The sequence below is a fragment of the Natator depressus genome, chromosome 12 (genome assembly GCF_965152275.1).
Source record: "Natator depressus isolate rNatDep1 chromosome 12, rNatDep2.hap1, whole genome shotgun sequence".
Lineage (NCBI taxonomy): Eukaryota > Metazoa > Chordata > Testudines > Cheloniidae > Natator > Natator depressus.
In genome coordinates, this window is record NC_134245.1 from 29,516,635 (window position 1) to 29,804,992 (window position 288,358).

A 288,358-nucleotide genomic window follows, 5' to 3' on the forward strand; every position below is an offset into this window, starting at 1 on the left:
TTTTTGCATCAGCACTCCAAGCCTCCCTCCATAATACTTGAAAGACTGATCACTTTTGTGACAGAATGAAAAGCTCAACTGTTTTGTTTCTGACTATATAGGTGTCTTCAGTTGTAATGTGTGCTGGATTTAAAATATTTATTGCACCGACAGGATAGTCCAAAAATACCCAGTTTCACAGATAATTATGCCCAGTAATTGCATGCCAAGGCATCTATTCCTTCTCTGATGATACATACACACGCAGTGCTCTCATTAGGGATAATCAAGCTTATACATTAAGGAGAGATGTAGCAAACAAAGGCAAAACAAATGGACAAATCCTTTTGTGGATCAAGCTGTTAAAATATGAATGTACCTTTTTCTGAAATCATAATACTTTCTATAACATATGTGAGAATGCAGAAAGCAGTTTGGAGAGAGATGGAAACCCAGAGGGGCTGGAAGAGAGCCCAAAACGATAAAGAACAATGAGTAGGCTTGCTGGTCTGTTGATCTTGGATTCTCCCCAAGTACCAGATTTCCTATGAGCTGCTGCTTTTTTTTTCCCCTTGCAAGACAAGGACAAGAGAAAGAGAGCAAGTCAGTGCAGTAAGCTGAACAGGAGGATAACTAGAAATACAGAAAAGGAGCAAGGTGTTTACTAGTGCCGGGGATCAGTGCTCAGCTTTGTAAATCCAAGGCAAGCATAGCACCTATTATTGAGCCAATTGAGCAATGTCAGAATTCAGCATACCAGGTGATCTCATTTGCCATGCAGACTGTGCCCAGCTTAGGGGGCACCCTGGCTATAATAGAGATAATACAAAGTACTTCCCTTTTATAATGCAGGACGGGGGTTTTTTGGGAACTAGCAAGATGAATGTGAAGTACAGCTTTAGGCCTGTCTCAGAGAGCTCTTTGTAATTCAGGCACAGATTAGTTTTGGAACAAATTTAGAGTTTTAAGTTTGGGTTTATTTATCGAGGGCCAAATTTTGCCCTCAGATGTACATGCTGAGCTCTCACTGAAACCAATGGCAGCCACATGTGTGTATTTCAGCACAGCAGATGACTCCCATTTCTTTCATTTTAAAACGGGGGAGTTTTTCCTAATGGGCAAAGAGTGGCAATGTGGTCTAGTAGACTGAGCATTAATCTTGAAACCAGGGACACTTGAATGTCACTCCTGCTGATCACACCGACTCACTTTCTGGCCTTGAACTGGTTACATCACTATCAGTTTCCCTACTCATAAAATGGGGAAAATAATTAATCTAGCTAATGTATATATTTGTCTAGAGATTTCTATTTCATTATATTACATTCTTCATTCTACTATTAGTGTCGGCATTATGCTTTAAAGATGTAATTTACTAAATATTATATCATTACATCTGACATTCCATGCTAAAATATTGTCTAACAATTGTTCTTGTGTATTATTAATATAAGGCCATGGATGCTCTCTGGCATTGTTCAGGCATGAAAAAACACGGCCCCTGAACTAAAGAGTTCATAATCTAGTTACTTTCTCTTGTTTGTTGAAGACATAAAATATACCTTCATTTTCACTCAGACTTTTCATGTATTTTCCACGCATCTTGAGTAGGGAATGTGTTTTGTTGGAACATTATTGTTTTCATCTTTCAAAATACAGTACTCTTGTTCCATAGACAGAACAATATCATTCTTGCTTCCATAAAGTCTTTAAATACCCATGGATGTTAACAAAATTTCTGGGGGCAATTTATGCCTTATATTTAAAAGTTATTGAAATAGACTAAACAGAGGATATTATTCATGTTGTTTATTCAGTTCTCCATGTATTTAATGCACATGATGTGTAAAACCATCCACCTTTTCTGTCAGAAACAAAACACAGTGAATGGGGCAAAAGAAAGAAAGGTATTGCAGAGACCTGTATGAGTGAAGCAAGTGCCACTTCGCCTGTTGGACTTCATTGCAGAAGTTTCATGCTTATTACTATTAGTTACATGAGCACCTCCAAATTTCCAAAGATGGGGATTTAACCAGGAAACTTAATGGTAAACTCCATGGCTAAAACAAATGGGTCAAATTAATAGTCTCAAAGGGGTCTCCAGCCAGACTTCTCTTAAGTCAAATATCTGAATAAATTACAAAAGGTAAACTATTCAGCTATGATGCTGCAGGAAGCTTAGAGTGATGAATCAGAGGTTTTTATAGGAATAGCCTTGACTATGTCTGGCTATCTAAGATACTATTGTAATGAGGATCATACAACTATCAGAGCACCTCACAAATAGAAATTAGGCTCATTACATCTCTGTGAGATAGGGATAGGATATAAGAACATAAGAATGGCCATACTGGGTCAGACCAAAGGTCCATCCAGCCCAGTATCCTGTCTACCGACAGTGGCCAATGCAAGGTGCCCCAGAGGGAGTGAACCTAACAGGTAATGATCTAGTGATCTCTCTCCAGCCAGCCATCTCTACCCTCTGACAAACAGACGCTAGGAAAACCATTCCTTACCCATCCTGGCTAATAACTATTAATGGACTTAACCTCCATCAATGTATCCAGTTCTCTTTTAAATGCTGTTATAGTCCTAGCCTTCACAACCTCCTCAGGCAAGGAGTTCCACAGGTTGACAGGTATTATCCCCATTTTACAGATTGGGGCTGAAGCACATGGAGTAAGTGACTTGCTCAAGCTTTCACAGGAAGTCTATTGCAGAGCAGGGACTTGAACTCAGATCTAGTTGTAGCTACTGCCCTAACCCCTGGACCATCCTTCCTCTTTAGTGACAGAGGTAGGATACTAGACTTAATGGACCACTGGTGTGATCCAGTTGGGCAAGTTCTATATTCCCTGTGCATGAAAAAATCAGAATTTTTTATACAATATTATATAAAAGCACTTGTGTGGATGTATCCTTAAACTTATTTCTTATTTCGGTCAAAAATATTATTTGTTAATACACCCCTCAAAACACTTAAGAACATCCTGTCATAGAAGCTTATCTTTGCAATAGGATTCCAACAAAACAATTAGCTCCTAATTAATTAATGGAAAACTATCAATGGCTTGTGAGAATTATAACCCAATTTACTGATCTGCAGCATGCCTAATACATTTGTAACTTTCAGCCAACTCAGCTGGAAGTACTTCATCAAGGAAAAAGGCAACAGTATCTTCCACTTTATGACTGCACTCAGAAGTATATATTAATACAACATCACTAGGTTTTACAATGCAAATTTGTGTCAGCTCCACATAGTGTGTTCAGTGTAAATTTCCTCAACTGCATAATGAAGCATGCTCAACAAAAATATGCACAATTTGTTACATAGAGCATGGAAGGAGTGTTTGCTCAGACAGATTCTGAGCACCATCTGGGAGACAAGTGTTTAGTTTTGCAACAGATTGCATAATTTTCATGTAGAATCTGGAGAAAAGCTCTAAATGCTTTAATAGATAGTTGATTTAGCATGCTTTTAATCTTTGTTTTGTGTTGTCTTAAAGGCTATGCATATGTTTTGAATGACAGAAGTAGTCAACTTATTAGAGTGCTCATTCCTTTGCACAATTTTCTTTTCCTTTTCTTGTGTGTGTGTGTGCGCCTGTGTGCATGCAATATTTCACTATATAGAGTTAGTTTTCACTGCACATGGTAATTAATCTTAGTAAAAGCAAGCATCTAGTGCAGATGTATGCCATTTGATTGATTCGATTAGAAATGTAATGTTACACTTCATACATTAGCAATATTTTAATATAACATGTACCAAGTATAACTGTGCTATCAGTAATAAGAATGCTTCAAGAACAACACAAATAAGCACCCGAAGCATAAAGAATGACCTTGGTAAGAATGAAATGCTTTATACACAAAACACTGCTTATTCATATATTTAATCTGAGCTACCACATTAATGTTCTAAAAGAAGCTGTAGAAAACACTACATTTTACAAATAGAATAGGAGGATTTCAGAACAGATAGAATATTTCTCACTCCCCAAATTATAAAAGCAGTACACTTCAAAAACTCAAACCTATATTCATCCTAGGGTTTTAGTGGCATGCCATTGAACATATCTGTACCCATCTACAAATCAACAAAATGCTAGAACTCTTCCAATATGCTCCGTGTAGCAGTTAGCAAAAACACAGCAAAGCATAGATTGCAGATTCACACCGTTAGTGCCCTTGGTGCACAGAAATATATATAATCAAATGTGACCCTTCATGACATAAAAAAAAAAAGTATGCCGTATTAAGTGAAATTATCATGAGAAAATATACAATGCTATACCATCCTTCAAGTTTAAAGAACTAGTAAATATCCGTGTGGCTTATTCACCCATTTGCCAGAATATTCAGACACTGTTTTGCTTGTGTTTATCCAAAAGCAAAGTGGCATCAAAATACTCCTGCACTGATTGACTTATAATGCAATATACTTCAGGATCTTTGAGCCTTAAGTAACGATAATGTTTTCAAACCTGCTATAAACTGGGTCAGCCATACAAAGAAATTGTAAAAAATGATGCAGTAATTCAATGTAGCACTGTGTGAAAACTGCACAGTAGTGGATTAAAGGTACTGAAAATGAAGACAAGTGGCTCATTATTAACCCCTTAGTCTTTTGCCTTCTGCTGTTTCTGGGACTGTGTCATTTATTTCTAGCGCAGCATCGTAATTTCCAGCAACATTACTACAGTGAATAAAATTTATAAATGCTAATAGTATTGTCTCTCTACACATATGCAAGAGGCTTCTCAAAGGATTAATAATGTGTATGGAATAAACCAGGGTTCATTATTAATACACACTACATTTGATCTACAGTGCTGCAGCTATAACAAAAAAACAGGTTAGGAAAAGCACAGTACAGCCAAATGAAAGAGGTGATGCAAATAAAAAAAAATAGCCATGTTAGAAAAGAATGACAATAGCTATTTAAATGGTCAAATAACATGCGATATAACTGGTATTAAGGATACATGAGACCTCTGACGGGTGTTTGTACCTGGTGGGGTAGGGCAGGGGGCAGACCTCCCTATTTGTGCCTTGTATAACATGACCATTTAAACAGCTGGCTTCTTTTGTAAGGTGGCAGTTTTATAGACATCCCAGCTTTATGTGTCTGAAGAGTTCTTTCTCTGTCTTGGCTTTCGTGTGTTGTGTGCTGATGGTATGTGCGACAATGTTTTGGATCAGCCTGTATCCTCTGTCCTGCCCCACATCACAATGTCACTCCAGGCCAATGCTTACCTGAGCCCAACTCGACTTTGAGAGGCAAAGTCAAAACAAGTAACAATCAAGAGAAACCAATCTAGAATCATGTAAAGAGGTAGATAGGGCTGGAGAAAAAGAAAACGTGTTCCTGGAAAGCAATTGTGCTTTTGTGTGTGTGTCTGAAAATAGCTTATCTGAATTCTTTAAGTGGAGATCCTAGGTACATTCAGTTACATTTAGTGAGGACATCTAAAACTAATGGCAATGGTAATAGATTGAAGTGTAGTTTTACTTCTGCTACAGACTTGGAAACCACTGTTTTTTTCTTACCCAGACCTACTTCAGTTTCTTACCAATTATTTTGTCTCATTAGTAATGGGACAATACACAACTTTATTTTGTATACAGTAGCACCTTCCACAACTAGGCCACAAAGTGCTTAGATCTGATGAAAACTAAAATGAAATACTGACATAGGAGACGAGTCAGTATTAACAAGGTAAAATAAAATGAAAATATTTGTCAATGATCAAATACTGAATTGGTCAATAACCCAGGAGTCCTTATGACTAGATATATTGGGCTGGTTGTGACTGTCCCTCATGGGGATATGCAAAACAGTATGGTTAGGAATGTAGCGAAGCATCTCTTTCCCCTTTCCTGTCCCATGGCAAGGCAAGTGACAATGACAATGCCTGCTCTGAGGGGTGCACAGGGGCTACTCTTCATCTGCCTCCCTCCTCCAACACACCTCAAAGAGGACAAGGAGCAGCACAGAAGATGAGGCAGGCCATGACTTCTTGCATCCTTCCATCCATTTGGTGCAGGCCCGGTGCTCCAGCAGGAGTGTCCTGCCTATGCTAAAGGCAGGTGCAGCCTGTGAGGTCACACAGGCTGTATGTGTATAAAGTATGAGTATAAAGCTCAGGGAGACTCACAGTTCACTGAGGCATAATCACAGTGCTCCAGATAGGGTGATAAGGCTCTTCACTGCACCCGATGCAGTGCTACACTTAGGGCATACACACTAACCTCTTGTAGTAAACAAGGTAGATCTTTATCAGAGGGGTAGCCATGTTAGTCTATATCCACAAAAACAACGAGGATCCAGTGGCACCTTAAAGACTAACAGATTTATTTGGGCATAAGCTTTTGTGGGTAAAAACCCACTTCTTCAGATGCTGCCACGAGACTCTTCTTTGTTAATGTAGATTTTTGATGACTTGTCGATAAACACTTCAGAAATGTTAATCTTTGGGGTAGACACTAATTCCATGTTAATGATAAAAATAGACTGACTTTATTTTATATCTTCAGATTGTGTTTCACATAGGCCAATCTACAAGAAGAGCAGGTTGGACAGGCTATTCAAAGAGACCCCACTCAAAATATGCACAAACAAGTCAATGGATGGAAAATATTTAAAGTTACAGAGGGTGCTGAAGTATTTGCAATAGTTTAGATAACAAAGAAAAAGTGGGTATATCACCTTATTAGGGTGAAGATTACTACTTAGCACACTACCATCTGTCTAAAACAGAAACTAAGGGAGGAGACGAAAAAGAGGCAGAAAGACAGAGACTTAAGGAAGAGATAGAGGATTATGAGGCAGAGAAAGCAGGACTGGATTTAAGGTCAGATCCTGCTCAGGCTCCTGATGCAGGAGCAAACATCAAATGAGGCCTGGTCTCGGAAAAATGAACAGCAACATGATGGTACAGATTCTTTTATGGTGTGGTAATGACTTGCAGCATCTCCTAAGCCTTGTAGAGCAGGTCTAGGATGCATCTCTCCATGAAGCTAAAATTTTCCATTGTGATGGCAGATGTTAAAGCTAATTTTTGTGCTAGGGGTGGATGTGAAGCTTTCCCATGGAAACAAAGTTGTTAGTGATTAAATATTTAATTATAATGCACAAAATAAGTTAAAGGCAGACAATAACATAAATAATACTGCAAACAAACACATTTCTTTACCTATCTGACTAATACTACCTTATATTATTAAAAGTCATATTTTTTTTAAACCCAGTCTATTTGTGTCTGGTTAGGTTTTTTTCCTTTTACATGTCTCCAAGCTGGGCTGATGACAATGAGTGTAGTCAGTTTCACATTTGTTTATAGTCAGTATCACTTTCAAGTTCCTTGGGCTTCAAAGTCTCAACTTTAGACTATGCAAATCAACTGTCATTTATTTATTTTTTTAAATCTGTTTTCATTGGTGTTTTTAAACAGTTCAATTGGTGTGAGGTTTTATAAAGTGGATTTTTATGCAAAATTAAAATTTGGGACAAAACTTAATTTGACAGTGTCTCTTTAACAGTCTCTAAAGCAAGAGTGGCAGTCAAAAGCTGGGGTATTTTGAAATAGAACATAACCAGGGCAAAAGTAAATTGATTTGTTTGTAGTAAAATCACCATATGTGACTAACTGCATGAAACTGAGAGTAGTTAAATCGTGAGTTGTGATTTCAATGGGGAACACAATTTTCATCATGACCACCGAGAGAGAAAATGTTCCAGATTTCAGGGTCACAGTGGAAAAAGGATTTATGAGTAAAGTTCAGTACTAGAACGCCTTTCAAAGAGCACCTCTGTATTAGTGATTGGAACGTGTAAACAGAGACATACCTCTGGATTAATTTGGAAAAATAATCCATGGCCTGATTAGCCAAAGATTTAAATATTTGGAGTAAAATTTAATTGGGTGTCAGCATAGCAAAGATGGAGTTATAGCAATATATTTCTTCTTAGTAGCTTTAGTTAACAATTAAGCTTTGAATGAGTTCATTTACTCTAACAGGACCAGCAGGCCTGTTAAAATAGCCCAGTAGAATCAAAGTATTGCATCCCTTTTATGTATAAGCTTTTTCAAGAGATGACTTTTTAGGGGCCTGATCCAAAGCCCATTGAAGTCAATGGAAAGACTCTCGCTCATTTCAATGGGCTTTGAATCAAGCCCTAGGTGAGGATACAAATTAACTGTTGCTTTAATATTTCACTGTCATGTGACATGTATCATTAACAATGACAGAGTGTTTGGGCCTGAGTCATCAGTGCCTTGAACCATCTGTGCATATCGAGTGCCAATGAATGAATGTAAATATGAGACATTCAAAGCAGTGGAGAGAAGCACGTTCTCCGTGTTCTTAAGGCTTTTTTAGTCTATCATCAACTGTTTTAAATGTAAGAACTTATTCTTCATCTAGCTCTTCATAGCAGTGAAAGAGGTCCATAGAATTGAAATGTTTGGGTTAGAGCTAAGGATAGATACCTAGGTATGGGTATCATCAGCATAACCAGTGAAACCAGACATTGTTTTCATGAATTACGTGGACCAGTGGATGGAAAGATCCAATAATGTGGTGTGCTATTTTGGAGTTGAACTGGGGTAGGGAGAAATCTAAATCCAGATGAGAAAACACATCATGACCCTCCTGATATAGAGGATTTAAATAAATGGGTCCAAGTGCAATGGGTCCAAGTGGCAGTGAACAGAAGTAGACACTTCTTAAATTGGTTCAGTAAGATTAGCTGAGCAATTATAGCAATCAGAGTACTAAGAACAAATAAAAGCAAAATGGAAGGCAGACCAGTCTGCTGTGATAGGGTGGTCATTTAGGAGCACAGCAGGTGCTGCTTTGGTAATTAGGATATGTAGGGAAGTTTGATTGGAATTTTTTCACAGTGAGAGCATTGCCAATTGCTTTTGATATTATGTGGACACCAACTGTTCCAGAATCTTTGCTAGAAAGCAACTAAAGTGCATTTCTAGGGCTCCTGCTCAGGACCCCCTGTGTTCTCAAGCCTCTACGATGCCTTTGAAAATACACAAACAAGTGACATGTATTTCAGAGTCTGGTTTGGACCAAATATCAATCACTCGCTCTCAGGAATCAGTTTCTTTTAAAAGTGAGAGTCAAAGGCTCTGTGCATGACCTCTCCTTCTCCCCTTGTTTCTTCCCTCACTCTCTACTGAAATCGCCAGTCAGATCGCATGCTCACCTCACAAATACCAAAAAATACACCTTTTATCCTGAGCTCTGAGAGATCTGTTTGCTGCACTGGCTCTCTCCAGTGGAATTTAAACTTGCTGCAAACAAAAATCAATTTGTAGTAGACCAGTACTCCCTCAGGCTGTAAACTCATCAGCTCTCATGAGCCAAACAAGGTTGGGGCTGGTCAGTACTTGGATTGGAGACCTCCAAGGAAATCCCAGGGGCTGTAGGCTATTATACTGATGATTCAATAGCTGGAAGAAATCTGTCTGGTTCAGCACTAAACAAGTCTCCCAGAAGCATGTTTGGTTCACTGTGAAGATGGAGGTGCTGTCTTATAAATAAGATGTAAAATGAAGGCCCTTGATCATTAAAGTCATATGGCACTTTTCACCTTCAGAAGGGGATATTAATTGACTGTTGTGGCCAAATTCTGGTGTATGTAATTATATTCTGCCTTCAGTTTCCATTGGATGCAACATTCTTCTTCACACGCTACCCTAAACTGCTATGTAAGGTTTCTATTTGCTGTTAAGCAGCTGCTGTGTGCCATCCCAAATATGGCTGTATTTTAATGTTGATTAACTTGAGCCATTTATATATACCCATGAATCACTTTAGGATGAAATGAGCAATAATGTGTCCTAGAAGTATATACAAGGCACTCTTGTCTCCAGCAAACTGCTCTGAGGAGCTTAATATTTGGGCTCAGTTGTGCCCATTCTCCTGCATAGATATAAAAAGAGACTGGGCATAATTAAGAAGATACACAAGAATTATGCAAGTCAAGCACTGCAGCCAGTCCTACATTTCACAGAGGCGGCAAAGAGAGGAAAACCCCACAAGAGATATGGGGAGTTTCTGCACATCAGTTGTGTGTCAGCTGTATTCCTTCATACTCCAGGAGGCATTTTGCCAGTCTGAAGCTGCCACTGGAGTGTCAGCTCTGATTAATACCACAGTAAATTAGTGTCACAATGAAGCCTGTATGCCCTTAAAGACTTTTATATGTGTTTTAATGATCTGAATGTTGCACAGGAGTCTGAAAAGGTCTTACTAATATTGATAGCCAGAGAGCCAACATCAAACATCAGGACAGAATACCCTCATTACAGTAAAAGTACCATTAGGCTTTGCTCAGTAGATGACCTCTTCATTTATGACCTCCATACATATTCTACTCTCCAAGCCAAGCCATTTTTTATGTATTAATTAAAGTCCAGATTTCTAAATGGGGGTGTGCAAAAGTGCACTCAAACTTCTATGCACTTCCATTTGAAAACGGGGGCCAAAGTAACAAGCAAAGACATGCTGGCATAGAAATGAGCTTTGTCACTACAACTCAATGCCTGAATACGAAATACATTTTTGGGAAGCAAAGTGACATTTAAATTATGTTGCTGTTCCTCCTCCAGACTTCTGACAGGATTTTCGGAAAAAAATTAAATGCCTTAGAAAACACTGAAAAATAACACTTTCAAATAGCATCTTAATGTGCTTGATTCTTAGATTAAGTGTTAGGCCCACTAGTGTGTGTGATTTCACCATGGCTCTGACATGCAAAGCTGGCACTCGATTTTCCAGGAACTGATTTGCTTCCTTTGAAGTCTTGATGGTGCCAATTCTGTTGCACCTACACAATGGGATTAGCAACATAAGAAAGGAGAGCAGATGGGAAAAAAGGGATGAGCAGCCAACTTCAGCATTGTCATAGGAAGAAGAGAATAATAAATCAAAGAAAAATAGAAAACTAACAAGGAAAACAAGCAAATAATAAAAGGTACCTCAGGTTCAATCTCAGCCCCTGGTAAGCATAAGACACACAGAAGAATGGTAGGGAGGGGGAAAATGGCTTTCGGCAGGTGAAGAGTAATTCTTCATGCTGTTCACAAGGCTTTACGCTCACTGACTAAGGCCCTAGTTTAGAAAAGGTGCTTAAACATGGGGTAAACTTTGGTTTGGTTGACTTTCATGAGAACTGAGCTGACGATTAAAGTTAACCCCATTGTTAAGCACCCTTCCTGAACAGAGATGCTCTCCTGAACCGGGGCCTAAAAAAACCCCATTAGTTCAAGTTTAGCTTTTTCCAGATATACACAATTGGTAGACATCTGGCAGAATCTAATGGAAAAGATACATAACTGCTTTATGACTATCTCAAAGGAAAAAGGAGATGAGAAATAAAAGATTATGAGAAAGAAATGTATCTGTGGAGTCCTTTCATCTTCATCTTGTAACAGAGTAACAGCAATCATGGTAAGCAATATAATGGAAATCTCATTATACTACACACAAAATACATTTTATATAATGTGTCTTTCTGTGTCACATATTATGGTTGTATTAGTGTGTGTGTACACTACACACACACATAATATTTGTAAGTATATCTATGAGCATGTGATTATAGGAAAGTCTGTTTCAATATGTAGCTTTCAATCTGGTTTTTTATGTCATTTTACTCATAATGCTTTGCTCTGATAGATATTTCAAGGAAGCACATTGTATTCCAATGCAAAAGCATACCAATAATATGAAAAAGAGGTATCCCAAGAGCACATTGTGCACCTAAAGTAGCATCATTGTTGAGTTAGAATTAGTCAGTGCCATAGTCCGGGCTAGAATCTCACTTTTGTTCTGGGCTTTGAGTATAATTTATTACTCTTTGCTTGCTAGCTATTGTATGTACTTTTTTGTGAGAGATATTTGGATGGATACAGGAGTTACTGGGTGAAATTCTATGGTTTGTGGTATGCCAGGGTCAGATTAGATGATCAGAGTGGTCCCTTCTGGCCTTAAAAATCGATGAGAGACTTCTTAGAATATTTGATGATGTTAAGCATAATAGCATTTACCATTTATACATCTTTTCATCTTCAAAACATCTTATCAGCCTCATTGAATTAATTCTTACAACATGCCGGTGAGGAAAGTAAACAGGAGTATTCTCATTTTACTGAAGTATCATCATCATGTTCCCATTACGCCTCTGGCAGTTAGGGCAGTACAAAGCTCCTCCATGCCTGTCTGTTTCTGGTAAGTCTTTTAGTGGTTCCCCAGCTGTGCCCCAGGTTTTTCAGCTCGGCTTCCACAGCTCTTTGCCATGTTGTTTTCGGGCAGCCTTGTTTTCACTTGCCTTCAGGTGTCCATCTTATTGGTCTACTCTGGTGATGGAATCAGTTTCCATCCAAAGCACGTGACTGATCCATCTCCAATGCCTCCTGGCAATGATGGTGCTCAGATCCTCTTGGCTACACTGTGCCAATAGATCTTGGTTTGAAATTGTTCTGGGCCAAAAGATATGGAGGATTTTTCTAAAGCAGGTTGTATGGAATGAAGACAGTTTGGACATGTCATACTTTTTCATTCCCCAGCATTCTGCACTATAAAGTAGTGTTGAAAGTACTCAGCTCTGATAAATCTTGAGTTTGGTTTTGGTGTTGTATTTTGATGATTTCCAGACTGTATGTAAACTCCTGAAGGTGTTTTATTGATCGTTTTATTGGCTTTATTGATTTTGTTCCTGATGTCCTGGCTTGTTCCACTATCCTGGCTGATGGTGCTGCCCAAGTATGTGAATGTTTCTACATTGATGAGAACATAATCCTCTATCCGTACTGGTGATGGTGAGGCAATATTAAAATTAAAGGTCATGAGATCTGTCTTGTTGCAGTTGATTTTCAGACCAATTTGCTGGCAGAATGCGTTGAATCAAGTCATTTTTTTCTTGTGTACGGTGTTGGGTATGTGATAGGAGAGCAACATCATCTGCAAAGTCCAGGTTTTCAAGGGATGAGAAGTGTGTCCTTTAACGCCTCTTGGCATGTCTTCTGTTGCATGCTGCATTGCCCAGTCAATGGCAATGTTGAAGAGGATTGCAGACATGACACACCCCTGAGGTACTCCTATTTTGACTTCAAAACTGAGCTCACTGTGATCAACACTGCATGTAAAGTTCAAATAAAAGCTTTTGATGATGTTTATTATATGGAAAGGAATTCCATATGCCCGCACAATGCGCCATAGGGTGGTCCTGTGAATGCTACCAAAAGCCTTCTCAAAGTCTATGAAATTTATGTTTTGTAGAGTGAAGATCTGGTCTGTGCAGCCACACCCTTTCCGAAAACCAGCTGGCTCTTTTCTGAGAACACTATCAACTGCCTCCTGAGAACACTATCAACTGATCTTCCACAATACTTTGCTTGGCACCGATAAAAGTGTGATACCATGCCAGTTATTACCATCACTGAGAGTTCCTTTCTTTGTTATCTTCACTATAACCCCACTGGTCCACTCATCTGGCACATTTTCCCTTTGCCAGACTGATGTAAATAGAGGGGCCAACACAGATGCTGCTAATTTAGGAGACACTTTGAACAATTCTGCATTCAAGTTATCCTTGCCAGGAGCTTTCCTTTTTTTTTTAAGGTTAAATCAGTGGTTCTCAACCAGGGGCACATCAATTTATCTAGATATTTGCCTAGTTTTACAACAGGCTACCTAAAAAGCAGTAGCAACGTCAGTACAAACTAAAATTTCGCACAATTACTTGTTTATACTGCTCTATATACACTATAAACTGAAATGTAAGTACAATATTTATATTCCAATTGATTTATTTTATAATTATATGGTATAAATGAGAAACTCAGCAATTTTTCAGTAATAGTGTGCTGTGATACTTTTTTTATTTTTATATCTGATTTTGCAAGAAGTAGTTTTTAAGTGAGGTGAAATTTGGGGATATGCAAGACAAATTAAACTCCTGAAAGTGGGATGGTAGTCTGGAAAGGTTGAGAACCATTGGCTTAAATGACTTGTTTAAAGGCAAAAAAGATAGTGAGAGCCAAGACTAAAATTTAAGAATTCCTGATTCAATCGTGTGCTCACATCTCTAAACCATGGCCCTCTCTGGGCCTGATCCAAAAGCCCCTTCAATAAATTAGAACGGCTCTCTTAAATGTCAATGGATCAGGCCCACTGAGAGTGAGATGACTGTCAGTTAGCTCTGCTGTTATGATGAGAATACAATATATTCCAACAATAATGTGTCTTAGAAATAAATAATTATTTGTTTTTATTTTTCACTTAGTGCAGTCACCTTGAGATCATTTGAAACAGATTAAGCCCAAATTTTAAAAGCACTTTAAAGAGTAAAATTACCCACTAATGGAGGTTACTTACCTGTAAGTGGAGTTCCTCAAAATAGACTCTTCATATTCATGCTCATGTAGGTGCTGGCCAGTGCAGTTCAGATGGTGGGACTGATCATAGCCGTGCCCTTTACAGTACTTATGGACCTCTCCTATCCTTCCTCAGTATTCCCACATGTTCTGAGGGCATGGCTATTAAAGGGGGTATGGCACACTCTGCTACCTCAATCCCTTACACCACTTTCTCAGAGTCAAAATTTTATTATGACGCTGAAGTTGAGGACAAAATTACCCATATATGAAGTAAAGAGTTTGGGAGACTTTTGAAATTCCCTGTTCCTATTAAGATAGTAAACTAAAGCTCTCTTAGCATCTAAATTGTATAGTTTTGACTCCCCTATGTGACTGTGAAGAAAGGGGAAGAAAACTGGCAGATTAATCATTTAATTAATGTGGCAGTCCCACCTCAGGAAAGAATTTAGAGTTAGGACAAAGCACAACCTTATGAAAGATGGTGAATGGTAGATCTAACTTGAGGGCATATAACTTGATCACAGGCCTGGCTGACATTATGGATATTATAAAAGCTCTTTTAACAGGCACGTGAAACATAGAACAAGTTGCCATGGATTCAAATGGAGCCTTCATGACATTAATGAGGACTAAATTAAGGTCCTACGTTGGAACTGTGTCTTTTATTGCTGGATACATATTGACAAGTTCTTTTATACATTTCTTAACTGCACTGTGAGCAAAGACAGACTTGTTATCTATGACTATGTGATATGCCATGATAGCTGTTAAGTATACTTTCAAAGAAGGAATGGAAAGACTTGAAAGCTTCACATGAAGTATCTTGACTTGGTGCCAGTAGTGGATCAATGTTTCTCACAAATCCACCTTATTAACCTAGTCCACTTGAGATCATAACACCTTCTAGTTGATTGCTTCCTTGAGTTAATCAATATATGTTGCACTTCTGAAAGGCAAGGCTTTTCAAGGTCATGAAAGCTTTATATCCCATGCAATCAAGTTCAGTGAGGGAGGGTCCAGGTGATGAATTTTGCCATCCTATTGCTATAAAGGGTCATAGAATCATAGAGCTACAGACCACAAGGATCATCTAGTCTAACTCCCCTGCCAAGATGCCGGACTTGTGGTGTCTAAACCATCCAAGCCTCTTCTTAAAAACCACCAGAAAAGGAGCTTCCACTACCTCCATAGGCAGTTTGTTCCATTGGCCTACTGTTCTCACAGTCAGGAAGCTTTTCCTGAGATTTAATCTAAATCTGCTATGCTGTAGTTTGAACCCATTGCCTCTCGGCCTGCCATCTGTGGCAAGAGAGAACAATCCTTCTCCATCTTTTTTTAAGGAAGCCTTTCAAGTGTTTGAAGACCTTTATTCTCAGCAGTTCCTCCCTGAAGCTCCCAGCTGTTTGCTGCTGCCTCTCCCTGCAGCCACTGCTTGCCTAGCAGCTGGTACAGGGAGGGGGCCCAGCTGCACCATGGGACCAAGCAGGGCCAGCAAACTCTGACAGAAATCTGGGAGGGGCACGCGACCCCACAAGTCCACACCACATGTTACCTCAGTCCACCACATTCCCCCTATCCACCAAATTAGTTAGCTTGGCCCAGAAGGAAATCCAGCTGGTTTAGCATGATTTGGTCTCAGTAAATCTATGCTGCCTGCTAGTGATCACCCCTTCATCCTCCAGGTATAGGCAAATTGAATGTTTTTACATTGGTGTGAAGTAGCTCCCGAGGTATCAAGTTCAGGCTGACTAGTCTATAGTTCCCTGGCTCCTCTCCCCCACAACCCCCGCTTTTACAGATGGGCACTCCATTAGCCCTTCTCCGGGTTTTAAAAATACTCTTGAAACTTTACTGTATGTAGTTAAAACTTGTACTTCTCAACTGTGGGCCAGGTTGAAAATCCACAGAAACCCATGGGAAGAGTATTCTCCATTATCTTCAGTGGACATTGGGTGAAGCTATTAATGGATAAAAGGAGGAGATTTTCAAAGAACACTACAAATTGAGAGGTGCTGGGCACCTGTCTTTCATTGGTGCCTTTGAAAATCTCCTGAAAATACGCAATGTTTAATCATTAAACCTGTTATTTGCAATAACTCTCCCTGTCATTAGTGCACGTTATTGAGATTTGACTGCAGGCACAGATTATTTTTTAGAAAGATACTGACTTTATGGTCCCAAGAAATAACCAGTATTGATTTACTCCTTGTACTATACGCTATGTAAAATCGTTCATGTTTAATCACACATCATGTATAACTGGTACATAAATAGTTTACCAGAGATGTTTTGGAAGATTCAATATAACGTGCAGTTGAAGTGATATAAAAAAGTCTAAATGCTAATTCTATCAAAATATACCATCTAATTACATCCATTAAATAGATAAAACTGAAAATTGCATACTCTGAAGACTAGGTAACTTGGATTTCTTATGGGCTAAAGGACCTCTCATGTCTAGATCATTGGCTCAAATCTAGCCAAAGTTAATTTTTACAAGAAGTCATTGTTGTTTGAGGATTGTTTAACTGACCTTGTTTAATAAAGTGTTGGTCTCATATCAGTTCCTCATGGACAAGTATTGACCCTAGCAACAAAACAAAACAAATCAGATTGGTTTTGCAGAGAAGCAAAGCATTCAGTGAGCAATGAAAGAATGTTCTTCTTTCTCACCCCTATAGGGTTTGCCTTTCAGGTCAGGGTTGAGGTTCATTGGCAGATCAACACAAGGAAGCTTCCATTTCTGTTGTCCTTCTAGGGTGTGTTCTGAAAACAGAGGTCTTCCATATCCAGCCTGGTACATTTGGCACCTTACTATGATCACTAAATATACTTTGAAGTACACTTACTCTTACATTGTCATAATAAACTATTGGGTTTTCCCCCAACACACACATAATATCCATGACTCTGAAGAAGGCAAATGGAGTCAAAATGAGTTATTTTCCTTCACTTATATGACCCGTTCAAGGAAAATCAAATACTTTACAATGTCAGCTTAACAATAAGCGCATTTTTTATGTTTAGTAAGATGTGCACCAGGGCCTTATAAACTTTTATCTCCCTGTTCTAACTAGAATGAATGAATAACTTCTGAGTAAGCAATAGCACAGAGCAGCACAGGACCACTCATCCTGAGAGTCCTGTGCTTGTTTAAAGGTTGCAAAAATTGCTTTAATTGATATTTTTGCCCTGTGACATTATCTCACATACTGTATTCTGATATGGGCTCTGTATGATTATCTCAAATACATTTTGGATGTTGTTATTTCAGGAAAACATGTATATTAAGGAAGCAAAACAAAAACCCTGTCCTATATTGAATGTCATACAGATGCACTGAAGAAGAAAGAAATGAATTGTGTCCATAATAAGGCACTGCACCTGCAATTACATCTCCCTGGGCAAAATCTGGCAAGGAGGTATGAGGGTTATGGGGGTCTGAGGGCTCACCTGAATGGATGCTGTGGTAGAATTGGGACTTAAAATAGAAAATGTAGGAACTTCCATGTTGTATCAGGTCAACAAGTCCATCAAGCCTGTGTCTTGTAATTTTCACTGGCCAGCACACGATGTTCAAAGGAATGTGCATCTTCTTCTTCTTCTTCCCACAATGTAATCCTTGCAACCTCAGAAAGATATTATTAGTTAGCTGCAAAATCACTTCATTATTTGCAAATGTCAAGAAAATGACTTCAATGTAAATTAATCAGGATGAGAAATTGCCTTTAAAGAATGAAATTTTGTCTCACTAATTATTTGTTTTCATTGCTTTGAGGGCTTATGCAGGGGGGTGCTGAAATGTAGCTACACAGCTAAGGTCAATGTCTCATCACTTAGTTTGTTCACTAATAATTCTCACAGGCTGTTCATAATGCCTAGTTCCACCAATAAGATGGAGTAGCACTACCCAAGTCAGTGAGACCACTAGCTGAGCAAGATATTACTCCATGGTGATAGAGGTCCTGGAATGAGGCCCACAATGACTTTACCTATTATATTTATATGTATATATAAATCTTACTTTCTTTCTTTAAAAATGCTGAATTTACAGAATTTATAACAAAAAGAAAAACATTACTTTACCAGTATCCTGGACAATCTGTTTATAAACATTATTTTTTAAAAACAGATCCCTTCCTTAACTGTCATTTTTAAAATTCTCAGTCTGATAGTTATAAAAACATCTGGTTTTTAAGTTTTCCTAAAATTAAAAGATGTGGCTTGTGACTTTAGAGCGTTCTTTTCTAAAATAGAAACAGAGAAAACAAAGTCTTGGTCCTATGTTCCATGTCTATTCCAGACCGGTATTTTAATGTTTTTTAGGGCAAGGATTAATACAGAGGAAAGCTGTTATTGTCTCCAGCAATGCATCTTAAACTGCACCTGGAAAGTCTAGTCTCATAGTTGAGTGAGGGGCAATTAAACCTCTATTTAGCAAAACCTTCCTATCACAGCAAAACATGTAACGTATATATAAGTACAAAACTCCATATTCATTATATTTTTTCTAAATGTGCCAAACTCCCTCAAATTAATTTGAATGAACAGAAAATAACTGCATTTAATGTTTGGTTGGGGGGGTTGTGTTTTTTGTTTTGTTTGTTTTTTTAATAAAGTTTCTTTATTCAGGAGCTTTTGCAGAATGCTTTTTCAAGCTTCGGAGGTGGAGTAGCAAGTCACAGTTAACATGTTGTTAGCCTTAATATCCCATTCCCTCCACAGTCTGCAGGAATGCGATGAAAAAGGTAACTGACCAAGACAGCAACATTTAGCAAATCACAGTCAGATGGTACACCATTATCTTATATAGAGCAGTGTTTCTCAACGACCAGTCCGTGGACCGACGCTGGTCCTTGAGATCTCCCTGACACAGTTTAGGAAGGCAGCAAGCCAGTCCCTGGTATCAAAAAGGTTGAGAAACACTGGTACAGAGTATAACTAAGTCTTACAGATCAGTGCGTGAGCGGCTCCTATGCATATGACCTCAAGCTCTTCCTGTACAGAGAGTGTGCACAAAGGTTATGTGTAACCCACATATATTCAGTGTGGTGCTCTCACCCCTGCTAGTGGTGGCTGAGGCACATAGAGAAGGTTGAACCTGCAACAGCCTTGGCTAACACAGCTGAGACTTTTTGCTCAAGCAGAGGTTCATGGTTTAAACTCCAGAGGCCCCAGGGTCAATCCCTGCTGCTGATAACCCAGCCAGGGGTGCAGTGTTCCATATGCACCACTTAAATCCATTCAATCCATTCACCTCAAAACAGACTTAAGTCAAGTCCATAGGCCTTGGGTGAGACTTCTGCACAAAGGTGAATTTCATGCATTGTGCATGTCACTGAAAGCTTCAAAGTACTGTACCAATCTAGGTCCAGGTTCACGTTAATGACTGTACTTATAGCACTCAAAAAACCAAGGGATGTATATAATAAAAAAGTCCTGATTGTGTCTCCCCATTGTGCTGCCCTTACTAATGTTGCAATAGACAGGAGGACAAATTGAAACAGATACAAAATGCATAGATCTTTCCAAATGAGTCAAGTCAATCTACCACATAGTGAACTTGCTCACACAGGCTTTTTCTACAAATCATGTTCATGAATTGGTTTTGCTGTTTTGGTGTGCGTATAGACACAAGGTGAAAAGTGAGGAACAGAACATGGAGCATGGAAGAACTAGATCCTTCATTAATGATCATGGCCATCAAGTTACTTATGCCCAAGAGCTCCTGTCTCCTTAAAATTGCAATTGAGTAAAACTTCAGCTAGTATGAATGTGATGCAGAGGGAGTACACTTTGCTTGCTGAGTGAAATGCAGAATGACACAAAACATCCAATTCAGCTTCCTTTAGGGTGTTTAAGACACAGAACTCATTTTTCTGGATGAAAGGCAGACAGTGACACTGCTAGCAGCAACTGTGTCAGCTCAGGTTCTCCCAGCAGGAGGGACAGACAGGGTGGCTACAGTGGGAAGCACAACATAGAAGTGCTCACTTAAAATGAAATGGGGAGGATGCAGAAGTTAACGGTGCTGCCTCGAAATGCTGCACCAATGCAAATGATCAAATGGCATAAACTGCAATGTGTATGACAATTCACATCAGTCTAAAATGGGGAGCCCAGTTTTCAAACTTGCAGTCTTTAGTAGGGCATCTGTAGCTGATATTTAGATGCTCAAAGTAGCTCTTAGTCGGGTAAATACCCATTTTAATCTCCTCTATGCCAATGTGAGCATTCAAGTGAGGATATGGGCAGCTCAGTTAAGTGCCAAGATCTGAAAATTAGAGCAAGGAAAATACTACACACATACACCAAAAAAAGCTGATACTAGTGACAGTGAAAAATTACTGTATTATGTCAGTGATTAGAAATGATACTTCAATCATAAAAGTCTCATGTGGAGGCCACTTTACACCTAGACACTGGCTTCAGCATGCACCTCAAATGAGATTTATTTGTTCAGTATATTTTTGCTAGCAACAATAAAAGCCCCCAACTCTGCCAAACTCTACATCCTGTAATGTACATGTGCAATGAAGTCCTGTCAATAGCCCTTTCCAGCAACCTTCCAGGTCTTATTTATGGCATTCAGGCAAAATCTCTGTGACTTATTTCTTCTCCCTTCCACCCTGTGACTCCCATAGGGTGACCAGACATCCCGATAAAATCGTGACAGTCCCGATTTTTAGTTCTTTGTCCCACGACCCGATATTCCAGCTTTGGCCACTCCGGAGGGTTTTTTGTTTTGGGTTTTTTTTTTTTTTGCTTCGGCAACTCCAGCCTCTTTTTTTTTTTTTTTTTACTTCCCCCATGTGTCCCGATATTTTGTCTGTTTCATCTGGTCACCCTAGACTCCCACTCCATTTCTTCTGGTCAGATTTCCTCGCTGGTTTATAGATTCCAAGGCCAGACCACTGTGATCATCTGTTCTGATCTCCTGCATGACATAGGCTATACAAATTTCCCAAAATAATTACAGAAGCATTATTTTAGGGGAGCAAATATCCAATCTTGATTTAAAAATCGCCAGTGATGGAGAATCCACCCTGATCCTTGGTAAATTGTTCCAATGGTTAATTACCTTAATTGTTAAACATTTATGCCAAATTTCCAATCTGAATATGTCTATCTTAAACTTCCAGGCATTGGCTCATGTTGTAGACTGAAGAGCACATTACAAAATATTTGTTCCCAATGTAGGTTCTATGTGTTACTCTCTTGATCTCACTCAGGGTATTGATGCTGGGCATATTGTACGATAAAACCCATTCCTGATCTCTTCTTCTTGCTACTTAGTTCATCTCTTTGCTTTGAGACACCACCTGAGTAGGTCAACACCCTCTTCTCTTCCACTACAGCCTTGCCTCCCCTTGCAGAAACTCCCTAACCTGAGTCATTTATTTATTCACTGTAGATGAAATGCATCCTTGTGCACAAGGTCTGAAGGCTTAAGCAGAACTTAAATGGTGAATTTTACTCCTCAATTCATATGGGGAGGGGAGCTACTTAATACATTGATACCTTTTATGGAAAGTACACACACATTGGTAAAATAAAAGTTAATCTCAATAATACTGGAAGGCAGGAAGTGATATTTAAATAGAAGATAAAGAAAATATTTAGGATGTGAGTCTCAATGACTTTGAGCTCAATGTTAAATAAGAACTGGTGATGTTTCTCAAAATAACCTAGAGATATTTCAAACACACTCAGGGCATTAAGAAAGGGATGGATATTACTATGTTCAGCATTTACCCAGCACTTACTTGTTGTTGGAGTGGTTCAGTTAACAAAGCAACTTTTGTTAACAGGGGAACAATTAATATAGCAAAGCATGCAATGATTTGCAGATCATCAAATCACTGATTAGGAGTGCTACAGAGGATTTGTTTTTCCTTCTAAACAGAAAGAGAACATTTCCCACTGTACAGCACAAACAAAAATATCCCCTCAAAACCTACCTACTGTTCATAAGGTGGAGTGCAGATTTGGGGAGGATTGTGGGTTTTTTTCATCAATTTAAGGTCAGGTAAATTATGTTCCATAGTCCAATCTGCCACAGTCATGTTCCATAACACAATTAGCTTTGTGCTGAACTCAACTATTAAACTCTAGGTTGGCACATAGTTCAAACAGAGGCACAGAAGGTTGTATGTATAAACACAAAGTATAAAGAGAAATGGAGGGGAGAAAATGCAAAGGAACCCAGTCCTGTGTTAATGACAGAGCTGCTGTGCACATCCCTAAGCCCTGGTCTACACTAGGACTTTAGGTCGAATTTAGCAGCATTAAATCGATGTAAACCTGCACCCGTCCACACGATGAAGCCCTTTATTTCGACTTAAAGGGCTCTTAAAATCGATTTCCTTACTCCACCCCTGACAAGCGGATTAGCGCTTAAATCGGCCTTGCCGGGTCGAATTTGGGGTACTGTGGACACAATTCGACGGTATTGGCCTCCGGGAGCTATCCCAGAGTGCTCCATTTTGACCGCTCTGGACAGCACTCTCAACTCAGATGCACTGGCCAGGTAGACAGGAAAAGAACCGCGAACTTTTGAATCTCATTTCCTGTTTGGCCAGCGTGGCAAGCTGCAGGTGACCATGCAGAGCTCATCAGCAGAGGTGACCATGATGGAGTCTCAGAATCGCAAAAGAGCTCCAGCATGGACCGAACGGGAGGTACGGGATCTGATCGCTGTATGGGGAGAGGAATCCGTGCTATCAGAACTCCGTTCCAGTTTTCGAAATGCCAAAACCTTTGTCAAGATCTCCCAGGGCATGAAGGACAGAGGCCATAACAGGGACCCGAAGCAGTGCCGCATGAAACTGAAGGAGCTGAGGCAAGCCTAACAGAAAACCAGAGAGGCGAACGGCCGCTCCGGGTCAGAGCCCCAAACATGCCGCTTCTATGATGAGCTGCATGCCATTTTAGGGGGTTCAGCCACCACTACCCCAGCTGTGTTGTTTGACTCCTTCAATGGAGATGGAGGCAATACAGAAGCAGGTTTTGGGGACGAAGAAGATGATGATGAGGAGGAGGTTGTAGATAGCTCACAGCAAGCAAGCGGAGAAACCGGTTTTCCCGACAGCCAGGAACTGTTTCTCACCCTGGACCTGGAGCCAGTACCCCCTGAACCCACCCAAGGCTGCCTCCTGGACCCAGCAGGCGGAGAAGGGACCTCCGGTGAGTGTACCTTTTAAAATACTATACATGGTTTAAAAGCAAGCATGTGAAAGGATTACTCTGCCCTGGCATTCGCGGCTCTCCTGGATATACTCCCAAAGCCTTTGCAAAAGGTTTCTGGGGAGGGCAGACTTATTGCATCCTTCATGGTAGGACACTATACCACTCCAGGCCAGTAACACGTACTTGGGAATCATTGTACAACAAAGCATTGCAGTGTATGTTTGCTGGCGTTCAAGCAACATCCGTTCATGTGTTATCCTCAGGAGAGTGAGATATAATCCATGGTCACCTGGTTGAAATAGGGTGCTTTTCTTCAGGGGACACTCAGAGGAGCCCGTTCCTGCTGGGCTGTTTGCCTGCGGCTGAACAGAAATGTTCCCCGCTGTTAGCCACGGGGAGGGGGGAGGGTTGAGGGGGTAGCCACGCGGTGGGGGGAGGCAAAATGCGACCTTGTAACGAAAGCACATGTGCTATGTATGTAATGTTAACAGCAAGGTTTACCCTGAAAGAGTGTAGCCAGTGTTTTATAAAATGTGTCTTTTTAAATACCGCTGTCCCTTTTCTTTTCTCCACCAGCTGCATGTGTTTCAATGATCACAGGATCTTCTCCTTCCCAGAGGCTAGTGAAGATTAGAAAGAAAAAAAAAACGCACTCGAGATGAAATGTTCTCCGAGCTCATGCTGTCCTCCCACACTGACAGAGCACAGACGAATGCGTGGAGGCAAATAATGTCAGACTGCAGGAAAGCACAAAATGACCAGGAGGAGAGGTGGCGGGCTGAAGAGAGTAAGTGGCGGGCTGAAGAGAGTAAGTGGCGGGCTGAAGAGAGGGCTGAAGCTCGAATGTGGCCACAGCGTGATGAGAGGAGGCAGGATTCAATGCTGAGGCTGCTGGAGGACCAAACCAGTATGCTCCAGTGTATGGTTGAGCTGCAGCAAAGGCAGCTGGAGCACAGACTGCCACTACAGCCCCTGTGTAACCAACCGCACTCCTCCCCAAGTTCCATAGCCTCCACACCCAGACGCCCAAGAACGCGGTGGGGGGGCCACCGGCCAACCAGCCACTCCACCACAGAGGATTGCCCCAAAAAAAGAAGGCTGTCATTCAATAAATTTTAAAGTTGTAAACTTTTAAAGTGCTGTGTGGCATTTTCCTTCCCTCCTCCACCACCCCTCCCGGGCTACCTTGGTAGTCATCCCCCTATTTGTGTGATGAATGAATAAAGAATGCATGAATGTGAAGCAACAATGACTTTATTGCCTCTGCAAGAGGTGATCAAAGGGAGGAGGGGAGGGTGGTTAGCTTACAAGGAAGTAGAGTGAACCAAGGGGCGGGGGGTTTCATCAAGGAGAAACAAACAGAACTTTCACACCGTAGCCTGGCCAGTCATGAAACTGGTTTTCAAAGACTCTTTGATGCGTACCGCACCCTCCTGTGCTCTTCTAACCGCCCTGGTGTCTGGCTGCGCATAACCAGCAGCCAGGAGATTTGCCTCAACCTCCCACCCCGCCATAAACGTCTCCCCCTTACTCTCACAGATATTGTGGAGCACACAGCAAGCAGTAATAACAGTGGGAATATTGGTTTCGCTGAGGTCTAACCGAGTCAGTAAACTGCGCCAGCGCGCCTTTAAACGTCCAAATGCACATTCTACCACCATTCTGCACTTGCTCAGCCTGTAGTTGAACAGCTCCTGACTGCTGTCCAGGCTGCCTGTGTACGGCTTCATGAACCATGGCATTAAGGGGTAGGCTGTGTCCCCAAGGATACATATAGGCATTTCAACATCACCAACAGTTATTTTCTGGTCTGGGAATAAAGTCCCTTCCTGCAGCTTTTGAAACAGACCAGAGTTCCTGAAGATGCGAGCGTCATGTACCTTTCCCGGCCATCCCACGTTGATGTTGGTGAAACGTCCCTTGTGATCCACCAGAGCTTGCAGCACTATTGAAAAGTACCCCTTGCGGTTTATGTACTCGCCGGCTTGGTACTCCGGTGCCAAGATAGGGATATGGGTTCCGTCTATGGCCCCACCACAGTTAGGGAATCCCATTGCAGCAAAGCCATCCACTATGACCTGCACATTTCCCAAGGTCACTACCCTTGATATCAGCAGATCTTTGATTGCGTGGGCTACTTGCATCACAGCAGCCCCCACAGTAGATTTGCCCACTCCAAATTGATTCCCAACTGACCGGTAGCTGTCTGGCGTTGCAAGCTTCCACAGGGCTATCGCCACTCGTTTCTCAACTGTGAGGGCTGCTCTCATCTTGGTATTCATGCGCTTCAGGGCAGGGGAAAGCAAGTCACAAAGTTCCATGAAAGTGCCCTTACGCATGCGAAAGTTTCGCAGCCACTGGGAATCGTCCCAGACCTGCAACACTATGCGGTCCCACCAGTCTGTGCTTGTTTCCCGAGCCCAGAATCGGCGTTCCACAGCATGAACCTGCCCCATTAGCACCATTATGCATGCATTGGCAGGGCCCCTGCTTTCAGAGAAATCTGTGTCCATGTCCTGATCACTCACGTGACCGCGCTGACGTCGCCTCCTCGCCCGGTAGCGCTTTGCCAGGTTCTGGTGCTGCATATACTGCTGGATAATGCGTGTGGTGTTTAATGTGCTCCTAATTGCCAAAGTGAGCTGAGCGGACTCCATGCTTGCCTTGGTATGGCGTCCGCACAGAAAAAAGGCGCGGAATGATTGTCTGCCGTTGCTCTGACGGAGGGAGGGGCGACTGACGACACGGCTTACAGGGTTGGCTTCAGGAGGCTAAAATCCACAAAGGGGGTGGCTTTACATCAAGGAGTAGTTCAGGCAGGACTTCACGGAGGGTTCCAATAAGAAATGGTGCACCTAAGTTATTGTTCTTATTGGAACAAGGAGGTTAGCCTGGCCTCTGATTGATACATGGCTAGATCTACCTCGCAGCACCTTCTCTGTGAGTGACTGCAGTGTGACCTAGAGGAATGAGTCCCCTAGACAGGGCAGGAGGCAAATGAGTACAAAACAAATCTGGTCTATTTCTTGTTTTGATCCACTCCATCTATCTTTTACATCTTTGGCTGGCAGCAGACGGTGCAGAAGGACATATTGCCTGCCTGCTCACCATAAGACGGTTCAATAGGACTGACTGCCGGACTAAAAAAAATGACCTGGTCAAGTCACTAAAAATTTAGTCCCTGTGCCCATGTCTGCCCAGGCGCTCCTGATCACACAGGTGACCAGGAGTACCTCGGACATGACGAGGACGGCTACCAGTCGTATTGTACCGTCTGCTGCCACAAGGCAATGGGTTGCTGCTACTGTGTAGCAATGCCGTGCCACGTCTGCCAGCACCCAGGAGACATACGGTGACGGTTACCTGAGCGGGCTCCATGCTTGCGGTGGTATGGCGTCCGCGCAGGTAACTCAGGAAAAAAGGCGCGAAACAATTGTCTGCCCTTGCTTTCACGGAGGGAGGGAGGGAAGGGGGGGACTGACGATATGTACCCAGAACCACCCGTGACAATGTTTCAGCCCCATCAGGCATTGGGATCTCAACCCAGAATTCCAATGGGCAGCGGAGACTGCGGGAACTGTGGATAGCTACCCACAGTGCAACGCTCCAGAAGTCGACTCTAGCCTCGGTACTGTGGAAGCACTCCGCCGAGTTAATGCACTTAATGTACTTCTGTGGGGACACACACACTCGAATATATAAAACCGATTTCTAAAAAACCGACTTCTATAAATTCGACCTTATTCCGTAGTGTAGACATACCCTAAGGGGATTAGCACTGAAATCAGCCTTGCAAGGTCGAATTTGGGCTACTGTGGATGCAATTAGACGGTATTGGCCTCCAGGAGCTATCCCAGAGTGCTCCATTGTGACCGCTCTGGACAGCGATCTCAACTCAGATGCACTGGCCAGGTAGACAGGAAAAGGCCCGTGAACTTTTGAATTTCTTTTCCTGTTTGGCCAGCGTGGCAAGCTGCAGGTGAATACAGAGCTCGTCAGCAGAGGTGACCATGATGGAGTCCCAGAATCGCAAAAGAGCTCCAGCATGGACCGAACGGGGGGTACAGGATCTGATCGCTGTATGGGGAGAGGAATCCGTGCTACCAGAACTCCGTTCCAGTTTTCAAAATGCCAAAACATTTGTCAAAATCTCCCAGGGCATGAAGGACAGAGGCCATAACAGGGACCCGAAGCCGTGCCACGTGAAACTTAAGGAGCTGAGGCAAGCCTACCAGAAAACCAGAGGGGTGAACGGCCACTCCGGGTCAGAGCCCCAAACATGCCGCTTCTATGATGAGCTGCATGCCATTTTAGGGGGTTCAGCCACCACTACCCCAGCTGTGTTGTTTGACTCCTTCAATGGAGATAGAGGCAACACGGAAGCAGGTTTTGGGGACGAGGAAGATGATGATGATGAGGTTGTAGATAGCTCACAGCAAGCAAGCAGAGAAACCGGTTTTCCCGACAGCCAGGAACTGTTTCTCACCCGGAACCTGGAGCCAGTACCCCCCAAACCCACCCAGGCTGCCTCCCGGACGTGCCAGGTGGAGAAGGGACCTCTGGTGAGTGTACCTTTTAAAATAGTATACATGGTTTAAAAGCAAACGTGTTTAATTTTTAATTTTCCCTGGCATTCGCAGCTCTCCTGGATGTACTCCCAAAGCTTTTGCAAAAGGTTTCTGGGGGGCAGCCTTATTCCGTCTACCATGGTAGGACACTTTACCACTCCAGGCCAGTAGCACATAGTCAGGAATCATTGTAGAACAAAGCATTGCAGTGTATGTTTGCTGGCGTTCAAACAAATCAGTTCTTTATCTCTCTGTGTTATCCTCAGGAGAGTGATATCATTCATGGTCACCTGGTTGAAATAGGGTGCTTTTCTTAAGGGGACATTCAAAGGTGCTGCTGGGCTGTTTGCCTGTGGCTGAACAGAAATGTTCCCCGCTGTTAGCCATGGGGGGGGAGGGGCTAGCCATGCGGTGGGGGGAGACAAAATGCAACCTTGTAATGAAAGCACATGTGCTATGTATGTAATGTTAACAGCAAGGTTTACAGTGAAAGAGTGTACCCATTGTTCTATACAATGTGTCTTTTTAAATACCACTGTCCCTTTTTTTTTCTCCACCAGTTGCATGTGTTTCAAGGATCACAGGATCTTCTCCTTCCCAGAGGCTACTGAAGATTAGAAGGCAAAAAAAACGCACTCGCAATGAAATGTTCTCTGAGCTCATGCTGTCCTCCCACACTGACAGAGCACAGATGAATGCGTGGAGGCGGACAATGTCAGAGTGCAGGAAAGCACAAAATGACCGGGAGGAGAGGTGGCGGACTGAAGAAAGTAAGTGGTGGGCTGAAGAGAGGGCTGAAGCTGAAAGGTGCCGGCAGCGTGATGAGAGGAGGCAGGATTCAATGCTGAGGCTGCTGGAGGATCAAACTAATAAGCTCCAGCGTATGGTTGAGCTGCAGGAAAGGCAGCAGGAGCACAGCCCCTGTGTAACCAACCACCCTCCTCCCCAAGTTCCATAGCCTCCTCACCCAGACTCCCAAGAACGCAGTGGTGGAGCCTCCAGCCACCCAGCCACTCCACCACATAGGATTGCCCAAGAAACAGAAGGCTGGCATTCAATAAGTTTTAAAGTTTTAAACTTTTAAAGTGCTGTGTGGCCTTGTCCTTCCACCCTCCACCACCCCTCCCAGTGCTTCCCTCCTCCACCACCCCTCCCGGGCTACCTTGGCAGTTATCCCCCTATTTGTGTGATGAATGAATAAAGAATGCATGAATGTGAAGCAACAATGACTTTATTGCCTCTGCAAGTGGTGATCGAAGGGAGGAGGGAAGGGTGGTTAGCTTACAGGGAAGTAGAGTGAACCGGGTGGGGGCGGGGGTGTTCATCAAGGAGAAACAAACAGAACTTTCACATCGTAGCTGGCCAGTCATGAAACTGGTTTTCAAAGCTTCTTTGATGCACACCACACCCTCCTGTGCTCTTCTAACCACCCTGGTGTCTGGCTGCGCGTAACCAGTGGCCAGGCGGTTTGCCTCAACCTCCCACCCCGCCATAAACGTCTCCCCCTTACTCTCACAGATATTGTGGAGCATGCACCAAACAGTAATAACAGTGGAAATATTGGTTTCGTTGAGGTCTAACCGAGTCAGTAAACTGCACCAACGTGCTTTTAAATGTCCAAATGCACATTCTACCACCATTCTGCACTTCCTCAACCTGTAGTTGAACAACTCCTGACTACTGTCCAGGCTGCCTGTGTATGGCTTCATGAGCCATGGCATTAAGGGGTAGGCTGTGTCCCCAAGGATAACTATAGGCATTTCAACATCACCAACAGTTATTTTCTGGTCTGGGAATAGAGTCCCTCCCTGCAGCTTTTGAAACAGACCAGAGTTCCTGAAGATGCGAGCGTCATGTACCTTTCCCGGCCATCCCACGTTGATGTTGGTGAAACGTCCCTTGTGATCCACCAGTGCTTGCAGCACTATTGAAAAGTACCCCTTGTGGTTTATGTACTCGCCGGCTTGGTACTCCAGCGCCAAGATAGGGATATGGGTTCTGTCTGTGGCCCCAACACAGTTAGGGAATCCCATTGCAGCAAAGCCATCCACTATGACCTGCACATTTCCCAGGGTCACTACCCTTGATATCAGCATATCTTTGATTGCGTTGGCTACTTGCATCACAGCAGCCCCCACAGTAGATTTGCCCACTCCAAATTGATTCCCGACTGATCGGTAGCTGTCTGGCATTGCAAGCTTCCACAGGGTTAGTGCCACTCGCTTCTCAACTGTGAGGGCTGCTCTCATCTTGGTATTCTTGTGCCTCAGGGCAGGGGAAAGCAAGACACAAAGTTCCATGAAAGTGCCCTTACACATGTGAAAGTTTTGCAGCCACTGGGAATCATCCCAGACCTGCAACACTATGCAGTCCCACCAGTCTGTGCTTGTTTCCTGATCCCAGAATCTGCGTTCCACCGCATGAACCTGACCCATTAGCACCCTGATGCCCACATTGCCAGGGCCCGTGCTTTTAGAGAAGTCTGTGTCCATGTCCTCATCACTTTCGTTACCGCACTGACGTTGCCTACTCGCTCGGTTTCGCTTTGCCAGGTTCTGGTGCTGCATATACTGCTGGATAATGTGCGTGGTGTTTAATGTGCTCCTAATTGCCAAAGTGATCTGAGTGGGCTCCATGCTTGCCGTGCTGTGGCGTCTGCACAGAAAAAAGGCGTGGAACGATTGTCTGCTGTTGCTCTGATGGAGGGAGGGGCAACTGATGACATGGCTTATAGAGAATTAAAATCAACAAAGGGAGTGGCTTTACATCAAGGAGAAACAAAAACAACTGTCACACAGAATGGCCCCCTCAAGGATTGAACTCAAAACCCTGGGCAGTGCTCAACCCAGTGCTCAACCCACAAAGCTATCCCTCCCCCTGGTATTGCAGACAAGACTGAATCTCCATTAAACTTTTCAAGGTGCCCCTGACAGACCTCACCAAAACGATTGTTGGCTGTTGATTTCACGGAGGCAGGGAGGGAGGGGGGAGCAAATGAATACAAAACAAATTTGGTCTATTTGTTGTTTTGATCAACTCCATCTATCTTTTATATATTTGGCTGGCAGCAGACAGTGCAATAGGACTACTAGCCATCCTCATCTCCTGCCTGCTCGCCATAAGATGGTATGATAGGACTGCCGGCAGGACTAAAGAGAATGACCTGGTCAAGTCACTCCTAATTTAGTCCCTGCGCCCATGGCTGCCCAGGTGCTCCTGACTGACCTTACCAAGGCAGCCAGGAGCACCTCGGACACGATGATGATGGTTATCAGGCCTATTGCACCATCTGCTGCCACAAGGTAATGGGTTGCTGCTGCTGTATAGCAATGCAGTATCATGTCTGCCAGCACCCCAGGAGACATACGGTGACAGTGAGCTGAGCGGGCTCCATGCTTGCCATGGTATGTCGTCTGCACAGGTAACTCAGGAAAAAAGGCACGAAACGATGGTCTGCCGTTGCTTTCACGAAGGGAGGGCGGGGGGGGGCCTGATGACATGTACCCAGAACCACCTGTGACAATGTTTTTTGCCCCATCAGGCACTGGGATCTCAACCCAGAATTCCAATGGGCGGCGGAGACTGCGGGAAGTGTGGGATAGCTACTCACAGTGCAATGCTCTGGAAGTTGACGCTAGCCTCGGTACTGTGGAAGTACTCTGCCAAGTTAATGCACTTAATGCACTTAGAGCAGTTTGTGTGGGGACACACACAGTCGACTATATAAAAACTATTTCTAAAAAAACGACTTCTATAAATTTGACCTAATTTCGTAGTGTAGACATACCCTAAGTTACTAACAAGAGTGAGGCCAAACAGGGGGACACACGGCTGAGCCCCTTATTTGCATCCTGAGAAATGCAATGAAGCCCATGTCAGCTCAGACACACTCATTCTCCACTGATACCTGTCTATTTATTTACTTATTACTCTTGGGTGAAATTCCTCCCAGTGCAGCGTGCCACTACCAGGACTATTCAACATGTAAGCCCCACTTATGCCCGCCACATAAAGCAGTTGCCTTTAGGCTCCCCTCAAATAGCACTTGAGAGGTACACAGCGCTGTGTTGGCCTGCTGCACAGGGGTGAGTTTCACGCTCTTGAGAGTAACAGAGCCAGCATGCAAGTGACTCAAAACTTAGTGATAAAGAGTTAGTTGTGCCTGCGAGTTGCTTCTCTTCACAGCTGCACTGGGGTGGAGCAATATTGTCTTGCTGCTGCACACTGTAAAAGGACTTTCATGATCAAGAGACAAATGTAATTTGTCAGAGAGAGCGAGAGTTATAGATCAGTTAGACATGCCAAGGCTGACTTCCAGCTGAGACAATTCTAGTGTGGCTTCTCCTGGCTTGGTGAGCGGGAAGCTCCATTTAGCTCACCTGGTAGAGCAATTGCCTTCAGACCACTAGTGTCCCAGAATGAGCCTCAGCTGCAGTAACATTCAGGATGCACACATAGCTATTCCAGGCACTGCATGGAAGACTCTGCTAATTGGGTAAACCCACTCTTGTGTACGGCCACCAGCTGGCAGACACAACACTCACAATGAGCAAGATCCATTATTTCCACATGTAACTAACAATTTGTGACAATAAAAAAACAACATAAGCCAAGATGTTGGCACTTCTTTCTGTCACTTGTTTCAAGCACAGTAACTGGAATTTACATTTGTTTCTTTTCCAAGGCAGTAACATATTTTATAAACTAGACATTTAAAAGCATGCAATTTCTTTGGCCTCTCTTTATTTTTAAACACAGCTTACCACTATCTCTCAAAGGGAAAATATGGTGCTGTTACCTACCCCAAAAGGAAGTTAATTAACACTATAGCTGACTGGAGATATGGAGAGATTTCCATATCAAGAGACTTTGAAGAGAATGGGTCTGGTTTAAGAAGAGATAAATAAGGGAGGACAGAACTGAAGCATAAAAACAATAAATGGTATAGAGAAGGTTAATCAAGAGCTCCAATTTACCCTTCCTCCCAACATAGGCACAAAGGAACATTCAAAGAATCTGAAAGGTAACAAAATTAAAACTGGCAAAGGGAAATATTTTAGCATACATAAATAGCATAACTCATTGCCATAACACATCAATGCACAGCTGCAGGGTTAGCTATCCTCTGTCCCCTTTCTGGTCTCTCTCAATGCACCTCCATATGTCAGGCATCATGATTTTATATATCTTGAGTGGAATTTTGCAATTCTCCCACTCCTAGACCAGGACCTGAGCTACAGTACCCTGTGTATCCACTGTTCTCACTCTGGATATCTGACCAAGTTCAAACACCAGCAGGTCTTCCCTTGGGAGGCTGTGATCAGAGGTATACAGTTACAAAACAGCCTTCTTAAAATAAAAGTATTGCTTACTCAGTAGTAGGAACAAACCTATAGAGTAAGGGGAGAAACAGATTTTAAAATAATAGTCTGTGTGTATGTCTATCTTACCTAAAGTCTTACCATCCCCTGACCTACTCAAGTCTAACTTTTTCAGACACCACCAGCAGGTGCCTGTGTTTCAGCCTGGTTCCCCTGAAAAAATATTGGCTTTCTCTTAAGAGAGCATTCCTTTAAACCCTGCAAGCTTTATTTTGTTCTTCTGTGTTTGGCGGGTCCTTGGTCATTCCTAATCAGAACCAAGTAGGTTGTCTAGAGACAGAGGCAAAATCATCAAAGCCAATAGTTCTGGCATTGTCTCCGAATGTCTTTGAAATGTCAGGGGATGAGTGTCTGCCTGGTGCCTCCTTCCTGCCTTTATTCCAGACTAACCTCAAGTGAGTTAAATCAACTACAGTGGTATAGAAAACACCACAATGACCAGGGCCAAATACAATATTAATGAATTCTTGCAGGGCAGCTCCAAATCCATTAAAGTCAGCAACACTAACCATTAGTAAGATACAAAAAGAATTAGACATGTAAATATGGATGTTTTCACTATCTACATACATTAGAGAGAGAGAGAATCAGATTTCAGAGCCCAAGACAACCACTCACTGACTGGAGAATCTTCCTGGTAGTGGCCAATGCCAAGGGCAGGAAAATGAACTATATGAACCCCTAAGCTAACCTCATAAGAAAATTCCTATGCACCTTATGTCAATTTATATATATATATATATATATATATATATATATATATAATATTGAAGACCAGGTGGGAAAGGATTAATTCATAAACCAAGAAAAGGCTTTATTTTAAACATGCAGCTTGAATTCTCCAGGGATAACTGTTACCTGATGCTTTAGTGGCAGAAGCTGCTTCGTTTCATTCAGCTGGTAGAAAAAATAATTATGCCTTTTACAAATTGAGATGCATTTGTATTCCTTCCAAACAGTCCTATTACAACAAATGAACTGCTTACTATACATCTTTTTTCCTGCTGCTTTTCAACTTAAATTTAATTTTCACATAGATTTATTTAAAACAAGTCTTGATGCGACTCACACAAATGATGAATTTATGGAGGGCTTAGTAAATGTGTAATCTAGTTGAAGTTAAAAATGGCTATTTTGTATTACTGTGCCTAAAATGAAATTATCCATTGTAGCCAGCTATTGTGCATCCATTTAAAGCCTATTTCTTGTGGCACATATTCAATTTTTAACTGAAAGAAAATGTAAAGCAAATATGTTGCTAACAGAAAAATGTATTTATGGCATTAATATTTAAGAGATTTTTAAATGTTTTTTCCATACTCTGTGTATATTCTGAATATATATATACGTGTGTGTGCATGTGTGTGCAGAGAATACACTATACATATTTATGATGTATCATTTTGTACTGCACATAATAAAAATACTGTCTCTGCTCAAATGTAAATTGAGTTTCAGTTTAAGAAGAAAAGTAAAATCAAATGAAGGTTGGGCAGCATAAGAATATTTGTAATGAAATCTCTCTGCAGAAAAGCATTGTGACTGGTATTGATAATAGAAGAGACTAAATAAGAACTTTGCTTCAGGCAAAATGTGCTTTTGCTTTCCCTTTGGCTGCTCAGCATGGGAACTAGGGTTCTGGCATGGTTATATATAAAATCATCCTGTCTCACTCCGGTTTTGATAACGGAACATCTGATATAACAGGGTTACGGTCAGCCATCCCACAGGAACAAAGGGAAGTGTTTCCAAAAGGAACTAGTAATTTTGGGTAGGTCAGATTTTGGGAGCCCAACCTGAATCACCTTGAATGGGCCTGTAAGAAGAGAGGTGTTCAGCACTTTCTGAGAACCCAGGCCCCTTTATGGCATCTTGAACTGGGCACCCAAACATGAAGGCACCCCCAAATCACTTGTCATTACTGGAAATCTTGACTAGGTATCTCCTAAGGTTTGAGGTGACTAAATCCCATTTTTAAAATTTACCTTGATCACAGGGACCAGAATGGAATATGTCTTCCCCTCCCAAAAAACAAGAACTGATATATTAAATCTCCTGGCTTGAACTAAGCTCCAGAGCATGATAAAATTTGGAATATAAAAGACCCATGTTCAGTAGGGAGAATTTAAATCATCCATGTCTGTGATCCGAAGGGAGTGAATCATACAGTTGGGAAAGAGGGAAGACAAATTTATTTGAATTGGTTTCATATTTTGGTTTGAGTCTGATTTTATTTTATAATTGCCCTTCAACTCATACATGGAAGGTTCCAATGAGCACATTTTGCATGAAGAACTCTCCAGCAGAAGGAAAGATTTATATCAGTGCAGCTAGCATTTTCCTAACCAAATCACATGGGCATGTCTTGCCTCTATTAATTCAGCTACTGACTGTGTCAGATTTGGTTTAGATTCTCCACGTCATCATAGTACTACTATCAATTTCATTGGCCTTTCTTACTTTGGAGTAAGAAAGTACTTTACTTTATATTTGTGATTTCCAGTCCTGAAATGATACTAAAACCTGCACTTCTTTTAAAACCTCCAGAATTACTGGATTGTCTATCAAAAGACTCAAAAAGTTGGGAGCTGAAAGAACCTTCTGTTTTGTCTCCTGTGCTCAGTGTCATGTCATGTAGATATGTCATTTTGCTGTCATTTTGCAAGAAGCCTATCAAAGGATTTTTCCATAAAAAAGCTTATAATAAATGACTGTATTTGACAACTGAGTTAATGATCACATGGACTGACCCAAATTTTTGATCAATGAATCTTGTAGGCAGCTTTGTTTAAGCTTTGGCAAAATCAATATACCATTTTGTTAAACAAGTGAAATGGATTGGTGGGGGCACACTGAATTCATTTTTAAAAAAAATAATACATCAAATGAAGAAAATCAGCAGGGATTTTAGGGATTTCTGCTTGGAGTTCTTCACAAACAAATTAATTATTTTGCTGCAATTTTTTTCTCATTATGCTGCCTTTGAAGCAACCATGCAGAAAAGATGACCAGGTAAGATGAATGTTACATCAAGGAAAGATCACGTCCTGGCTAGAAAGAGGTATAACAGATAAGATAACTTTGCTGAGTTAAACTAGACTTTCCTCAGACTGGGGGTCAAAACAGTAATTTTTTGTTCTGGTCACTGGATTATACATACTATTTTTAACTCTGTTCCTTGCTGTGAAGTTGACAAAGCTAAAATCCTATCTTATCCAAAACTGTCCAAATACTAAAAAGATCCAAGTTACAAACATAACCATTCATATGACATCTATACTGAATAGCCACAATAGAAGAGAGTTATCTTTCAAAGTGGTCTTAAACTGTGGGGCTATCTAGGTTCCTCCCTTTCCAGTTCACAATAACTATGGGACCAAACAACAAAAACTTTTTTTATTGCATTCTGCTGCAAAGAAGTTACATGGGATTCTACCATCACTTTTGGTTGGAGAAGCAAATTAGTCTATGTGATCAATGGTTTTTCCACTTTAGAAGGCAAAAAAGGCCAGGTTTATAAAAGGACCTTAAAAATTCAGATAAGCGCCTTGTTGGACTTACAAAAGTGCCTAAGCACGTTAAGACACCTAATTCCCATTGAAATTCCCAATAGGCACCCATCTGCATCTTCAAGTGCCTAAATCCCTTTATAAATCTGGCCAGAAATCTTGAGTTAGATTTTTAAATCCAACTACATAAGTAATTCCTCTGCACAGAGGAGTCACTGAGTGGCGTAGAACCACCAGAAAAACTCTGTTCCATTCACCATCCCAAGAAGCAGGTGATAGGAATTTCTAACATTTCAGTTGTTAATGTTTTTGTGAGACTAGTGTCCTATGTTCAGTAGTCAGGGCAATATCATTCCTGTATAGATAGCCATTTAGGTCCAGATTTTCATACCAGATTATTTAAAGTTAGGCACCCCGTGGCCTCTTTTCTGGATCTGAGTACTCGCAGCTCCCTCTGCAGTCAGCTGAGAGTTGTGTGTGCTCAGCACTTTTAACCGCCCACTGTCAACCCACTATGTTTTAGATACTTCAATAGGGATTTGAAGATTTTGGGCCTTTGTTTTGTAACTTCAGACAACCTTGCCATCACTCTTATTATTGCTAGAGCTATATAATACTTTCTGTAGAGCTCCTGTTGCAGAGGGCCTGCACAATGGGCTCCCAGCAGGTTTGAAGGGGAGCCAGTATCAAGACAAACATAATGTACTATACACTTGCTCTGTTGGATATGGGTTTTCTGGCAGGTACATATGAGAAATCAATGTCCTATCAGAATGTGATCCTGTATTTTTAACTCTAATAAGAAAGCTGAGCAAGAAATATTTGTCTGAACTCTGAATTAAGCATTCCACTCAGTCTCTATATTGAGACAACGAAAGAAAAGAAACCAACTGCTCTGCCAAAGATAAATTATTATCCCCTAAGATGGTTTATGTTCCCTGGTTATATGTAGCCAATGATTGAAAGTCAGGTAGAGGACACAAGCTATTGAACAGATCACTGGGGACTCTTCCAAGTTTGGGCTGTTAATAATCTTCAAAAGCAAAAGCTGAACATCCAAATCAAGGATTATACCCTGAAACAATCTGTAAGCTTGAAAACTGTCAGCGTATTTTTACCAGCTAGAATCTGTTTTGTTTTGTTTTATTAAAAAACATTCAGGTGGCTGGAATGCTAACAATTATTCATTCATAAAGGAGAAAGCAAAACATGAAAATGCCAGTAAGTCAGCAATACGCTTATTTACAAAAAAAAACACAAGATGTATTTCCAATGTTCTTGGCCTAATGTACAGAGGCTTAGACTACCCAGAGCCAGAAGCTCTCATTCATTTCATTAAAATTAGGCCTTAAGGGTCTTTTTTGTTTGTTTGTTTTCCCCCATGGCTAACATACCCCCAGATTTGCTGAATCATTGCTGTGGGTCTTCTATAAGAGCACAGCACTTTAGGTCAATAATGGCAGAATGAGCAATTTCCTTTTTTCTTTACCAATATGGAGGCCATAGGCTACTATGGAAATCAATGGATGTTTTCCCCATTGATTCACTGGGAGCAAGAGAAGTTCATGCCTCAGATAAAATGATTAAACTTTCATCAGTTATTGGCATGATTCAAATAATAATATTCTAAAAAGAACTTTACTGAAGGATCAGTATCTCCTTTAAAAATGGTTTTCATTCTCACATTTGCTTTTCTATAAATGCTTCAACGTTGTCATAGATGTTCTGGCACAATAACAAACCCTTGCCCTATTTCAGAATGATCCACTTCAACAAAACTATCCCTATAATGGGAAGATATCCTTATTCACTCACCACAATACCCCTTAGCAGATGGAAGTATAGTACATTGTCATAGTTAGATGTTCACATTGAAAGAGTTCCCAAGTCTAGTTCAATGATTATTTAGAATTTTTAAAATAATATTTTCCCAAGGCCTAGATAGAATATGATTTGAGATCTATAGCCCCACTCCTGCCAAAGGAAAGTGTTACTATACCATCCCTGAAAATAATAGACCTAAGGGTTAAAAAACAAAAAATAAAACTAAAAAAGCACCAAGTCCTGAATTTGGCAGCAAGCTGGGCAAAACCGTTAGAAAAACTGAAGCCATTTATTTGTGTTTTTTTCTTTTTTAAATGAAATCTGATGTTACTTTATTTCTTTTATCTGATGTATTAAGACTGCATTTGTAAAAATAAATACAAAAGATTCAGATTCTATTTAGGTTGTATGCTTTTTGGGGCAGGGTCAGTCTTCTTTGCTCTATGTGTTTGTACATCACCCACTAAAATGGGGTCCAGTTCCATGAATGATCCATGACTGGCACAATACAAATAAATAATAATAGTAATTATGCCTTCTGTGAGGATCAGCTATGTTAGCGCGTCAGGTGAGCATCACTGTCTGGTACCATAATGCCTTTGAAAAACATTATCTTCTGGGTGGTGAGGCATATGGTACAGAGTAGGTTCCTCCAACATCATTAAAAGTGTAGCAAACACTCCTTCCCATGCCATTATCCTGCTGTGCAGGAGGCTTGAGACAATTATTGTTGAAGTTGGTTCTAGCCAGACCTCCCCTCACTTGCACTCCTACTTATGCCTGATCTTGCTGATCAACCATATAAGCTAAGGTATAATTTAGCATACAAGGTCTGATCCAAAGATGTAAAGACTCCCACTGATTACAGCAGACTTTGGATCAGACCCATAATGAGCTGTCACAGTTTGTACATTGTCACTGAGGGATTTCTCTGTACATGGTACAATGGAGTCCTGGTCAAGGAGTATATCTGCACAGCAGCTGGGAGCTGTAATTCCCAACACAGATACACATACAAACATTAAAATAGAAGTGTGAACACGGTGGCATGGGTGATGGCTCAGGCCTAATCCTGAGATGCTGCCCATGCCGCCGCAGCTATACTGCTGTTAACTTTCGAGGTATACAAGAGGCTCTGTCCAATGCTGAGTCCTGCACTCTGGGAGGACGTAACAAGAGACACTCTGATGCAGATGAAGCTCAGTGTACAATAGAATGGAAGCTGGCTGCCTCTATTCCCAAGACAGAGATTTGACTCATCATCGTTACAGAATGAAAAATTTAAGAAATCCCCAAGAGAAGAATTTTCTTATTTTATTCAAATTAAGCTTCCATCTGAAGGCACATATGCCACCATATGGGATCCATTTCAAGCATTCATTAGGAGAAGAATAATTAGTCTAGCATCATACAAGGAAGAAAGAAACAAGCCCAAAGGATAATTACTTTAGAAACAGAAATAAAAGACCTTGAAACTAAATTTGCTAGGGACAAGTCTATGAAAAAAAGAGAAAAAAAACCCCTACTTGTGGGGAAGTTTGACTTCAACTATACAGTGATAAAGGAGAAGATGCACAGTTCTTCCTCTGTTAGGATTACTTTTAATCTGAGGAGAAACTGGTAAACTATTTTTCTAACAACTACAGAAAATATGGAGTCTCATATTTCAGCCATTCACCATAAACCAGGAGTTCTTTTCCCTAGTGTGGGAGAGATTAATCGCTTCCACATTACACTAGAAAGACCTGCAGTCTATATCTCCTTCCTCACAGCAAATTCAGAAGTAGGATTCAATTTCTTTCTCCACACCTATGCCATGACTGCTGCTACAGACCACAGGATCCAATGGTGGCTGTAGTTCCTTGATAGGCCATAGCACGGACTTATGAGTTTGTGGATCTGTGTAGTTTGTGGCACTGGTTAAAAGAGAGCGCCCTACCCAAACGGTCTGTACATATGTCAATTGTTAATAGATGATTTGCCAGTCGTCCATCCCACCTGGAAGCCCGCATAGAGATAGACACACAACACTGAGCAGTTCTGCATGATGTGTATTGCACTACAGCATCCTTTGGCAGAGCCTGCCCCACTCCCAGGTTCCCAGAGCCACAATAGTTATGCTTCATTTGGGGTTCTGAATGCTAGCAGACTTGAGAAGGGCAGGATTTACCCCTTAGAGAATGCCGTGGTGACTGAATTCCTTCTAATCATACTAGGAAAGGCCTAATATTCTGAATCACTTGAATCAAGAGAAGAAGTGAGATTCCTCTAGGCGAAACCTTTGATTGAGACAGTGGTCAAAGGGATATCTCTTTGATGTCTAGAGCTCTTTGCAACAAAAGATAAAATGAGATCCACATCGCTGCATGTAAAGCAGATAGTGAAAGTTATGACAGTAGTTCATTCATATTGGGAACATTTGTTACAATGCATTATCATTTAAAGACATACAGAGATCTAGCATTTGGTGACTCACCTACAGTATAAACAAGATAATTACCTGGTTCACCTGCTGGAGCAGGGAGATCGATGACAGAAACTAATTAGAGACCTGTTTTAAGCAGATATGAACTCATAGGTTTTCATTACGGGTGCTTCTTCTCTTAACTCACCATGGAGGAAATCATAGAACAACTGTGATTAGCCTTATTTCATTTTTATTGCTTCTCCGATTCAGAGTAAAACCACAGAAAGTCAAAAGTGTAGCTAATTTTACTTTACCAAGCCAGCATATGCAAACTAATTTCTTTACTTTACTAGATAGAAGTCTCTGCAAGAGAATTAATGTCAAAATAAAACAAAGAAAACTATGCATCCATATGGAATATGAATGCAGTGTTTGGGAATATGACAAACTCTGCCCAAGAATCATGCAGTGTTTGTTGTGGTGGAAATGGATGTTGGGAAGGAGCAACTTCAGCAGGTGTCACTAGTGTACCAAGTAAAAAGGAGGTGTGAATTGGGATTAATGTCACCTTTTTGGCTATGGTGACTTTTATTTTCTTTAAATAAGGAACAGCAATGCCTTCCTTATTGTTGTTACCAACCACTTCTGGAGAGTGTCTGAGGGTTTGGCCTGTAGCAGGAGGTTCTGTTTGGAGGTTAAGTGTAACTGGATAGGTGTCCATCATTCCTAATCTCCCTACTGTTAGCCCCTGGACTATCCACCTGCCCTGTCAATTACAACTCCTATTAATCTTCTAGGATCTCAGAACCTAACTCATTCTGTACTGGGCCTGACATGGCAACTCTAATTTAAAGCTGTCCATAATCCTAGTGTCACAGGATCAAGCATGCTTCAGCAGCATAACACTTTGGATGTTATTCCCACAAAAAATTACACATTTCACAATTTTTGTCGAGTTCTAGTGGTTAAAAAAAATGCAGGCCTAAATTCATGCTCACAAATGAAGGTTGATCATATGGGTAGAGATGATGAACAACGTGGAAGCGGCAGGTTCAGGGCTCTAAACTGTCTGAAGAATAATGGGAGCAACAACAGAATTGCATAGTTGGGCCGTGAGATGCGCTAAAAGGTACACCAGAACCAGAAGTGTCATTTGATACAGGGCAAGGGAAGACGTTGCCCTGTCCAGAACTTGGTTTGCCTCCCTGCCCCTGACTTTTCAGAGCCCCTTGCTAGCTGGCACGGGGGTGTTTCTCTGAGGCCTGCGGGGGCTGTTATGGAGCAGACCAGGCTAGAGAGGAAGCAGAGTAGTGGGCTGGAGCTGAGCACAGTGACCCAAGCCCCTATCCCTGGCCTGGGCCAGCCATCAGTGATGCACTTCTGGCTCACTGCTCCAGACTATTCCCTGGGATAGGGCTGGCACACCAGCTCCCTATTCACTTCCAGGATGGGATGGGCTGCTAACCTCTATGAGCGGCCGTGGCCTCAGTAGGGAGGTGGAAGCTTGGATGCTGCTGAAACAACTTTGCCCACCCCTCCAAAATATTTTTTTTAATGATACTCCTGGCCTGAGCACCACCAGGGATCTCTGAATCCCTTCTAAAGGAAGCTTTGCATTGATCTTTGCTTTTCCTTGCACACAGCTCCCCAGAGCACTAAGGCGCAGGTGTTTAGAGGTTGCAACACCTAACGTATGTTGGAGCCGAAGTTTCATTTTCAAAAGTGACACCTAAATAGCTTTAAAAATCTGGGCCTTATGCCTTAATTCAAATATTATATCTACAATGGAGCAAACAACAGCAAGCTGGTATTTATACCACAGTTCTAGTTCTTATGTAATTGAAAACAATTGAAAACAAAAGAAAATACAAGAAAAAAGTCAATAAAAATAATACAACCCTATCAGAGAGTGATGGCAATGAGAACAACCTGTGCTTGCATTTTTTGGCCATTCACCTTTATCCCAAAAGAGCAAACAGCAGTAACATTGTCTCTTTGCTCCTGGCCTTTGGGATCCAGCAGCAATGGCCAGACATGCCAGAAATAAAGAAAGAAATCTGGAAGTTATTGGATATATATTTTAGAATGCAGGTTTGTATTAGTGTGAAGGATTTATGTAGTTATTCTTAATCAATCAGATAAAGGACAGCGTTTCACCAATCATTAATTTCACTGATATAGGACATCTACATCACCTCTCAATAAAATGATTTGTATAGCTCTAAAGTGCTTTGGAGGAAAGACAGGGGTGACCATTATTTCAAAACTCTTTTTATTTTTCCCCTAGTCTTAAAACTTGTGAAATTATTTATTTGACAATCTGAAAATAAAACTTGAGCTGTATTAGTACGTAGCCTGCTCACTAAGAGGGGGAGAGGGGGAAGAAAGAAGATTAATAAATTAAATGCTAGAAATAGGAAACAAGATTAGAGGTGACACTCTGGCAACGTCTTCTTCACGGCAAAGGTAAATATAAAACAAGATTAGTCAGAGTGGGAGAGGGAAAGAGTCAATCCATAGGAAAGATGAAATTGAAGAGCATGTGAGAAAGGACTGTGAAAATGGAGGAGTTAATTAGGATAAAAGGTGCGATAAAAGTGACTAAATCGAGAAGAGGGACATTGCTACCAAAGGTAAAAAAAAAAAAAAACACTCCATGAATCAGAGAGTTGGAAGGCAGGCTGGAGAATAATGTGAGGAGAGCCGTGAGAATGTACAATGGGGAGGAAGAGAAAAGAGGATCAAGATGAGAAAAGTACATGTTATTAGTGCAGCAGACATAAGATGAGAATGTTATTTCCCCTATGTCCCTGCTAAGTTCTCATCTCTACTCTATAACTATCTCCTTGTAGGTAGTGTTTTCAAGTGAACTCTGTAATATTTACGAGTGCACAGGAAAGGGCATCTCCCTGCTAATTCAGACATTTGGCCAAGAGTGAGTTTCACCATCTGGGCCAGTTTGTTTATTTGTTTTCATGGTACAACATGACTAGATTGCATCCTTCAGCAAATCTCAAACATGAATACCAGGTTCACTCTTCTTCTGGCATTTTTCTGCAGCAAAATCATTTGACAAATCACTGAAATCTCTCTCTGTTGCATTGAGGAGCCAGAGCTTACATCATCAATGCTCCTTCTTTTCTTCCATTGACCCCTGGAAAGCAACAGAGGTGTTCTTCCTCCTCTATTGCCATCTCTACAAGCCCTGAGAGGCCTTCAACACAGCCCTGACGTGAGCCCAGAGGGCCCTTTCTCCTTTTCCTCCACTGCCCTATCTGTAAGCCTTTCCTCCAGCATCTTCCCCATCAGCCCTGAGGGCCCCATTGTTGCTCCTGTCCCCATTGAGACATAAGGTCTTTCCTCCTGCCCCCTCTTTTATAGTCTAATGCTATAGGCTCTTTGCATCATGTGGCTGGATGGCTGGGGCAAGGTTTTCAAAGGAATAGAGCAAAGAATCAAAGAGAAACACAGAGAAGCCACTGCACCTGGTGTGACTGATAGATTCAGAAAAGTCACATGCAGCGTGGTTTGGCTACTGCCTGATTTACCTACTCATTCATTGTGTCTTCACATCCTCCTTTTCAGGCATACTAGACAACAAAGGTGAGGGGGCTGTGCTAAGGGAATGAAATGCATAGAGATCGGGGGCTTGATCCTAATCCCGTTAAAATCAATGGGAGGCTTTCCATGGACTTCAGTGGACTTTGGAGCAGATCTTTTATGGTGACACAAGCACAATCTTCATCCAGGGCCGAGATCTATAGATACTGCTGCAATCTACACATGCGTTGCGTGTCATCTGGGAGACATCAATGGCTCTGCCATACTTGCAGTGCAAATCCCAGTGAGTTACCAAATTCTTTTTTCTTCTTCTATAAGGAAGAGGATAGTTACTTTTGGAGGAGGACATAATCTGCACATACCAATGGCTGCCCTGAAAAAAAAATTCACATTTGCTAACAGATCCCACACAATGGAATCTGAGATGCAAGAGATTTCCACCCTGACACGTAACTGTGGTAATTCAGTGGTGTCATTGTCAAATGATTCCTTTTTTAAGCAAAATTACTGTAACAATATTATATCCTTGTGTTGATTCAAAGTTACACTAATTTCCCAGTAAAACAAAGAGCAATTAATGTGTAAAAAAGAACACCTTTTAATGTACTAAAATCAATAGGACTGTTATACTGATAAAATACTATTTGATGTATAATCATACCCACAATAAATAGTTAGTGATATTCAGTCCCAACTGAACTCAATAAGATTTTTGCCATTGATGTTAATGGGCCAGAATTTCATCCAGTACATTTAACGTAGGATTATTTACTGTATAATACATACTATCATATTATTCTAATATATTAGCTATATATTAAATATAAATCTTATTAGCAGTATATTAAAATTATTCACATTATAGACCTCTCTTTTAAAATGCTATTCCTGTAAAGATTATTTATTTCTAACCTTTTTTAATCAACATGTTTGGGAAATATAATGAGATTATTTTCCTCTCCCAAGGTGGTTGACCATACAGATACAATTTTATTGTCTACGTCTCCCAAGGACAATTTTCAAAATGAATAAATTTCATATTTCAGAAATTGTAACCTTCTGAACAGATTTTAAATAATAAAATATAATAAAACAGTCTCTTTCATAGAAACTACTGGTGTGTTTCCCAGCCTTATTTGGACTCCTTTATGTAAAACCAAAGGTTAATTAAATATATTGTTCCCAAGTGGCAGATATGGGCAATATGCACACACATTCATATATCTTGCATAATCCCAAAAGGCCTTCTGCATATGTCACTTACCCTCTTGACCTGCGTATTTTTAAGTAGTAGAAAGGATCCAAAAGAATAGCTGAGGAAGATATATTTTAAACTTAAACTAGACACTCACCAAATGCCAATTACTGTGCATACTAATTGGTGTCTATTTTTTCCCTGATAGAAAATCTTAACTTCCAGAAAGCTGAGCTGCTATCAAAGGTGTGGGGAGGGGGGGAGGGAGGAACCTGATAGCTATTAACATGCATTAAAATTTATCATTTGTTAGTGATTATTTTGAATAGATGTTTAAGTATATTTGTTAGCCCATGTTGATCAAAGACCTTAAGGCAAGATTGGACAGTTGAATCCTGTAAAATGTTGCTTATGCAAGGCAATTTTCCATCTATTGGATCAACAGTTGAAAGAGCAACTAAAAAAAAATGTTATCTGGGCAAAATACACGGAGGGTTAAGAGATACTGATTTTATCATATTGTGTTTGAATGTTTGACCTTGTAGGTTGACAGGCACTGGATGTGCATTAATGTATTAATTTGATACTGGCTGTGAGATTATGTGGCTATATTTTTGCAGCTTGTTACATATTTTACTGATGTTTAGGTGTCTTAATAAATATTGCAATATACGATACAAATGTTCAGATGCACTGTTGCTTTTAGACTGTGAATCAAAAATCTGTGGTGCTACATTTTGAGGACAACAGCCTATTTAGAAAAGTTAATGAAGAATGGAAATGAGAATGTCATGAAATGCATACGAAAAATCTTTTTAAAAAAGTAAATAAAATATCCCTCAAAAGCATTTTCTGTGGTATGGGAACCAATTAGAGTTCAGAATGAAAGAGGAGAAAGTTGGCAGAAACATCTGTGGATTTGAAGAAGTGGATTTGATGGATTTGTGGATTTGATCAGATGATAGCCAAAAACAAAAACCAATATGAAAGTACAATTAACAATATGAGTTTTCAATATATTGGATATAAAGTCCTAAGAGGAAGGAATCAGGTGAGTTTGGCACAGAATTAGATACAGTATTTACACAGTATATAAGATAAAATAGGAAATATAAAGGCATCAATTGAATTCAACATGAGATCAAAAGATGATGGAGTAGCTAGTTCAACAATAGTCCCTCTAGTTTATTTATGTTTGTGGGTCTTCAAGGGGGAATAATAGGGGTATTGGACATAAGCTTTAAAAATCATGGAAGAATATGGAAAGACTTGGGTGAAATTAATTGAAATGAAGGAAGGGGATACAGAAAAAAATAAAAATTGTTCACAGATATTAATGTATCCCTAAAGGTTTATACAAAACATAACATCTAACAATATATAGAACAACAAGAAAAAAGTCTGAATATAAAAAGTAATCAAGGTTAAGCAATGGACCTTTCTGAAACATAAAACAACTGGCACACAAGTAGTGTAATAAAGTTGAGAGTATAACAATGATAAGAAGAGCAAGGGTGGTGGATGAAAGAAAAATTGCACCAGAGGTTATTATGTCAAGTATATAAAGGGAAAAAAATAAAATAAAATCCATAGAAGCTTTGCAAGAGATAACAGGAGTAATTTATTGACAAAGGTGGTAATCACTGATATAAAATTAAAAATGTTCTTCAGCTAATTCTTTGAAAAGGAACATGGGAGACACCAAAAGAAAACAAAACTATCAGAGTATGCCAGACATCTATCAAAGGGAATCAGTTTCACATCAGAGGAGATCAAGAGATAACTGCACCTGAAGATTGACACAGCTTTAAAGTGAGCTGGGATCCATCCTAGAATTCAAAACAAAATGAAAGCGGGTCAGGTAAGCCTGCAGAAGATATGCATGAGATGGAATTCCTTTAGAAAGGACTATAAGAAACTAACATCTATATTCCAGAAAAGACTCGGGGTGAAATTCAGAGAGGACTCCTGCAAGACCATTGCACTGTTAAAGCCCTGTTATAATGGCAAAAGTTTAACAATGAGAAGCTCCAATGTTCCATCCTAGGACCATGGTTTAAAATATTTATTAATGACTGAGAAAAGAGGATGAACAGTGAGGAATCAAAATAAGCAGATGAATTAGGTTACTCAAGACTAAGGAAGACTGAGGAACTTCAGAGGGATTTAGAAAAGTTAGGTGAAAGGATGTCACAAAGGCAGATAAAGTTCAGTGTTGAAAATGTGAGTTAATGAGCATTGGGAAGAGTAGTTTGAACTACTCATACACATCGGTGGGTTCTAAATTAGCTGTACGCAATTGGGGAAAGGCATGCATGTAATTTTAACCAGCTCAATGAAAACTTTTGCTTAATGCATAGAGATGCGGGGGGAGGGGAAGAAGAACACACAAAATCTTAGGCACTAAGGGCTAGATTCACAAAAGGACTCAGGCCAGCTCTACACTACGGACTTAAATCAGTATAACTACATCACGCAGGGGTGTGAAAAATCCACACTCCTGAATGATGCAGTTATACTGACCTATCCTCCTGCGTAGATAGCTCTATGTCAACAGGAGAGCTTCTCCCATTGACATAGCTACCGCCTGTCACAGAGGTGGATGGGAGAAGCTCTTCCATCAGCATAGAAGCAGCTTCACTAAAGTGCTACAATAGAGTAGCTGCACCAGTGCAGCATTTCAAATGTAGACATGCCCTTAGGCACCCAACTTCCACGTTAGGGTTCCTAAATCCTAGAATCAGGCTCCACGGAGATGCACAAAGCCCCTGCTCAGCTGCCGCTGACCACTGTCGATGTCTAAATTCACTCAGTGCCTAAATATTTGCACTAAATTTTCCCTAGATGTCTATGTTTCTGCCTCTGGACATGCACACTGCAGCCCCAGGCCATGTGTCCAGATGCCTACTCCCCAGTGTGATGCATGAACCAAGGAAAACAGGCGTTTGTCAGCCTAATTTCCTGTGTGGGGCCCAATCTAGTATGTGTGCTGAGAGCTTGCCTCTCAGATCGGGCCCCTGTAGGTGAACTTATTAAGATGGTGGGGGGTGCAGGGGGGGGGCTTCCTCATAACTTTTAGCCCAGTAGTTAGGGCACTCACCTGGGATGGGGGAGATCCTGGATGAAAGTCCTTCCTCCATCTGAGGGGGAGAATGGATTTGAACAGTGATCTGCTATCTCTCAGACAAGTACCCTAATCACTGGGCTATGAGATATTCTGATGTTCCACCCCTTCAGTCTCTCCTGTTGAAGCTGTTTCACTGTGGATAAAAAATTTAAAAAGTCATTGGGTAAAAGAGAGCAAATGCAAGTATAAGAATGACTCTGTACCCTCTGCCATCCAGTCCCCTGCTCCATTGGCTATCTCTGACAGAGGGGTGGAGTTATCACTTGCCCCTCAGTTTGCCACTTCCTATCGGCTGGCTTACGCAAGGAGCCACCTAGTATGCTGGCTTTTATGAATCCCATTCTGAAGTCCCTATCTCCATTCACTGTATTTGGAGCTGAGGCACCAAACTCAGGCTTTATGAATCCCAGTGATTTTCTAGATCCTAAAACTTAGGCACAGCAATGCTCAGCATCACCTATGTTTCTTTGCAAATCTAGCAATAAGGGTAGGATGAGAAACAGCAGAGACACATGAAAGAGGTGTGTGCACGTGTATATATATTAAACCATACTTTTGTCAAACCAAATAAAAATATAGTTTCAGTTTGGGGTGACTGAACGTTAGGGTCAAATTGTATTTTTTTTCCAGTCAGTTTACCTATTTTCACAGAAATTGGGAAGATTAAAATCTTATGTGAGGTTCTTAAAGCTTCCCACTGCCACATCAAACCTAGCCTTAGCATTTCCTGAACTATGCTGCCAAATTAAGAGATGCATAACTGGAGGTGATGATTTCACAGGAAGTCAAGATAATTACTCTAATACCGTATAGTGAGGCCATATTTGGAATAATAAGGCTCCTTGGAGAAAGAGGAAAAGGGGATTTTAGTAAGGGGCACATCTGCAGAAGATGAATGATATATGGCTTTTTTTTAGCTAGTGTCTAAAATATGAGAAGGAAGCACCGATTTAAGAAGCTCAGGTTACTAAAGGAATTAGGTTTTTAACGAGAAAGAGTTCATGTTGAAAAAGAACACTGCAGGCTTATTACAGTACATCTTCATTGTCTTGTATCCACGCTGTCTGAGCACTTGTCTACATGTTCTAAGATATCAGACTCAAAGTGCCAGTGGCAGAGCATTTAGCTGTGGATCATGCCAACCGTGTGAGTATCTTGCAGCTGATATTTTATCTATTGCTACATGGAGCCCTTTTTAAAACAAAATGAAGACTTTTCTTTTCCAAATAGCTTCCCCAATGCTGCCATAGACACGATCTTTGTAATACGTTATGGTTTGTCATATAACACTCGGGGCTATTACCCTACAGAGGTCATGATAGAACTGTATTGTGGAAATGAAATACCTGTTCAATGTGCCAGTGCCACTTTACAGGGCATGGAACTCTAGGCTGTTTGCATACTTTTATATTTTATTTTGAGTTTTTCAACTTTTCTAATAAAAACAAAGAAAAGCAGCAAACAAGGCTTGCATTGATTTATTGACTTAGGGCTTCAGGGAGAAGAATAAAACCATCCCTCTATTTTATAAATGTGAATATGCTTATAACATTGATCTAGACAGGGTAGAGCAATAATACCCGAATTTCCCTATCCTCCACAGACTGCACACAAATTATAAATCGTGGTTACAAAAGTATAATCAGGATGAACTATCATCAAGTCCCATATTCTACACATGCTGTAATTCAAAAAAGAAGCCAGATACCTTGGAACTTAGAGTTTTGATGTTTTAATGAGTGCACTATTTTTTCAAGTGCAGCACATCCAATTAAATTTAGCATCCAATCCTTTACTGAAAGGACAGTCTGTAGCTTCCAAGAGATTGCAATTCTCTCTTTTTTGTCATCATGAAAAGTATAGTTAGGAATCTATTTAGTCTGTCATCTCGGTCAGTTCACTCAGGCAATAAAAACCAGCAGACAGCTCAATATTAATACTATTCAGTATAGTCAAAATTGTGTGTCTATCTTGCAGGGCGAACCTTTGAACCATTACAACCCTAGATTATGTGTAACCCACACACCTCCTGGCTGTGGTGTTCTGTCCCATCTAGTGGCACCAAGACCACTTAGAGAGAGAGAGAGAGGCTGCTCTACACCCTTAGCTAACAGCCAGTTGGCTTTTAACTCGTGTGGTAGAAGCTCATGCACTAAGCTCCGGAGGCCCCACGTTCAATCCCGACGCCCAGAGTCTGTCAGCATTACATATGCACATAATGTTTAATTTTCACATACTACATTTTTCATAACTGGGTGAGATTTTCTGAGCTCTGCTGGCCTTATAACAGTCTAGCCATACCGTCATTCAATATCATGAATTTATGTTCTCAATAAAATAATGTTTAGCTTTAAAATGTTATTTTATCATATATTGTGTATTTCTCTGGCTCATTTGTTCACCTATTTTGAACATTCTGTAGCTCTAATGCACACCCCAGGGGTACTATAATCTTAAGTGAAGCATAGGCTCACATTCTGATCTCATATACACCTGTGAAAGCCACAGATAACTTTGAACCATTTACTTCAGTGGCGTTATTCTGCATTTACATCCATGTAAATGAGAACACAATTTCCCCCAATGTATAAATATTCTACACTCAGTGAACCTGACTTTCCTTCCACTTCCAAAAGTCTTACACTGGTGTAACTCTGTTGCCTTCTGTGGAGTTATTTTGGATTTACATTGGCATCAGTCAGGAAGCAGGCCTTAAAGGCATCAACCCATCAGTTCTAAATACACAGACATTTATGTTTCTTCTTCTCCTTTCCTTTTCTTCATATTGATTTCAAGAGGGGGAAAAAATAAAGCTCTTTGCTTTGTTTTGCTGAGATGGCAGGGAGATATCAAAGTAACAATTTGGCTCAATGAGGGCCTGAAGGAGTTTGGGTGCATCTTTCTTTTTCTAAGAAAGAATCTTCCACTATACAAAAGCTGTGGTAAAAAGGCAAGGAGTCATTGTGACAATTGTCCAATTTGGGGGGATAAAAAGGACACAGTCCCAAATTGCAGCTTTTTGTCCATGGAAAAAGCAAATCAAAGAAAATAAATTGTATCAGTTACTCTCACACAGGATGTTACATGTTCTGCGTCACTTGGAGTAGGAATCCCAAACATAGACTCCAACTCTGCAAGGTTCTCTGGGCAGCTGGACCTATGTATCTGTGCAGAGACTTTAATGCAGTTCCATGTGGCTGTAAGAGTCCACCCACAGCTGCCAGGACCAGGGCCTAAATTCTTCTGATGATAAGAAGACAAGTTGTCCAATAGAAAGTGTGGCTGAGCTTTCTATCTCTCCTAAGTATTTATAGTACCATTTAGTATCTATCCTATACCTTAGAATCTATCCTAAGTACTATATAGTACCTGAGCACCTCATGATCTTTACTACATTTATCTGAACAACGCCCCTGTGAGGTAGGGGCAGTACTATTATCCTCATTTTAGAGGTGGGGAATTGAGGAACAGAGAAGATATGAGACTTGCCCTTGGTCACACAGGAAGTATATGGAAGAGTAGGGACTGAACTAAGTTGTCCATAAGTCCTAGGCTTTGGCCATAAGCACTGGATTCTCCTTTGTTTCTGGCTGACTAGGGAATTTGGGTACCAAATTCCCATTAATTTAAATGGGAATTGGGCATCTAAATCCTTTAAGCAAAAATCGTAGCCTGTGTTTCTCAAAGAGAGATTTATTACAGTACCACATGCAGCTCTCTCCCATCCCTCAGAGTCTAGCTACATAGGAAGAGGAAGGTGTTCAATATTATTTTTTTTCCTGAAGTGAGTAGTGCCTGTGTGTGGGTCCAAGTCAAGAAGCTGGGTATCCATGGATTCACTCTTGGGTTTCTTCATTATCCGCTCTGGGCATTATGCTACTTGTCCTTTTTCCTTGTGTGGGCTCAGAATTCCCCCCCGCCCTCACTGCCGATTGGCCCCGGTGGAGTGTGGGGGGTGGAAGTGGGGGGTCACCTTCCCCACAGCAGGTTGGGGGCCCAGTAGGGTGGGCAGGAAGATTAGGTTAACATGTTGCAACTTAGTAACTAACAAAATGTGGCAGGTCATCTGTGCAGCTACATGTTATGGAAGGGATACAGTTATTGGATAAGATGAATTAGAAAAGAATTTAGAGGAAAACGTCCCCTAAGGAAGCTGGTGAAGGGATTTTGTAGCAATTAACATCCAGTGCACCAGGGATTCAACCCCACTCCTTTGTCAGCCTCCTTAATCCTTGTATATGGGGAGGACAGTGGGATTCCAGCAAAGGTCTGGCTGCGACCAGGTTTGGAGGGGGAAGGGCTGACAGCAGCCCTCCCAAATAGGAGGAAACAATTAAGGAATTAATAAAGATCTACACTATACCATTTATTGCCAGATATGTTACAGTGAATAAAGCTGCAGCCTAATTAAACCACAGCCATTGCATCCTGTCTTTCGTCTAGTGGGCCAGACAGTGACAGTAGCCCATGCATCTGTCCCACACCCCTATGATTCTTGCTAAATGGAAGAGAGAGTGGTGGTGGTGGTGTTATTTCTGTCTTCTTTTTACTGTGTGAGCAGTACCTAGGTCTGGTTTCTGGGGACATATTCATTAGCTGCCATGTAAAATAATTGTAATTTGAAATCTTTCTACTACTGTAGTACATTAGAAAAGTTACCACTAGCACTAACAAATACCATAAATAACAGCCTGATCAATGGCACCTGAGCATCACCTGAAATGCAGGTCCCTTGTTTTTTGCTTTATAATAGTGCTGCATATATAAGTGACTTTAAAGGGATACAGTTCCCGTACATTTTAATCTTTTTACTTTGGTTGTGATGTCTGACACCACACGGTGGAGGACAGGATGGAGGGTTATATTAGGAAGATGCAGCAGCTCAGACAAAATGACGATGATGGCCATATAAGTACTTAAAGAGCTAGATCTCACTGTGCCTTTAGACTTGCTCTTTGCTTTGAAAAATGTTAGAAAAATGATTTTTTTATTTTCAGTTAATTTCAGTGAATACCATTTTTGTTTTCATTTTAATCCATTTAAAAAAATGTTTCAGGTTTTCACTGAAAAATATATATATATATTTATATGGGTAAATAAGGACGTTGGTAAAGCTCAGTGCTGTTTTGCAACCATACAGTTTTGTCCTATCCTTATTTTTCTGCACCACTATCAACAGGCAGGCCCGTTAGCCTTCCTTTCAACAGCACTTTCTCACCTACATATCATTCCCATTATCATAATATCTGAGGATTTCATAATTTGAATGTATTTAATGTCACAGGATCCCTCGGAGGTAGGGCAGTGCTATTATCCTAATTTTACAGAGGGTGAACTGAAGCACAGAGACCAAGTGATTTGGCCATGTTCACACAGGAATTCTGTGGCACAGCAGGGACTTGAGCCAGGTCTCTCAAATCTCAGGCTTGTGTCCTAACTAGTGGGCAATTTTTCCTGTCTTCCATCCATCCTTTTATTCCTTCTGCTTATCCCACCCCCGCATCTACCTTCATAGACTGGTATTGTGTATCCCATCTGGTCTCCTCCTGGGCTTTAGGCCAATCGCATCATCCAAAATCACCTGCACATTCTGAGGCTTCACAGAAACTTAAATCCCCAAAGACATACTGTGCATTAGATCCACGCCTGACATATTTGCCTGTGAGAGGAACAGCTGGTCGGTTAAAGGTCCTAGAGGACTATGGAGAGAGAAATTAAAGTCCAGAGAGATGTTTTAATCTTAGTGTGGGGAGGTGGGTTTTTTTTTTGTCCTTTACGTTTAATTCCCAATAGAGTTGAAACTTACGCTATATTCCACTGAATGAGATGGGTGTTTCTAATAATGTCTTTAAATTCCAGCAATCACTAAGTTGGATTCACCTCTTACACAAGTATAATTCCTTCAATTTCGAATAAATTACTGCTGGTATACACTGGTGTAAGTGAGAAGAAAGAGAGTTGGTTTATGGAGGGATTGATGTGTGTCTGTCGGGGGCGTGTGTGTGTGTGATCCATAGGACACACCAACCTGTTATTTTAACATCCTCTGGTTTTTTACGTGTACAAAGTTAGGGCATACACTTCTAGTTCCCCTCAAAATTATACAGTTTGAGCTGGCTCTGTGTTAAGAAATATAAAATGTAAAGTTCAACATGACACACAGAGAGAATTCCTTATTTATTTTGTATGAGAGTTAACAATCAGCATTTGGTTTAGATGGAATAAATAATTCCATAACCACTTCTCATTTAATAAGGTTGGCTAGAAGTCTGTCTTTTGTCCTCCACTTGTATATTTTTGTGTTGAGTGAACATAAAAGCATATTTTCTAGCCTGCTGAGCGTTCATTAAATCCAATTCCAAATCTTTGCAACTGTTAGAGCACTAGCTAGGCTCTGATCTAACTGGCATATTGATTTAATTGTATAAACATTCTTTTCTTCAAATAATAATAGTAAATATAATAACTGATCATTAGACACAGTAGCCCTTCATCCAAATGCCTAATGCACTTGAAAAGATTTACAAGAAGGCAAAAAGAAAAACAACATGTAAGAGCTGGACTTGTTACTGAAATGTGGTTATCATTCCCCAGCAAGACTAAACAACTGTTGGACAGAAAGCAAAGGAACTACAGGAGAATTTTAGGTAGGTAAAATATATAGCCCAATTGGAATCCATCCAAGACCCCAGAGTTTGCACTAGGGCTATGAAAAAAACTACCTTTCCAATTTGTGGCATAAGTGTCATCAAGCAAAATCAGCAGAAGGAGGAACCACCAAAGTTTTCATCCCCTTCAAATCACCCAGTATAAAACCCGTTTCAGGTTATACTCTGGTAAGGAACCGTATAAACTATACCACTTCTAGGTCTTGGGGTAGACCGTTACCTAAAGCAGTCTTCTGAGAGAGGGGAGAACCTGTGGTTTGTCAACCTTTCTTACCATTCTGAGGACTTGAATCTGAACCCTCCACCCTTGCACACATATCACTATCCACAAATGGAGAGGTCTCTGCCTCTCTTTCAACACTTCAGCAGCAATGTAATTGAAAAGGCTCTAATGAGAACTACTACTGCAGCTCCCATGCTGATTACCTCATTCTGAGGCTTCATGAGCACCTAAATGTATTATGTATTGAAGGGGATTTCCTATTCTGAACTTCTGCAATAAAATAGGATATTTCTTGGTTGGGATGTCACCTTCTGCTGCTTATTCCTCATCTGAAATCACCCATTGCTCTCTTTGTGACATGACATCAGAACCACTGCCACAGCAACACTAGTGATGATGACACAATAGTCAGAGAGCCGATGATAACTTCAGGACCCAAATAAGAAGCAGGAAATGATGAGCAGCTAAACACCAAAGAGTCTATTTTCACCAAATCGTCATTATTAAACTAAACAATGAGGAAGAGGAATAAAAACTATATATGAGGAGAACTGCCTGTAAGAAGAGTGTTATTCTATGTTTTTTTTTCTGAGGCCTTTGGAGGTGTTTAAATTATAATTAGATAGTGTTCATTTGAATTAGAAGCCTAGCAGAGTTCTATTAAAAGTCCATTGAACTTCTTCACTGTGCCAGAATCATCTAAATAAGAATGATTTTTAAGTACCTAAGATTGTATATGTATAAAAGCATCTTAAATTTAGGGTAACCAGATATAAAGTGTGAAAAATCGGGACGGGGTAGGAGGTAATAGGTGCCTATATAAGAAAAATTCCCAAATATCGGGACTGTCCCTATAAAATTGGGACATCTGGTCACCCTACCTAAATTACATAATGGCAGTGGACTTTGTATAGACAGGGTGAATGTAGATATTCAATTATATTGTGTTATAAGGCCCAATTCCAGAACTACTTTTACAGTAACCAGTAACTCCCAAAAGCGTGAGCATAAAAACAAACAAAAAAGAACACATAGTTTCCAGCCTAATATAAAGAAAAATATAAATTTATAAATAATTTTTCTTCATACAATTGTCTAAAGCAATGAACACCACTGTAATTTTCATTCAATGTCATAGTACAGGATGGATTATATTTCAAAAGCACCAAAAAAATGATAGAATTTCAAAATTGCTGCATGTAACTTTTGTTCCCACACTTCCCATCAGGATACCTTCAGTTTGCCACTGCTGCAATATTGCCCCCAAATCACCATTCATCTTTTTTCCAGACTTGTGGTAACCACTGTTTATTAATTTCTTGCCTTAGTATTTGAAATGCTTTCTCTTATGGTCTTTCTGAATCCCTACACTGTCAACTTCAGGGAAGTCAGCACAGTGAAGCCAAATGTAAAAAAAACAAAAACTACTCTTTTTTCTATTGGAATTCCACTGTTTCTATTCCATTCTGTTTCCATTCCATTCCACTGTTTTCCATTCCAAACTACTTCTGTATCCATCAGTGAATCTAAACCAAAGCTGCTCCGTTAGTGTTTGGAGCTCTCTGTGGCCCTGCCATCTTCTCATCTTCTCTGAGCTCAATCCAGTCTTCTGAGGCTGTGGAGAAACATGGGAAACTGTAGTCCTTCAGCCTTTCTTGCCATTCTGAGGCCTTGAATCTGCCCTCTCCACTTCCTAGCTCTGGTCGGAGGGCAAGATCCTAATCCAATACAAGTCAATGACACTGGCTTTAATAGTGCATGATCAGGCTCTTATCTCTTGGCTACCTATCTAGCTTAGTTGTCATGGTAAAATTTAAGAAAAGTCATCACAAAAAATGCAAAAGTCATAATTTTAGTTGAAGATAATCAAAATATGATGGCACGTAACATTCTAATCAATATTAAATTGTTTGTGAGGAAAGTACTGAGCATAATCAAATATCTATTTTTTTCTACAATTAAAAAAAATGTTTTACAGCACTTAAAACCAATATTTTCAAGAAGATATAGGGCCCAACCCTGCATGCAGCACAGTGCTGTGAGATGCGGGTAGCCTCAATGCCTGTTAAAAGCAGTGGGAGTTGAGGGTGCTTAACACCTCTCAGGATCAATCCCATGTAGACACAAACATGCAAAAAGAGAATGAACTAGTGTTATGGCTAATGTGAAAAATTTGGTTATTTCTAAAGAAAAAAATGTACAGCACAGAAACGCAGGACATGAGAATCATACAGCATCACTATGTCTCTCCACAATTGGTGGTTACTCTCTCATCTTGGCAATATTGTTAGATCATTACACTCCACGTCCTTCTCTGAGAACTACTAGCCACTTAACGAGCTCTTTGCAAATCTTGGCCTTAAAAGATTCCTTTTATCTTCAGTTTACTATTGACTGTGTCTAAAGTGTTTTGTACTACTGTACATTAAAGACGGCTTATAAAAATACAATTTATTTTACTGCATCATAAAAGACCTCCTATTACCATAACACATATGCATCATTCTCACAGTCCCACAGGAAATATTGGTGTAATGGTATGAAATTTGTTACACTTTATCCGGGAACATTTTTACAATTGTCGGTTTAGCTAGTAACTGCTTGTTAACATGGCGAGCTTTTTGAAACAGGGTGAGTATCATACTGCAGTCAGCTATCCACCAATTCACAAAATTATTGCAAATGTAAGAAATCACTGCTAAGTAAGAAAGTACTTTGAGGTACCCTGAAATGTAAAACTCCTGAATACAATGTTAACAGGCGGGGTACACAGGTACATCTGTGCAGAATACCAGCAGCACTATTAAGACCTAACTAGAAATACCAGATAATACTAGCTGGAAGAAATGGAAGGGTAGGTGTTTATATTTGAAGAAGGCCAATGAACTTACCTTCCCTAGGAAATGAGATCATGTTAAAACATGACTTTAACAAGTTACGTAAAATAACATGAGGTTGCCCATGATTTTGCAGGCAAGATCAAGTTATGCTCAACATTGTAAAAATTGGATTATATTAGATACAATTTATCCCTGTTTACACTGACGGTAAAGTTGTGGTCACCATCACTTAACAAGGACTCTTCAAGATTAACAAGACTCCTTAAGGTCATATTCTAACTTGATATAATATTCTAGGGAAGATTAGCCCTTAGTGGGAGAAAAGGAGGTACACAGGATCTACCAGAGGAATTTTGCTCCTCTGGCAAAGGATAATATCTCCCAGAGTTTAGGGAAAAGGGATGGAGTACGGTTATAGGACCACCTAAGGACACTGTGCTTGTTGCTATGGGGCCACTCTCTGCCTCACCCTTTTGAAGAATTTAGTATTGCTGTGGCCTACAGAATCTGTGAGAGAAAACGGGGAATGGCCCTTGCTCCCTTTCTCCCCACTTACTTACACACCTGCTCACAGTCTGGCACAGTGTGTTAAGCTTTGCCCAAGAGGTTTTATTATTTTAATTTATATGAATGCAGAAATATAATGTTATTTGTAGAACTGGTTGAAATTTTCTCATTAAAATGCACTTTTAACCAAAAAAACCCTCAAACATTTCTGCACAAAAAAAGCCATTTTCCACAAAATTTTCCTTTTTAAAATAAAACAGTGGAATCTAAAAACCAAATTATTTAACAAAAATCCAATTCCCCATCCTGTTCCTTGTAAACTAGAACAGGTTGAAAAATGCTAATTATTTTTGTAAAAAAAATAATTGTATTTTCATTAAAATTCCTTACAAAAAATCAGTTTCCAGAAACCACTCTCATTTAAAACATTTGTTTTCTGGGGTGGGGGGGGGAGAGAGTTCTTGGTGGGGGGAAACCACATTTTTGGGGGTGGAAATTTCAGTGAAATGTTTTTCTTCTTTAACATCCAGATTTTTTATGTTTTTTTAATTTTGGGGGGCATTTTTAAGCAGTTATTCTGTGAACAGAAATCATGGCATCCTTCATATTTTGAAAGGGGGCATTAAAAGGATACATTTTGTATAGCTATATATTGCTTTTCATAAGCTAGTGATCACCCTGAGATTCCTAATACTAGAAATAAAAGTTGAGAAGCCAAGTACATCCCCGTTATTACAATGTTCTATACAAACAAAATGCATTCCGTAAATGGATTATTATCTTGTCCTTCAATGCTCAGTTGGTTTCCCCTAGTAAAAAAAAAAATTAATAGATAATTTTACAGATGAATAACATTTGACCTTGGAACTGCTCATTGAAATCAATGAGGCAAGTTTGCTTTTATCCAGCATCTATGGACTAAAAAGGCACTTTATGTAATTCAAAACAGGAGACAGTGAAGCAATAGGAAACATTGGTTCCATGAAACAGCAGAGAGCCAGACTGCCCCTGAATACAGCACTGTGGTTATTAGCAGTTTGTTAAGACCTGAATCCTGACTGCTAAATAAATGTCATAGATTTTATCGCATTGAAACTCAAATGAGAACCTTGAATGTCACAATGATATTTGGGAAATGGAGTTGCAGTGTTCTTGAGAGTATTTGTTTTATCACAGCAAAAAGACGGCTAGGTATTTTCTGCTGAAAAATGTTACTGAGGACCTGGCTCATGAAGCCAGGGGGTGTTAATTGGCATAGGTCTTTTGAAGCCAATGATGCTGTGTTGATTTATACTTGTTGAGAATCCGGCCTCATTTTTTAAAGGTACACCATGAGGTCTACAGGTGACACTTGCTGGGGCACTACACTTAAATGCAAACCTTAGGAGGGCTCAGAATCCTTAGAACCAAGCTCATCCCTACACTTTTGGTTCTGGGGCAGATCCCAAACTGGAAGTCATCTGTTTTCAAATAAAAACACCACTAGAAATTCATGGAAAGACTTGAACCTAGAAAGGGCAGGATCAGAACAGCTAGGCTACATGTCAGCTCAATAGATTCCATGGTACCTACCACTGGCAGATCTCCTATGGAGTCATATATGCAGTTGCTCCCCCATGGCAGAACCCTACAGTACCACTGCCTGCTGTTTCTCCACTTACAGAGCTGTCCCGGCAAGTGTAGTAGGGTGTAAACTGCTCAATATATAAATATACCACCATCTATATTCTGTTCTCAGATAGCTTTTTGTGTAAGACTGAGCAGAAAAGATCAGTTTTCAAATCACTCAGCAGAAGCAATGAGTCTGTTAGTGTGGTGAGCTAAGAGAACATGTCTTGTGAGCTTTGCGCTCTGAGATAGAATGGTGTTCATAGACTGATTCTGATCTGCTGTATGCAGCCGATTTTCACCAAAAAGTGAAACAGCCTGTGAATTTATTGGGCTAGTACTGGCACCCAGCAAATCTGCAGACCCACCGGCATGCCAGTATCCTCCAGAGAGTACATTAGGCCAGTGAGAACGTATAATTTGCCAGCAGAGAATATGGGGGGGGGACACATAATTTACACAAGTAATCTGGTACAATCTGGTCACTCCTGAAATTAAAAAAGAGGGCACACAAACACACTGCACATTGCTTGTGAAACAAGAAATTGGCCCTACATAAATATAAAGCTTCTCATTCAGTCTCCCTTACAAAACACACATTTAATGCAGCCAATTCAATTAATCTGTTCTTTTCGATTGTCTTTCTTTTCTCCAAGGAATTTATAGATTTTTTTTCTTCTCTGTCTTTTGTAGGCTACTCACATTTGCAGCTATAAAGTGTTGTCCATTCACAGCCATATAATTATCTTCAGTTCTGACATGAATGACACTCCTGATATTGGCTAGCTAAGGTCATTTATGGCAGTTCTCCACATGTCAGTGAGAAGCACAATTTATCCATCAGGGAACCTTCATAACAATGTGCCCAAAGACAGAAGAAAATATGAATGATCAGGGCTAAAATGTCAGCTGCCCCTTTATCATTACATAAAAAAGGTAATCTGTGAATTTTACTTGTGCTAACAAATAGGCTGGAAAGTGTAGACTTCAGCAGTTTTCAAAAATTATGACAAGAAACAGTAGATAATTGTTATGCTCCCCATGAGGAAACAAAATACATATATAAACAAACTTTTGATGAGTGCAACCTGGGATCTGTTTAAAATCAATACAGGTTGCTACTCTACTTTTAAAATCTATTGTTTTATAATGTAGAACAATTACCCAAAACATTACATAAATTACAAATTAATTTCTGATAGGTATTATGCACTGAATCCATTTTACAGAAAACAACTCACTTGAGCATAAAAGTCAATTTAATTGCTATTTTTCAAAATGAGGATTGAATTTTACCTTTTGTATCATATTCAAAAAAATAATCTCATATGTAACTCAGAGCGACATTCATATGTGCTCAGAAAATAATATGAGGTGTGGGAAATACTTTTTGTATCATAAAAAGAAAATTACTAAATGAGAAAAAAAGATTTTAAAAGGATCTCTTTGAGATAAAAGAACACTTTCCTCACAAAATTGAAGTGCTACTTTATTGTACCTCTGATTGGTGCTGTCCCAAGTGGCTTGTTCTTTCATGAAACCATGTAACATTCCCATGCTTTTGCTCATTGAAAGAATTGTGTGCAGTGCAATGTTTTAACGAGAGCGTGCTAAGGGGAAAATAGGAGTAAACAGTTTAAAAAGGAAGTTTTAAAAAGAATTCCCATCCCTGTTTTCATGTGATAATTTTGTTTTGCCTTTAGATTGGATAACTGATTGATGCACAATCAAAGCTACTAGAAATAGTTATATAGCTAAGTGACATTTATTCACTATTTTTCAGTAACCTTTATAATGCCATTCTCATTTTAGGGTCTGATCCAAAATCCATTGAATTCCCATCACATTTAGCAGGCTTTGGATTAGGACTGTAGTCAATTCTTTCACACAACAGTTTGTCTTATTCCAGCTTTTAATTAAAGTACTGAGTAGATGAGTTTCACCTGCTTTCAGATTTCAGTTTGGAAATTGCACATAGCTCAAATTATTTGCTCATGCAGTTTAAAAAACCCAGGTATTGAAGATTAACATCTGGCACCTTTATAATGAGCGTGTGTGATGCAAGACTGGACGCAGATGTAAGCTGTGACCTTCCAATAGACTATCAGTTGCCAGAAAAGCATTACTGTTGGAGGATGAATTAAAATTTCTCTTTAATTAAGAGCTACATGTTCAGAGAAAGTTAGTGAAAGATGTCTTGGAGCAGAGTAAGAAAAATACATATTCATATTTCTATACGGCAATCAAGATGTTGATGTTAATATTAGAGCAATAACTTTAATTGTATTTCAGCAAACGAATGGCAATTAGGAAACAAATTATCTCAGAGAAGCATGTCTTCCACACAGCTTTGCCCTGAAGCCAAGCCAAAAGCTAAACTAACTTCTTGAATTTTAATGCAGGAGATAAATAGACACACCTCTGGAATTATTCTAAATAGAAATACCTTAAACGGTTTAAAGTTACTCTGAGACATATATGTAAAAGCTGCCTTTCCTCACTAAGCGGATTCTTCTTTGCCACTAAGAGGATTCTTCTTTGCCATGATAAATATGCCAGGGGAAAGTTTTTTATTCCATGCTTGATAGAAGAGGAAAACATAACAGATGCTGGACACTAGGGGGACCAGATAGCAAGTGTGAAAAATCACAATACTTTTTTGGGGGGCAGAGGGGTGGTATAGCTGCCTATATCAGGAGTCTTCTGCTTCGCTTTTCTATATTGCATGGGGACCAACCACAGTTACAGCCACTGTATTGTCAAAGAGACTGCTTCCTGCTAACATCGTTCAAAAATATCTACTCAATCAGTGGCAGCAAGGCAGTGGGGTGATGCTGCCCACCCCACCTCTAAAACCAACAAAACTACTCAGATCTCTGTGATAATTCCTTGCACCCTCTATCTTGTACACATGCACAAATGCCAGACAGCATCTGGCCCAATGTACAATACTTACCCTTGCTCTTACTAGACTATACTTTTCATCTCCCTCTATTCAAGGTTGTACCTATGAAATCAAGTGTTAGTCTGGATATTTACCCCAGTGTAACTGAGAACAGAATGGTCCAGCACTTCCAGATGTGAAGTCCTACATCTTTATCTCTTCCAATTAAGACATATCCTACAATTACGAATAAATGTGTGTGTAGTGGAAGAGATCCTGGGTTCAAATCCCAGCGGTGCCTGCGCAGGCCGGGCTCCCGTTTATGGGGGGGAGGGATAGCTCAGTGGTTTGAGCATTGGCCTGCTAAACCCAGGGTTGTGAGTTCAATCCTTGAGGGGGCCATTTAGGGATCTGGGGCAAAAATTGGGGATTGGTCCTCTTTGTGGGGGTTGGACTAGATGACCTCCTGAGGTCCCTTCCAACCCTGATATTCTATGATTCCTATTCAAGAGACTTAAGATCTCATCTTCCCACCACTCCACCTCCAGAGACAGCAAGTTCCTTCTTTCAGGCAGAAATCCACTATCTCATGATCTGCTTTAATCCATAATATGGATCTTTTTTTCCCTACGATATTTGGTGTTGACTGTTTGTGCATTGCTCAAAAACTGGTGGTATAGATGCTTAGACTCCTTTGGGCCTGCAGAATTCCATTTCCACTACAGAAAATTTTAAAAAGTGCCTGGTCAAACCTGGAAGGTTTTAATGATGCTGTAAAATGAATCCACCAGGATTCAAATAAAGCATGCAAATTTTCAACTACCACATCATGCATTAGTAGTAAAATGATGGACTATAATTATGGTTTTGATCCTCCAAGACCTCCACACACAGACTTCATCTAAAGGGTCGCAGTGGGAGTTTCTCATAGGGGCCATGATTCAACAATCCATTTCTGTTCTGCAGAGCACTTAAGCACATGCTTAATTTTAGGCAACAACTCAATTCTTGTTTGGCTGTCTGATGGAGCTTAGAACATGCCTGAAGTTAAACATATGCTTCAGTGCTTTCCTGAATTGAGTCCAGGGAGAACTTGTTGGTTATGCCTATGAGAAAAGAGCACTATGCCTGCACTCTGTTTAAGAATCTTTATGGTATTTTACAATCAACTAGCGTCATCTCTGTTATACAGGAAATCAGACTAGATGATCACAACAGTCCCTTTTGGTTGTGAAATCTATGACTCCCGTTGAAAATTACCAGAAAGAAACCCTGGGAAAGAAATAAACAGCCAGCCAGTATTCATGATATAACTGATTTCTATGGAATGCTCCATTCATTTCAATTGGAGTTTTGGTTTACTACTTTTCCCTTATGGAACTAAGGATGTATCATTAATGTTCAGATTTTTAAACAGTGTTGACCATCCTAGTTTCCATGGGGTGTTAAATACACATATGTGTGATATATGTGCAAGCAGTGGTTTCAATATATTATAAGTCAACTGAATTTATGTAGAAAAATCAACTATTCCCTATGCAGTAAATATTTATTTATTTTTTCTATGGGAGATTAAATAAAATATCATTAGCAAATTACACATACAGCACTAACTTCCAGAAAAATATTTAATGGTGAACTGGCCTGGTACAGCTTGTTAAGCTTGTTAAACCAGCTAGAACCACCTTTGCATTATCCAATAAATCAAAGGCTCTTTTTTTGCACCGATAGCTTTGCTGTGATGCAGCATTTTTGAGTAGAAAAAAAAACAACAAAATTCTAAAGTGCTGAATACTTCAAAATACGTATCTAAATATTACTCCTTTCCATCCTTTGAAATAGGGTAATTTGAAATCTGTACACTTTCTATACATCTATTTTTGATTTTTTTATGCTAGTGCTGATTATAATTATTGCTTCTTTTTATAGCATGATATTTATCTTGATAAGTGGTTATAGGATTGCTCTTATATTCCTTGTACACACAGAATTCTCATTGACTTCACTAGAGTTTGTAAGCAATGCAGGATCTGTATCGTGGCATAATTTTGGATAGCTTTGTGCCTGGGACACCTTTCCCATTATTGCTATCCAAACCTCCTACAAGTGTGAGTTTTAGCAAGATCTAATTGAACTTTGTGTTTGGAGAAGTGGACCAGATTCCTTAGCTGGTGGAAATGTGCATAACTCCACTGGAGGAAATGGAGCTACACTGATTGACATCATCTGATGAGCTGGTCCAATGTTGATTATTCCAGTAACTTTTTTTTTGGTTAGGAAATTACTTGTGAACCAAACCTGATTTCTGTGAATATATTTCTCTGTGACATGACATTTCCCACCACTGGCTCTGTCATTCAGTACCAAAGAGGAGAGGGTAGGTAACACTCACTCACCCTGCACGTTGGAGCATCAATCTTTGCTCTGAACAAAGAGCAGTCTGATTCTGTGCTTCAAAATGCCCTCTGTCGATTCCCCCAGACCATATTAGTCTCCCTAGCTAAATGCAATCTCTGCCTCATAAGGTGTAGGCCCTGAGATCATAGGCTACAAATCATAATACGACATTCAGAATTTCTTCTGTCTTCTAAGCAAACTTTACCTGTTTAGTCAGGATAAAAAACAAAACAAAACACAGATGCTGAATCTTTTTCTCCTGAAGAGTGAACTGAAGTTTCTGAACTCTTCTGTACGAAGGGTGAGCTGAACAGTGTGTAACCAAACACAGCCTCTAAAACAAAGTGGAGTTTTTATGAAGTTTGTAGTGTTCCCCTGATCAGAAGCGGACCTCCCTTGAACCAGTCATACTGAGCTGCTCTCGGAGGATCTGCCTGGTATATAGAGATTAAATAGACTGAGCTGCTCAGCCAATCCCAGAAGTCCCCTAGCAACTAACTTCCTCTGTCAGATAAATGTTCCAGGTTGGGCTTCAGGGAGGCTAACATGTCCAAGCTGCTTCTGATGTCTTTTAATCGAGCCTCCCCAGGATTTTCATGTGGCCACACTCCTTACATTCCTGAGTCCTTAAGGTGCAATATACTGTGACACAAATATCTGACAAATACTTCTGATGAATAATTTTCAGGCAAATGGTTATTGTGAGTTGTTTGTTTTTTGTCTATTTGAGTCATTGTTCAGTCATTTTAGTCATATTATGTTGATTTTGCTTCCCAATTCAATGAACGATATTTTAAAAATAGCCAACAAGGAAATAACACACTTCACAATACAAATTTAAAAATGAATAAATGTTCATGCTAAAATCTGGAAAAAGTTTGCTTCAAACATTTTTACAAATACTCAGAGATTGTCTGCATACTCAGAAATAATGAACAATCTGACTCCATGTATCATCTAGACATCTTATATATAAAGGTCTCTCCAAATCAGAAGTGTTTACCTTTCATGATTTATTACTACCTATCTCTATAGTTTCTATGTGCCCTTTAAATGGTGGATCAATGAGTCTTACCAACAATCATATCTGTTTAATATTTTATGTTATGTGGCATTTAAACATAAAGCTTGAAAACCATACTGTTTTCTGTTGTTCTCGGTTTTTCTTTCAAAATGGGACTTATTTGATCCAAGCAAAAATGTGGACATCTGTTATGCAGTAGAACCATGCTTTGAAATGCTTGAAACTAATTTATCAAATATTTTCACCTCCCTGAAAAAAAAAAAAAAAAAGCTGCAGAAGGGCAATCCAAAATGCTTCAGGATTAAAATATATGAAGGGCAGCCTCTCCCTTCACCATCTATGGTAATTGCATACATATTGAGCATCACAGCAATTCCAGGAATTGCTCAAGCATATTATAAGTAGAGATCCAATGACTTGTAACCTCTTTGCTTTTACTGATATTTTTCTTAAATTGTTGGTCAGCTGCAACTCATCCAGTATTTTTCTGTCCTTGAAATTGTGACTAAAGTTGTCATAACATTTAAGTAACTGGCTAGATCTAAAATACTGGAACTACATTGGCGATATTGTGAGCAAAATCTCTGATAAAAATAATTTTCATTTTTAGATGTAATAATGTCATCTGTAACCAGACGGAGGTAAAAACAAAAACCTCATATTGGACTAATTTCTATAGTACATATATTGAACAATGATACTTCTAAAATCATCTAATATAAAGTACTTTGCATTTCTTTGGTATAGGATGGTTCAAAAATCCATTGAAAGGTTATCATGCTCCATTCTGTTTTGTGGAGTTTTAGAACAATTTCTAAAGAAGCCTATTACACACTGATAGAAGTATGGCAGAGTTTATAGCACTCTTCTATGAAGAGCACGGCCTACCTTTTATTTCCTTATTTGTAAACGCCTTTCAAAAACAAAGCTATCATATTTAGCATTTGTACATGGTGCCCCATTCACAGGACTGTAGGTTATGGAGCACAGCATAGTTATAAAATGTGTGGCAGCAACGCTTAGTGCATCAATCCTGAACTGGAGGCAACCATTTCAGAGAGGCGGGAGAGAGGAGAGATGTTTCTCCATGACAAGGCCATATTGAACTTCTATGCTGAGATTGTTGACAAAGATGAAAATTCAGGAGAAACGCAGTGGGCCTACCTTTATTTTAAAGGAAAGATCATTTTGTCTTGTGTCAGTTAAATATATAACGCAGAGGAACAGATTGGTAGAGCAAAAGAAAATGCAACAGCTCTCCCTCTTTCCTTTTGAGTTTCAAAAAGTTATCGACTATACTGGTTGTTGTGTTAGATCTTCATTTGGTGTAAAATGGTGTAGCTCTGCTGAAGTCAGTGGATCGATGCTGATTTACACCAGGTGGAGAGCTGTCCCCAATTCTCTTATGTTATTCTGATGACTTACAGTTATGTATAGATTTTCTATATTTCCATACAATATTGTAACAAAGCTGGGGCTTATGATTTATAAACCACAGCTGTTCTCTTCTTTTTGTGGGAGTAGAAGAAACCAGAGGACAATTGTACCACAATCTTATTTCAGAGCAGAGGGAACAGCCCCACTACCCTACCAGTTCTCAATTAGATGCTTTTCTCAGCTTTTAATTAAATTAAATTAAATGATCTTTGAGGAATTAACTAAAAGAACAAAAATTGGAGGGAGGAAAAGATAAATGTGCAAGTAGAATCAACATTGTTTAATTACAGCTATTACCATGTATGTTGCCTTCATAATATCCATCAATACAGTGCTTCTTTAAAGTGAAAATGAATTTATTTCCTTCAAGGTTAATTAATTAATCATTTCATTCTTATAAGAGATTGATTATTTCATCCTAATTTTCACTGGGAAAGTTCAACTTCTTAATATGAGAGTAAAGACAAGTAAGAACCAGCACTAATTAACTTCTGTCCAAAAGGCATGTGACACTGGAAAGAAGGAAATTTAATGATCTAGCAATTTCTAGGCAGGTATAGGCACTGACTCTCATGTGAAGTCTCATTACTGTCTCTCCTTTGTATGCATATTATTAAAAATTCTACTACTCTGACAGCTATTTGATGGCCTACGCAAAATGAGTTGATGGTCTCACACCACTTACTGATGCTAAGGTGTCAACATCACAAAAACACTGTCACAGTTGTCGTTATTTGACACCCATGTTAGCAGTCTCGTCAGAGACCAAAGATGTAATGGGCACAGATATGAATGCACCTATCATCCCCAGGGAGACTGTTTCTTGAGACACATTGGAGAAACACCAGGAGTGACTCTTACACTGCAATAATGCATGCTTTATACCTGTTCCATGGGGGAAAAAACAGGTTACTGTGATCTTTAGATGTTGTCAGTCTGGCACCTTTTATTTGCAGAGAGAGAGAGAGAGAGAGCGCGCACCTACTACTTTGGCTAGAAAACCATCCTGGCTTAGTGCCAAAATAAAGACAGCAATTAGAAATAAAAGAGCAATACATAACAGATGGGGGAATAAATAGCAATCAATATAAATTAGAAGATATGAAGTATAGGAAATTGATAAAGGAAGCTAAGGACATCAGGGAAAAAATCCATGGCTGGCAGGACTAAGGACAAAGGAGAGGAGATTTTTAATGAGCAGGGGGTTGGACTAGATGACCTCCTGAAGTCCCTTCCAACTCTGATATTCTATGATTCTATGATTCTGTGAATGTATATTCGGAATAAAAGAATCCTAGCAATGGTATAGGCCCATTACCATTACATGGTAAAATTGTTACTAATAATTCAGAAAAAAGCAGGCAAGTTCAGTTCTGTATTTGGAAAGAAGGATGATATAGTCTAATAATAATAAGGGATAATGAAGTACTTTCCCAGTCTATTTGTAACTAAGGAGGATGTTAAACAACATCTGCTAGGGATAAACATTTTTTTTTAAATCATCTCACATTCACTCAAGAGTCCTAAAAGAGCTGGTTGAAGAGATCTCTGGCTTGCTAATGCTAAATTTTAATAAATCTTGGCATAGAAGGAAAAATCTATGATTACAGTGTATAAGTGCATTATACAGGGAGAAAATACAAGGTGCTAATGGCCTGTTTAATCCAGTGGGGGACAGCATTTCAAGAGCCAATGTGTCGAAGCAAAAGCCAGACAAATTCTAATTGGAAATAAGGCAGATTTTATTTATTTATTTATTTATTTTTAGTTACCATGAGTGTGATTAACCACCGGAACAAACTACCAACGGAAGTGGTGGATTCTTCACCTCTTGGTGTCTTCAGATCAAGACTGAATGCCTTTCTGGAAGATTTGCTTTACCCAAAAACAATTTATGCTTCAGTCAAATGTAAGTTATTGGAGTAAGTGGGTGAAATTTAATGGTCTGTGATACACAGAAGGTCAGACTAGACAATCTAATGGTCCCTTCTGATCTTAAACTCTATGAATCTATGAATATATATACTATAAATATATCTGATGTTCCTCACATTTCTTATGGCTTTTATGAGAAATGGCTTCTACTATGATGTATGGTCTGAATTTCAGTCATGCTGACACAACTGCAGACAACAATAAGTAATTGTTACATAATTTGAAAGAGTATGCCTTAATGACTCATACTTTTAAAGTTTGCATACCGAGGCAATGACCCTTAATACCACTGTTGGTTTATTTAAACAATCTTTTCCTTTCCTACAGCTTGTAATTGTGTCCCCCTACTGCTTAATTGGAAATAGAATGAGTACACAACCTTGTTTGTATCATCTTTAAGAGCTGGTTAGATCACGAATGCTTTGTTTAAAAAAATGGGCTCATTAAGTATGTTAACTAGAGATGGGTGATGTGGCCAGCATTGTGGATCAAAGAAACAACATTACAGTATTAGTGCCATCACTTCTGAAAGAGGCTGTAGTTAGCCCCAAAAGGTGTGTTTTTGTGTCAGTGCACCCCTATTCAAAATCTCCTCTCACCTGACCATTCGCAGTCTTGCCAAAATAAAAGCTATTCCAAAGGAAAAGAAATTTCAGCTTACAGACAGAATAATTGGTGCATAACAGCTACCACAGAGGTGAAATCACAGGAAGAAGGAGGGACCTGTATGTAGAGCAATATACATATATGCTAATAGAAACTTCACAGAGCAAGCATAAGCAATCATGTGCAAAACTGTCTCTCTAAGGCTCATGAAATCAGTGTAGGGATTCTGGCTCTCTTATACTTAATTTCTTAATGCAGATAGTACCTCCCAGGAAGAGACCTTGTATGCAAAGATTCATCTTGATTTTTTTTTCTTTTACTGCTAAATTTTAAGTAACAGGAAATTAATAGCAATAGCAGGACACAATCTTAACTTCTGGTACCATGGGTGATGATATCCCACCACAGAATGACCTCTCAGATACTTCCTGTGAGGAATATTTTATGGACAAAATTCTTAACTATAAAATAAAGAAGATAGGAATAAAAGAAAAGTAAGAGAAAGTGGTTGCCTGGGCAACAAAGCAGCAAGCAAGACCTTACAGCTGACTAATTGTGAAACATCTCCAGAGCCCATTGTATAGCCACAAGCAAATGGAGAAATGGAATCCAGCCACACATCCAGATGCTGCTGTTGGAAAAGTACATATGTATGCCAGAGAGTGGCATCTATCTCCTGCCAAGCAAGGATCTGTTCAATCCACAGAGGGAGCATAGAGACACAGGACAGAAGAAAGGGCTGTAATAAAAGAAAATGTTAAGTCATACTCATGCATCTGTTTAAAACACTGAGGGGGGATTTTCATGAGTGCCCAGCATTTGTCTAACCCTGGGCCCACAGAAGGCCATGGAGAGTTTAAACAGAGACGTCAATGGGAGTAGGGTTAGGCTAACACTGAGCACTTTTGAAAATGCCACCCTGGGCAACTATTCTGTTATGCATGGATCCTTAGATACTTGATGACATCAGATAAATACATATATCAACCCACAAACATCTGGTTCTCAGCCATTTCTATTCACATCTAGAAAACACAAGCTGCTAACAAACTCAGTATTATTTATTGACAGAAATAAAGGGATAGGGTGCTATGGACTATTGTCCTGGAATGTATGAATTCTCAGGGTACATTTCAGATGGGCTACTTAGTACCTTTACAGTTGAGAACAGATCTCACCTATGCAGTGTCCCCTTGTTTTGGGGATGGCACCTGGTGACCTGACCTCTTTCTCTCCCCATAGCATTCAGCTAGAGCCCAGAAGTCACCTGCTTCACTTTCTGGGGCATCTGCTCCTCCTGTACCATCTTGCATATTTGGGAGGGCCGCCATGGAATGGCAGTTAAAACCCCCATGCCTCAATTTCAGGATTCTTGCAGTACCTGCCTACCGTTGTACATTGGTAGAAGGAAAACAATCATTCTTCTGCTGAAGCTTGAGCTCTCTACTTATCCACCTAGAACTACTGTTCCATTATTGACATAAGAATTATGGAGCACACAGATATAATTTGTTTCTCTGACTTTCAGCCTTCTGGACAACTGAAACTCCTTTCAGATATATTTCTTTTATTTCTTTATTCTCTTCCCCTTGCTGTGTCCTGCAACCATGCCATGCAACATTGCCACAACCTGTCAAGACCTGTGACAACAGCCACCACAAATGGTGAGATGTCTCTCCAATATTGATCCATTTTAACCCTTAAAAAATTGTACAAAACTCAGCTATATCCCAAAGCACCGGAGAAAAACAATTTAGGTACCAGATTTCTTCCATGTGTATGCTGACTGTTAATTTAATTCCATCCCTTTGCCTTGGACACCCTGTCACTTTTCCTTTCACCTAGACACCCTCATCTCTTGGTCCTCTTACAGTGCATTTTCATTGGCCTTATGTTAGAATCTATAACTGATCCCAACAACTATTTACACACATACTTTGTAGGTGTAAAAACCTACTCAAAATCTCTTATGCATGTCATTTAAAGAATGTAACATCTCCAGATGCACACGTATCAGACCATACAGCTCCAAACCCCATGGATTCAGGTGTTAGACTTTGCAATAAGGTTGCTCAAGTGTTAGAATTTTAATCAGATATTTGCACCTGCAACATGTGGGTGCAAGAAAATTCAAATGTCATGTTGCACATGCAGAACAAGGGCAGGTTGATCATTACTTATTTATAATCTCCATGGGATCCTCAGACTTTCTTTATATCACACCTCCAACAGAGACAGTGGAATTTGTACAGAATGTTACCCGCTAGCAGAGTTATCCTAGAATATATCAGGTAAGGCTATAAACTGAAGTAATACCAGTTGGACTGATGGAGGTGGCACCTAATCACAATAAAACTTATAATGATCTTTATTAAACATTACACCCAAATAACTATAAAAGGAAATGAAGGGGCAGAAGGTGGCATGGAGAATATAAACAAAAGTAGCATTGTATGTTTGCTTTGGTGAATTGATTTTAGTAATAGTTCCTGCATACTTTGTCTTCATTGCAAGTACTGCCAGCACCTACGAAGTCTTTTCTTCAGTGCTTTATGACTCCTATCATGAATATTTGATGTTAATGGTTGCAGTTACTTTGGTTTGGGTGTATTTTTTTCTTTTTCTTTCTTTGCCTTGTGTATTTTTCCTTAGTTGTGTAAAACGGTCTTTAAAAATAAATAACAAAATAAAAATATTTTATATTTGAAACAATACTTAAAAATTAACGGTGCTTTAGGCAAACACTATTTCCCACAATGTCCTGACTGCAGTGATGATTGTATAAGGGAATGGCTAATTAGCTGGCAACGTATTTCCAAATATCAGTAGAGCTACATTAACCTCCTTCCAAGGTGTATCATTTTGCAGTGCTTATTTGTGTCCCCTTTTAGAGTTGGTAGATAAAGTCGCCATCACTGCTCTAAGTTGTGTTGGGACCACATCAGCCTCCAGCAGTTCCAGAATCCTGAGAGTACAAAGATGCTTTACAGCTACCTTTATGCCCTCTCCCGCTGCACTCTACTTGGGTGTGTGATGCCCCCTGGAGGTGTGGCACCCAATCTCACCTTAGAGCCTTAGCAGTTAATAGAATGGGGAAATGACTCCACAGGTGGATAGATTCAGATCTCGTTTCCCAGTGGGTATCAAGAGTAACTCCCACTGAATTTAAATGAGCTAATTTGGATATCCACCAGAGTAAATGAGAGCAATAGGCTTGATTACCCCAGGAAAACTGCAGGGTCAGACAAAAAACCTCACAGGCCCTTCAGAACAGATTGTGGTTCCAGGCCACAAACATTGTGCATTGTCTCTACCCCTGGGATTCACAGGAGACAAGAGCCATCGTACATGCAGAGACCCTGTACTTCTGCACTGCCTCTGATTCTCAGGTATCATGCACAGCCTATATGAGTCCCCTGCTCCCTTCTCACTATCAAGGACTCCAATGGCCAGGGTGAAGTTGCCATCTTAAAGGAAGTTCACAACCACAAAGGGGGCCCTGCAGAAAAAGTTTTACCATGGAATATTCAATGAAATTATTATTCATTTTCACTGGTGTAACCAAGATCAGAATCAGGTTGTAATGTGTAGAGGTGCACGTAGCAATTTTCAGGCAAATAAAATTCAACATACTAGAAGGATAAAAAATAGCATACAAAAGATAAAGTATGTTAATGCAATAGACAAGATGATTATGCCTCATACTATCTGTTCTCCATTCATACTTGATTAAGATAAACTATTTAAGTGGGTACCTGAAGGTTAATAATGGGAAGAGATTGGGAGGTGGGAAGGAGCAGAAAAGGAAGAAAAAAAATAGACAAGGGAGATAAAAAAAGAGAAGTGGATAGAGAGAGAGGTGGGGTAAAATACTGTCTCCACTGAAATCAATACCAAAGTTCCCATTGACTTCAATAGGGCCAAGATTTCCTCCCACACCCTGGTGGTATAGTTTTTTTTACCAAGTATCTGTTTGATGCAATGGGTTTCTGCTTTCCCTAGCATCATAACAATAATGTATTGTTATCATCCTTAATTACAAAAAGATTGGCAAAAAAGATTGCAGTTGCAGAATATCCCAGAAACAAACATTCAGCATGTAAAATGAACTACGATTATCTCCAAACCTCAGTAGACCTAGATTCTGTTTGGCAAATTGTGTAGTCTCTTATTATTATGGCAAATATTTCACCAGATTTCCAAGAAATAAAAATAATCCTGTTCTGAAGATTCAAAAAGTCCTCTTGTCGCAGCAGAATTAGATCAAAAATCTGGAAAAAGAATGTAAAGGGATCCTACAAAAGTTTTAGATTTGAAAGGACAGAGTAAACTTTTCAGAAGTGGTAAGAATGTAAAAATAAAAAGGGTAGACTAACCCAAATCCATGTCATTAAATAATTCAGGGGAATGAAGGCTTCTGGTATTACTAATCTTAGCTACCTTCTTGAGGACATCAATTTTATGATGAATAAAATAATTATCTTTCATAAGAACACTAGTCAAAGCTGTAGCATTTTCTTCCTGAATCAGCAATTGAGAAACTTTCTCTCCAACATTCTTTAAGGATAATTCAGTAATTCCTTTTTTCCCCTAAATCTGAAATTTTCAATGTACTCCAATTTGCAATGAAATTGATCAAATATATTAAGTGCCTGAATAGCACCCTAAATTTGATTCTGTAATGCTAGTTTAGATTGACCCCGTTACAGATATTTGGTAAAAAGAAGATGATGTATAGGTAACTCTCACAGCTTCCTAGTTAGTAGTGGCCAAGGTATCTGTAACAGGAAAAAGATAACCTTACTGAAATAGCTCTAAGTCTTTTGTCAATGAATGCAAAATGATTTTTATTATTGTAAGTTACAGTGAACCATGTCATGCCATTTACCCTTAAGCAGAACTTTCAACTGAAAAATATGGTCCAATATTAACTAAAGGCCCAAGGAAGGATGGCCTTGTGATTAAAGCATTGGACTGGAAATCAGGAACACCCGGCTGAAAAGGGACCCTGGCGGCTCTGGTTAGCACTGCCAACCGGGCTTTAAAGGTCCATTTGGCTGTGCTGCAGCGCTAAGGAGCCAGGACAGGCAGGGAGCCTGCCTTAGCCCTGCTGTGCCGCTGACCTGGAGCCACCCAAAGTAAGTCCGCGCCCCAACTCCCTGCCCCAGCCCCCCCAAACCCAGAGCCCTCACCCCTCCCACACCACAACCCCCTGCCTCAACCCGCAGCCCCTTTCCACATTCCAAATCCCTCTGCCCCAGTCCCCAGCCTGGAGCCCCTTCCTCCACCCCAAACCCATCATCCTGAGCCCGCAACCCCAGCTGGAGCCCTCACTCCCTTCTGCACTCCAACTACCTGCCCCAACCCAGAGTCCCCCTCAGGCACCCAGTACCCCTCATTTCTGGCTCCATCCCAGATCCCACACCCCCATTTAGAGCCCTCACCCCCTCCTGCACCCAAATCCCCTGCCCCATCCCAGTGAAAGTGAGTTAGGGTGGGGGAGAGCGAGCCACCAAGGGAGAGGGAATGTAGTGAAGGGGACAGGGCCTCAGGGAAGGGGTAGGGTGGGGCCTTGGGAAGAGGCGGGGCTAGGGTTTTTGATTTAGTGCCAGTAGAAAGTTGGCAACCCTAAAATCAGGAGATCAGGATTCAATTCCTAGCTGTTCCACAGACTTCTTCTCTGACCTGGATGCCATTTTTTGCTCTTTTTGTGCTATATTTCTATCTAAAAAGCAACCTCATGATCCTCCTTTGCTGCAATGCCTACAAAAACTTGACAGCAGTTCGTCTGCTGGTAGGGTTGGAAACCTTCCCAGTTTCACAACGAGTTTATCGGAATCACACTCTATTTCCAGGAGGCTTCTGCAGCCAAACTGGGAAATTTTAGGCACTGACAGTCTGGCAGCACAGCAGGGCTAAGGCAGGCTCCCTACTTGCCTTGGCTCCACGCTGCTCCCGGAAGTGGCCAGCACATCCCTCTGGCTCCTGAGGGAGAGTTAGGGGGGTCTCCGCATGCTGCCCCTGCCCTGAATGCTGATTCCGAAACTCCCTTTGGCTGGGAACTGCCGAGTACTTTGCTCCATTGAAATTAATGGGTTTGTCTATATAGACAGTTAGTGTGTGGTAAGTTCAGGTGTAAATCTACAGCACTAATCTGTAGCCTGATCCACACAAACTGGGTGCACTATGGAACTTTTTAATGTGTGGTAGCAGGGCCTGCATGACCGGTTAGAGTATGTCTGCACTGCAGTTGTGAGTGTGCTTCCCAAAATAGGTAGACAGACATGTGCTAGCTCTCCTCAAACTAGCAAGGTAAAAAGAGCTGGGTAGCAGAGAAGAAATAACAGGTTTGATCTTGCTCTGATTGAAGTTAACGGCAAAGCTCCCATCGACTGTAATAGTTTGAGGGGCAGGCCCAAGGGGAGAAGACATTTCTGGCAAGGAGGGGCAATGTGTACTCTTGGTGCATTCATTCACATTGCAAACAAGAAAGGGAAACATTTATTTGTTGCAACAAAAATCTGTTTCCAGCGAAATTTTAAATTTGAGAACCAGTGTATTTCTAACCAAATGGAACCTGGGGCTATGGAAATATTTAAAGGTTCAGATTTCATAAGGGAAATAGACATTCATTTGCCATAAAATATGAGAGCTTAGCATCAAAATCCCTTAAATGTCATCAGAAATCCTACCCTATGTCTTACTGGAAAACAATCTTCCTTTTCTGTAAGGTTAGAATCATAGAATATCAGGGTTGGAAGGGACTTCAGGAGGTCATCTAGTCCAACCCCCTGCTCAAAGCAGAGCCAATCTGCCATTTTTGCTCCAGATCCCTAAATGACCCCCTCAAGGACTGAACTCACAACCCTGGGTTTAGCAGGCCAATGCTCAAACCACTGAGCTATCCCTCACCCTGTAGAATACAGAGGTGAAAAATACAAGGTTATCAAAGGGGAATCAAATTATTAAAAACAAACAAACAAAAATCCGCATATAACATGGAGGAGCCCAGAACTTAAATTTTCCTAAGTCAAAATAGAATTTAAATTTCAAATATTTTGAACTTTCTTCTCAAGCTAGAACCCCTGAATCAAAATCACTCTTTTGACGCCCTTGAGAAAATACCTTTTTTTCGACATTTAGAACCCACTCAAAAATCAAAGATAAGGTCAAATTCATAGATGGCTTCAGTGAAGTTACAGCCATATAATCAGCCAGGAATCTGGCCCCATTTATGAGTTTTATACTTAATGTAACAAGTTCTCCTATTCCTGTTAATAACCATACTTGACTTTATTTGTCTATGTATCTGATCTTAAAGAAACTGAAAGACATAATGCTTTCTAAGGGATCTTTGATAGTCTTATAACTTTACTGAATTAGACTCCTTCTTTGACTCTGTGACCCAGAATGCCAGTGATTGATTACTGAAATTCTCCCAAGTAGACAGTGAACAGCACACAGGGTATAGTGTATTGGTATTGATTTAGAACTGATGATCTCATTTCAAAGCTCTAATTTTCAACATTGCTTTGGTTTACACAATCTTTAATTTATTTAAAAAGCTGATTGGCCAACTATTTCAGTCTCACAACTGCCACCCCAGCTTACTAGACAACTGTTTTAGTCCCTGAGCATTTAAAAGGTCATAAATCCAAACGCAAATTCAATCAATACTATATTAAATAAACTATAAAAAGTAAATTAATATTAGGTAACCTGATGTATTGCTCTCTGAGCTTTTAAAATGTGCTTGCTGTCAGCACATTTAGAATGATAAATTAAAACAGGGCACCTTTAAAAAAACACCTTCCCATAAAGCTTATAAAATGACTTTCTCCATTATTTATATTTTGACTAGTGAAAGCATTGAGGAATATATATATTATTATTTTTTGGTTGAGGTAGCTTTTATACTACTGCCATTTCTTACAAAACCATGTGTATATAACATTGAGTTCAATACAAGCAGAATTTTGTAACCGGCATGAGTTTCCCTTTACAATTAAAATCCTGAACTGTTATGTCTAATTTGTTGTTTGCTTTATATACAGTTACTTCAATTCTAGAAAACAAGAGACACAATTCAAATCAGTAACATGCAAACAGTTCAGAATCAAATAAAGATTCACATTTATAAAATATAGTAGAAAGCAATCTCAGGACATAAAGAAGGTCTCCTACCTCATTCTTATGTAATCTGGGTCCTGTTTCAGGAAAGCATCCCTATTCAGGAAATCACTTAAGCAGTGATGAGCTGCCAGAAGCTGAAGAACCGGTTCCTTCAGTCGCGCCGAGTCTTCAGCGGCACTTCAGCGGCACGTCCTTCAGTCGCTCCGGGTCTTCGGCAGCACTTCGGCGGCACGTCCTTCAGTCGCTCCGGGTCTTCGGTGGCACTTCGGCGGCACGTCCTTCAGTCGCTCTGGGTCTTCAGCAGCACTGAAGGACCGCCGAAGGCCCGGAGTGCCGCTGGGTGAGTAAAAATTCTCAGGGGAGCTTCCCCAGCCGAGAGCTCAGGTGGGACGGAAAGGGCTGTCCCGCGAGCCACAGTTTGCCACCGCTTTAACAACCGGTTCTAAACCGGCGCAAACCGGCTCCAACTCACCACTGCACTTAAGGAAATGCTTAACTTTAAACATGTGCCTGAGTCCCATTCAAGTCACTGTTCACCCAGTTCTAACTTGATGATCTGGATGGCCCTTGTGCAATGGGGATTGAACCTGGGGCATCCAGAGTTAAAATTATAAGCATGTACTGCCCCAGCTAAAAGATTCAGTTTTGTTAAACCAAAGATTGTAGCTGATTCATAAACCACTATGTGGTACAGCTACTAGAGGGAGAGAGAGAACTATGGAGTTATACATGCAACTAATACGGTAAAACTATGCCAATGTTTCAGATCAGGGATCATACTATATCCGTGCTTGCACAGCACTCTGTTCTATGGGCCCCAATCTTGAGCAGGACCTTTGGGTACTACTATAATATAACTATTTACTACTACTCTAAGCTAAAGCATAAATTCACCACAATTTTCAAGAGTGACTAGTGATTCAGATCCCTCAATTTCTGGGTGTTCACGTTGAGATACCTTTAAGGAGCCAGGTTTTGAGACCGTCCTGAAACCCGCCCCCCCTTTGAAAATCAGGCCCTTTCAACATGTCCCAAATCGGGAATCTAAAAACAAGCCCCCAAATCACCAGTCACCTTTGAACAACTTAGCCAATGAAAACTGACCATGATCCTACCCTATAAAGTCCCCTTTGCCTCCTTTTGTCATCCCTGTCTAAATGTCCACAGTCTTCAATACTTAGCATGGCCGTCTCAGGGTAATATTTGACTCCCTCTCTCATTTTCGCCCCCCTCCCCTTCCCCCCCGCCAAAAAAAAAACAAACAAAAATTAAGTCCATCCTTTACAACATCTCCAGAATCTTTCCATGTCCCTCCAACTTTGCTATTAAAAGAACTAATCCAGGGTTTTATCATATCTTGCCTTGAATACTGCAACTTCTTAATTTCCAGCTTCCCATAGTCTCACATGGATCACCTTTAGTCCTTCCAATGCACTACTGCTAAAAGCCTCTCCCTTTCCCACTTTCTGACCATTTAGCTCTCCTCTCCCACATAGGGTTGCCAACTTTCTATTGGCACAAAACCTAGCCCCACCTAGCCTAACCTAACCCCCTTCCCCGAGGCCCCACCCCCTGCTCTGCCCCTTCCCCGAGGCCCCGATCCATGCTCATTACATTCCTCCTTCCCAGGGGTGAAAGTAACTTAAAGGACTTACCGGAACGCTGGAGTTCTGAGTGGGAGGTGGGGCCTCAACCAGAAGGGGTGTAGCCTCAACCAGAAGAGGTGGGCCTTTCAATCCCTGGGCCCTTTGAATCAAGATTTAAAGGTCCTGGGCTCAATTTAAAGGGCCCGGGGCTCTGGCTGTGGTAGCGGCAGCTACAAGCCCTGGGCCCTTTAAATCACCGTCGGAGCTACCAGCTGCAGAGGCAACTGGGAGCCCCAGGACTTGGGGGGCAATTTAAGGGGCCAGGGGCTCCCAGCCACCGCTACCACAGCAGATCCCCAGGCCCTTTAAATTCCCGATGGAGCCCCATGGGCTCCCGGCTGCCGCAGCTACCTCGAGGCTCGGGCTGCAATTTAAAGGGCTCCAGGGCTCCACTGCGGTAGCTGGGAGCCACAGGCCCTTTAAATCGCAGCCCGAGCCCCACTGCCGGAGCCCCTGGGGTAGCGGTGGCAGCCGGGGGCTCTGGCGGTGATTAAAAGGGCCAGAGGCTCCTGGCTGCCATTACTGCAGCAGAGCCCCAGGTCCTTTAAATCGCCGCCAGAGCCCCGGGGCTCCTGGCTGCCTCCACTACCAGGGGCTCTGGCAGCAGGGCTCTGGCTACAATTTAAAGACCCTGGGGCTCCAGCCACTGCCAGGAGCCCCAGGCCCTTTAAATCACTGGCCTGGGAAGCCGGTCCCGTACAGAGCACCAGCTCTTGCCAGTATGCCGTACTGGCCTGTACTGGATTACTTTCACCTCTGCCCCTCCCTCAGTAGCTTGCTCTCCCCAACCCTCACTCACTTTCACTGGGATGGGGCAGGATTTTGAGACGTGGGAGGGGGTGAGGGTTCTAAATGGTAGTGCAGGTTCTGGGGTGGGGCCAGAAAAGATGGGTTCAGGGTGTGGGAGGGGGCTCCAGGCTGGGGCAGGTAGTTGGGGTGAAGGAGGGGGTGAGGGCTCCAGCTGGGGCTGTGGGCTCTATGTTGGGGCTGGGAATGAGGGGTTTGGGGTGCAGGAAGGGACTCCAGGATGGGGGGTGGGGCTGAGAGATTCAGAATGTGGAAGGGGGCTGTGGGTTGAGGGTTGCATAAGCCATGCGAAGGGAGGCTGCTTGTACCCTCCATCACTGTTCCCCATTGTCCACCAGCATAAAAGGCGAGTAGAATTTGGCCCTAAGTAATTTTTAACACCATTCATCACGTCACTGTAACATCAAAGTTAAATAATAAGTTAATATCCTCACAAATTTTGAAACATTCTGCGGTATGATTTAGCCCTAAAAGCAATGCAAGGCAGGATTAACTTTGTCAGTCTTCAGAAGGAGAATATTATTTCTAATGTGCTCTTGGTGAGGGGGAAGAGGAAAGCAAGCACACTGTACATTACAATGACTTGACAGCTGTTAGCTAAACAATACAACATTAATTTTAACGTTTTTGCACATGGCTGGGTGAGAATCCCTTAATCCCAGTCCCCATTTTACTTTTGCCTCATTGTTTCTGCCTCCTTTTGTGTCACTTATTATAATCAGTTTCTGATGCATACTCCCTTTCACCTTATTATTGTTATAAAACTAAGGTACTAGGTTAATTCAGACTCGTTTCCCTGGGGTACATTAAGATGGATTTAAGTACTTTATTGTGACAGTCTGACTTCAAAAGCTGCTTTATCAGTTACTACCAGAGACAGACCCATCCATGACAGTAGTAAACTAACCATAAATTCTCATATTCTATATGCTGAGTGACTTTTAAAAGGAGAACTATTGATTTTGTCATTTATGAATGGATTTAGTCAAATTAGCTTTTTTATTGTACACAATAAGCCAGCACATGTGATTAGGAATTGGAAGATAAAACTATGTGGAACAAATTGAACTGCCTTTTTTTGGGTTCCTCAGCACAAATTCAATAAGCTTTAGTTATGCCCCCCTGATCTTTTTGTTCCTGACTTACTGCTCTCCATATTTTGATTATCTTCAAAGTAATGAAAAGGTGGCCTCTGTCTTCAAGCGGTACTCTGCTCTCCAAAAGACAGACTCTGATGTCTTTACCTTTGAAAAAGCTAACAACTTGTTTGCTAAAATGTCATGAATATTTAAAGACACCCTGGAAATATTACAAAGAAGGTAGAATAAAATAATAATCAGATATAATTACTGTCAGCAATAAATTAGAAGAGCACAATAAGTGTGGATGCCTCAAAAGGCACACACTGTTTAGAAGCACAGTATGTGTAATGCTACTGCACTCTCTGAACATTTCCAAATATGACAAGTACCCGATAGGGTTTGGGTACTTTTCCCTAGGGGAGTGGTTCCAAAACTTGTTCCGCCGCTTGTGCAGGGAAAGCCCCTGGCAGGTCGGGCTGGTTTGTTTGCCTGCTGCGTCCGCAGGTTCGGCCCCCAGTAGCCGCAGTTCACTGCTCCAGGCCAATGGGAGCTGCTGGAAGCCGTGGCCAGTACGTCCCACGCCGCTTCCAGCAGATCCCATTGGCCTGGAGCAGCAAACCGCAGCCACTGGGAGCCACGATCGGCCAGACCTGCAGACGCGGCAGGCAAACAAACCGGCCCAGCCCGGCCTGCCAGGGGCTTTCCCTGCACAAGTGGCAGAACAAGTTTGGGAACCACTGTCCTTGGGTGACCAGACAGCAAGTTTGAAAAATCGGAACAGGGGGGGGGGGGGGTAATAAGAGCCTATATAAGAAAAAGCCTCAAATATCGGGACTATCCCTATAAAATCGGGACATCTGGTCACCCTACTTTTTCCTGAAGACCCACCCCAACTGGTTCTTTCAGCATTTCTGCTGCAGTGCTGGAAACAAAATGGCTGCCACCGTGGTTCTGATTTTCAGACCCTATCATCCCCATTTTTTATGAATGGACCAACATTTGAATGGTCAGGCGATACAATAGTCACATACAAAACCCGTTTGTCAAAATGGGGTTTGTGCATGAAAATTCTATTGCCTGTGTATTCGGGGGTTGGTACCACAAAATTCACAAACTAATGTGCGTACATTAAGATGCCTCACTGAAAAGATGCAATATTGTAATGGGATCATATATCAGCCCACCTTTAGGCAAGTAGGTCTCTCTTTTTTGTTGTCCCATATAAAAGATTTCTGCACTGTTACTGGTACATTACACCACAGCAAATTTTCTCTGAACTAGGAGTATAAGAAAGGCTAAACTGTTTTCTGTTTTTACTGGCTTTCGCTGAGAATCACTATGCTATTCTTTTAACACTTCTTTGACCTCTTTTACTTAATATGCTACATGTAACACAACTACCAGCAGCAGCAGCAGCAGCACCGTGTACATACATAGTATTTTCCATCAAAGGATCTCAAAATGCTTTACTGGATCTGGTTAGAAAATTACAACAAAAAGAAAAAAAAATGACAAAAACACAAAGGGCAAAAATTCCATTGAATTTTGTTTTCCATTTTCTGACCAAACATTTGGTAGGGATTGTATCCCAATTTCACAGATGGGGAAATGGAGACCAGAGTTAAAGCCAACATTTTCCAACACGAGAGTGTGCATTTAGATGCAAAGGTGCTGAGGATGGGCAGCTTCCATTGACTTCATTGGGTACAGCAGATGCTCAATTACCTCTGGTAATCAGGCCCACTGGGAGCTGTTGGGTACTCAGCACCTCTGAAAGACCCAAGACACTTATTCTGGTGCCTAACTTCAGGCACTCAAGTTTGATAGCAAAAATTATTACAACAAATGTATGACAGAGATAGGAATAGAACCCAGAAAGCTCCCATAAATTCTATATCTTACATCTATGGCAAACCTGCCCTAATATGTCAATAGCTATAATGATCTTTATTAGGAAATATGTATGGAGTATGTCATGACTAAGTATGTCATATCTATTAGACTTATGATCAGATAAATGCAGTGCACTATTTTAATCTTAACTTGGATGAAAAGCTTTAAGATTTATGGGGAGCATCTGTTTCCATGAAATAAAATTGCAATTCAGACACTGAAACATCTAAATATCTTGATGCAACGGTCAGGGATATGAAAAGGAGAGCAAAGGAGATGGCATCTGATCTGATCTTGCACCTCTGAAGTTCTTCTATTGACTTGACTGGTAATGGGATAAATTACATTGACTCAGATGAATCTGAAGATGACCAAAAACAGGTATCATGGTGAACCTAAATACGGAAGGGAACTGAATGTTTTCTTGGAGATAATTGTTTCATTAGGACCTGAGCTAGCATGAACTTTAAAAAAATATGCTTTTAAGCACATGTTTATGTCCATCCCATTACTTAAGCATATGTTTTATTATGAGGATATACTTGAGTCCCATGCAAATCATTGGAACTGAAGCATGTTCATAAAGTTAAGCATTTTCTTAAGTGCTTTGCTAAATAGCTTTTTGAGGGCTTGTTAACTAACAGCAACAAGCCGATGTCCAGTGATTCTACATGTACATAACGTGTAATGTAAATAGCTGTTTTGTTCAGCATTGTTTCAACCTATGAATTGTCTAACATGAAGGCAACAAAACCTATTCCTGCCCTCATCCTTTATTATAAATGTAAAGTCACATCTTGCATATTGTATTTTTCACATTCAAATTCCATTACTCCAGATAGGCATTCTAAAATAAGGACCTACAACTCTGAGATCCAAATTAATTATTGCAAAACAATGAGGGAGAAAGTAGGGGGTGGGAAAAAATGTGTGCTGTAATGAAGTATTGAGCAATCTAACCAAAATTATGTAAGGATGTGACTTCGGTTGCTGCTACTTAAGAATGTTACATCGTCATTATAAATGAATGATTACATGGGAGGAGAGCGATTGCTTCAGTACTGAGTGCAGCTGTTATTTATGTGATGTTATTTATAAGACTGATGTGCATAATGTTCTCCAGCCCTACTGTAAATTAGAACAAACTAGGAACATATTATCTAAGAACACTTGCAGCAAGACACTTTGGCAGTTTTGTACCACACATTTGTATAGGAAAGGAATGCTGCTTTTGCTGCTGACAAAAGTAGCATTTTAGCTACAGAAAACAAATATCTCTGATAATCCAGGGCTTGATTCTGCATATAATGAAGTTAAGGAGAGTGAAGTCATTGACTTTAATGGGTGAAGGTCAGGTTCCAAAAGAGTTCTATTATTAATGTGCCAGCAAGCAAACTGTGTAATATTAACTATTATGTTATTCAACCTGCAGAAACATAAATCATACAATTTCCAGCAATATCATCTGGGATAGTGCAGGAATTTGTGGGCCACACCTGTATTTATGCAGTGGCAATTTTGTTTTTCATTTTTCCTCCCGCTATTAACTAATAATGCAAGTGAAAATGTTCTAGCAAAGAAAGTAACCAGCTGCAAGAACATTTTATGTCCCTTGGAAAGGGTGTGTGTGTTATTTTCTTTTTCTAAAGAGAGCAATATAGGGTTAGTAAAAAATTTCCTAAAGGACCACTGACACCACTTTATATTTATTTTCGGTGAGAAGAGAGGATTTAGACCGGGGTGGGCAAACTTTTTGGCCCGAGGCCACATCGGGGAATAAAGATTTTATGGTGAATTGCTCACAAAATGCTCACAAAATTGGGATTTGGGTTCAAGAGGGGGTTTGGGATGAGGAGTTTGGGGTGTAGCAGGGTGCTCTGGGCTCAGACCAAGGGGTTCGGAGGGCGGGAGAGGGATCAGGGCTGAGGCAGAGGTGTGGGAAGGGGTGCAGGTTCCTGCTGGCGGTACAGGCTCTGGGGTGGGGCTGGGGATGAGAGGTTTGGGGTACAGGAGTGTGCTCCAGGCTGGGATTTCGGGGTTTGGAGAGGGGGATCAGGGCTGGGACAGGGGGTTGGGGCACTGGGAGAGGCTCAGAGGTACAGGCTTCAAGTGATGTTTACCTCAAGCAGCTCCCGGAAGCAGTGGCATGTCCCTTCTCCCGCTCCTACGTGGAGGCATGGCTCAAGCGGCTCTGCATTCTGCCCCACCCACAGGCACCACCTCTGCAGCTCCCATTGGAGCACGTAGGACCCGGAGTGGTGCAGCCTCTGACCCAGTGCCCCAGCTGGAGCACCAGAGCGGGGCTGAGCAGCATGGTGCAGCCCCTGACCCAGCACCCTGGCAGGAGCACCGGATTGGGGCCGAGCCACTGGTGAGGCCCCCGAACCAGCACCCCGGCCAGAGCGCCGGAGCAGGGACAGGCCGTGTTGTGTGGTCCCCGACCCTACTCCCCACAGGGAGCTCAGGGGCTGGCTTAAAACGGCTCCAGCCCGCAGGCCATAGTTTGCCCACCCCTGATTTAGACAATAATTTATATGCAATTTACATGCATACATATATATTGGGTGCCCTCAAAAATTAAACATTCACTATCCCATGCAGGTATAGTATTAAGAATATATTCCTTTTCTTAGAATAGAAGATATCATGACATCAAAATCACAGCAGGGTGGTAAAGGATGAGTTTATAGTAACTTTATCTGTAGAATATCAATAGAATTATTATTCTATAATTAGGGGCCAAACTCTGCCATCCTTACACATTTTTATCTCAGTCTTTTCTCAGGTAACCTATATTTGGAGACTGATCAAACTCCATTGAAGCCAATGAAATCTTTCCATTGTCTTTAATGGGTGTCAGATTAGTCCTTTGGGCCATCACTGTATTTCTTCTAAATTGCTTTTATTCTTGGCGAATCTCTGACTTTCCTCAGTAGTGGAATTGGTGTTTCTGGATTCCTGCCTTCATATTAAACTATTCTCTTTCACATGTTGCCTTTTTACACAAATTTATTATGTGGCTGCTGGTAGAAGAACACAGAGACATGTGTGGGGCTTGTATATCCAAACGTCTACACAATATAAGTGCCAGACAAAAGTAGCAAGGGTAAGACAATTAGCACACTCAGAACTGGTTATGTTTGACTATGGTACATGAAATTATGTGATTCCTGACATACAAGACACAAGAAAAGAGAATTCCTTGCCCAGGAGAAACAAACTGTCTCTAACATGGTAAGATTTATTTATCTATTTTGTAAACGAGTTCAAGACTTATTGTAGAATGTCTATGGGCATGCTTTGTGTTATTCATGTTGGAGCCATAGTAAACAAAAATAATTATTGCTTCTTAATTAAGAGTAAACATGGATATATACATATGTTAACTACAAGGATAGCTATGAGTCTGAAAACTACTAGATGTAATCTAAAATTAAGTGTTGAGATTAGCCAAAAAGCCCCTAGACATTATCTTTATGTAGGACTATTTTTGATAATCTTGTTGTAAGGCTAAGATCAATGAAACCCTAAAGGAGGATTTTGTTATGCTGATAGGATTTTCTCCTTTTGATAGACAGTGTGATGAAAAAAATATAGGAATTGGAGGGTATTCAAAAGTTTCTTGATTGCACTCTGACACTGTATTTAATATCTTTCTTTTATAAAGGACTATTAAAAGACCCCTTTACTAACATGGGAAACAGTTTTTGTATTGTTAGCTCTACCCTGGATACCTATGGAAACTAAACCAAGAAATATCCAAATCTGAATTTCAAAGAAATCAGATTTAGGCAAAAAGTATTGCTAATGAATTTACTGAAACCCAGTTCAGCTGTCTGAACCTGACTAAAAGAAAGCATCCAAATTAATTTGCATAACCAAATATCCCCTTCTTTTAGTATGCAGTGTTGTTGTAGCCATGTGGGTCCCAGGATATTAGACAGACAAGATGGGTGAGGTAATGTTTTTTTATTGGACCAGCTTCTGTTGGTGAGAGAGACAAGCTTTCAAGGTTACATGGAGCTTACATAAACTTGAATATGAGCTTTGTGTAAGCTCAAAACTTTGCCTCTCTCACTAGCAGAAGTTGGTCCAATAGAAGAAATTACCTCATCCACATTGTCTCCTTCTTTTATTGGCATTTTGTCCTTTACTTGAGAGTTAGGTAGTGCACTTTGTTTCAAGGGCAATAGGGTATGGAGGACACAGATCTATTATTACAAGGCATAGAAAACAAGAGCTCAATCCTTTGTTGAACTATCCTCAGCACATCTGAAAGGGGGTTGGAGAAAGATGGCTGTTGGTCTCTTTTTACGTCCTTTGAACAGGACCCAGTCTGGGGCAAAATGATCCTCAGTGTAACTTAGAGCAGCCTAAACCCCCAGCCCCCGCCCCCCCCCCCCCCGGGAAAGGGGGAATGGGTGGCATGGAACAAAATTCTCAGATTCCCCTTTCCAATTGAATATGTACTAACTATATTTAACAGCAGTATTTTTACATGGAAGCTGTATTTGAACTATTAATTGTTGTTTTGACTCCTAATTTCAGTAATAACAGATAATTATAGTACAGGTATACTACATTACAGATAGTTAATTACTACTGATAAAAACAGATTCTCAATCTGTATTTACAATTAGATGCAACTTTGTCCCTAGATAATAAAGTGAGACACATTGTTTTCTTCTTTAGGAAATATCTGTACAGGACCCAGGTGTTGGGGAAAAGGCCACTTAGAAGATAGACAGCTAGAATGCAATGGCTAAAGTAGAAAGAAGTGAGGTGGGTGGCAATCAAAAATAAACAGAGCAGGTAAGTATTGAATAAAAGACTAAGCAAATAAAAAAAAAAGCTGAAAGCAGGTTAAGAAGCCCATTAAGTACAAAGTTAAAGTTAAGTAGGCTACAGCAGTTGTTCTCAAACTAGGGCTGCCGCTTGTTCAGGGAAAGCCCCTGGTTGGCTGGGCCGGTTTGTTTACCTGCCGCATCCCACTGGCCGCGGTTCACCGCTCCAAGCCAATGGGGGCTGCGGGAAGGGCAGCCAGCACATCCCTCGGCCTGCGCCACCTCCCGCAGCACCCATTGGCCTGGAGTGGCGAACTGCAGCCAGTGGGAGCTGTGATCGGCCGAACATGCGGATGTGGCAGGTAAACAAACTGGTCCGCCCCGCCAGGGGCTTTACCTGAACAAGCGGCAGCCCGAGTTTGAGAACCACTGGGCTATGGTTCATTAAAAAAAGATCTAGAAAGAAGGCAAGGTAGGAGGTTTAAAGTATGTCAAGATGGGAAAGTGGTTTAAGGTCAATGAACACAGTGAAAATGGGAAAAGGAATATCGAATACGTATATGCTATACAAACTTGTATGCTGCATATGGAAATTTATTGAGCATCAAACAGAAACATTAGCTGAAAATAGTTTGGGAGCTGGTAGAAATTCCAATGGTTTTTTCTGTATTAGGAATCTTGAAAGCTCTGCTAAAGACTACAGCCAATGAGCTCCTTGCTCACATGGTGGAAACTGGCGTAGCTCCATTGTCAGGTGAGATATGATGATTCCCACCAGCTGAGGATTCTCAGAGAACGACTTCAAGAAAAGGATGCTACTGGAAGAAACATTGAAAACTTTAGGTCTTCGGGGACTTTGTCACCATTTTAAATGAGTATTTTTCTTCTCACCCTTCAGCATGAACATTATAAGTCTATTCCAGCTTGTGAGGAAGGTCTAGTAGAAAAATGTTAAAATCCTTGTTAACATTGTGGGGCTTGTTCATCAGAAGGGATAAAGAATCCTCTGAGGTTCTTCTAGTTAGAAAATCAGTACCTTCACAATAAAGGTTATATTTTCTCAGAGGTTAATCAATGTTTGACCTTCTCTGCCCTTTAAGAATCTACCTTATAAATTATATCTCCCAATCGACAGAGTCCACCTCACTAAGATTCAAGCCAAAAATAGAAAATTACATGGACATTGATAGTGTCATACTGAATAAAAGCTATTAGCTTCCTAAACAGTATGGTGATTCATGGTCAAGGATAAACTGATCATCGTGTCTAGGTTCAGGAAAACAAATTCTCAAGGGCATCGTGGCAGGAATCATAGGCTTTCCCCTCCCCTCCATATCACATCTTCCTCTGGAGCACTGAGAATTCATCATCACATGGGATTAAGTGAGAATATTTAACACAATCATTTCCGTGCAATTGCAGGGGGAGTAAAGAGGTGGGGATGGTGGACTATCCCTATCTTAGCCTTTTGCATTTTTATTCAGTCTTCAAAATTGAAACATGAGTAAGGCATTCAAAAATAGAGAAACTGGTGGAGGGGAAAACAGGAGTTGCTGGGTTTATAGTTGGTGTTATGGTTAAGGTTAAAGGCAGACCTCATGCTGTCATTCTCTTGCCCTTTCCAAGTGACAGACCCGGACCTGAATTTCTCTCACAATGGAATCCCACAATTCATCCCACTCTTAGTCTGGATTGACCAGACTACAACCCCCCACCCCCTTTTTTTTCTTTTTTCTTTTTAACAAACCACATTACCTGATGGTTAAATTGGATTAGACTCTGCTATAAACTACTCTCCAGGAGCTGGTGACAGAATGAAACTTCAGTGGCAAATAAAACTTCTTCAAAACAAAGTCTGATTGACTTATCCATAGGAACATGACAGGTAGAAAGAAAAGGATTAAAATAACAAAAGCCTAAATGGATATCATCTTACCTAAACTTACCATTTCCCACATGCATTGTTATCTCCCTCCTGTTCTCCTGAGGAAGATGATGTAGCTTGTTTTTTCTGCAGACCCTCTGTCTCCCCGACTCATCAGAGCCTGCTTTTTAAATGCTTACAAAACCTTCCCTGTCACCATTTGTGAGACCAGCCAGACCCCCAATTCCACATTCATGGAGATAAACTACAAAGAGATCTCTATAGCCATTGATTTTGGTAGTGTCACATCTACCTGAATCTGATTTAATTCTTAGGTTTCAGAGTAGCAGCCGTGTTAGTCTGTATTAGCAAAAAGAAAAGGAGTACTTGTGGCACCTTAGAGACTAACCAATTTATTTGAGCATAAGCTTTTGTGAGCTACAGCTCACTTCATCGGATGCATAAAGTGAAAAATGCAGTGAGGATGTTTTATACATACAGACCATGAAAAAATGGGTGTTTATCACTTCAGAACGTTTTCTCTCCCCCCACCCCACTCTCCTGCTGGTAATAGCTTATCTAAAGTGATCACTCTCCTTACAATATGTATGATAATCAAGGTGGGCCATTTCCAGCACAAATCCAGGGTTTAACAAGAACGTCTGAGGAACGGGGGGGTGGGGGGGAAGGGGGTAGGAAAAAACAAGGGGAAATAGGTTACCTTGCATAATGACTTAACCACTCCCAGTCTCTATTCAAGCCTAAGTTAATTGTATCCAATTTGCAAATGAATTGCAATTCAGCAGTCTCTCGCTGGAGTCTGGTTTTGAAGTTTTTCTGTTGTAATATCGCAACTTCCATGTCTGTAATCGCGTGACCAGAGACATTGAAGTGTTCTCCAACTGGTTTATGAATGTTATAATTCTTGACGTCTGATTTATGTCCATTTATTCTTTTACGTAGAGACTGTCCAGTTTGACCAATGTACATGGCAGAGGGGCATTGCTTGCACATGATGGCATATATCACATTGGTAGATGTGCAGGTGAATGAGCCTCTGATAGTCACCTACTACAGGACAGGCCTAACAAAGAAAATAACAGAACGCCACTAGCCGTCACCTTCAGGACCCAACTAAAACATCTTCAGCGCATCATCAAGGATCTACAACCTGTCCTGAAGGATGACCCATCATTCTCACAGATCTTGGGAGACAGGCCAGTCCTTGCTTACAGACAGCCCCCCAATCTGAAGCAAATACTCAGCAGCAACCACATACCACACAACAGAACCACTCACCCAGGAACCTATCCTTGCAACAAAGCCCGTTGCCAACTGTGCCCACATATCTATTCAGGGGACACCATCACAGGGCCTAATAACATCAGCCACGCTATCAGAGGCTCGTTCACCTGCACATCTACCAGTGTGATATATGCCATCATGTGCAAGCAATGCCCCTCTGCCATGTACATTGGTCAAACTGGACAGTCTCTTTGTGCTGGAAATGGCCCACCTTGATTATCATACACATTGTAAGGAGAGTGATCACTTTAGATAAGCTATTACCAGCAGGAGAGTGGGGTGGGGGGAGAGAAAACCTTTTGAAGTGATAAACACCCATTTTTTCATGGTCTGTGTGTATAAAACATCCTCACTGCATTTTTCACTTTATGCATCCGATGAAGTGAGCTGTAGCTCACAAAAGCTTCTGCTCAAATAAATTGGTTAGTCTCTAAGGTGCCACAAGTACTCCTTTTCTTTTTATTTAATTCTTAGTTATCCCTTAGCTAACAACACAATAGCCACCCAGTCCACAGATAAACATATAACATTCATGAAATTAATACAGATATCTCCCATGTTCTTCACAAGTAGCATAAATCTTACCACGTTTCAGGGTCCTATTTCAAACCTGAGGCTCAGAGAATGCTCCAATGAAAGTTTCACTGAAGTTCACAAAGATGGACCCACGTTAAATTATCCTGAGTGGATATAAGACATTTTTTAAAAATACATGGTGTTGTATGGTTTAAACATGAAACCCCCCAAAAAACAAGTGTGAACTTTATGGGGTAGGTGAGTGGGTGTGAACCCTTTCAAAGTATTGAGGTATACTAATTTCTGGAAGGAAGATAAATTGGACTCTCACTTTGGCTAGAAACATTTATCTAAGAAACATGACATCACAGCAAACTTTGAATCTCCAGCATTTCATAAACATTTGATTTATTTTTTGTCTGTGCATCCCACCTTTGTTCACTCACTTTCAAAAGAAACGTTCTGATAATGATGACAAATGGTCTCATGTTTCAACAGTGGCACTTATACAGATGGGAACTAATATTATAACCTGAGTGAGGTTTAATTGCAAGAATAAGATGGCTGAGGCTGAATCAAGTGATAGTTTAGCAGCCCTTTTACGGTATATGATATGTTTGTATATTTCTCAGTATGTGTAATATCTTCCTGAGAGACTGGAATTTGTCTGAAGGAGCCATTTCCTGTCTCCTTTTGGTAAATAATGTATTTAAATAAGAGTTCTACAAATGTGTATTATGCACAGACTGTCTCTGAAGAAGCTTCTTCTAGTCTGATGGTGAAATACCTATTATAAATGTTTTAAAAGGCATATTATAGACCAATAAAGTGAAATTGTTCATCCTGGAGTGGTCCCAGGCTGTTGTGTAAATACATATTTAAGATGCAAACTGTCAATATTATAAAAAATGCATGCCAAGGTGACGTGGGGAAAAGGCAAGTGCCACATATTGTGCTCGGTCCTGCAGTCGGCCTACTGCCTCTTACGAGATGCTGCATGGCCTCAATTCCCAGTTAGTTTGAACTGAATGCACTCAGGACACGTATACCACCTTGCAGAATAGACCTATTGTTAACAAAGCAAAACAAAAACACTGTAAATACCCAAAAGGATTGAGTCTTATTGTGGATTAATTCTTGCCTTTTTTTTAAAAAATGGAGAAATGAGGATGCTGTGCTCTCTCCCTTTCCCCTGCTCTGTCACACACACCCATTTGGTGTGTTCTCACACACTATACAAAATAATATTTTTTTAAAAATACATGGATAATGTATATAGAAAAAAATAAAATAAATACAACAAAAGCATTTTGCACTGAGACCCTGTGTGCTAGATTTCTGCCCAGAACAAATAAAAAGGCCCAATTCAACAACCCTCCCCTGGTAGAATAGAGTTTAAAGTGCTATTTAACCACCCACAGTATACCCCTGAAATATTATTTGATGCTAATTTTATGATCCAAAATCTGTGCTTTAAGTGTACATTTATTTTTGTTTTTTATTGGATGCCCTTCAGGCAAGAAGAATGTCAGAGGGTGGCAGACCTGTTTTGACTCCTGCCTGTTCTACACAGTGATACATAGGCATCATGATTGGATGTATACATATTATAATTTAATATGCATGTCCTCCCTTGATCAGTTGTTCTCACTGTGGTGGCTTGGAATCAAGGACAGGACACTATTGCACGTAAACTTAGGGGAATACTCTTACTATCTGCAAGCCAATTGTCTGTGTTCCAAAGATACAAGAAAAAGAGTGGATACATATATTGTTGCCATTTTCAAAAGGAGGTGACTGAATATTTGTTTAAAAAGCAATATGAGTTGATAAATCTGATTTTAATAAGGTCTGATTGGTTTAATAAGGTCAATTGAAGGTCTGATTTTCAGCCTGGCTTCAATCTACCCTCCTTTTCTTACATTACAATTTTTGGGGAGTAATTCATATTATTTCCCCATCTGGCTAATTCAGCATTTCCCAGATTTTTGAAATCAGACTCTCCTCCCCAGCACTCTCCCCACTCCTTTTAGGAAAATGAAACAAACTCTTTTCCCCCTAACTTAACCTTGCCATGTGCTGCTGAAGGCCAGCCTGTCTTAATATATACATCTTCCGTGCCCCTAAACCCAGCTAGTCCTCATGCCTTCCATGGGGTATGCCCTACACTTTGGGAAATGCTAAACTACAAAGTGAGCACAATCAGATAATTAGACACATAAGACATCTGACCGTGGATAAGAGAATGCCAGACTTTCAAAATAACAACAGCTCCTATCCAGGCAATTAATTCCTATATTCTTGCAACTAATCCTGGTCTTACTGAAGGGGAAAATCCCCATTGACTTTAATGGGATCAGAATTTGACCAGAAATGAATATAACTCATGAGTAAAGGTTGGAGAATCAAGTCCTTAGTCTTTTGAGCCTTTGGAGGGTTCTCCTCAGTTGCACTAAATCTACACAGAGCTAACTGCAATTCAGCCAGCTGTGCTCTTTAGGGATATTTTCAAGCTGTAAATAGACACAGAAATATTTGCCTTTGTGTTTGAACAAAGTGGTTGGTCTTGAAAGCAATTTGACACATTTTATTCAGAGCAATCTGCTGTGGCTAACATAAACAGTTGTGAAAACCTGGAGTGAAATACATCTGTGATCACTTGGGCAGGATGAAACATAATGATACATGGCTATTTGGGAAGACAATGGGCATGCTAACCTATTCATTGGCATTTAGAATTTAATATTATTCAGAGGAATCAGTGAAAACATTGGCTTTAGTGCTATTTTAGACAGATGTACAGGTATTGGAGCACATCCTTTGGTTCACTCCCTATTAGCATAGCAGAACCCCTTTTCAGAGGGGCTGAGGTCTGCTTTTTTACTCTTGTTTTTATATACTTTGTATTTAATACTCTTGCTATCCCTATGTCAGCCAAATCCTGAGGGATATTGGGTGACTGCCACTCAACTGGCTTCAACAGGATTTGCAGATGCTCAGCACCATGCTGAATTTGGCCCCATATATATTTACCTCAGTATCATTGCCTGTTTTTTCTTGCAAAAGAGAAAGCAATTGCCTTGAATAACATATGAAGATCATTTTCTACTGTGTGCATACTGCAAAATACTATTGCCTCCCTTATATTGCAGAGGAAATTGTCTATGGACAGTTTGTGTATTTCAACCAGCTAAGCTTCTTATATCTAGATTAGAAAACAGGTTTAGGGGAGGCAAGTCATATTTAAAAAGGGAAAGAAAATTGGAATTTTAGCTTTTAGATTTCAATGGGGGGGCAGGGAGGAGCTAGAGTCAAAATGCTATACAGGCTTTCCTACGGCTGGAATAAATCTGGGACTCCAGGAACGTCCATATTTTACCCATTAAGTTTTGGCTCTGGGGTTCATAAAGGGCCAGCCAAACCTTCCGACACCTCTCCAGGACCTGCCCAATGTTCTCCACCTGGTGTGCTCATTTACAGCGGAGTAAAGTAGGTGCAAAATGCTACTCTTCTGATTTGGTGGTATAGATTGCACCCACTTTGCACTGGTGTAGATGACAGCACGGGGGAGGGGGGGCAAGACAACAATAAGTCAAGCCCATCATACATTTCTGCAGTGCAAGGGCAGAAGAGGAAAGGGGCTGTATAGGGTGTTTATTTGTTACACCCCTTGAGCAGTGCGCAGCTCAGCTCTCTGTGGTACCCCCAATAGGTACAGGGCAAGTTGAGGCAGGACATGGACAGACTGAGGGAGGGGAGAGGATGGTCAGGAAGATCCATATATGCATGGATCTCCTGACCTCGCTCACCTGCAAGGAGCTGGGAATTCCCTAAATGGCTGCAGAGCTAGCTCTCACAATTGGGACTCCACAGTCATCCTCTTCTGGAGGGGAATCCTTATCCCTGACTGATGCTATTAGTTCGCACCTGGCCCAGGTACTGGGGAGAGGACCAAACTTTAGATCCAGAGCACAGCTAATAAACCACAAAGAGTGATGTATGTGGGAATTAGAGATGGGGAATGGAATCTCTACACCCCTCCAGCCTCCAGAACAGTAGCAGAATCATTCTACAGTCATGAGTACAGTCTCATGGATGCAGTCCCTTACCTCCATAGCTCCTGGGCTCTCCCTTTCCTGGCCTGGCCTGCCACATACCTGCTTTGTTGCAGGATGTCTCTCTGCAAGTGCCCCACATCCTTCTTCCCTGCTCAGCAGAACAGGATGGATTCGTCTGCATTCTGGGCATTCCACTCCCATGAAGTGGGGAGATTAGAATTTTCTCCTCACTGATAGATCCCATTCCTGACCGAGTGGGGTTGGACAAGGATGGCTGTATTGCAGTGGTGGAAGAGAAAGCACCAAGGTGGGAAGGAAGGCCACTGAGATGGAAGTATGCCTCTACTGTTCTGTAATAGCTTTCCATTCCCATCCTCTGTTCAGTAAAGAACACAGTTGGATTCACCAGCCTGAAGCCCATTTTGCAAACAGAGCCAGCATATTTTTTTAGCTAGAGATTTGTCTACCTGGTCTTACCCTGGAAAAAACATAGAAGTAAGTAGGTAGAGTCTATCACAGATGCATAGACATCCTTCCCTGCATTACATGCATGGTGTGCCCATGATTCAAGGACTTTCCTGCAAATGCTTGTATATTTTGTAGGTCACCCAACCCTAAAGACACACTGGTGAATTATTCTCAGCCTGATTTTCAACCTGCGGTTTTACTCTTAATAGAGTCTCATGCCCAGAGGTGGCCATAGGGAAAATGGCATGTAGCATGTACTTGTGACAGCTCCATAATGATGCCTGCTATAAGAATGGCCACTTTTCAGAGCTGTCGTCCCCCATATTTGATATGGAATTTGACTTCTTTTTTTTTTTTTAAGGGTGGGAGCAACATTTGGCAAGAATGATGAAAAGTTTTATCAGCTTCCACAATGACCCCAGATTTTTCCAAGAAGTAAATGCTGGCAGCTTTTTGACCCATGATAGTGTGTGTTCTAAAGTAGATACTGAATTGAGCAATGGACACTTGGATGCTCGGTTAGGGAGATAGGGCCATTCCTCATGAAAAAGAATTTTGACTTTTCACCAGTTTCACATTAAAATAGAATAAAAATCTCTTCTTACCGGTGCAGCTTTATAAGCAAGCATAAAACGGTTAGTGGCTTACCCTAAAGCCTTAACCACTGTCATAAAAATTAGGGTGCCATCAGATATAGCAACATGCTTTCTCCCCTTTCTACCTTATGCCTTCACTAGAGTGTGTTCCTGAGAAGTAGCAGCAACTGTGCACTGATAAAGTGGATGTGCCCCAGGCTCAAGTTAGGGCCAGAATCACCTTTAGGGATAAGACTGTCATGGTCTGCTAGAAGTAACACATAACATGTGTACTAACTTATCATTAGGCAAAATGGCAATGGATTCAGAGCCTTAGGATTCAAAGCCCAGCTAGTATTAGCTGTTAGTGAAAGAGCATTGATACTATTCACTCTTCTTCAAGAGGCTAATTATTGTAAGACTGTCTGGGAACCTGCCATTTGTGTGTCAGGAAAAGGGAGATTAATTCAGAGTTTGCAAAGAAAATAACTCCTCACATAACTACTGTTGATGTTTTCCACTAACCACCCTTTACTAGGTCCCAGTTATAGGGTCACAATGGGGAAGCTAGGATGTTCTAGCCACCTTATGGAACATTATCAAAAAATAAATTTTAGGAGAGGGATAGCTCGGTGGTTTGAGCATTAGCTTGCTAAACCCAGGGTTGTGAGTTCAATCCCTGAAGGGGCCATTGAGGGATCTGGGGCAAAAATTGGGGATTGGTCCTGCTTTGAGCAGGGAGTTGGACTAGATGACCTCCTGAGGTCCCTTCCAACCCTGATATTCTATGATTCTATGACATAGCCCAACATAGTGACCTATGGCTAATTACTTTTTGACTAGTTAGTTTTACTTATTATAACTTTAATCACAGCAAATAAATTGCAATAACTTATATTTACTAATTAATGTGTTCATACCACTCATCTGCAAAAACTCTCACTGTGTCAGATGAACCTCAACATTAAAAAAGGAAATATTAACACCTTAATTTGTTCAACTCTAGTTGTTCCTGAGAAATCTCCCTTCCAGACACTTACCTGGCCTAATTATACTTAAATTGTGAGGTCCAAGAGGATCACAGTACAGCATTCCAAAGGACTCCAGTCAGCACCTTACACTGACACACATTCAGCAGAAGATCATGATTTTAAGCAAACTACTTCTCTTAGCATGTGTTTCAGTGGTCAGCGGGGAACATGCATATATTTCAGGGCACACTTGGCAAATGCCCCTTCTTCCTTATAAGGAAACAACTGCTTCATCAGATGACATCAGATTAGAAAGAAGATCAAAGCACAATTCCTTTTTGTATTTAGCGCTTAGAAAAATCAAGCGTGAAGGCACCATCCTGCTGATCTTCCCTAGTCTGAAACACAGGGAATGAAGTTCAGCGCTATGCAGGATACTACCAAAGATTTAAGATAAATTCTATTGTGTTTGGCTATCTTTGGCTAAACTAACTGTGGCTGAACCAAGGATAAAGTAACCTAAAATGCTCTGATTGAAAAAATACCCTAGGTCCCAGCTGTGTCTTCTCCCCAGTCTGCCTACCACCACTATACCCAGGATGCTTCAAGAGGCACCTCTGAGTGACCTCTGATCTCTGGTTGTTATTCATCAACCACAGCACCCTGAGCTCCAGTGAGAAGCAAGGAGAAAAACACTGGACACTCCAATCCCTCTCCACGTTGGCACCTTCAGACCCATTTTACAAGCTCACTGGTGTCCTTTGTTGTTCTGCTCCCTACTGTCCCACACACGTGCCCACGCTACCTGACTTCTCTAACACCAGTTTCCTATACACCTTCCCCTTCTCATCTAAATATGCCTGCATCCTCGCTTCACACCTAACCATGCAGATGGTCCCCCTCCGTGCCTTCCTTTGCTCCAGTGTCCATCACACCACTTCCCTCCTGCAAGCACTAATTCTCCTTCCCCTTTGGGCTTCCCCTCAGCTGCCTCATGCCTCATCACACCAGCCAATAAACAAATAGAAATCGTAACTATCACCAACCATAATTCAACATATTTAAAACAAACTGAACACCTCCAGCCTTCTGAGGAGTGTGTGGTTCCTGTGATGTACATCTCCCATAACCCTGCCCTCCCCTGTTCTATTTTGACCCCTTTTTGACATCTTCCTTGTCTGTGGTTCTGTCTACATTTAGACTAGAAGCTCTTTGGGGGGGTGCACTGTGTTTTTCTATTTATTTGGTTAGCTCATCATGCTTAGCTTGATAAACAAAGGGCAGATTTTCAACCCCATTCTCCTACTAGTAGCAGTTATCTGCATGATTCATGCCAAAACAGTCTACAGAATGACACCTGGAGTAAAGCACTCTGCATGACCCAGCATTGCAAAATCTGCCCCTGCTAACAGTAATGCAGAAACACCTCTGCCTGGCATTCCTTTTTATTATAAACTCTGCAAACATTACAAATACATCCCGCTTCCTTTCTGATCGAGTATATCAACTGGTGTCTGTGCAAACTGGCATGACCAGTTTAGTCTGGTTGAATTGTTAAGTATTTAAAGCACGTACCCTAAAAGGTTTCCTGCAGTACTATATGCTAAGATGTGTTAGAGCTTTCTTATGTCGGCAGGAGCACATCCTCCCCAGTTGTTTTTCCCTAGGCATCTGCAAAAGCTCAAGTGTCCCTGACCTATGGCACATCAATCATTCATTCTTTCTTTTCTCCCCTATGTCTCGCACCTCATTAGCCTTCTGCATACAGTCCACATTCAGCTTGATTCAGGTTCATAGTTTAACCTTTATTAGTGTACTGGGCAGCAGTAGCTTCGTCTGTTGAACCTTGTGAACTGACTACTATGGATTACACACATCTCTCATAAAATAAATGGTCTTATTCAAGCCACAAAAATCCATCTTTCTTTATTGTCAAATAAGGCAATAAGCTGTGTTAAAAAACAATCAGCTAAATTACCTGTGCAGATACCTATGCTAATCATAATGCAACCACAAACCCATTGAAATGAATAGGCACAAAAGTAACAGATAAAGGAAAACATGTATTTTGTATTAATTTTCTGGGGTCAGGTAAGAAATTCAGTACAACCAGAATGTCATGGTTGGGGAGGTACATAGCTTCTCCTGTACATTTTTCTATTTAATATGTTCTCAGAGAGAAGTTCAATTCAGAGATTGTGAGTTGGGGTTGATGGCTGCATACAGAGTTATCTACCCAAGGTCACACAAGTGGTTTAATTACAATTTGACCTTTGAATTTTTCTGGCTTCTAGTTATTTGGGCTAACCAGCAGCTGATACAGGCGCCTACAAAAAATATTTATTTAGAATGGTCAGTGGCCAGGAACAAAACCTGCTCAGGAAAGTTATGCAGACCACTCCTCCACTTCTGTTATGCCCAAATCCAGACAAATCAACAGGCAGAGATTACCACTCTGATGAGAACTGACCCAACATCCATATATTATACACACACATATAGGCTACGTCTACACTACAAGTTAGGGGTGTGATTCTCCTGCTTGTATACACATATTCCTGCTAGCTCTCATTGAGCAAGCACAGGTAGAAAAGGCAGCATAGCAGTGGTAGCATAGCTAGGTGCAGCGGAGGCCCGGCCGAACCATGCCGAGTACATACCCACCAGTTTGAGGTGGGTTTGTCCTCAGCACTATTCAGCTATGCCTCTGCTGGCACTACCCAGGCCACCGTGGCTACGCTGCTATTTATACTCATGCCAGTTCAGTGAGAGCTAGTGTGAGCAGCTGTACTCAAGCAGGGGAATCCCACCCCTAGCTCATAGTGTCAATACACACTCATTGCTTCTCAATCATTAATATTCATAGAATACCAAGCCCAATAACCATATTATCTGCTTAACTCCTACAGAACACCATGGTATCTAAGCATCACTGAAAGAGCTACCAAGGAGTGGCATGGGAAAGTGGTATGAGCAGAGATCTGAGAGCTCAGACTTGTTGAGTTATAATCCTGGCTCTGATACTGACACATTTTGTAGCCTAGGGCATATCACTTAGTTCATGTGATGTGGCCTCTATTTTTAGACACTTAGGGCTTGAATTTCAGGGGCACCAAACCCCCACTGATATTAAATGGATCAGTGCCAGCTCATCAGCTCTGAAAGATCTACCCCAAGGTTTCTGATGCTGAACACCCAGAAACCAACATTCTCAAAATTGAAGGTAACTTTTGAAAAACTGGACCAAACCTGTCTATGATACACGATTGCTCCATTTACACCCTGCTTTGCCCTGGGTGGCAAGTAGCAACACACCTCTTCAGAGGCATGCTTACTACTTTCATAGAGCAAGGGGGAACACACACACTGCTTCATGGAAAGCAGCATCCTCTTGCCCCTACACACACACATCCACACCCTGTGCATGGATAGGGTGGTGGGAGTAAAGCAATAGCTTCACATGCTGTAAGGTTACAAGAGGCATTGTAGAGTGGAAATAAATGCGTACACTAACTTATTCAGGAAAATCAAATCAGATTCCCGTGAATAAATAGAACCAGGATTCAAGCAATATTATGGAAAGATGTTGACACATAGTATGCCTTGACAGCCCATCTGGTAAATGTGGGTGTTATTCAATAGACCAAATTTCCAAATGAATGGCATGCCAAAATCTCACTAGACTAAGGAGTTGTGCCAAATGCCAATAATTCATTATCTTCTAATTCCCAAGGGGTATTTTTTTAATCCACTTTGGCATCCATAAGGAAAAAATACTGTGTGTTTACAGATGAAAACTCTGCATCTTCAGATCAAATATAAGTACTGGAGCGCACAATGCACATAGTAAGGCTACTTACAAAGGAAATTACCATGTGCATGATATGGAAATGGTGATATTATCAAAAAGCTCATCAAAACTATATCACATTTAATGATGAGCATAAGCAGGAAAATTAAAGCAGAGCCAGAGCCATGATCCCCTAATTTCCCTGCTTATATTCATTTTCTAGACTATTAATACAGGACTAAATGAGCAAAAACAAATGGAGGAATAACTCATCATGCCATAATCAGTACCCTCACTGGTCTGTAAAGAGCAGTGCAATACCTTCTCAGATTTCAGCTCCACCATGGACTGCTTAAAGAAGTATTTTCCAAAGTGTGGGGCCCTCTCCCAGGGAAGGGGCATAAAGCAGCAGCTGGGGAGTGTGTGAAGGAAGATATATAAACTGAGGAGTAGGTCTTTAAAAACATATGGAGGGATTGCATAGAGGGCACAATTGCTTTCATTTTCCCGAAGAGGGTAAGTGTGGAGCTCTGCTTTCAAAAGTGCGGGAAATTGCTAACATGCATCCGATGAAGTGAGCTGTTGCTCACGAAAACTTATGCTCAAATAAATTTGTTAGTCTCTAAGGTGCCACAAGTACTCCTTTTCTTTTTGCGGATACAGACTAACACGGCTGCTACTCTGAAACCAAATTAATGTTACTTCTAGCATAAGTTCATTTGAACCAGAGCTGGTTAAGCTACTACACGCACAAAACACATTAATAAGATTTCACTCAGCTCCATAGACATCTGTGACAAAACTCCCATTGATTGCAGTGGGGCCAGGATTTCACCTATTATATTCCTTTAACCAGGGGTTAGTTTTTGATGTCTCTCTGTTTCTCTTTCTTATACTAATGCAGATTGTGTTTCGGCTGTGATTAGTTTTGTGAGGATCATGGCTAGGGTAGCAGGAGGTCTGCAGGTCAGGATGAATATTCATTGTCAAAATTGCTTTTGCACAGAGCTGCTCGCTCTGAGGTCTATGTTATACTACACCAGTGTCAACCTTCTAGAAACAGTAACATTCATCAAAGTAACCTCAAACTTATAATAAACAAAATGAAAACAAGAGAAAAGCTCCCCCTTCCCCCTGAGTCAAGAACAATAAGGAACAATGGCAAAGATATATGACCTCAATGACCCATCATTTTACTGAGCTTACAGCCTCCTCTCTGGCTATGATATATGTTTCTGAGTTCAGAGAGATAAGAGAGTTCTGTATTGTCCTGAAGCATGTGCCAAGGACACACAATGCTCCAGGCATGAACATCCAGCACAAAGTATGGCTTGAAAAATGTCAGAAGATAAGGGATGAATGAAGGTGGGTGTGACCTTCATTGTAGGAGGTCCTGGGACAGGGAAGAAATAAGAGAAAGAAATTGAATTTTTTTTCTGTTTGCGTGTTTAATCTTTTCTCTTCTTATAGAGCAGGATGAGGGCCCATTGTCCTTCAATTGACTAAATGCCAGATTCCGTTTGGTCTTCCCTTTCACGAAAATTGATTTCTGAAGACATTGGGTCTGATTCAGTACATCGTAACACCAGCTTTACCCAATTAAGTAGAGTTACACTGATGTGATGCAGTGGTAAATGAGGCCCAGTCTATTTCAATATGTTTCACTTAAGGAGTATATTATGGTGCCAATTTAGCAAGATATTTAAATATGTGAGTAGTCCCACTCAAGTCAGGGAGTCTGCTCAAGACAATGGAACAACTGACATGCTTGAAGTTAGACATGTGATTAAGTTTCTTTCTGAATATGGGTCTGTCTGAGTACAAAACTATAAAATGATCACCTACCATCAAAGCAGCAGAAGTAACGTAATAGGTAATTAGGATTGTGCATGAAGAGTCTCACAAACTAGTGAAATAGTCACAGTGATGTTTTCTTTTTTTTTTCTCTTTTTTGCCAAAATGTGCTTTTTTGTAAGTTTGCTAAATATATGTGAAGTTGCAGCATTCATTCCCCATTTCTAATATATTATAATATAATCAATAATGGGGGGAGGGTAGTATAATTGCAAAAATACTGTGTTGTATATTCAGAGTCAAGTTGTGTGGCTGCTATTTTATCACACAAGTGACAGGGTATTGGATCAGGTGTTCTAACTGACTGAACCAAGCCCATGTGAATAACAGGGTTAACAGAAGCAAGGTTGAGTAATTTTCTCAAAGTGGTGACATTTTATGTGCCCCCTTTTAGCCATTCAAGGGGGGGGGTGAAGAAAAAAAAAGATGGAGCTGCTCTGTGTTGCTCTAGAGTAGGGAATGTCCTTCACAGAATTAATTAGTAGAAAATGTTGCCATGAACTGTTCAGTGTCTCTCTCCCAGGAAATCTTCCATAAAGTGATTGCCATTAAAGTAATCATTTACTCAGTTACCAAGATTGGTAACTGTATCTTCATTCTTCATGCTTCTTTGGACCCCATCATCATGATATTTCAATGAGTCACAAATATTAATTCATATATTTTAGGACCAGGGTGGCCCATTATGATTATTTAATCTGATCTCCTATATAATACAGGCCAGATAATCTCGCTTAACTTCTGCATAAAGCCCATAACTTCTGGTGAACTACGGCATAGCTTTTAGAAAGATACCCAGTTTTGATTTAAAGACGGCAAGTGATAGAGAAACCACCATCTCCCTAAGTACTTGTTCCAATCAATCATGACAAACCTGCAAAAAAAACCACAGAAATTGTGCTTGTTTTTGGTTAAATTGGCTTGGGAGTTGCTTGTTGGCTAGTTTTTGGCTTGTAGCTTGTTTGGCTTGTAGGTTTTTTTTTTGTTTTTTTTTGTTTTTTTTATCAGCTTCCAGCAAGCAAGGGCTAGGGGGGGAAGGAGGGGCAAGATGGGGAGAAAGTCAGGGATGCACAGCGGGCCCACCACGGTACCAGACTGCACGCTGGGGGATCTAGTCACAGAGTGTTGGGGTTCTTAGGGTTCTTGTTTTGGATTTCTTTTGAAATGGGATTAGGTTGATTTCCGGCTTATTGTGAAAGTCGGGGTGCTTATTTACCATGTGAAGTTGGCAACTGTGGTTCCAATTGTCAATTACCTTCACTGTTAGAAATCTGTCCCTTATTTCTAGTCTGCAGTTGTCTAGTTTTGGCTTCCAACTATTGGATCTTGTTATGCGTTTCCCTACTAAATTAATAATTAAGTCACCTCTTACTCTTTTGTTTGAGTTTGATAAACTAAATAAGTTTCTCACTGTAAGGCATGTTTTCTAAACCTCTACTCATTCTTACAGCTCTTTTATGACTCTTTTCCAATTAAATGGTTTGTTTGACCTGAAATGAAACATTCTGATTCGATTTCAAGCTTTTTAAAACCTTTTTTAATGAAACTGAAGGATATTTCAAAACTAAAATTAATTTTGAATGAAAACATCAAATCAGTTCAATTTGTTCAACGTTTGTTTTTACAAAACAATTTCATCACAATACATGAAATATTTCAGTTGACTTGAATCTGCAGATTTCAGCATAAAAATGATTTGGCCAAAACATTTCACCCAGCTCTAATCCTAATCAGTTTGACCTCACAAAGCCCTTTGACAAAAGAGAGTATTGCTATGTGCCCTTTTAAAATAGGGAATTTAGGTATAGGGAGATTAAATTAATTGTTCAAGGTCACATAGGGAATCTAAGACAGAGTTAAGAATAGATTATAGACTCTCTCAGTCCCAGTCCAGGGCTTGAACCACATGACTCTCCTTAACCCGTATTTGAAAAACCATAGTAACTCCCTATATTGGGAAAAGGAGGATACATGTTGGATCTTAGATATGACTTATGAGTAACTGTGTGGAAATAATGACCTTTTCATGGCAACCAAAGTATTTTTTCCCTTTAAATTTTATAAGCTACCTATCCTTGATAGACCTGTTTCAAACCAAACCACATTTTGCAAGTTTTTATTTGTTTGCAAAATGTTTCTAACAGTTTCTAAAGTGTTGTGTTTTACTTTTTCAGTCAAGCCGTGAAAAAAATCAAAGCCAATGAATATCATTCTCCCCATACCTGTACTCCTCTTTCATGCCCTTGCTCTCATCTATTCCTCTTTTTTATGGTTTTAGGTCACATCCAGCATGAGATGGTGCAACATAACTTTGAAGATTCACTATAGTGTCAATTTGAGAGCTCAAGTAGCTCTTTGTCACTCTTTAAAAAACTGACACACAAGACTATATTTTTAAAGTCCAGATTTAAAGAGAGAGCACCTTCTGGGGATTCCTTCTTTGCCAAAAGTAGACATTTTGGTAAACAGCAAACTGCAGCTGTACTAAAAATACAGGATCATATTTTTGTGATGATTAATACTATAGTAATGTAGTCACTTGATGGTCAGTGAGATGTCCATGGTCATCCTAGGACAGTGGAAATATATTAGAATAATACTGCTCTCATTGTTCCCAGATCTTTACACTGTTCCTTCAGATAGTATGATTTATTATGGCAGAAATGATAAATGTGTATGTTATTTTGTATTTTTCTAAACTTCTGTAGACTTTTTCCATGTTTTGAATTTTAAGTCCCTGTAAATTTTGTAATCTCTGGAAATGCAATGGCTGCCTCCTGTTATATCCTGATTATGAGCATTTGCAAAATAGCTTTTCCTGTGAAAAATGATTCGTATTCCGATTCTGATATTTAAGGCTCAATTTTTAACTTATTTTCAAAGGTTTATCTACTGTATGTTGAAGAGTGATTTTAATTCCTCTATTTTATTATAGCCTGGTGTGTTCAGACAGTATATTAATCCTTCTTATATTGGCATGAAATCATAGGAAGAATATCATAGCAATTTTGTATTTATTCTAAATACACTGGATAAGCCTTCAGCATTACCGCAGATGCATTTTTATTATTTTTCTTCCCAGCCAGAATGGAAATAGATTTATTTAATATTAGATGATGGTTTCATATAACAGACAGGATTAGCCTATTAGTTTATGTGTAAATTAAGACATCTTGAAATGAGAAAGGAGGGGAAAGAATGAAATCTTGATAAAGATGGGAGACCTATCTATTCCAATAATGAGGCTGAAACAGCTGGGTTGATTTTCTTGTGTAATCAGTGATCGAGTCTGTTAGAGAGATAATCTGTGGAATCCTATAGTACTCCATAATTGCCTACCCAAATTCCACAAAGCTGTATGATTTATCCGTGTCTATATCATTTCCCTCTCCCTCCAGTTCCTCACCTCTTTTTCCTCAGAAATTCCTCAGAAGGTATTTTATGTTCTGTCAGAAAACAAGATTTCTACATGGAGAAATCTTGAACTTGTAAAGATTTTCTGTACCACACAAATCCACACAAATGTAGTCTGCTATAAATTTAGCTTCACAACCCTATAGGCTGCTCTTGTATGGAATTCTGGCAATATGATTCGACAAAACTTACTCGACTGCCTGTGCTATATCCATAGTTCTTTTTGACAAATACTGGTTTCCTTTTTTTTTTTTAAACACAGAGATTGTTACAGCCTGGAACATGTTTTAGTGCATCATTTTTCTCCACTGAATGGCATATGCCAGACTGTCCTATATGCATATCAGCCCCTCTAATGGATGAATTAGTGATACTTTTGATTTATCTTCAATAGTAGAGGGCTGTGGTTTTGGAACGTCTGTGGTTTTGGAAGATGCATGTCTGCAGTCAGCTGATCACTATGATATCCATATTCATGTGTTCCCTACTTCACTGAGACCATCTGTTCATCTGACACATTCACAGAGAGGTCCAAATTTTCAAAACTGACCTTATATGTTGATTGCGCACATAAATACAAAACTCTGTTAGGTCTGCAGATACCTTGATTTGCACTAACACTGGGGTATTTACACATGTATATTAGGACTTGAATGCTAATTCTGTTTTTGCAATGCAGGTGTATAGCTTAGCAAACCCAACTGAAAACATGGCCCACATACACAGCTTACAGCACACCATGTCTCTCTCTCACTTCAGTATCCCTTTTCACTTGTAGTCATTTTTTCCCTACATCCAAGACCTCTTTCTCAAACCTATGTCATCTCACCCTTTTGGGCTTCAGTTCCCACGCATTGCTCTGTCTTCAATCCAAGTACCCATAATGAAGGCCTCCCTCTCCATCTTGCTTCTCAGCCTTTCCTTTACAATGTTTTTCCAGTCCATCACCTCTAAATATCTTTACTGTACTAATGTGTTTTTCTTTTACTTCCTCTCATTCTTTTAACATAGCTTAGACTAGCCATAAAATCCAAATGGCTGTTCTGGAGAAATTCTGACCTTAAAAACTTCCGCATAATTAATCTTAGGGGGACAATATGAATATAATTCAGAATTCAAAGAGTTTGGCTTGTGAAGAAATTCTACATTCCTCATGACATGCCCCTTTCTTGTGTAACTATTTTAAAGTTATAATGGAGATATTGATGGTATTTTAAATTTATTTCACAAGGCTTATTCCTGAATTACAGATACATTCTTCTACCCTTCAGAGGAATAGTTAAAATTAAAATTTATCTCATTGGAATAATTAAAATCAGATAGGAGCTGAAATTTTGTTTTTTTAAACTGCAACCAATATATTTCTTTTTAATAATCTTAAAGACAGGGTCACAATTCTTAAGAACTAAAAATAAAAATGGCTTAATACTAACCCAAATGTCTTTTAAAAACCTTGACTGAAAATATGAGTCTAAAACAACAACAGTTCCATTTCCTGATATATGTTTAGCCTGACACAAAATAAATTTCTTAGACAATCGTGCAGCCAAATGTGACATTTTAATAAATAGTTTGTACTCAGATTGGAAGAGATAAAAGTCTAATGGTTTATTGCCATGTACTCCAAAATGGGTAAAACCACATACAAAATAAAAGATTCAGTCTTGTTTCCATTTCTACTTCTAGTCTACCCTGGAGAAGATTATTGAGTACTAGTTCACAAGAAAACACTCTTGTTAAAACTAAAAATGTCATTCAAAGTTTGGATTAAACTTTTACAAGTGTGTTTAAGACTCAGTTAACTGTGAAATGATCCATTAGGTCATAAAGAATATTCAGCATAATTTGTAACCCAATCAACTTATGAACATGTAGGCTATTCAGGGAGAGAGAGAAAGAGAGAGTACAAAGCTCAAGAACTTCAAAGTCTTGGAGTGTTTGGTTCTGATTCACCAAAATATTTGGTTGTATAAAATCAAACTTTTTTTAAAAAACAGCACTTTGACTCTCCCAGTTAATTTCACAAAAGCAATTGTAATGTGTCAAAGCAGAAGGGGGACATACATTGAGTTATTCTGTCCATAAACAAATGGATGTAATACTGATATAGACATAAGATCCACATTATTTTCTGCATCTCAGCATGTACACTACTCCACCATTAAGCTATGTGAATCAGACTTCTGATCCACTAACTATGGAGACTTAGATTCGCTTTGGGGTATTGCCTATTTATTCGGAGTAAAACAAGCATATATATGTAAATAGAGTTTTCTTCTTAAAATTGGCCTGAAAACAGCTCTAGTTTTGGATGGATGAAAAAAAGAAACTAAGGAGATCTTCATTATTTGTTTCTTCTTCACAAGTCAAAACATTTTTTAATGTAGATGAGAACTTTTATTTAAAGTGTTTTTTTGTTAGAAAGTTTAAATGAGTACCTCATTATTGTTTTTTCATCACACTCTCTCTCTCTCTCTCTCTCTCTCTCACACACACAGAGTAGCTGCACTCTTATTCTAAGAAAAAAGGTAATTCCTTCTATAGCATATAATATTTTCTCCTTTTCCTTCCCAGTTTTAGCCTCTTGAATACATATTGAGTCTATTACGGTGAAAGGAAACCCATAGGGCTTCAAACACATGCTGCAGACTCTTGGACAAAAAAGGGAAGTCATAGCATATAACTTTCTCCTCAGACAAAGAACTCCAGGAAGAGAGAAAGAGAAGGGATACTCCAAAAAGACTTTCTTCTCTTTTGGAAACAAGATTGCCTATGTGAATATCCATTACCTTCTCTGGCCATGAAGGACTTAGTCCTGAGTAAAGGGCAGCACGGAGTTGCCCCTCACACATGGGAGGAGCTCTCTGTAAACCTCTACAAAGCCATATGATTGTCCTTCAAATCCCTCCGTTGCTGTGTTGTCTACAAAAAATCTTGATAATACCCTAGCATGCTGATTCTATTCTATACGGGTTCTTAAACCACACATCACCATGGTATCCTAGCACCTTCCAGCAGTGAGTAAAGCAATGTGACTAATATCTGTCATATGTTGTTTGTTTTCTCATCCTCTCCCTAGGGGGAGAAGTGTGTGCAGTGGATTGTCTTGTTCTGGTAGGTTTTTTTTTTTTTTAAGTATATATGCTTCTTTGTGTGCATGTTAGAAAAAGCAGGTCAAAGAAATGTGTCCTGTACTTGGAGTGGAAGGTAGAGAGGTTTGTGATGATCCTTAGCTCTTGGGAGAGTTCATTCCATAGTCTTAGACTGATGCCCAAGAGAGCCCTGTCTGTCACACAGACTAGTGTTAACCTTTTTGTAAAGCATTCCATTGTGCTAGAGCAGCAAAGTTGTTGATCACCATGTTTATCTGGAGCTTTAGGTGATCTTTTGGGTATCCTGGGCCCAGACCATTGAGTGACTTGAAGATATGGACCAAGAATTTGAACCTGATTTGATATTTTGTGGGAAATCATTGTAGAAAGTGGAGGGCAGGTAGAATGTGTTTGTGAGGAGACATGCCCCACCATTGTTTCTTTGTTCCTTTGAACTTTGTGCATCTGTTTATACCCACGTGTTCTCTTTTTTCTTAGACTTAGACTGCAATCAGTTTGTGGCCAGGACTGTCTTTTTGTTTTGTAACTGTACAACACCCAGCACAATAGGATCCTGGTCCATCACTGAAATACTATTGAAATACAAATAAATAAAAAAGCTGGATGGTCCCCAGAACAAATAATGAACCTTGACTGTTCCAGGGGCAAGCAAGCACCTGCTGGTCTGTATTATTCTGACTGGCATGTTGGGAGCAGGAATGCAGAGCCAACACTGTATGTACTCCCTGCACACTCACCACTCTAGGTTTCAGTACCTAAGTGTAGCTGATGCACCAGCTTTGTGCTGGCCCTCGGCCAAAGGGTGAATTGCACTCACTCTCAGTAAAAGTGTTTTGCCTAATTTTAACAACATCATGTCTTTGGTAGCACCTCTATGCCAAATAAAGCCACATTTTGAGCACCTTCCGTTTTGTCATGACTATTTTGCATGGATCTAATAATTTGGTGTTTACTTGCTCCACCATTTCTCTCAAGTAATCCCATCCTCTCTTCTACACACAGCAACTGAACATGCTCATGCTAACTCCTCTTTCACAGATGCAATGTTAGTCCTCCGTGGAGCAAAAGGAGTTAGAGTTCTGTACCACACTGACAGTCTGCATCCACCCACTCACAACGCGAGTATTGCTTCTGTGACACATGCGGCCCATTCTGCACAGTGGCTAATTCGAACTCCACAGACTTCTACGAAGTGTTTTATTTTGCTTGTCCTCACATCATGGCATCATCTTGTCTACTGCTGACTTTTTCATTACCTTTTATTACCTCTCATTTCAGCTTGCCCTACATTGCAATGTCATTTTTAGAGACTTTCACTGATATCACTTTGAGGAATTAAATGATTTGGGTAGCAGCAATGATGCATCCCCTTACTAAACACAATTTTAAAAATTAAGAAAACTGAAAAGAAGCCACAATCAGGATTTCAGCATAGAAGACAGCACAAAATAAGCATTTAAAATCCTAAAAAGTCCCTCTCTAATTCAACTTTGTAATTTAAGCACCGTAAACTAAAACAGAAGAGGATGGAAAGAGACAATTTGCTAAATTAACATTTTCAGTGCTGGGGAATTGTGCATGGTGGTTAAAGTAGTTTTCAAGATAATGGAATATTTTGCATGTTATAAATGGTGCAGAATCTTTCAGAATCATTTTCAGTTCTTAGTGGATTTTTGGACCTTTCTCCTACTGTGAGTCATGATCGCCCATATCTATTTTTATGGCAGTGGGATGAAGAGTTCAAGGATATTTCTATTTTTTACATTCACTAGATTACAGAGTCCAACCCTTCCACAGTAACCTTCTACCCTTCCAGAACGATTCATAACTATGCCAAGTTAATAATTTACCACACATACATGCAGTTTGGATGACAACAACAGATGTTAAACTCTGCTGATACCACCGCCAATTAAGGTAGAAGTAGACTATAGTTAACAGACATTTAATTTGCAGTCTTTCCATTTGTTGCTGAAATAGTTTCAACTTTTCTGCACATTACAAGACAAATGTTATAGTTGGGTTATTTAAAAGTTCTTGATAATTGTATGACTATTCACAAGATCTAGGTAGGCTAATATGATACATTTCAGGTTTCAGGGCTTAAGCCGATTTCCTACAGGAGGTCAGAGGAGCTGCTTCCTGCTCATGATGTGCTTTAGGGGTTTATTCCTGTATCTTCTACTGAAGCTTCAGTTTATGGCCCAGCTGTTTGATTAGGTATGCCACATTCACAGTTTCCCTACCTTGTTTTCCCATGCATTTCAGATTTCTAATCAAAGCTCCTTAGTGAATTTGATGTTGTCCCAGTTTTTTTCTTCCTAAAGTATGCTACTTTCCCAGTTAAAGTGCTCAGACTCATGACTAGAACAAATTAAACTGTATTTGGCCCTTCTCTATGGAACCTTTTGGTGGGATTCACCAGGGGGACTTAAGCTAAGCATCGCAATGCCTACGTTTTAGGTGCTGTTGCTCAGTGGAATTCAAAACTCCAAGTTAGGCACACAGGCTCCCTATACAATGCCTGGGGAGCCTTGGCACCTAAAAAGGGGATTCACAGAAGGCAGCACACTGCGAGGGGAGCCGCCTAAGCTAACCACTAGGAAATGCCATGGAGAGAGGTTGGAGGAGAAGGTATTTGTGTTTGGTTTTGTATTGGCAGTATTTGTATGAGTAGAGGCTTGTAGGGTCTTTGTGCTGGGAGAGAAGCTGAGCCCTGATTAGGGGGCGGGACTTCTCTGACTAGGGGTCCTAAAAGGTAGCAGCCAGTCAGGCAGTGGCACAGACAGCTGCAGTGGCACAGGAGCTAGCAAACAGAGCTGTAAACAGGTGGGTTTGAAAGGGGAGTTTGTCTTGTGGTGCTTGTTGTTTGCTCTGGGGGGTGGTGTTTAGGTGTGGTTTGTGTTTCCCAGATTAACAGGATTCAGGGGGGAAGGCGACGACAGACACAGAGACAGCAGTGGGAGTGACCCATGTAGTGGAAGACACAATGAAGATGACTGGATGTGGAAGCTGCGGTATGTCCATGATCCTGGAGGGGGCACCTGGTAAGAGTTTTGTCTGTATGAAGTGCCGTCTGATAGAGCTGATGGAGGAAAAGATCCGAGGTTTGGAGATGCAGGTGGAAAGTCTGGTAGAGTTTAGGAAGGGGGTTGAGCAGATTATGGAGCAAAGACATGAGGTATCTGAAGGGAAAAGCTCAGACTTGCAGATGGAAGCAGGACTGGGGAATTCTGAGGGGAGACTGGGTGAGGAAAGCGGTCAGTGGAAGCATGTGACTAAAAGAACCAGGCAGAGGAAAAGATGGGCTAGTGAAGGAGAAATAGAGCTTAAGAATAGGTTTGCAGAGTTGGAAAATGAAGGGGCTCAGCAGGTAGTCACTGAAGGTGGAAGGGCAAGGAAGAAGAGAAGAGCGGCTAGTCCTATAGGAAAAGGGGAAGAGTTAATGGAGATTACACCAAATATGAGCCCCAGGAGGATTCTGGGTGGGTTAAAGAGGATGACAAGGGAGAATAGGAATGGAAAGAACTTGCAGCCAGAGGGAAGAGGGGATAGACTGGAGAATAGCACTGTCACTAGGAAAAGACAGGTCTATGTGATTGGGGACTCTTTACTGAGAAGAATAGATAGGCCTGTAACCAGAGCTGATCCGGAGAATAGGAGGGTATGCAGTCTTCCAGGTGCTAAGATACGGTATGTAGACCTGAGGTTGAAAAGGATTCTAAAGGGAGCGGGAAAGAATCCCCTAATTATCCTTCATGTGGGAACAAATGATACGGCTAGAATCTCGCTGGAAAGTATTAAGGGAGACTATGCTAGACTGGGGAAGACGCTTAAGGAAATTGAAGCTCAGGTGATCTTTAGTGGGATTCTGCCTGTTCCTAGAGAAGGGCAACAAAGGTGTGACAAGATTATGACTATCAACAGATGGCTTAGGCAATGGTGCTATAAGGAGGGCTTTGGGATGTATGGCCACTGGGAGGCATTCATGGATAGAGGACAATTCTCTCAGGATGGACTTCATCTGAGTAGGGAAGGAAATAGACTTCTAGGATGGAGGCTGGCACAACTGATTAAGAGATCTTTAAACTAGGAATTAGGGGGAGATGGTTTGGAGATGTCCAGGTCATCTCCACGCCAGAATTTAGCATTGAGAGGAAAGAAAATGAAGTAAGAGTGGATACAGCTGTGGGTAGGAGGAAGGGCAGTGTAAATACAAGTCTAATAGGTTATACTGGTAGTAAAATGACTGTGCCTAATAGGGTACAGAATGTGAGTGAGGCCAAACAGCAAAAATTAAGATGTTTGTACACTAATGCGAGGAGCCTAGGTAACAAAATGGAGGAACTAGAGCTACTGGTGCAGGAAGTGAAACCAGATATTATAGGGATAACAGAAACATGGTGGAATAGTAGTCATGACTGGACTACAGGTATTGAAGGGTATGTGCTGTTTAGGAAAGACCGAAATAAAGGTAAAGGTGATGGAGTAGCACTGTATATCAATGATGAAATAGAATGTAAAGAAATAAGAAGCGATGAAATGGATATGATTGAGTCCGTCTGAGCAAAAATTAAATTGGGGAAGAAAACTATTAGAGCCTCCCCTGGGATAGTGCTTGGGGTGTGCTATAGACCGCCGGGATCTAATTTGGATATGGATAGAGCCCTTTTTAATGTTTTTAATAAAGTAAATACTAATGGAAACTGTGTGATCATGGGAGACTTTAACTTCCCAGATATAGACTGGAGGACAAGTGCTAGTAATAATAATAGGGCTCAGATTTTCCTAGATGCGATAGCTGATGGATTCCTTCAGCAAGTAGTTGCTGAACTGACTAGAGGGGATGCCATTTTAGATTTGGTTTTGGTGAGTAGTGAGGACCTCATAGAAGAAATGGTTGTAAGGGATAATCTTGGCTCAAGTGATTATGAGCTAATTCAGTTCAAACTGAACGGAAGGATTAATAAAAATAAACCCGCAGCTAGGGTTTTTGGCTTCAAAAGGGCTGACTTTCAAAAATTAAGGAAATTAGTTAGGGAAGTGGATTGGACTGAAGAATTTATGGATCTAAAGGTAGAGGAGCCTGGGATTATTTTAAATCAAAGCTGCAGAAGCTATTGGAAGCCTGCATACCAAGTAAGGGGAAAAAATTCATAGGCAGGAGTTGTAGACCAAGCTGGATTAGCAAGCATCTCAGAGAGGTGATTAAGAAAAAGCAGAAAGCATATAGGGAGTGGAAGAAGGGAGGGATCAGCAAGGAAAGCTACCTTATTGAGGTCAGAACATGTAGGGATAAAGTGAGACAGGCTAAAAGTCAAGTAGAGTTGGACCTTGCAAAGGGAATTAAAACCAATAGTAAAAGGTTCTATAGTCATATAAATAAGAAGAAAACAAAGAAAGAAGAAGTGGGACCGCTAAACACTGAGGATGGAGTGGAGGTCAAGGACAATCTAGGCATGGCCCAATATCTAAACAAATACTTTGCCTCAGTCTTTAATAAGACTAAAGAGGATCTTAGGGATAATGGTAGCATGACAAATGGGAATGAGGATATGGAGGTAGACATTACCATATTTGAGGTAGAAGTGAAACTCAAACAGCTTAATGGGACTAAATCGGGGGGCCCAGATAATCTTCATCCAAGAATATTAAAGGAATTGGCACAAGAAATTGCAAGCCCATTAGCAAGAATTTTTAATGAATCTGTAAACTCAGAGGTTGTACCGTATGATTGGAGAATTGCTAACATAGTTCCTATTTTTAAGAAAAGGAAAAAAAGTGATCCGGGTAATTATAGGCCTGTTAGTTTGACATCTGTAGTATGCAAGGTCTTGGAAAAAAAATTTGAAGGAGAAGGTAGTTAAGGACATTGAAGTCAATGGTAAATGGGACAAAATACAACATGGTTTTACAAAAGGTAGATCGTGCCAAACCAACCTGATCTCCTTCTTTGAGAAAGTAACAGAATTTTTAGACAAAGGAAACGCAGTGAATCTAATTTACCTAGATTTCAGTAAGGCATTTGATACCGTGCCACATGGGGAATTATTAGTTAAATTGGATAAGATGGGGATCAATAGGAAAATTGAAAGGTGGATAAGGAATTGGTTAACAGGGAGACTACAGTGGGTCCTACTGAAAGGTGAACTGTCAGGCTGGAGGGAGGTTACAGTGGAGTTCCTCAAGGATCGGTTTTGGGACCAATCTTTTTATTACTGACCTTGGCACAAAAAGTGGGAGTGTGCTAATAAAGTTTGCGGATGATACAAAGCTGGGAGGTATTGCCAATTTAGAGAAGGACAGGGATACCCTATAGGAGGATCTGGATGACCTTGTAAACTGGAGTAATAGTAATAGGATGAAATTTAATAGTGAGAAGTGTAAGGTCATGCATTTAGGGATTAATAACAAGAATTTTAGTTATAAGCTAGGGACGCATCAATTAGAAGTAACGGAGGAGGAAAAGGACCTTGGAGTATTGGTTGATCATAGGATGACTATGAGCCGCCAATGTGATATGGCTGTGAAAAAAGCTAATGCGGTCTTGAGATGCATCAGGAGAGGTATTTCCAGTAGGGATAAGGAGGTTTTAGTACCGTTATACAAGACACTGGTGAGACCTCACCTGGAATACTGTGTGCAGTTCTGGTCTCCCATGTTTAAGAAGGACGAATTCAACCTGGAACAGGTACAGAGAAGGGCTACTAGGATGATCCGAGGAATGGAAAACTTGCCTTATGAAAGGAGACTCAGGGAGCTTGGCTTGTTTAGCCTAACTAAAAGAAGGTTGAGGGGAGATATGATTGCTCTCTATAAATATATCAGAGGGATAAATACCGGAGAGGGAGAGGAATTATTTAAGCTCAGTACCAATGTGGAAGCAAGAACAAATGGATATAAACTGGCCACTAGGAAATTTAGACTAGAAATTAGACGAAGGTTTTTAACCATCAGAGGAGTGAAGTTTTGGAATAGCCTTCCAAGGGAAGCAGTGGGGGCAAAAGATCTATCTGGCTTTAAGATTAAACTTGATAAGTTTATGGAGGAGATGGTCTGATGGGATAACATGGTTTTGGTAATTAAATATTCATGGTAAATAGGCCCAATGGCCTGTGATGGGCTATTAGATGGGGTGAGATCCGAGTTACCCAGGAAAGAATTTTCTGTAGTATCTGGCTGATGAATCTTGCCCATATGCTCAGGGTTTAGCTGATCGCCATATTTGGGGTTGGGAAGGAATTTTCCTCCAGGGCAGATTGGAAGAGGCCCTGGAGGTTTTTCGCCTTCCTCTGTAGCATGGGGCACGGGTCACTTGCTGGAGGATTCTCTGGTCCTTGAAGTCTTTAAACTACGATTTGAGGACTTCAATAGCACAGATATAGGTGTGAGGTCTTTTTTGTAGGAGTGGTGGGTGAAATTCTGTGGCCTGTGTTGTGCAGGAGGTCAGACTAGATGATCATAATGGTCCCTTCTGACCTAAATATCTATGAATCTATGAATGCCTACGTTTTAGGTGCTGTTGCTCAGTGGAATTCAAAACTCCAAGTTAGGCACACAGGCTCCCTATACAATGCCTGGGGAGCCTTGGAACCTAAAAAGGGGATTCACAGAAGGCAGCACATTGAGTGGGGAGCCGTCTAAGCTAACCACTAGGAAATGCCATGGAGAGAGGTTTCAGAGTAACAGCTGTGTTAGTCTGTATTCGCAAAAAGAAAAGGAGTACTTGCGGCACCTTAGAGACTAACCAATTTATTTGAGCATAAGCTTTCGTGAGCTACAGCTCACTTCATCGGATGCATTCAGTGGAAAGTGTAGAAGATCTTATTATATACACATAAAGCATGAAAAAATACCTCCTCCCACCCCTCTCTCCTGCTGGTAATAGCTTATCTAAAGTGACCACTCTCCTTACAATGTGTATGATAATCAAGGTGGGCCATTTCCAACACAAATCCAGATTTTCTCACCCCCCCGCCCCCACACACACAAACTCACTCTCCTGCTGGTAATAGCTTACCTAGGCCCTGTGCCCCAAGGGTAGATAGCCATCTAATTCCAGACTGTGGGGAGGTACTTCCATGCATTCGGGTTTCATAGTACTGAACCCTCTCCTGAAGGTAGGTGTCTAAACCTGGTCAGCCCTTTTTCAAGAAAAAAAAGAGAGGGTGTCCTCCCGACCCCAGCTTTTAATATCCAATAGTTTGAGTACTCACCCAGGATGAGATCCCCATTCTGTCTATGAAGATCAGGGCTTGAACCCAGCTCTCACACTAAGTGCCATAGCCACTGGGCTATTTGGTATTCTGATGTGGAGTGCTCTGTCTTCTGGAAGCTAGTCCACTGTCTGTAAATTACTTAAATAGTGATTGTATCCAAGAGACTTCAGAGCCCGATGGTTAAGGCCTTTGCTTTTTATGTGGGAGATCCATGTGCATGTCCTTGCTGCAAGGAATATTTAAGTGTTTTACACAAAATGGAACAGCTTCAACAGGGGAGATTGAGAGAGCCCCACCCAATACTTCAGTGGTTAGTGACTCATCTTAGAGGTATGAAACCTGGGCTCAAGACCCTGCTCCACATGAAACAGAATCCCACATGTTGGGTGTGTGTTGTAATAACTAGGCTATTGGGTATAAGATGAGGAATCATCACCTCTGGTGGCTATATTATGTGTCTGGCCCAATTCAGTTGATATAGACACTAAGCATGTTTATCAATCAGGTCCTTCCATCAAGATAGGTGCAGGATACCATTTTGTGACTCCACTGGGGCTAAGGCATGAGTTAGGTGCTGAGCTGCTCAGTGGTGTCAGGACTGACACAGTTGTGAGCGGGCCCACCAGGGAAATTTATGTATTTAGGGGATTTTACTTAGAGAATATTAGGTCCTAGGGAATACAAGTGGCTACAGGCTTAGGCAGCAACTGAGCAAAGGTTTTGAGATCTAAATTTTGGACTTATGTGCCTAAAGTGGCACCTGAACCCCACCCTGTGTTGCTATAGGTAGTAGTTACAAACATACAATTCTCTAACTGCCTGTTGAACCTAAGACCAATTCAGCCGATGCCAGTGTTGCCTGATCCCAGTTAGCATTGCACTGAAGCCCAAAAATACATAGATCAAATCACATCCCCCAAAACAGCAAAAGTTTGCACTCTAATTATTTATAGAATATTTGTGCCCTCTAATAATTCATGGAAGCTCAAATATAACTGTGCATATATTGGCTCCTGGTGGCTATTTGGTGCCATCATGTCAATGTGAGGCACTGTATTCCCTTAAAGTGGAATAACCCCAAAGATAGCTTAATCTCACTAATTTTTCAGCACAGTATTGCCAGCCTCAACCATTCAAAAATCATAAGTCAGGTCCCCCGGGAAAAAAAAAATCACAAGACTGGCTTAAAAATCATGAGATAAAAAGAAAAAGCTTTTTTTTTTTTTACATTTGCCTTCTGATGTTGAATCTTTAGGGTGCACTGAGGTCATGTATTAAAACTTTCTTCCCTTGCAATCATGAGCCTCAATGCTTACTTGTTTAAAAATAAAAGCTCAGAGTTTCATGTAAGTCCATGACACCAGGAGCAGGCCCTTTGAGGAAAAAAAAAAAACACAATAAGACACATGATAAAAATCACAAGTGTTGGCAACACTGATATGTAGAAATTATTTAAGTGTTGCATGGTACCATCCAACTCAGAAATGAAACCGAAGCTCAGTACATTCCATAAAAAATATACAAATGTCCAACACAGCATTGCACAGTTGCCGTATGTGAAACCGAATTAGGTAATCAACAAAAACTAGAGAAATAACATCATAATTGAATATTTATTTTCCTGCAGATATGCCTCCAATTCCACAAGGGGGCTTCTGATTTAAAAACTTCTGGTATGGATAGACACAAGATGGTCTATTATACTGTTAAAACACACACACACACACACACACACACCTACCTGTAAATAATGCTAAACCAAGCTGTGTTGTTTTTTTTTTTTCCACAGCTGGAATACTAGTTTTTATTACAGCTCAATTGGCATTACAAATTAAAATTCATCTCTGTTTGTTAAACTGCTACTTAAAATGGCTTCCACCAACTGTTACAGTTGGATATTATGTTGTCATTTATACATTTAGTGGGAACAGTTCAATAGCATGAATATTTACAGACAAGTGCAGAGAAAGTATTTTTAATTGGGTTTCAATAGCTAACTGCTGACTTAAGTTCCCAAGTTTTGGTCAATGTTTGCTTAATTCTTCATTAGTGAGGAAGCAGCTGTCTACTGAATTAATGCAACTATATTTATTTGTAGGTGCATCTCACAGTGCCAGACCTGATCATAGCACTTTTAATGGACATTAATTAAAGCACTCTGCCATGCTGGTTAGTCAATACCCAACAAGTTGTTTGGTAAAGTTTCTTTTAGCAACGATCAATGAAAAACAATTCTGATACACAAATGTACCCTTGAATGAGTTTGGAACCAGGAATGAGATTTTCCAGAGCACTTAAGCAATATAGGTGCCTAACTTCTAAATTCAGGTGAGATATTCATAACTGTCTAATGGACTGAGGACCTTACAGGGCAGATTTTTAAAGGTATTTAGGTGCCTTAAGATGCAGATAAATACCTAGTGGGATTTTCAAAAGTCCTTAGGTGCCTGCTCCCATTGATTTCAATAGACACCACCTAGGAGCTTTTGATAATCCTACAGGCATCTAAATATCTTTAAAAATCTGGCCCTAACTGCCTAAGGTGTCTGCAAATCCCAGCCTGAATTCTCAGACTACATCCCACATTAAATTTGGCTGCAGCTTGGGAGACCCCAGTCTAAAATATTCTGATTTTTAAGGGTTTTTCTACCCAAATTTTACATGGAATTGGTACTACATTATATTCTTAGCACTTTCATGGTGGTTGAGTTACAATACAGACTGTCAAAGATTTTACTGGGAGCTGCTGAGTGTTTAACACTTTTGAAATCAGCCCTATTCTTTAGGTACTTAAAAATGGATTTACTATAGGATTTTCAAAAGTATCTGTAGGAAGTCGGTGTCCAATTGACTTTAAATTTCAATAAGAACCAGGCATCTAAATCAGTTAGTCACTTTTGCAAATATCTGCTCTGGGTGACAAACACCCCTTCATGCTTTTGAAAAATTTGGCCTTAGATTTCCCCCTCCGCACCCTCTCACCTTTAAAAATAGTTGTATTTAAAGCATTTGTCTTTTTCATTGGAAACTTTAATAAGAGGCCAATCAAACCAGGTACTGAGTGCAGTTAACAGTTACTGAAACCAGCATTCACAGCCTTCTTCAACTTCTTTCTATCAGATCTCCCTTAAAGGTATAATATATAGTATAAATTTCCCTATTTTTCTAGTTAGTATTTTGTACACTAACTTAAATGTGTATAATTTGAAGTACCTTGTACTGTAAATGGTCCAGATTAATAAAATGGATGTAAAAGAATAAAAATGGATCAATAAAATGGATGTAAAAGGAAGGATCAGATTTTCTTCTTCAGGAAAAGGGTATTATATTAGCTCTCTTTTTATTATTATTTATATATTTACTTCTCTCTCTCTCTCTCAAGCCTTCTGCTTTACCTTCTGCCAAAAAGTCTAATCTACAAACCTCTGAGTCATTTCCCCCTTATCTCACAGTGAAGTACCTTTTACCTATTGTGACAGGTTTCAGAGTAGCAGCCGTGTTAGTCTGTATTCTCAAAAAGAAAAGGAGTACTTGCGGCACCTTAGAGACTAACAAATTTATTTGAGCATAAGCTTTCGTAAGCTACAGCTCACTTCATCGGATGCATTCAGTGGAAAATACCATGGGGAGATTTATATACACAGAGAATATGAAACAATGGGTATTACCATACACACTGTAAGGAGAGTGATCAGGTAAGGTGAGCTATTAGCAGCAGGAGAGCCGGGGGGGTGGGGGGGGACCTTTTGTAGTGATGATCAAGGTGGGCCATTTCCAGCAGTTCACAAGAACATCTAAGGAACAGTGGGGGCGGGGGGAGGAATAAACATGGGGAAATAGATTTACTTTGTGTAATGACGCATCCACTCCCAGTCTCTATTCAAGCCTAAGTTAATTGTATCCAGTTTGCAAATTAATTCCAATCCAGCAGTCTCTCATTGGAGTCTGTTTTTGAAGTTTTTTGTTGAAGAATTGTCACTTTTAGGTCTCTAATCGAGTGACCAGACAGATTGAAGTGTTCTCCGACTGGTTTTTGAATGTTATAATTCTTGACTTCTGATTTGTGTCCATTTATTCTTTTTCGTAGAGACTGTCCAGTTTGACCAATGTACACTGCAGAGGGGCATTGCTGGCACATGATGGCATATATCACATTGGTGGATGTGCAGGTGAACGAGCCTCTGATAGTTTGGCTGATGTGATTAGGCCCTATGATGCTGTCCCCTGAATAGATATGTGGACACAGTTGGCAATGGGCTTTGTTGCAGGGACAGGTTCCTGGGTTAGTGGTTCTGTTGTGTGGTGTGTGGCTGCTGGTGAGTATTTGCTTCAGGTTGGGGGGCTGTCTGTAAGCAAGGACTGGCCTGTCTCCCAAGATCTGTGAGAATGATGGGTCGTCCTTCAGGACAGGTTGTAGATCCTTGATGATGCGCTGAAGAGGTTTTGGTTGGAGGCTGAAGGTGATGGCTAGTGGCATTCTGTTATTTTCTTGGTTGGGCCTGTCCTGTAGTAGGTGACTTCTAGGTACCCTTCTGGCTCTGTCAATCTGTTTCTTCACTTCAGCAGGTGGGTACTGTAGTTGTAAGAATGCTTGATAGTGATCTTGTAGGCGTTTGTCTCTGTCTGAGGGGTTGGAGCAAATGCAGTTGTATCGTAGAGCTTGGCTGTAGACAATGGATCGTGTGGTGTGATCTGTGTGAAAGCTGGAGGCATGTAGGTAGCCATAGCGGTCAGTAGGTTTCCGGTATAGGGTGGTGTTTATGTGACCATCGCTTATTAGCACCATAGTGTCCAGGAAGTGGATCTCTTGTGTGGTCTGGTCCAGGCTGAGGTTGATGGTGGGATGGAAATTGTTGAAATCATGGTGGAATTCCTCAAGGGCTTCTTTTCCATGGGTCCAGATGATGAAGATGTCATCAATGTAGCGCAAGTAGAGTAGGGGCATTAGGGGACGAGAGCTGAGGAAGCGTTGTTCTAAGTTAGCCATAAAAATGTTGGCATACTGTGGAGCCAGGCCCAACCAAGAAAATAATAGAATGCCACTAGCCATCACCTTCAGCCCCCAACTAAAACCTCTTCAGCGCATCATCAAGGATCTACAACCTATCCTGAAGGACGACCCATCACTCTCACAGATTTTGGGAGACAGGCCAGTCCTTGCTTACAGACAGCCCCCCAACCTGAAGCAAATACTCACCACCAACCACACACCACATAACAGAACCACTAACCCAGGAACCTATCCCTGCAACAAAGCCCATTGCCAACTGTGTCCACATATCTATTCAGGGGACACCATCATAGGGCCTAATCACATCAGCCACGCTATCAGAGGCTCGTTCACCTGCACATCCACCAATGTGATATATGCCATCATGTGCCAGCAATGCCCCTCTGCCATGTACACTGGTCAAACTGGACAGTCTCTATGAAAAAGAATAAATGGACACAAATCAGACGTCAAGAATTATAACATTCAAAAACCAGTTGGAGAACACTTCAATCTGTCTGGTCACTCAATTAGAGACCTAAAAGTGACAATTCTTCAACAAAAAAATTTCAAAAACAGACTCCAGTGAGGACTGCTGAACTGGAATTAATTTGCAAACTGGATACAATTAACTTAGGCTTGAATAGACCTGGGAGTGGATGCGTCATTACACAAAGTAAAACTATTTCCCCATGTTTATTCCCCCTCCCCTCCCCCCCACTGTTCCTCAGACGTTCTTGTGAACTGCTGGAAATGGCCCACCTTGATTATCACTACAAAAGGTTTTCTCCCCCACCCCCCGCTCTCCTGCTGCTAATAGCTCACCTTACCTGATCACTCTCCTTACAGTGTGTATGGTAACACCCATTGTTTCATATTATCTGTGTATATAAATCTCCCCATGGTATTTTCCACTGAATGCATCCGATGAAGTGAGCTGTAGCTCACAAAAGCTTATGCTCAAATAAATTTGTTAGTCTCTAAGGTGCCACAAGTCCTACTTTTCTTTTTACCTATTGTGGGTTTTTTTAACTACTTTGTAAATAGCACACATTTAGGCAACAGGAACAAGGCAGTTGGAAGTAACAGTTCAAACTTCTGTCAAAATATTTTCATTAAAGTAGTTACTAAGCTTGTATCTTTATTTTTTGCTTTATTGGGGAAAAATGCTGATACAAAGCCATACATCTCCTCACAGCATCATGAGATCATCTCATTTTCTGAAAGTAATGGTAATGATTTTTTTTTTTTACTGTTAATATATTGTAGATCAGTAGGCAAATACCTTTCCATCCATCATATTTCCCAAAATCAAATAAGCATCAGCTTCACTGCATACCAGCTGGGAAACAGTGCGTTTCCCCCTTTCTAGTGATTTTTTTCCCAACTGAAATAAAGGATGCTGCAGAATTGGCAGAAACTTTTTTAACTTCACAATATTGGCTTTTATGATAATCATGTCACTTTTAAAATAAAATAAGACAATAAACATTTCCGTAGTTGGGGCAGAAGAAAATTACTGCTCCAATGGAACATAATCAGCTTAGCTTTAGCCCTATGCGATTTTTTTATATGATTATCCTCTGGGTGTATTAGATAAATATCCACAAGTATGTCCTTTGAAACGTCTCTTCTGATCTTACTGTGAATTCCTAACAGGATTTCCTAGCTCTTTTCATTCTTTTTGGAGGTAAAGAGCATAGGTAGGGGAGGGACACACAAAAACAATGCTTAAGTAAATTGGTCTCCAATCTAGTTTTCTTTTTTCAGAACATGCACATTGTTTTGATTGGTTACAATGCCATTATCAAAATTTCCCCTTTGTTAAAAGTGGTAGTCAGGTTAAAAATATAGGTAACTTTTGAGCAGAACTTCCCTCAAACTCAAACTAGAATTCAAAGGGCTCACTTACCTTTGATTCTCCCCCACAAAATAAATTACACATGTCGTATAGGTACATGACAACTAAGACTTCCAAAAGTGAATTTTGGGTGTCCCAAATCACATGCTTTAAAGGGGCCTGATTTAGAAACCTCCTGCGCAGCCAGCCTCTAAAAATCAGGCCTCTTTAAGGAATCTCAGATCGGGCACCCATCAATTCAGGCACCCCAAATTACTAGTGAGCTTGGAACATATTGATTCTGTACTAGGTATTCAGAGACCTATGTATTTTGAAGTTCTGCAGACATAAAATGTGTCATGGTATCCATATCCACCTGTTCCTCCATGGCAGTAAATCTGTGCTCCAGAATTATAAGATATCTTTTTTTATAATAGGAAATATGTTTCTAATCAGCCGGACTGTGAAGAGACCCTTGAAAACATGAGCAGAGTTTAAAAGAATGCAATGTTTTCTTCCCAAGGTAGCAGATGATTTGAAACAATGGTTCTGAGATGTATGAACATTTGTCTCAATGTTTTTTTAACTCTGAAACATAAAGATGATAATTTCAAAATCAACTATGCAGATTCCTGATTCCCTTCACAAAAGATCATTTTAGCTGAAAGATCCACCTTCTGTGTGTAGCCCACCATCCCAAACTGCCTGCAGTGCTTCTCCAAATGTCCTGTATCAAGCTACCCAAAACTCTATATGATTGTAAGTTACTAATTTTCTTTAAAAAAAAAAAAAGCCACACTTTATGTTAAGTTTCTATTATCAACAGTTTGGAAGGGGTTAAATAAATGACTAAATGATTATAAGCATGTTGCAGATATGACCAGTATGTGTTATAGATGGTTATATATTTGGATTATTTTAAAGATATGCTCTTGTTCAAAAGGAATTATTTTGGAGAAGTTCTGTGGCCTGTCTTATACAGGATGTCAGACTACATGATGACAAAAACAATCCCTTCTTATGTTGGAATCTATATGTGCATGAGAAGAAGGTGTTATATATTCTTATAAACAACCTACTAACCTGCTGCACTCTATAACAATTGATTAATCTTTGACATTTGATTTGACATTTCTGAGTGTGCTCTAGAACTTGACAGTAGTGCAGTCAGCCATTTTGCATGTTCAGCCACTGCTGGTTGAACCCTAACATTACATAGCTAGGAATAATTTTAGGCTTTGGTGAGACAAGTTTAGACAGCTGCCTATTTGCTAATTAGAATGGAAGGATGGGATAAAAAGTTATGGAAAAGAGTGAGTGAATAGCGACCTTGGTTTTAGGTGCTCCAAACATTGTTTTTATGACTAGATATATTAGAAATGTTTTGAAATAATGAGTAGTTTGTTAAAATTAGGAGAATTCATGACCCAGTAGAGGTTATTATGCTAACCCACTAGGAGTCACTGTAGCATATGTCTTTTGTTAGCATTAAGTATAAAAAACAGGTAAAAGTAAATACGTTGGAGCAGTCAGAGGGAGCTTTTCTTTGGGAAAGGAGCTGACATCTAAACTCCCCATCAGCTGGATGGAAAGCGGGCCCCTAGAAGTCCGGCTGGTGATTACTCAAAACTATCTCAGACTGTGGGTAACTATATCTGGGATGTCCTAAACCTATTGTTTATATCTGTGTGTGCTTAAATCTAATAAATTGTAGTTTTTAAATAAAAGCAGGCTTACTTGTATTAATCATTTATCAAATATTTTACAGTGTTCCCATCAATTTATTCCTGACACCACCTGAAGTGAAACAGTTAAGTTACCACTCTTTTGGGTTCTAAACCCCCCAAGTAACACATCATTTGTTAACCGCTTGTGTTAAAGTATTTGTAACTGGAACATTATCAAGTATGACCTGGCACATAGGGGAGTATAGAGGCAAGCAGCTCTGAAACAACAGTTCCCTTCAGGCAATGCACCACCTTGGGACAATACAATTTAATATTTAACTAACTCAAAACAAAGTGTGTCATGTCAGCTAAATAAACTAAAATGAAACATTTCCAGTTTACAGAATGTTGAAATGTTTCTTTTGGACCAAAAATGTCAAAAAAAAAAATTATGACATTTCTAGTTTTTTTGTTTTTTTTTTTTTTTGGGGGGGGGGAATAATCCATTCCACAGCAAAAGAAAAATTCCCGGAGGACAGGCACTACTGAATCTTCATTTACAGATAGGAAGCTGTTTTTTTCCCCTTCTACATTGCTATTTTTACTGTTTCCAGTTCATCACACAAAACTAGTCTTGCAACTGAAAAGACAGGGAAAGATATATAAAGAGAGAACCCATATTGTTGAATAACTATTTCATTTTTCATGAAGTCTGGCAGCTTGTAAATCTGTGTTGTAGAAAGGTTCAGAAAGCTCCTGAAGAGCCCAAAGGTGTAGTTTATATTACTTTGCAAGAGAAATTGAACGTATACTACCTGAATAAATAGAATAGAAGGATATATAGATGCAGACTGGTTTCTTTTAATTTTTAGAGCACTTTTAAGAGGTGGCAAATGCATTGTAAGGGTAAGTTAAATGTGTTTTGAGGGATTAGATAATTTGTGGGGAAAACAAACATATCTTGGAGATATTTGTTGATGCCTGTTTATATACTCTTGAGTTTTCCTCCTGGCAGTGTTTGCCCAAGGCAGTGCTATGTTCAAGTACACCTTTGTAATTCCAGTGACAAAAAATGCCCAACAAGTTATGGAGAAGAGTAGAGATAGAACATTCAATTGCACTTCAGACAGAGGTGAGAAGTGAGATTAAGGACTGAGACATTAAGTCTAATAACAAAGAGGAAGAGGAGAAAGGTTATTCAAGAGGATGAGGCCAGTCACAAGAAGGTATCATTTTAAAGTTACACATAATTTACACATAGTCTCTCCTCATATAACTCCTCTGAGTGTGAAAATTGCAAACCAAGAGGCACTATCAAATATGGTGGCAATAAAAACAAACATCCTACCCAGCAGAACAATCTTGGAATACGAAAACTTCAGGATTTAGCTATGGGCTGATGCATAAATCTAATGATTCACTGGATCTTAGCCCCAAAGCAAAGGATTCTACCACTTGCTCTACAGTATTAACTCCTTTCAACCTCTGCTGGTGACCCTTCAAAATAGTTAGACATACCTATGGCATAGGCATACATCATTATGCCTAAAATGATTCTTGATGTCTGTTGTCCCCCAAAAGCTCTTGTTCAAATGGATATTTCACAGATCCTGCAGTGAACATAAGTGCGTCATCTAAGACCGCTAAAGACAGAGTCATGTGATCTGCATATATTAAATGGTAGATCAGATGTCATTTGTAGCAAATGATGGAACAAGGAGCAATGGTCTCAAGTTGCAGTGGGGGAGGTTTAGGTTGGATGTTAGGAAAAAAAAATCACTAGAAGGGTGGTGAAGCACTGGAATGGGTTACCTAGGGAGGTGGTGGAATCTCCTTCCTTAGAGGTTTTCAAGGTCAGGCTTGACAAAGCCCTGGCTGGGATGATTTAGCTGGGGATTGGTCCTGCTTTGAGCAGGGGGTTGGACTAGATGACCTCCTGAGGTCCCTTCCAACCCTGATATTCTATGATAAGCAAGAATATGATGCTCAATAAATATGAGCCCTAGATATTCTACGCATAAACTCCAACTAGAAGTCTGGGGAATAAATTAAATGTCTTTTGAATGCAATTTGTTGACAGAGTTATTTTATAATAGTAATAAGACACTCCAGGGACCTGCTTACTATCACTAAGCCTAGGAAAGTTCAAATCAGATCATCTTTGAACTTGTACTTCACACAAATTACTCTGTATGTGGTAACATTAGACAGCATTGTCAAACCTTGTCATGTCCTATTGTTTAACTTGAGAAGCCATCAACTAAGTTTGGCCTTGCAAAGCTCTTCAAATGCAAGTTTAAATCAGGAAACTTGCAACAATATACATTACAGTTTGTGAAATACACAACTCTCCAGCTGACCTTCAGGAATTGCAGCATCAGTTGGAAGTATGCCTTGCCTGCAGGTCCATGACTCAGAATTTAATTACATTAGAGAAGGGTAGGATCAGAAAAGCTGATGTTGTTGTTATTCCACCCACTGCAAGCTGGTTGCCAGCTTACTTATCAACTTCCATTCAGCTGAACTGGTCACTCTGGACGTTTGTGGTGTCAGTGCTAATATGAGGCTTATGATGGTACTTTTTCTGTGGTGGGCCCTACTGGGAAAAGAGAAGATGAAACAAAAAAAGACATGCAGCCACTTATTAGGCCATCAATTTTAAATTGCCTGCAGACTCCAGAATCATTGAAATATCTGAAAGGCAAAACTGCTTGATTTATGCCTCAACACCAAAATTGTCCCTGTGCTTCCTTGTAATACAGTTATGTCTAATTGCTGGAGGAAACTGTAAACCATGTGCAGAATGTGTCACTGATTGTGTCCACCACTCCTTTGAGTGGTGCGTAAAACTCTCAAGAAACCCAGACTTATTGGAAACTCTTTGGTTTTTATATTAGGCTGGGAAGCCTACAATTTATTATAAATTGGACAAAGGAACAATACCTGTGACATGAGCAAGTCCAACATCCTGTCTCCAACAGTGACTAATACTTGATACTGAGTTCAGAAAAAGGTAGAAAAGAACTCCAAAATGGACCTAGATGCCTGTGTAGCAATCTTCATAAGCAAAAGAAAATCCTTTGTGACCTGTATGTTGGTCCAGTTATGCCTTGAAAGAAGAGATTTAATATTCCCATTATTTCAGCCATGCTCGAACAGGATGTTATGTCAGCATTTCATTGGTGAAGTTTGATATAGATAGAAATAACACACATGCACACACCAGGAAGTGTAGTTTGCTGCAGTATCCTCACAAAGACATGTTGATAGAATACTGCAGCAGAACACAGAAATTGCCTTACTAAGTAGGTCAAGCCAAAGGTCCATCTAGGCCAGTGTCCCATCATCAGCAGTGACCAGATGAATCAGAAGAAAGTGTAAGAACCCTGGAGTAGACAAATGCAGGATAATCTGCCTTCCTCCCCCATATAAAATTTTACCCTAAAGCATTTAAGCATGTGGTTTACTATAAGCATTGAAAAGGAGTACTTGTGGCACCTTAGGGACTAACAAATTTATTTGAGCATAAGCTACAGCTCACTTCATCAGACTAACACGGCTGCTACTCTGAAACCTATAAGCATTGAGTAGTCCTATTGAAATAATGTGCTTTGTTAGGCTGGGGCCGTAAGGCCCAGTGCTGTAGCCCTTACAATGACTAGCACTTACTCCCAGGAACAGTCCCATTCATGCCATAACCATTCTCATATGCACCTCGATGAACTTTGTGATTTCTTTTCTACATAAGACATATTACATCATTTTTAACGTATAATTACATTGTGATAGAAATATAGATACCAGTTTGATGTAATACATACCATGTAACATAGTTTTGCACTGGACAAAAGCAGTTTATGCCGAAAGCATGTTATAACCCACACACCACCTTCTACAGATCATCTTAACTAACAAGTAATAAGCATGGCAAATGCCACATCTGCTTTTGCACTATTTAACTGTAACACATGAGGAACAATTTTTTCATTGCCCTATGATTTGAATGTGCAAGTAACTAAATCCAGGTATGCGCTCCTTCCAATTACGTTTCAATGCGCTCCTTCCAATTACGATTATCACACTTACAAGGCTGTTAGAATATTATAGCATTTCTCCTATCTGCAATGAAAGTGCACAAGAAAATTGTAAATATGCTTGGAAACGAGATTTAGTGTTACATGTTCATAGCCTATAAAGATCCCAATTGTATTGAGATTATTATTTACCTAATGGAGACATTTTGAAAAACCTAAACATTTTAGTTTCTTTCATTGTAGCACAATTAAATGTGATTTTAAAGCACTCAGTGTTTTTTATTCATTAATACTTTACATTATGAAGGTGTCAGTTGAGGCTTTATAGTTAAGGTTGAGTTGAGGTTCTGCATTTAAATAATTAGAAAACATTCAAAGACACTGCAAGGGAGGCCTGTAAAATGTATTATTGTTTACAATTGTATTCTGCCTATGAATTTCTCTTACATTTTAAGAATCTGCACATCAGCTATGTTGCATCCTGCTGTGATTATTGTATTCGAGATGAGCAACATGATGAAAGGACTGGGATTTTCAAAGGAGTCATTGATTTTTTATGGGAATTCAGCAACTACTTATTTCCCTTAAATCTTACTGAAAAAATTCAGATTAAATCTTTTCCATAACAAGACTATTTAAATAAAATTTGAGTGAAAAGAGCAAGAATTAACAGCATGCCCTGCTTTAAAAAATCAGTAAATTCAGTAATATTGGCAAAAAAATGTCATCAAGATGTGAAGTGAGTTATGTGCCATTTATGGGCCATATTGTACCATTGGATATATGCACATATAGCTCTGGTAGAAGCTGCATGCACTCATTAGAAGGAAGATTTTGTCACGGAGTATAATATAAGATATATTAACTTATCAATTTAAACTTGTAAGTTCCTGTATTGCTTCTGGGCCCAATCTTTCTGTCTTTTAAATGAATGGCAAAACTCCTACTTCAATGTGCCCTCTGTGGATTAACAATAGACTTCAGGCATCAAGGCTCTGGACCTTCACTTATAAGGAAATATCTAAAAAATAGATAGGTATTATATGTTATGTAATTGGAAATTTCCTTTGAGAGCTTCCCAACAATGGATGCTCTATGGTCCTTATCCAAAACCCACTGAAATAAGTAGAAAGCTTCTCACTGATTTTGAAGCGCTTTGGACTGGGCCATATATTAATTTTCAGCACAGTTTCAATGCCTCACATACGTTGGCCACAAGATGCCTGTGACTCATACATGGGAAAATGGGCAGCTATGTGAGGGAGAACTTTAGTATTCTGTGTAATTCATATCAGTGAAGATACCACTGCATCTGGAGCTATTGAGGGGGCATTGGGATCTGGGGACATTGAGTGGCAGGTTCTGTCTAGACCAAAGATCACAACCCACTTTTTTAGCACATACCTTGAGGTCCATACTGCATTTCATCAGCTAGGTTTCGTCATGCTTCTGGTATGAAGAATCTACCCTGGTGACTAGCCTGGTTTATTACTGAAGATATGAGTCTTTGTTATGATACTTCGGTCCTAAATTTGGTCCACCAAGTTTACCATGGGCAACCGTATTTGAGGGAGGCATCAATGAATATTTGTTTACAAGACATTTCCAAAAGGCTTCACAATAAAAGTATAGCACCATTATACCAATCATTTTCAAGCAAAGAATACAGAGGGACTCAGGTATACATATGATAAATTAATGGGAAAATTTAAAAACACCATTTCTCCTATACAGAACTCCTTCCAAAACTTTGGGCAGAAAGTATCCGCTCAAAGATCTAGCTAGGACTTTGAGAAAAGCTGAATCTAATTCTTATTTAAATACTTCTGGTAATACATGTTTTCTTTAACAAAATTTGAGGGAAAAAGTTGAAATAGTGTAACTTCACTATCTAAGAAGAAACTGTTAAAAAACTTGAGAGAAAGATAAATTGGGAGTTCAATACATTCATGGCTTAATTTTCACCTGCAATCCCTACTGGTTTCAAGAGTAGCTGTGGATGTTTAGTAACTCCTTAAAAAACAACACCAATCCTCTAACATAATCATTTCCTGTTTCAGTGGTGTGCGGAGAACATCTTTAATTATAATACCCATATAGACAATAAATAATTATTATTACTATTATTATTAATCCAAGTCAATAGCAGCTTTATTTTTGCCTTTGGCTGTGATTCATTTGTAAAAGCCTACAGATTCTATACCCATCTTGAGATTTTTCATTGGGAAGAGGTCTCCCATAAAAATGGTCTCCCATAAAAATAATGGGCTGTGAAAAGATTTTTAAATGTACCAGGAGTGTTTTCTTAATCTAGGATAAAGCTAGTATTAATGCTTGTCACCACTATATGAAGAGACATCCATCATGCATGCATGAAGAGTCATAACATCAGGAAAGCAGCCAATGGTGTTAATCAAAACAATTTCAAAATAATGTCTCTGCAGCACAAAGACACATTCATTTGACTTAATCTGGTTGGGCTAATATAAAATGTAGTATTATTGATTATTTTTATGCCATTGTCCCATCCTGTGTCTGTTTGTAGTCTGTAAAAGACAGATAGAGAGAAGGTGGAGCTGAATACTCTTAATATTTTTACTTCTGGAGATACCAGTTCAAATGTGGCCTAGACCATAGATTAAATAAACATGGTGGTTTTAGCTAACAAGTGTATATATTTCACAAACAAAAAACAAGTTGACACCATACAAGCTTTACACTCAGCCCAGAACAGTTCCACTCTGGAATAGCAGGGGTCCTGCACAGCAGAGCTCACTTTCATAACACCTCCATGGTGGCTGCCCCCAGCACATTCATCCCTTGACAGTGCTTCCACTTATTATGAACACTAAAATCAATGCCCAAAACAAATTAAAGAGAGGGGGAAAGAGTTGTCTCCCATCATTTGTGTGTTCTTTATTTTTCAAAGGCTTCTAACAATTAATTTGTTGGACGTTTTATTGCTATCTAGTGAACAATTTACCTTGTAGGGACACCTTGGGTGAAAGATGTTATGGTGCAAACAAACAATGGCATCTGTTCTTACACTATAAATCTGGTTCCAGAACCTGATTTTAATCCTCACGGGTCTAGGATCTCTCAAAAGTAACATATCTGTTTGTCTGTTTGGGAATAGAAGCCTTCCATTTGTACTGCCTGGAAAGTTTCTTCACATTTTTACTCAGGAAAAGTATTGCCATCTGTTTTTCAATTATTGTTATGGAAGCACTAGTCTGCGGTTCCATAGTTAAGGTTGAGTTTCTATTATATATTTCACACACACACACACACACACACACACGCACACACAATCAGATGATGCAACAATGTTATTCTTTCATCAAGCAGTGATGAATTAAAAAAAAAAAGCAGTGTCAAAAAAATCCTTCCTCAGGAGTTCACAACAGGAAATGAATGATAAGCAGCTGATGATATCACGCCTGCTTTAAATCCCCTGCTTTTTTGTAGAGGAGATGACTGAATTAACAGGGCAAGGAAGACTGTTAGGAATACTGCATGAAATAGATCGACATAGTAGTTCAGAGCACCAGTAAGTGAGCCTGCATTATATAAGTAATTGTGTTTTGAAAGGATATACTGTATGTATTGTCCTCTTAGTTTATGACTGTCATTTCCTTAGTGCCGTTTCAACATGAATGAAGAGCAAGATTGTCAGATAAGTTTTGACCCTGTTCATAAAAATACACTGATGACTGTGATAATGGTAGAACTTTTGTATAGTAAAAAATATCTTGACCATCAAGGATTTAAAAAAAAAAAAAAAACTACTTTAGTCAATTGTGGCTTTGTGAAGAAAATGCTAGTGACTTGTTGCAGCTCATACATAAGAATGATTGTCCACAAGACATTATGGCCAATCTAGCTACCCTTCTGGGAACTTGAGCACCCCATTCGAAGCCTATCAAATATAATGGTAATTTGCAATGTGAAATAAAGAAAATCAGTGGAAGAATTATGGCACAGACCTCTATTAGCTAAGGTACATTGGGAGCAAAATCTCTTGAACAGTAGCTCTAATCCTGTTCCCACTGCAGTCAACGAGCATTTTGCCATTGATTTTTTGCTTCAGTGGAAGTAAAATAAGGCCCCATCTCAGCTTCAAGTACTATCTTCCAGTGCATATTAAAGCGTGATTTTTTTTTCAAAAATGCTACAATACCATAACTTTGATCATTTGGGGCTTGGCTAATCCACATGTCCCATAATTCACACTCAAATACTACAGTGTCTCATCTGTTCTCAGCAGACATGTAATAGCAAGGAGCTAGAGTGAAGTTTCCTTTTACTGAGACTTAGTCTTTTCTGTAAGAAAATAAAGGGTCCAGTCTTGGTCCCATTGAAGTTAATGGCAAAGCTCCCATTGATTTAAGTAGCAGCAGCAAGCCCATAAAAATATAACATTGTCACGTCTGCCATTTACCATTCACATTGAAAATTAAAACTAGATTTCATTTGACAAAAACGAATACCTTCCCTGAAGCATGACTGTTGTTTATTAACGGTCAATCCATGTGAGAATGTTTAAGGGGTTGGGGGAGGATGTCTTCCTCCTCCTTACATCCCTATATCAAGGGCTAAGAACAGCCATGCTTGGTCAGACCAAAGGTCTATCTATCCCAGAATCCTGTCTTCCAACATTGGCCAATACAGGTGCCCCAGAGTGAACGAACAGAACAGGTAATCATCAAGTGATCCATCCCCTGTTGCCCATTCCCAGCTTCTGACAGACACCATCCCTGCCCATTCTGGCTAATAGCCATTGATGGACCTATCCTGCAAGAATGTATATAGTTCTTTTTTTAACCCTGTTATAGTCTTACCCTTCACAACATCCTCTGGCAAAGAGTTCCACAGGTTGACTGTGGGTTGTGTGAAGAAATGCTTCCTTTTGTTTGTTTTAAACCTGCTGCCTATTAATTTCATTTGGTGACCCCTAGTTCTTGCAATCTGAAGAGTGCATAACACTACCACACCCGTCATGATGTTATAGACCTCTATCATATCCTACCTTAGTTGTCTCTTTTCCAAGTTGAGAAGTCCCTAATCTCTCCTCATACAGAAGTTTTTCCATACCCCTAGTCATTTTTGTTGCCCTTTTCTGAACCTTTTCCAATTCCAGTACATCTTTTTTGAGATGGGGTGACCACATCTGCATGCAATATTCAAAGTGTGGGCATAGAATGGGTTTATATAGGGGCAATATGATATTTTCAGTCTTATTATCTATCCCTTAATGATTCCCATCATTCTGTTAGAGTTTTTGACCCCTGCACACTGAGTGGATGTTTTCAGAGTACTATCTACAATGACTCCAAGATCTCTTTCTTGAGTGGTAACCGTTAATTTAGACCCCATCGTTGTATATTTATAACTGGGGTTATGTTTTCCAATGTGCATTAATTTGCATTTATCATCATTGAATTTCATCTGCCATTTTGTTTCCCACTCACCCAGTTTTGTGAGATCCCTTTGTAACTCTTTGCAGTCTGCTTTGGACTATCTTGAGTAGTTTTGTATCATCCGCAAATTTTGCCACCTCACTGTTTACCCCTTTTTCCAGATCATTTATGAATATATTGAATAGGACTGGTCCCAGTGCAGACCCCTGGGGGACACCACTATTTACCTCTCTCCATTCTGAAACTGACCATTTATTCCTACCCTTTGTTTCCTATCTTTTAACAAGTTACCAGTCCATGAGAGGACCTTCTCTCTTATTCCATGACAGCTTACTTTACTTAGGAGCCTTTGGTGAGGGACCTTGTCAAAGGCTTTCTGAAAATCTAAGTATACTATATCCACTGGATCCCCTTTGTCCATATCCTTTTTGACCCCCTAAAAGAATTCTAGTAGATTGATGAGGCATGATTTCCCTTTACAAAAACCATGTTGACTCTTGCTCAACAAATTATGTTCATCTATGTGTCTGACAATTCTTTTCTTTACCATAGTTTCAACCAATTTGTCCGGTACTGAAGTCAGGCTTACTGGCCTGTAACTGCTAGGATCACCTCTGCAGCCCTTTTTTAAAAATTAGTGTCACATTAGCTATCCTGAAATTGTTTGGTACAGAAGCTGATTTAAATGATAGGTTACAAACTACAGTTAGTAGTTCTGCAGTTTCACATTTGAGTTCCTTCAGAACTCTCAGGTGAATCCCATCTGGTCATGGTGACTTATTACTGTTTAGTTTATCAGTTTGTTCCAAAACCTACTGTAATGACACCTCAATCTGGGACAGTTCTTTAGATTTGTCACCTAAAAAGAATGGGTCCCTCACATCCTCAGCCATGAAGACTGATTCAAAGGATTCATTTAGTTTCTCCACAATGTCCTTATCGTCCTTGAGTGCTCCTTTAGCATCTCAATTGTCCAGTGACCGCACTGGCTGTTTAGCAGGCTTCCTGCTTCTGATGTACTTACATTTTTTGTTGCTATTATTTTTGAGTCTTTGGCTAGCTGTTCTTCAAATTCTTTTTGGTATTCCTAATTATATTTTTATACTTCACTTACCAGAGTTTATGCTCCTTTCTATTTTCCTCAATAGGATTTAACTTCCACTTTTTAAAGGATGCCTTTTTGCCTCTCACTGTGTCTTTTACTTTGTTGTTTAGCCATGGTGGCACTTTTTTGGTTTTCTTACTATGTATTTTTTTTTAAAATTTGGGGCATACATTTAATTTGAGCCTCTATTATGGTGTCTTTAAAAAGTTTCCAGCAGCTGGGAGGGATTTCATTCATTTCCCTTTAATTTATGTTTAACCAACTTCCTCATTTTTGTGTAGTACCCCTTTCTGAAATTAAATGCTACCATGTTGGGCTGCTCTGGTGTTTTCCCCACCACAGGGATGTTAAATTTAATTATATTATGGTCACTATTACCAAGAGGTCCAGCTATATTCACCTCTTGGACCAGATCCTGTGCTCCACTTAGGACTACATCAAGAATTGAGTCTCCTCTTTTGGGTTCCAGGACTAGCTGCTCCAAGAAGCAATAATTTAAGGTGTCAAGAAACTTTATCTCTGCATCCCGTCCTGAGGTGACATGTACCCAGTCAATTTGGGGATAGTTGAAACCCCCCTTATTATTGAGGTTTTTTAATTTGTATAGCCTCTCTAATCTCCCTGAGCATTTTACAGTCACTACCACCATCCTAGTCAGGTGGTCAGTAATATATCCCTACTGCTATATTAAGTGGGGGGAGGCACTCTTCTAAGGTGTGGTATATCAGATGAACTCCGGGAGGCATTGTGCCTTTTTGCTTCTGGGGAAGCTACTAGGAAGGGGCAGATTTGTTCCACCCTTTTACTCAGGGCTGAGCCTGTGTATGGTCTGTCCCTGGCTGTGTTTGTTTGCTTATTGGCTAGTTGATGTGGTTCTGTCGTGGTGTGTAGTGAATGTGCAAGTCACTGGTGGGAATTAGTGAAATGGATTGTGTGTACATTGTCTTGATACTTATTGTATCTGCCTCAGTTTTAGAAATACACCTTATATTTTATATATTTTATATAACTGCTAGAAGAGGGCCTCATCCTCCCTGATTGAACTAACCTCGTTATCCCTAGCCTGATTCTTGCTTGCATATTTATACCTGCCTCTGGAAATTTCCACTACATGCATCTGATGAAGTGGGTATTCACCCACGAAAGCTTATGCTCCACTACATCTGTTAGTCTATAAGGTGCCACAGGACTCTTTGCTGCTTTTACAGATCCAGACTAACATGACTACCCCTCTGATACTTTATATTTTGACACTTTTTTTCCCCCGATACAGGATTGAAATCTTCAGTGAGGAGCTCCTGGTTGAATGGGGGAAAATGTAGATGTTCCAAGACAAATGATTCCATCATGACTCCATTTTCACACTGCCTCTTGGCCACTCACCACACTTCTGTAATGGGATCCCATGTGCTTTAAGCCTATGGAATCCAAGCACTGAACCAAGTCTTGGCTTGGGGCCTGTAGGCACACAGTCAGGGTGAAGACTCTCTGTCTAGCATCCCTAGGGGAGACTTACTTTGCACAGGACTCTAAAACACCATTGTCCTTTACTTAAACATAAAAAAAAGCAGAGAGTAGAGATCATGTTGGAAAAAAACCACCAAAACCCCAACATCCCGAACACAATGCCCATCATTCTAGCTCACCCTTCCCTTGGGAGTCCTAGAGAGACCACCTGAGTTCAGACAGACAGGATTCCCCCCAACCTCATCAGATTCCTGCAGTAGCTTCCCTCTGACTGAGCTTGGGAAAACAGCTAAAGCCCCAAATAAATCACCTCCTGCCCTTTTATAACCTCCCAGTCCCTCTATCAGGTGACTTTTGGATTAGCGTCCTCAGATGATCCCAGACCCATACCAGGTAACTTCATTGCTTGGCAATTTCTCCCCTGACAAACAAGTTCTCCTTGGTGGGAGCCAGTCTACTGTCAAGGACATTTGGATTTGACTAGATGACCATCCCAATTTAACAAAACTCTATTATCAGCACTGAATCAGTACCCCCTTGGAATTTAAATGTTACATGGAGTTGAAAGGACACCAGAGATTACAAAATGGAGTTTGCAGCTTGGTAAAGTTATAGACCCACAGTTAATAATGTCACACAGAATAAAAAAAGTTGTACGCACAGATCTCCCAAATCATCATAATGCCACAGAAGCTAATGGATCCCTATAGCTTTCCTATCTTCACGAGGTTAAGATATTGTGGAAGATTCAGGAATGAAAAATATAGCTCCCCTCCTCTCCAAATGGCAGTGCCTCTTCATATTACCTAATGGGACATTACATTACGCATGAAGTGATGAAGCAGTGTTAGACACACTCAGACCTTGTTAAACAGTGCTGAGCTTGTCTGAAAGATTTTAGTGGCAGTCAGCTTTAAAACTGATATGCACTACTGATAATGATATAATATTTATACAGTGACTTTCATACAGAAAGATACTTAAGTACTTTATAAGAGTTCACAAATTCTATAGAAGGAACATTTCACCAGTGAAAATGCAGCCTGATCTGGGGTGAATTGTGGCACATCATCATAGCTGATCTGTCTCACCATACATTATCATCTTGATAGCAACTATGTCACAGATTGGTGTCACAGAGTCACTTCTCAAAGGAAATGACAGAAGTCTCTATATAAAGGGGAAAATTCTCTCTCCATAGGATTCCATAGGACATAATTTGAAACACATACACAAAACCAACCAACCCAATTTGGCTTCCATTAAAATGACTTATTACCTCAAATAGGAATATTTCATGAATTAGGAAGTTGTTATATATCAATTTAAGGGCCAAAATTAAAAGAAAAAGCCTATTTGACTGCAAAATGAAATTATTACCTAGTTTTCAAGGATATTCACAGTATTACACAATTAAGTGGAGATTTAGACATCCAGCTGTCAATTTGTCCACAAAAGTACCACATGTAAGCACATAGCTTTAGTAATTTCACACATAAACAGACGAGCAGCTGCGCACATATTTTTGCATGCAAAAATGGACTCCTCTATTTAATATTATTTGGCCCCCAATTATCTCCATATTAGGCCTTAAGCATACATTCAGAAATACATATATATGCATGAAACACAAACCCATTTTGAATGAATCCTTCTCCGTTGTATGCAATTCAAGAGATAATGCCAGTTCTGACTTTTTTCCCCTCTTTTCAGTTTTATTTCCTTCTTCATGCAAATTTTTAACTGAATTTTATTAGATAAACCAATAGATGTCTCTCAAACTGAATTTTGCCTGATTAAAAATAATCTAACCTGTAAGTATCAAACTTTAAATATGAGCATAATAATAAAGTGCTAAGTGACAAGCAGAATTTATATACATGACAGCCATTAAGCTATTCATATCTATCTAGTCAAACAACTACTAGTCTACTAGTTTATTAGTGTGATACTCTGAAATCATCAGAGAGGAAAAAAAGAGAGCAAGAGAGACAAGAGCTGAAGTCTTTTATGAATCTTGATGCTGTCATTAATTTTAAATAGCTTTTCTACTTTTCTCAAAAAGCCTTACAGGAGCACAAACAATTTTGCAAGTGATTTTTAACAGTATCTTGCATGGCACATAAAAGGGAAAGACAGAGGGTTAGGGCAAAATTCTACTCTCATATTCATAGAGTGGAGGTTGATTTTCTGTACTGTCTACAGTCATCAATATCTCAGTGAGCAAAATTCTGGCTTTGGATACCAACATGCAATTGCCACTGGGCCAACGGCAGTTCTGTAGTAATATCCATGGACAGAGTTTGGCCTACTGACATCAAAGCATATTGGGAAAGCAAAAAAAAAAATAATAATAAAAAAAATCAGAGCTGACATTCATCATAGAAATCTAAGAGCAAAATTTGATCCTGACCATAGATCATTAGCAGTGACTAAAATAGCACATGAAAGCCAGAGCAAAATTATCCTTCCCAGTCTCTACTTTAGATTTCTATTACAGGTGCTGCAGTGTGTGACAGAGATCAATAATGCACACTGGAGATGAGAATTTTGACTTTGCATCATATTAAAAAGCACAATTCAAAAGGGGAATGGAAAGTCAAACTCTGAGAACAGAACTGGGTTTGTACCATTTTTTATGAGAATAGAATGCTTCTAGTGACTAGACCTATGTATTTTATAAAACTGGTGGCACAAAACTCCTCTTACTATATATCTTTCTTTCTGATTACAGATGTCCAATTAGCCAGCTAGCAGTACGGTCTGATCCTTCACAAACTTAAAATCAGCAGAGTTTTGAAAGCATGTCCAAGTGGGAAAAGGATCTAATTCAAAATTGTATGTGATCACTATACAACTGCCCAGCTCCTCAGCTGGGGTAAACCATTGTGGTTCCATATTGAGGTAAATAAAATTATAATGACTTACACCAGCTGAGTGTCTTGTACATAATATTTAATTAGAGCTGTTCCAAATTTTCAGTTGCAACCTTTCTCCAACCAAAGTAAAATAAAATAAAATGAATCAACACTGAAAACTTCTGAAATGTTTTTTTCCCCTCAAGATATCTGGTTTTAATTTAAACAAAAAAGTGTCACATTTAGAAATGTTGATTTATTTGTGTGTTTATCCCTCCTTTTTACTTTTCTCTTCTCTCCCCCGCCCCCTGCCAAATGCAATACAATTAATTATATCCATGGTGGGTTTGGGTTTTTACACTTTTCCATTTCCTTTCCCCCCTCTGCATGTAATTTTTCAAAATTGCCTCAACTTTTAAAAAGTTAAAGTAGTAAAAGAAAAAAAAAATGGGGATGGTGATCTCAACCTGCATATCATTTCTATTATTTCATTCAGTGGTAAAAAGGTGGTGGTTGGGGGGAGAGATAAAAAGAGAGAAAGAAGAAAAAAAATTTCAACATTTTGAAGTATTTTAAAAAACATGAAGAGGGAAGAAAGAAAAATCATTCAGCTGTGAACCTTATGAAATGCAAACAACTTCAAAATTTGTATTTTTTCACTCAATCATTTCCCCATTTTACAATCAGTTCTGTATTTAAGTACATAGATGAATATTTTACTTAATGGTTCTATGTCTGGCGACATTCAAAATACAAAATACACCAGTCATATTCTGGTAGGAACCTATTCATTTTTGTCAGAAATGGTGACTTTTCCCAGCCTATATTAATATATTTCAAGCTGATTATAAATCTTCGGAAGTTTGAAGACATGTATATTTTGAACAAATGAGTTCTTTTGTTTTTCCTATTCTGATGCAAGCCTAGAGGGTAGGAGGTAATCTCCACTTTTATAATGCCACATGAATTTCAAGCACTTGACCCAAGTGTGTTTAAACAATGTCATGTTATTATTATGTGTGAAAAATCTCTCCCCCACTCTCCCCTGTTTCTTTTTGCTGAGGTCTTTTATAGCTCAAAAATAGCCAGGATTATCTCTCTGCCAACATCCTTAGTTCATCTGGGTGTTCTGAGAGATAAGATTAGAGGCCTTGATCTGCCTGCTGTTAGAACAAGACCTCAATCTCTCACTGTCTCTATTTAATCAGGTTCCTATTTTAGCTGCCACAAAGCTGTCAACAAAAGAAAAAAAGCCATCCTCCATTAAGGGGTTAAATTGGCTTTCACAGTGTGCGAATGCTCTTCAGAGCAAAATTCCACCTGCACCCTCCATCAGGCAAATTACTTCTGACTTTTAATTTATTTCTCTAGGAAATGGAAAGGTATGGCATAACCAACGTCAATAGGGAATACAGAACGAGGTGTAATCAGCCTGCTCACCAATTCAGAACTCTCTTCCCTGTCAGCTTTAATAGATTCTCAGATCATACAATTTATAGAATGCATGACATGTCCTTTCTGGCCTGTGTTTTATTTTGGACTTGTCTAGTTAATGGTCCCAACAAGTGACAACTAATGTTTGTTGGATGTAATGGTGGCTGTGAGACATATATGTTACCCAGCTAGTTTTTGGAAATGGTCTTTGACCACTATGGACAGTAACAGAATTGGACTTCAGTTTTACTGTCCTGCCATGTATGAATTTTTATGGAAATCTGATCTGCATGAAGTAAAGTGGTCAATTCCCTAAATCTTATTGCTATGCTGTATGTTTGTCAATTTCAGCATTACCTACTGAATGGCAAATTAAAGGTATCATCTTTATGACTTAAACTATATCTATTTTTAACCTGGTATTACAACCAACACACTTTTTTTCACTTATACTGAAGACACTTACAGTATATTTACAGAAATAGCCACTTTTCAGATTTGTCTTCATTCTTTTTTCCTGTTGTTTCAGTTTTTCCCAGCTCTACCAGGGTCTGATCCAAAGCCCACTGAAGTCAATGGAAAGACATTCATGTCATCACCAGGTTTCGGATCAGGCCAACATGGATTAAAAAGGTATGTGTGTGTGTGTGTGTGTGTATATATATATATATATATATATATATATATATATTGTGACAGGGTTGGGCCGGACGGGTACAGGAGAGTAATAGAAGGCAGATATATTAGCCCCAGGTTAAGTAGGTCCCTTTTCCTTGGGTAAGGTAACAGGGACAGTTCCAGAACAATCAGGAACCTTCTGGAGACAATTAAGACAGACAGGCTGATTAGAACACCTGCAGCCAATCAAGAAGCTGCTAGAATCAATTAAGGCAGGCTAATTAGGGCACCTGGGTTTAAAAAGGAGCTCACTTCAGTTTGTGGTGTGCGTGTAAGGAGCTGGGAGCAAGAGGGGCTAGGAGCTTAGAGTGAGAATGCACACTGTTGGAAGACTGAGGAGTACAAGCATTATCAGACACCAGGAGGAAGGTCCTATGGTGAGGATAAAGAAGGTGTTGGGAGGAGGCCATGGGGAAGTAGCCCAGGGAGTTGTAGCTGTCGCACAGCTGTTCCAGGAGGCACTCTAGACAGCTGCATTCCACAGGGCCCTGGGCTGGAACCCGGAGTAAAGAGTGGGCCTGGGTTCCCCCCAAACCTCCCAACTCCTGGTCAGACACAGGAGGAGTTGACCTGGACTGTGGGTTCATGAAAATGGCCAAACTGAGGGCTGCTGTGAAGCTCCGAGGCAAGCAAATCCGCCAATGAGTGCAAGACCCACCAAGGTAGAGGAGGAACTTTGTCACTATATATAAAGAGATGCTTTGTCTATTCTTTATATGTCCACATTCTTGCCCTCAGTTACCCTTTCAGGGTACGTCTACACTGCAGGTGAGAGCATGCCTACTAGCCTGTGTAGACAGATGTTCTAGCTCAAGGAGAGCTAGTGAGCTAAAAATATCAGTGTGGATATTGTGACATTGACAGAGAGGCTCGAGCTAACTACCCAAGTATGTACCCAGGGCATGTCCGGGGGCAGCTAGCCAGCGCTACCACCAATGCGACATCCACACTAATATTTTTAGCATGATAGCTTGAGCAGAGCTAGTGTGTGTCCGTCCACCTGTGCTGCAAGGTATGCACCCAACTGTGACATAGGACATACCTCCATAGCCCCATTGACTTCCTTATGTTGCTTGGATGTAATTGAGGCCAGAATTTGGATTCTGAATTTAGGCACCACCATAACTCTTAGTAGAGAATGTTATTACCAAAGAGAATATTCATTGCCAGGTGGTCCCTGATTGAAAAGATATGAGGTGGTCCAATTAAACATTCATAACATTAGCATTCTCTAAAGGAAACCAAGCATGATGTCATCAGCATTTCAAACAGCTACAATGAGTCTGCGTCAGATCTGTTTTTCAAACATGAACGGTACTGAGTGAGTGAGTGTCATTTTCACTGAGCAAAAGGGATATAGATCCTCTGTGTCTCCATCTTATTTTACATTTCTGGGGTTTGAAATGAGAACTGCTCTCCTCCAGAGTATTACTCTAGGACATCTGCTACTTTCCTGCTAACATCTGTCCACCTATGATCATTTAGACTTAGGCATAATTTTGTCCATAATAGCTTTCCCCAAATTTCTCTCTCTCTCTCTTTTTTTTTTTTACCTCTGATAGCCTGTATTTGTAATCCAAAGAGTAAAATTGCCTATTTTTCAGCTAATTATAGCTGACAACTCCTCATTACTGAAATAGGAATGTATTTGGAGCCAGAAGTACATATTTTTTCTGCTTATTACCTCTTTCTTGGACTGAATTATATGATAAGAATTAATCAGAGTGATATGAAAGGTCTCAGCAGTGCATCAAAAAATCAAAGTGTGGGGGGGAAATACTAATACTTTGAAAGAAAAGGCTCTTGCAGCTGGAATAAAGCATATATTACCCCCTGCTATCAAATTACTATGCACATTATTCATTTTATCTTCTGATAATGCTGCAATTCATGTTTTTGAACAGAATGTTTATCTAAAATCAAATGCAGGTGCCTAGAGTAAATAAGGACCAACAAACTCTACATGTATCAAGAAGCACCACCATCACCAACCAACAACTGCAAAACAAACAAAAATACATTGTGCATACAGTACATGGAAACACACATTGCTCAGAACGAGTTCTTCTTTAAGACCACTTTGCAAATCCCATTCTAAGGGATCCAGGCTCCTAAAATGCCAGCCTTAAATATTGTTTTCCATAGCACTCATGGAAACTCACAGAAATAAAGGCACTTTTTCTTTTATGCAACAAAGTATGTTAGAGGCACATTTTGGAACAATAGTGAAGAGCCTGAAGTAAGCAAATATTGTACCCTGAAAACTGCAAGATGCCAAGTGCCTACACATCACTTTGAATGATCAGGTGCAGTTCATTGATAATAAGGTTCAATTTACAGTAGGTATCTCTTTAGAAGAATAGTTTGAAAGTTCACTAACAAGTTGGCAATGCTAAAATACGAAGAAATGAAAAATATTCAACATCGATGGAAGACACCACAGACCTAATCCAAAGCCCATTGAAATCAGCTGAAAGGTTCCATGGGCTTTGGATGAGCCCCAGTATAAGGATATATATCTAGAAGGTTTTATCTCAGAGGTATCATTGTCCTAGTAATTTCTGGATAAAGAGTAAACAATGCATCAGTGAAAACAAGATTTACTTCGTATTACAAACAAACACTTGCATTATTAATACAAACACAACTGTACTGTGACTCTAGCATGACTGATTTCAGCAAATACTTGTCAGCTTTGCCTACAAAGTGTCAGAAATGTACATCTTCCTTTTAATCCTGTGAATAAATGAACTGAGTGGACAACGACTATCAAAACATGGACCAAATCCAGGTGCAAGAGTCCTTGAACTTTAAAACATATTGCTCATCCCATAGGCTGGATTCATGAATTTTTAATACACACTACAAAGGTCAACTTTTCTCTTGTGCTTTTGCAGTAGAAGTGGTTGACATACGTTGGGTTGTTGGTTAAATGTGGGTTGGGTTGGGTTGGATGGTTAAATATGGGTTGTTATCATCCTCATCTTAGAGATGTATTATTCGAGGTATTCATTATATCATGTATTTTGTGAAAGAATTGGTTCAGTGGCCCAGATCTTTGGCTGGTATAAATTAGTTACTTTTACTTCAATAGAGCTATGTCAATTCATATCATTGGAGGATCTGGCCCATAATATGTTTTTATGGCAAATAGCTCATTACTAAACTACTTTATGTATTTGACTGTACAAATTGGATAGGATGTGCTGGTGAGAAGACGAAGAGAACGCTAGAAAATGGCACTATATGAGAACATTTTCAAGAGATGGACTGTAAGGGAAGTAGAGGTAGAATGTATTTTGTTGCTCCTGAACAAATGCTGTAAATGTCCGTTTAAAACAGGAGTGGGGATGGGGTGGGATTAATTCAATGTCCCCAAAAGGAGCATTAAATGAAAATAAATTAAAACTGATGGAAGAAAGAAAAGGAAGATAAATGGTTATATACTTTTAATTAACACTATTGCTTTATCCAAAAATCAAATTAAACTCTCAAGGGCTCTCTCAAATAAGTATCTTCAATATTCATCTGTCATTAAAGTTTAATACTGAATAAACAAACTTTTGTAGAAGTTGCTCCAAATGCCTGCAGTAGACCCAGAAGTAGCAGGCTGAAGACTTGGGCAATGTACTATCACCCCTACGTTTTCCTATATCAGGGCCCGAAGAAACGGTCTACTTCCACCTGAGAAGTTTCTTGCCAATCACACTACTAAAGGACATAATTCCTTCCCCCAGAGAACAAACAGCCCCTTAAACTCAGGATTGACTTGATGTGGAGACATATCACCCTATTGGCGCAGGAACATGGAATTGATCCTGCTCCAATTACTCCAGTGGGAGTCCTGCCATTGACTTCATTGGAAACAGTATTAAGCCCTATATGCAGCACTTCCTGGCCTACCCTATAGCATCCACATAGCCACATTTCCCCTTTAAACATTTCTGATTTGAAATCAAACACACATTTCCATAAAAAATCCGCAGAAACATTTTGAAAAAAATATCTGTTTGAAATCCCAGTGAAAGGGGGGCTTTGAAACTTTTGATAGTTTCACAACTTAAACACAAAGTTTCTACCAGCATTAATCAGACCTTTTGATTAATCTGTAACAAAACAAAACAGGACTGAATGCACTATCTATGTTAATTATTATTAACAGCACTTATTATTTGCATTACGGTAAGGCCTACATATTCTAATCAGGATTGGTGCTGCATTTGCCAGAATTGGTAGAATTTCCCATTCTCCCTTCAGACTGTGCTAGGATTCCATGGTCCAAAGAGAAGGACATAATTCTACTCTACACAAGGATGAGCCAAAAACCTAAATCCCCTCTCCAGGAAAACTGGGGGCCTTAGCATATACTAACTAATGGTAATGCATTCAACTGTTGCTTTATCAGGATTGATGTTATATCACTAAATTTTCCATTGGACTCTGTGCAGCTCTTTCGCTACATGACACCAGTAACATCAGCCCAAGTGGTAGTATGAAGACATCTGATGCAAAAAAGGACCCTTTGATCTCAGCAGTGACTGATCAGCCCATCAGACTTCTCAAACACCTTGTTTTGATGCATCAAGGCCAGAAACCTTGAGTACAAAAGCCAAATGTAGGTTACTATGTTGAGCCAGTGGCAAACACATACAAATTATGACAATACATGCATTTGTTTATGGGGAACTGGCTTTAAACGTCTGCTGTGCATTGCTAATTATAGACACAGCAGTCACTACACATCAGCTTTACCTCTGATGGGAAGAGACTGCTCCATAAGAGGGACTGCAGAGAATTAGGTCTTCATTTTCACATACATCCAACCACCCACAGAGTCCAGGGAAATGGTCATAAGGACAATAAATGCATTGACTGAAAGTGCCAAAGGACACCAGGGGAAAAAATAAAGTGCCAACTCAAACACCTACTAGTCATATCATTGTACAACATGGAAAGGACTCAGAAGATCAGATCCTCAGCTGGTGTAAATCAATAAAGTTCTCTGAAATGGAGCTATGCCAATTCATACCAGCGGAGGATCTGGCCCTAGACATTTAAAGGGATTTTTTTAAAAAAATCCTGCAATGCAATATGGAATAATTTCCTAGCCAACATTAATATATTAATAGGATTTGTAGATATTAGTAACTATATAATATATTTGATATCCGTGTTATTTCTTGCAATTTGATAATTTTGTTTTACATTCATGGCATGAATGTTTGGAATCAGCCCTAATCATTTAGCTGCGTTTCTTCATAGGTGCCAGTAGGTGTCTCTCCTGTGTATTTTCCAATGTGCACAAAGCTTTCTGTTTCCCTCCTCTGCCTATACATATCTTTCTGCAACTGTTAGCTCTTTAAGGCACACTTATGATACCATGATTAATTCAGTATCTTCCTTTTTTCCCCTAGGTGCTTTTTGTGGTTGTTTAGTGCACTAACTTGTAGCAGTTTGACAGCATTCAAGTTTAATCTCAGCACCACCAGTAAGGCTAACATTTCAATTTCTATGTACTGGTACAATTTGTTCACAATTCCAAAGGGCAGCACAAAGGAAAATAATTTTCCCTGGTAATGATAAGTATACATTGAATCCAGGAAGGAAAAGCAAAAATAAAGCCAGATTAACTTGCAAAGTCTGTGGCTAGTCCCTAATGCTAATTTAAGCTTCCATCAATTGGCATCTGCCACAACATTACTCTTCAGTATTGAGTGTAACTGAACATAGTAAGTGATATGTTGAATCACCCAAAGGGTAGGCACAGACAGCATCAGGAAGGGTGATGCTAAGGATTCAAACTCCCTCCCTATCCACACTGTTCTGTGCTTGATCTTTACACAGCAAATGCCATATCAAAGAGCCAAACAGACACAGTAGAGATCAAATAACCATGTTTACTAACTATACACAACATGCAAGGCCTGGGCTACATATACACACTGCTGCTCTGGCAGGTTCTGGTGGCTTCTGAAACAAGCGTGGGCCACTGGATGCCGCTCACAAGCTCTTTAAAGGGATACTACCCAGTTTCTATGCCCAAAACATATGCACCTTGAAACATTTATTTTTTCATAAATACTGTCAGGCATATTTAAATCCAAGGACAATATAGCAAGTATCCCACAAGTTTTCTATGTAAACACATAGGACAGTAGTAGGGCAATGATGTTTTTATATGAAAGAAAATAACACAGAAGTCCCACAGCAGCACACAAGATGAACATTGCATAGGGCCAGATATTGCAAAGAAATCAGGACCAGATTGTGAAGTGCTTAGCAGCCATAGTTAGGGCCAGGTTTTCAAAAGAAGCCCACCTTTGGCCATCTATGTTAGGTATTTAGAGTTGGTAGATATTTAAGAGTTCTCAGCATCCAGCAGCTATCTTTGTGACATGGCCAGTTTCTAAAGGCTCAATCAACACCTAGTGTACGGAGCTCTAGAAAATCTGAATACTTAAGTGCCTAAATGGGAGCGGAGCACTTTTGAAAATCTGGTCCATAGTCTTTTACATTCCAGCTACAAACAAATCTTTTCATTGGCTCAGTCCTCGGAGGATTCGAGAGGTTTACAATGAATTTTTAAAGTTGTTAAACTTCAATGAAGAGTGTTTTTAAACAGATATATAAAGTAGGTTATCTCAGGCAACACAGTTGCTGCTGCTGCTACAGGAGACATGTGCCAACTATAAATATCATTGATTATCAAAGAATGATGAAAGTTCAGTGTAACTGAAGGCTTCACAGCAAAGTAAATGAATTACTGATCATACTACTGCAACTTAATTTTTCTCTTAATGCCTCAAGTTAAAATTAAGTCAGGTTCATACTACATTTCATCAGTAAAATAAAACAACCCACTTGAATAAAAATACCCAGTGGTTATTGGCCACTAAAGTCTAGCAGGGCTCAGCCACTCCTTTATTTGTGTAGACATTTTTGTAATGATAAAAAGATTTGCTGTTGAACATTTTACTCCTATAGGCTATTTTTCGGAATTCAGAGAATCATAGAATCGTAGGACTGGAAGGAAGTTCGAGAGGTCTTCTAGACAAGTACCCCGCACTCTAGTCCAACTGAACTGATACTGCTCCAGCCCTCCTGAATCCCTACAACCAAACCATCCTGCAATACAGCTGGTCAAAAAATGTGTGGGAGGGGAGGGATCAGTAAAAGAAATCCCCGATTACTCCCCCCCACACACATACTTTATCCAAATCTCAAACTTCTGGAGATGTTTGTGATGGCTCTACTCTCCAGAGGGTATGAGCAGACAGGGAATTCCACAGTATGTGGGGGTGATTTTCTAGGATTGCCACCAAAGGCTAAGTATGGATTTGGAGCTCACACAAAATTTCCCATCATGCACTTCTGCCATGCAGAGATCTGGAAAAGGAGACCCAGCATCTACCCCAACTCAGAGAGGCCTCTCTAATGCTCATACCATACTATGAAAGGATGGTTAGCTAAGGGGATGTCTCTCTGTGGAAGAGACAAGAGAGACAGGAAGGAAGAGGTGGCTTAAGGATATCCCTAGAGTTCAGATAGGCAGGGAGGAAATGAGACAGTAGTGGGATGTAGAAGGGGCTGTGTGGTGTCTCTGGAGCCATGTTGTGTTACAGAGGGTAATGCAAGTCAGGTGGGAGATGGAAGGAACCAGTGATAGGAGGCTCTGCAGAGTAGGAGGAAGGGAGGGGCTTGGAGGGCTTTCTGCACTGGGGGAGAGGAAGGGAAAGAGTGAGAGAATGATGGAATGGGAGTAAGAGGGATTGTACTTGGAGGAGAGTAGGAAGGATCTGGAATGAGTCTCAATCTTATCACTTATTTTCGGCCCCAACTGCCACAGCTACTGGCAACCACTGCTTAGAAAAGACAAGTCAAAAATGTAGAGTAAAAAACATTTTACACCAGCTGAGGATCTGGCCAGTTCGATGCCTTTTTGGAAGATACTTTAGTTAAACACATTTAATTAGGCTCAATGCAACAAAAACTGGATGAAATTCTTTGGCCTGTGTTATACAGGAAGTCAGACTATATGATCAAATGACCTCTTCTGGCCTTAAGTCTATTAATCTAGGTCCAAAGATGACTTCTCAGGCCAATGGCTATCATGGGCCAAATATGCACTTGAAGCAAACCTAAATTACAGGGAAAGTTTACCTGAGACCAGAATTTGAACCTGAATCCACAGCAGAGAGGCCTGAGACCGTATAAGATAAAATAGCTTCACAAGAAAAATCTGTCGCTGTGTCGCTGGGTCATTCAGCTTCAGCTGAATTGTCTTGTAACTGAGGAGGTCTCTTCCAGGATAACTCTAGAGCCAATAAGTAGTACCAATTCTCTTCTGCCCCTCCCCTCCCTGACACCACTTCTTCCCTTGTCATTTAACTCACTTCTTCAATGCTATCTGCAAGTTTTTAAGAGCCACTGCCAGCGTTTCCAACCTCTTCATACCAGTTGCTGTTTATCTGCCTCTTTTCCACTTGCAAATATCATTCACTCCTCTCTCAGTAAGGCACCTCTCACCACTCACTCCAGAGATGCTGCTTCTGAGAGTCAGCTGAGCAGGGGAAAGAAGGGCTGATGGCAGCAGAAGGAAGGATGGACTGTCAGGGGCAATTTTAAGCTGAGCAATGCCTGGCAATACAAAAGCACATACATATAGAAGTCCAGTTTCTACTCCATTTCTGATGGCAAGCTGGCAACCAGCCTCAATGGAAAACAAAGATCTGTGCTGCTTAAAGACCAGCTGGATACCAAAACAAACAGGGGGCATCTGCTCCTCCTTGCCTCTCTCTTCCCCTTCCCAGGGAGAATTTACATTTCAGCTGCTGCCCTTAATCTTCACGCTCAGCTAGGAGTCTAAACAATAACTGAAAGCTAAAACATGTAGGCAAATGAGAAGCACTCCAATCACTTAACTCCCCCAAAAGAGAAGAGAGTATCATCTTCCAAAGCCATGGATTCACCAGCTTCCCTGCAGTACCTGCGGTGTCTAAAACGATGCAGATTAACCATATTTGTAAATCATCTCTTTTGCATTTGTAACATTTTTGATCTATGTATCTGTAATCTTCAGAGCCCAAATTGCAGGGAAAGAAACAACATATATATTGGAGGAAGTCATAACAGATGTGTTCACTTCTAAAAAAGAATGTACAACATGTGCTGCAAAATAAAAGCAACATTTGGCAACATAAAGTATCTTGGCATCTGTGTTAGATTTGTAACCGCAGTAAAATATTGATACAGCTGATAAAGCTGAAATTCTGTGTTCCTCTGTCTCTGCATGAATATGCCTTGAAAGAGGGCTTCCTTTCCATTGCAAGGGATTGTCCTGGTTTATTTAAAGATATTTCTAAAGCACTTCTAAACCCTGATGAAGTGGAAACAAAGAAGAGAACTATACAGTACCTCACAGGCTACGTTCTGGTTGCCTCATTCCATTCAGCATGTTAGTCATTCTTATCGCCCATCTCCAGTGAATTCTAGTTTTTACTATTTAAAAATAGGGATGTGCGCCTAGATTATTCTTAATTATCAGCACACAGTATTTCCTTTCATATTCAAAATTGGTGCCATCTGTGAAATTCAGATCCATCTCTAGGTTTGAATTTCAAATCTCTCTAGAGTCCTGAGGTCAAAACAGATATGCACATGCAGTCGAAGTTATAGGTGTGTGGATGTATATCGGAAAACTGAATTTAGCCACAATGGTGTTTGGTTTTGGTTCACACTCATCTCAGAACTGAAGTTCAGCTGACTCTTTTGGGCACAAAAATATGGGCTGGAAACTCATTGGGCTCTCCCAAAGCATTTCACCACTTCTGTTCCTAGTCAGAATCAGAGCTAGCACATACAAATGAAAAATAATGTGCATTACTACACTAAACATTTACCATTGTATACAAGTCTGTCTCCCCTTCAGCCCCCCACCTCACCCTTATGGACTTAATCTCCATTTCAAAGCCAGCTTGATTATTTCTGAGTCTATTGGCAAACCTGTTCGGGACACTTCCCCCTACCCTGCACACTTCCCCCTATCCAAACAGCCAACTCCTGTCCATCATTAAATCACTGTGTTTTGGAATGGGGTGGGATAGGATTTTGGAGCAGGCCTGTAAGATAATTACATAGGATACTCTTCAATTGTTGCTGCTCCTGCTTCATGACTTGGCCCTACAGTCAGGTCACTGCAGTTCTCCCCTTCTGTGGGACTGAGGGGTACATGTATCTGGGTCTTTCAGAACCCACTGTGCCAGGCAATCTTCCCTGTCACTGCACCTTAATGGTGCCAGTGGCTGGTAGGGGAACCCAGGCCCACCAACTACACTGGGCTTCAGCTAAGGGACCCTACAACAAGCAGTCACTGTCTGCATAGTCCTAAACCTTACTGCTGTATCCCTTGGCACTTCCTAGCTTGCCTTCTCTCACACAGAGAGACTGCAGCCTCTCTGTCTCTCTGCATCCCCTTTCTACTCTCTGCTATACAGGCCCCTCATATGCCTGTCCAGCTGAGCTTCATCTTTAATTAGTCATCCTTGCTCCCTGGCTCCTCCTCCAGGTACAGCCTTGGTGGTTAATTGGTCCATGCACACCCCACCATACTTCCCAAACCAGAGAAGACCTGGTCCATGGGTTTGATGGGCCAAAGGGCCTATTCTTCAGTGTTTATGTCGCATACCAGCATACAATATTTTACAACGTCTGTGTGAAAGGATTTTTTTGTTACTTTAGCCATGTAACTGCCCATACACAGTCTCATTAGAAAAAAAAAAAAAACAAGAGAGAGCGAGAGAGGAAACTATTATCTACCTGTAGCTCATCTTCAGCAGTAATACTTTCCTTAAAGCTACCTGGGGAAAATATGTAGAACTTGTAATGCAACACTACAGTCACCCTTGGAAACAAGTCAAAAGTTAGGATGGAATTGGTAGCTAGTACAGTGACTAGAAACATTACTTGCAGTGGTAACCTAAATGTAACATAATTCCTGTAATATACACAGTTAGTACCAAGTCCAATTTAAAGTTTCCTGCCTTGCTGTCAGACAAAGCCATGCTGTTATTGTAATGAGCCCACTGGTTTGTTGTTCTAGTTTTTTATGTTATTGCTCAAGATGAGTCTGTTACTTCTTTAAGATCTTTAAAAGATGTGTTAACAGCCCCATGGAGATCTGAACCTTGGGAAAACTGGAGGAAAAAACAGGAATGAATAAGTGGTGTCACCCCACTACGTCCATACCTTCTCTATGGTACGGTACGGACTGGCTCTGTACCAGATGCTAGCTACAAAACCATAGATGAGAACTTTTAAATATTAACAGTCATGGTAGAAATAGCCTGAATCTATAAGACAAAGACCAAGTTCTACAAAACAAGAGGTGCCTTTAACACCTAGAGGAAAGGGACAGTCAATTTATCACTCGTCACTTGCCCACTGCCAAAGAGTTGCCCCTGTAAACTGGTACAAGAAAAGTTTAGTTTAGGAAATTATTTATTCTTCCTAGAGAATCCATGCCCTGTGTGATGTGAGTGCTGGATGCCATGCTCGTATCGCTGGCAAATAGTTGGTGAGATACTGATGGGTTAAAATAAATACTTCCTGGCCATAAGAGTTCAAAGTTTCAAATACTTGATTTGTCAGCAAATTATTGACAACAATTCATTTCATGTACTCAGAAAGGTGGTTTAATGGCTAAACTTTTTACATTATTGAGAGAATGATGACAGCTGTTTTTATAGCATCTCTATCTGAATGTTTTCCTAGTACAGCTATATATACTTTTATGCTTATATACAGAACAAACTTAACTATCAGACCCACAGGGAGAATGTAATTGGTTACAGCCTGGATATCACTATGCATTTTAACAAACCATACATCATTCCTCACTAATGCTGAAGAGCTGCTTCAAAGCACAGTGAAGTCAAGGGCTTTGAATCAAGAGCTTCTCCACTGACTTCAGTGGGCTTTGAATCAGTTCCTAACCCTCCCTGGATAGAACTTCAGAAATATAAAGAAGCCAGCGAGAAGGGAACAGGAGTCCTATCAAAAATGTTCTTTAAGAACAGCAAGGTAATCTGTTAATACCTGAATGGAAAGTTCATGTTTATTAATAATGATAAAATAAAAATGTTTAAAAAAGGAACATAGGAAATTAAAATGAGTTCATTCTTCATTAAATACCACCCCTGACCAAAAAGCTTTGTTCTTCCATCTGCTACTTCCTGACTCACGCACAGCACAAACAACTCCAGCCAAGATAAGATTATATTAATCTGAATAACAGTGATAATCATATATTAAAGTGAAAGGCAAAGGCGGGAGTTAAAAGCTGGACAGAGGAACAATTTGCTTTGAAAAAGTATGGCTAAGGAACTGAGAATCTGATGACAATCTATGGCCTGTGTTCAGGAGGTCAGCCTCGAATATAAGGATGGATCTTTCTGGCCTATGAATTTATTTCATGAAAATGCAAGAAGTAGACGCTTCTACTGCAAAGAGTCATGGAGTTAGAGATTTACGCTTTGGTTGAAAAGAAGGGAAATACTGGTTCTCTAAGAAAAAGGCACAGCAGTTTCCCTAATAGGCACACAAGAAATAGATGCTTGACAAGTAAAGTAGATGCAAGTCTAGATGCCCCCATGACAACAAACACACGTCATGCTTTGGGGCCTTTACTGCTGTGGATGTCCAATTCGATTTTTTTTTAATCTTATCTCCCATCATTCAGACCTTAAGCTGGACAGAAGCTCCTGAATCTGATAATATTGTTTATATTAGGAGTGTCTGAGCAAAACACAATTTAGAATAGTTAAACTATAATATTTCATTAGGCAACAGACATGACTTCCTTAGCCTCCGTGTATTTGTGTGTGTGTGTGTGTGCGCGTGCATATACATGAAGTAGAGCATACAGTTGTTGGCTATGCAAATAATATTACAGAGGCAATGTGGTCTAGTGGATAGGGCACTAGACTTGTAGCCATTATATTCCAATTCTATTCCCAGGTCTGCTACTGGCCTGCTTGGTGCCCTTCGGGAAGTCAGTTCACCCGTATGTGTTTCAGTTTCCCCACTTATAAAATGGGGATAATGGTAGATAAAATGCCTTGCAAAGCATTTTGAGATCTATAGATGAAGAGTGCTATGTAAGAGCTAGTTATCAGAAGTAGCATTATCATCAGAGGACACATTTGTTATTAGTTGTATTTAGCAGTATTACACAATAGTTAATTGGCTAAAAGTGGTCTATGTATCACTCAGACTACTCAAAGGAACCAAACTATAAAATCAACCTGCTATATTTACTTTCAAAATGTACAATAGTCAGGTGTGAAGGTCTTAAGATAGATCCTTCAATGCTTTGCATTTGTCTCCTTTTAAGGTGCAACATCATGGGCAATCTCTGATGATGGAGATTGTGTAGGGATGTATGTTTGCAATAGCATTATTGATTTTTTTATCCACACAGTGTATTGTAGATAAATGGAAAATAATTACTCCATGCTTCTAGCAGTAATGCTCTAAACAAAAGAAACCAAGGGCACGTGCTGACCCATATGTGTCTTTATGTGTACAAAACTATTAATTCCAATTTTATAGCTAAACATAAGGAAAAACTATATATAGGCTGTAGATGTCAGTATTTAACATTGGTCAGTATATGCACAATATTAGACACTGAGTTCGTCTAGCATAGTGGTGGGCAGCCTGTGGCTCATCAGCATAATCTGCTGGCAGGCCACAAGACAGTGTTTACTTTGACCCGTCCGCAGACATGACCACCTGCAGCTCCCACTGCCCGGGAATGGTGAACCATGGCCACTGGGAGCTGTGGGTGGCCGTGCCTAAGAACAATCAATGTAAACACTGTTTTGCAGCCCACCAGCGGATTACCCTGACGGGCCATATGAAGCCCGCGGTCTGCAGGTTGCCCACCACTGGTCTAGCAAATATACTTGATGCAACATATTTTCCTGTTTTGCAGTACTGTATCACTCTAACAGTACGCCACAGCTCCTAAGGCTGGCCATTGCTTTTTTTTTTTTTTTTTTTTTAAACAGTGCTGAAAATACCAGCTGTTTTCAAATAGGGCTCCAACATTCCTATATAATGGTTGGAAAGCTACCAGAGAAGACTAACACTTGAGTCTTACTTTAGGTCTGTGTTAAATTTGAGGATGTCTGAGATTGCCTGGGGGATTGCCTTGGGAGGAGGGATAGCTTGGTGGTTTGAGCATGGGCCTGCTAAACCCAGGGTTGTAAATTCAATCCTTGAGGGGGCCATTTAGGGATCTGGGGCAAAAATTGCGGATTGGTCCTGCTTTGAGCAGGGGGTTGGACTAGATGACCTCCTGAGGTCCCTTCCAACCCTGAGATTCTATGATTCTATGATCATGCAACAGAAAACAAACTCCAAGCCTCTGAGTTATTCCAGCCCTAATCATTTTGAAGCTATGCCGTGATATTATGTAGTCAATGGAACACGACCCGTAAAATAATAACTTGGCCTGCAGCCAACACAGTGCACTTAAACAGAATTCTAGTACCTATAGATTAAAAATGCTCTGCAAACTTACACAGACAGCATTCAGCCTGAAGAGCTCCCTAAATGTTTGTATTCAAAGAGCAGTTGTTGCTCTGAAGCACCTCACAGGTCAGAAAGACAAAGCAGAGGAAATAACGAAGTGCACTGATAGCAAATTGCCCCAGTATGCAGTGAAAATGGAGCATGAAGTTGAAATTGTTGCCAGATTGTCACAAAGTACATGACTAGGGAGAAAAAGAACGAAACAAAAAGAAAAACCAACCCGCTCCTACAGTGGATGTTAAGACCTAACAATAAAAATGTGAATGATGTGACCCTCAACAGTGTCCCCTAAGGCCTATAATTAAGAACACTGGAACAATGGTACAAGTCAAGATATGAGCTACATCCCCTACTTGCATTGTGTTGATGTATGGGGTTTGGTCACTTCTGTTGTCATATGACAACAGGTTACCTGTTTATTAATTAACCTTAGATGTTCATCCTATATTCATACCTGACACGTTACAGTGCTTAAATTAATAACCATTTTAATTAAAACCTGTATTTTCCAACCAGAAGTGATGGCACATGTACCTCCCGTGAATCTAATGGTTTATATTCTCACCCCTTCCAAGCATAGTCTAATGAGTCATTGTCAAAACCAAATATTCGTATTCTAATTTTTTATCCTAATTAATTCATCCCTTGAGAACTATTCTTATCATCTGAAACTTGTTCTTATCACTCTAACCTTAGCTTTAAATCTAGCTTAAAGAAATACAACCAAAATAAAAACTTCAACTCTCTTTACCTTTACTTGTGCTGAATTAAAATAGCAACATATTTGTTTCTCCTCTTAACCTACCTTGAGACATGGTGGCTTCAGTCAATAATTGCTGGTGTGTGTGTACTAAGGCTGAGCAAATAATTCACAATAAATATTTTACCAAGATTTTAGCTATTTGTTCTATTTGCACAATGTCTGCAAGCAGATTGTCATTTCTTATTCAAAGTTATTTGACATTTTGAGAGCAAGTTTTTGTTTTTTTCTAATGGGAAACAGATCTTTCTGATCAAGTCGTGGATACTAGATATTTAAGTGTGTTGGTTACTTGTGATTGGTCAGATAAGTCATAGGGATTTGTTTCTGCTCACTTATTGTGGGGCCTATTCCAAGCATAGAGCAAAGTATACTTATTTCCTCACCATTTCCACTCCACCAACACACTTGAAACATCAAATATCTCCAGCCCTGTGAGAAGCAAGGATGGACCTTTAACCCTCCCCCTCCCTGTGTCCACCCAACCCAGGTCTCCTTGCATTCCATCAACCCAGGACTTGTGATCACAGGTCTGCAGCCTGTAAGAACTGGCCAGGGCAGGGCAAGCGTTTTCTGTCAACTTTTTTTGGACAGAAAATGAGGTTTTCAACTAAATGAAAATGTTCACTGAAAGTGCTTGTCATTTTGAAGACTTTTCATGTTTGGGCCAAAAAACTACCCAAACTCAAAGAATTTGAGCTGAAAACAGAAGCCAAAAAAAGTTTGTTTTTCTGTTTATTGATGAAAAGTTTAAATTTTCTGTTAAACATTTTGACAAATAAAATAATAAAAGCTTTAATTTTTGACAAAATTTGTCATGGGAGAAATATAAAAGCATGTTCCAATCTGTTGTAGAAATGATACTCCCTGATGGGACAAGACCACAAAACATTTCCAGCACAAATACTAACTAGATGCAAATGATCATGTATGATTTTGCAGTTTGGTTCCAGGAAAGCTCACAGGAAGTGAACAGAAAAAGGGAGAAAGGGTGTCCAAAGCAAATTTGTTCCATTTGCACAAGAAGTTTCAATCTTCACCATACTCTGTTCTCAGAGGTCTGTGGAAACACTAGGTGACTAATTTTCCATACAGAAGTATCCATCCATAAATATATGTTCACCCGTCACACTTAGAGAAAATACATTTGCATGTGTAACAGGCAACTGTACATCCAAGTAGGTGTTTGTATGCATATTTATCAACACAAAACACCCTTTGGCAGTTCCACCAATGCTGCACAAAAGTGCAACACGGCAGGGGTATCCCCATTTGAAAATATATCCTGAAAAATTAGTTGAGCCAGTCTTACTAAGGTCAGATACAACAAACAAGTCCCACACATCAATGAGTTATTTTTAGTGCCTGCAATACAGCTGAGTGGATGCCAACATATTCTTTTCCACAGCTTCCGTGAGTGTACAGACCTCCAAAGCATCACAACATAAATGTGAAAGAACAGTCTTAACTCACTCGGTTCCTGCTAATTCTAATGATACTTGTGCTGTCACTTCTTTTCTTCAGTACTTTTCTGCTCTTATATCCTCTGCTTGTATTGTCTCTGCAGGTTCTCAGTAAGTGGGTCAAAGGGCACATGAAGGATTTTTTGAATGTTGACATGAGAAAAATAAATTTCTATTCCCCAGAGGCAGAACTGTTGGTGCAGAACATAATTAAACACTGGCTATTGCTTTTCCTCAACACAGTCTTAAAGGGGGGTAACAGACACAGGTTTGAAACAAATCCTGGATTGCATTATTGGCCTGTAAAATGTATGAGAGGGCAGAAGGGAATTCAAACTTAAATAGAGTCTGGGATTTTGTTTACTTTGGTAACAATGACTACTTTAGGTTTCTACCATGCCAAATACATTAAATGAAAGGGCCAGAGAACTGGAGAGACAAACCTTTTCCTTCTAGTAAAATTGCTACTCAAATGCTGCTGTCAGTATTGGCTGGTTTGTTTGCACTACAAGGGTGAAGTTAAAATTCCCCAAACTGTCTTCTGTCAAGCCCAAAATTTCACAGAATCCGACTTTGCTTCATGAATTAGCTTTACTTGAATTGGTTATACATTCAATTTCTTTTTGAGAAGCATGCCACAGATTAGACAATCACCGTATTGCGTTGTAGGGAATCCACATGGATAAATGCATGTTTCATTTAAGGCACACAGGGCAATTTGTCATCTGTTGTACCCACTGAATCAGTTTCTTCAGAAAGGAAAATGCTGAAAATGGACTAAGCAATGTGAAGAGGCTTTCTAGAGGCAAGGCAGCTAGTTACTTCTGAGCACGTATTAACTCAATACGACCCAGAGCTAGCAGTCTCCTTGGCATGTGATGCATCACCCTATGGAACTGGTGATGCCTGATGGTCAGGAACAACCTATCACGTATGCTTCCAGATCTGTAGGTCCAACAGAATGCAACTATGACCAGAGAGACCATGAAGCCTTGAGTCTAGTTTGGGGAGTTAAAAAATTTGGACTTTACCTGTCTGGTAGGACGTTTATGGTCATGACAGACCATAATCACTTGTTGTCCATTTTTAACCCCAAGAGGGGTGTGCCAGAAATGGGTGTTGCTCATATTCAGAGATGGGCTTTATTCCTGGGGGCCCATAAGAATGATGTCAAATTTAAGGGAACAGATTAATGTTGTAATTCTGATAGGTTATCATGACTGTCACTGTTGGGTACAAGCTCCACACAACCACAAGATGAACTTACAGCTGTTGAAATGTTAGATGTGGCACAAATCAGCATACTCCTATTACTCAGGCAATACTGAAACAAGAACTGAGTAAAGACATTACCTTAGCAGAGGTTTATGAAGCTGGAAGACAGAACCAGTAGAGAGCTTAAAGCCATTCTTTCATCGAAGGCAGGGGTGTGCACAGGAATAAAAATCTGGCCGCTTTTGAAGGAGCACTTTCTCTGCCCCCTGTGGCCAGAGGAGCTGGCTTCCCTCACCCCCACCATCTTTGAGAGGTGTAACAGAACAACCAAGTTCACTACAGGCCAAACTGCAAAACTTCTTGTTGGCATATTGGGATGCCACACATGCAACAAAACCAGTTGCCTGCAAGTTTGTTCCTAGGATGCAACCACCTGTCTCGCCTGGATTAGTTAAAGCCTGATCTGCGAAGAGAGGCAATTAACAAGCAGACTGATTAAGCAAATGACCATGGACACTCTTCAATTAGAGAGTTATGTATCAGACAATGTGTTCTTGCTTGGGATTACAGAGGCGATCACAAGTAGGTTCCTTGCACAATCCGAGTTTAGAAGGGATCTTATTTTTATGTGATCTCAGTGAAACCTGATGTGATATGGCATCACCACATTGAGTCAATTCGGAATGTATCCTCCAATCAAAGAGTCATGACACTGTCTACACCTGATCTGATTGATTTGAATTCTGAAGTTCATGACACTGTAGCTCCATTGATTCCTAGCACAGAGAAACCGGAACCTGAATTGTCTTCCAAGCATCTGTTGAAGTGGCTACTCCAGAACAGGAGAGATGCTACTCTGTGCACCAAAGGAAACCACCTGACTGATTTAATCTGTATTTAAAATAGTTGAGAGTTGAGACTGATGAGCGGTACAGAGGCAGAATAATCCTCTCACTCTGCCTGGAGTGTGCCGATAGTCTATTCTGATGTCCTTATGCATAGCTGTAATTTCTAATGTTCGGTTAGACATGTTCGGGGGGAGTAACAACTCAGTAAGTGGGAAGGACTGTGGTGTATGCAATGTAATTGTGCATGTTCCATGCCTCACCACTAGAGGCATCTGTATGTATCAAGATCCTACTATTGGAGCAGTAGAGTGTGGCAGAACAAGGAGCAATGTGGCTATTGAATAAACAAGCAGGTTACATAGCTCCCTGTCCATGTCTTAACTGGCAAGTTCCTGGGTCCAGACTAACACTTTGTTAGTTTTGGAAAACGGGCTTAAAATTCGAGAAGATGAGACTCCCTCCCCACCCCCCGAGATCCAGTTCCATTGGGTCAAAAATACATTGAGAAGAGATCCCTCCCCCCCCACCCACAGAGCTCCTATAAAAGCCAGAAATGGAAAGGTGCAAGCAAAATGAAGACAAATACAAATATTAGCTAAACAATCCTGGACCTCAGGAAAGGATCAGGTTCAATTTGGTGTGAAGAATTTTTTATTTTCATATATTCACAGATTTTGAAACCAGAAGGAACCATTATGATAATTTAGTCGATGTCCTACATAGCACAGGCCAGAGAATTTCACCCAGTGATTTCTGCATAGACCCCAATAATCTTTATTGAAAATCCAGGCCTGATTTAAACTTCAACCCTTTTCACACATCCCCAGAACTAAACAGGAGTTAATCATGGCTCAAGATTTTAAAATTCTGGGCCTGATTCTCCTCTGCCTTGCCCCAATTTTTCCAGAGGTGTAACTCTAATAGGAATAAGTTTGGCTTCATGCCAGTGTAACTGAAAGGAGAATCAAGCCTTTTATGTTTCCCTATAATCTTATTGTGCTGCTACTGTCTCTTTAAAAGCCATTACAACTGTTTATATATTTAGCTCAAATAAACTATTTAGTTAAATTGCTAAAATGGGGGATATTTTACTCACAAGGAAACATCTGAGTTACATAGATATTAATATATATTCTAAGGCTATAACTGGTGATTGTGCATTTTAGGGCCCTGACGGCACTTGCTTACGTGAAGAAAAAGCTTTTTATTTTCCCTGTTAGATCATAAGTGCTGTAATGTTAGTGCAGCATCAGCTCTAAATCAGGTTACAAGTTGCTTATTCTTTAAAATGAAGCTTTACTTTTTAGCTTAATTGCTTTTTTTCAGCACTATTATTAACTTCCTGCGAGGAAACCCCCCCCACAACATTTTAAAGAAGCAGAAATATCTGTAGCATCATGCAAGGTTGAAAACATGTTGGTCTCAAAAAATAAAGTAGCAGGAATGTAACAGTTGCGTATTGTCATATATTTATTTCACCAACATATATGGATTGTTCGTAGGTGTAATTATGCATCCTCAGGTCTACTAGTACCAGGGCTGTGTATCAATTATATTTAAGTTGTTATTTATTAGTTGTATTATAGTACTTTCTAGAAGCTCCAAGCAAAGCTATACCCTGTTGTGCAAGGTGCTGTACAAGAACATACTAAGACAGTACATACCACACAGAGCTTACAATTGAAGGGTAACAGAAGCACAGAGAGGTGAAGTAACTTGCTCAACATCACACTGCAAGTGAGTGGCAGACTTGGGTACAAACCCTACATCTCGACACCCAATCCAGTACCCTACCCACTAGACTACGCTGCTTTTTTGGTCTCAAAAGATCAGCTAATGTTGCACAAAGTAAAAGTCTTCTTACTATGTGTGACTAAACTACTGATGCATTTTTTTACACAATGTTTTCTTTCTAAGCCTCCAAGTTCTTAAATGAGACAACTTTTGAACAGCATTTTTACTCATGTGCAAAGTTACTGGGATCTTGTATCACTCAAGAGTCTTTCAAGTATTGCACTTAATCACATCTCATTGATCTGGAAATGGAGTGCATGGTTGGCAATCTAAAAATGGCATAAAGCTCTTCGAGTCTAAGGAAGACAATTGCTGATGATATACAGTAGTTAAAAGGAAGGGATCAATGAAATGAAAGGAACCGAAAGGCTTTTTTTATTTTGTTTTTAAAAGGTTCAGTACATAAAGAGAAGGAGTTTCTAAATAGTTTAATTAAGTTTAATTTAGAAACCAATTGAAAGACAAATAGAAAAAACAAATCTGAGCTCTCTCAAAGAGAATGACTGAATGGGGGCTCTGGTTCTCACTATAGTCTGAGATTGTTCATGAGAAGTTATCACTCTTTAACAAAACAGTAAAATGTTGTTCATGTTTTATTTTCTCTTCTAGTCTTTTACACTATTTGTCCATTGGTGGATCCAACATAAAATGCCACCAGGAAAATATCAAATTAGTAACTATAACTTGCCTTTATTTAAGCATGCTAACTTACTTGCACTTAGGTGGCTATGTACATATTCTATTCTGTAAGCTATTCTTACACTGTAGTATATTTTACCTGAGTATGAATTTATTATATGCTGCTCATATTGGTGACTTTCATAAAATATATCTGGCATTCTCATAAGAACATAAGAATGGCTATATTGGGTCAAACCAAAGGTCCATCCAGCCCAGTATCCTGTCTACCGACAGTGGCCAATGCCAGGTGCCCCAGAGGGAGTGAACCTAACAAATAATGATCAAGTGATCTCTCTCCTGCCATCCATCTCCACCCTCTGACAAACAGAGACTAGGGACACCATTCCTTACCCATCCTGGCTAATAGCCATTAATGGATTTAACCTCCATTAATTTATCCAGTTCTCTTTTAAACCCTATTATAGTCCTAGCCTTCACAACCTCCTCAGGCAAGGAGTTCCACGGGTTGACTGTGCGCTGTGTGAAGCACTTCCTTTTATTTGTTTTAAACCTGCTGTCCATTAATTTCATTTGGTGGCCCCTAGTTCTTATATTATGGGAACAAGTAAATAATCTTTCATTATTCACTTTCTCCACACCACTCATGAATTTTATATATCACTATCATATCGCCCCTTAGTCTCCTCTTTTCCAAGCTGAAAAGTCCTAACCTCTTTATTCTCTCCTCATATCGGACCTGTTCCAAAACCCTAATTATTTTAGTTGTCCTTTTCTGAACCTTTTCTAATGCCAGTATATATTTTTTGAGAAGAGGGGACCGCATCTGTATGTGGTGTTCAAGATGTGGGCATACCAGGGGTTTATATAAGGGCAATAAGATATTCTCCGTCTTATTCTCTATCCCTTTTTTAACGAGTCCTAACATCCTGTTTGCTTTTTTGACTGCTGCTGCACACTATCCACGATGACTCCAAGATCTTTCTCCTGATTAGTTGTAGCTAAATTAGTCCCCATCATATTGTATGTATAGTTGGGGTTGTTTTTTTCCAATGTGCATTACTTTACATTTATCCACATTAAATTTCATTTGCCATTTGTTGCCCAATCACTTAGTTTTGTGAGATCTTTTTGAAGTTCTTCACAGTCTGCTTTGGTCTTAACTATCTTGAGCAGTTTAGTGTCATCTGCAAACTTTGCTACCTTAGGGTTTACCCCTTTCTCCAGATCATTTATGAATAAGTTGAATAGCATTAGTCCTAGGACTGACCCTTGGGGAACACACTAGTTACCCTCTCCATTCTGAAAATTTACCATTTATTCCTACCCTTTGTTCCCTGTCTTTTAACCAGTTCTCAACCCATGAAAGGATCTGCCCTCTTATCCCATGACAACTTAATTTACGTAAGAGCCTTTGGTGAGGAACCTTGTCAAAGGCTTTCTGGAAATCTAAGTACACTATGCCACTGGATCCCCCTTGTCCACGTTTGTTGACCCCTTGAAAGAACTCTAATACAGTGTGTCCCAAATTTGGGACACCACTTGTTCAGGGAAAGCCCCTAGCGAGCCAGGCCGGTTTGTTTACCTGCTGCATCCGCAGGTACGGCCAATCGCGGCTCCAACTGGCAGCAGTTCTCTGCTCCAGGCCAATGGGGGCTGTGGGAAGCGGCAGCCGGTACGTCTCTCTGCCCGTGCCACTTCCCACAGCTCCCATTGGCCTGCAGCGGCGAACCGCGGCCCGTGGGAGCCGCGATTGGCCGAACCTGGGGACACGGCAGGTAAACAAACCAGCCCGGCCCACCAGGGGCTTTCCCTGAACAAGTGGTGTCCCAAGTTTGGGAAACACTGCTCTAATATATTAGTAAGACATGATTTCCCATTACAGAAAACATGTTGACTTTTGCCCAGAGTATCACATATCATCATATTCTCAGAGTGCCACATATCACCATGTGACATTTTTTCTTCAGAACAGGAACAATGGGAGTCACCCATTCACTTCAGTTGATCCTAGATAGTTTTACCATACCTTCCAGACATTCCAGCTGCTTGTCAACTGCATCTCTGATGGCAAGTGGTGCTTCTTGAGCTTTGAAGAACTGAGAGTTTGTCCCTTTGGTCAGATTAAAGTTGACTTTGACGCTGTTCAGGTGCCCAATACCCTTTTGAAACATCAGCACTGCTCTAGATAAAGTTTCTTCCAGCTGCTGTTGTGAGCTAGTACTCAGCTGGACTTGAATAGACTTGATGGATTGCCAACCCAAGCAAATGCTGTTCAGGCAAAGGTGGCTGAAGAATGCTCACGCTCTCATTTTTACAACACAGAGGCAAAGGTTATCTGAGAGTAAAGCTCCAGCATATAAATGGGATTTGTGGGTGCAATTTAGGAAAAATGCAAACTGTTTCATGTCAAATGGAACTGAAGCCATTTCTGTCTCTCTGGCCAGTGAAAGAATTGAAACAAAATGAAAATTTTCATTTTGAATCAACATTTTGACTAAAATCTCACTGCATTTTGGGTTTTCAAAAGTTAAAGACAAGTAGACTGTTACCAACTGGATTGTTTAAGTTGAAATAACTATGATACGGGGTCTTCAAAGCCCCTAGTAATGTCATGGTTTTATGTATCAATGAGGTGAAAGGTTCTAGAAATGGGATGAAGTGTTTATAGCTGAAATCCTCAAAATGTGTTTTGATTGGTTAATGTTAATGAGATGAGGTAATGCTTCTTTGCATTGTTTATCTACAGATCAATATCTTCGGATGGATGGAAGGAGTGAGCTTTACCATTATGGCTGCTACTCACAACATGTGCTGAGATCCCCAGGATCCACCATGATCTCATTAGTCCTTTATCATCCTGATCGCGAAAGGCATCCTTTTCAGAGGACATTAGCATCTAGGGCATGGCTCAGGGGGTTAGAGCAGTGGCCTGGGAATGCAAGGGTTGATGGTTCAAATCCCATGTGCATGAGGTTTGGTGTCTCAGACTCTGAGTCTCCTTACTAGTGGCTCATCTCTCCTCAGTATTAGCCTCCCTCTGCTGCCTAGGACTAGGGCCCACCTCCATTGATCAGGCCATTGGCTTTTACTAAGTGCTGAACAGCACCTGCACTATGAGACTTCAGTTCCTGCTATCATCTCCTCTCTTGTTTGTCCTTCCCCACCTTATTTCTTCTCTTTCCCCTTTTGCCTTCTGTTTAATAAGAGTCTAACTTAGCCAGCAAAGACTTGCAACACTGCTGTGAACCCATGAGCTGTGAAGCAGCTCAGAGTAATCCCTAAACAGCCCAATGTCAGCACAAGTTTACCAGGTCTCCGAGTGACTGATAGGACTGTGTGCTGTGCCCATGTGTCCAACAGTGAGGGTGCAACTGAGAGTTAGCAGTAGAGACAGAACCTTCATTTTCTCTCTTTCCTGTTCTTCTCTGTCTCCTTTTGTGTATTTTCTTATTTTCAGGTAAACAGGATTAAACTATAACAACAACAGCTCCAGACGATCTCAACTAACTTCTTCTCTTTTCCCCACAAAGGACAATTAATACCATCTAAAGGCTGCCAAACAGGGGGCCTTAAATACCCTGTATAGCTAAAGGGAATCTGAAATACTGTTAAAAATGAAAGCCCTACTTAATACTTTTCATTTAAATGCTTTAACTGCTTTCCCTTCATTTTCTGTATCTTTAATGAAAGGTTAGATTTTGAGTGGCGGCTGTTGCCATGGAACTAAGCAAGCCAAGGTCACTGTAGTCAAAACCCTGAACCATGTTTCATTGTTTAGTGTTGTACAGTGACAGGGTCATGTTAAGTCCTTTGACTCTCTGGGCCCATTTATTCCATCAAAATTTAAATACCACAGGCCAACGGCTGCTACGGAAAGAGCTGATCAGCCCGCTCTCAGACAATTTCATGCAGGGCCAAGGGGAAAAGGAGGAAGATCTTTCCTGACCCCAAGAATCCTTCCAATTGTGGGATTCAGATCCTTCATTTGAAATGACTCCTGCAGTGTGGAGTGGAGAGAATGGCAGTGTTCCTCTGCCTTTACTTTGTATGTAACTTACACCAGTGCAAAGTAAGTACATGGGGGCTGTGAAATAGTATCACTCTGATTTGGGAGCATTTTATGTTCACTTTGCACTGGTGTAAATAATGACATGAAGTGCAAGGCACTGGCGAATCAAGGGCTAGAATCTGCCCCCAACAAGCCCTATAAAGAGCAAGGGAAGGTTGGCTGACAAACTTCCCCCAGAGTGCAGCCCCCCAGAAAGGAAGGGGAACTACATCTGCAGAATAAAAGTGAGGGTCAAAGTGGAAGAGTCTCAGAAAGGTTTCATGCACTACAAAGAGAGTCCAGTGAGTAGTCATGCTTTTGGCTATTCAACCTGAAATGCTTAATGCTCCTCTGTCATTTCTTTGGGAAAGTCATAAGCTGTCTCAATTTCATTCTGTCAGATAGAGTTTAGAATTCTGAAAAGAGAAACAGAGCTAGAGCTTTGCACATCCCATTCTTACAATGTAAACTGTTAGAATGTGTCTACTCAGGGTTCTTGGAAATCATTGAACATGAGACAGCTCACTAATAGGAGAGAGACAGCTCAGTGCACGGATTGATAAATTATAAAGGACATCCTTATATTTTCACTTAGAAAATCCACTTAGCACAATGAACAAAAAACTTCCACATCAGAGTAATAGTGCAAAGGTTCATTCTAACCTTGACACTGATTACTGTTCAGTTACACTTTGTAAACAACACATGGGTTTAAACGAACAATATATCAATAATGCCTCATGCCCATGATGATTTTTGCCCTGTGGCGAGGTTTACTTGGTCAGACAGTTTCACTAGGGCATAGGTGACAAGAAACCATAACAACCATTAGCTAGTCAAGTGTGCTGTATATATGATTTGAAAACACTTAGTTGAGTGCACAAAGGCCCACAAATAAAACCTGATTAAAAAAACTTCAACAAGGCTATGATATGGCAAGAAATGTTTTTCTCTCAGAATCACATATTATTTATAGGTTTTGCTCCAACAGTATCCAATTGAGATTGGTGCTCCATTGAGTTTGTACTGTGCCTATCACGCTATGTCAGTGTGAAATCCAAATATAGAACCCTCTCTCCTGACACAGTCCACTGCACTATCCACTAGGCCATGCTGCCTCTCAGTGCAGAGCTTTGTAGTAATTTGTTTGTATTGTCTCTGCAATGTTCTGTGAGAATGGAAAGATACCCAGAGAAGCTCCAGTGAGGAGTCATGTGTAATCAGGCTGCTGAGCACAGAAACAGCAGGTATCATTTTTGTGTGCCATGGAGGAAGGCACTGGGAAATTATGGGGACAAGAAAGGTTAAATCAACCATTCCTGACTACTGAGAGTTACATCGAAATACATAGCTGGGGGCGGCAAAGTTATCTGTTCATAATCCTCAGGCTAGCACAAAAACATCTAATGTGTCTAATGTGCATCTAATGTGTATGGCATGGAAATGGAACATCCTTAACAAAATATTAGCAACCTGTAGAGCTTGCATATTTATCTGTGGGGAAATATTTGGATTAGAGGTGGTAAACGAGCTGCATTTGATGAGTCTGAATAAATTGTAATGAAATGGGGCGGGCAGAGATTACAATATGCCTGACATACAATCTGCACAACATACAATATTACATTCTACTAAATATTGCATTAGCATTCCCAGTCAGCTAATTGGCTATTATTTGTATTATTTATAATAAGCGCCTAAAGGCCCAAATGAGAACAGGGTCCATTGTGCAAGGCATTATACAAACTCATAGTAGGAGACAGACTTTGTCCAAAGGAAATTACAATCTAAAGAGAGTTCTAGAAGGAAGTATTATCCCCATTCTACTGAGGGGGAACTGAAGGAGTAAGTGTTTGTGGTCACACAGGAAGTCTGTGCAGATTCAGGATTTGTTTGTAGGGAATTTTAGAGTAGAACAATTGATTATAAATGCCTTGTCTCTGCCCACAATGCTTCTGGGAAGTGTCTATATGCACTGGAGGCACACAATTTCTGCAAGAGTCAGCTTGTTGGTAAATGAATACATCAGCTGAAAGAAGGGTGAGTACTTTGAAGAAAGGAGTTTTCTAGACCTTGGGCTGAATGTTTTGGCACCTAGCTGCTGTATGAATTCACAGGGTGAGATCACATGTGTTTCTGTCATTCACAGACTCGGTACGTTCAAAAATGTTATCTCAGTGAAGGATTTTGCCACACATGAAGATGCAGATTGGCTTTAAAATAATCCAACACAACACTGCACATTTTATTTTGCAATGTCAAAGTGCTTTGCAGACATAAATGAATCCAACCTCACAATACAGCCAGTAAGGCAAGTACAGTGCGGGCTTGTCTACATTACCCACTGGATCCACAGGCAGTGATTGATCCAGCCGGGATCGATTTATCGGGTCTAGTCTAGACGCGATAAATCGACTGCCGAGCGCTCTCTTGTTGACTCCGGTACTCCACCGGAGCGAGAGGCGCAGGTGGAGTCGACAGGGGAGTGTCAGCAGTCGATTTACCACAGTGAAGTCACCGTGGTAAGTAGATCTAAGTACTATGTTATTCACATAGGTGAAGTTGTGTAACTTAGATCGATCCTCCTCCCTCCCCCTTAGCGTAGACCAGGCCTGAGATTACTTCCATATTAAATTATAGAAAAGTATTCAACCACAGTCATTCAGCAAGTTAGTGGTCTAACCAGGAACAGAACTCGGATGTTCTAAACCACTCTCCTCCACGCCACACACTGTGTTACCCTGTATCTCTAGTGACCTCCACACACAGCTATATTTCCACAGTATCTACAAAATGGGCCTGAACAAAAGCTCATTGACTTCAATGAGATTTTTTCCACTGAGTTCAAGGGCCATTGGCTCAAGCCAAAACTGGGTACTTCTGGAACTGCCTATTTCCACCAGCTAGTAGTTAAGAGAATTTTAGGATATAAGTGCAGAAGGGGACATCTGCCTTTAGCCAACCCTCTGGAAGAGTAATGAGAGTATGAAACACCACATTCATATTCCTTTAGAGTAGTTCATATAAAACACTTAAAGATTGAAATGATCAGAAATAATAGCACTTGATTTGATATAGAGAAGCAAGAGAAAATGAGTTTTATATGGTGACACTTTTCTTGAAGTTGTTAATAGCCTCAGAATTTAACATTTGTATTATTCTACATACTGTAGATTTTTCTTTTCCTTTCCAAGAAGGTGAAATGAATACTTCAGAATGTTTAGTTCTCTGATCACCGAGGAGGTGGGAGAAATCTCATTGTATTTCTCTTGAACTGCTTTTCAGCTCTGAGTCTATTCTGTAATTGTTAAAAAAAATCTCACTGTATTTGTAAGATCTACTTTAACAGAGCTAGCTATTGCTAATAAAGTCCATAGAATCATAACCATTACTGTAACTGTTTGGATGCTCGACTGCACCATTTGAAAGTCCATTTAGTCTTTCTTCAAAGTAATATCCACTTCTGAGTTAATTTTGAACTAATAAAGTATTTCTTCAAACAAAAAAGTTATTCTGAAATGACATTGTAATCTCCAATTTCTTTCATCTTCTCCTTGAGATGTTCTGATTTGCATAATGTTTTAACTATTTTATTTTATATATATGATTTCTTTTAGAAGGTAGCCTTACATCTTAGAGCTCTGAGTATGTTGCAATATAGGAGTCAAGATTAAAAAAAAAAAGGACACTGACTGCGAAGATTATAAGGAACAGACTGACATTAACTACTTCAATATTTCTCCTAGAAATGACGCAGACTTTTATATACTGTGAAATTCATTCCCATAGGCAAAACATTGAACTCAGGGATCCAAAGCTACAAAACATCTCAGGATACTGTTTTTACACACAGAGACACAGAAACACACAACCTTATAAGAAAATGTTTCTGACACTTTCCTTTGAAAGACTTCTTTTTTGATTTTACCAAACTGGGTTTTCATTTTTTCTAATTGTGATATTTAACACTTTTATGGCAGTAGGGCCAGGGCTCCTTTCATTAAGGAAAATTTTCATGTAGCATTAGCATTTCCCTATAAAGAATCTCAGGCATCCAGGGGACATTCAAAAGACCACAAACTATCTCTCGGACAGCTGGACTGCAGAGCGCTCAGCCTCCATGCCCCCAGTAGTCTGGTTGCAGCTCCCCAGCTTCCTGTCTGGAAGGCTCATCAATTTTGTTTTCTCCCTGCAGGCTGAAAGTGAAATGGACAAGTCATCCACACAGGCAGCCTGGGAGCTATCATTTCAATTTTTGCTGACAGGAAAAAAATATCCAAGTTTTCTGGTAAAACTGAAATTTTCCTGAAGAAAATTCTGATTTTGCAAAAAGGGCCTTTTGTGCCAGAAGATTATTCCAATACAAAATCTCCTACCAATGCTACTGTTGATCTTCAGGCTAGGTCTACACAAAGATTAAAAAACAGTGTTTGGCCTGGGTCAGCTGACTTGGAGTCCAGGGTTGAAAAATCGCTGTATAGATGCTCAGCCTGGGGTTGGAGCCTGCGCTTTGGGACCCGGAAAGGGTGAAGGATCCCAGAGCTTGGGCTGGAGCCTAAACCCAAATGGCTACACAGCAATTTTTAGCCCAATAGCCAAAGCTCTGTGAACCCGAGTTAACTGGTTTGGGCCAGCTGTGGCCGTGTCACAGGTCTTTTATCTCTGTGTAGGTGTTCCCTCAGAGGCTGGGGCTTTGTCCTGCACCACAGAAGTCAATGGAAGTTTAGCCATTGACTAGAGCTGTTTGGGATTTTTCTGAAGAAATGTTATTTCAACAGAAAATGCTGATTCATCAAAACTGAAACTGTTCAAAGGGAAGGGTCAGTTTTGATAAATATGCCAATTAAAAAAAAGTTTAAAAAATGTTTTTAAATGATCATAATATCCCATTTTCTGCTGAGTTCTACGATTGACTTCAGTGGGAGCAGGGGAAAGCCCATAATTCAAGATGTATTTCTGGTCAAACATTTGCTTCCACATGCACAATGTATTGTTTATTGGGGGGGGGGGGGCGGAAGGGGGGAAGAGACTCTCAATCGTTGACTGAAGCAATGCAGGACTAGTGTGTTTAAGATATCTACCCACTAAATTTGTGTATGGAGTGGATGCAAAATATGTTAAATGACTATATTCGTTATTGTGCTTCTGGGTTAATTCCCCATTCTCATGGGTATTATCTATGTATTTTTATGGTCCCCAACATCATTGTATCTGAGAAACCATGGGATAATAGAAAATTATGCTCCTAACTGCTCCCCAGTCACCTGATGAGCAGCCCTAAAGTTGAATTTAAGAAATCCAGGTGTAGTTTCTTTACAAAATATGAACACATGTATTGTGGTGTGTCCATCCCATGGAAGGCAGAGCAGATTGTTAGGACAATTAACCCGATAGGTTGTATCTGGGGGACAGTCTCAGACCGAAAGACCAATTGATGAGGAAGCCCAGGTGGGCATGGTCAGGCTGACCTTGTATAAAGCCAGCAAGCTGAGAACAGAGGAGGGCTGCAGTGTGGAAGCTAGCAGTCACTCTCTGGGCTTAGAGAGGGAAAAGGAGGAAACCCAGGGAGAGAGAGAAGCCTTGGGATCCTGGCTCTGAGGGAAAGTTTTACCAATAAGGGTGGGGGAGAAGGAAGCCTCTGGGAGGTGGAGTAGGAAGCAACCCAGGAAAAGATCAGCAAGGTTAAAGATAATGCTGAGCTTGGCTCTTATTGTAGGGTCTTTGGGCTGGAACCCAGAGTAGCAGGCAAGACTGGGTTCCCCTACCATCTACTGGGAAGTGGCACAGGATTGTGGGAGATACCATCCAGACAGCTGGTCTAGAGGGACTTTGATACACCAGAAGTGGGGATTATATAGTGACCTAGCTGGAGAGCTCAGTCATGCTTAGTATTAGCAGGAGTGTTGTAAGCAAGACTCAAGAAAAAACTCTTCCAGTCTACTCAGCATGAATAAGGCCTCAGTTGGAGTATTGTTTTCAGTTCTGGGCTCCGCACTTTGGAAGAGATGTGGAAAAACTGCAGAATGTCCAGAGGAGAGCAGCAAAAAATGATTAAAGCTCTAGAAAACATGACCTACAAGAAAAGATTGAAAAATATGGGTTTGTTTAGTCTGGAGAAGAGAAGACAGAGAGGAGATAACAGTCTTCAAGTACATAAAATGTTGTCATAAAGAGGTGGAGGATAAATTGTTTCCCCTAACCACAGAGGACAGGACAAGAAGTAATGGGCTTAAACTGTAGCAAGGAAGATTTAGGTTAGACATTAGGAAACATTTACTAACTGTGAGGGGAGCTAAGCATTGGAACAAATTACCTAGGGAGGTTGATTTGGGCATAAAAACTTTCATGGGTAAAAAATCCCACTTCAGATGCATCTGAAGAAGTGGGTTATTTTACCCACAAAAGCTTATGCCCAAATAAATCTGTTAGTCCTTAAGGTACCACCGGACTCCTTGTTGTTTTTGTGCATACAGACTAACACGGCTACCCCTCTGATATTATGGAGGTTGGAGGTTTTCAAGAACAGGTTAGACAAACATCTGTCAGGAATGGTCTAGATAATACTTTGTCATGCTTTATTACAGGAACTGGACTAGATGACCTATCAAGATCCTTTCCAGCCCTACATTTGTAAGATTTCTGTGAAGAAAGAGAGTCTGTGAGGTGAATGAACAACAGAAGAGAGTGTCAGATTGAAAGAGAGCTGATTCCCCAGATGTAGCCACAAGGAAGCCCCCAGCAGCGAATGAACCCTGTGACAATACTATTGCTCAATATAAACTAATGTTAATCCAAGCTATTTCCCCACTAGCTTGGTTATATTATTCTGCTCTTCTCATGTTATTCAAGTCTTGTGTTCTATTGTCTGTCTTGGTCTCAAAATCCCACACCCCGCCAATGGACACAGAGCAATCATGTATTGGAGGAGAGGAAATGATTCAGAGCAATCCTGTTAGCCAATTAAAGAGTATTGTCAAGGGAGCTTTGTCATCTAACTCTGCTCTTTCAGAAGGATGGTGGCCATGACATGGGACCTTGAAAGTATGAGATAGGTGAAATGATAATGAGGATGCTTAAGGGTTTGGCATAAATATGGAGGATAAGAGGGAATATATGATTACTTGGTTTGATATTGCCAAAAGGGTCATCAGAGACCATGGCTGCTCAATAAAGCATATTGTAATTTCTTTTAAATACTGGAGTTTCATTTTGGTCAATATTTTCCAACATAGTGATTATTGGACCATGGAAGGGTATGGAACGGCTTCCATATAAGGAAAGGCTAAAAAGACTAGGCCTGTTCATCTTAGAAAAGAGATGGGTGGGGAGGATGGCTATGTTAGAGCTCTATAAAATCACAGTGTGGAAAAAAAAGTGTTATTTAACCTTTCACACAATACAAAAACCAGGGAACATCCAATGTAATTAATAGCAGAAAGTTTAATACAAACAAGAGAAAGTATTTTTTCATACAACACGCAACTAACCTGTGAAACTCGTTATGTTCTTACCAGTGCCTCTATTGTGTAGTGCCTAGCTTGAGGTGCCTTAAAGCAACCTAGTTATCACAGGGTGGGTGTTTGGCATGTTCTGAAAATTAGTAACATCTCAGAGGTCTGAAGATGAATGCTCAGAAGACTGAGGCACCTAAAATCACTCATTGCTTTGGAAAATGTTGGTGTTGGAACTCGCCATCTTTGATCCTGTTAATTTATGCAAGAAATATTTTATGACATGTCAGTTCCTCTTGCAATAAACATTTTCAAATGTTTCCAGAGCCCCATGTGCTTTCTTGACTTTAAATACGGTTTAAGGCAAAATGTTTAAATAAATATTTCTACAAATGTGACACAGTAGCAATCAATAATTTCTATAATATTTCTTGAGGTCAAACAGTTCCTTAAACTATCCCACAAGTAATTCAGCCTTCCCAGTTTAAACACTTGGGTAATCGTTTCATTTCTAAACATTTAGAGTTTGCCAGAGCTCATTTATTTTTAATGAGATGGTAGATATTTTACAGTGTGTATCTTTTTTTTTCTTCATTCTGTGATATAAAGGCTAATGACAGATTTGTGTTCCTTCTGTTCAGTGAGGAGAACACAAGCTTTACTTATAGCAACATATTTGGAAGAATAAGACAATTTAGCATTACCCAATTTCCCATGGAAGTCAGACTTCCAAAAAAGCTTACTATCCCTGTTTGTTTTTAATTCCATCACTGAAATTGGAAGGTACATATCTCAGAAGCAGTTTCAAATGGAATATTTGATCAAATCCATGGAGCCCCTGTGGACACAAAATAGGTAGAAAACACCCACTTATATTATTCCATACAAAAAAAGTAAGTTGCATCACATATTGGGTACAAAAGACATTGAAGACACTGGCTCATCACTTTTAATACCTAAGCCAGAAGCATACACAGATCTGCAATCACATAAAAGAGAATGTCAAATATTTAGTGGCTCCCTTCACCACTATAAGAAAATTCCAGTCTGACACAATGGGCCTGATTTAAAAGGGGAAAAGTAATTAGTAGTGAAATTGTACTTTATTTACACATGCAGTTACCACCACTGAACTGCACATAGGTAACTGTGAGCACAAGTTACAATAATAGGTCATAAGAACAACAGCCTATAATAATAGGTCATGTAGGTATACATTTAACCAATTTCCATGTGTAAAGGAGGCAACTGTCCATAAAAAATAAGCATGCAAGTGTTCTCAAATTTTGCCTGTGCAATTATGTACCTAATACTTTAGCAAACAAGGCCCATTTTGTTAAATGTCAATGGTCCTTTCATAGAATAATAGAAGGTAGAAAACTGAAAAGGCCTGTTATAACATCCAAGTCAGCTCCCTGCTAATGAAGAATTGTTCACTCACTCCAGCTACCAATATATATTTTTTTCTGTCCACCTTAGCTTTAAAAGTTTTTAAGCAATGGGACTTCCTCCAAATTCCCTTGGGAATGTATTCCAGAGCTTAACACATCTTAGTGCTTCGGAGCTCTTCCTGATATTCAGTTTGATGTTCTATACCAGTTGACTTTGTGAATGTTGCCTTATTTTTTTTAACTAAGCTTCTGTGCTTCACTGGAAAAGTTTGCAGAAGTTCTTATTTTAGGGACAGATGAAAGCTTTGTCTATAACCAATAATGAATCACTAGAATGACCCAGATTTGTCAGAAAATCAACCACTGAAGTGTTATTACTAAGTCAATATTTCCTTTTTCATCAAGTCCAAGCAAATTATACCCATAATAGAGGCATTTGCCACAGTAACATTTTCATCATAACTAACACAGGCTAATATTCTGTGTAAAATTACTACCATGAATTAACTTTATGTCTGTAGAAAATGAGATTGCATGTAATTACTGATTTCCATTCATAATAAACTAAGCAAATTATCTCCACTAACATAAATGCACCATAAATTTGTTTTGAGGCATAATGAAGAAATAAATTTGTTAAAGAAATATGGACTGAATCTGCCAAATTATTGTAAATGATAGCTTCTTAAAAATTAAGGCATGTAATTGCAATTGGAAAATGTTATCATCTTAATGGTCGTATTATTATTTAGGTAGACCAATAATCTTCTTTGCTGATGCTTCATTTCTAAACAATTGCCAGATTTTATGCATTTTAAAAATCAAAATACCATGCAATCTAAAAATGGAGTGATTTACCATTGGTAGGATTTGGTTGGTCCTAATGAATTTTTGAGGATTTTTTAAATTGAGATTTAAAAAAAAAAATGTTTAGCAGAAAGCCTAATAAAATGAGCACAAAAATGTGAGACTAAGTGTACTCATTCAATAGACAAGATTATTTTAACATATGGTTCCCTGCATTTCATGTTAATGAGTGAAAATCACCTTATTGAATGACCTTTAAAATCAAATAAAGCAATCAGAGTTTTATGACATTTTATCAATTACATATTACATTTTGTAATGAAATTGCAAAATTAACTTCTTTAAAATGATATGGATGTTAAAGCCTGATCACATTGTTGTAAGGCAACAATGTTATCTGACAGTTGGGGGGAAGTTACAGTATTGTGTCTATCGATCCCCACTTATTGTCAATGACCATAAGAGTTGTTAGTGTTAAAATATCTGACTTGATATCATCTAATGGCTGGATCCTTTGAACACTTACACATGTGAGAAATTTTATTCACATTCTAGCCCTGCTCAGTTCACTATTCAGTACTGTAGCTCACATGAGTAAAATTATTCACATCCTTTCAAATGTCCTGAGACATTTCATAACATTCTGTTCTTATGCATTCTAAAATAAACCAAATATTTCTGAAATAACATCGTCCTCATTTGAAGTACTTTTCAGTCAAATTAATAGATATTTCTTAGGGCAAAGATGTCATAGAATATCAAGGTTGGAAGGGACCTCAGGAGGTCATCTAGTCCAACCCCCTGCTCAAAGCAGGACCTCAGGAGGCATCCACTCCTGCCAAAATACTTAGTACCTTTCTAGAATAAATAAGCCATGTTTTTATGTCATGAGCTACCAGAAATATATTTGTGTCAGTGAGTGCTAATGCTCTATGCTGTTCACTGCATACTATTATACAGCTATATCAAAGCAGGCATGATGTTCCAAATCTTCTCCCCAGCACACAGTCCCAATGAGCATCACATACAGTGTATTGGGGAGAGCTGGTGGAATCTTCCTACACACACATGGATCAGCAGTAGAACTGCACCCCTATTACAGGGATAAGGCTGCTCTAGACCCTGCAGCTCAGTTCTCCCCTTCCCATGCAGTGACTGGACCACTCCTCTAAACCCTGCTGCTCTCCCATTCCTCATCAGGACATAGATCTTCCTGGGGGTTATGGTGCATGGAAACCCTACTGGAGCTGAGTTGTAGGGTGAGTAGTGGATCTGTTGAGCTGCTGCTCCTTCTATGTAGCAGAATGTCATTGGTACCACTGCATCTGAGGCCTGGTCTACACTGGGGTGGGGGAAAATTGATCTAAGTTATGCAACTTCAGCTACATGAATAACGTATCTGAAGTTGACGTACTAAGATCTACTCACCGGGGTGTCTTCACTGCAATGAGTCGACTGCTGCTGCTCCCCCATAGACTCTGCCTGTGCCTCTTGTGGCGGTGGAGTACAGGATTCGACGGGAGAGCGCTCGGGGGTAGATTTATCTGATCTAGATTAGACGTGATAAATCGACCCCCGCTGGATCGATCGCTGCCTGCTGATACGGAGGGTAGTATAGACATCCCGAGAGATACCATGGCCACTCTTTAGGCCCACAGGAGTTGCCCAGTGCACAGAGACATGCTCAGAGTAAAATAAGCAGATCAGGGATTTTTAGGTTTCTTTTCAAAAGAGATGGGGAGAGAAAAAAAAAAAAGACAGCAACATGTTTGATGTTTTTATCTAATGAGTTCTCATCATACAGCGGAAGCAGGTTTTGTCAAAGTGACTGCTTAGTGCTAAGTGGAGACATAAGGTGTGCTTTATAATGGAATATGGGAGTTCAATTATTCACTGCATGTGTTCATACAGCACCTAACACAGTGGAGCAATAAGATCCAAGGCACAGCGTATCCATTACTGATACAGAAGAGAGTGGAATTCTAATCTGTAACTAAACAAATGTGTGACCCAGGCAAAATGTAGGGGGTGGAAATAGGGGGTTGCCTCTGTCACCATTTTCTCTTGTGAAAATAGCTTGTGGGGGACAACATTTAAGGGAAAACAAGCCATTTTTTCTGGCTCATTTTCACGGTTGATGCACTGGTTTCTTCCCTAGGTCTAGATACAAAAAGTCAGTCTTGCATTTAGTAGCATTTAAACTCTCAGTAGTGAGAGCAGAGAAGAAAACAACAACTCTGGCGGAAAACTCTGACCCTAAAGTAGCTTCATCTGTATTAAGAATAAAAGAAAGTGGCAACAATCATTAGGACAGTGGTTCCCAAACTTGTTCTGCCGCTTGTGCAGAGAAGCCCCTGCCGGGCTGGGCCGGTTTGTTTACCTGCCGTGTCTGCACGTTCGGCCGATCGCGGCTCCCAGTGGCCGCGGTTCGCTGCTCCAGGCCAATGGGAGCTGCTGGAAGCGGCGCGGGCCAAGCGGCGGAACAAGTTTGGGAACCACTGCATTAGGGAGTTGTTGCTCGTACAAATAGCAGCAACTGTCACATGACCAGCAGCAGGAAGACTTAAAGTACTTTGGGTAAGAAACCTTCATTTGAATATATGGGCTGTGTGGAGGTGGGAAAATTTAATTTCAATGTGTTTCATTTTCCCAACATTTTTAACTGATTTTTTTACAAAGGTATCAAAATTCTCTTTTGCCAAAACCCGGTTTTCATTAAAAGTTGATAGCCATTTTGGCAATAGTTTCTGTAAGATTTTTGATGAATCAATGCTGTTAAAAATAGATGAAAACACCTTGAAAACATGGAAGATGGATTTGCTTTAAACCCTACAAGATATGAACTTCCTTGAAACAGTGGTGGCATTAGGCACTGGCAACCCCTGCAATCACAGGGGGCCCAAAGAAAGCAAGGGGCCCTCTGAGAACCAGATCCAGTCCACTGGGCATCAGCTGTTCCATTCTGCTGAGTGCCACCGGGGGTTCAAAATGGCACAACGTGATCTTGTACTCACCTTGCCCCATGGAGGACACCATTTTGGTCTACAAAATGCCATCCTCCACACAATGTGACCTTTTATGCACTGTACACATGAGGTCACTGCTGGGGCCCCCGGAATTGAGCTTTGTAAGTGGCCTCCCATAGGACAAACACCACCATTGCTCTGAAATTTCAGTCTCTTTTGTGAATTTTAAAAAAGTGTTTGGGCCAAGTTTAGCAATGATGCTTATGTGACTCCATTGAGACATTTTATGAACTTTGGATCCAGTTGCCTGCCCCATTTGTCCCCTCCCTCCCAGGATTACCCATGCTGGCCTCACAACCATCAAAGAGCTCTTCTGCATACTGTTCAGGATTGACAGAAGTCCCCCTGTATGACTGCTCCAGCCATTTCCAATCTTCGTGCATGAGTGACGCAGTGGTTCTGCCATACACATGGTCCCTCTGACAATAGGTGGGCTTTGCCATGTGATCACACTTGTATCTGAATCCAAAGGTTAGGCTGCAATGTCCCTAGGTATGGCATTCTGGTCAGACTAGGTGTCTCCTCCTGTGACTTCAGCAGTATAGCCAACCCTCAAAGTGGCATCAGCTAAGTGAGTGTTCCTGGCAAGCACTACAGAGAGCACAGGTAGTAAAACGGATGATATTGAGATTCTTGCATAGTAAATTAGTTCCTAATGAAAAAATGACTCTCAGCCATCCAGATAATCAGGAGGAATGTTGTACTTTGCCTGCTGCCCTTAGGCATAAGAAGAAAGCCATTGGCACTATGGGGTTTGAATCTTAATATAAACATTGTTAAATCAGTTTTGTTTTGGATTTTGAAAGCTAGCACTGGGAGTAACAGCAGGTAACTGGAAATTATCAGTAATTAATATTACAAATTAATATCAAATATTAATTGCAAATAATAATTGGGGGAAGAAAATTGGGATGCTATAACAGTGAGTAGGATACACATGGAATAAAAGAGTTATGTTAAGAACTCATTAAAATTGGGGACCACACATACAAGGGAAAAAAGGTAGTGTCACCTAGGTATATGCTCCCCCGTTATTTTTATCCCTGCAAGGCCAGGATTAATTCATCTACTCATTGTAAATCCATATTACATTCATTGAAGTTAATCTGGGTTCCATCATACTAAGACGATTGCTCAATTAATTTTTTTTTAATAGCAAGAAGGTTAAAGAGTGATTGCATACCAGAAGCACCAAGCTCACCTCCATAAAAGGTGTGTGTTTGGGGTGGGGAGGGTTGTTTGTTTAGTAAGAGGGCTGTTGATTCATGCTTTCTTATTGCCTTGTTGGACACCAAAGCGTAAGACATTTGATTCCAATTAAAGTAGATGTAGCCTTATTCTACTTACAAAAAAAACATGTTTCACTTTCAACTTTATTTCTACAAGAATAACTGAAGAAAAGTCAGCATCTCAGCAAAGCGTCAGAAAAAAAGTGCAGCAAAGGAGGGAACGAAAAAGTGAGAAATTGCGTTATTTTAACTACCTTTTGTGAAATATCAAGGAAATCTCAAATCAACAGTCAGAAAAAAAAATTGACATTATGCCTTTATCTAATGTTTTGCCTCTCAGAAAAGAGGTATACACTAAAGAGAGAGAGTCTTAGACTAATTTATTACAAAACATTTTACCATGTTTGTTTGCATACAAACATTCTGCAGGTTTTCATCCCTTTAAAAAAAAAGAGGTAGAATATCTCTCTCTCTCTAATGACTCTAGCAATTCAATGGACTTTCCAGTATTTTGGGGTGAGATGTGTTTAATAGAGCTTGTGGAATAGAAGTTGTTGGCTTTCACTGTGGATCCTATCTTGCAGCCCATATGCAGATTAAAAGAGGTCAGTGGAAGAATGAGAATTGGTTCTAGGTGCACAGGATCAAATGCTTCACATATAGTGGATCTGATAGAGAAAATATTTTAAAGGTAGATGGTGTGTGACAAATTGCCAAAGAGTTGCAGCATTCATGAAAACATTCAAGATTTCAAACCTTCACCCCCCCCCCCAATAAATATTATTATTTATTAATTATTTGTATTGGGGTAAAGCCCAGGAGCCCACATTCTGGTCCAGGACCCACAGGGCTAGCCATCCTGGAATCACAGAACACAAAGACACTAAATATATTTCTTCTCCCCTATTTAAGGGAATTCAATTAAAACCATCACCACCAAAATAACCCAAATAATCAATTTTATAACTAGAATCATAGGCTTAGAATGAACTGCCAGGGTCATCTAGTCTAACCCTCTGGCAAGATGCAGGATTTGTTGTGTTTATACCATACAAGATAAATGGTTACCCAGCCTCTTTTTGAAAACCTCCACTGAAGAAGCTTCCATGTCTTTCCTGGGCAGTCTGTTCCATTGTCCTACTATTCTCACAGTTAGGAAGCTTTTCCTAAAATGTAATCTAAATGGAAGTCTGTGCCTTTTGCTTGGGATTCAAACAAACAAACATTATTATTTCCCTGAACTGTCCTGGAGATGGCTCGACATTGCAGAACACACAGTTTTTGGGACACCTGGGACTGGGAGTCTGTTGGGGTCACCTCACTGGTTTTAACCAAGGCCGTTGGCATCCAGAGTGGGATTGTAGACAGGCTGGTGGGGTCAGAGCTGCTGAACCAGGGCTGTCTAGCACACGGATGCATCAGGGTGTGATTTGGATGCTTGTAGGCTGGTTGTGAGCATCACAGGCTGGGAGCTACATAGAAAGACATTCAGAGTTACAGGGCAACTGGTGACAACCATTCACTGGTCTGGATTGCCCCCTGAACACTCTGATACCTAGTTCATGGGGTTATTGCAGGGATTAATTAGTTAGTGTCTGTGTGTTTCAAGCATATGCTAAGTGCTAGTTACTATTGTTATTTATTTTGGGGAAAATGGACTGCTGCTCTGAATAAAGCAACTCTGCCCAAGTGATTACTGTGCTGTTTGTCATGTTTATAATTTCGGAGTCTATCACAAATCAGAGTAAGAAAAGAGGAAGTGAAATGGAAAATAAATATACCTTGTTCGTTTTTGGAAAAGCATTTACAAGTATTCTATAGAGCTATCACTATCATATTTAACAACATGTAACTAACTGAAGAGCTAAGAGGTAATATAGATACAATGTACAGAGCCTGCTAGTGCTAATACACTCAAACACACCTTTTGGGCATAACAACAACAAACAACAACAACTAATAACGCAAGTGAGAGCTGAGAATACTATCATCACATCGACCTAGAACATAGGCAAATTGCTCTTTCTGCAGAACATAACAAAGATGAGACTTCTAGAGCTGCTAATTTAAAAAGTTAGAAGCTGTAACAAGTGCCAGAAAAAAGCCAACAAATCATCAGCATCTGCCACCTCCGAGTACTTAAATACGTTCCTCTATTTATTGCATGGCAATCACTTCTCATTTAGAAAGATACTCAGAGAAACAGATTGTGCTTAAGACATCATTGTCTGCGTTGGAAAAAACATTTCCAGTTCAACACGAGTAACAGCAGCTGGGCCTTATACTGCAAATTATTACAAACAAGTAGTGCTTACTCATATGGGCAGTTCCTTGATGTTAATGGGGCAAATTCTTTGTTGGTGTAAATGACTGTTGCTTCAAAGGAGCTGTATCCATTTGTGTCAACACAGAATTTGGCCCTACATTAATTACACATACAAGAGTTATCTAATGGAAGAACTGAAGCCATAAATACATAAATATACATTTATGGAGAGTTAAAATCTTCATCCTCATGGACAAAGGCCTGAGTTAAATTGGTTTATGCCAATATATATATATATATATGTGTATATTTAAGAGAAAAGTAAGGTTGCACAATGAAGCACTCAGAATTTAGGCAGTGCCAGAGGTGCGGGTGCTCAACAACTTTAACTCAGGCCTTTGTCCATGAGGATGAAGATTTTAACTACATGATCACTTCATAGTATTTCATCAGGAACGGAGCTTCATTCAGGTGCTGATCAAATAAGGTGCTGAGCACCTCCTGGGAAACGTTCAGAACCTTAAAGTCCCACTGAAAGGAATGGGCACAGCAGGGTGAATGATGCATGGGGTGTATTGAAGCAAAGGATTTTGTGGATATGCGCCTCATTCTGGATCAAATTATGGCCCCAATCTTGCAAATCGTGAAGTATTGGCATAACTTGACTCACATCACTAGTCTCGTGGACTTTAATGGGGTTAACGTAGGCAAGTAAAGTTGCACATGTGCATCAGTGATTGTGGTCTGTATTCTCTACTACAAAAGTGTAAATCCAGAGTAAATCCAGTGGAATTACACAGGTGTAACTGAAAGAAGAACTAGGCACAGGATAGATGATGTACAGTCAATGAGACAGGAAACTAGACAGACCCGATGGTCATCTGTGCTCTTCCCATGATCAGGTTGGATATCATGTAGTGAACAAAGCTGGGATCTGCTCATTGAACGGGGAAAATAAAAGTAACACATACTAATTTTTTTTTTTTTAAAAAAAGCCAAATTCTTAGCACAATAGAACTGCATTGTTTGACACCAGCTGAGAGTCTGCCCAAGGAAGTGTTGTTACTGTCTCAAACTTATTCAGTCCTGAAGTATTAAAATGCCACGTGTTGTGCAGGAAAAAGAAAATGTCTTGGAACCCCCCCCTCCCAAACCAGGAACTCAGTGTTATTCAATGGCATTCACATTACAAGGCAGGAAAACCTCTCCAACACAGGCAAAATATCAAGACTCCACAACTGTACCTGTAGAAAAAAAATCTTTAAAAAGCAATTAATATATATATATTAGTCATTACAGTGTAGAATGTGGGTGAGAGTGAGAGAGTGATTTCTCCTCTTTATGCCAATAGAGAATTCCTTCCACCCCTCACACAGACATTACAGCCACCAAACACAATAAGCCTTAAAAATAAGACAGTTGACAAAAAAAAAAAGTTCCCTTTGCGGTAAATGCCAAGACAGAACACATTGCACATTAATTGCATGTCTCTCAGTCCAGACCATCTGTCTCTGCAATGTAATGAATGCTGGTATTGGTATTTGCTCAATAACTAACACTGGGTCTGAACTGAACCCTCCTCACTGTCTTGTTATGCTATCACTTTGACTGTTTATGGACTGCTTCTAAATGGAGTGCAATGCCTGAGCCGGGTGTAATGAAGCTGAAGCTGAGAACTATACAGCAGGACTAATGAGAGCGAGCCAGAACACCTACACACGTGAAATCTCACTATATTATAACTGCTATGCTTTCCCACGGTGGGAATGTACTACATGTACTGGTGGTGGCCGCTTCTGTATATGAGTGAGCCACTGTAGGGAATTAAGACTCGCTACAGTAGTAAAAGAAATGGGGAATACATTTCTACTCATGTATACGGGTCATATAACAACACATATTTCACTAATGTATGTAAGAAGCTGTGAATGCTGAAGTAGTCTTAACTGAAATCTAAGGATAATGAAATAGCAGAGCAGCCTGGGCAGCTATCAAAAGAGTCACAAGTCAGGTGACCTGCACCGTGGTCAGAGACCTGTAAGGGAAGGAGCTTTGATTTAGCATTTAATGTTGCTGGGCAAATGCAAATATCAAAGGTTGGATTGCAGTATTTAGACACAGCCCTCAGTAGACGAACCATGCTATCTACAAAGATTAGGGTGAGGGACTGTTCCCCTCACAGGCCCCAGGTGCTTAAAGGGATGGTGCAACCCCTAGGACAATGCAGCTTGCTGCCCCTTTTGTACCCAGCCAGCCATGTGGGAGTGGAGTGGAGGAAAGCAGAGCAGTGGCCCTGACTCCTTCTTACCGATTTGGAGAAGATGTGCATCCTAGTGGGCATTCAGACAGAGCAGCCTCTCAGCTCCCTGAGAGAAAGGACTGGGACTGTCCCTGGATCTTATCCCTCTCTGAGTCTGTGCCTTCCCTTCAGGGCAAAACTTTCCCCACCAAAGACAAAAGCAACATATATCACTTAAAAGACAACAAAATACAACAAATATTAGTACAACTCTGCAATCCACAAATGAAGGAGAGTGATTTGACTAGGGCTGTGTGCCAGCAGTGTCCTTTGACCCTATTGTTAGTCCTGTTAACACTAAATGTTCTAGGGGGAGACGACGGCAAATCTTTGATACACAATTCAAATTAACCAGTTTCTCTCTCGTGCTCTCTCTCTCAAAAAAGTGGCTGTCTTACTACAATGCTTGTCCTCTAGAAGCTGGATTTATCATTTCCTAGCCTGCTGAACATGATTAATGACTTTTCATTATTTTCTGGCTTCAAAAGCAACTGGGAGAAGTCAGTTCTACTGCTTTCCTGATTTTGCTCCAGGAAATCTGTTCTCATCATGGATTTTTTTTATTTAAAACAGTGCCAGGACAGTCTGAAGTGCTGAGGTATTTGGGATTCACATAATCTCAATGATATCATATGGGGAACAAACATTTTTCACCATTAATTAAAATCCTGCAAAGATTTTGACAGATGGAAGCCATTGCACCTACCTCTGGGGAGAAAGGTCAATTCTATTAAAATGATTTCTACTCCAAAAATGAAGCAATGACTGTTGATGATGTCATTAGAGTCTGAAGAGTATTGTTTATAAAGTTAGAACAAATGTTTGAGGAGTTCCTATGGGCTGAGTAAAGAAGTAGGGATTACACTACCCAGACACCAAGAAGCAGGAGAGAAATGACTCTCCCCAATTTACAAGAAGAAGGGTCAAGTGTTGACAACTTTTTAAATTGTTTCAGTCCAGTTAGAACATATAATTAGTAATCATCAAATTGTTCAGAATGGGTGGAATTCACATTTGTGCAGGGAACCAGTACAAAACTCCCATAAGGAGAATGGACTGTTTGTCCCCCTCTAATGGCTGGTTTTTAGATATACACGAGTATGTATAGGATTCTGCTACTGCTTCCAGGTAAGGAGCTTAAGCCCTAGCTCTGTCTGAAGGACCACATGGATAGAACTGGTAAAAAAAAATATCCATCAGAGTGTTTGATGGCAAATGGGTTTTCGATTAAATTTTTACAGATTTTTACAGATTTTTTTTGTGAAAATTTCCCTGTGTTTAATTGGGAGGGGGGGCGGTTTGAGAAACCAAAAACCTGACAAGATTTTTTTTTAACTGAAAAATGTTCAGTTTTGGAAGATTTGTTTTTTTCTATGAAGACCCATATAATTTCAAAGAAAAGTTATCAGTGATAAAGTTTTCTTCAAAATCTTTTGTATAGGAAGAAAAATCTCTCGACCAGCTCTGCATGTAGCTGGAGACACATGGCTGCAGTGGTTGAAGACAAGGGGGTTTTTACACAGTAAACCTGCAAGCTTTGAGTGGAGAGTTAGTCCTTTAACTCAAGTGTTAAAGGCTCACGCTTTCAGTGCTAAAGGTCCTCAGCTCAGAACTAGAGCAGGTTAAAAAGTTTTTCACACAAACCATTTACTGTTGGAAAATGTGGCTTTGTCAAAATATTCCATGGGGAAAATATCAGTTTTGATGATGTTCTGACACTCTGTTGGGGAACAAATTGCTTGGTTTCAAAATGTCAATGCAGAACACAATATTTCATTTAGAAATGTCAAACTGTTCAATTTCAATTGAAATTGACATTTTTATTTCAACATTTTCTATTTTTTGAAGACTTTTTTCCCATTAAAAAATTGTATATTTTGACTTTTCAACCTAATTTGGAAGAAAAGGAGATGTCAAAATGTTTGAATTTTCCATTGGACAAAAATTCCAATTTTCAACCAACTCTATTTCAAACACTGCTGTCAGTCAAAGTGAGGTGATGATCTATTCACCATTTTCTATGCTCTTAAGTTCTCAAGACAGGGCATAAGTGGGACTTAATTAAGCCTGGATTTTGAGCTCATTATGTATACAAAGTTTATTACATCCAATAAATTCACCTTTATTATCTTCCCTGCCACCTTACAGGTATTTGACGTCTCTCCTTGGTATGTCTGTATTTGAGCTGGGAAGTGTGTCGTTCCCAGCTTGCACAGATATACCCATGCTAGCTCTGCTCCAGGTAGTGCACTGAAAATAGCAGTGTAGCCAGGATAGCATGGACAGCAGCTCAGGCTAGCTGCCTGAGCATGTACCAGCCCAGATCCCCTGGATATGTAAGTGGGTGGCTGTCACCCATGCTATCATGTGCACACTAGCTTAAGCGGAGCTAATGTGGGTATGTCTATGTGAGCCAGGAATAACAATCCCAGCTCAAATACAGACATACCTTTTCTGTGGAATTTAAGCAGTAACCAATCTCAGTGCAGATACAGTACAAGATCATCTATCCCTAAATATATTGCAGATGCATAAATGCACGTAGGGTTGAGTGGATTATCATTGTCAAATCAAAGTGATCACCCTCATGCTCACATGCACATTTGTTTCATCTGCCCCATGCTCCTGATTTGTGCAAACTCATCTTTCTAAATTCTTTGGTACCCATTTCAATATTTGGTAGTAGATGTGGAAAAAACCTCGGTCTCACTCACAGGTAACCCAGCACAAGACACAAAGAATTAACTGTTCTTCAACCAGCTAATTTTTCAGGTTGTTCATTGTGATATGAGGACACAGCCCATAATAAGGGGCAGGAAATTGCTGTACTGTCCCAGGAACATCCAGTGGCGGCTCAGAGATGCAACAGTTCCCCAACCTCTTCACCGTTGTTCCTGCGCAAATTATTCACCCCCTTCCTCACCCCCAAACACACAGGCCCATAAGGGTGAGAGTTACCCTCTCTTATGTCCCTCCACAGGTGCCTAGACCAATGGACAATCTTGCTCATTGTTTACATCACTGCTAGGTTGTTAACATTATTAAACCCTTACTCATAAAAGGAAGTCTGAGTTGGAATACTCAGGTTATTTGAAACACCAGTTCTGATCCAATGTCAAAACAACTGTGTTTTCTACTCCCCAGTATTTATCTGGGCTACCAGAATAATACTCTAGAAAATGCCATGCCTTACTAATGCTTATCTAAGAGCAATTACAGCAATGGGTCTAAACTTCCTAAATAATTTTGCCAAACATGAAATTTGCCAATAGACAAAAAATGTTCTATTTTTGTAAGTTGCCTGTTGTTCCATGGTGTGGTTTAACTAACATCCCACAATAACCAAAATTTGTAGATGTCTGCATGAGCAAATTGATATCTTTAAAAAAAGGAAAGAAGCAGAATCCAGGGAATTACAGACCAGTCAGACTCACATCAGTCCCTGGAAAAATCATGGAGCAGGTCCTCAAGGAATCTATTTTGAAGCACTTGGAGGAGAGGAAGATGATCAGGAATGGTCAACATGGATTCACCAAGGGCAAGTCATGCCTGACAACCTGATTGCCTTCTGTGGATATGGGGAAAGCAGTGGACATGATATATCTTGACTTTAGCAAAGTTTTTGATATGGTCTTGCCAGCAAGTTTAAAAAGTATGGATTGGATCAATGGGCTATAAGGTTGATAGAAAGCTGGCTAGATTGTCTGGCTCAACAGGTAGTGATCAACGGTTTGATGTCTAGTTGGCAGCCAGTATCAAGAGGAGTTCCCTAAGTGTTGGTCCTGGGGCTGGTTTTGTTCAACATCTGCATTAATGATCGGGATGATAGGATGGATTGTACCCTCAGCAAGTTTGTGGATGACACTAAGCTGGGGGGAGAGGTAGATACACTGGAGGGTAGGAATAGGTTCGGAGTGACCTAGAGAAATTGGAGGATTGGGCCAAAAGAAATCTGATGAGATTCAACAAGAACAGGTGCAGAGTCCTGCACTGAGGACAGAAGAATCCCATGCACTGCTACAGGCTGGGGACCGACTGGCTAAGTGGCAGTTCTGCAGAAAAGGACCTGGGGATTACAGTGGATAAGAAGATGGATACGAGTCAACAGTGTGCCCTTATTGCCAAGAAGGCTAACAGCATCTTGGGCTGCATTAGTAGGAGCACTGCCAGCAGATCGAGGGAAGTGATTATTCCCCTCTATTCAGCACTGGTCAAGCCATACCTGGAGCATTGTGTCCAGTTTTGGGCTCCCCACTACCAAAAGGATGTGGACAAATTGGAGAGAGTCCAGCGGAGGGCAATGAAAATTATTAGGGTGTTGGGTAATTACCCAACAGACATCTGCGTAATTGAAGTTCCCCATCACCACCAAGTCCTGTGTTTTGGAAGATTTAATTAGATTTTTTAAAAGTGACCTAAGGCCCAAATTCTTATTTAGACTAAGACTACTTCACATCTCTCACAGTGTGAAGGGACTGTCAAAGAAATGTAATTATAATTTACACTCACCTGAAGACTCCTTTATACTGATAGAATGGTATAAAGCAGCCTTAGCGTAAATGAAAATTAAGGCCAAAATTATTCAAGGTGTCTTTCAAACTTTGGGAACACACACAAAAGAATAAAACCACATGACATTCTCAAAACCCATCTCCTTCCAAACAGGACAGCAATGCACAATAAAGTTATTATAAAAGTCATAGAGTTGGAGTTTATTTATCTGAATAGGTTGTTGAATTAAAAACAAATTAGCCTTGTTTCCTAAACAATCAGTTCCACATATGACTTGAATGAGCTCTTCAGATAGAAAGGAAGAAAATAATCAAATGTACTTAGGTGAAACAAGGACTCGGATCTTTTTTCCTATTAGCACTTCTACCCCAATCAAATTCTTTATTACAAAGCAACATCCCAAGGATGAAAAATATATTTTGATAGATTTCAAGCATACTCAAACATTTACATTCCTAAATTCTAAATGGAACCATATGTATGGAGTTTTGTTTTCGATTTTTCTGGTAGCCAATATGAAAGCGTCAAGCTCAGGCCAATATTTTGCTGGTACTTGAATGAAAATGGGGCGTGGGGAAGGTGGAAGGAATCATCCACCCTGCCTTTCACTCCCTCCTCATGGATGGCCATAATTGCAGTTCCTCAGACTGCTCCCTGCTAAACTCCTTTTCATAGCAAGCCACCCCAAAACTTATGGGAAGGAAAAGGAAGGAGGCAATTAATCCGTTATTCCATAGTTCACTGGAAGAGCTGGCAGGTTTATGCAGGGGTGTGAATTCCACCCCTCCTTAAAGGGTGACACAATTAAAGCACTTCACCCATCTACCAGATTGCTCCAGAAGGTATTGCCTGGATTCATAAAGCCTTGTGTGTTCAGTGGAACAGTGAGCCCACAACATGGGGCAGTAATTACACCTGCAATCCAGCCCTAAGCAAACCATAAAGAGAGCTAAGTTAGTTGACAGTCACCAGTCTGGATCCCCAGATAATAATACTTAGCTCTTACATAGATTTTTTCCATCATTAGATAAAAAGTGTTTTACATTATCCCTATTTTATAGATGGGGATAATGCACAGGAAGGGGAAGTGATTTGTCTAATGTCACCCAGCAGGCCAAGCCAGGAACAGAACCCACCTTTCCTGAATCAGAGTCCTGCATACTGAATATTAGACCACACTGCCTCCTTTTGACCTAGGAATGCAAAGAGAAGAAGGGTGAAAATTGCCCCATTTTGCCTACTGTATGTGTTTTGTTTTTAACTGGAGTCAATTAAAGAAAATTAACTGGCCACGGTTGACTTCTCCACTTCATATTCACTAAAGAGTGCAGCACTGAAATATGTTTCTACCTACACACATGATGACTGATTCTCTCTAAATAGAGTCCCCCTCTTTTCTCAGTCATGTTGTGGGAAGAGGAGGAAAAAGTTTGTGGAAGTGTCAAAGTACTGAAGGCTTGAAATAAAGATCTCCACTACTGTTGGACTACATACAAACAAGACTATTGCTATGATGATATACACAAAAGTACTATAAGGCTCCATACCTCTAAGTGCTGCTAGAGCTGATTGAATAGGACAATGCATAAATATTTGTGCAACTATATATGGTCAACTCAGTTTGCTGGAACTTGTGAGGTCGTATTATTCATAAGTATTTGGACAGTCCCTGGTTTATTCATGAAAACATTCGTGAATCACAACAGGTTCATGAAGTTTAGCATGAATGATTATCTGATGGAAATTTCTGACCTGAAGTGCATTATTTATTCTTCTGTTTAAAGTGAAAGGTCAGACATCAAATCATACAGAAGACAAAATACTACAAATCCCTGGCATCTAGTAAAAACACCACAGGAATGCCAAGCTGAATGTGGAAATGGATAGGTCACAAACAACCCTTTGGCCGGTTTCCGCAAACATTTGGCAAAGATAATAAATAATAAACACATTTATAAAAATCAGAATCTGTTTGTGAATAGCTCATGTATAGAAAACATTTTTTTTTTTAAATCAATGGGTATAATTTCCATTTTCCTTAGTTAAAGCTCAAAACATAAGACGTGTTTTTCTTTTCTTTATAATTAAGATAATTACAAATGACTGTGCATGAACTGCAATTACTCCCATTGACTTCAATGGGATAAATCACATGAGTAAATAAAGCAGGATTAGCCATAGTGTAATAATGGCCATTAAATGTCTCTAAAAACCCCAATACAATTAGCCATTTTTATGGGGCTCTGTGTGGATGTCAGGATCCCCCCCCCCATGTACAGCTAAATGCACATTTGGGATCTAAAGTAACATGTTATTTTCCAGGTTACACATCTATTTTCCATCCATTTTGTCTAACAGTATTTATTACAAGCTAATGACAAAGTTGTGCTGTAGTGCAAAGAATAATCAAAACTCCTTTTTTGATTAATAAATATAAATCCTATGCACTGGTATTTTAATGCCCTAGTTTCAAATTGTCAAGTCTTTTGTTGAACTCAATCAGAATGCAGCAGTTTAACAAAGGTACAGTGAGCAACTGACACCCTCGTGCACTAAAAGAATGATTACACACACCATGCATCAATCACCTGGCAGAACAGAAATATAGAGTCATAATACAACACTATCACATGATAAATACCTTGTCCCTTGAAATTCTTGTGCCTCAGTGTTTAGAGATGATACATTACTAGGCTCACTGACATTTTTTCCTAGAAGCAGACCACTGTCCTGTGACATGTTTCTTGGAAGACACCTCATAAAAAACCAAAATTTAGATGAAACTGTAAAGAAGTGACACACCTACAGAAACACACAACAATTTAATCACAAGTGTACACAGTTGCTGGCATAATTTGCTATCTAAGACTAAGGGGAAGCTTATTCTGCTGTTCACTCTAGTTGAAGGATGGACTCTGCTTTACTTCCTTCATGAAGAGTAGCACTTACACTAGTAATTCCACGGAAGTCAAGGGTTGAAGAATTTGACTGGTAGAACCATATTCTCCCCCTCACTGTGGTATGTAATTCCTCTGACATTGCAGCCACAAACTTGCACACTGCTCCTTCCCCTTGGCCTCTACTCAATGAGAGAACAGCTCTTCTACCTCTCCTGGGCAGAATGCTGTATGGTAGGGGAAGAAGGAAGCCAAATTCCACCACACCTCAGCTGCACCAGCCCCTGCTCCCTATCAAACCCATCACTGCCATAAGTTCACCAGTCTCTCTCATTCCAACCTTTGCATTCACTCCAGCATCACTATACTCTTCAAAACCACAACACCAGCAAGACTACCAACCACCCCCCTTCTCTTTTTGATCTGGATCCCACAAAAAGTCATCCCATGACCCAACACCCACAATCCTTTGCACCCGAGAAGGATCGTGAAATGAAGTGGGGCCTAGGTCGATTTTTCAGCTGTTTTATGTGTCACAAGCCAAAAGAGACTCAGAAAAACCTACAGTGGAGCAATACTGTGCACTTTAGAATTAGAGACAACACACTAAGACGTGATTTGGCATGAAAGAGTTATTGGAATGAATATATTACATGCAAGTGCTGAAGCTGCAACTGATTTATGAGTCATGTTTAATTGGTACAAGTAAATCTTTTGTATCATACTACAATTTTCTGGATTTTTTTGTGTTATGTACTTTACAGAGAAACTTTTTGGAGTATTTGAAAAAAAATGATATTAATATTTTTCATTTCTTGCCCCATGTAAAGCCACTGTGCATTAGTACTAGGAATTTAACCAGTGCAGACCTTGATGGGGGGGCAAATTGTAACATACATTTTAGAAGCCCTGAAAGTGATCTAAAATATCTATTTAGATACATTATTTTAAAGGTCCAATGTCTCATCATCTGCTAGGACTAGAAACAGTCATAAAGAGGATTGTAAGCTCTCCTGTGGTTTAAAGCTTTCATTTTAGCCCTACTGGCCCATGAAATAGTAGGGGTTTTTATTTTGTTTTGTTTTTTGTCAATTAATTGTATTACTGTAGCACCTAGAGGTGGCAAATGATATCTTGTCTCCATTGTGCTAGTCTCTACGTACACAGTTTGACCTGACATACACAGGAGTGATGGGCAGGGAAACAGAAGCATAGAGATGTGAAATGACTTGTGGTAGGCCGTTCAGCAGGTAAATGACTGAGACACTGAACCCAGTTTTCCCAATTCCTTGTCCAGTGCTCTATCCAGTACATGATGTTGGGTCTTAAACTTGTGATTAGTCTAAAACTGAGTATAGAAAAAAATTCTCTCTATATATATATATTTCAGTTTTAATACAGAAAGATGACCCATCAATGTTTTAGTCCTCCAATAGAATTATATCCGTGACACAAAATTCTATGGGAAAAATTAGCAAGTTGGTAATTATCTATTAAATTCAATTTTTAGATAAAATTGTGAAAAAAGATGGAAAAAGTCTGATTTTTTTAAGAAGAAGAAACAGTGGTTATTTGGAATGCTAAAAGTAGTTTGTTGAGACAGGTTATGGGGCAAACTGCAAGGGAGGTGACCAAAACTGAATGTTAAATACAGGTTGTCACGTGGCTGTACAATTGCTCACATGACACTTATCACATACATGATATGGTAATCCCAAAGTTATAGCATAAATTAAAAGGTCTTTAACTTCCAAAAGTCTTAGTATATGAAGGGAAAATGCACTCATAAGCATTTTAAAGATGTTTGCAAAACTATTACACATTGAAGTTCATTATCACTGGTAATACAATTGGATTACACAAAAACAGTTTGTAAGTAATTGCAGATGAACTGCACATGATTGCACATCGTTTACACATGACTACAGTTCGATTGCAAAGACAACCATACAAACAATGAGCTCAATTTACCAGAGAGTTGTAAATGTTTTGTAAATGGATTATATGCTCTTAAATCCATTTGTTTAAATATATTCAGTAAATATTTTTCAGCTGTGAATTCATGCAGGATGCTGGGTGAGGATTTTGTTTACCTCAAGCCTGAGCAAATGACTTTTCTACTCCTCATACCCTATTCAATTTTCAAATGTTTTCCATTTGTTCCTTCCCCCCTACCCCCCTCTTATTCTATTAGGGTCTGATCCATAATCCATTACAGTCAATGGAAAAACTCCCATTCACTTCAATGGGCTTTGGATCAGGCCCTTATTGTTATGATCAGATGAGATGGCACAGATAGAAGCAAATTATACGCAACTATTTACAATGGCAGCCATGTGCACCTCATAGGGCTAGATACACATGGTGGACTTAGACATTGCAGTGGCTAACTTTTGGGTGCCTTGCGGCCTCATTTCAGAGTAACAGCCGTGTTAGTCTGTATTTGCAAAAAGAAAAGGAGTACTTGTGGCACCTTAGAGACTAACCAATTTATTTGAGCATAAGCTTTCGTGAGCTACAGCTCACTTCATCGGATGCATACTGTGGAAAGTATAGAAGATCTTTTTATATACACACAAAGCATGAAAAAATATCTCCTCCCACCCCACTCTCCTGCTGGTAATAGCTTATCTAAAGTGATCACTCTCCTTACAATGTGTATGATAATCAAGGTGGGCCATTTCCAGCACATTACCAGCAGGAGAGTGGGGTGGGAGGAGATATACACACAAAGCATGAAAAAATATCTCCTCCCACCCCACTCTCCTGCTGGTAATGTGCTGGAAATGGCCCACCTTGATTATCATACACATTGTAAGGATGGTGATAAGCTTTAGAAAAGCTATTACCAGCAGGAGAGTGGGGTGGGGGGAGGTATTTTTTCATGCTTTGTGTGTATATAAAAAAGATCTTCTATACTTTCCACAGTATGCATCCGATGAAGTGAGCTGTAGCTCACGAAAGCTTATGCTCAAATAAATTGGTTAGTCTCTAAGGTGCCACAAGTACTCCTTTTCTTTTTGCTGCCTCATGGAATTCACAATCCCAAGTTAGGCACTCAAGCTCCGTGTGCAGTACCCTGGGTGAGAGAGAGTTAGGTGTCTATAAAATGGATTCACAAAGCCAGCAAACTAAACAGTAGGAAATGTTGAGAAGAGTGGTGAGGCCTAACCCTTACCCTTCAAAAGATGTCTAGGTCACAGGAGGCACTATTTGCCACTTGAGACTCACAGCGGTGAACCATCCCAATGAGTCAGACACCTAAGGCACATCAGCCCTTTCCGAGCACTCACCTGGAATGTGGGGGACCCCGCTTCAAATCTCTTCTCTGCCTGATATGGAGCAGAGATCTAAACCCAGGGTCTCCCATAGCCCAGGAGACTGCCCTTACCACTGGATATTCTGGGGTGGATCTCTCCGGATAGGTCTACATTAAAAGTCCTGCAGCTATGCCGCTGTATTCTAGGTTCTTGCTACAGTGATGGAAAAGCGTTTTTTTTTCCCCATTGATGCAGTAAATTTACCGCATTGACAAGTGGTAGCTAGCTTACTCTGTGGCTTAGGTCAGCTTAACTATGTCTCTCAAAGATGTGAAAAATTCACTCCCCTGACATAGTTAGGTTGACATAAAATTTAGGTATACACCAGGTCTCACTCTCACCCATTGAAGCTGTTCCACTTTCTATACAATATTTAAATAATAAAATATTTAAGCAAGTATATGGGGGTTGCAGCACCACCAGACAGCAGCTGAGTAGTGATTTTATGAATGCTGGTGGCACCCGAATATTGTACTTAAAGTGGCAGTTAGGCATGTACATCCCTCCTTGCAAATGTAGCCTATAATGTCCTACTATAGTGATACAGAGGATAAGAAGGATTCCCCGTTATGGACCAACTATGTATGTATGATACTGATGGGAAAACTTCCTGCAGTCTGAATACAGGTTTGGTTCTAGTATCCAGACATTTTGGGATATTGCTCAAAGTATCTGAACTTTTCCAACCTATACAATTAGGCTGAGAAGTCACACAATATGACATCTCTGAAATAGCCACTTCCAGACTCAGCTAGAAATATCATAAGACCATCCTTTCTAGCACTATTTCAGGGCTTCTGTCTCTGGCATCAGGCACATCCCAGAAGTGTTACGTCACAAAGTAGCTGAATATTCTGGAACTCCAAAGGAAAAAGATTTTAGTTCAAGTGTTGAGACCAAGTGAAATGGAGGCTTGTCACAACCAAAGTTATCATCTGAGGAAACAAAGCAACCAACCCAAAAGATGCTGAATGTTTGCAAGATTTGGTAGTTGAAGGTACTTGCTTACAGACAAGTATTCTGGTTCTACTCTTAAATTATTTTTATTTTTTAATTAAAATAATTTTCCCTGAGCAGATTTTTTGGGGGGAGGGGGATAAATGTTATTTTAATTTTGCCTTGATACTTTTCAAGTCAACAGTAAGAACAGACTGATGTTATTTCTAACATGCTGAGAGAACGAGATTCTTAGAATATATTATGCCAATGACAATTTAATTAAAAAAGAGAAAGCTTCTTTTCATTGTCTTCCCCCTAACCAACTCACACCTCCCTTTATCCAGGTAATTAGAAAATGACTCTCCATACTAGTTGCATTATGTCAACAACAAAAGACCCAGAGATGACGACAGAGCTGCATACTTCTCAAAGACTCTTTGTGTCACTTAACATACTTCTGTGGATACAGTCTCATTAGATCATCTTAAATTAACAATCTACCATACTACTTGTTTCTATAGCTTCTAAGTGCACTGTAAGGTTTTGAAAACAAGAAAGGCAGTGACTTGCTGGTATGCTTAATATCCTGAATGTTAACATGGGCCAGTTTTACTGCTGCTGTAGGAAGATAGCCTTGCTAAACTCAGTGGATTTATGCTTCTCTATACCAGTTCAGAACTTGATTCAGAATTGTGTCTATAAGTTACAAATTCACAGTAGGTTCAACAACTGCCTCCCACTCATGCAGGAGAAATGTAGTTATGATATTAGAAATGTATTTTACAGAAGGAATTAATTTGAAAAAAATGCCCTCATCTTTATGGGGAGATAAATATTCTCGTTAAAAATTAGAAACAATTTCACAATTAATTATGTCTACTGAGACTTATGTAGGGAGAAAAAAAGCAGAAATACAGGCATCAAAATGATTGGTTCAAAACAATTTGGGGAATTACCAGAATTATTCTTCATATAGTCTGGAATTCATTTTTAAATGATTCCTTTAAAGAGATATTACCTTGTTGTCATGAATTAATACTAAACAAATCCTAAAGAATAATTATTAGAGTGGAACAGGCCATATATCTACACACACACACAACGTGTAAGTATCCTTCAGTTTTTGCCCTGAGAACGTTAATTTAAATTGAGATTTGTTTTGGGATCCAAGTACAGGATATAACATGAAACACTTACTATAACTAAAGACACTGAGGACCATCTTTTAAGTAACTACTGATTTGGGGTTCCTCAGTCTTTGACTGGCCAACTTGAGACACCTGAAAGTGGCCTGATGTTCAGAAACTACTGAAAATAAGACCTCTTTAAAGGTGCCTCAAGTTGGGGACACAAAAAATTGAGCCCTCCCCACCCCAAGTCTATAAGCCCCCTAAAAACATTTATGTATCACCTCCATCTGACTACTTTTGAAGACTCTTTGATAACTGATAGGACTCTCATAAAAGATATGCAATTTTTTTGTTTTGTTTGTCCTCCTTCCCACTCCTTAAAGGCAAAACTTTAGCTAAGAATGCTAGGGGCAAGTTCTACTATCCAAGAATCTGCCTGCATTCATTTGCAAAACACAAACTCCCACTGAAAGCAAAACTGGACTCTTGGTAGATTTTCTGTAAGTTGGATATATTTCCCAATCCACTGACAAAATGTTTGTTTACTTCAAGGATTTCTTTTCCATCTTTCTCTTCCCCCTTGCCCCTTTATAATAAACATTTAATTTCAGTTAAAATAAAAAGCAGAATGAGCTGACAAGGGGGTTGATTCAACAAGCCAGAGATGCAGCGTATAGAAGGGCAAAGAACAGGCAGTGAAGCATCTGAGAAGAGGAAAACCCCCAGATAAATGTAGAAATGCTCACTGAGACCGAAGGCCTTTGTGACCTCCTGTATGTGTCATCCAAACAGTGTGAAGAAAATATCCAAGGAATGGAAAGAGGCAGAACTGTTAGAGCAGGGCCTTCTACATCTTCTTTTCATTTCATTAAGAAAGGTATGAGTTACAGTTTAGATTCTTCCTAATTCCATATATACTTGATGGACTCTGTCTTATTCCAGTCTGAATGCAACAACCAGTAAGGAATGCAAGGACTTGAGACACACAGATATAGGATAAACATATGTCAGCGACATGCAGTGGCATGCTGTAAGGGTTTTAATAAGGCATGCAACAACTCACTTGCATGCCTTAGGAGCTCCAAAAGGGCAACCTCAATGCAGTGTGACCTGTCATGTATCGTGTATGTGAAGTCACACTGTGCAGAGGACACCATTTTGTTCTGCAGAATGGTGCCCTCCAATGGGGATGAATGGAATCATCTCACAGGCCACCAAGTGAACAGCACACAGCTGGTCGAACATATGCAGGCTATGCAAGGCATACAGAGACAGCACACCACTAGTTGCATGTTAAGTGCGTGTATAATAAACTAGTCAAGTGGATCTTTGCTCCCCCTCCCCGCTTCTGTTTGACCCATAGAAAACAGCTGGTTGCTACTGCGTTCAGCTAATGGTCTTTTCACTCAAGTAGTAGAAGTCTAAGATTTACACCGAGAGATACAAGGTTCGATTCCCCAAATTATAGTGTGATGCACTTCTTCCAATTACGTGTATAACCTCTTTTTAAAGGAGGGAATGCATTCAAAACAATGCCAAACACTACCTTTCAATACTATAAAAAGAAGTTAGGGCATAAGTGAAAGATGCACATGAATAAATAAAATGAACGTTAGAACCATACAGAATGTTACACAGGTTTGCACTGTAGTTTTAGGAGGTTATATTCATTTTGGATCAGTGTGCGGCTGGCTACCCCATTCCCCACCCCCACCACAGGAAGCATGCCTAATACACAATATCACAACATACCAATTCATCATTCATGGAGATAAGAGTCTTCCTCTCATCAAGTATTAATCATTTCTGAACATCTAAGAATGGTCTTAGACAACTTCTTGCAACCATCAAACAAATTAGTGGTATATTATTAAACCAGTAATTCTCCTATAAGTCCTCAAGTGCTTGCTTAGTAGTCACTTTGTAAACAAAGTATACATCTAGAAAAAATATGATAAATTAAAAAGCTGATACTTCAATATTTTCCTGGGTAATGCTCATCGTTTGTTGGCAAAATGCCAAAATTGGCATATCATTTCAGGCAAGATGCCATAGTATCATCATTTTTCTTGATGTGCTACAAGAGCTTTTCCCTCCCGCTTCTTATGCCCACCCTCCTCCCCATAGTTTACCAACACTTTGCTTATAAAGTGAAGAAAATGACAAACTAAGGGTATTCAGACATGCTGTGCTTAAAACAGGCTTTTCTTAAGATTACATTCAGCATGGAACAGGAAAAATATTGCAAGAGATTTTCTGCACATGTACACCTGGATATTTCAGTGAATTTGGTTTGTTTGCCTTTGCACCCTTCCTGCTTTTGCTTCCATCAAACATGCATACAATCAAGTTTTACTGGTGTTTAGTTTCACAGGAAGGAGACTCCCAAGTGCATGAATGACAGATTCTTCATGGAAATTGAATTTTAAGTTCATGAGTATTCACAGAAGGAGCAAATTCATCAAATCAGTAAGCAGAAACAGTAGTATGAGAATTATCTGACCAATCACATATAAGTAACTACTGTATACTGAATATCAAATACTCAGTGAGAACTCAATCCTTAGAGTTAAAAATATTCACAAAATAAAATAAAAATTAAATTAGAAAACCCTCGATGTTTGGGAATAACCCTCAACCGGAAAAGGTTAATTTCACTGAGTAAAATTTTCAGTTTTAAATAATTTCCTCACCTATGTTCAGCAAAAAACAATCCATAGACTAGGAACGTTAGGCACAAATTGACCAACCTGTTTCTGTAACGAAGATTGATTGCTACTTGTAACATGCTTATATTTATTGACACAACTCTATTATTTAGTATGCTTATATTATCGGGTTGTCCTCTGATTCTATGTGTATTTGATGGTCTGCTTTGGGACATTCCACCTTCAAGTCTTCTCCTTTTCTAAATTTCTTTAGCTAGCTCTTCATTGGGTGGCACCACTTAAAATACTATCTATGAAGCAGAATAATCATGATCATCTTGAAAACCCATGGTGGGGGATGGGGGAACAAAGCCACCTGAAATTAACTCCTTAACCCTTTTAGCACCTACTTTAGCACAGAGCAGTAGTGAGCCACCACACTACAAAAGCAAGTACTCATTAATATACATAGGTGGCATTTCAGCCATTACCTTTAAAACAGATTCCTCTGCCACCAAGGAGGGTTCTATTGTTCAGCCTCGTAGATAATTTTATGATGCTACAGTTTGACTTTGGCATAACTCTGGAATTTGGTTGTAGATCTCGTGTCCAGTACATGACACTAATGGTTTGTCTTCACCTTGGGACAATGTGCTCTAAAGGGCTGTAATTTCTAAAACACACACATCTGTGTCATACTGCCTGGTATGTGGCTGCAACTGGGAGAGCAAAACTCAGATCACACTGTCAGAAAATAGGGGAGACACCCCAGACTGGCGGTATATTCTATAATTAGATTTCACCAAACCAGTAGCAGAAGTGCATTCCTGGATTACTCTGCTACCCTCACCATGGAGTCACAGGCAGTCCCCTTAGCTCTCTACCCTTTTTTTACCACCCAGACAAACCGGACTTTATGATGAAAGGTTATTAAAACCAAAAATCATCATATGTTAGGATCTTCCAACCCCAAAGGATCAGTCACTCTCCACAGATCACCAGATACTGAGGATCTTACCAAAAACAATGCTGTCAATTCCTTTAGTAAATTAAAGCCAGAGATTTATTCACCAGGAAAAAGAAATTAGAGTTATTGAAAGGTTAAAGCTGATAAAATACATTATAAGTGAATCAAAGCGGTAGTCCAAATGATGCAGAGATGTGATGTCTCCTAGTTCTCCATAAGCTCCTCAAGGTTTCCCAAAATGGTGTTTTGGGGTACTCTGTCCAATCGTTTAAGATCCCCTCCCATCAGAACCCAAGCAGCCTAGAGATGATGATCCCCCTCATACGCAATAACCTGATGATTAGGCACTCACTGGAAGGAGGGAGATCTGGGTCCAAGTCCCTGCCCCAGTAGGGAAATTTGAACATGGATCTTCCCCCTCACATGAGGGCCCTAACCACCAGACTATGGGGTATAAAGAGAATACCACTTCTTCTTCCTTGAATGGCACCTAACCCTACTTCTTAATATAGACCTTCATTTCCTTTGCTTTTATTAAAAACAAAAGATAAAGATGCCCACAATCAAACCACAACATTTAATTTCAGGTCAAACTAAATCTTTTGTTTTATCCTAAATGATCTCTCTCCTCCCCCCACCCACCCTGACTTCTCAATTTGCCCTTTTTTTTTTTTTTTTTTAAAGAACGGTTTTGGGTAGACCCCACATGAAATTTGTTTCATTTAAAAAAAAAATCCTGACAGTAAACAAGAATGCCAGTTATTTGTACATCTCTAGCTTTACTTTATTAAAAGTCTGTTATACAACCTACTTGCAAACTACGTATATATTGTCCCCTGCTCACATCTTATGGTAGGGTTCCTAATTAAATTAGACTGAGCAGTATGTAGTATGCTGGACTTGCATCAGTACATTCATATCTCCTCACAGTTATAGCACAGTGAACTTTGGTACAATTACACTCTCCTTGCTGGTATAGATTCATTTAAAACTCAGTTTAAGCGTTCTACTTCAGATCCTTTCTATCTTCCTCAAAATGTTTCGTATTTTCCTCTCTCATTTATGAAAAGAAAGTGAAGCCATGTAGCAGTTCACATTATCACTCAAAGTGTCTATAATTATCCAAAGAGAAAATTAGAGGGAAGAAAATTCTCACATCTTTTTACCTAATGTGAAAGTGACTGGTTTATTCATGGATGTTATTCAGGATCCCCCTCAGGCAAACCAACCATGCTTATTTTGGTACAGTACAATGGTAGGTGGAGGTTTCAAATCACCTCTGATGGAAGAAATGTCTTTCAAAAGCAAGGGGAGGTGGAGAGGAACAGCTGAGTAGTGACAAATGTTATGTATCAAGCCGTGTTGGTAGTGGTTATAAAACACTGTAAACAGTTCAGCTCATTGAGAAATTGAACATAGTGATTATGAATGAAGCCATGGTTCAGGAGAGGAGTGGTCAAAGCATGGGGATTTGTATGTGCTATACAACAATAAAATAAGATTTAATCTTTCATTGAAGTCATAACTACAAAAAAAGTGCCATTGAATGGATAAATTGAAGACAACAAAAGTTACTCTGATGCAGAAAACACCAAAGTGAAACAAGCCAACTAACTGACTATGATGGTTGAGTGGAGCTGTATATTGACAAAATGGCTCAGTTGACCAGAGGGGGAAGATCCAAATGATATTGTAGGGGCTTCTTGTCTAAAAAGCTACAGCTACAGTGCAGAGATGAGGTTCTTCCATTTAATCCAGTAATACATTGCTACATAATCTATATATCGGCCTAAATGTGCCTGTCTGACAGAGTGTTGAGATTTTGCCAAAAATGTAATGATTTATTCTAGATTTCACGTGGGAAATTCTCAGTCACTTCATATGCGGATTTCACAGCAGAAATGCAAGGTAATGTGGCAGTCTGGTAAAACTGGCTAGTTTACAATAGATTTGTTTATACCAATTATAACCATACCTCTTCCAGATTTGACTCATCTCAAACAGACTCAAAGAGGCTTGTAACAAACAAAATAAAAAAAACTACGTTTAATAGTCAGATCAAAAGCTATGTTCTGACATTAAAAAGGGAAGTTTATGAATAACGACACAGCGAATTGAAAACTACAGAGCACTTCCTACAAAATTAATGATCTTCAACAAGCACAAAAAAAAACATTTGACTCTTGCTCCACAAAAAAGGGAATCTGAGTACTACAGCCAGATGGAATTGGCCACTAGTTTTGAAGCTAATGCATTACCTTTGAAGTCTTCGGTCCAGTTGCCACAATATCCTCCCCTCTGGTACAAAATTCAGCATGCCTTTTGAAGAGTGAAAATATTTGCACATCAAGTTAAATTGAAAGGCTACCTTTTAAAAATGGACCTCAGTGTTACAACAAGGTGGACTAGGTATTCAGCATTCTTTTGGTGTTAACAAATTGGAGCACTCATCAACTGGTAATCTCTCTGATTCTCCACAGTGTGGAAGAATATGCAATCATTTACACCTGTGGAAAGTAAGTGCTATATGGATGAAAGTGATGCCATTTTGCATCAGTAACATTTATAAGTTTAAGGCTTGGTCTACACTACAGAGTTAGGTTGGCCTGAGGCAGCTTACACTAACCTAATTATGTCAGCGTGCACACTACAGCCTTGCTCCTGCAGATGTAAGTGCCCTACTACACCAACATAATAACTCCACCTCCATGAGAGGGGTAGGGCATATGTCGTTCTAGTTAGGGCAACGATATCTACACTACAAAATTAGGTCAATTATATGGAAGTTGATGTTTAGAAATCGATTTTATACAGTGAATTGTGTATGTCCCCACTAAGCACATTAAGTCGGCGGAGTGCATCCTCACTACCATGGCTAGCATCGACCCATGGAGCAGTGCACTATGGGAAGCTATCCCACAGTTCCTGCAGTCTCCACTGCCCACTGGAATTCCGGGTTAAGCTACCAATGCCTAATGGGGCCAAAACATTCTCACGGATGGTTTTGGGTACATGTCGTCAGTCTCCCCTCCCTCCCTCCATGAAAGCAACTGCAGACAATCATTTTGCACCTTTTTTCCTGGGTTACACATGCAGTCGCCGTAGCATGGTAAGCATGGAGCCCGCTGAGCTCACTGCTGCTGTTGCGAGCATTGTAAACACCTTGCGCATTATACTGCGGTATGTGCAGAACCTGGCTAAGACATGGCAGCACTAGGACGATTGTGAGGAGAACATGGACACAGACGTTCCTGAAAGCATGGGATGAGGCAATTGGGACATCATGGAGGCAATGGGGCTGGCTGATACAGTGGAATGCCGATTCTGGGCCCGGCAAACAAGCACAGACTAGTGGGACCGTATAGTCTTGCGGGTATGGGATGATTCACAGTGGCTGCGAAACTTTTGCATGTGTAAGGCCACTTTCCTGGAACTCTGTGAGTTGCTTTCCCCTGCCCTGAAGTGCGGGAATACCAAGATAAGAGCTGCCCTCACAGATGAGAAGCGAGTGGCAAGCTTCCATGGGGCTATTGCAATGTCTGACTGCTACCGGTCAGTCGGGAATCAATTTGGAGTGGGCAAATCTACTGCGGAGACTGCTGTGATTCAAGTAGCCAATGCAATCACTGACATTCTGCTATCAAGGGTAGTGACTCTGGGAAATGTGCAGGTCATAGTGGATGGCTTTGCTGCAATGGGTTTCCCTAACTGTGGTGGGGCGATAGACAGAACACATATCATTATCTTGGCACTGGACCACCTTACCAACCAGTGCATAACTGTAACGGGTTCTTCTCAATGGTGCTGCAAGCACTGGTGGATCACACGGGACGTTTCACCAACATCAACATGGGATGGCTGGGAAAGGTGCATGACGCTCACATCTTTAGGAACTCCAGGCTGTTCGAGCAGTTGCAAGAAGGGACTTACTTCCCAGACTGGAAAATTACTGTGGGGGATGTTGAAATGCCAATAGTTATCCTTGGAGACCCAGCCTACCCCTTGTTCCTATGGCTCATGAAGCCTACATAGGCAGCCTGGACAGTAGTAAAGAGCAGTTCAAATATAGGCTGAGCAAGTGCAGAATGGTGGTAGAATGTGCCTTTGGATGTTTAAAAGCTTGCTGGCGCTGTTTGTTGACTAGGTTAGACCTCAGCACAACCAATATTCCCATTGTTATTACTGCTTGCTGTGTGCTCCCTAATATCTGTGAGAGTAAGGGGGAGATGTTTATGGTGGGGTGGGAGGTTGAGGCAAATCGCCTGGCTGCCAATTTTGAACAGCCAGACACCAGGGAGATTAGAAGAGCACAGCAAGGTTTCATGACTGCCCAGGCTACGGTATGACAGGTAGACCGGGTGGGGTAGAGGAGGAGGGGAAGACAAGGCCAGATTTGATTTATAGTGTAGCTACAATAAGCAAACTGTTTGAATGACAGCCTTCCAAATGGCTTGGTGCTCGGAGCCTCCCCTCCCCCCGCGTTCTTGGGCATCTGGGTGAGGGGGATATGGAACTTGGGGAGGAAGGCAGGCAGTTGTTTAGTGGATGCAGCAGTGGTCTGTGTTCTTGTTGGCTTTCCTGTAGCTCCACCAGATGCCTGAGCATGTCCATTTGCTCCCCCATTAGCCTCAGCATTGCATCCTGCCTCTTCTCACTGCGCTCACTTAATGCTTTCCTGGACTCTGCAACTGAATGCCTCCATGCATTCTGCTGTTCCCTATCAGTGTGGGAGGACTGCATGAGCTCGGAAAACGTCATCGCGAGTGCATTTTTTTTGCCTTCTAATCTGTGATAACCTCCAGGATGGAGATGATAGGGGGAGCATAGAAACATTTGCACTTGTGAGGGGATAAAAAGGGAGAGTAAAATTTAAGATGATACATTTCTGAGAACAAAAGGGAGACTCTTTCATAGTGAATCAAGCAATTCACAGCAGACAGCACATGTGCTTTAGGTACAAGGTCACATTTTGCCTTTTATATTGAGTGCCTGCCGGTATGGTGACACATCACACATGGCTGGGCAACAGAATTCGGTTTCCAGGCAGCCATCGTAAACCAAAAGGGTACACGGGTTTGGCTTCTAATGCCTTCATAACTTGTGGGAATGTTTTCAAACTGCAGCACCCTCCTTTCCCATAGCAAGCAATGCTGGTTGGGTTTGCCATTTAAAAGGAGGGGCTGCGGTTTTCAGGTAAATATGCAGCAAACATCTGCCCCCACCCCTCTGCATGGCTATTTAGGATGATCCCTTCATCCGTTCCCGCGCCACATGGCTATTCTCAGGGATGATCCCTTTTACCCAAGCACAAACAGCTCAGCATGACCGGGGTCCTTTTACTGTTCCCTTTCAAAAATTCCCCTATTTCAACCAGATGACCATGAATGATATCACTCTCCTGAGGTTAACACAGAAAGACATAGACCAAATGTTGCTTGAATGTGACCAAAACCCAGGACCATTCGCTGCCATGCTTTGTGCTGCAATGATTCCAGATTACTTGCTACAGGCGTGGCGTGGTAAAGTGTCCTACTGTGGAGGACGAAATAAGACAGCCCTCCCCAGAAACCTTCTGCAAAGGCTTTCAGAGTACCTCCAGGAGAGCTTCATGGACATAACCCTGGAGGATTCCCGTTCAATTCCCAGACACGTTAACAGACTTTTCTAGTAGCTGTACTGGCCGTGAATGCATCCCAAGTCTTCAGGGTAAATCAAACACTATTGCTTTAAAACGAACAAGGTCAGCTCCCAGACTACTGCACTGGGCAGCACAGCATGGGGAGGAGGTGGCCAGCCCTCTGTGAAGGAAGTGGTGGTTTAGGACTATTTAGAAAAACTGGACGTACACAAGTCCATGGGGCCGGACGTGTTGTATCCAAGAGTGCTAAAAGAATTGTTAGGTTTCAGAGTAACAGCCGTGTTAGTCTGTATTCGCAAAAAGAAAAGGAGTACTTGTGGCACCTTAGAGACTAACCAATTTATTTGAGCATGAGCTTTCGTGAGCTACAGCTCACTTCATCGGATGAAGTGAGCTGTAGCTCACGAAAGCTCATGCTCAAATAAATTGGTTAGTCTCTAAGGTGCCACAAGTACTCCTTTTCTTTTTGCTAAAAGAATTGGCGGATGTGATTACAGAGCCATTGGCCATTATCTTTGAAAACTCATGGTGATTGGGGGAAGTCCCAGAAGATTGGAAAAAGGCTAATGTAGTGCCCATCTTTAAAAAAGGGAAGAAGGATGATCCTGGGAACTACAGGCCGGTCAGCCTCACCTCAGTCCCCGGAAAAATCATGGAGCATGTCCTCAAGGAATCAATTCTGAAGCACTTAGACGAGAGGAAAGTGATCAGGAACAGTCAGCATGGAGTCACCAAGGGAAAGTCATGTCTGACTAATCTAATTGCCTTCTATGATGAGATAACTGGTTCTGTGGATGAAGGGAAAGCAGTGGACGTGTTATTCCTTGACTTTAGCAAAGCTTTTGACACAGTCTCCCACAGTATTCTTGTCAGCAAGTTAAAGAAGTATGGGCTGGATGGATGCACTACAAGGTGGGTAGAAAGTTGGCTAGATTGTCAAGCTCAATGGGTAGTGATCAATGGCTCCATGTCTAGTTGGCAGCCGGTATCTAGCGGAGTGCCCCAAGGGTCGGTCCTGGGGCCGGTTTTGTTCAATATCTTCATTAATGATCTGGAGGATGGTGTGGATTGCACCCTCAGCAAGTTTGCGGATGACACTAAACTGGGAGGAGTGGTAGATACGCTGGAGGGTAGGGATAGGATACAGAGGGACCTAGACAAATTGGAGGATTGGGCCAAAAGAAATCTGATGAGTTTCAACAAGGACAAGTGCAGAGTCCTGCACTTGGACAGAAGAATCCCATGCACCACTACAGACTAGGGACCGAATGGCTAGGCAGCAGTTCTGCAGAGAAGGACCTAGGGGTTACAGTGGACGAGAAGCTGGATATGCGTCGACAGTGTGCCCTTGTTACCAAGAAGGCCAATGGCATTTTGGGGTGTATAAGTAGGGGCATTGCCAGCAGATCGAGGGACGTGATTGTTCCCCTCTATTCGACATTGGTGAGGCCTCATCTGGAGTACTGTGTCCAGTTTTGGGCCCCACACTACAAGAAGGATGTGGAAAAATTGGAGAGAGTCCAGCGAAGGGCAACAAAAATGATTAGGGGACTGGAACACATGACTTATGAGGAGAGGCTGAGGGAACTGGGATTGTTTAGTCTACGGAAGAGAAGAATGAGGGGGGATTTGATAGCTGCTTTTAACTACCTGAAAGGTGGATCCAAAGAGGATGGATCTAGACTATTCTCAGTGATAGCAGATGACAGGACAAGGAGTAATGGTCTCAAGTTGCAGTGGGGGAGGTTTAGGTTGGATATTAGGGAAAACTTTTTCACTAGGAGGGTGGTGAAACACTGGAATGCGTTACCTAGGGAGGTGGTGGAATCCCCTTCCTTAGAAGTTTTTAAGGTCAGGCTTGACAAAGCCCTGGCTGGGATGATTTAGTTGGGATTGGTCCAGCTCTGGGCAGGGGGTTGGACTAAATGGCCTCCAGAGGTCCCTTCCAACTCTGTTATTCTATGAGTCTATGAAAATCCTGTAGTGTAGTTACAAATGTGCACTCACCAGAGGTGCCTTCTGCGGCTTCAGGGTTAGGGATCCCACCTTTGGAGGGTATTGGCTCCAGGGTGATGAAAAGGTCCTGGCTGCCAGAGATAATGGATTCACCACTTGCTTGCTGCTTATTCTCCTCTTCCTCATCCACACAATCTTCTTCCATGTTGCATTAGATTCCCCCCCTGCAGGTGTCCACGGACAGTGGTGGGATACTGGTAAGATCCCCCCCTAGAATGCCATGCAGCTGATCACAGAAGTGGCATGTATGGGGCTCTGACCCAGAGCAACCGTTTGCTTCCTTTGTCTTTTGGTAGGCTTGCCTGAGCTCCTTGACTTTCACGTGGCACTGCTGCGTGTCCCTGTTGTAGCCTCTATCCATCATGCCCTGTGCGATTTTGGTATATATATTAGCATTTCTTCTTTTTGATTGGAGTTCTGCCTGCACAGATTTTTCTCCCCATACAGCAACCAGATCCGGTGTCTCCCGTTTGCTCCATGCTGGAGCTGGTTTGCGATTCTGGGAGGACTGCATGGGCACCTGCGCTACTGAGCTCGCTATGCTGACCAAACAGGAAATGAAATTCAAAAGTTCCCAGGGCTTTTCCTGTGTACCTGGCTAGTGCATCAGAGTTGAAAGTGCTGTCCAGAGCGGTCACATTGGAGCACTCTGGGATAGCTCCCAGAGGCCAATAACATTGATTTGCATCTGCAGTACCCCAAATTTGACCCAGCAACGTCAATTTTAGCACTACTCCCCTCACCGGGGAGGATTACAGAAGTTGATTTTAAGAGACCTTTAGGTCGACAAATGGGGTTGCTTGTGTAGACGCATTCATTATAAAATCAACCTAGCATGGCTAAATTTGACCTAACCCTGTAGTGTAGACCAGGGCACCGTGTCCTTTGTGATATGCATACTGGTTACAATGGGGTGGGTCTACTTCCAGTCATAGTTATCCATCAAGGCCCATCATCTCTGAAAATGTCCCCATGAGCTCAGATGCTGCCATCATGTTTCATTAGCAATGTGTGAAGCTGAATGCTGGTTAAGTTGAACAAACAGAACTTTATTAAATCCCAAGCACTGCTTGGCCCATGTGGCTGCATTGCTTCCAGCCTCACTCTGTACCTTCCCCAGTTCCCCTGGTGTCCAGTTCATAACACTCCCTCCAAGGAACAAGAGCCCTCTGACTCCCGTTCAACTGATCATGATACACAGGGGGAATAAATCACTAAGCAAGGTCTGAAAGGAAGGTGAATCTAAGGGAAAGAAGAGCTCATTGTCAGCATTCAATTCATGCTGGGCTCTTACTCTCCCCATACAATCCCATTATCTCATCTCAATGACAATAGTACAGAAAGAACCTTCTAGGAAGGCCAGCACAGCTGACATTGTGGCTTTGGAAACTGGACTCCAGTTCCATTAAATAGATATATTCAACATCTTAAGTAGAGCTTGTATTTCCATTATAGTTTAGAACAAACATTCAACTAGTACATAATTACCAATCCAGATGAATTATGAAAACAAAACCAAAAAAATCAGCATTCTGAGGCCAAGTTCTCACTCCATGAAATTTCCAGTGATTTGCTCCCTCTCTCCTTGAGTCCTTTAATTTAATTGGGGATTGGTCCTGCTTTGAGCAGGGGGTTGGACTAGATGACCTCCTGAGGTCCCTTCCAACCCTGATATTCTATGATTCCTGTGCCAAGCACAGCTGGATCCGAAGATTGGACCCTGAGAAGGTCCAGGTTTAAATTTCTTTCAGTTCTAGGTTTTGTCCTTGATCTGGAAAGGTTTTAAGCACCTTCAGCTGCCATTAATTTCAATGGAATCCAGGGCACTCAGCAAGTGCACAGGACCTTTCATGCTAGAGGCTATTATCTCTGTTATGAAAGCGTTGAACAGAATAGATTTGCAATGATTGTGATTGTTTGGAAAGCGTGGAAATGTTGCCACACAGGATGCTGTACTGTGTGATAACCTTGGCAAGCATGTATATCTTTCCCCGATTGAGTTGCTACGTCCTAGAATCCTTTGTCTATAGGTGCCCTGTAATAACATTTTTTGAAACAAACACTCTGGAGCAGTGGTGGGCAACCTGCAGCCCGTCAGAGTAATCCACTGGCAGGCCACAAGACAGTTTGTTTACATTGATCATCTGTAGGCACGGCTGCCTGCAGCTTCAGGTGACTGTGGTTTGCTGTTCCTGGCCAATGGGAGCTGTGGGAAGTGGTGGCCAGCACGTCCCTGTAGCCCTCACTTCTTCCCACAGCTCCCATTGGCAGAGAATGGTGAACCGCGGCCAATGGGAGCTGCAGGCGGCTGTGCCTGCAGACGGTCAATGTAAACAAACTGTCTTCTGGCCCACCCTGGATTACCCTGATGGGCTGCATACAGCCCGCGGGCCGCAGGTTGACCACTACTGCTCTGATGTTCCTTGTGTGATCAATTGATTACCTGGATTCTTTTTCTAATATGTTCTTTAGCCTGACACTGCACAAGGCAGTCATAGAATAGATGCATTCTTTCAATAATATTAACCTTAAAAAACCAAGGTGAACTCCAGAAAACAGCCAATTTTAGTGTTTTTAAACACAAAAACAAGAAAAACCCACAAAGTGCCACTTTTGAATTTTTTATTCAGACTCTTTGGGCATCAATTCTTTTTGTGAATGTAAAGAAAAAAGAGTGGGTGTTCAGGAGTCAGTATTTGAATTTCAGAATTGGTCACCCAAATATCTAGGAGGTTGACTATAAGCATTTTACCTGAATATGTAACTGCAACTCAATGCATTTATTCAGCTTATATTTATCTGCAGTCAAATCCATGTCACTACTTTTCAGAAAAATGTATGTAACCAGGTTAATTCCAAACCTTTCTGATATCAGATATGCAAGCCCACTAGCATACATTTGAATTAAACTCAATTCTTAGGAGAAGTTAATATTTTTTTCCAGTAATTGACCAACTCTACCTCTCAAAAAAAAAAATCAAAAAAATCCCTACAACATAACCACGTTCTCCAAATCCTAATATTTTTCTCCTGTTCTGAATGAAATTTTAGCAGTGTTTACTGTTGGGGGGCAGGAGGAGATTTTACATCTGTGTTCATTAGAGATATCCCAGGAGTACCTGAAGACAATCACTGCAATGCTGCTCCACAGATGTTTGGCAGATATTGTTTTCTATTATACACAATCAGCAGCAGAAATACCACCACAAAGTAACGGTTTGCAAACTACAGACTAAAAGTATATTTGCATTAAAAAAGTGCACCTGGTGGTAAATTCCTAAATCCTTGAATACTATGCAAGACCCTTCTGTTATTGTTTCTTTGATTTATCCTTTTCCCCAGGTTTTCTTCCACTATTTCCATTGATTTGATGTGTCCTTGAAATATGACTAGCAAATATTTCCCCCTCTCTTTTAAAGAGTGCATTATAAATACAGAAGTGAAGGAAAGAGGGGAATTCTGGGTTTGTCTTTGGCTGCTATGATCAGTAGAGTGGTCCATTCCAACATCAGCCAATTCACAGGGTGTTACCACTCCTATGAAGTATGGCTCAATTCTCCTTTGTAGTTCTTGCAATTTGAAGTGACTTCTTCCCTCTCCTCACATGGATTGCATCCTAGGTAGTTGTTTTTTGGTTTTAGGGTTTTTTTTTTTTTGTGATGGCTGGTCCCTCCACACAAGGTGAGTCCTCACTATGCCTGAGATGCTGGGGGTGCTGACTCTTGGGGAAGTGAATAATGCCATCCCTGCTTGTGAGTATAAGAACTAAAGTATAAGAACAACAAACAACACAGTACATCAACACATATCCAAGGGTAAAAAAAAAAAAAGAAGAGACCACCACCCCCAAAAATATAACAATCAAGGACATTATTGGGAACAAGAATAGGATCTGGGGAAAGAGAGGGTTTGGTTTAATTAATAACGACTTAACACATTAACAAAACAAATCTCATTTCCCAACTCTCACAATTCTTCCCAAGCAGATGGTATGCTGAGGATTAGTTCAGAGATCAGTGCTGCCATGCTGTGAACATTGGCTGGCTTAAAAAGTCATCCTCTTGCAGTGCCTTAACCCCTCAGGCCCTGGACTGGAATCCTGAAGATGTCTTAGCTGCCTCTCAGTAGCTAGCACCAGGTTGGATCTCTTCCACTCTGGACATAGGTCTCTACAGGACTGGAACTGTGGACCCATGTGCTAATTCCCACGGCAGTTCAAAGACTCCCTTTGTGATGGGGGTGGGGGGGGGGAGTTAAAGCGGACTCCCGAGCTGTTCTGCTTCTCTCTCAGGTCCCAAACTCAAAGCTCAAACAAACTAAAACTAGTCTTGGGATCAGGCTATCCCCTCCCACTGAGGGGGCCAAGCAGCCCATGCTCATTGCTGGCCCCGCAAACTGCGTATTGACTCATGCAAGAGCCTCCCTATTGGCTTTAGCAGGAGTTTCTAGTTCATTCTCTCCCCACACCTGACTCCACGTATGCTGGGTATGGTGTCTGAGCTCTGTAGCCATTATTGTTGTAGTCCATATAGCAAGACTCCCTAGAAGCTCAGTCCAGAGTGCTCGATAGAAGCCTGCACTTGAGGACCATTACAATTGAAAAGAAAAACACTATTTTTTTTAAACAGTCACTTTTGCATGGTTCATCACAAAGTGAGCAGTCAATATTCTGAGTTGAGAGTTTCCCATTACTTCAGGGTTTTAGCAACTTCCTTGCTCACTAAAAAGCCTACATCTTCCAGTGTTTGTCATCCTCTCTTTCAGAATATAAAAATCACAACTTCCAGTGATAATTTGCCTCCTCCAGTCCACTTTCTCTCTCTCGGTACAAGTATATGTAGGCCAAAGGTTTTCATTTCTCTCGTAACTTGTGTCAGTCTACCTGTGCTCCAAAGTGACCTAACATGCCAACACCCAATTCTTGTCTTAATCTGAAATGAGGTATCTTCACAGGTAAGATTAAGAACTTCTTTATTACTTTGATTCTCCATCGTAGCATCAACTGGATTTGCTGATTGACCAGTATTATCTTTCAGAGTAACAGCCGTGTTAGTCTGTATTCGCAAAAAGAAAAGGAGTACTTGTGGCACCTTAGAGACTAACCAATTTATTTGAGCATAAGCTTTCGTGAGCTACAGCTCACTTCATCGGATGCATTCTGTGGAAAGTATAGAAGATCTTTGATACACACAAAGCATGAAAAAATGGGTGTTTATCACTTCAAAAGGTTTTCTCTCCCCCCACTCTCCTGCTGGTAATAGCTTATCTAAAGTGATCACTCTCCTTACAATGTGTATGATAATCAAGGTGGGCCATTTCCAGCACAAATCCAGGGTTTCACAAGAATGTCTGGGGGAGGGTAGGAAAAAACAAGGGGAAATAGGCTTGAATATAGACTGGGAGTGGCTAAGTCATTATGCAAGGTAACCTAAGTTAATTGTATCCAATTTGCAAATGAATTCCAGTTCAACAGTCTCTTGCTGGAGCCTGGTTTTGAAGTTTTTTTGTTGTAATATCGCAATTTTCATGTCTGTAATCACGTGACCAGAGAGATTGAAGTGTTCTCCGACTGGTTTATGATGTTATAACTCTTGACCTCTGATTTGTGTCCATTTATTCTTTTACGTAGAGACTGTCCAGTTTGACCAATGTACATGGCAGAGGGGCATTGCTTGCACATGATGGCATATATCACATTGGTGGATGTGCAGGTGAACGAGCCTCTGATAGTGTGGCTGATGTTATTAGGCCCTATGATGGTGTCCCCTGAATAGATATGTGGGCACAGTTGGCAACGGGCTTTGTTGCAAGGATAGGTTCCTGGGTTAGTGGTTCTGTTGTGTGATATGTGGTTGCTGGTGAGTATTTGCTTCAGGTTGGGGGGCTGTCTGTAGGCAAGGACTGGCCTGTCTCCCAAGATTTGTGAGAGTGTTGGGTCATCCTTCAGGATAGGTTGTAGATCCTTAATAATGCGTTGGAGGGGTTTTAGTTGGGGGCTGAAGGTGACGGCTAGTGGCGTTCTGTTATTTTCTTTGTTAGGCCTGTCCTGTAGTAGGTGACTTCTGGGAACTCTTCTGGCTCTATCAATCTGTTTCTTCACTTCCGCAGGTGGGTATTGTAGTTGTAAGAATGCTTGATAGAGATCTTGTAGGTGTTTGTCTCTGTCTGAGCAGTTGGAGCAAATGTGGTTGTATCGCAGAGCTTTGCTGTAGACAATGGATCGTGTGGTGTGGTCAGGGTGAAAGCTGAAGGCATGTAGGTAGGAATAGCGGTCAGTAGGTTTCCGGTATAGGGTGGTGTTTATGTGACCATCGTTTATTAGCACTGTAGTGTCCAGGAAGTGGATCTCTTCTGTGGAATGGACAGTATTATCTTGCTGATCATGGTCCAGCAGATCATGGTTTTCCATAGTCAATCACATATGCAAAATGGTGACAAACTCACCCGGTCTCTGGTTTGTTTCTGTAACAGAAAGCATGTGTTGGGGAACGGGCAGTTAGAGGTTGTGAGTTGAGCAATGAAGAGGTGAACTGCCTTTAGTGTGGCTCCTGCCCTTCAACCTGCTTGGCTTGGGTGGCCCTCCCAGGGGTTCTATTTCCACCAACTTTGCTCTGAATGTCAGAGCATAAGCCTTCCCACACCCAGACAGTAGGATTGAGCCCTCGGGGGGGAAAAAAAAAATCTACATATTAAGTTGTTTTGATCCTAAATGTAAATCTAAAATAAGCCCCCAGTGCTAGTATGCACAACATGCCAGTGCTAGGGTAACACCTTGCCAGACCCAAACATTCAAAAATAATGCATCGGGCCACCAAAGATCATGACACTAGCATGAAATTAATTGTTGGGTTTTTTAATGAACACTTTGGGTTTCTTTATCTGATTCAAACCATTTGTGTGCAACTCACTTTATGTAGTTCTCTGAAACTATGAGGGCTATTTTTTTTGTTTGTTTTTTTTAAAAGAGGGACCGTTGAGATTCCCCCCCTCCCCAGTTTCTTGATTCCAGATGTCTGTCCTGAAACCCCAACATTAAATATCAGTGACTTATTGCAAGTCTCCTGGAGTTGGTAATACTGCTTGTCAATAGTTCCATGCTGTTCCTACACCACTCCAAACTCCTATAAACCTGTGTTCATATCCAAAGCTATGGCTTTGTAATGGTACATACTAGGAAATGAGCATCATCATCAGAATGGGAAGTGCGCTGGACTCTCCACATAAATAATGGAACCCAGCATTAGTGTGGCTATATTATCCACAATGAGACGACTACCTTATTAGGTTGCATCTATTGATGTCCACTCCGATATATAAAATGTTGGGTGCCATTGCTTGTTTAGGGTTGTAAGTCTCATTTTTTTTCCTTTTATAGAAACTTGGCATGAAAGACTAGATTTGGATAAAAAATGATAGCTGGCTAATGAGTAACTGCTGGATAACTGGTGTTTGCGGCTAATAGATTATCCGGATGTTTCCTGAGCATTCATTCTGCTCCAACTTCTTTCCCTGGCACAAAGTCCAGGTAACCAGCCAGGACACACAGTGGCAGTAGCACTCCTCTGTGGTCCCATCTCTATATTTAAGGCTGAAGCATCCTTTGTACCACCTACATTGGTTGTCCCTACGGGAAGGAACATTTGGTAGATCCACAGTTATACCCCTTTTTTCCCAGCCTACTTGTAAATCATGCATCTCTGCGGCTTGGCAACAAGTGTACATTAACTGCACATCTCTGAGGGGTACTCCAGTACCCAAGAACCTTAGGCACTGGATCTACTCTTGGCAAAGCTCTGTGACCACAGAAGGGAAGGCAACAGGTTCAGCCCATTTTACTGTGTTGAATATTCCACAAGATCATATGAGGAGATTTCAAGTTCTTGTGAGCCTCTAATAATGTTAAAGTACACTATATGCAATTACAATTAATAGCCTTTAAAGACTCAGTTCAGTTAATTTCAGGACAATGGGCATGGTTTCCTTCAGTGACTAATTGAGCTGACATTTGTAAACCATTATGGACTCTAAATTATTGTATGTGACAATCACCACTTCTCCACCCACTGCTTTTTCATCTGACTAGAACTAGGTTGATTCAAAAATGTGCTTTTTGAGCAATAATTAATTCAACTCATAAAGCACGCCTAAAGTAAAAAGCACCTTTAGGGAACGAACACATAATAGTGTGGAGCTTTTAAGTAAGCTGTCCACAGGGCAATACCAATTTAAACAAATTAAAATAATTGTCAGTGGGCTAGCTATGGAAATATCCTCTTCGTAGGACTGTTGTGTTAGGCCCTGAGGGTCTGGATGGCACAGTAAGATTTTAAAGTGATCCCAGTCATGACTGCTGGATAGAACCTGCACTTACATTCTCTCCCCAGCCATATATCCTCAGGTGTTAAAGTGCCTTCCTGCAATATTCCACATGGTTGTTTTAAAAACCAATTAACATGCCACTATATAATTTATACTAAAAGTTGTTCAAGTTTTTATATACCTGCCAACCCATTGGCGTGCTCATGTTGCCATTCTTAACTGTGGTGGCTTCTCCCAACTGCTATCCCTGCTTCACCCATTTAATCAGCCCAAATGCTTATGTACAAACAGAGACCATTTATACAAGCCAGAGAACTCAGGCTCAGATCTCACGCTGGATATGTGCCACACTGGGTGCAGCTTAAATCTTCTCAATGGGGTAAAGGTGGCACCAAGGTTAACTTTTACCCACCCTAGATTGGGACTATTTGCTTTATATTAAACTAGCCTAACAGCTGCTTCATCTTGCACCAGCAACCAAGACCCCTTAAGGACTGTTCCATAAGCCAGTGATCACCAGGGTATTGAAACACGTAGGCTACACTCCCCATCCTTTATACTACCTGCCATATGGGGGTTGAGTGTGCATGGTTCAGAGTCACTGCAGGTCTATACCAGAGAATTGCTCCACACACAGAGAATGCTCAGGGGAGCAGAATCATTGACATTCCATCAGCTTTCTATAAAGCATCCTGAGTGGGGAAGTCAGGATCTGACCCAATATCTTTGACTAGGTCCTTACATGTAGGATGAAGTGCAGAATGACTACTCCCTAAATGGAGTAGAGCCTGTAAGAGACACCAATTACTACTGTACCTGTTAACACGCATAGATTTCATAGGGTAGTCAGTTTATAGAAATGAAAACACAACAGCAATTTAGATTCATTATGAAAACCTCACATACAGCAGAGTTACACGGCAATTAAAGGCCTGATCTTTTAAGAGAGTTGATGATTTGGTTCACAGTTGAATGCATAAGGAGTGGATGCAGACGGCAGGTGTGGGTGTACAAATGGCCAGTAGAAGGCCCACTCAGTCATTTTCCCATACAAATGCATGATTGGCAGGTTAGGTATTAAATTGCCCACAGTTGGATGTGAAACTATGCAAACAGGTTTGGAAAAAAAATCAGGCACAAAGATGCATGTATGGAAAAAAAAAGCCACTGGCAACAGATTTGGTACATTCCAGGTGAAAACAATTTTTTCCTGCAAAGTTTACTCCACAGACTTGCAACATCTAGCAGCAGTGAGCACCCAGGCTTAATTTGTGTCAGCAGGTTCATGGGGTAACTAATGACTTTGGGATAATGCAAGTATTTTGCCACCTGTTATCAGCAACAGCTTCTAAAAATGAAACCCTCAGAGGGGGAAATTTTACAATCTTAGCAGAATAGATCACATTGTACCAGGTTACATGAGGAGAGGGTAACGTAGGTTTGGCTGTGCACTGCTTAGAACGATCAGAAATCATCATTAGTTGGTCCCCCCCCCCCACAATTATATAAAGCTATTGAAATACCAGAGAAAGAGTGCAAGATATTTTTATTCTGCCTAAGGAGAGAAATGGCAGCTTTATTCAAAATCAGAGTAGCTCATTTAAAAAAAAAAAAAGGGGGGGGGGACCTCTGATATTGTCACTAAGGAGAAACATTCAAACTGCTTTCAGTGTCTGAGGAAAAAGTTGCGAGATCAAATCCAGGACATAAGTATGGCTGCTAATACACACATAAGGCTGTAGCCTTTTGAGCTGCTAAGAAGGTTTTCACCAAAACCTTTTTGAATAGAAACACCATATTGTGGTTCCAAAAAAACCCTACAAAAAATAAATTCCACCCTTCAGGTTTTAACTGAAATACTGTAAATGTTTGAATTTTCTGGGGTTCCCCCCCCCTTTTTAATTTTTCCATTTTCTGTGGAGACAAGGAGGGGGGGAGAGAAACACAAAAATAAGTTGATAAAAACAAAACAAAACATTTTGTTTTACATGCTTTTTTTCCCTGCAGAAGATATTTGCCATTTTTACTAGTCCAAGAAGCATGGAGAGCCCTCTATAGTGCCCAAATATGCTGAGTATTGTGAACAAGTTGGGATAGAATCTAGATCTCAGCCATCATACCACCCTTTTAGAGATTTGAGTGAAGCCGTCTTTGTGCTACTCAAGTATAAAGTGTATGATTATGTCCTTCTGAACTAGGCAAGGACAAGCTTGTGGGGTGGGTTCCTTGTACACATTCTTATGAAGGTGTGTGTCATCTAAATCATGTCCCAGATTCTTTTCATGTGCTGTGTGTTACTTTTATTGCATGTGAGGTGGTGGCATACCCCTAGTCTGGTAGGAGTTGCTGGACAGTTTTTAAGTAATTGTTTATATTTTCCCTGACAAAACCTTTTGGAAATTAAGAAGTTTGTTGATTTATTGAAGAAAAAAAAAAAAACCACCTCTCCCGCCCCATAATTCCTTCGGACATTTGTTGCATGTTAACTTGATGTTTTGCAAGCACATGCTGAAGTGAAAAGCAGAGGAGAAAGCTTAGAAGAGTTCAAATCCTAGTAGTTTTGACTCAATTTGTTAGTCTTTCTACAGTAGGAAAACAGGCATCAGTTTCAGTGTCCTAGATCCACCAGGTGATGAAAAGCCCCACATGTTCCTCACATGGACATTTAAAATGCTTGAGTAGAAGGTCCCTCTGTGTCTGTTGTGCGGTGCACAGCACACATGCTAACTCCCTGCTGCTCGTGCTCCAGCCTAGATGTGAAGACATTTCAGTAGGGAAATCATTTCTGAATGTGTGGTAAATAGTGTCCCAATACCTCTCCCCTTTACCAACTGGGATTTGACTGCAGAGTGCTTTCTAATGAAGAGAAAGCCATAATTATTAGCATCTTTTCTGCATAGCACTCTGTAAACAGTAAGAATGTCTTCCACCAGCCCCAGAAGTATTGAAATCCCCATTTAACAGCTGGGGAAACTAAAAATCAGATTAAAGTAGGATTTGCCTTTGGCCAAGGCATCAAGATTAAGACTCAGGGGGTGAAAGCCTGACTCCACTGAAATTAAGGGAAATTTTGCCTTTGACTTCAATGGGGTCAGGATTGCATCCAGGATTTCTTGACAGAGGTATATGCTCATTCCTCCAGAGCAGGTTGCCTCTCTGCCTGCGGACAGAAGTTTAAGCAAAAAAATTTCTGTTTATTCAATATTTTATATTTAAGGCCTTCGTCGGGGATTTACAACTTTATGTCCTATAGATAAAGAAACCCCAAGTAAACAGGTGTATGTCTAGAGTATTTCAGAAATTTCCTGTTAATTACCTCCAGTCCTCTTGGACAACATGGCGTCTCTTTTCTGGAATTCCAGAAGTATAAAGGATACTTTAGGGTCAGTTACACTTCCCTGGGTTATCAGTTAGAAGCCTTTTTAAAAATAAAATAAAAAAAAAACAACCAAACACCAGTTCCTGCAAAACTGTGTTGGATTACAAGAGAAATTATAAAGCCTCTGGTTTAGAGAAACTGACTATCCCAGTCTACTCCACAATACAGCCCTCCAGCTTGAATAAGGTCAAAACTAACTCTAACTTATTTATAAAGCAGTTTTCCAACAAACTCCAGCTCAACTCTCCTCCTGCAGCGTCGATGCTTCTAGAGTTCTTCCCCAAGGATTGTTTACGTGTCCCAAAAACCTCATCTGCAACCTCCCTTGTATCTGGAGATAAACAGTAAGAGATAGAGCTGCTTACCAAAAATTGCCTCCTCTGGGGACCAGGATGATGCTGGCTGGCACAAGGATTGTGAAGCAGAAGTGTGGTTTAAAGTCCTTTTCCCCGACCCTCCCTCCAAGTTTGTGCCAACAGATATAAAGAATCCAGTCTTACGTAATGCAAATCATTGAAGATCTGGTTTGTCACCAAACATTGATCGGTAGCTTGCTACCTGATTTTGTGTCGAGAGAGCAGGTACAAAGACCTCCTTTGCTTTGCCATCCCTGTGAACAGGAGTCATTTCATCCACACCCAATCATTATGGATAGACTTCTCAGCACTGTACAGCTTTAATGATGTATCATGAATTCAGTTTGAACAGAATTTCCCCCTCTCCCCCTGCCCAACATATAGACACTTTTCTACATTTGACCCCTATTGTGACTCTCAAATGTATTAAAAATGGCTTATGAAAGCAGTGTCTTATGGAGCACACACAACTCTGTATACATAGACATTTACTCAGAGTATTTCAGGAGATGAAAATGGATGAACAAAATACACTCTATAGAAGGAGAAATAGAAAAAGGATTAGCAGCAACCTTTTAGCTATGAAGCTTCAGGATGCAGGAAAATTAAGGTTAGAGCAAAAATCCTGCAGAGTTAATATGTATGGAAAGATTAAAGAGGGGAGAGAATGGGAGTGTGAGAAAGGAAGGGAGCAGCTCCAAAAGGTCAAGACACACACACAGAAGAGATGAACACCGTATCAGAGAGTAGGAGCCTTATAAGTAGAATCAAAGTTTGAGGCATCAAGGCTTGCAATAAACACAAGGAGTTTTGTAGAATGGTTATTGGATTAAACTTGAGCAGTGATCTTCCTCTTGTGCATGGGAACAAGAAATGAATTTAAAACATTTTACAGGAGAATAATGAGCTGTATGTTTCCTTTTTCTCATTACTTAAGTGCCTATTGCTTTTGATCCTTTCCTTAATTTCTACGAGCTTTATTTGAAGAAACAGTAGAATGAATAGATCACTAAGAAGCTTTCCAGTGTTTTTTCCCCCTCCAAACCTATTTATAGTTTGCATTACCATAGAATAAATGCTCTTGCTTTTTGACTATTTGGATCTATATTTAATTACAGAGGGATATCTGTGTACTCAAGGAGGAGACTGACTAGTGTGGAATAGTCAAAGAAAAATTGTTGTGGATACCACCAGATATACTGTATAGAGTAATCCAGCACTCTGAGGGGAAGAGATTAAATGACATAGTTAGTCTTCCATATCTAACTTTTATATGATAAAACAACCAATTTAATATTTGAGAGCTATGAAGATTGTCCCCTCAAAGAACCTAATCCTATATGAAAACTGGTCCAGACTTGATACAGTTTCAAATTGCTTGATTTTAGTGGTTCTCATTTTCATTACAAAACTTTTTTTTTTTCTTTCCCCTCAGTTGGTGGAAGAGTGTTGTGACTGTCTATATAAAAAAAAGAGGATGGCATTTTCCCCAGTTCGTTTTCACTAGCAATCCATAGAAAGAAAGTTACAGTACTTTCTTGAAGCCCTACAGGCCAGTCCAACTCCCACGGAATTCAGCAGAAAGACACCTCTGGACTTCAGAAGGAATTTTATAAGGCTACAAATTTTGCCTCATCTGTGTCTGAGCTCCACCCATCCAGGAAGGTAGAAATGCAAGGTTCTTCAAAGACATTATAAACTGCTAAATGCAAGATAAACTGATGCCTAAATCTCCAGATATCAAATAACAGGAAGATAAAAAACAAACAAACAGATTAGGATTATAATATGTATCCTTTGTCATTTTAGAAGGGGACATGCATACAGCAAGCATGAGTTCTAGTAATCATTTCTGCCTCTGGGTTTACCTTCAGCAACACCTTTGCAGCAAAACAAATGCTTCATTTAAGTATTTCAGTGTTTGATACTGTTTGATTTATAGGTATGAGACACGACACTAACGCAAAGATGATCCACTTTAGGTTGGTGGAAAATGACAGTTCAGACTACTATTGGCCATATTCCTCTCAGCATTTTGATCTTACATCTGGTGATTTTTGCAAGAGGACAGACAGCTGTGGATATACCATTACAGTCAGGACTCATACATGTCAGGTACATAATGTGGGGCAAGATGGCAATATAAATCTAGTGCACACTAGACAGGGTAGTCACTACATACAGACTCATCAATGAGGACAATGGGTGTGAAGCTTTTAGGTCAGAAGCCTTTTTAATCTGCAGCCATGGATGCAAGTAGTTAGAAGAGCTTCCATCCTCCCTTGTTTAGACCATCCCATCAAGGGCTTTAAACACAGGTAAATTTTAGTTTAAGGCAATAATGAAGACTGAAAGTCTCCATGGTGTCCCAAAAAGACTTTATTAGTCATTTCAGATCATGACGACTTTTCATGTCGTTTGGAAATACAGAAATGCTCACAATCTCAGTGTCTGCCAACCAAGGTCCAGTAGATCAGAATATTGTCCCAATCTTGTGTATGTGTAATTATGAGGTCAACACAGGAGACTACCGCATGACGGTCAGTCACATTAATATAGCAGACCATAACTCCTTAGGAACCACAGCTGTCTAGAAGATGAGAAATTCACTCATCCTGCAGATGGTTAAATCTCACACTGCATTGTTTATTCATGCCACTGAAACCTCTATTTTATTTTTCCCCCTTGTACCTTGACACAATTTCAGATGAAGTATCTGTTAGCTGGAGGAAAGCAAGTAATTGAAGTTGTTTACTTCACAACATGAATGATTCTCCACTCACATGAGCAGAAGCCACATGATGTAGCTCTACTGGCATCAATAAGAGAGGGAGAGGAGTCAAGCCCATGTTTTCCATGGGCTGTAGTAGAATTAGAACTGTATGACATGCACTAAAGATCACTAGAGATGCACAACTTATGCACACAAAGAATAGAATACCAGCCTATGCAATTCCCCTTTACTACTTTGTAGCTGGTAAACATACATAATCCACATTTGTCCAAAAGGGTGACATTTGGGCAAACAATGAAAAAAATTCTTTAACACATTTTTCTCTCATTAACTTAGTACTGAGCCACACCCTAGCACCCCCATATTCACAATGGTGATACAATTATGATACTTTGTATAAAACATATGCCTTATGAGGTATCATTTTAAATGTCTTGATCTGTTGAACATTAATATCCAGTTGGATTGTATGTGCTATCACCGTATGTGGCGTTATGAAGTTTTGCTATGCATGTATTCCTGAAATATGTTGCAAGATTGGAAACCCACAATCGGCCTTTCAGGTACAACAATGGAGCAGCCAGACACTGATGATGGCCCATTAAGGGGAATAAACATTCACAAGGACTACCCCATGAACTGTATAAAATGGAAACCTCTCAGAGACAGCACATAAGCAATGGAGACTGCTTGACTCACATCATCATATAAGATCTTTCCATCAAGCTGGAAGAACCTATAAAGGAGGGGAAGTGAAATCATAATTTGGCCTCACTCCCCCCCACAACTCATCTGGAAACATGTCTGGAGGTCTGTAGCAAAGTGACAACTCACCGGTGCAGCACCTCCTGCTGGTTGTCCTGGGAATTAGCTCTCCAGCATACGAAGTGCCCCCTACTGGCCAGTGCCTCGCCTGCCATTGGCCCCCATGTCCCTCCCAGACCCCAGTGCCCCTTTACCTTGGAGTCCTGCCCTCTGTCAGTACCCCCACACTCTCTGGGTCACCCCTCCCAGGGGAACCCCAACCCTCTAAATCCACCTTGCCTCAGTGGCTACTGCCAGTCATCATCTAACCCCTGCTCCCATGGGCAGGCTGCAATCTGTAATGGCCTCTCATCATTGGCAAGGGGTTAGGACCTACTGCCTTTGCCTTTGCCCAGGCTGCCCCAGTACCTTTCTGGGCCTTTACCAAGGCCTGCAGCCTGAGGGTTTACCAAGCTGGAGCTAGAGCTGCCTAGGTCAGGTCCCTTGCTCTCAGGGAGCTAGCCCTTCCCACTCCAGGGCTTGAGTAAGACTCCTTTAGCTTCCAGCCCACAGCTCTCTCATAAGGGCCAGCTGTGGCCTGATTGAGGTGCAGCCCCAGCTGTGCCTGTTTCCCCCATCAGCCTAGATGTTCTCTGCCACAGCCTTTTCCAGGGCTGCTTTAACCACTTCAGGGCCGGAGTGGGGTGATCACCCCACTACAAGGACAAAGACTGAACTGGCGAGGTGGTCCCAGGCTGGAAAGGAGAATCCCAGCCTGTGTACTATTAAGGAACTCTACTATACCATCAGGGTGAGACACTCCTTGATTTAAATCCTGTCTTAAAATGTATCTTTCTGTAGTTAAATCTGGTTTATACTTTACCTAAAACAGTGTGTTTTGCTCAAAGTGCTTAGGGAATCTGCTCAGGAACAAAAACTGGTGAATGTCCCCCCCACATTGAGGGAGGGGCAGACTGGGTAATAAACTTACACTGGTTAGGCTCCTGACTAGGGCAAGATGGTACAGCTCTGGGATCCTAGGCTGGGGAGCAGTGGGAAATTGGCTGGAGCCTCTCTACTGTAGGTTCATGAGTGGCTGGCGAAAGCATTCATGTAATGCAGCTGGGTGTGTCCCTGCCTGTGGATATCTGTGTTAAAATGCAGTACTTGGAGAAGTTTGCAGCTTGTCACAGCATCACAGTGTGAGAGGGAGCCCAGGTTAGTAAGACAGAGGGCTCAGCAGTACACCAGGGGATTGCACCCATTACAACCACTCATAAAAGATCTTGGAGTCAGTGTGGATAGTTGTCTGAAAAATATCCACTCAATGTACAGTGTATAGCTTAGAAAAGAAAGAGATGACTAAGGGAGATATGATAGAGGTCTATAAAATCATGTATGGTAAGGAGAAAGTTAATAGTGAAGTTTTATTTTATTTGACTCACAAAGAAGCAAGGGTCATTCACTGGCAGAATTTTTTTTTTTTTTAAAGGAGGAAATATTTCTTCACAAAACATAGTCAACCTCCCTGCTCCCCAGCCATTGGCTCTGCACCCAGGACTCCAGTCCCCGGCTCCACACCCCGGCCATTGGCCCTGTGTCCAGGCCCCACACTCCCAGCCCCGCACCTGGGGCTATACTGCTGGGACCCCAGCCGCCGGCCCCACTCCTCAGCTGCAGGCCCTGCGTCCAGCCCTGCCCTGCCCCCCAGCCCCGTGCCCTGCCCCTGCTCCTGGCCCCCACACCCACCCCCAGCTCTGGCCGCAGCCTCAGCCCCCTTACTCTGGGTCCCGGACTCCCCCCGGTCCCGGAGACATAGCCCTGCTCCCAGCTGCAGCTCTGGTGGGGGGTGCGGACAGGGTAAGGGGCTGGCTTCATCACCCCCACTACTAAAAATGTTCCAGCACCACTAATTCCCTCTTAGCATCTGGCACTAGCCACTGCTGGAAGACAGGCTACTGGGCTAGATGAACTATTAGTAGGACCCAGTATGGCCATTCTTATGTTCTATAAATCCCATGCAAGCCCAGCTCCACCTAATTTTACATTTGGCATATCAGAGTACTCAAACTGTGATGACTGTTGTGGGTGATATGAGAGGTACGGATATTGATATATCTTGGATAAACTGAATTGAATTTTGTGCACTTGGGGTAAAGTGTTTTTGCCTTACAAAGCTGATGTCCGTTTACAAAAAGATTGCATACAGTAGTGTAAACTATAACCTTCTGCTGGAAATGGAGTCATACACACCTGCTTGCAAAAGCTGTTGTATACTCACAAAAGAAAACAATGTAGTGGAAGGCGACGGAGACTTGGGTTCAAATAAAAATGCAGATTTCTTTCATGGCCTGAATCTGGAATATAATAGACATGTGTATATATCATAAAATCACCACTACATAATTAGATACGACTGATCACAGATCTTAAGGTTAAAAAGAAGTTTGGCCTTTTGCAGATCAGGACTAAGATACAGTGAGAGAGCTAATAGTGTATGTAAGGAAACCTTCATAACATAAGAGTGGGCAAATGTTATCAGTCTGCCTTTTACAGTCACTATGGAATTGAGCTCTTTATTTGCAACACATTTAAAAATACACAGAGCTCATAAAAAAAAAAAAAGCAAGTATGATTTTAACCATGTACAACAAGTTTGAGTTACCTTAAAGAGGGGGTGATTTTATGCTTGGCATTGCAAAAGAAAGTGATAGCCTTCAACATTGAAGGTTGTTGTCACTGCTAAAGACATGGTGCTTGTAGTCAAATTCTCTGAACTTAATAAGTGACATTGCTGTTACCTTTCATTCTCTCTGTGGATTGTAAAGTACATTCTTAAGTTCCTCAGAGCTTTGGGACAAACTAACATTTCCCCTTCCTTATTCAGGCACCGACATCAATGAAGCCTATTATGTGGTGTTTATTCTGAAAATGAAAACTTATATTTAGAGGAGGTTTTGAAATGCCATCTTTCGGCGCACACGTACGCATTTAAAAATCAATAAAAATCCAACACCTTATTTTTTTTGCAATTCAATAGCAATAATATTAGAATTGTCTTTAAATGTCAAGGATGTTGGAAGAATTAAAGATAAAATTACAACAGCACTTCCCCTGTGAAATGGTTATTCTTTTAGTAATCTTGTAAACAAAAGCACTTATAAAATTCTGCTCATCTGTTATAAAAGTACTTTATGACAAAGATGTCTCTGTGATAAGAATTAATTAAGGGAAGCCATCTGGTTTGAAAAAGGACTTTTCTCAAGAACAAGTATATAGCAAATCCAAAGAATAAAAAGGCTTTTCACATTAAAGAGATTACAATTTGAATTAAACATTATCCTATTTTAATGTTGCTCTACATGTGTGGGTGCATCTACAGTGTGTTTCAGGTGCTTGTGCAAGTTTGACAGTGAGGGTGGGGTCTTTCTTAACTCAAGGCTTACACCTAGCACTGAAGAACGTAAGTGTATATATGTTTGTATTTGCCTCTGTATCTACAGCACATTAAAAAATCCATATGATAATACTTTATGCAACTATTAAAACCAATGGAATGAATGTCTTTGGCACTACATTTTCATAAGAAAAGCCACCTTGATTTCTTATTTTATACCCACAAAGGGCATAATTTAACTGACAATCAATGGCAGACACAAATTGCATTTTAAGGATTAACTTTTCAAAAATAGCCTTGAGCTTTGCACCTACAAGTTGTAACTAAAATAAATTGTTGACATAACTGATGTTAGACAATTGTAATTGAATTTATGCAAGCATCTGACTAATTTGTTCACAAACCACGAAACAGGCTGGCCATTAAACAGATGTATGATTTTTAAGTTGACTATGTCCCTTTAACTTTCCAAGATCTTAACATAGAACTAGACAGGTTTCACTATGACAGTGTAAAACATTTCCCAGCTAAGACCCCAAACCTGCTGCAACCTGTTCCATGAAGGCAGTCCCTGAGCCTGCATAGATGCCTTCAGTGGTGCTTTGCCTGGGGGAAAGAGTCTGCCCACGTAGAAGAAATTGAAGGACTGGAGTGAAAACTGGAGACATGAAGGAATCATTGGCATGATTTGGCATCAGGCCCAGAGAAAATAGCTTGTACATGACCACCTGCCAATGATGCAACATAGGAGAAGGAGGCAATTAAATCATACAGCTAGTAGTTAAAACTGAGTACATCATTCTCTTGATAAAAAGGGAAGGACGCTTACATTAGCATTAAGTTGCAACAAGCATCATTTTGAAAAATAATGTGAATAGCAATGTCAATAGGATCATCCTCACCGCACTGACTGGGGCTTGCATGCAGAAATCAAGGGTAGTTTTTATTTTTCTTTCTTCATCTTTGGTCCAAAATAGCTAATTTGTTTTTCTTTTTCTTTTTTTTTTTTGGGGGGGGGTGAAGGAGGGCAAGAGTGGTCTCACTATTAGTTTGTTATATCTACCCTGCCACCAACTCCGGTCTCTTTTCATTGTCTTGTTGGCATCTACCCAATTGTTTTCCCAGTTAGGGGTGCTGGAATGGGGAGGGTCAGGGGGCCATGGCCCTCCTATTTTTCACCACGGGCCCTGCCCTCATCTCCCCCCACCCCCAAGGCCCTGCCACCCTGCCCAGGCTGGCAGCTAGAGCTTAGCCAGGGAGCCCGGGCAGCTGTTGGGTGCTGTACTGCGGACCCTCCATCTGCCCAGGGTGGGAAGCCGAGAGCAGCTTCCTGCCTGTGTTCCCGTCTTGTGGGCCCCCGCCATCCAGGGCAAGTGGAGGGTCTGTGGCTCCTCACAGCTGCTCGCATGTCTCTTACCATGGCCGGGCTGTGGCCCCCAGCTGGAGCCAGGACGGGGGAAGAGCCATTTGGACAGCTGTGGGCAGCATCAACCCTCCCGCCCGGGGTGGGGGACCCTCAAGGTGGGGACACAGGCCAGGGCCTGCTCTTGGCTCCCCCATCGAGGGCAGGTGGAGGATCCATCTGCAGCTCCCAACCCACTCCAGCTTGGCGGGGGACTTGAGCAGAACAGGAAGGACAGGGATGGGGCCATGGAGGGGGCAGGGTCCCTGACTCCACCACTTTTGGGAAGGCTCTGCTGCCCCTGTTCCCAGTACAGATCTGAAACTCACCCCATCACCTCCCTTGGTTTGTGACTATTGATTGTTTGTTTGTTTTTGACAGATATACTCAGTCCATCATATGGGCATTTTTCTTAGAGGGCATGGAACGATCAGACCCCATTTGAAACTCATCCAATTTAAAAAAGTATTATACTTAATTACAGTCTACTGATCAATTAAGATACTACTGATAACTCTTTGCATTTCTACAGCACCTTTGCTTTGCAAACACTAAAGCAATGGTTTTCAGACTGTGGACCGTACACCATTGGTGCCTGCAGAGAGCTGAGTGATTGCATGAACACATGAAAAAGAAAAACAACCTAGAAATCATTCTTTGTGATCTCTCTATTTTTAAAGGAAACTAAATACAGCAGGATGAACTTTTTAGAGACTTACCACATGACAATTGCTTGCATCTGTTGGATCACGTTTAGGACAGGGCTCTCCATTTCATTTGTACATGCATATCAAGTGTTAGTCTCTCTGGGATGCATCAGACTATCACTACCACAATTCTAGGGAGAGGGGTCTGTAATTCAGTTCTAGGGGGTCTGATTCTATGTTTCTAAAGTAGAACTCCCACTGAAAACAATGGGCAGTCCAGGTACGGAGTGGTTGCTGATTTGGGCCAAAAGCATGTTGCTCATGAAGGGAGAAGAGGGAGATAAAGAACAAAAACCCCAATCTTACAAGGCAAATCTGTGCCATAAAATTCTCCCAGCTATAAAGCTGCTCGAGCAGAGACAGATTGTGACATGTATTAATGAGGACTTGGAAAATACAAGTCAGAATCTTTTTCAGGTTCTTCCACTCCATGTATATTTTATTCTGAAATTATGGAAAGTAACTTTGAAGCAGCATGTGTGTGGCAAGCAACCCAACCAACTTAAATGGAGAAGTATAATCATTTTGATATATTAGGTTTCAAAACACCATACCTTGGGCAATACCTCACCAAGAGGAGGTTACTGTACATTAATTCTGAGAGTGTTAGGATCTGCCCACCACTATTTCAGCAGCAAATGCCATGGACTGCAGTCGTCATGCTGCTAGAGTTAGAGCTCCATCAGACTTTCCATTATAATTTATAAATCCACACACACACACGCATGCCCACACACCCTGCTTTTTAGGTACTTGCAACTTGATACTTTGAATTCATATTGTGCAGCAATTTCACATGCAAGTTCAGACCCTTGGAGAAATATTTTAAAATAAATATAATTTGATTTGTTAGGTATGTCAACGGACAAAGAAAACCCAGAATTGCTGAAACAAAGGCCTGGTCTAGTTTTTGAATTGGTTCAATTATTTTGATTAGGAGTGAGATTTTTATACCACTAGTTATATTGGTACAACCTTTGTTGTGGACATTTATACCAGTATATAGCAGTGTCACCAAATCTGCATTTTTACCTCCACTCTCTCCAAACAAAGAACAGCATTTTGGGCAAAACAAACAAACAAACAAAATTGCCCTGCTGTAGTAGATAATACTGAATGAATAGAAGAAAGTGAATCAGCAATGAATTGGACTAAGAACAGCTCTTTCCCCCAAAAGCAAATAAAACTAACCAGTCAAAACCATGAAAATATACTTGTAAATGAGTGGGATTTGTTTACAGGGAGAGAGACAGTGTGGGGGGGAAAAAAGCTCACTTTGCTCTTCTAGTTTGGGCAATAAAACGTGAACATGTTTGGGCTTATCCACACACAATTTTTGGAGTGATTTAACTGCGTTGGTTTAGAAAGCTCTAGTGTGGATCCTATATAAAAGGTGTTTATGCTGGTAGAGTGTGTTTCCCCTAAACTTGCAGGGATAAGTTATCTTGTTAAACCACCTTTATACCTCAGTTGCCAGTAGATGTCACAACAATTTACTGGCCTGGGAATATACATTTGATATCTCCCTCAAATGGTTAAGGTACCTAGCCAAAATAAAACAAACATAATTAGGGTTCCTATCTCAGAATTCATGCAAAAAAGGAAACAGGAATTTCAGAAATACTTTGTAATTATAAGGGAAAGCCAAAGTCTCAACAAGTAAGGAGTACAAAAACTAAGGAGACTCTTATCAAAATAGAGTTGCACCAAAATAGGAGAACAATATTGTTACTGTATGAACAAGACTGACTCCAATGTAGAACTTGTCAGATCTAATATCATGAACGATAAAAAACCTGATGTAGGGAATCATGACCCTAACTCCTCTGCCACACTAGACTTCTCCCACCCAAAGGAACCTAATTAATTAATTTCCACTGGAAAATGTTCTCCAGTTCTGTAATTAATAACAAGCAGCCACCACACTAATCCTCTCTTGTGGGAAGGGTGTCCAAGGTGATTAGTGAAGGCAAATTATAGCCTATTTTCCCCTCAAAACTCAGCTGTTATCAGCTGCAATCAACTTTTTAAAATCAAGATAATGTCATAATCGTATTGATTTACATGTACCAAAACACAGCAAGCACTACAAAGACAGACTATATTTGCATTTTTTTTGACAACTAAGCAGCCTAGTCACTAAAAATAATTGTTTATAAAGAAACAATGTCTGTTAGGGTGCATTATAGGCCTACCGGAACTCTAAAATGAAGTCCTTCCTTTCTATATTAGTTACTGTGATAGTCTTCTCATGCAAAGAAAAAGATTAGAGGTGAAATCCTGGCATGATTTAAGTAAATTGGATTTTACTTTGGCATAGTAACCAGAACTCCACATCCAGGAAATCCTACAGCTCAGCTGTTTATTATTCAATGCATACAAGATGATAAAATGTAATGAGCCAATAATTTATTATATTTACAACAGCAAGAATGACTTCTGAGTAGGGCAATTTCTGGTAGTTAATGACCAGCTATGTAGAGAGCCACCAGTTTGTCATTAACTAGAATGAATGACTCTATCTTGTGGGCCAACCCTACTCCTTATGAAGTGGATGGGAGTTTAGTCATTGACTTCACTGGGAAGAGCAACAGGGATCTGTATGATTATTAAGTATTCCCTTTTAGGGGGCCACTAGCATCATTAGCACTGAACCTATCAGCAAGCAAAATTCCCAGCTGGGAGAACTTGGGTGGTGTAGAAGGGTAGACTCACATCTGCAGTACTCTTTCATGGGTGAGTGTAACATAACAGGCTCTTTCCTCTAGCATGGCCCACCGACATTTGCTCCAATCCTGCAGTAGCCTCTCTTCTCATAATACAGCCTTCTTGCTATGTCATTCTTTAGTTTCACCCCTTCTAGGGTAACAAAGTCCAACAGAAAACAGCCAATTGTCCTTACAAAAGGTCTTCAGCCCTAACCCTGGGTCCCATGGTACTTACGTCCTTCTCTTGAGGGCTCTCAGGCTTACTTGTTCCCTTTTCAGGGGCCTCATGCCACCTTCCCCAGTGGCAGATAGGAGAACAATTCCTCCCCCCACCCCACTAAACTGGGTTCCAGCACAGGGACCCTATAACCAGCAGCCAATGTCTTCTCCTTCAGACTCCTTGCTGCTCAATTCCTTTACTTTTTCCTACTTTAGCATATCAGCAGGCCTTTCCCGTAGCACTTCACCCTCTCACAGGGCCAGGACTCTTCAGTAGAAACCCCCAAGAAAAATCCCAAACTAAAAGTACAATATAAATCCAATTCTTCCATCCTCTGGCAGGATATTTCATTCAAATTGGTTCCTCAGTTGAACACGTGCCAGGGCACTCTGTCTCTAGAAGTCCAGTTCCTGCTTTTTTACCAGGGTCCCTTATCACCAGTATCTTCTCTATAGGTCTTCTTACCCCCTCCCAGATTTTCCTACTCAAGAAAGAAATCACTCAACTAACTCTCCCTAGTCTTTAATCACTGAAAGTAACTGCAGAGTTTCTCTAAGGAGTCCCCTATGCTTATCTGTACTTCTCTTCTTTATAGTCAGCACCAGCTCCTTTCCCAGAGTCTTCATCTTTTGGTGAGCCTGACTCTCCTCCCTCACCTCCAGGTGCAGCCTGGTAGCATCATTGGCTGCTCAGGCCCATGTTAATTCTCTCAGTGCCAGGACGGGGCATACGCCCCATCACAGTGGATTCTGTCATTTTGCACTGCCTGAGATGTGCAAGAAGGGTGTATCTGCCTCAAGGAGTCAGATGACATAAGATATTTGAGCCAAATTTAGCCCTGGAATAAGCAGACACAATTCTCATTGAATCTAGGGGTAGTAGTACCTATTAACACCAGGTCTGAATTTGATCCATTGATTTTTACCTAAATTTCCCTTGAGCTTTGAGACTTCCTAATGTAAAGAATGAAAATGACTCCTGAAAACACACAGTAAAATGCATATAAAACCAATTTTGCTACTGTTACTAAGAAGCCAGGTTTTAGCAAAACTGCTAATATAGCAAGGTGGAAAAAGCAAAGCATAAGTTTTAGGAGTATAGTGTTAAAACTAGCTTTCCTTTTTTTGCACATGGGTAGAAAGAGGGAGCAACTAGATATGACTTTTAAATAAGTCTTTAGCAATAATTCATTTGATATACTATGGGTTTTTAGAAGAAAATGTGGTCTATTCAGGAACAGGGTGAATTACAAGGAGGACACGTAAATAACAAAACTGATTTTCATTTTGAGGTAAGAAAGTTTAGTTTCTATAAACTAGCTTTATTGAGTTCTAGGAGTCTGACTCAAATATAGGTTAGGAAGTATCATGCTGGAAAACCACCTGCCTCTGTGTTATCTTACCAAGTTAATCCCCAAGGTTGGAACTGATTTTGTGTACCATTATTGAGTCAAATAAAAGTTGTTTAAAATAGTTCTGCTTTGGGTTGGGTTGCCTGCCCACCCACCCCACAATTATTTGTTCATAGCAAGGAAAGTCCAAGACTCTCATTTACTGTTTCACATACTGCTTACATAGAAAAGAAATATGAGGAAAGTGTTTAATGTATTTTAGCTTTTAATGCAATTTAGCAGCTGGAAATAATAAACAGAAGCCAGCAGTGTGTGTCCAATCAGCTCCTTAGGGACCAACAGCAGCAAGTGCTCTGTGGACTGCAGTTAGGGAACCACTGGTCTAAAACATCTTGATCATAGGGTTTTTTTCTTCTGTAATTGATGTGGTGTGCTCTACACAGAATACATGATGCTGTGGTGGCGCACAAAGGAACTCCTGTGGCATGCCCTCATGGCTTATCAATACAGACATCCGAAAATCATGCCAATAAAACCACCTTACCATGCCTCACCATCCCCTATTAGAGTACGTGTACCATGAAGTATAAAGTTCATACCTGCAAAATCATACCATTATAAACAAGGTTCTGAATTCTGTTCTGTCTCATAGGTATAAATCTACGGTGACTCTGTTCTAATCAATAATTTCTAATTAAATGTAATTCTGCTGTGTCAGGGGCCCTCCACACCTGCAGATAGAGGGGAAGGATTTGTGCCTTGGCATATTAAAATTCCACTTCTGCAGAGAAAGGAGAATGAGAAAGGTAGAACCCGCCTTGAATTTCATGGAAAACTTTGAGTTCCTCTAAAACACATACTCCTTTCCTGCAAGATACGTAGCATTTTAAAGCTCCAGGACATATTTTCCCCTCATCCCAGAGCAGAAATCATTGGCAAATGTGCTAGTCACATACCAAAAACACTGATAAAGGGTCTTTCATTTAATGGTTCCAAGTTATTTCATAAAATGTAAAATTAAAGGAAAACTCCTATATAAGATGAAAGTCCTTGTAAACAGTCTGCCTTGATGACATTCATGCATACGCCTCTTTTCATCGCCTTGTTTGTACACATTCGGAATATAGCAATACATCAACAAATGTTAAATATAAGGACTTCAAAATAAGAACAGCAGTGAGCTGTTTATTAGAGATTCAAACTTTGGCAAATAAACCCCTCCAGGCATCTCTTGGAAAAGCTTTCAGAATTACTTCTGTTTTCCTGCTTGGGATGAAAAGCTGCCTATTGGCTGCCAGTTTTTGTATATTTTTACATTTGGACTATCCGTAGTTGATTCTGAAAGCACAACTGGTTCAGGAGAGAACATATTTGTGTGCCCAGAACAAAGAACACATACACTTTAAGTACTCACAGCCCTTTTGTACCCTACCATACTTTACTAAGGATGGGGGGCCCAGACATTTTGTAAAGTTCATTTGTGTGTTTTGCTCCAACCAGGGACAGAAAGAAGTTGAGTTGGTCATGAAGAGAGTAGAGGCCTGGGCCTCTAACCTACAGAGTCCAAGGATCCTTGCCAAACACTGTGATACCAAAGCTTCCAGCTGGATTGTCTTCCCTCGCTGATGATCCATGGTATCCACAACTAGCATAGCTTTCTAAAAGACTTACTACCATTTTAACCTACCCTTCTCTAGCTGCCCAGCAAAAGCCACAGAAAACACCCTATACTTACAGCAACATTGATTTCCTGCATAACCTTCCTGAGCCACGATCACACACAACTAGAGCAAATACAGTGTGAGCCAAAGGCTTAGTGGAACAGGCAAGCGTCAATGCTCACCCTATGTTCCCCCATCCAGTCCATCTCACTTGCCTCCTCTCTGCAATTTTTACTGGAGCAATGGCTCTTACTGTCCTCAAAGTCAGACAAAATATCTGGGTAGCAAACAAAGACAACAAATACAAATCCAACACAATAGTTGAATTTCCATTGTGATTTCTTCTTTTACTTTAATTAACTCTAGCTTGCAAGCTTTAGGTTTGCTATACAGCTCTACTAAAAATTATCCTATGCTGATTGAAGGTTCCAGACCTGAAACCTTTTCTCACAGGATTAGTTGTTACTTTCACAACTGATCCCATTGACTTCAACAGAGCAACTCATGTCAATATGAGAGTATTCTCAAAATTTGGATTTATCATTCTGAAATTTTCCACATTACTGACTGATTGATTAATATTTGGAAAACCTTCTTTCCCCCAAGAGGGAAGCAAAGATAATAAAGGATTATCAATTAATGAATTATTTTTAGTCCAACATTTTGGTCTAGTATTTTAAATATAATACTGTGTTAAAAGTTAACCAAAGTATTCATCTCTTTTATATGAAGCATTTTGTTGCAAATGATTTAACTTATCAACACTATCTTATCTAATCTCAGCAATACTATTTAGATTATGATAATACATGACCTGAACAGTACATTATGTTATTTCAGATTCTCACAGAGGTTGCTTCATAACAAATTGACAGCAGTTGAATTTCCAGCTTAGCATAAAGACTTATCACTTGGCATTAAATTGGATTCTGTAATTCAGAGCTAATTGTTATATATTGATTTACTACATTGAATTGTTTATGCTGTAGGAAGACAGATCTAAAAAGAGTCCTGGAATTATTATATGACTATGAATTATCCATGTTAATATCCATTTGATTGTTGTTTTTAAAGGCAGCTTTTCCTACAGTGCTGCAGGTTATGTACAATAGGAATATAGCATTTTCTCTCTCCACTGCTGCAGCACACTATATCATACGTTACAACACATGTCACAGTCCAAAGTAAAAGGGAAATGATATCTTGGCTCTTTCCAATTAAAATTAATAACATATGCAACTGTATATTTACAACATTTCAACTCCATGCAACATTTTAAATAGGAAAAACACCTCCCTGAAATTTCAAAAGGATCCTACCTTATGTATATCGATTGTTCCTGCTTTGTGCCTTTTGCCTCATGTCTTTTACATGTTCAGATGTTATGGGGAATTGCAAATTATAATTGTACCCTCTTGTGGTGAAGCTGGTTTTTTTTTTTGTTTTGCTTTGTGTTGTTTTGTTTTTCCACAGAACAACAAATAGAGTGTCACTGTATTCATATTCATTACTGTTAAATTCCTTCCTTCTGCACAGAGATGGAGTATTCTGGCTGCATGAGGGCCAAGTGTGGAGCAGTCGGGATACTGGAATAGCATCTGCAGCCCTTCTACAACGGTTATGCAGAGCCACCGGAACTACATAAACACAGGTCCACAGCCCTTCTCTCAGAATGACACCAGACCATCCCTAGCTTGCTCCCAGTGTGGCTGGCATTGAGACTCTGACAGCGGTACACAAGGGGTCCTATGCATGGGTGCTCAGCACTTAGACCCTAAGCAGGGTTTAAGTGGGAAGAGGGCCATGTGATGATCCTCCAAACTGGGGTGAATTTCACCCAATCAGAGAAGTCTCTTTACCCAGCACCAAAATGAAGCCACCTCTGAAGAAGAACGTAGTAGTTATTATGACTCCAGCAACCCAACACAAGAGTTTATGGATAAAAAGTAAAGTGAGATGAATACAGAGCCTTCATCAATGTGCAGAAGATTCCTATCTGATATGTTGAAGATGTCTTCCCCATGTCTCTATCTCTCAACCCGAGCACTTTCTTGTTTTTTCTTCAGCAATAATGCATTCAAACATCAAATGTAAAGTGTGTCTTTCTTTTAAAGAACAAGCAAACATAATGGGGTGAATCAATAATATCAATTATCATTAGCACTACAAATTTGAAAGAGGCAATTTGAGTTCAATTACATTAACTCTGAAAACATACAGGGCTGAACACTGTGTCACAGGTTTAAGGTAAATTGATGATCTTTGTAGTTTAGAAAAAGAAGAAACACAACAATTTTGTTGAAGGCAACTGACTGAAGAGATCCCTTATGTTTTCAGAGAAGGGAGGCTGGGGGGAACTCTTTTAGGACCCAATCCTGCTACCCTGTGTGGGACATTAAATGGGAAGTTAGTGAATCTACAGCACCTTAGCTTGCTGAGCAGGAATGTCCTGTGTGGACACAGCTGCAGCTCACTAAAAGTTCTACAGTGTGCATTGATATACTCCTTGACTTGCCATGCACTACTGTTCAGTGTAGACAAGCCCCCAGATTTACCAAGGTTTAGGCATCAAAGGATATAGATAGATGCCTAGTGAAATTTACAAAAGTACCTAAGCATGTTAGGTTCCTAACTGTCAGTGAAAGTCAGTGAGAGGCACCTAACTCATTTATGCAACTTTGCTAATCCCACTAGATGCTATCTGCATTTTTTGGTGCCTAAAAATACCTTTGCAAGTCTGGTGCTTTTTATCTTCAATGCCCATTGGCTTTATCATCACAGGATATATCATCAACTTGCAGGATCAGGTCCTACATTTTAATATAAATATTTTCTTAGAAATTATTCCTGATTCCAGTTGCTCGTAGGATCTTCCAAGCATATATTCATTACCAACTTCTTGAAAAGAGAGCATGCATTTACCTTCAACCTATGCGCTTGATTCAGTTATCTATTCAATATGTGTATTTCATTTAACTTCAGCTGATTTGAGATACCTCATTCTCTATTGTGAAGCACTTGACTTTTCTCATAAATGTGCACTTTCCAACTTGAAGAAACATTTGCGCCTTTGGGGAAGAACGTATTCTCTTTCTCCATGGTTTTTAATTTTGTTCACTTTGTTAAGTAGCCAACAAGAACATGCAGCAATATTGTACCAGACTCCTGTCAGGTCCAAAGCATATATTTTTACATGTGAGAACTCTGAGTTTGCTATAGAAATGCAGTACAACATAATTGATCTAATTTATATCCAAAACCTAGATAACATACTTATCTCTCAATAGATAGGTAGTCAGACTACATAGATAGAAAAAGGGATGACTGCAGCAAATTGTTGTCAGTAGATTTGAACTGTAAGAAGCCTGTTAGATCACCTAATAAATCCAGGGCCGACTATATCTTCATTTGCTCATTAGGTGCTCAGTTTAAAAGAAAAAAAAATCAATACTTTTTCCTGTCCCATTTCTGAAGAATAGCATTGAGCCATCTGAGGTCTAGAGCTCCTTCAAGTGAATGACATGCTCAGGTAAAGTTCAGAACCTCAATATCACCTCAGTTCATTTGGAACATCAGTCACAGGATTCTGATTTTTGACAGAAACAGAATTAAAGTGGAGGGAGGAAGGAAAGCATGGACTGTGTATCTGCTGTGAAATTGTCTCACTTCTGAAAGGAAAAGAAAACATTCGGTCCAATTCTGAAGTTCTGCAGCAAAACTCCCTTTGTAAGATCAAGTTCATTATTCTCCTAATAAATTACTTCATTGTGGATATTAATAGAGAGAGCCTACAGATAGATAAGAGAGATAAAATAGATAGATAGGCTAGCTAGACTGTTAAGTTTTGTGACCAGAAAGGATACAGTGTTTTACAAATGCTCTATTTTTTGGGTTGATATATTTGTGATGTTATTGACATGAACTGTGAAAGTATATATCATTGTTGCAACCAAGGTCCTATAGTTGCACCAAATCTTGTACAAAGAAGGTCAAATAAGATGTCTATAGAAAGGTTGTAATTTGCTGGTTATGATTATTTTGTCTGTATCGATTTTGTATATATTGGCTATGTACTTGTATCTCAATGTGTTTGATACTAAGTAGCCTCAGTGAAGCATTTGGTCAGCTTCTTGAGAAAGGACTGTTCTCAGTAAGTGCCCAATCAAGAAACACTTAACTGATAATGGACTTTGGGAGAAGCCAATCCACATCTGAGCTTTCCTGGGAACATTCAAACTAACATGTAACCAATGGTGTCGGCCTGCAAAAAGCTGAATCATTTATGGACATGTGACTTGCCCAGGTGGCTACAAACTCCATCTTGTTGCTGTGATTTTGCACAGAAGAACAAAGGGGTTTCTGCCCACAAGAGAGAGAATATAAAAGGCCCTGGAAGCCCCTCCATTTTGTCTTCAGCTGGCACAAGAGGTGGCCTCTCCACCCCAAAGAGATGCCTGAAAGAAACTGGAACAAAGGATTTGTAACTACAGGGGTGTGAGTGATTGCTGGACCCAGGCCAAAAGAACTGGGCCCAGACTAGGAAGGAGTCTAGTCTGTGAAAGAAGCTTATTGAAACATCTCTGAGAGTGAGATTTACCTATTTTCAGTTTCCTACTGTATTAGGCTTAGACTTGTGTGTTTTGTTTTATTTTGCTTGGTAACTTACTTTGTTCTGTCTGTAATTACTTGGAACCACTTAAATCCTACTTTTTATATTTAATAAAATCATTTTTTGCTTATTAATTAACCCAGAGTGAGTAATTAATACCTGGGGGAGCAAACAGCTGTGCATATCTATCAGTGTTATAGAGGGCGGACAATTTATGAGTTTACCCTGTATAAGCTTTATAGAGAGTAAAACATTTATTTTGGGGTTTGGATCCCACTGGGAGCTGGGTGTCTGGGTGCTAGAGACAGGAGCACTTGCTAAGCCATTTTCAGTTAAATCTGCAGCTTTTGGGGCATGGGTCAGATACTGGGTCTGGGTTGCAGCAGATTAGCATATCTGGGTCAACAAGGTAGGGTTCTGAAGGTCTAAACTGGCAGAGAAAATGGGCTCAGATGTAGTCTCAGCACATCAGGTGACAGTCCCAAGGGGGTTTCTATGACCAAACCCATCACAATATTGTAACAATAAAAGTTTTCCTCCCCACCCCCCAATTCCTATAATCCCATTTGAATGAACCAAGCATTTCAAACTTCCAAAACCTGCTTTGTTGAAATTCAGAATCCATATGTTCTCTCTACTCCTTCCACCTGGAATTCCAAGAGGTTTGGATCCAGTTGTCTGTGGGCCCCTTGACATTACTACTGAATATTAGGTTGAAGCTGCCTTCTAGAACTGTTTAATTCTACTATTTTTTGTGGGTGTATCAGTTATTTTCATGTAAAGCTGATACAGGCCTGAGTCATTAGAGGTGGGATTTTCAAATAGTATTGAACTAAATTTGTTCCCATGGAAGTCAATGGGAGACTTAATATTCACTTCAGAGGGATCAAAAGTAGAGCACCTCAAGTGCTTTTGAAAAGCCCACCCTAGGTGGTTTACATTGGATTGTTTGATTGTCTAGCAATGAACTCTGCCATCTTTCACTATAATCAGACTGTGATGTGACTGCATCTCATGTAGACATATTCAAGCTAGCTTTGATCTAGCTAGTTCAGGTACCAATAGCAACAAAACCATTACAGCATGGGAAGCATTACAGGCTAGCTGCTTGAGTATATAACCAGAATCCTCGGTGAACTTGTATAGCCTGCACTGCTGTGGTTTCATGGCCATTGTTATTTGAGATAGCTAGATCAAGGCTAGCTCAGATATGTTTACACATGCTGAAGTCACACCTGTGGTTGCAATGTAGACATAGGGTATATCTACAATTCCAGCTAAGAGTATGATCCTAACTCAAGGAGACATACTCCCTTTAGCTCTCATTCAGCTAGCACATTAAAAATAGAATGTAGCCACTGTAGTGACCTGTGGGATGGGCTAGTTATCCCAGATACATGCCTAGGGTCTCAGATGTGTAAGTATTTGGGGTGGCTAGCCTATACCACTGCCCATGCTGCCATGGCTACACTCTGTTTTCAGCACACTAGCTCCATGACAGCTGTTGTGAGTATGCCTCCTTGAGCTGGGATTCACACTCCCAACTCAAAAGTATAGACATACCCATAGGCTGCTATTTTTAATTCAGCCCAGGTCAGGAGTGAATACGAGGCATTGTCATCTGATACCTCCTTGATAAATTCATGGTCTCTCTCAATTTCTTGGATGACAGATATTAACATTATGATTATCTTCTTGGCTTATACAGTCAACAGAGAGGCCAAAATGCTCAGATTTATTAAAACAATCTAGAGCTGTTCTTTGATTCTTTGAATTGTATGGTCACCGTACACCCTACTGGTATATCCTGTGACTAACGGTAGTAATCTTATCAGGATTTGGTGTCAGTGTATCTCCTTTGAATAACATTTCTTTTTTATTGAACAAGAAATAAATAATAAAACAGATCTTGCTCTCAACCTTCCATGTGAATGAGAGAGAGAGAGAGATTACTAGCAGCAGAATGGGCAGCCTGAGTGTCTGCCTTATTTGAGAGCATCAGGAGTGCTGGGAAGGAAACATATTAATCTCTTCTGGTCAGAAAAAATCATAAAGGGGAGGAGGTAGAGGAGCAAGATGATTTTATGGCAAAGTTTCTCAACCTTGTAATTTCTAGCACTGAATAGACAGTCCTCCCCCAAAATAAGTACTTTTCAAGGAAAATGTTGGTACAAAAGGAACTTTTGCAGTAAAATTTTAAACCAATGGACAGGGTTTCAGAAAGGCAGCAGCATGTTGCCCCTGAATGGGACACGTGGGATGGAAATGCCGCATGATGTCAGCTACAACTACAATTAATGACATTTTGCATTTTAAATAATTTACAGTTGAATTCTGAGTCACAATAGCTGTTGGCACAAGCTGGTATAACTCCACTGGTTTCAGAATTGTTGCACCACCTTTCCAGTTAGATTTGTCATTGTTTTTCAAGTTCTCTTACAGTCCTTGGGCCAACAACTGGTCAGATTCAACATGCATGCAGTATAATCATACAAAGAGATGAGATTTTGCTACAAAAGTTAGGATCTGAATTCAAGCTTCTCCAAAGCAGCCAATACTCACATCTAGTATTTTGGCTAAGGCTATGACGGTTACCTGTGTTGTTCAAGTAAATAGGAGTTTTTCCACGATCTGGAAAGGAAGCAGGATCAAGTGCTTAAAGAACAGTGATGAAAACCAGATTCAAATTCTAGCCTTACAAATTCTGGGGATCTCAGATCAAAGGTTTGGGCTTTTCAGGCATTTATGTACCATCAGCACGATTGTATGTTTCCTTTCTTTGGAAGCTGGAATGTAAACTTTCCCCACAATAGAAGCTATGATCCAGATGTTCAAAACAGCAGATTTGTCAATCTGCAATTCCTTAGCACACATAAAAGTCAGGGTTTGTTCATACAAATCTCAACTTGTGCACAAACACAGAAAGTTGTGTCTGCACAGATCAGACAAATGCAAAATATAGTCTTTTGAAAATATGTCCCTGTATGGAAACATGACACGCCTTTCCCTGTCTCATGGCTATTCCACATCACATGTCCTAGAGACCTAAGATAGCAGGCTGTGAAATGCCACTTCTCCATTGTCCAGTTTATTTAGATTTATATGATGCACAGGTAACAATTACTGACACAGATCAACACCTGCGATGTTAACTATGGACTCAGTAGATAGGCAAATACCTGACCCTGCCTAGTGCCTACTGCCTACCTAACCCTTCCTATTAACTCCTCAGAAAAACCCAACTATATTCAGATTGATTCTGCCCACTGAGAATTAAGAACAGTGATAATATGAAATAAAGACCATTGGCTAAACTGCTGATATATTTTAACAGCAGAATTGATTCAAATAGATTAGACCATTAGAGAACATACACTTTTCAGACAGACATGCAAAGTTGACACATCTAGATTAAAGAAATGTTTTGATTAAGTAAAGACACTGTTCACAGGTTAGCATAGCATGATTAGGACACAATGCACTGATTCTAAGGTGATGGATCCACTATTAGTATTGAGGGAAGGAGGAAATATCACCTTCAATTTCTCTTAAGTGAGGATGGCTAATAAAGTCTATAACACTGAAGAATCTTATGGTACAAATAAAAACAGGATGTCAAGATAAACTCTATCTTCTGCTTGAAGTCATTGAAAGAATACATGGCTCACTCAGAAAAGAGGCCTACATATAACAGAAAATGGCCTGAACATGCTGTTCAAATATAGCTACTTTGTGCCTTCTACAAAATGATGGCTAGACTTTGTAATATTCAATCGTCAGTTCCAAATGCCTCTCCAAATGTGAAAGCTTCATGTGCTGTTCTGAATCCAGGAAAGTATGTACCCTTAGGGGTTGTATTTAAATGAGTCTTCCAAGTTACTTATAAATGTTAGCTCAGACACTGTTTATCTAGTGCTGGGAAAGCAAGGACTCAGTTTCGTTGCCAACATCCTTAATAACCATGAGCCACTGGCACTGCCCATAATATACCAGATAAGCAGAAGTTATACATCCCACTCATTACCATGCTGTATTAAAGCTTAGCACAGTTGAGAGAACAACATTTCAGAAGTTATTTACAGTGATGTGAAAAATTTTATCCATAAACAAATGAACAACAACATGCTAGTTCAGGAGATTTTAAAAAAATTAAAAAATAGCTGTTGACAGAAGAGTCAAAATATATATTTTTAAGCAAACCTGGATTACCAATGAAATGTTAGCACCTTGGGTCTATTTATTCTAGTTATTTATTCATTTGATTATGTTTAAACTGCTCATTGTTCTGGTTTCTTGCTGGGAGACAGTACAGTGTTGTGTAGGTGATATGATGACTAGTTGGTCCAGGCTTCTAAAATAAGTTGAATTTTATAGAGATGTTTCCTGTTTATTGTTGTTCATCCTCTTGTCAATACCAACTAATATGACCCACAAAACAGTCAACCAAATTCAACTCTTTTAATTACATACATTTTTCTGAATAATTTTCCTTTTTACCCCTGCACAATTTGACACTCCCTACTCAGATGCCCACTGTTTACCATACAGATTCAGAACTTGAGGTCTTGTTGTGTCCCTCCATCACTACTGCTGAAAGAACTGGCCTGGACATCTTTTTACAATATGAGACTGGCTAGAGAGTTGTAACTACATCACAGATGTAAACCTCACATATTTCCACCCTATGTCATTCTGAGAATGCATAACAGCAATGCCCTCCACACCGAAGACTGTTCAGAAATGTATGTAAGTGCAGAATGTGGCAGTCAACTCTTTTCAGCCATACTTCACATGGAAATCACATCATATCTATGCACAAAGACATGAACAGGTTTCCAATTCATTTCAAAATCCAGGTCAAAGAGTTTATTGCTCTATAAAGCCCTGATTCACCAAAGCACTTACACATGTGTTTAAGTTTAAATATAGTCCTTGTAACAACCTGCATAGAACTTGGAGGGAAGAGCACAGGTTGCAGGAAGTAAGAGTATGGAGAAGGCACAAGGAAGTCAGTCTGTGTACACATGGCATGAATGCTAGTTACAGTTGCAACATCTCTGTAAATAGCTTTCTTAATGAAGATAGTTTTAGACACACTGAGTCTTCTTATGTGATGATCTAGTGCACATGGTACATGAAACAGTCCTAAGTCCCATTGATTGAATAGGGTTTGACTTAACCATGTGCTTAAAGTTATGGATATGTTTAAGTGCTCTGCTGAATTGGGACCCTGGATGTTTTATACCCTGGTTGTTTGAGAAACCATCTATCTCCTTGTTTGATATTACTGCAGTTGAGATCAGCTGACAGCTCATTGGGTTAGCCATGAGAAGGCAACTAGAGTTCACTCCCTGCCTTCACCCAAATCTGTTGATCTTCATGGCATTCTGCAAGATTTATCTGTTCTCCCAGATAGATAGGCATATCTTTAAAAATTAGAGTAAGTAAATAAATCACTATGAATGCATGTGCAGACATGGTAATTACACACACACAAATCATGTACAGGGATTTTTTTGTGCACAGTTCCCAAAACATGGGCTGTAATATGCAACTATCAGAATTCTTTTAAAGCTGAGATGTGACATTTAGCATTCTAATGGTATCTTGTCTCGCCCAGTCAATGGTGTATGCCATTCACCCTGTACTGTCTAGATAGTTTAATGATGTGAATAGGTGTGAAGCCTATATTCAAAATTATGATCTCTTCCTGTGTACGCAATGCCTCCCCAGCACTACTTGGATTTACGTATATACACACGCACACATCAGAATGAAATACCACAGGACAACTTAATTTGGGAGCCAAAAAGATTTGTGTGTATGGCTGCAGACATGTAATTATTCACCAGACCTGAAACATTTTCATAAGATGCTAAGGAAGTGATATATTTTGCAGTTAAAGTAGTGCTTTTGAGAAAATAGTGAAAATAGCTACTGCACAAATACTATTATTTTCTGTTCTTTGCTCCTACTGGGAAACTTAATTTTTCATGTAAAATATATTTGCATTTTTAAAGACATCAACGTTTTTTGTACAAAGAAACGTAATATGAATTCTATGATCATGGCTAATTCTATTTTATTTTATTTTTTTCTGAGAGAACAAATGACATAGAAAACAGAATGAGACAAATGTGAAATTTCTGGAATTTCAATAAACATTATTATTTTCTTATTTTTTATTTATCTTAATCAGGTGTCTTTTTTCATCTACCCACTAATCCAACTTTCTTTACCTTTTGTTTTTACATAAATAAACATTAAACATACTTTCCTGCCATAAGCTTTCTTTTATATTCTCTTTGCTTTCTGTTCTTCTACAATAAATCTATTAATTTTTCATATTTTATTTTTTGAGATGCTCTTTTGTTATCCTATTCCTAATTAATTCTCTCTCAAGCTTATAATACCAATGCTTATTTATTATGAATGTATTATACAGCTTGGCTTTATATGAAAGTAATGACAAAAATCCTTGAGAAATTATGCATGCAAAATAAATATAGAGAATTCTAAGAAAGAAAGAAAGAAGCGGTGATAATAAACTGGAAAATAGAGAAAAAAATCCATTAGAGAAGGTAACTCTTCTTAAACCTAGACATGAGGTTCTTAATATTATTATATCACCTTTGCTGCTTTGAAATAGGAAGGAGGTTACTAAAGTTTGGAATGGCAAGAAAGGGTTACACAAATGTCCCTCCATTTTTTAACTTGAGAAAGGGGAGCAAGCAGGGTCAGACAGTCGTCATTCACACACTTCAGTGATGGGTGTCAATATAAAAAACAGAGAGAGAGAGAGATGTAGGAAGCAAGAAGTACACAGAGTCATCATCATCATATTATTATTATTATTTGTTTGCCTTACTGTAGTGCCTGGGAGCCCTAGTTATGGTCCATGATGCTACTGTGGTAGGTGCTGCATAGACACAGAATAAAAGAGACAGTCCCTGTCTCAAATTGCTTACAACCTAAATATAAGACCAGAGACAACTGGTGGATGCAGACATGCAGATGACAGATCACAAGGAAACAATAAGCCAAAATTGGTCAGCATGATAGGCTGTGTTTCCAGCACACCATCAGCCTAGATGTTGTGAAGCTTTCTGTAGGCATTTGTCACATTTCAGGGCATCTGCACCTGTATTCCCCCTCTGTAGTCCTGCAACGGTTCCCACTCTAGCTACTGGCTCTCCTCAGCCATCATTTCTCTTGGAAGGAGACATGCATCTCTCTTCCTCCTGACTGGGGATTTTCTAGGCTGCACAGTTCCCTGCCTATATTGTGAATTCCCCAGCAAGCAATCCTGCCTATGCAGGCCTGCTTTGCTTTCTCCCCAGGGTATGTCTACACAGCAAAGAAAACCCTATGGCTGTCCTGTGCCAGCCGGATCAGGCTCACAGGGCTCAGGCTATGGGGCTGTTTCATTGCTGTGTAGACGTCTGGGCTCAGGCTGGATCCCAGGCTCTAGGACCCTGAGGGGTGGGAGGGTCCCAGAGCTTGGCCTCCAGCCTGAGCCCAGATGTCTACACAGCAATGAAAGAGCCCCGCAGCCTCAGGCCCGTGAGCCTGAGCTGGCTGGGTTTTCTTTGCTGTGTAGACATATCTTCAGAGGCTACAAACAACGTAATTGCTTCAGTTATAAGGTACTTTGAAGCTCAAAACACTTCTCAGTGTTTGCACTGGTCATGTTGCCTTCCCCCCCCGGCCCGACCCCCATAGACATTGCATACAGTTCCACAATAATACATAAATGTCGCATTTTTAATACAGTGGACTCCAAAAATATTTTAAAATTTCCATAAAGTTTAACTTAATTCAGTAAAGTTTGCCCAGGTCCATACCTGTCACAAGCATCACAGCACAGGAGAGTTCTAAGGAGGATAATGAGGTAGATAATTTTTTACATATGTCTGCTATCCACAGAAAATTTAGATTTTTTTCCCTGAAAACCTGAAAGCCCCCAAACTGAAAAGACAAAATTGTAAATGATTTTGTATGACAACTGAAATATTTTGGCTGAAAACCAAAATCAATTGATTCAAAATGGTGGCACCATGCCTCATGGAGTTGTCATTCAGATGTCTTATGCTCTCATTCTCCCTGTTGACTTTGCCCACACTACATCTCTCATGATACCCCACAGGCTCTGACTTCTATGACAACCCCACTCCCTTCATGAAGAGGGAAGAAAATAGTGCATCCTGGGAGCTGTATTCTGGTTTGTAAATCTGTCCCACGGAATAGAATGGGAGCATAAGGAACCCGGACTACAAATCCCATGAGGCACATTGCTACCATCTTAATAAAAATATTTTGGTTTCTTACAGAAATTTTTGATATTTTGACAAAATGTCAATATTTTCTGTTGCAAACTTCAACAAAAATAATATAAATATAATATAATATAATATAATATAATATATGTATATATTAGGGCTGTCAAGTGATTAAAATTAATTGTGATTAAATGCACGATTTAAAAAAATGAATCACGGTTAATCGCATGGTTAATAATAGAATGTTTTCTATGTTTTCAAATATATTGATTTCAATTACAACACAGAACACAGTATACAGCTCACTTCATATATATTTTTATTGAAAATATTTGTGCTATAAAAACAAAAGAAATAGTATTTTTCAATTCACCTCATATAAGAACTGCAATACAATCTCTTTATCATGAAAGTTGAACTTATAAATGCATTCAAAAACAAAACAAGTAAAAATTCAGAGCCTACAAGTCCACTCAGTCCTACTTCTTGTTCAGTCAATCACTCAGACAAACAAGCTTGTTTACATTTGCAGGAGACAATGCTGCCCGCTTCTTGTGTACAATGTAACCTGAAAGTGAGAACAGGTGTTCACATGGCACTGTTGTAGCTGGCGCCACAACATATTTATGTGCCAGATGCATTAAAGATTCATATGCCCCTTCATGCTTCAACCATCATTCTAGAGGACATGCGTCAATGCTGGTGGTTCTGCTAGATAATGATCCAAAGCAATGCAGACCGATGCATGTTCACTTTCATCATCTGAGTCAGATGCCACCCGCAGAAGCTTGATTTTCTTTTTTGGTGGTTCGGGTTCTGTAGTTTCCACATTCGAGTGTTGTTCTTTTAAGACTTGTAAAAGCATTCTCCACACCTCATTCCGCTCAGATTTTGGAAGGCGCTTCAGATTCTTAAACCTTGGGTCAAGTACTGTAGCTATCTTTAGAAATCTCACATTGTTACCTTCTTTGCATTTTGTCAAATCTGTAGTGAAAGTATTTTTTAAATGAACAACATATGCTGGGTCATCATCCGAGACTGCTATAACATGAAATATATGGCAGAAAACAGAGCAGGGGACATACTATTCTCCCACAAAGAAGTTCAGTCATAAATTTTATTAACACATTATTTTTTAACGAGCGTCATCAGCATGGACATCTGTCACGTAAACATCTTGCAACAGTGGCTACAAAAGTCCCATGAAAATGCCTGTTCTCACTTTCTGGTGACATTGTAAAGAAGAAACAAGCAGCATTATCTCCTGTAAATGTAAACAAACTTTTTTGTCTTAGTGATTGGCTGAACAAGAAGTAGGACTGAGTGGACTTGTAGGGTCTGAAGTTTTACTTGTTTTGTTTTTCAGCACAGTTATGTAACAAACATAAAAACCTATATTTGTAAGTTGCACTTTCATGATAAAGAGATTGCATTATGGTATTGTATCAGGTGAATTTAAAAATACTATTTCTTTTATAATTTTTATAGTGCAAATATTTGTAATAAAAATAATAATATAAAGTGAGCACTGTACACTTAGTATTCTGTGTTGTAATTGAAATCAATATATTTGAAAATGTAAAAACATCCAAAATATTTAATAAATTTCAATTGGTATTCTATTGTTTTACAGTGCGATTAAAACTGTGATTAATTGCAGTTAATTTTTTTACTTAATCATGAGTTAACTGCAATTAATCGACAGCCCTAATATATATATTGAACTACTGAGTTTCACACAATGTCAGCCATAAACTTACTCCTGGGGGAATTCTGTGCCACTGTGCATGTCCCCTGCAGATTTCTTTGCTTCCTTGCAGAAAAATGACAGGCAGGTCTAAATTCCCCAGCACAAGAGGAATTTTCTACTGCTGATTTGCAGCTGGATTTACAGCCTCTTTGCACCAACTGAGCTAAAGAATAAAGCCCTCTATCTCCCTGTACTCCAGTTCCCCATTTAATAATAAAACTTCTATACCTCACAGGGGTGTTGTAAAGATTAATTACTGTTTAACAGGTGCTCAGATACTATAATGTTGAGCAGCATAGAAAAGCCTACATAGAAATAAACTTTGGAGACCAAACACACCACTCATTTCAAAATTTGCAATCACAGAATATGTACAGTAAGAACTCAAAGTTATTTCTCATACACTGTAAGCTCTAATAAAGATGCCCCTGTTTCAAGATCTATATTTTGTAACTTCAGAAGATGTTGAATTTAAGGCATGTATAGGCTGAAATGTTATACAGTGTAGACTCAGTTACTCTGAATACTGCTTACCTACTAAGTAAACATTATCAGGAATACACCAAGTTTCTCTTTTAGACAAGGTCAGTGATGAGAAATGAAGGGAAATGCTGTCAGCTGCTGAATTAATATTACAGTTTTGACTAGTCGTGTTGTAACATGTTGCTTTGCCACAAAACAAGACAACCACTTTGCCACATAGGAGAGTATGTAACAGTTGTTATCTTTCAACAAGTCTTCAATTCTGATCAAAAGATAAGAAGGTTACTTTCTGAAATCTGTTAATCCAAAATGCTTAGCTGTTAATAGAACCCAGAATCCTTTCTATATGTCTGCCATGTTTGCACTGATCAAAAGTAAAGGAACTGTACTGATCAAAAGTAAAGGAACATGTTATCTTGACACTTGCAGATAAACTTTGCTTTCTCTGCTGATGAGAATTCAGGAATCACATAACTCCCCATAACCACCCAATATGTACACTAAAGAATGCAAATCTTTAGCACAGTATAACATCCACAGGGAGTGAAGAGTTTGCATTCCCCTTCAGGTAGTGAAAGAAATTTAAAATGCTGTAAATTATGTATGGCCAGACAGTATGTAAGGAAAATATTCAATGTTTATATCTAATGCAAACAAATAGGAATATGAATTTTACCTCAAGTAAATCTTCTTATCGAATGCAGAGCTTGCCAAGACAATTTGCAGTAGCCTCATCAGTGAAGTGCAGAGCCCTCAAACTACCATCAGTGGACAATCATCAGTGATGTGTGACCTCTGTCTTTGGCCACAGCTGCATGGAGGAATCCTTTCCTTTGCCACAGGTGTGAATGCTGGTTGCACACAGACCCTGGTGTGACGCTGTATGGAATATGTGGAACACTTTATGATATTATTGATACCAATTGCAAGGAATCTGGCCAGATAGGTCGTGTAAGCCAGTGGTTCTCAAGCCAGTCCGCCGCTTGTTTAGGAAAAGCTCCTGCTAGGCCAGACCAGTTTGTTTACCTGCCGCGTCCGCAGGTTCGGCCCATTGCGGCTCTCACTGGCCGCGATTCACCACTCCAGGCCAATGGGGGCTGTGGGAAGGGTGGCCAGCATGTCCCTTGGCCCGCACCACTTCCCGCAGCCCCCATTGGCCTGGAGCAGTGAACCACGGCCAGTGGAAGCCTTGATTGGCCGAACCTGCGGACGCAGCAGGTAAACAAACCAGTCCGGCCCAGCAGGGGCTTTCCCTGAACAAGCGGTAGACCCGCTTTGACAACCAGTGGTGTAAGCTATCTATGAAAATGTTATGATTTGCCAAGTATGATATGTTTGTTTCACCTTTGTATTGTGAGTTATAGATATGTAGGGTATATTTGTATTTCAAAACTGGTACTGTGTTTTTGGGTAACACCCCAAGACAGAATGGCATCAGCAGCACTAAGTCTGATTGATGGTTCATTGGGGTCATCAGCTGTACAATGAACCCATTGAAAGGAGCCAGGGGATACACCTTATGAGTCAGCCAGTCATGTAGAGGCATGCTGGTGGACAGAGAGCTATAAGGCTTTTCCATGCCGTGTGCTGTGGAGCATGTGTTTAGGACAAAGGAAGTACCAGCCACATGGCAAAAGAATATGAAAGGCAGCTGCATGTTCTCCATTTTGTCTTCATTCCTGCTTCTTACTTCTGGAGTAACCTTTCTGCAAACTGAAGCTCTGAACAAAGGATTGAATGACCCATCCAAGCTGTGATGTGTTCCAGGGGGAATTTCAAGCCAGCAAACTCACCAACACTGCTGAGAACCTGATATATGGACTTTGAATTCTCTGTCTGCATTTGAGTGCTTTATCATTTAACAACTCTCTTCTTGTTCTTTCTTTTTTCTGTATAATAAACCTTTATTTTCAGGTACTAAGGGATGGGCTGGCAGCATGATATTTTGGGTAAGATCCAAACTAATATTGACATGGCAATGTGGCTGGCCCTTTGGGGTCAGAAGAACATTTTGTATAGTGAGCAGAGTTTTAAATAACTTCTCATTGAACTGGGAATATGTGCTGACTGGGAGCCAGAGAACTGGAATGCAATAAAGGGGGCTGTTGATTTCTTTTTTAGCTTCTTGATAACCAGTATGGGGGATCAAGAGCACAGTTTGTGTCTGTTGGTGAGTCTAACTTCAGTGTTAATCACCAATTTTGGGAGAATCTGCTCTCCTTTTCACAGCCTTCCCTGCCCTTGGCATTTTCAATGATGGCTGCCCCAAGCACACCAGGTCACACCTGGCCCGTTCAAAATTTGTTCGGAAGGCCCATGAGTAGTGTGGCAAATTAACTGTGGGTGCACGCATGGACTGGTTAGTTATAAAAGACTGGTTTCAGACCATTTTTATGCTACATCGATGTTGCAGGGAAAGTGGGCCCACAATAAGAGCCTCAATGACAAGAGCACTTTTGGGTTGTCAAAGAGGTCTGTGTGTACTGGTAGGCTCAGATTTGGCCTGATTTTCTCAACCATTCTGGCTGTAGCATCCTCACAATGGAGTGATGTTGCTTAACATGGGAAGCCACGGTACCGGGGCGGGTCAAATCATCCGAGTTACAATATGCATATTTGAGTGTAGTTGTATGTCAGCCAACTTGACATGAGGTGAATGGAGCTAGACCACAGCACTATATTCTTCTTCAGAGTAATGGAGGGCTAAATCAGATGATCAGAGAGTTTGAACATTTGCTCCCCATGGAGTTCCTACCAATTTTCTTAGAAGGATATTATGCATCCCCACTTTAGCCACAGTTTTCCTCAGGTGGTTAAGATATGTGCAAGATCTACTGAGGTTTATTCCAAAGTAGACTGGATGGGATTCATATTTCAAGTGAGGTCCATTGAGAAAGATACTTAGTTCTTGATCTGCTGTGACATTGTAAATATAGAACACACTCGAAACGGTCTTGGTAAATAATACCAACTATATCAGAAACCAAATATTTACTTCAGGTAAATAATAGGTCTTGATGGAATAAATTTACTAGTCACAAGCACAGCTCATGTTTACCTAATTTTTGCAGATGTCGGGGGAGGGGGACAAAGTAGGTTGAAATAATAATTGAAGTATGGCTACAAGTCATGTCAACAGAAAAAAAAGGATTTCTCCTCAGTCATTTCAAAAAAAACCATAGGTGGTCTGTGTCTAGTGCAGTCTGAATTTGTTCATTGTTATGTAAGCAAAAAATATACTCAGTAATCACCCCTGGTAATACGACTGTAGCAATTTTTTTCCCTCTATGCTCACACACTGTAAATGCCTTCTACACATGCATGATTTTAGTCATGTGCAGCTGTAACAAATTATCAATATAGATACATTTCCTCACATGCAAATAGAAAATGTCTTCTTGAGAAAGAAGTAACCTCAGGCATTCCAGATGTGTGAGAAACTAGTTTCACCAGAATCCCTTTGCATTGTTTGCTCAAAGTGAAAAGCAGCCCCTGACATTCTCAAAATCTCAATATGTACCCTAGGATTTGTCTGTTTTGTGCAGTTTGTCAGGGACATGCCTAGTAAGTTATTTGAGCAAAATCTTTGAAGCTGGATCAAGCACTAGAATGTATAGATCTTGGGTTAATAGCAGATACATACAGCCAGCTATAGTATTAGCCTTTGGGGAGGCAATTAAGCAGGAATCACCAGCCACAGCAATAGCTAGGGTTATTAGCATACTGATGGGGAAAGCCACTAAACTCTAGCCACAGGTAAAAGTTTCTTCCCATTTCTTTTGAGATGTCTGGAATATACAAAACTCTCTCCCTACATAATTTTTTCACTGTTGAGCTTGTTTCTTTGCAGGATTACTACAACCAGCATTCCCTCTCTGTAATCCCCTATACTCTCTTGTACTATCCATCATCCTCAGCCTCTCCTTCACCACAGCACTCAGTCTTTTCATAATTACCACTAAATTTACTGCCCCCGCCTTTTCTCTCTTTCTCTTTGGCCCCTCTCCCCACCTCACATTCATTATTTCTGCTTTCAGCTCTGCTCTGTGTTTGACTCCTTCATTCCCCTTCATCCATCCTGTTAAACTCCTTGAATTTAAAATTTCCCTATATTCATTGCCTCTTCTCTTGCTAAGTGCTTTTGTGGAAGGTTTGATGACTTCCAGTATATATAGCAAAGGCTCTGTAAAGCTTTTCACCATGTATATCTCTGCTCTCACATCCTCTCCAGTCTCTTGTCCTTACACGCCTCACAATTCTGTCACTTTATTCCACGCTTCATCATATTCTCCCCCTCTTCTCTTTGTGCCTGAAACAATCCCACTGATCTTGTATGCAGGTACCCACCCTCTTCCTTTGAATCCCTCACTGAAACCCACTTCTTCAAACAGCATTCTTACCCTTTACTCATAATCAGTGATCTCTACTCCCTCCTTATCAAAGCTGTCTCTTGTCTTGTTTTCATCTTGTCTTAGTTAGATTGTAAAATCTTTGACAAAGGGAACGTGTTTTACCACATCTTTGTAAAGCACTTCATAAACTTACAGTGACAATAATAATGATGTATTTATATGTTTTCACTCTGCTTATTTATTCTATCATGTACACATTCCCTGGGTTGGTGGAGTCAGGTGTATGTGGGCACTTCACTATCTTGATCATCACAATAGCTAATTCCATTATCAGAAATAGTATAACTGTTTCCTGTGTTACTTCACCCAACATTCTCCTGGCCTAAATATGTCTGTCTGTCAAATGCTGTGATTCAACTGATGTGGAGTATGCTAGTTTTGCTGCTGCTCTGATGGTGGAAGAGTGGTAGACAACAGTAGAGAAATTTATTTGCTGCTACTGCCTCCAGATGATTGTTAAATATGTCTTCTTTCCATTGTACTTGAAAAACAGCCTGTGTCAGATGTTGTGAAGGCGAGACTGGCTCGAACCTTTCATCTTCAGTTCAGTGGCAAAGGATCTGCACAGAAGCAGCAAGAACTTCTTTTTCAGCCTTGCTTCTCTTTATGAAAATGTAGCAGCTGATCCTTCTACAGGACTGGAAAGTTGATGAGAAACTTTGCTGTACACATTTAATAGATGCAAAATGCTGTTTATCAGAAATTTGGAGGCCCTATCAAGACATTTCTGTACCTCTCCTGACTGCATTTATTTCAGGCGCTCAGTGAAGTTAGCCTCAGTGAAGAGCCTCTCTTCTTTGGAGCTGTACTGTAATAAATCATAGTAATGCATTATATCGTACTTCCTACTTGTCAGTGACTGAATGTTTAAACTGCCATAACCAGCAACTGATATTTTTCGTTGTGGAAAACAATGTAATTTTTCTTCCCAATGTTACAATGTAGTGTTGATAGCAATTCCTGTGAAGCTTTGAAGACCATATACACAGCACACTGGTAATACATATTACAAACTATGCCAAACTTTTGAAAATATTAGTTCCAATATTTACAGTGGAAACAGCTTTCTCCCCTACAGTGTGATGTATTTCAGCTTTTGTCCACCAATATTAAACTGAGTTGAATTTCTGCAAATAATCAGTAAACTTGTAGTTATCTTTTTGCTATTCAAAAATGCATCAGGACAGTAAGATGCTCACAGTTGTCTTAGAGGTTCGTTTCTGCTCATTAACTGAGGCAGGGGTGGCTTTTTGAAGGTTTAGTTTCCAAGAAAGAAAGTTAGAACTTGAGACAAGGGGGTATCAAGATGGAAGTTTTAGACAAGCTAAGCCTTGGACTAAAGTTTAGGCTAGAGTCTCTGGCCTGAGTCTCCATTTATGTTCATGTAAAGATGGAGTTTTATACTGAGATTCAGGGCTTTGCACAGTGCAAAACTGGAGTGAGAGGAGAATCAATCCCTTTCCAGTTTAGTTGTTCTTACTTTTGATAAAAAGTCCCCCAAGAAGAGATAACTTTTCACTTTAGACTCGGTGTAGCTTTTGGTTGAGATAGGCTGGGGATTCCAGCAGCTAAGAGGAAAGCATTCTGGGTCAGGTGTAAAACATCAGCGTGAGCTGGCAACACTTTCCCTATGAAATAATAACCACATCATCATCATAATGCTTCATTATATTAGTATCTGGGGTTGACTGTGCCCACATCCAAGTCAATGGCAAAACTCTCACTATTCAGTGGGAGACTGAGTTCATTGTAAAGGTCTTTGATTTGTTTTTCTGCAGTTAGATGTATTTTTTCAGCAGATCACAGCAAGATGGTATGGTTACAGACCAAGGCCCTGAAACACCTAAGCACATGTGTAACTTTACTCTTTAGTTTTTCGATTACAGTCCATGAGACTATTCATGTGAGTAAACTTACACACAGGTTGAGTGGTTGGAGAATTGGCACCTTGATTATATTTGCAAAAATGAGATATTGACTTTGGTGTAAAGTTATGCATGTGGCTATGTATTTGCAAGGTTGGGGTGTTAGCCTTCATTTTCATTTTGTCTTAGTTTTGTGGATTTAGCATTGTTAAACCATATTGTTTGTGACTTCTGGTCCTGATTCAGGGAAGCATTTAAGTGTGCTGAACTTTAAGTCCCATTGAAATCAATATGACATAAGCACATGTTTGAAGGTAAGGATGTATCCAAGTGCTTCCTAAATCAGGGTAGTTTTAATATGTGCTTAAGTGACTTCCTGAATCAGAGCTTCTGCAAGTCCCGTAACACACCGTAAAAATACTTGCCTCTACAGCTAGCTATGATTATTGAAGAATTTGCAGTTTACTGTGTCTCTAATCTAGGAGATACTGTGAATGCTACACTATTAGTAGTGACTTACAAAGGAATTTGTAAAATTGTAATGGTGACCACTGTACCTTTTCAGCTGCATTTTGTCCCAGCAAAAAAAAAAGTGTCTGGAGTATTACATTGCAAACCCATTAGTAGTGATTTGCAATAGTCCAATTTAGAGGTCACTTAAGCATGAAAACAGTGTACATGAAATTGTATAATGAAACAATATCAGTAATAGCATATTTTAAATGTTTCATTAAGTCTGAATTGTTATACTGTAGTACTGCTGCGTAATAGCCTCCACTTTCCGTAACAAGCATTTTTTATATTAGTGACACTATAGATTTACACTGAGACCAGAGGAATATAAAAATCAAAATATTTCTTTAATCGTATGTTTTGGAACATTTGTATCGCGGATGACTTGTTTTATATTTCTTTTATGTATTCACAAATTTTAGATTAGGGCCAATTAATATAAATTCAATGTCTCTTTTATAGAGGCAGCGTGAGTTTCAACATTTCATACCTTCACATATGAAATTAAAACAATTAAATACTTTTTGCATTGCATTCAGAAAACTTATCACAGCAGTATAGATTTTCTGCATCCTGCTTTGATGGTATAAAAGAATTTCATTAAAAAGTGCCCTGATAAGTTATTATTTTTACTTTTTCCAAGAAGGACTGTCTCATTGTACTGGGGCACTGCTATTGCTGATGAAACAGTGATGGACCAGACCACCACGCTCCTGGAAAAACTTATAGGGTTAAAGAGGGGACATAAATATACCTTTACAGTTTTCCCTAAAGCATCCCTTTGGGTGGAAGGACTAAGGGAGCTATAGATTTTGCGGGCTTCTTTCAAGCTGATGATTCTTGGGAAGCAGCAGGAAAGGGAACTGGTTATGGTTCAGGGGTGAGCTATATTTTCATAGACTTTAAGGTCAGAAGGGACCATTATGATCGTCTAGTCTGACCTCCTGCACAATGCAGGCCACAGAATCTCATCCACCCACTCCTGTAACAAACCCCTAACTTATGTCTGAGCTATTGAAGTCCTCAAATCGTGGTTTAAAGACTTCAAGATGCAGAGAATCCTCAGCAAGTGACCCATGCCCCACGCTGCAGAGGAAGGCGAAAAACCCCCAGGGCCTCTGCCAATCTGCCCTGGAGGAAAATTCCTTCCCGACCCCAAATATGGGGTCTGTCTCTCTCTCCCTAGGCACCTCTTTCACAGAGACTGGCTGTCACCTGCATTCCATTGTTGACTGTATCACCAGATTACAGCATCCCCTGTTTACCAACCGGGTTACCTTTAGCAGATCCAACTGGGTTTGGCCCACTGCTATAGATTTCTCTCTGAGCGCTGTGACCAGCTGGTAAACACAGTGATAGAGAACAGCTTGTTCAAAAGCAGAGTATGATTTCTCTGTCCTTAGGAACACCACAAGCAGAGAGATATTGATTAAAAATGACAAAAGTCTAAATGCCAGTTGTGTTACCTAAATTTAGTATTTGCCTCATGCAAGTAGCTTGGCTCAACTGAGCCTTGGTATTCCCTTTTCCATTTTTCTGGGGTCCAAATTATTGCCTGCTTCTCTGCTGACTCTCTGTCTCCCATTTTGAGGAGGCCATCTTTTTATCCATTTAAAAGATCATTTGTCTGCCCTAGGCCCCTTGAATGTGGTCATTCCAATATATGCATCTCAGGCAGTATGGTTGGAGGTAAACTTCCAGCAATGGATTCATTGAAATGTCTCTTAAGGACTAACAACTGAATTAGAGTCATTGTCTGCCTTCTTGGAGAGGAGTAACTCTCCAAAAAATTGAGAATATCTGAGGAAAGGCAGAAAACATAGTGTGTTTCTTCCCCCAAAACAATATTGATGGGGAAATTTCAACTTGTCCTATTATTTCCATCAGAAACCTTTTCTGGCAAGTTTATAACCTCATCAATAAACTAAGTTATGTACAATTTGTTAGCTAGAAGGTAAATTTCTTCTCTTTGTTAAAAAAAAAAGGTCAGTCAGCAGTCATTTTTTGAACTGGCCAAAAACTCTTTTTATAGGTGTCTATGGTTTTTATTAATTATTATTATTATTATTGTTATTTTATTAAACCTGCTCTAATTGAAAAAAAAATTTCTAGCAGGACCAACCTTAAGGTCATTCTAATCAAGTTGCCAACAAGACTGACAATGTGGGAAGAAAATGTAATCTTTCTTTGCATCAAAACTTGGCATTATTGACAGGAACTAAGAATTATACCTTTTAGTGAATTCATGATTTTCCACAAAACTGTTAGATTTGGCAAACCAACAGTGAAGATGTGAAAATTGGATTTTTTTCAAGAGTTCTGCTAAACAAAGTTGCTGCAATTTCTAGACTTTCAGAAATTCAGGTGCACTTCCTAAACATTTAAGTATAAATTCTGACCCTGCATCTTTTGCCCAGATGTCTGTCATAAAAGAGAAGGCATCTGTGCTGTTGAGGAATGTACCTTCAGGACTGTGAGAAATTGGAAATGGGATACAAATTACAAACATTTTTGCTTCTAGCAATACACAGTAATGTTGTGCCTAAAACTAATATGCACTTCCCAAAAAAACTATTTAATATTAAAATCCACCAACTGGTATCAAGTATTGCTCCATGAATATACATAATACAACATAATTCCAGTTATCCAGATTCCCTTTATCTGAAAATTCTAGTTATTTGAATCCACAGAAGCTCCCCCATGTAGCCCCATGTTGGTTAATCACCTGCTAATATTTTCTCAGTTACACTCTTAGGACTAATCAATGGCTTTGTGTTTCTCTATTGGTTCTGAGCAGTTACCTGCAGTTATGGAGATCTAATCCCTTAAGTAAACATCTGCATCACTACCTGCATTCTGAGGATTTCTATGTCAGTGAAACTGAAGCTCAAAGCAGCATTTCTGCTTATTCAGATGCCCCTTTAACTAAAAGTTTTAGATGTCCCCCTGTCGGGAGAGGGATTGGTGTGCCAGCAGTGCTACTTAGTGGTGATACTCTGAGCTGTGAAACCTAGCAGCAAGAGTCTACAGCCCTGTCACCCAGCAGCAGGAGTTGACGGCTACATTGCCCAGAGTTGAGAGTCAATGGCTAGGGGATAGGGGAAACCTGGGCCCTCCCTGCTCAGCCAGCTTTGAACGCAGGACCCAATGAAACAATAATTCAAAATACGCCAACTAGGGGGCTGGTGCCCCTACACCTGCTCCCTGGACCACTTCCTACCCCAGCTTTGGTTCCTCTGCTGGTACCACTGGTTCACTGGCGAGTTCCCCCGGGAGTCCTCTCTGGTCATAGCCTGGAGGGTCTTCCTCTCTCAGTCAGGGCTCGTCATTGCCATCCTCTGTGACTAACAGGTCTATGGCCACCTGGATCCCCAGCAGCTTCTTGGCAGGAGCCTGCATCACACAACTGCTCTCCTGTTCAGTCCACCTAGACTGAGATGAGCTGCTGCCCTTTTCAGCTCAGCTTCCATGGTGAGCATGCCCAGCAGGGGCAGCTGGGTGGGGCTTTCTGGGCCCAGAGATGCTCCTTAACCCTTTCCTCATCAGTGTGGCATTTGTAACCCCCTCACACCGCCAGGCCCCATTCAGATAAATGGAAATATTTTGTATTATGCAGCATGCATTCTAGAAATATATAAGTACTACAGGTCAGTTTATTTAATACATTTCTTAGATTCTAAGGGCAGAAGGGGATACTATAATAATCTAATCTGACCACCTGCAAAACAGAGGACTTAGAATATTCACTCACTGATTCCTTTGCTGAACTGAATCAGCTGTAGTTGAATGAGGGCATATCATTAGAAGGCATCTATTCTTGAGGTAAAGACTTCAAATACTGGAGCCTTTCTTGCATCCCTTGGGTATCTGTCCCAGTGGTTACCCTCACTGTTAAAAAAATGCACAATTTTTCCAGTTTGAATTTTGCTGACTTTAAATTCCAGCTATTGGATCAATGTTGACTTCAACGTCCAGTCATTTAAGACAGATCAATCAAATAAGTGTGAACTACTCTTAGTAATGTTACTGGGAGCTATGCTTGGGTAGTAGGGGTATTATATTTGCCATACTATATCTATTACTGATGATACCTGAATATAAACAGAGATGATCACATATTACAGATTGATATGATAACACATGTTGGGCATTATACATTCTTAATATGAGGCTCAATTGTTCTTTCTTTTATTTATTGGAAAGTAAATGTGATGCTGGCAGACCAGGTCATGCCTAAGCGCATTCAGGCCAATTCACTTATGTATTAGTCTAAATCAGTAGTCCCAGACTTTTCATGGTCACATGCCCCTCTGTCTGCACCGCCCCCTCCAGGAGCCAGGGCCGGGAGTGGGGCCACAGCTCCTGAGAGGGGTACATGGACAGGAGCAAGGGGCCAAGGCTGGGGCTGCAGCTGGGGGTGGATCTTGGGCCTGGAAGGGGGAGATTTGGCCGGGGGCCGAGGCTGGGAGCGGAAGTTGTAGCTGGGCCACAAGCAGAGCTATGGCTGGGACTGGGGCCGGGGCTGGGGCTGGGGCCGGGAGCAGAAGCCATGGCCAGGCCTTGGGCAGGAGTCAAGGCTGGAGATGAGGCTGGAACTGGGGCTGGGAGTGGAGACGCAGCTGGGACCATGGCCAGAGCAGAGTTGGGTATGGTGTAAGGCTCGGTGGCAGTCCCGCCCCGCTCGCCCCAGGGGTTGGCCCAGGTCCACTGCACCCCCCCCCCAAATATTCGCATAGTTTGGTCTAGATTTCAGTGATTGTTGACGTTAGAACAGTGTATTTGGCGTTAAGATGTTATAAAACTAATGAGACATTACTTGCATTGTTTTCACTTCTCTGTAGCCTGTTATAATGCAGCAGCAAGCATTTGTGCATACCCCTGAAAGTAAATAACCCATCAAAGAAGACTTGTGGAATGCTAATGAAGGACTTTAACAGAAAAGAGCTAATTTCAAAGCAAGTTGCCATTGTGTGTGATGCCTGGAGGTCAAAGACTCAAAGTGCATTCCTCACTCACTATCTTCAAAGAAAAGGCCCATGTACATAGTGACACTGTCAGCTTGCTTTCTGTCAAAATAAGTTATAAATACAGATTCAAGGAAAGATCCTTCGTATCTGGATTGCTTGGACTCTTACAGGAAAATGTACCAGATGCAAAGTGGAGATCCCCAGAGACAGTCTAGGTACCCCGAAAAGACTTTTAGGAAATTGGCAGTTTATTACATCACTGACACCATTTGGAATTACAAACTGTGACTCACTGCATCGGACGAAGTGGGTATTCACCCACGAAAGCTTATGCTCCAATACGTCTGTTAGTCCATAAGGGTGCCACAGAACTCTTCGCAGCTTTTACAGATCCAGACTAACATGGCTACCCCTCTGATACGTGACTCACCAGTGCATGTATTGTACCTGCTTTAACCTCTCAATAACTCTTATTCCTTTTCCATAGCTAATAAACCTTTAATTAATTTACTATAGAATTGGCTACCACAATTGTCTTCGGTGTAAGATCTAGAGTACCATTGATTTGGGGTAGGTGACTGGTATCTTGGGACTGGGAACAACCTGATATGGTGTGATTTTTTATTTGAGTGACTTTTTAGCACAAAGTCCAATTTGACTGGGAGGGTGGCAAGATAGACTGGAGAGTATAAGGGGACAGTCTGTGACTTCATGGTAAGACTGGTATAGTGATCCAAGAGTTCACATTTGGTACTGGCGTGCTGAAATCTAATTATAGAACACACCACCAGCTTGGTGGCGTCTGCTCTGTTTTCCGACAGTCTGCCTTGAATTAATCATAGAATCATAGAATATCAGGGTTGGAAGGGACCTCAGGAGGTCATCTAGTCCAGCCCCCTGCTCAAAGCAGGACCAATCCCCAACTAAATCATCATTAGTCACTCACAGGTATGAGCCACTCCAGACAGTGTGACAGTAAATACGCATCCACTAAAAATAAATGCCTATCCATTGCTAATTTATGTATAGGGCATTGCACAGGCCATCTGCACTGGCATGATTTTCACTGCATTAGATCATATTATTTTGTTTAAAAGTATACATTCAATTTTACTACTAAAAGGAATAAACAGTATAAAAATCACATCCAACTACAGGACATAGATTTTTTTTTTTACATTGAAATGATGAAGAATTTATATCTGACTGAGGCCAGTTCTATCCAGAAGCCTTTGAAATGTTTCTTCTTAAACAAATTCATGACAACAAACTGACCAACAGATTGGCATAAGTGCATACTATATATAAAACACTGCAGGAGACAGTAACTTTTCTGGTTCTTGCTTCTTGTTATACTTGGGTTGCTTTTTCCCCACTAAGATATGCATGTACATGTTATTATTAATTATTATCATATATATTAAAATATATATGAGTTCCGTTACATAAACATATAGTAAATGACAGTATCTATCCTAAAGAGCTTACATTGTAAAAATACAAGACCTAAGAGCTCAGCAAGACAAACAAGTATGAAAGGGGGAAGGAGGATGGGGTACCAATAATAGCAGGATGTTTTAGAATAGACCATGCTGCTGTAGTGTAGACACTTCCTACAACAACAGAAGGGTTTTTGTCTGTCAGTGTAGGTAATCCACCTCACCCAGAGGTGCATCTCAAGTGCATGTTAGGTCAATTTAACTATGTGGCACAGGGGGCAAAATTTTTCATAGACCTAAACAATGTAGCTAGATCTAATTTTTAAGTGTAGAGTAGGTAGCTTTGCACACAATTCATAGATGTAATAAGCCAGTTGTTCCCTTTGCTGTGCCAAGACCATTCCTGGACTTCATTCCCATCTACCTGGGATCTAGAAGGAACTCCTCTCATCTCAACTGCCATTTAACCAGGATGTATTTCTAATTCCCCTGAAGGTTGTGGCCCCCAGGTTTAGAACCTCTCTATCGAAAGCCAATCAACAGCAGCAGTCACATCTCATCAAATACATACAACAAGAAATTAAACTGTAAAACACTAGTATCTTTATACCAAAGAAAACCAGCTCAGCTGTTTCAGTAGATATTTTATCATACATTTGCAGAAAACTAGGTTCATTTTGTCTCTGCTTTAGCATTCATTTGAAATGTTAACACTGTTGAGTGGCTAGATCAATTAGGTCTCTCTACCAATCAGTGATTTTAATTTCTTTAGCCGTCTTCTAGTTTTGCAGAATTAACTTTTACAATTAGGATATTAAAACATAGAATCATAATCAGCATTCTAATTTGTATATTCCATTTGGGGTTTGGTTGCAGAAACCTGAAGGAAAAGGATATGATACAGAACATAATATTTTGGATTTTTTCACTCTGTTGGGCATTTCTTTTTTTATAGTGTGTGTCTGACAAGCGAAGGGAAATGAAATACAGAAACTGAACAACATCTCTTCTTTTATCCATACCTAATTACGCATTTTCTTCATTGTATCAGATGTCCCAAAGAAAAGTGGAAGTGATTGGTGATAGGTCATATCACATTGGCAAGGCTATGGCGCTATTGCATCAAAGAAGTCCAATTCACCCTTCAGGTTATGTCTCTTAATATTGTATGCTGGTTGGAATCTGTCTAATGGACCTTTTATGATACAATAATTCCTCTCCATTTGGGCTGCATCTGCTGGACTTATCAAATCATTTTTGAGGGCTTAGTACTTTATGGTTTTTAGTTCTCCAGAGTAAAAATGTGGAACACGACAGCTGAATGAAGATTACCTTGGGGATCTACTTGAAGAATTAGGACTTTTTTCTCCCTTCAGAGAGTGAAAGGAAATAGTTACAGTGACTAGCTGGAGGAGACTAGACATACTTGTGAACTATGATAGTAAATTTTAACTCTGTGGCAGCAGGAATTGTGTTCCAACAGGGGCTGTTGATAATACACACACTACCAATACGGCACTAGAAGATTGTGCTTTCAAAGGATGACAGCCAGAACCAAAGGTTTGCTGGGATACACAACCCTCTTATTTGCCTTCATTTGTATGTGGAAAGAGTAGCATCAAATATAATCATGATGGTTTGTATTAAAGTTGAGCCTATAGACCCCAAATGAGATCAGAGCTCCATTGTCCTAGGCACAGTACATATCAAAATATGACGCTCCCTGCTGCAAAGAGCTTAGGCCCAGACTTTTAAAGATATTAGGGTGATGCTATGCTGATCCTCACAACACATAACTGATTTAGGAGCCTAAGTTTCATTTTCAAAAGGGATTTAGGCACTCAGGAGTCTAAATTCTATCGATGGGATTCAGATTCTTAAGTGCCTAAATCACGTTTGAAAATGAGATTTAGGCTCCTAAATAAATTAGATGTTGTGACACTAAGCACAGGTACACCTAAATACGTTTAAAAATCCAGGCCTTATACTCTAAAAACTGGTGAGAGGTAGAAGAAAGGCAAGATTATCAGCATTATCCCTATTTTACAGATAAGGATTAGAGGTACAGAGAGATTAAGGGCATTTTTCAAGAAAGCTGAACACCCAACCACTCCCCTTTAGGCACCTAAATAAGGTGACTTACCCTAAGTCACACAAGAAGTCTGGCAGAGCATTGAAGCCTAAGCTCTAGTTCAGTGCCTTAATCACAAGGTAATCTTTGCTTGCTAACATAAATATAACAGATATATTTCTCTCTATCAGAGTATGTTGAAGCTTTTTTCTTCTCCTCCTCCTTCTTCTGACCTTTCCATCTCCTTGCTTCCTTCCGTTGTCCTGAACTCCATCCAGCTTTGAGAACATGTTTTCTTTTATTTTTTTTAATCCTATTCCATGCTCAAATGATATCTTTCTGTAGCCCCTTCTGGATGCATCACTGGATGCACTGTATTGTGGGTGCTTTTTCTCATCAGCTCTCAATCAGGGCTAGTAAAACTTGACTGAGGTTTAAATGGTTTCTCAAGGCCCTTTGTCCCCTGGTCTATGCCTTCTCTTATTTATATCAATCACTGACCTCAGAATAATTTAACCAAACTAAACAACGAGAATAAGCCTACCAATTATGTATGTCCTCTCATTACAGACGGGTGGGTAACCATCAAAGTGGGGTGGTCTCATTGATGCCCAGATACACATACGGTAGGAGTCATTTTCACTCCAAGCTTATCTTTGCAATGTCAGACTCTGAGCTTTAATATCCTCATCAATCATCCATGTAACTCACTTTCCACCGCTTCCTGTATCTGTTTCAGTGCAAGTTCTGCAAGCAACTGCTGCTGGCCTTTGCCAGTGCCTCAGTGTTTTGACAAGGGAAATAGCAGTTCCAATATCTAGTGGTAACTGAACCTCAAAATAAGAACTAGTCACTAGTCGGTATCAATAAGCACTACAATGTTTGGATGCTTATGAAAAACAACATTGTGACACGTTCCTTGCGCCATCTACCGCCCCATCTCTGTGCATCCAGCCTTTGACTTGTGCACACAATGTCTTGCCCTAATGCTTAGACTATACCCCACTGAGTTGCTTCCATTTCCCTTTGTGTTAATCCATTGCACTACATCATCTCCATTTGACTGGACTCATGTACAGTATAGTCCTGACACGCCAAAGATTAATGTTTTTACCCTGCCACCTTTAATTTTCATTTCTCAGCATTCAACCTAATAAAACCGCATTTACTGCCTCCCAGATTTTCCCTTCCCAATATATCATCAATCATATCAAATGCATTACTTAATCCTAAATCTGGCATTGTTCACTTTCTTCATAGTTTACCCACATACAGTACTAATAGAATAGTGTTAGAACAGAAATCAGATCAGCAACCTTATCATTTCCACCATACTCTGATCAGCATCTGGCTTTGAAAAAAATCTCTTAGTGCCACTACTTTTGCCTTTTTAATTTATTTTGATTAGACTCATCTCCCAGCCCAGTTGTCCATTTCCCATTCCAGCTGTGGATAAATGACAGTGCATTTATTTAAGTACATGTGGGTGATGTTCTACGTTCATTTGTAATTTTTAATGAGCTATTTTAAAGCCTGATGAATTAAAGCAGCAACAGTAGCTTATACTATGAGAAAAAGTAATAAGTTCCAAGTTAAAACAAAACAAAGAAAACAACTCTTTCCTACAGTATTTTACAGAGCATTGGAAGTATTTAGAGCACCTCAGTGGAAATGAAATGAAATGAAATGAAATGAAGTGTAGTTTTTATTCAGGCTGGAATTTTCAAGGGAGCCAGATTTCAAAAATGTATTATGTCCAGATCCCCAGAGGTGTTTCGGCACCTAACTCCCATTCATGTCAATGGGAGTTAGGAACCTAAACGCTTTTGAGGCTGCCAGCCTAAGTGACTTATTGGAAGCCAGTGGGTCTCATACACCTAACTCACTTAAGTGCTTTGAAAGTCCCTCCCTCACCCCAAGTCCCAAGTAAAGTCAATGAGGTTTGAACACCTAACTCCCTAGCTCTGTAAAATCCCAGCCTAACCAGTGTGTAACTTTATGTCTGTTGAAACTGTAAATAAAAATAATTTAAAAGCCCCTCAATTGTCTTATACAAGAGATCCTTGTGGTCTGTCTACTGCAATAATACCCCCTATCTTGAGGATGCACTTCATTCTGTTTTCTCTCTGCTCCTCAGGCTTCCCGCTTCTTCTGCGAGCCCCATCTCTCTGCTTAAAGGAGCTTTTATCACCATTTTAATTTCCTCCTCTTCCATCTGCACCCTCCCTGCCTCCATTATTTTTTTCCTTGTAGCATCACTCCTTTGCACCTACTCAGGCTCAGAATAAGGAGCAGCCACTACAGGCCCTTTCCTACAGCTTCAACTACTGGAGTCCTGTGATCACATCAGAATCTCAACTTTCATTTAAAAAATAAATAAGAGGGAAGTTTCTAGCCTTCATGGTCAGGAATCAAAAACTTAAACCATGAGCTGAGTGTAAACATTGCAGTAATGTCTGCCTGAGTATGCAGACAGCCTAAAACAATGCTCAGAGAAGGGTAATGGTCTCATGCATCTCTATAGGGCATTGACTCCAAGACCCTCTGTTCTGGGGGATCAGCCTGCCAACACAGGTAAACACACCCCAGCTGCAGGGGTAAGTACTGAGAACCCACTATTGCCACCACACCTCTCTGGGGAAAAGATAATCTCCTATTGCTGATTAGGTGCAATGAGACCCTGCTGCCACTCCTGGGGAGAAAGAAAGGAGCCCTCTCATGCTGCTGCCCCTTTTCCTCTGGGAGGGAGACCCCTGTCACTCCCTATGTGAATGAGGCTCACAGCATGGGGGTGGAGCTATTGGGAGCCCTGCATCATCGTGTGCCTTGTGTCTTATATGGCCTTAACCCAGTCCTGCAGTTAGCAGTTCATCCTTCTGAGCAGAGAGACTCGGCTGCCAGTGGTACAAGGGCCTGACTGACTCTACTGACATCGTCGTAAAGCCTACCCAACTCTGCTGCCTGTAGCATAGCTACCCTGGCTCTGCACTAGGTCAATGAGAGCAGGATCTATCCCTATGACTAACTCATGGGGCGGCCTCATTTCCTACTCAGACTCATTCCTTCTCCCCGACTCAAATTTTAAAGGACAGCTACTTAATGGATCATAAACCTCTGTGTTTGGTTCTGTTCCAAGATTTTCAAACCCACAGCCTTTGAGTGAATTTGAAGGTTCTGCTGAATCTGATAAATGCTCAAAACTTTGGGCAGCACCTATCTCTCTATACATCTGTTGAGATAGCCGTGTTAACGGCAAGGCAATACCAAGGTATCAAACATTTCTAGGCAGTAAATGCTTCATTTCAGCCATAAATGAATGTTGTCAGAGGTGATTAACTGTCTCATTGTAATAGTGCAGGCAGCTCTCCCTGTGTTCCTTGAGCTAACGGCATTCTTTAAGTACTATGCATTGTAAAGTAGACCTAGGAAAATGCAGGGACCAGCTAAAGGAGAGAAGCGGGCCACTGACTGGTTCAATGTACAGTTCAGGGCCTCCATGTTGTGTTTCAAGTATACTATTCCACCCTTTGGAAGCCGAAGTAGGCCTCGTATATTACTCCCTAGTCACCCAGGGTTTTGAAGAACCCTTTACCTTTTCTGACGACAAGTTTAAGGGACACCTCCCTGCCTTGGTAAATCAGCTAATGCTGTTTATTGAGCGCGGGCTTCTTCTGAGTTGTCTGCCATTGCACAGTTTATATCTGTATAAGTGTGTAAAGAGTGTGCCTTCACTTCAAGAGCACTGCTTTGTGCCAGGAAGCTGCATTATTGGGATCTCTCTCTAGCATCCCTTACTGACCACTTCTGGCCAGGTCGCTTAAAATTTCAGTCCCCTTCTGAGAGTAACCGAAAGTCCAAATAAATATAGAAACTAATAATTCTTCTGCCCCTAATGAGCTACCAACAATCTCTGCCTTTTTGCCCCTATTTCTTCCCCCTGGAGAGTTACTTCTATGCTGCTGGTTCCAAGCATGTTTTCCCACACTGTCTCCCCTCTGAGGGACTCTGTCAGCTTCCCCTCAGAACAATTCTTGCCCCTTACAAGCCCTATCCCCGGGCTCCCCACGGGAGCCAGACCAGCAGGTATCTTCCAGTCTGACTTCACTAGGTCTTTCCCAGAGAAGGAACTTGTTCATTCCTCCCTCCTGGGCCTCCTCTTGGCTGAGTTCATGGCTGTTTATAATGCCTGATCCTAGTTGTGGGGAATCAGAGAGATGACTATATAATTAAGTCTCCCACACATTCAGTTGGGGGTCGGTCATAATTAAGTCTCTCATGCTGAGCTGGAGGATAGCTGTTCAGATAAATTTCAAATCTATTGCAGGAAATGACAGAGTACATGCCCATGGACAGACCTCTCAGCTTGTTCTCAGACCTTGATCATCATCCTGTTATTGCACATAAAGTATAGCCGTGAGATGGACATAGGTATGTTACTGCACTCTTTGTAGGTGGGACCATTTAAAACCCATGGACACAGCCACACTACAGAGGTAACTAAACAAGATAGAAAAGGATCTGACTATGCATATTGGAACTGCACACACAGGGCATATCAACAATGACAGTAATTTGTGCGAGTGTGATGAAAGAAAGTTAATTGTAAGTGACACAGATTCATAGACTTTAATTTCAGAAGAGCACTATAATCACCCTCAGCAATTTTTTTTTTTGGGGGGGGGGCAGGGATGGCCTAAATCAAGCTTCTCAGAAAGAAGAAAAAATAAAATATCCAAATAAATTCCCTAATCCTGCCATCCCAGCTCCCTTTAATTCTGCAAACTGTTCCCATGCTTGCCCTAAGAGAATCAAAGCCCCAGAATAGTAAAATTAGTTGAACACACTTTTCACTGCCAGTTGTCCAGCTCCTCTCACAGCACAATGTTTGCAATCAGCCTACAAATAAAAAAATAAAAAAAAATCATTGAATAAATATATCCAAGGAAATCCCAGGCTCTCTCTATTCTCTATACTGGTATAACAGAGCCTGGGATTTCCTGAATCTCCTCCAGAAGTTTTCTTCACATCATGGTGATAAATATTACTCTGTGAAATCATTTAAAATGTACTCAAATTACCTTGCTAAAGGGCCTGGGAGCTCTTCTGTTTCATTAAGTTAGACAGGAGCACAGTTGCCCATAGAGCATTGTATGACATAGTCATCAAAGTTCCCATGTATACTCACTCAGTCTACTCACTGGAGTTTTTTGAGGGGGTAAAAACCAATAAAGCACCATTCACCTTTTCAGAAAGTCTTAATTAACTGCATGAAATGCCAGCTCCCCAGTGACTCCTGCACTCTTTGCTCTGACCAACTATCTGCTGAAATCAATGGAAGTTCTGCCTGGGTAGGAGCTCAGCAGTAGGCCTTCCATGACTGACCATTACTGATCATTAATCAGACTTATTATGGGCCAGATTCGGATACACTAAATAGACCTTATTCCACAAGTAATCCCACTGATGAAAAAAAACGTTGCACAAAATGAATAGAGTGGAAGAACCTAACCGTTTAATTGCATTGACAGCATGCAATGAAGCTGAACGTTAAGGTAGTGTCCTAACTTTGTGCCAAAAGAACAAGCCTGAAAAAAACAGTCATGGCTCGTATTAGATGAGTTTTGTTAAATTACAGGCTTTATGGGTAGGAGGAGCCTATTTTAACCCCATGTTGCTTTATCCTAAAGTTTCAAACCATACTTGAAATTGTTATGGCAAGAGCAGCAGACACTATAACCAAAGAATTTGATCCTTCTCTTGTACCAGACTGTAATTCCTGATAAGCATTTAGTTCCCATGAAAGGCTGTTGAAAATAAGACCCATGTTCCCAGTTTCTTATCCCAAAGAACAGGACTTCTGCATTAGATAATCTTTAAGAATAACAGAAGCTACATCGCAGACATGAGAGGAAGGCAACTTTTAAACAAAATATTTGACTGGATTATGTAGTATTTGCATTATCCAAGTTCTGAATATAAAATGAACTTTTCATTTGGGATGAAAGGGATGCCAAAGTCACATACAAAGAAACAACTAAAAATGTCTGCTGTTCAGATAGGGCTAGATTGTGCCTTTAGGCACAGCCCTGAGCAAGGGGTGGTAAGTAAAATATGCCACCTCTGGAGTAGCCCTGGGAAGTATTGTGCCTTGGAGCAACTCCTCTCAGGTACAATTCTTCTCTTCTTGCTCCAGGGAAGGAAATAAATTACTATAGCCCTTCAAATGGTACAGTTGACTTTTCTCCTCATGCTTGGCCAGCTATTCTGGTCAGTAGTAAGCACTAGGATGGAGCCATTCTCTGCCAACTCTCTTGCTGGAAATATCTAGAGAGAGCAGAGCACTAGATCTGAATCCAGACCTGAGTAGATTTTAGCCAATGCAGGGGTTACTCTGCTCAGCTGAGTAGAGGGATGATACATAACGTAGCCTCCGGCAGAGGGCATGTCATTCTTATCAAAGTTTCCATGTATACCACAATATATTTATATCACTAAGATATGTAGTGATGACATTATAGTGCTGTCTTCTAGGCTGACTTGGGGAATATTATAATTTATCTACTCTAATTATCTTTTTTTGTATCCACATGGGCAATTCAGTAGTTTGAAAAGGATTTTATTCAATCTACCTTCCCTGAGGGTACAACTGGGAGCTTGATTCTGGATGTACTTGACTCAGAGATATCATTATGACATTCTTGTCATTCAGTAGGTTCTTGATGAGTATTTACCAGGATTGAAGTGCACTCCTGAGAAAAGAACAAATTCTGCTCCTTCCTTAGGAGTAATTTATTTGTAAATACAAGCAGCTATTGTCGCAAAACTCAGCTTCTTTTCTATTAAAAAGAAACAGCAACACAATATATGGATGGGGGGCGGGGGAAGTACTCTGGTCTGCTTCATTAGCTTAACATAAAAAAAAGTACAGCACATGCCATAAAGCAAGTGCTTGACATAGTACAGTACACTGCTTTTAGCACAGAGATATTTCTCTCTGGCAGAAAACACTGACACATACAGTAACAAATAGTTGTTTTTCCTCTTTTGTTTTTCAGGCAGGTATTCTAGCTCCAGGGATGTTTTGTGCTAAAACTACTAGAACATACTGTTTGTATGTATTCTTGACTTTAGTAGCATGTCAGCTCTGATGGAGCCTAAACTCCATGAGAAATAACGTTTGCTAATGTATTCATGTATGGGCCTATCCAGCACCCACTGAGGTCAATCGGAATCTTTGCATTGACTTCAGTGGGCACAGGGTCAGGTCCTTAGCATATGTGTGGGTACGGAAATGGGGTTGCAGAGGGTAAGAGGACCCCCGGGCCTTTAGATCAACACGGGACCCCCGGGCGGTGCAGGCCAGGTCGTCTGGAAGGGCTGGCTGGGGGATGCTGACCCCCCCCCAGCCCTGCCCCTTCCTGGGGCTGGAGCTGCCCTGCCCCATACCGGTAAGGGTCCTCAGTTAGTTTCACCCCTGGCCGGCGCGTGCCCACTGCTCAACCCCTGGCTCTGCCACAGGCCCTGCCCCCACTCCACCCCTTCCCGCCCCCTCCCCGCAGCCTGCTGTGCCCTTGCTCCTCCCCCCCAAGAGCCTCCTGCATGCCACGAAACAGCTGATCAGGAGGTGTGGGGAGGTGCTGATTGGCGGGGCTACCAGTGTGGGGGAGGCGCTAGGAGCAGGGTGGGAGAACAGATGGGGGGCTGTTGACATATTACTGTGGTTCTTTGGCAATGTACGTTGGTAAATTCTGGCTTCTTCTCAGGCTCAGGTTGGCCACCCCCGGCCTATTTCATGGACATAACCTGGGAATCAGTTCAAGACAAGTCCCACAGACTGCACTTTCTTCTGAATACCTGGTATTTCTTAATTTTGTCTACCTAATATAAAAGCCATCCAGTGCGCAAGTACATGTTTTCTCCTTGTCTGTGGAATAACATCACAATTTTGTGTAGTGCTATTTGATGTGTGTATAATGCTTAGCCTTTCTTGTCAGCTGCTTTTTTCGCAGCCTGGGCACTGATTTGCCTTGTGCAATGGCTAGAGCTCTGCTGCCAAGTGACACAAATATCACAGGAACTATCACGTAAAAATAAACAGAGAACAGCAAAAAGACAGGCTGAGTATCTTTGCGTTTATTTAATATAAATGAGGTTATCATATATAATAAAAGTATGTCTGATACAAAAATTATGTATATGCAAGTAGGAAACAGTTTGTTGTAAGCACTAGATCTTGCAGGGCCTCAGGAGTTCACAGGATCAGGCCCCATGTTTGTATAATAAAGGGCCAAATTCTATTGTCATCTGCAGGGGTAACTTCATCATAGTCAACAGGGTTGAGCTTATGCAGGTGTTAAGTTTTGGCCCAAAATCTTTAAATCCTCTATGAAATATGTTATGTTAGTAATAGGAAAAAATGCAGTTGAAATGAAACTTAAAATCTTATATAGAGGGACCTGTCCATCAAGGAGTTTCTTGAACAGGCTCAAGGGAGAGGAAACATGCTTTATGTGTTTGTGTACGTCTGTCCATTGTAATCCTGATTTAGCATGAAAGCAGTGTGAGTGGGATACACTTGGGATAAACTTTTAACACTAATAGAGATTTATGTAGGACATACACATAGATACGAAATCTCTCCTTTTCATGCCAAGGGACCTACCTGTATACACATTCCCTGAGTGAATTGCCAGGTAATTTATATAGGTGTATAGAGTGAGCACATAAAAAAATGGAACCAAAGATGAGACACTCAACCATTCCAAAAAGAAAAGGGCAGCCCATCTAGCAGACTAAGCAAGTCAAGCTGTAGATAGAGGCAAGTAACTCAAAGCCACGCACATTGCCTAGACAGTCTGCCAAGAAGACAGATGGTGCTGCTTGTGAAATATCTTCAGATGTTCCTGATAGTTTACAGCATACATTTTATGGTAGAAATAAATGGAAAAGGAGTCTTTTATTCCTTACATTTTATTGGCTACAAATGTTAGGTTATGTCCTATTCAATCAGCATACAGGAAGAACGGCACTTAATTAAACCCTTTAAATAATTGCTGGGTTTTAGATTGCCCATAGCAATTTGATCTCCATATTTGCAATTTAATGTCAAAGTTTTGATCCAAATTTATTTTTGTTAATGGTTTGATATTAGATAGCTGCCCAGTTAGAAATACTCTGTGCCTTCTGGGGACTAACAAATGCTCCTCCCCCAAAACTAAATAAAGGTACTCAACAAGGTGGGGGTTGGCATGCTCCTGGACATGCTGCCTCCCAAAGGTGATGTTACTGGAATGGTATGGAAGGCATCAACAAACTGGTGACTTTCTATGTTTGCAATCTCATTTCTGGAAGCTATTGTCCTGGGGTTGATCATAAACATGATGGGGCCTACAGACTATTTTGGATTTAGGAGAGGTCTCACGTTTTCCACAATGTCTCAGGCACTTTAATGCAAATACAGACACACTTCACTGAATGGATTCATTCCTCTCTGGTTTCTTATAGTGTGTGCTTTCACACCAGAAGATTTGGGCCATTCACCAGCTGGTGGCATTCAAATCATTAAACTCTAACGTCCCAGGTGAAGACAATGGGAGCTACTTGTATCCTGCAGAATGGGGTCCTAGGCTATATTTTTCAGAAAGTAAAACAAACTTTCAGAGAATTCAGAGTAAGAGTATTAAGCCAAAACAAGCTACCCACTTTTAGATGAAAATCTGCTAAAACCTAGTGGTGTGCTACTATGCATTGATTACCAAATGAAAACAGGGCTGAGAGATTAAATAGATCCAGATATTGAGGATTTGCATAATACCCTCTACACTGATAAATTCCATGCCTCCCTTCCCGGGTAGGAAGAGAATGTCGACATAGCTCCCTCAAAGGCCACCTCTGCACCACAGTGGGCTGTGGAGGTAGCCAAGGGAAGTGGCCTGGGGCAGCCTGAATGAGGATCTACTGGATCCAGACTTCACACGGACCCAGTGGTCCACAACTCTCACAAAGAGGGTCTGAGACACTATTCCAGATCCAGAGGCTGGACCAGAGACTCTGAAAGGGCTTTGTTGCAGCCTGTGTGCTAAAGCTGTGTGTGCAGGGGGTGGGGAAAGAGAGGCATGAGCCAGAACCTCTGTGAATAGACAGTCAGATTTGACAATATACTGACATGGATCCAAAATTATTTTAAAGTTCTTTTTCATATTTTTCATTCATAATTTATTTTTATAGGACATTCTCTCTCTGTCCCTGCCTTTGTCACGGTTTGAATGGGAGTTATCAGCAACGTTCAGTGTAGGGGAAAAGGGATAGTGATTTGCACTTTAGCTTCACTATAGCATTACCATCATATAAAAATTACTTTTGCTTAGTGTTCACATACATTCCCTGTGATCACACTAATTCTTCTGTCAAAAAAGAAGGCTTAAGTGCAGCTATTGTTTTTACTGCCTTCATTTGTAATCACTCTTTTAATCCTATAATCACTCCTGAACAATCAGAGGCTGCAAGCCTCATTTTGAAAGGCTCACAAAACACCACTTGTACATGGCAAGAATTTTCCTCCCTATTCAAAACTTCCTACATCCATTGTTCTGGATAATTTTAGAGGTTTTTATGAGCAGCAAAGTAAAAATTCAAAGGCCAGCTGGGTTGGCTTTTAAACTATTCAGAGAGAGTAGAATTTCTTCTGGTCACAACCTAGAGAGTTCTCCCCCTCCTTCAAATACTTTGATTTTGTTTTAGATATTAAATTTAAAAATTAATATATGACTATTAGTTACTTCCTATATTAAGGGATGAGCAACGGGAAAATGGGTACATTTACCTGTTTCACCAATGATGGGTAGATAAAAACTTCAACACTATAATGAAAGCATTGTATTTTTCCACTATAAATATTACAGTGCATGTCCACCTGCCACATTCAGATAGTCATAAAAATGTGACGATGCTTTATTCCAGTGGAAAGGGCATGGTACAGCTATTTCAGCACAGGGAATCGTGCTGGGGTTCAGTGGGTTATAGTCTTTCTTCTTTCAGAGTAACAGCCGTGTTAGTCTGTATTCGCAAAAAGAAAAGGAGTACTTGTGGCACCTTAGAGACTAACCAATTTATTTGAGCATGAGCTTTCTTCTGTGTCAATATTGTACATATACAACAGGCAGATGTTAGGAAGCACTGTGCTGCGTGGGGTGCTCTCCTTGGGAGATGGTATAAATCCCCTGTCCTGAGCACTTGTGGCCTTTAAAGATTCTAGTTCACTTTTCATAAGGTGTTAAAAGCTCAAGCGCCTAGCCAAATTTCAGTTCACCAGAATCCTCCCTTGCAATTGGATATGCTCTTCTTTTCCATCTCTTGTCCGAAACTGTGTATGAGACCAGCTCTAGTGGTCTGTGCGTGGGAAGGGAGAGGAAGACAGGATACTTGTCCTCTACTACCTTTGCTTTTGAAACTAGCTTGGAGCAATTATTTTTGCTCTTTGTGTGCAATGACTGGGATTGTGTCTTGAGCCTACGCAGTAATTTAAGGGAAGGGAAGACTCTATGGAATTTTCAGTATATCAAGTATTGAAACACTTGGACTTATTATTGCTGACCGATCCAATAGGAACATCTAGTGTTCAGTATCCTAGCAATGTTACTGTACTTATCTGTAGATTCTGGTGCAATAATATTGTACTTTTCAGCTCTGGTGGAAGCCCCGGAAATAGAAGACCTCTGTTCCATCACAGATATTCATTTACAGAAACAGGTACAGCACAGTCTTCCTAATTCTTTACTCTTTAATTTCAAAGGGTCCACTATACAAGGCTACCTACTCATTTTGCAAGATGGTAACAAATCATCACCGATCAACCTATGTTTATTATCTTTGTCATTTCCAAATTCAAATAGCCATCTCAAAACTGTGCTCCCTTGCTTTCAAACCTCATAGGCACCTACCTACTCACTTATTTCACCCCTCCTATTTTGGGCTCTTTTTTGCTACTTCCCTAATGAAAATTCCATTTGAAGTGTTTGGCCTGGCTGTGTTTTGGCATGTAAGCTGTGTAACAGACCCAATTCGTCTACTGATCAGTCTGCACTGGGGGCTGTTCCAGTAGAAAACAAAAGGGACCAGTTGACACAAGATAGGCAAACTGAAAGATTCAAATGGAGCATGAGGAAGATTCCACTGGGACTCCCCTGATCCTCCAATCACTGTATTCATGTTCATTTGTGCTACCACATGACTATAAGACCCAAATGACTATGAAACCCAATTGTCAGATCAGGTTTAAGTGAATTACATCCCTCTTCATAGGTTGTAGGAAGGGATTTATGGTTTCATTTGCAACTGAGCAAAACTCCGTGGTGTCATATGGATTTTTCTCAAGATGGACCAGAACCAAAGCATTAGATTAAACAACTATAAAGAACATTACAGTATATAGAAATTAAGCACCAAATTCTCTAGTCTGCCAAGTCCACTTTGCATTAAGCTAAGCTTTCATTTAATGAAGAACGGAACCCTAAATTTATTCTGGTAAAAAGTACTTTCAGATTTGTAAAATAAGGGACAGTTGCTTTTAAACAGCAATAGTTGAGAAAGTAAAAATACTCTAAGTAATACAAAAACAACCAAATAGAATGTTATTTAGGCTTCACATAGAACAACCACAAATATTAAAAATTAAGGAAATAGTATTGAAGAATGGTGCTTTTAATCAGGTATATGCAATTGACAGGCCAACTATATCTTCCCTAGGGATACAAACCTGCATATATCAATGCCTTTGTGACGCAAGATGATGAAAAGCTAGTTCTAGCTAATTCTAGCTAGTAACTTACACATCAATAGCATGGAATGTTACAGTTGTGTCTTGTAATACATTACTTATTACAAAATTATTTTCTGGAATACGCTTTCACCCAATTTTGGAAATATGCACACAGTAACAAAACATCCTATTGGGGATTTATTTTATTATATTTTGTAATTACACAAATGAGGTTATATATCAGTATTAATCATACTAAATGAAGTTATCTGTTTCAGTTTGAAAAGCTGAATAATTATTCATTAGCAGTGACTGGTGAAGGAGCCTAAATCAAATCAGATTGCACTTTAAAGAAGTGGCTTGAAAAAAGTTTCCTTTAGTGGTTTATTTATTTATGTATTTATTTATTTATTTATTTTTGGCCGCAAGTCTAGTATGCCATAATGTTTGAAACCAGATATGATTTGGGAGAAAACCTGCAATAATCATATGGGCTTTCAAAAAAATCAGTTAATATTTACAGATCCAGTGTTTGTCCAGTAGAGAAAGAGGTAAAAAATAACTTTGTTTTAACATTTAAAAAGTGAGTATTACTGATCACTGGTCTTTTCTGCCAGCAGATTAGCTAAATGCTTCGTCTAGTTATGTCATCCTGGAATGCTGTTTCTCAATGAGTGTATGGAAATCCAAGTATTAGATACAAAATGAGATTGTTTCCTGCTATTGGGGTTCTGAATATGTTACTACCTCAGAGCTACGCTGTTGGAGAGAGCAAATCAAGTCACTTGGATCTAGCATAATAGATGGGTCAGAGTGAATTGATCTCTCCAGTTTCACATGAACCTGAACCCCGGGAACAATATCCTCCTTTTCCCGGAACCAGAGACCTTCTTCATTGTCTTTAATATCTTCAGGATTCCCAGTGGTCTTCTCCACCCCACTTCTGCTGTATTTCTGTTGCCCAATGCTTAAGTCTTCTCAGGGCATTTAGTACGGCTCCCCTCCAGCAGGCTTTTCTGGGAGCCCACCTGGTATGTGCTGTTCTCACCCTGGTCATTAGAAGAGTCTTCTCTGTGTAAAGGGTGTGGCACAATGTGGTCCATTCCCAGTGACCAATCATGCAGTGGGAGCAGAGAAGCTACCACTGCTGCCAGTGACTCAGGCCTTGTCTATAGTGGAAAGAGTTTATTTTACTATACTGGTAAAGCTATACGGGCAAACTCTCCTATTTTACAGAAACAAATTATGCCCCTTTCACACCAAAAGAAAAGAGTTATTTTGCTGATATAGCTTATACCAGTTCATGGGAGAAAATAAGCTATATCAGCAACAGGACTTTTTTTGCCAGTGAAACTGAATCTACAGTAGGGCTTTTGCTGGCACAGCTAAGATGTGATTTTTTTCATATTCTTAAGCAACAGAACTATGCTGTCAACATATTTAAGTGTAGAGTAAGCCTTACTGAATAACCTCATGGCCAGATGCACCCTATATTTCCCAGCACAGTAGCTAGATAAATTCAAATCTGGACCATTTCTAGAGCTGGGATGAAGTTCATGGACACACCAGAACCTCCAAACACTCTGTCTTCAGGTGGATTCAGGGTTAAAGGTAAACTTCACACAGCTCTGCTCAGAAGATTCCAGCCTAGCTATGGCTCCCATGCCTTACGGTATAAACTAGAGGGCACTAACACCAGAAGAGACATATAGACCTTGTCCCATTCAGCTCCTCACAGGACTCAGAAGTCACATGGGAATGGAAGGAGAGTGAATGTGGAGTTATGAAGGCAAAAGTGCCTACCAGAAAAACTCCCTTTGCTCCATGGTTTGCCTCCATCACTATTGGAGACCAATGAGGAGTACTCAGCCCACAGAGCCACTGAAGAGGAATCCTAAATAAAAATGGAAGGGCTCCCCCAGGAAGAGGAGTATCCAGTTTAGTCAGTGAGCCAGCTGAGAATCTGTCCCTCTGATTCTAAAAGAAATGTCAAACATAAGTGTGGACTGAACTCCTAGGGGCTGTTCTACAGATCCCATATGTAGAAAGCTGAAAGAAGCATGCCTTGACAACTATCATAATCTGACCTTTATCCTAACTTTACAACCACCACCACCAACCACTTATAGATAATAATAATAATGATATGGGAATTGTGCTTTGGGAAGAACCTGAGGGGGATGCACCCTCAAGTGACCTCTCATTCACCAAGGAGAAGGTCAGTGATGAGCGGGGAGCTGAAGTGTATAAAAGACCATCAAATTTCTAGGGAGTCCAAGAAAGATCAAGGAATGAAACCATGAAGTGCAGAAGTCATCCAGGCCCTCAGGAACTTGGAAGACAATAAGTAGTATTTTTTATTGTTGTAATAGTAGTGTTACAGCTTTGGTTAGATATGGTGGTTTCAGAGTCCCCTGGGCAAATGGAAAGGTTTCAAATGAAGAGGGTTTGTGAAAGTAAGCAAGAAAGGCAAATAAAATCGGATGCATGAAAGGTGATTTCTTTACTTATGGCTAAGGATGATCCTACAGGTTCTTTCTGAGACTGGTAGCTACATCCTCGGTAGTCACCTCAGAATTAGAGATGCAACAAAGCTATATTCTTGAATTTGGCTCCTTTTGAATTTCAGGGGCATTTGAATATCCAGATCAAAACCCAGCACCTGGTTGCAGCTTCAAGTTTTGATACAAAGGAGGAGGATTGTATTCCCAAGTTCAGACCTGACCAAAATCTTTCCAGAATCTTAATAAAAATATTAATGTCATGGTATGCCACTTAAACAACTGCTTATTACAACAGCATAAATGCAATATACATAACATTACACTGGCACATCAATCAAAACTGTGGAAATTATCCAAAAGTCAGGACACAAAATGACCCTCTCAGAAACTGCTAATTAATAAAAAATAAGATGTAGAAAGAAAAAGTATCACTTTTTTAAATGATTTTTTTTTACTGCCTTCTGTCACTGAGAATGCTACAACGTATAACCCTTCCCTCTTGGCTCCCACACTGAAATAAAGAGTCCTAAGCACTCATAAAGTCAAAGGGAAAGAAAGGTATCTTTCCATCAGCATGTCTGCATTTTTATGAGCAAATAATGGCTAGAAAATGGCTATTAATCATACAAAAGAGAAAGCCATTTTAGGAGCATTTTGCAGCATTGACTCCCAGTGTTTGCCATACAAGTCACTAAAGAAAAAGACTGAATCGTGTTGTTATAAGTGTGAAAAATATACAGTTTTTAAATACAGGCAATAGGTAAAGAACTTATAAAAATACCAGTAACAAAACATCAAAATAACTACTTGTTTTGGATGCTTCAATTCTTAACTGTCCAACATGACACATCTTAAAGGACACGGATTCTCACAAAATGCTGAATGCTCATGCTCTGAAAATTAAGCCCTTTTAAGCTGTCTGATATTGGGCATCCAAAAATTTAAGCCCCCCAAATCAATAGTCACACTGGAAATATTGGCCCACACATGGGACAAAGTGAACCTAAGGAGCAACTGTTTCCACTTAAACACACAAGAACACACACCAAATAGTAAAAAAAAATTAGTCCTTGTCTCCGCAAAGACTTAGATATATGTTTAACTTTAAGTACATGCATAGTAAAGCTGGTCAGGAATTTTCTGACTTTTTCTTTTGGTCAGAAAATGCCAATTCGCTGAAAATGAAACTTTTAGCAGGCAAGGGCCTGTTTAGACTGATTTCTGGACTCTCAAATTTTTGAAAAGTTTGAATATTGTTGAAATGTCCTGTTTCAATATTTTCATAATGAAAAAATTCCAGTTTTCCAGTTCAAAACAACTTTTCATTTAGAAATTTAAGCTAACCAGAGTAAAAAATAAATAAATAAACAAACAAAACAAACATTTAAAATAGTAAAAATCAAAATGAAATGTTTCAAAAGTATTGAAACATAATATTTTGATTAATCCAAATTGAAAACTTTATTTTTGGCTCATGAAAATTTCAGATCTTGACTTTTCATCCCAATTCAAATGGGATTTAAATATCAGAAACATTTTGTAGGATGGTGTGTAATAAGTGACTCACCACAGGTGTGCCCCGTCATGGCTGGACATGCTGTAGCAGGCTTTCCTCTTCTACCATCCCTGGTCAACAGTTGCTCCAGTTCCACAGTGGTCTGCCTCTTCTCTTGACTCAGCCCTCTAGCCAGTTTTAGTTCCATCCCTTCTGGAGTAACACAAAGTCCAACAAATAACAGTCCAGTGTCCTTACAAAAGGTCTTTTGGCCTGACTTTGGGGTCCATGGTCCCCATACTCTGGGGTCCATGGTCCCCATACTCTTCTCTAAGGGCTTTCACTCATCCTTGTCCTCTTCTAAAGGGTCTCACACCACCTTCTCCGTGGCTGGTAGCAGAACCCAGGCCCACCCATGACACTAGTTTCCAGTACAGGGACGCTATGACTACCAGCAGTCTGCTCCTTCGGACTCCTGGCTGCTGCATTCCTAGACTGCTTCCTACCATAGCCTATCAGCAGGCCTCTCCCATAGCTTGTGTAAGGTTCCCCCTTGTTTCAGGGACTTACAGGACTATCCCTTAGAATCCTCCAATAAATCCCAAACCAAAAGTATATATATTAAACCAAACTTCAGCCCACCTCAGGCTAGTCCTTTCATACCTCTCATGTTCCCTTTGATCTGTTCCTCCACTAAATGGCTCCCAGGGCTCTTTCCCTAGAAGTCTGCTCCATGCTCAGTGGCTGCTCCATGTCTCCCCTGGCCTCCTGCCAGATTTCTCTACTTAGGAGAGGATCCCAGAGCCAGCTGCCCCCAGGCTTCCTCCCTGAACTTCCTGGTCCCTCCCCTCTTTAGACTGTAGAGTTCCTCCCTCTCTCCCTGCAGCCTTCTTCTATTTCTTATGTTCTGTGGTGAAGCAGACTCCTCTACTGAGTCTATATCACCTACCATATTCCTTTTACAGTCATGCCTCTGCCCTCTCTTACCCGGCTCTATATTCTTAAGAAAATGTAGCAGAGCTTTTTTATAATATTACCCTGCTTTCCCAATACTCTCACTAAAGCCGTAT

The 288,358-nt window shown here is 40.4% G+C and overlaps 1 long non-coding RNA gene across 1 annotated transcript; it reads right to left on the bottom strand.

The window, feature by feature from the left end:
• Positions 1-16,919: 16,919 nt before the first annotated feature.
• Positions 16,920-242,146, bottom strand: LOC141996873 (uncharacterized). The gene is made up of 3 exons (XR_012641637.1): positions 241,461-242,146; positions 17,841-18,008; positions 16,920-16,974 (listed from the first exon to the last, which is right to left on the bottom strand). It is a non-coding gene; the product is annotated as an uncharacterized LOC141996873 (long non-coding RNA).
• Positions 242,147-288,358: the final 46,212 nt, after the last annotated feature.